Source organism: Budorcas taxicolor, chromosome 18 (assembly GCF_023091745.1).
Source record: "Budorcas taxicolor isolate Tak-1 chromosome 18, Takin1.1, whole genome shotgun sequence".
NCBI classification, from domain to species: domain Eukaryota; kingdom Metazoa; phylum Chordata; class Mammalia; order Artiodactyla; family Bovidae; genus Budorcas; species Budorcas taxicolor.
This window is the reverse complement of record NC_068927.1, coordinates 10,032,941-10,321,298: the sequence shown is the minus strand read 5'-3', so window position 1 is coordinate 10,321,298 and position 288,358 is coordinate 10,032,941. Positions and strand designations below refer to the sequence as shown.

General features: G+C 47.6%; 2 protein-coding genes and 2 non-coding genes across 4 annotated transcripts; 1 reads left to right on the top strand and 3 right to left on the bottom strand.

Annotated features, from left to right (window-relative positions):
- The first annotated feature begins 32,337 nt into the window (after positions 1-32,337).
- SDR42E1 (short chain dehydrogenase/reductase family 42E, member 1) lies at positions 32,338-34,512 on the top strand. Its single transcript, XM_052656700.1, has 2 exons — positions 32,338-32,405; positions 33,399-34,512. Exons 1-2 carry the CDS (start codon positions 32,338-32,340, stop codon positions 34,510-34,512), a joined length of 1,182 nt encoding a protein of 393 aa, XP_052512660.1.
- A 30,312-nt stretch (positions 34,513-64,824) lies between these two features.
- LOC128064241 (U6 spliceosomal RNA) lies at positions 64,825-64,931 on the bottom strand. The gene has a single exon (XR_008200958.1). It is a non-coding gene; the product is annotated as a U6 spliceosomal RNA (small nuclear RNA).
- A 52,871-nt stretch (positions 64,932-117,802) lies between these two features.
- LOC128064275 (small nucleolar RNA SNORA70) lies at positions 117,803-117,934 on the bottom strand. Its single transcript, XR_008200990.1, has one exon. It is a non-coding gene; the product is annotated as a small nucleolar RNA SNORA70 (small nucleolar RNA).
- Positions 117,935-124,718: 6,784 nt separating this feature from the next.
- PLCG2 (phospholipase C gamma 2) lies at positions 124,719-274,864 on the bottom strand. The gene is made up of 32 exons (XM_052655699.1): positions 274,678-274,864; positions 215,438-215,581; positions 213,451-213,544; positions 212,666-212,713; positions 204,888-204,972; positions 202,825-202,908; positions 196,218-196,261; positions 194,538-194,610; positions 185,750-185,851; positions 184,800-184,918; positions 182,788-182,873; positions 181,545-181,665; positions 175,331-175,499; positions 172,170-172,274; positions 170,699-170,788; positions 169,951-170,126; positions 168,433-168,633; positions 167,432-167,551; positions 166,126-166,306; positions 164,502-164,573; positions 160,453-160,562; positions 157,430-157,526; positions 156,067-156,133; positions 154,040-154,197; positions 149,008-149,110; positions 147,334-147,543; positions 145,295-145,440; positions 144,648-144,762; positions 143,555-143,722; positions 138,060-138,148; positions 125,355-125,539; positions 124,719-124,761 (listed from the first exon to the last, which is right to left on the bottom strand). Exons 1-32 carry the CDS (start codon positions 274,859-274,861, stop codon positions 124,719-124,721), a joined length of 3,789 nt encoding a protein of 1,262 aa, XP_052511659.1. The 5' UTR covers positions 274,862-274,864.
- Positions 274,865-288,358: the final 13,494 nt, after the last annotated feature.

Here is a 288,358-nt window from a genome sequence, read left to right as displayed (position 1 = left end):
CTTTAAGAAGGCTTTCTTGTTGCTCTTTGCTGTTCTCTGGAACTCTGCATTCATTTGGGTATATCTTTCCCTTTCTTCTTTGCCTTTTGCTTCTCCTCTTCTCTCAGCTATGTGTAAAGCCTCCTTAAACAACCATTTTACCTTCTTGCATTTCCTTTTCTCTGAGATGGTTTTGGTCACCACCTCCTGTAGAATGTCATGTACAGGTAAGTGTTTTGTACAATGTCAGGTCCAAAGTGCTCATTCAACAATGGCTAACTTCAATGGTTGACTTCAGGAATCTCAGCCTTATTCCTGAGTAAGAAGATCATCCTGACCTTCATTTTCTTTACCTTTTCAATGACATTTCTATCCATGGAAACTACAGCCAACTCTGCCTTTAGGAACCACGTATGACTGTAAATTGAAGAGAGAAGCAATGAGGGTGTATGGGGTGGAGTGAGGTACTAAAGTCAGATAATAACAGGTTGATGTAATAATTGGTGTTTGTCTATTTTGTGGCTCATCGATTATTTACTAAGTGTCCATTTAGCACTAATAATTGGAAATGCAGACCTCTCCTTGTCCCTGAGGGACTCAGTGTGAGTAAAGGAGTAAGGTGTACTCATGAATCCATTGTCCTTTCCTCCCATACATTGTGTATCAGAACAATAATGTTAGTAAAGGGACAGCTTGAAAGATCCATAAATCCATTTGGATTTATCTATTTGGAGACTGACAAGGGTTCTCCATGTACATAGCTCCACTTCTGATGAATACATTAAGGAATCAACTCCAAAATTTTTCTGTTTCCAAATACTCCTCTCTCTTCTTAATCTGCCCTTAAATGTCTTGATATTAGTCTCCATCTCCTGCCTCCACTTCTCTTCCTCACTCTTAGAAAGGACTGGAGTATGAGAATTCTACCCTGAATAGAGGGGGTAATGACATGAATGCCCCACTCTCACCAGGCTGAATGTTTTCCCAGCTCCTTCCCAAAAGCAGTCTTCCCTGGTGGCTCAGACAGTAAAGTGTCTGTCTACAATGTAGGAGACCTGGGTTCAATTCCTGGGTCAGGAAGATTCTCTGGAGAAGGAAATGGCAAGCCACTCCAGTCCTCTTGCTTGGAAAATCCCATCGACGGAGGAGTGTGGTAGGCTACGGTCCATGGGGTCGAAAAGTTCAGACATGACTGAGCGACGTCACTTTCACTTTCACTCTCCCATAGCAGAAGAGAGGCCATGCACCCCTTCGGTGTTGGTTAGCCAGGCCAGAGGAACATCCCCATCAAGCAGCGATGCAACAGGCCTCTCGAAGCAATTCTTGAGTGTGGTCTAAAGATAGCAACTGCTTTTCACTGATCCATGACGAGAAGTGCTCATCAGCAAGGACAATGTACTGAACTTTCTTAAGACTGAATATTTCATTTAAAGGATTATCAGTGGAAAGTATATCCATCCTCTCTTTTTGTCATTAAAATATCTATTCGTGTATGAAACAGTGGTGATAGGATATCACAGTTTGGTTGTTTTTTAAAAATATATATTTTTTCTCCTTTCTTTTCAAAAAGCTTTTGTATTTTTGGCTGTGCTGGGTCTTAGTTGCAGCATGCAAACTCTTAGTATGTGGGATCTACTTCTCTGACCAGGGATTGAACCTGGGCCCCCTGCCCTGGGAGCATGGAGTCTTAGCCACGGGACCACCAGAGAAGCCCCTTGGTCGTTGCTTCTGTATTGATTTCCTTGGCAAAATTCAGTGCAGTTCAGTCTCTCAGTCGTGTCTGACTCTTTGTGACCCCATGAATTGCAGCACGCCAGGCCTCCCTGTCCATGACCAATTCCCGGAGTTCACTCAGACTCACGTCCATCGAGTCAGTGATGCCATCCCGCCATCTCATCCTCTGTCGTCCCCTTCTCCTCCTGCCCCCAATCCCTCCCAGCATCAGAGTCTTTTCCAATGAGTCAACTCTTCGCATGAAGTAGCCAAAGTACTGGTTTAGCATCATTCCTTCCAAAGAAATCCCAGGGCTGATCTCCTTCAGAATGGACTGGTTGGATCTCCTTGGAGTCCAAGGGACTCTCAAGAGTCTTCTCCAACACCACAAAAGCATCAAATCTTTGGCGTTCAGCCTTCTTCACAGTCCAACTCTCACATCCATACATCACCACAGGAAAAAAACAATAGCCTTGACTAGACAGAGCTTAGTCGGCAAAATAATGTCTCTGCTTTTCAATATGCTATCTAGGTTGGTAGTAACTTTTCTTCCAAGGAGTAAGCGTCTCTTAATTTCATGGCTGCAGTCACCATCTGCAGTGATATTGGAGCCCCCCAAAATAAAGTCTGACACTCTTTCCACTGTTTCCCCATCGATTTCCCATGAAGTGATGGGACCAGATGCCGTGATCTTCATTTTCTGAATGTTGAGCTTTAAGCCAACTTTGTCACTCTCCTCTTTCACTTTCATCAAGAGGCTTTTTTGTTCCTCTTCACTGTCTGCCATAAGGGTGGTGTCATCTACATATCTGAGGTTATTGATATTTCTCCCGGCAATCTTGATTCCAGCTTGTGTTTCTTCCAGTCCAGCGTTTCTCATGATGTACTCTGCATAGAAGTTAAATAAGCAGGGTGACAATATACAGCCTTGACGTACTCCTTTTCCTATTTGGAACCAGTCTGTTGTTCCATGTCCAGTTCTGACGGCTGCTTCCTGACCTGCATACAGATTTCTCAAGAGGCAGGTTAGGTGGTCTGGTATTCCCATCTCTTGAGGAATTTTCCACAGTTTATTGCGATCCACACAGTCAAAGGCTTTGGCATAGTCAATAAAGCAGAAATAGATGTTTTTCTGGAACTCTCTTGCTTTTTCCATGATCCAGCAGATGTTGGCAATTTGATCTCTGGTTCCTCTGCCTTTTCTAAAACCAGCTTGAACATCAGGGAGTTCACGGTTCATGTATTGCTGAATCCTGGCTTGGAGAATTTTGAGCATTACTTTACTAGCATGTGAAATGAGTGCAATTGTGCAGTAGTTTGAGCATTTTTGGCATTGTTTTCTTTGGGATTGGAATGAAAACTGACCTTTTCCAGTCCTGTGGCCACTGCTGACTTTTCCAAATTTGCTGGCATATTGAGTGCAGCACTTTCACAGCATCATCTTTCAGGATTTGAAATAGCTCAACTGGAATCCCATCACCTCCGCTAACTTTGTTTGTAGTGATGCTTCCTAATGCCCACTTGACTTCACACTCCAGGATGTCTGGCTCTAGATGAGTGATCACACCATCGTGATTATCTGGGTCATGAAGATCTTTTTTGTACAGTTCTTCTGTGTATTCTTGCCACCTCTTCTTAATATCTTCTGCTTCTGTTAGGTCCATACCATTTCTGTCCTTTATTGTGCTCATCTTTGCATGAAATGTTCCCTTGGCATCTCTAATTTTCTTGAAGAGATCCCTAGTCTTTCCCATTCTGTTGTTTTCCTCTATTTCTTTGCATTGGTCGCTGAAGAAGGCTTTCTTATGTCTTCTTGCTATTCTTTGGAACTCTGCATTCACATGCTTATATCTTTCCTTTTCTTCTTTGCTTTTCACCTCTCTTCTTTTCACAGCTATTTGTAAGGCCTCCCCAGACAGCCATTTTGCTTTTTTACATTTCTTTTCCATGGGGATGGTCTTGATCCCTGTCTCCTGTACAATGTCCTGAACCTCTGTCCATAGTTCATCAGGCACTCTATCTATCAGATCTAGGCCTGTAAATCTATTTCTCACTTCCACTGTATAATCATAAGGGATTTGATTGAGGTCATACCTGAATGGTCTAGTGGTTTTCCCTACTTTCTTCAATTTAAGTCTGAATTTGGTAATATTCAAAGTTGGCAAACTGACATGTCTCCCCAGATTTTAACCTGATATTTCACCAGGGTTCAAAATTCAAAAATGTGACAGTCCCACTAACACACCACATGGTGGATCTGAGTAAGACAAACCTTACGTATAAATCCAACTCTATTACTTCCTTGATTGCGTGAACTGCCCTGTCTTGTCTGAGCCACAGGCTGCTCACCAATTGTTCAGTTGCTCAATCATGTCTGACTCTTTTTGACCCCATGGACTTCAGCATGCCAGGCCTCCCTGTCCATTACCAACTCCCAGAGTTTGCTCAAACTCATGTCCATTGAGTTCGTGATGGCATCCTACCATATCCTCCTCTGTCATCCCCTTCTCCTCCAGCCTTCAGTCTTTCCCAGCATCAGAGTCTTTTCCAATGAGTTGGCTCTTCACATCAGGTGGCCAAAGTATTGGAGTTTCAGCTTTAGCATCAGTCCTTCCAGTGAATATTCACGGGTGATTTCCTTTAGGATGGACTGGTTGGATCTCCTTGCAGTCCAAGGGACTCTGAAGAATCTGATGCCTTTGAACAGTGGTGCTCATCAATAGTGGAATAATAATTTGTACCTCATATTGGTTATAATCTATGTGTATATGACCTGGCATATTAGAGACTTTTATGGCAGCCATTATACAAAAATCTTTTTGGCTTCAGCAAGAATTCTTGCAATAGAATTTTTTCACTTCCTGTCCCTTCTTGGAATTTACAAATTGAAAAATAGGAGCCACAGTCAACCAATGTACCACTTGGCGTGGGCTCTTTCCTATGGTCATGGCTCCCAGACTGAAGGTTCACAGAAGGAGACACACTGACATCTGTATCTCCAGAAGGGAGATTAAATCTCAGATGAGTCTGTTAGAAAGAAGACATTTTGAAATTTGAGAGCATAGCTGAATGCCAAAAGTAAATTATACCATAAGCCAGATGTTCCAGGAACTTCTTTTCCTTTTTTTTTTTTTTTTTTTTTGCCTGAAGGAAAAGTTTTAGTTCATAAAGAAAACAATGAGCAGAAATTGTTATTGCAGAAGTGTTCATGGTTATTTAAAATGAGACCATTTGAAAATAATCAAAGAGGTGCACAATGATTTACAGAGAAAGTTGTTCATTCCAGTGTTATTTATCATGTGTTAAATGCAGAAACATTCTAAATGGCTTACCATAAAGGATATGTTGTATAAATTAAGGCACTTTCATTTGATGGACTGCTATACAGCCATTAAAATTGTGTTGTTGGAGAATATTTAATGTCTTGAGGAAAGCTTTGCAACATTTTTGAGCACAGAGAGCAGATTACAAAGTAAAATATATAATGTGATCATATTTTATGCCCTTATCATCCAGATATCAGTTGGAACTTCTTAAACTTTGGGATCCAGATAAGACTGGCTCAAATTCCCAGTCCCACAGCCTGGGGAAGTCAAAGCCTCACCAAGATTTCTCCAAGATCCTAAGGACCTACCTTCTCACTGTTCCTTCTGCTTCTTCTAAGTCATTGCTTCTCTCTATCATTTTGAATTCAATATGAAATCCAACCTCTCTTTTCTATTCGCAAAACAAAACTGAAAGCGGTAAAGTCCACTGTATTGAACTTCCTTCTACCTTCAGTGGCTTTGGAGTTCAGGTAGGAGAGATGGACAGGATGGAGGGAAAATTCTACCACTGTAGTGGAGTGAATCATTAGCATATGTTCAAGTCCTAAATCCACGAACCCATGAAGGTGACATTATTGGAGGGGAGGGGGTCTTTGCATGTGTAATTAACATAAGGATCTCTAGATAAGATCATTTGGGATTCAGACGGCCCCTAATTCTCATGACAGGCATCCGTGTAAGACACAGAACAGAGACCGAGGGAGATGGGTTGAATACCCTGGGAAGATGGAGGCAGAACCTGGAGTTATGGTGCCACAGCCAAGGAATACCTGGAGCCACCAGAAACTGGGAGAGACAAGGAAGTTCCTCCCCTAGAGCCTTCAGAGGGAGCACAGCTCTGCCCATACCTTGAATTGGGGCTTCTACTCTTCTGAACTGTAAGAGAAAAAATGTCTGTTGTTTAAGCCACCAACTGAAACAACAGAGAGTGAAAAACCTGGCTTAAAACTCAACATTCAAAAAACTAAGATCATGGCATCTGGTTCCATCACTTCATAGCAAATAGATGGGGAAAAAATGGAAACAGTGACAGACTTTTATTTTGGGGGGGCTCCAGAATCACTGCAGATGGTGATTGCAGCCATGAAATTAAAAGATGCTTGCTCCTTGGAAGAACAGCTATGACCAACCTAGACAGCAGATTGAAAAGCAGGGACATTACTTTGCCAGCAAAAGTCCATACAGTCAAAGCTATCGTTTTTCAAGGAGTCATGGGTGGATGTGAGAGTTGGACCATAAAGAAGGTTGGATGGCATCATCAACTCAATGGACTTGAATTTGAGCAAACTCTGGGAGATAGTGAAGGATGGGAAAGCCTGGCGTGCTGCAGTTCATGGGGTCACAAAGGGTCACACATGACTGAATGACTGAACAACATCAAAGCCACCTAGTTTCTGGCCATTTATTATGGAAGACCCAAGAAACTAACACAATCACCCAAGTGTGTGCAACGGTAAAGGGAACTGTACTTACTAATGGGCCTAGGTGTCCTCCCGCCATCACCTCAGTGAGTGTCACCGACCTCATGGATGCTCCTTTGAGCTTCTCTCATGCTGTGTAACCCCCTCCTCTTCCTCCTTCCCTTCCTGTCCCATAGACTCACATGTCTCCTCCTTCCATCCTGCAGAATTCTCTGCTCACAGCTCACTCTAATGTCCCAATTTACATGTCCCAAACTTGCTGAACCACATCCTTCCCCATCTCAGTGAAGGCAAGGCCGCCCTTCCAGTGGCACAGCGCTGGACTCCCCTTCACTCTGATCTCTGACTCAGTCAGTTCAGTCGCTCAGTCGTGTCTGACTCTTTGCGACCCCATGGACTGCAGCACACCAGGCTTCCTTGTCCATCACCAACTCCTGGAGCTTGCTCAAACTTACGTCCATTGAGTAGGTGACGCCATCCAACCATCTCATCCTCTGTCGTCCCCTTCTCCTCCCACCTTCGATCTTTCCCAGCATCAGGGTCTTTTCCAATGAGTCAGTTCTTTGCATCAGGTGGCCAAAGTATTGGAGTTTTAGCTTCAGCATCAGTCCTTCCAATGAATATTCAGAACTGATTTCCTTTAGGATTGACTGGTTGGATCTTCCTGCAGTCCAAGGGACTCTCAAGAGTCTTCTCCAACACCACAGTTCAAAAGCATCAGTTCTTCAGTGCTCAACTTTCCTTATAGTTCAACTCTCACATCCATACATGACTACCGGAAAAGCCATAGCTTTGACTAGATGGACATTTGTTAGCAAAGTAATGTCTCTGCTTTTCAATATGCTGTCTAGGTTGGTCATAACTTTTCTTCCAAAGAGCAAGTGTCTTTACTAGATGGACATTTGTTAGCAAAGTAATGTCTCTGCTTTTCAATATGCTGTCTAGGTTGGTCATAACTTTTCTTCCAAGGAGCAAGTGTCTTTTAATTTCATGGCTGCAATCACCATCTGCAGTGATTTTGGAGCCTCCAAAAATAAAGTCTGACACTGTTTCCCCATTTATTTCCCATAAAGTGATGGGACCGGATGCCATGATCTTAGTTTTCTGAATGTTGAGTTTTAAGCCACTTTTTCACTCTCCTCTTTCACTTTCATCAAGAGGCTCTTTAGCTCTTCACTTTCTGCCGTAAGGGTGGTGTTATCTGCGTATCTGAAATTATGGACATTTCTCCCAGCAATCTTGATTCCACCTTGTGCTTCATCCAGCCCAGCATTTTTTATGATGTACTCTGCATATAAGTTAAATAAGCAGAGTGACAATATTCAGCCTTGACATACTCCTTTCCTGATTTGGAACCAGTCTGTTGTTTCATGTCCAGTTCTAACTGTTGCTTCTTGGCCTGCATACAGGTTTCTCAAGAGACAGGTAATGTAGTCTGGTATTCCCAAATCTTTAAGAATTCTCCACAGTCTGTTGTGATCCACACAGTCAAAGCCTTTGGTGTAGTCAATAAAGCAGAAATAGATGTTTTGCTGGAACTCTCTTGCTTTTTCGATGACCCAGCAAATGTTGGCAATTTGATCTCTGGTTTCTCTGCCTTTTCTTGAACATCTGGAAGTTCACAGTTCATGTACTGTTGAAGCCTGGCTTGGAGAAGTTTGAGCATTACTTCGCTAGCATGTGAAATGAGTGCAATTGTGTGGTAGTTTGAACATTCTTTGGCATTGCCTTCTTTGGGATTGGAATGAAAACTGACCTTTTCCAATCCTGTGGTCACTATTGAGTTTTCCAAATTTGCTGGCATATTGAGTGCAGCACTTTCACAGCATCATCTTTTAGGATTTGAAATAGCTCAACTGGAATTCCATCACCTCTATTAGCTCTGTTCGTAGTGATGCTTCCTGACTCAACCCACAACCCATCAACAATCTTGTGGGATATGCCTTTAAAATTTACCCACTACCTGACAACTCTGCTGCTACTCACCTGGTCCAAGCGACCTTCACCTCCTGCCTGGATGTCTGGTCCCACCCTTGTCTCCCTATAGTCTGTTCTCAACCAAGCACTGCAGAAACCCTTTCATAACCTTAGTGCTATCACATCACTCATCTGCTGAAAACCTGGGTAAAAACCAGAATCTCTAAATGGCTCCAGGCTAAATGACCCAGCTCTTGTTGGTTTTGATCTCTGACTTCTGTTCCCTTATTCATTCCATTCTAAGTCACAAGGGCCCCCTTGCCAACTCCTCAAACACACAGGCTGGACCTTGCCTTGGAGCCTCACTTCGGCTCTTCCCTCTGCCAGGAATACTCTTGCCCATTTGCTTATTTCCCTCTCCTTCTATGATTCCTTCTTCAAAGTCTCCTGCTCAGTGGACCCTGCTCCCACCTCCCTCCCCCTCAATATGCTGTAAATTTTCTCATGAAAGCCTAAGTAACAAACTCATGGCAACAACAAGGGCTACAATGTGTCTACTCTTTCTCTCTACCAAAAATGAAACAGTTGTCATGAGAATGTTGTTATGTTTATTCAAACTGAAATACAAACTCATTTTTTTCCCTAACAGATGATCATTAAATGTAATTTGGGGCATATAACTCAGAAAGAATTCAAATACTTTGATCTGCCTGATTGATTTCATAATGTGGAATGCTTATGATACATTGAATATTTTCCATAAGTTAAATGAGGTAAATCTTCACTTACAGAGTTGTTTTAAGAGGTAGTTAAGACACATGATAAGACTGTGTTCACAAGATTGCATTTGTGTTGAAATGAACACTCTTTTGATTTACCCAAATCTAAGAACACTTAGTTAAGTATAAGATGCTCCTGAATGAATGAATGACAGGTCATTCCACAGGGCGATCTCGTGGATAGGCAGGAAGCCTTTCTCCTGGTATATTCTCTGAATCTTCCAGATTCTCAACACCCTGTGGTCCACGTTGTGCCTTTGGTCCCCAACATCCTCCCCTGTATTGCTCCATTTCATGTCCTTCTCTCTTATTGCAGGCTCTCTCCCAGCTTCATCTCATTTCACAGGACTTGGGGGAGTGATGCAGGGGCCAGGTGTCTTTGGATCTTGGGAGTGAAGGAAGGGAGAAAGCAGGCAGCTTCAGAATGGAGATGATCAGATCTTGCAGACCACCAAGGTTAGCTTGCTGACATGCTGGAGTGTTCCTCTGGTTAGGAAGCCATCAGGAAAACAGTGAACATAGAAGAAATGGAAAGAGAGAATGAGGCCAAGAGACTTTGCAAGGCAAAATTAAACTCAAATGAAAATGAAGGGGAAAAAATGAAGTATGAAAATGGTACGGCCAATGTCAGGTGTTGTTGGAGGTGAGGGATTCACTTCTGGATATCAGGTTAAGATAAATGGGCCATTCCCATAAATACATCCCAGTGCCTGTTCATATATATTTGGGAAACGTCAGCTCAAGGTTCAGAATCGAAACCAAGAGAAATGAAGTGTTCTTTTAAGTGAAGGATGTAGGCATGAAAGAATAAAAAGACTCAAGATTCAGTCTTAGGTTTTAACCCAGTTAGGAGGTGGGAAGAAAATACAAAGTTTCTGAAGAAAGAAAATGGAGAGAAAAGGATGAATGGGGGTGAGACGACAGAGAAGAACATAAATACAGATTGTTAAGGAGAAGGGATTCTGTATGAAAAGTTTAGGGTAAGCAACTCTGTCCGTGACAGAGTAATCCAAAAGCATGACAACAAGAATGTGAAGCTTGTTTACAAAAAGAAAAATCTAAACAAATGGTAAATTTTGATTTGTCTTGTGTAACTGAATCCCTAATGAAACATCTGTGTGAGAATTGCATTTAATATCATGTAATGAACTCACAGCATTCACAACACTTGCCTTTGGTTTTATAGATGCATCTGAATAGCATATATGTTGCTTTTCAAGAAACGCCACCTGAATGTTCCTTACAAATAAAGATGGAGAAATAAAAGGAACTTAATCTCGGTCTTGTGCACCACCTATTCATATTACATCGTGCTGCTGCAGTCTCTGAGGGAAGAGAACATTTGGGTGTGCTGTGGGTTACGTAAACACCCACTAAATATTGATGCAAGCATAATTAGAACGACTGAAATAATCCTGGCATAAAATTACCCTCACAGTTAGAAGAGAGACAAAATGAAGTAATTTGATCATGAAAATTAATACAGGTCAACTCTCAGTTTTCAATGCAGCTAACTGAAAACCTCTTATTATTCAAACCTCTTTCCCTCCAGGTTTGTACTATTTTCTCCTTGCCCTGAGAAAGAGGGCAGGGAGAGGAGTGCCCTGGGGAAAAACTCTATCAAGATGGTGGAGGAAGGGAAGAGAATCATTTTTATTTTTCTAAGGCAGTGGCTCCTAAACCTTTCCCTGTATTGATTTTGCCACCCATAGCACATTTTTGTGGGCATGCCCAGGGTGAAATGACATCTGGTCCTCTTTCACTCAATGTTGAAATGACAAAATGGCATTTATTGTAGTTGAGCAACAGTTGTATTGAGATATAATTCACAGATTATACAACTCACCCATTCAAAGTACACACATCAGTGGTTTTCAGTGTTCACAGAAGTTGCAACTGTTACCATATTTTATCACCACCACTCCCTCAAAATGCCTACTGGTAGTTCCTGGGATCACTTTCCAAATGAACTACTTGCACTTGAATTCTTGCCTCAAGATCTGCTTCTGCAGAAACTCAAGCTAGAACATGGTGGTTCTCCCACAATCCAGTCACCGGAATTCCTAGCGAAGTCTGTTCTGAGGTATGTCACCCGCTCCTAAGAGGACTCCCTACATGGAATAAGGAAATATTGATGGGATTTGTGCTTTATTTCCTAAAGGGAATTCAAAAGAAGCAGGTCTAGGACTTCTCTGGTGGCGCAATGGATAAGAATCTGCCTCCCAAAGTAGGGGGCACAGGTTTCATTCCTGGTCCAGGAAGATTCCACACACCAGGAACAACTAAGCCGAAGCTCCATAACTACTGAAGCCCACACGCTCTAGGGCCCATGAGCTGCAACTACTGAAGCCCGCGAGCCTAGAGCCTGTCCTTCTGGAGGGGAGGGGAGATGCATCTGTCTTTCCTAGTTGGTATTGCCCTAATAATCCTTTTTCTGTGGCCCTAAGAAGCAAGTCGACAATGCTGGTTTGCACAGGTTGGGCATCTCATTCATAGTTCTTATTGTTGTTCAGTCGTTAAGTCACATCTGACTCTTTGCAACCCCACTGCAGCACACTAGGCTTCCCTGTCCATCACCAGCTCCCAGAGCTTGCTCAAACTCATGTCCATCGAGTCGGTGATACCATCCAACCATCTCATCTTCTGTTGTCCTCTTCTCCTCCTTCCTTCAATCTTTCCCAGCATCAGGGTCTTTTTCAATGACTCAGTTCTTCACACCAGGTGACCAAAATATTGGAGCTTCAGCTTCAGCATCAGTCCTTCCAATGAATATTCAGGACTGATTTCCTTTAGGGTTGACTGGTTTGATCCCCCTATAGTCCAAGGGGCTCTCAAGAGTCTTCTCCAACACCACAGTTCAAAAGGATCAATTCTGTGGTGCTCAGCCTTCTTTATGGTTCAACTCTCACATCCGTACATGACTACTGGAAAAACCATAGCTGTTCGAGAGTTGACTCATTGGAAAAGACTGTGATGCTGGGAGGGATTGGGGGCAGGAGGAGAAGGGGACGACCCAGGATGAGATGGCTAGATGGCATCACGGACTCGATGGACGTGAGTCTGAGTGAACTCCGGGAGATGGTGATGGACAGGGACGCCTGGCGTGCTGCGATTCATGGGGTTGCAAAGAGTCGGACACGACTGAGCAACTGAACTGAACTGAACTGACTATATGGACCTTTGTCAGCAAAGTGATGTCTCTGCTTTTTAACACGCTGTCTAGGTTTGTCATAGCTTTGCTTCCAAGGAGCAACTTTCTTTTAATTTCATGGTTGCCATCACTGTCCACAGTGATTTTGAAGCCCAAGAAAAGAAAATCTGTCACCACTTCCACTTTTTCCCCTTCTGTTTGCCATGAAGTGATGGGACCAGATGCCATGATCTTCATTTTTAAACGTTGAGTTTTAAGCCAGCTTTCTCACTCTCCTCTTTCACCTTCATCAAGAGGCTCTTTAGTTCCTCTTCAATTTGCCATAAGGGTGGTATCATCTGCCTAGATGAGGTTGCTGATATTTCTCCTGGCAATCTTGATTCTAACTTGTAACTCATCCAGCCTGGCATTTAGCATGATGTACTCTTCAGGTAAGTTAAATAAGCCACAGGAAGAGAACTTGTCAAATGGGAGCAAGGGGAGCTGAGAGACGGGGAGATGGAACTCTGATGATGTTTAAGACTCTGAAGCTAGATCCAACTTTTGAGCTTCCAACTACAGCAGCCAATCATTTATACCTTTGATTTACCCATGCTAGGATAGATTTCTATGATTTGCAACCTGATTAACATGGTTGGTATCTACATTCTTCAATCTCTGAAAACAGTAAAGAACAAAAGTGGCAAAGGCAAGCTTCACTATCTCTGGGGGTCTTCTGTGTTCTAATAAGAAAGCTTCAAATGCCTGAGCCCTGAGCTGAGAGCCCTTGGCCAAGATACTCAAAATAACATGTAGTTTTAATCAGTGCTATGTAAACAACTTAATCCAAGAAGGAAAAAGAAAAACCATTGACCCAAATAGGATATTGGTAATTCTGAACAAGTGCTACAAATGCTTATAAAAGAATGTTAAGATGCCTAATTGGTGAATAAATGAAATATAAACATCCATTTTGTTACTTGGAGAGTTCTTTAATATGTAATGGGGAAAACGGTGTATTGGATGCACTGTAACCAATAAATGCCTGTTTCCTTTTCTAAAACAAATCAATTCTTGAAACCATTAACCAGCATTTAAATGTATCTCTATTTTTTTCCTATTTATTTCTCCCTTTTGAATCTTTCTCATTAGTGGAAGGAAATAGGTTTATCCAGGAGATAGAGCAGCATGGTGGAATAAGCATGGAGTGGAGTGGGATTTGGAGCCTGAAGCCTTGCCTTTTAACCCCAGCTCTGCCAATTACTAGTTCTGTGACCTTGGGTAAGTCACTAAATCTTACCTGGGTTCCAGGTGTCACAAGAGACTACTGTCAGGAATCTCTTACCCACATCGGAGAGTCGTAGTGATAAAAACCTTTTAGGGCAGTGTCTCTCAGTCTTTATTGTTCATAGGAATTCCCTGGGGACTTCCAAATTTCACAAGACCTCTGCAGATTCTTGTTGTGTTTGGAGTGGGATCCAAGATCTGCATTTTGAATATGCTCCCAAGTGATGTTGATGTGGCTGCCTTCACACTTTGGGGTAACAAGGTAGAGGGTAACTTCCAGGCTCACAATGATTTTCCTCTTCTAGAAACTGCCCTGGATTTCAGTGGTGGGCTATTCATCGTTGCTCTTATACCTGCTTGCCACAGCTGTATCCCCATAGCTTGTACCCCCTTGCCACCTCTACTACATTAGAGGTGATTTCTGACCCAACCAGGATCAAAAGAAGGTCTCATCCACAAATCTGGTTTTGAACAGACAACCAGGGTTGGGACATTCACTCACTTGCTCATTCATTCAGCAGTTCTTTTCAAGTTCTCTCTATGCCAGATACTCTAACGAGCAGTAGAGATACAGTAGTTTGATAAAGCAGGTCTCTGGCCTCACAGAGCATTCATGATAGTACTGTACAAGATAATTTCAGATAAGCTAAGTGCTATGAAGTGATTGGAGAATTTCAAGGGTTGCAGGGGACCTACTTTAAACAGGGGTGCTGGGGAAAGCCAAGCTCTTGCTTCCCTTTCTACAATGACCTTGGCAGACACATGTTGAATACAAATGAAAAAACATAACCAATGAAAGAAAGCTGGGTCCCTGGTAATTGTGTGCAGGAGAGCCACTCTCCCGTGCAGACTAACTGAACTATAATGAGAATGAAAAAGAAACTTTTATTGCATTAAACCACTGAGATTTCAGGATTTATCTATTATAGAAGCTAGCACTGCTTATCATAAATGCATAAATTATTGAACTCTTTCTGAGATTCTAAAAGTTGCCATTTTTTTTCACTTATATTTGTTAGAGCTATTCTCTACTGCTCTTCCCTGGTGGCTCAGTGGTAAAGATCTGCCTGCCAATGCAGGAGATGCAGGAGACGTGGATTCGATCCCTGGGTCAGGAAGATCCCCTGGAGAAGGAAATGGCAACCCGCTCCAGTATTCTTACCTGCAGAATACCAAGGACAGAGGAACCCGGGGGGCTACAGTCCATGGGGTCACAAAAGAGTCGGACACGACTTAGTTACTAAACAATGACACCAAAATTCTCTACTACTTGAAAGGATCTTAATGGATACAATTTCTGTGAATCTGATGAGCTAATAGCATAAATTGCTGGACATCTGTGAAGAATGATAACTTTAAACTGATTTTTCTGAAATGTATCCACTTTCTGGATATATTATTAGGGAAAAAATTTTTTTAAAAGGATTGACATGTAAATTAATACTGAGGTCAATTTTTTTCCTGGTCATTTCTATCTTAAAATTCTTGTTCAGACCTTTATAAAATCAACTCACTAAACTGCAGTGGGTAGAAACTAAGAAAGCAATTGTAAAATTTATGATTTTCCCTTAAAACATAAGTGCTTAGATTTTAAAAGAGTCCTTGGTGGCACGATGATATTAACATTTAAATTTGCCACATTTCTTCTTATGTGCTATCAACAGGCAGTAAACCTGGGCATCTCTTAGAGATGAATTTCCCCAAAGGATGTCCATCTTACACACTGCATCCTCAGAGGGATATTTTCTTCCTTGGCTACTGGTCCCAAGAACATATTGCTGGTCACCTCACTAGCCTTTCTCTTCTACTCCTCTAATCTTTATGCATGCTAGGAAGGCAGAGAAAAGCTGTTCCTTGAGACTACTTGCTACAACCATATCTCAGTCTCCTAAGACTTATGGCTGGATCACACTTGAGGACAAGACAGATAGGATCAGAGAGGAACGATTCAAGAGGCCAATGCTGGGGACTCAGCTTTCTTCCTATGGATTTCATTAATGTTTATATCCCCGGGCTTGAGGTTTTCTTTGTGACTTTGTGTTCTCAGTGAAAATTTAGCAGTAAATGACTTATGTCATATGAATTTATTGGAGTCTGCATGTGGCAACACCAGTGTATGAAGTCAAAACTCCTATCCTTTGAGCCATCAAAACGAAGTCTTCTCCAGCCAGGGGTCAAGTCATGTGTGTCTGTGTGTGTGTATTTGTACACAGAGGCTGCAGGTTTCCATGGAACCAGACTTGTGATGAGGAGGAAAAGATGGGCCTCCCCAGGACACCTTTGAATAAGGATGTCAACGTTTCTTTCTGTATGGCTTTAAAGACTTTGGTTACTTCAGCAACAAAGGTTCAGTTCAGTTCAGTCACTCAATCGTGTCCGACTCTTTGTAACCCCATGGACTGCAGCACGAAGGACCTCCCTTTCCATCACCAACTCCAGGAGCTTGCTCAAACTTATGTCCATTGAGTCAGTGATGTCATCCAACCATCTCATCCTCTGTCGTCCCCTTCTCTTCCCTCCTTCAATCTTTTCCAGCTTCAGGGTCTTTTCCAAGGATTCAGTTCTTTGCATCAGGTGGCCAAAATATTGGAGTTTCAGCTTCAGCATCAGTCCTTCCAAAGAACATTCAGGACTCTTCAGGATTGACTGGTTGGATCTCCTTGCAGTCCAAGGGACTCTCAAGAGTCTTCTCCAACACCACAGTTCAAAAGCATCAACTCTCCGACACTCAACTTTCTTTACAGTTCAACTCTCACATCCATACATGACTACTGGAAAAACCATAGCTTTGACTAGACGGACCTTTGTCAGCAAAGTAATGTCTCTGTTTTTTAATGTGCTGTCTAGGTTGGTCATAGCTTTTCTTCCAAGGAGAAATTCTTTCAATTTCATGGCTGCAGTCACCACTGCAGTGATTCTGGAGCCCAAGAAAATAAAGTCTGTCACTGTTTCCATTGTTTCCCCATCTATTTGCCATGAAGTGATGGGACTGGATGCCATGATCTTAGTTTTTTGAATGTTGAGTTTTAGGCCAACTTTTTCATTCTCCTCTTTCACTTTCAAGAGGCTCTTCACCAGGATAGATCACATCTTGGGCCATAAATCTAGCCTTGGTAAATTCAAAAAAATTGAAATCATTCCAAGCATCTTTTCTGACCACAATGCAGTAAGATATCTACAACCATATCTCAGTCTCCTAAGACTTATGGCTGGATCACATTTGAGGACAAGACAGATAGAATCAGAGAGGAACGATTCAAGATCTCAATTACAGGAGAAAAACTATTAAAAATTCCAACATATGGAGGCTGAACAACATGCTTCTGAATAACCAACAAATCACAGAAGAAATCAAAAAAGAAATCAAAATGTGCATAGAAATGAATGAAAATTAAAACACAACAACTCAAAACCTGTGGGACACTATAAAAGCAGTGCTAAGGAGAAAGTTCATAGCAATACAGGCATACCTCAAGAAACAAGAAAAAAAGTCAAATAAATAACCTCACTCTACACCTAAAGCAACTAGAAAAGGAAGAAATGGAGAACCCCAGGGTTAGTAGAAGGCAAGAAATCTTAAAAATTAGGGCAGAAATAAATGCAAAAGAAACAAAAGAAACCATTGCAAAAATCAACAAAGCCAAAAGCTGGTTCTTTGAAAAGATGAATAAAATTGACAAACCATTAGCCAGACTCATCAAGAAACAAAGCAAGAAAAATCAAATCAATAAAATTAGAAATGAAAATGGAGAGATCACAACAGACAACACAGAAATACAAAGGATCATAAGAGACTACTATCAGCAATTATATGCCAATAAAATGGACAACGTGGAAGAAATGGACAAATTCTTAGAAAAGTACAACTCTCCAAAACTAAACCAGGAGGAAATATAAAATCTTAACAGACCCATCACAAGCATGGAAATTAAAACTGTAATCAGGAATCTTCCAGCAAACAAAAGCCCAGGTCCAGATGGCTTCATAGCTGAATTCTACCAAAAATTTAGAGAAGAGCTAACACCTATTCTACTCAAACTCTTCCAGAAAATTGCAGAGGAAGGTAAACTTCCAAACTCATTCTATGAGGCCACCATCACCCTAATACCAAAACCTGACAAAGATACCACAAAAAAAGAAAACTGCAGGCCAATATCACTGATGAACATAGATGCGAAAATCCTTAACAAAATCCTAGCAATCAGAATCCAACAACACATAAAAAGATCATACACCATGACCAAGTTGGCTTTATCCCAGGGATGCAAGGAGTCTTCAATATCTGCAAATCAATCGATGTAATACATCACATTAACAAATTGAAAAATAAAAGGCATATGATTATCTCAATAGATGCAGAGAAAGCCTTTGACAAAATTCAACATCCATTTATGGTAAAAACTCTCCAGAAAGCAGGAATACAAGGAACATACCTCAACATAATAAAAGCTGTATATGACAAACCCACAGCAAACATTATCCTCAATGGTGAAAAATTGAAAGCATTTCCCCTAAAGTCAGGAATAAGACAAGGGTGCCCACGTTCACCGCTACTATTCATCATAGTTCTGGAAGTTTTGGCCACAGCAATCAGAGCAGAAAAAGAAATAAAAGGAATCCAAATTGGAAAAGAAAAATAAAACTCTGACTGTTTGCAGATGACATGATCCTCTACATAGAAAACCCTAAAGACTCCACCAGAAAATTACTAGAGCTAATCAATGAATATAGTAAAGTTGCAGGATATAAAATCAACACACAGAAATCCCTTGTATTTCTATACACTAATAATGAGAAAGTAGAAAAAGAAATTAAGGAAACAATTCCATTCACCATTGCAACGAAAAGAATAAAACACTTAGGAATTTATCTACCTAATGAAACTAAAGACCTATATATAGAAAACTATAAAACACTGGTGAAAGAAATTAAAGAGCACACTAATAGATGGAGAAATATATCATGTTCATGGATTGGAAGAATCAATATAGTGAAAATGAGTATACTACCCAAAGCAATCTATAGATTCAGGGCAATCCCTATCAAGCTACCAACGGTATTTTTCACAGAACTAGAACAAATAATTTCACAATTTTTATGGAAATACAAAAAACCTCAAATAGCCAAAGCAATATTGAGAAACAAGAATGGAACTGGAGGAATCAGCCTGTCTGACTTCAGGCTTTACTACAAAGCCACAGTCATCAAGACAGTATGGTACTGGCACAAAGACAGAAATATAGATCAATGGAACAAAATAGAAAGCCCAGAGATAAATCCATGCACCTATGGACAACTTATCTTTGACAAAGGAGGCAAGAATATACAATGAATTAAAGACAATCTCTTTAACAAGTGGTGCTGGGGAAACTGGTCAATCACTTGTAAAAGAATGAAACTAGAACACTTTCTAACACCATACACAAAAATAAACTCAAAATGGATTAAAGATCTAAACGTAAGGCCAGAAACTATAAAACAACTAGAGAAGAACATAGGCAAAACACTCTCCGACATAAATCACAGCAGGATCCTCTATGACCCACCTCCCAGAATATTGGAAATTAAAGCAAAAGTAAACAAATGGGACCTAATTAAACTTAAAAGCTTCTGCACAACAAAGGAAACTATAAGCAAGGTGAAAAGACAGCCTTCAGAATGGCAGAAAATAATAGCAAATGAAGCAATTGACCAACAACTAATCTCATAAATATACAAGCAACTTATGCAGCTCAATTCCAGAAAAATAAACGACCCAATCAAAAAATGGGCCAAAGAACTAAATAGGCATTTCTCCAAAGAAGACACACAGATGGCTAACAAACACATGAAAAGATGCTCAACATCACTCATTATCAGAGAAATGCAAATCAAAACCACAATGAGGTACCATTTCACACCAGTCATAATGGCAGTGATCCAAAAGTCTACAATCAATAAATGCTGGAGAGGGTGTGGAGAAAAGGGAGCCCTCTTACACTGTTGGTGGGAATGCAAACTAGTACAGCCACTATAGAGAACAGTGTGGAGAGTCCTTAAAAAACTGGAAATAGAACTGCCTTATGACCCAGCAATCCCACTGCTGGGCATACACACCAAGGAAACCAAAATTGAAAGAGACACGTGTATCCCAATGTTCATCACAGCACTGTTTATAATAGCTAGGACATGGAAGCAACCTAGATGTCCATCAGCAGACGAACGGATAAGAAAGTTGTGGTACATATACACAATGGAGTATGACTCAGCCATCAAAAAGAATACATTTGAATCAGTTCTAATGAGGTGGATGAAACTGGAGCCGATTATACAGAGTGAAGTGAGCCAGAAAGAAAAACACCAATACAGTATACTAACGCATATATATGGAATTTAGAAAGATGGTAATGATAACCCTGTATGCAAGACAGCAAAAGAGACACAGATGTATAGAACAGTCTTTTGGACTCTGTGGGAACGGGAGAGGGTGGGATGCTTTGGGAGAATGGCACTGAAACATGTATAATATCATATATGAAATGAATCTCCAGTCCAGGTTCGATGCATGATACTGGATGCTTGGGGCTGGTGCACTGGGATGACCCAGAGGGATGGTACAGGGAGGGAGGAGGGAGGGAGGTTCAGGATGCAGAACACGTGTATACCTGTGACAGATTCATGTTGATGTATGGCAAAACCAATACAACATTGTAAAGTAATTAACGTCCAATTAAAATAAATAAATTTATATTTTTTAAAAAGAGGCTCTTCAGTTCCTCTTCACTTTGTGCCATAAGAGTGGTGTCATCTGAGTATCTGAGGTTTTTGATACTTCTTCCAGCAATCTTAATTCCAGCTTGTGCTTCAAGTGCAAAGTCAAGTGGGCCTTAGGAAGCACCACTAGGAACAAAGCTAGTGGAAGTGATGGAATTCCAGTTGAGCTGTTTCAAATCCTAAAAGATGATACTGATAAAGTGCTGCACTCGATATGCCAGCAACAAAAGTTAGTCTTCACATCTTTGCTCGCTCATTGATCAGAAGTGGGACTGTAAAAATAGGGAAAACTGGGGACACAGGAAAATATACATAAATATGGAAACTCAGAGATAGATTTTAAAAGATACATGGCAAGTGAATACTCAGGAGCCTAGAGAGCCTCATTCATCCATCACCCACCCATCTACCCATCCACCCGTCCATCTATCCATCCACACACCTACACATCCATTCATCCATCAAAGCAATAACTGAGCTGTTCAGTTCAGTTCAGTCGTTCAGTCGTGTCGGACTCTTTGCGACCCCAGGAATTGCAGCACGCCAGGCCTCCCTGTCCATCACCAACGCCCGGAGTTCACTCAGATTCACGTCCATCAAGTCAGTGATGCCATCCAGCCGTCTCATCCTGGGTCGTCCCCTTCTCCTTCTGCCCCCAATCCCTCCCAACATCAGTCTTTTCCAATGAGTCAACTCTTTGCATGAGGTGGCCAAAGTACTGGAGCTTCAGCTTTAGCATCATTTCTTCCAAAGAAATCCCAGGGCTGATCTCCTTGCGAATGGACTGGTTGGATCTCCTTGCAGTCCAAGGGACTCTCAAGAGTCTTCTCCAACACCACAGTTCAAAAGCATCAATTCTTTGGCGCTCAGCCTTCTTCACAGTCCAACTCTCACATCCATACATGACTACTGGAAAAACCATAGCCTTGACTAGATGGACCTTAGTCGGCAAAGTAACGTCTCTGCTTTTGAACTGAGCTGAGCACCTCCTATTTATCGAGCACTGCCTATGCTCAACATTGTGCGTGCGTTAGTCACTCAGTCGTGTCCGACTCCTTGCGACCCCACAGACTGTAGCCCGCCAGTCTTCTCTGTCCATGGAATTCTCCAGGCAAGAGTACTGGAGTGGATTCCCATTCCCTGCTCCATAGGAACTTCCCAACCCAGGGATCGAATCCCGGTCTCCTGCATCGCAGGCAGATTCTTTATCGTTTCAGCTACAGGGAAGTCCTGCTCAGCGTTTGAGGTACACAAAGACGGAAACGGAAGTCTAAATTGGAGATGGTTATAGCCGATGTGCCCTGAAAGGGCTCCCGCCAAGCTGAAACACACAGTTCGGGCACGTCGGGGAGATGCGTGAAATGAACTCCACACCGTCGCACAGGTGACGGTGGGAGAAACCTGCACACCATAGAGATGCCGAGACCTCCGAGCATCCTAGAGAGGCCGGAAGTGGCTCCAGGAGGCTGGTCCGACGGCTCAGGCGCCGAGCCGGGGTGGCGGTGGGGAGAGGGAGGGGCCTGAGTCGCCCTACCTCGCGCAATCCCGGCGTCGCTGTGGTCTTCTGCCTCTGTGAGTGAGCCCGGGTAGGGAGGGTCGCCCCTCCGCCGGGACCCAGGCGCGGGGCCTAGACTGAGTCCTAGACTTGGTTCTCCCATCAGTTCCCTGTGTGACCCTGGCGGGGGCGCCTGGGCTCGCACGCGCGTCGGTGTCGTGGCGGCCCAGGTGGGACGAGCCCCGTGGCCGCTGGTACGGGGCGCGGTCGTGAGTCATGGCCGACCTGAGTTCACCCCACTTCCCCTCGGATTCCAAGCAGCGGGGCTCAGCGTCGCTTTCTAGGATCGTTGCAAAGGTCTCAAAGCACCGGCTAGCTTCTGGTTTTCGTCTTCTTTTTGAAAAAGATGGCAGGCCCCAAGCTCAGAACTTTCCACAGGCATCTGTGTCAAGCTAGACTCCATTCACATTTTTAAATTATAATCGCACTTTGTGGGGGAAGATTACTTTCTCTTGATGACAGATCATTCTGGTTTTCCATTTAAGTGGCCGTGTAAGGTTCCCATTAAAATGAAGGTATTTATTGCTAAAAGATAAGTTTTAAACAAAACAGTAAGTACTAGTACCAGAGATAGGGCTTCTCTGGTGGCCCAGTGGTAAAGAATCTGCCTGTGATGCAAAAGACACGAGTTCGATCCCTGGGTCAGAAAGAGCCACCAGAGTAGGAAATGGCAACCCACACCAGTAATCTTGTCTGGAAAATCCCACGGACAGAGGAGCCTGGCGGGCTACAGTCCACGGGGTCGCAAAGAGCCACACACCATTTAGCGACTAAGCAGCAACAAAGTAGCAGAGATACCAGGTGTGACAAATTATGAAGGTGGTAAGTGAATGACACTGCGTTGTTCCCTACCCAGCTGGGTCCTCCTACTCTTATGTGTCTTCAGGTCCTTGCTCCAACTCAGCCTCTGTCACCTGCATAATTTGTGGGCCGGTTTTTTGTTTGTTTTAGATGTTTTTCCTTTCAACTTGACTAGGGTAAAAATGAAGTGTAGCGTTGTGTGATTTTAAGATGCACAGCTTGATGACCTGATACGCATATATATTATGAAATGATAAGCACAGTGAGGTCAGTTAACATCTCCATCACTTCAGAGAATTATGATAGTTTTCTTTGTGTGTGGTCAACACTTGAAAGATCTACTCTCGCCTGGCGTGCGGGAAGATGGCGGCGTCCAGGTGGAGGTCTTGAGATCAGATCTGCATGGAGTTGGCGTCTGGCTCACCCTGGGCGGTGCGGCCTTGGGAGCTGCGGGGTCCCAAAGGGGCAGGGGCCTGGACGGGGGCGGGGGGGGGGGGGGGGGGAATCTACTCTCCTAGCAGCTTTCAAGCCTGTAATACGGTAATATTACATATGGCCCCCATGCTGTGTATTTGATCCCCAGAACTCAATTATGTCTTGTAACTAGAAGCTTATACCCTTTGACCAGCATCTCATTTCCCACATCCCCCACCTCCTGGCAACCGCTGTCCTACTCTTGTTTCTATGAGATCAGCTCTTTTATAGTCTCTGTGTAATCAGGATCACCCCAGTATTTGTCTGTGACTTCTTTCACTTAGCATAATGCCCTCAAGGTCAATTGGTACTGTTACTAATGGTAGGATTTCCTTGCCTTTTTGAGTGGCTGAATAGTATTCCACTGTGTGTGTGTGTATACATTATATTTTCCTTATCCATTCATCCTTTAATGGGCACTTAGGTTGTTTCCATGACTCAGCAGTTTTGAATAATGCTGCAGTGAATATGGGGGCGCAGATACCTTTTCAAGATAGTGACTTCCTTTACTTTGGAGATATATATATATATATATATATATAAAGATATATATATATAAAAAGATATATATATATATATATATATATAAATGGGTAGGCAAGGTTCTTGACCTCTGCGTCTTTTTCTCATATCAGAAAAGCTGAGGATAATAATTACCTCGGAAGATTGTTCTGAGGCTTCCGTGGTAAACCTTAAGCCCCTCACCCATAATAAATAGTAAATGCCGCCAAAGTTGCTGTTTTCATTTTAGCAAGGAGGAAACAGGATCCGAGAGGTTCAGTGACCTTCCCAGGATCACACAGGGAATTGATAGTCTAGGACTCAGATTTTCTTATTTATAACCTAAAAAGCTTAACCCTGCCTCCCCAACTACCTCTGCCTCTTGGGAGGGGATGGGGCACCTCCTGCCTGCCCTTCTGGAAATTGGAAGGTCCCTTTTCACATTGCAGAATGTGTTAGCTGTGAGAGCCCCCACGGGACTCAGGTCACCATAGACTTGGCTGCTTCATCACGGACTCTGCACAGCCCTGAGTGCTTGATGTGGGTGAGGTGTAAGCTGTAGAGTCAGATACATCTGGGTTCTAATAGATACAGCCCCCTACTGTCCCAACTGCTGACCTGGCCATAGTAAATGGGGTTTACCAATTAGTACTTGCCTCAGAGGGTTGTTAGTAGCATCAAGGGAAATGATTTGTGGAGAAGCTCTAGTGGGGTGCACAGCACGCAGTAAGTGACTGATGAATGGCGGATGACAGTACTTTGATATGTTTTAAGTGGCAGGCATGCTGACCTAGAGGGGAGGAAGTACAGCTGTAGTGCTTGCAGCTACAACAGCAAAGGGCATTGGAAAGGTTGCAGAGTACAAACTGTGTTTGGATTTACCAGGTCTCAATTCAGTTCAGTCGCTCAGTCCTGTCCGACTCTTTGTGACCCCATGAATTGCAACACGCCAGGCCTCCCTGTCCATCACCAACTCCCGGAGTTCACTCAGACTCACATCCATCAAGTTGGTGATGCCATCCAGCCATCTCATCCTCTGTCATCCCCTTCTCCTGCTGCCCGCAATCCCTCCCAGCATCAGACTCTTTTCTGATGAGTCAGCTCTTCACCTGAGGTGGCCAAAGTATTGGAGTTTCACCTTTAGCGTAATTCCTTCCAAAGAACACCCAGGACTGATCTCCTTGAGAATGGACTGGTTGGATCTCCTTGCAGTCCAAGGAACTCACAAGAGTCTTCTCCAACACCACAGTTCAAAAGCATCAATTCTTCGGTGCTCAGCTTTCTTCACAGTCCAACTCTCACATCCATACATGACTACTGGAAAAATCATAGCCTTGACTAGATGGACCTTAGTCAGCAAAGTAATGGCTCTGCTTTTCAATATGCTATCTAGGTTGGTCATAACTTTCCTTCCAAGGAGTAAGCATCTTTTAATTTCATGGCTGCGATCACCATCTGCAGTGATTTGGGAGCCCAAAAAGATAAAGTCTGACACTGTTTCCACTGTTTCCCCATCTATTTCCCATGAAGTGATGGGACCAGATGCCATGATCTTTGTTTTCTGAATGTTGAGCTTTAAGCCAACTTTTTCACTCTCTTCTTTCACTTTCATCAAGAGGCTTTTTAGTTCCTCTTCACTGTCTGCCATAAGGGTGGTGTCATCTGCATATCTGAGGTTATTGATATTTATTCCAGCTTGTGCTTCTTCCAGTCCAGCATTTCTCATGATGTACTCTGCATATAAGTTAAATAAGCAGGGTGACAATATACAGCCTTGACATACTCCTTTTCCTATTTGGAACCAGTCTGTTGTTCCATGTCCAGTTCTAACTGTTGCTTCCTGACTTGCATACAGATTTCTCAAGAGGCAGGTCAGGAGGTCTGGTAGTCCCTTCTCTTTCAGAATTTTCCACAGTGTATTGTGATCCACACAGTCAAAGGCTTTGGCATAGTCAGTAAAGCAGAAATAGATGTTTTTCTGGAACTCTCTTGCTTTTTTGATGGTCCAGCAGATGTTGGCAATTTGATCTCTGGTTCCTGTGCCTTTTCTAAAACCAGCTTGAACATCTGGAATTTCACGGTTCACGTATTGCTGAATCCTGGCTTGGAGAATTTTGAGCATTACTTTACTAGCGTGTGAGATGAGTGCAATTGTGCAGTAGTTAGAGCATTCTTTGGCATTGCCTTTCTTTGGAACTCAAATGAAAACTGACCTTTTCCAGTCATGTGGCCACTGCTGAGTTTTCCAAACTTGCTGGCATATTGAATGCAGCACTTTCACAGCATCATCTTCCAGGATTTGAAATAGCTCAACTGGAATCCCATCACCTCCACTAGCTTTGTTCGTAATGATGCTTTCTAAGGCCCACTTGACTTCACATCCCAGGATGTCTGGCTCTAGGTGAGTGATCACACCATCATGATTATCTGGCTTGTGAAGATCTTTTTTATACACTTCTTCAGTGTATTATTGCCACCTCTTCTTAATATCTTCTGCTTCTGTTAGGTCCATACCATTTCTGTCCTTTATTGAGCCCATCTTTGCACGAGATGTTCCCTTGGTATCTCTAATTTTCTTGAAGAGATCTCTGGTCTTTCCCATTCTGTTGTTTTCCTCTATTTCTTTGCACTGATTGCTGAGGAACGCTTTCTTATCTCTTCTTGCTATTCTTTGGAACTCTGCATTCAGATGCTTATATCTTTCCTTTTCTCCTTTGCTTTTTGTTTCTCTTCTTTTCACAGCTATTTGTAAGGCCTCCCCAGACAGCCATTTTGCTTTTTTGCATTTCTTTTCTATGGAGATGGTCTTGATCCCTGTCTCCTGTACAGTGTCACGAACCTCATTCCATAGTTCATCAGGCACTCCATCTATCAGATCTAGTCCCTTAAATCTATTTCTCACTTCCACTGTATAATCTTTAGGGGTTTGATTTAGGTCCTACCTGAATGGTCTAGTGGTTTTCCCTACTTTCTTCAATTTGAGTCTGAATTTGGCAATAAGGAGTTCATGATCTGAGCCACAGTCAGCTCCTGGTCTTGTTTTTGCTGACTGTAGAGAGTTTCTCCATCTTTGGCTGCAAAGAATATAATCAGTCTGATTTTGGTGTTGAGCATCTGGTGATGTCCATGTGTAGAGTCTTCTCTTGTGTTGTTGGAAGAGGGTGTTTGCTATGACCAGTGCGTTCTCTTGGCAAAACTCTATTAGTCTTTGCCCTGCTTCATTCCGCATTCCAAGGCCAAATTTTCCTGTTACTCTAGGTGTTTCTTGACTTCCTACTTTTGCATTCCAGTCCCCTATAATGAAAAGGACATCTTTTTTGAGTGTTGGTTCTAAAAGGTCTTGTAGGTCTTCATAGAATCGTTCAGCTTCTCCAGCGTTACTGGTTGGGGCATAGACTTGGATAACTGTGATATTGAATGGTTTGCCTTGGAAACAAACAGAGATCATTTTGTCGTTTTTGAGATTGCATCCAAGTACTGCATTTCGGACTCTCTTGTTGACCATGATGGCTACTTCATTTCTTCTAAGGGATTCCTGCCCACAGGAATAGATATAATGGACCAGGTCTAGGATCTGTCAAATACTTCTTGTTCCTGCTGACATTCTTAGAGAAATGGCTTAGGTTTGCATGGAGTTAATATGATAGTTTGGGAAGCAGTTGGAAAATACCAATTATAAAACTTTGTGATTAACTTTTATCATAAACATCAGGAATAACTGTTAAGACTGCAAGGATCTTTTGTGCAACAAATATCTAGGCAAAAGGAGTTTGAGTGGGTAGCTGGACAAGAAGATCAGATGATAGAATTAACTTCCCTGCCAGTGCCAGTAAAACTCAAAGCTGTGTGCAAATACCCGTTTGTCATGATTGTGTCAACTTTCCCCTTAATGCTGTGCCGTTAATTTTCTTCGCAGATGTGTTTGGCGTTTTAGGTTTTACACCTCACAGCCCTTTTACCTGTATCAGGGTGACTCTCCTTATTGTCTGTAACTACTTGTTCATCATTATGGCTCTGACTGCTTTGTATTAAACACAGATAACTTTCAGATCATGTGTGGAGTTTGAGCAGCACTGTTTCTAAACCTTCTAGCCTCAATACAGTTTCCTGGTCTCAGTACAGTAAGAACACAGTTAACTTTTACTTCCATTCAGTACCTGGACAGTAATTTAAAACATGCCATCATAGGGTTAAATGACCTGAATATATTTTTATCTTCCTTTAAAGTAAATACAGTAAATTTTTATCTTTATGAAAGCTGTCTTCAGTTCTGCTCGCGGTACTCCAATAGTGCCTAGATTTGTATGTTGCATTTTAATACCAGAGGGTCAATAGCATCATCCTCTTGAACCCTGGGGATGAAGGAACTGTGTGCATAAGCTGAGGTTCTTATTACTGATCCTTCACATTTAATTAGGTCTTTGTAAATCTGAAATACTCCTAGTCATTTTTATGAGTTTCTTTTCTTGACTTCCCTGTGAGATGTCAACTTTATTACCCTCGTTCTATCTTAGTATTATCAAGGGGTCAGGCAGACTTTAAATTTCATTTTTTCTTATTTATAATTAAGATTCCTTTTTTTTTTTTTGGATCGTGTACTTAACCATAACCTGTATCTGCTAAAATGACGCCTCAGATTAAATGTGACCCTCCCCCTCAACCCAGAAGAAAGCAATTACTGAACAAAGCCACATTTTGGAAGAGCCTTAAAGCAATTGAGATTATAAACAGTGGTCTGAGTGCCCATCCCTGCAAAGAATCAGATGGAAACTAGTAAAGCAGCCACCATGAAATATAAAAAATCAAGCAGCCGTTTGAAGGAAAACCACGCAGACCCTCTTTTCTCCCTTGTGGCTTAGTGTTCATGGGAATTTCTTTTGGTTTCCTGTGAAATGTGTTTGCTGCGGTTTTTCTGTGCTCGCTGATGCAGGCAGCTGGAAAGGAGGAGGTGGCTTCTGGGTGGCAGCACTAATGGCTGGTCACCTATGAAGGTTTCACCAGCCGGGCGGATAGGCTTCTTTCATTGCCATTCGTCTTGCTAACTTATTAATCTTTCCTTACTCGTTACCACTCCTCTGACCCTCCAGTTCAAGTCAGTTACACAGGTTCTTGCCCCAGATAATTCTGGAATTAGTTGGAAGGTAATGAGGAATAGCGTGAATAGGCCTGACAGGTACTCGGAAGCATTAATAGTTTGAGTTGGTACATTCCTGGTGTGATTAGTGTGCACTTGAGCCAGGACTGGCCTGCGGTCTTAGGACTGGATGGGAACGTGCAATTTTAAAAACAAAGGACACTGATACACACTGCTGTATTTAAAGTGGATAACCAACAAGCACCTACTGTGTAGCACAGAGAACTCTGCTCAGTGTTATGTGGCAGCCTGGATGGGAGGGGAGTTTGGAGAAGAACATGTGCATGTCTGTGGATGGCTGAGTGACTTTGCTGTGCACTTGAAACTGTCACAGCGTCGTTAACTGGCTATACTCCAACATAAAATAAAAACTTTTTTTTAAAAAAGGACAGTGAGAGATTTGGAAAAATTTCTTTTTTCTTTTTCCTTTCCTAAAAAATATTTATTTATTCACTTACGTTCACTGCAGGATCTTTAGTTGCAGCATGAGAACTCTTAGTTGCAGCGTGTGGGATCTAGTTCCCTGATCAGGGATCGAACCCAGGCCATCTTCAGTGGGAGCACAGAGTCTGAACCACTGAACCACCAGGGAAGTCCCTGCGAAGAATTTCTGTTGCCAAATTCTTAGTTGGACTCTTTGAAGCCTTGTCCATTTTCTGATTTCCTTATCAGGGAATTCATGTGGAGACAGAAAAATATCTTAACCTTTTTTTTCCCCCCTCTGGCATCCTCTTAATGAAAACCCTGTAACCAAACAGAACAGTTCTAAAACCTGTAAGTGCAGTTTTGCTTAAGGGCATCACCATCCTTAGACTTCACCTGCTGCCCCTGCCTCCTGGTGATCTCAGCTGAGCACACTGGCCCTGCCCCTTCATCACCCCTCACCTAGACTCCTGCCAAGCTCCAGTCTCTCCCTCCTCCAGGTAAAGCTTAATCTTTGACAAGGACTGAAGTGAGCCCGCCGTCCTGGACACCTGCAGAGACTCTGTTGTCTGCAGAATAGAGTGCAGGCTCCCCCGAAGGAATCTTGGTTTCTCCGTTTTGCCTTCTACTTTAATTTGCAGAAGCCTGTCTCCTCTAGCATACGCTCCGGAACACAGGAATTTTGTCACATTTTGCTTTATGTCATTTTCATGCCAGAACTTTTCTTTTTAGGAACTAAGTTAAATGAAAATGGCAGCACTGATTGGCATACACGACGACGACTCTTGGACATGGCCAGGCCCTGCATAATTTGTGCCCATCATTTTACTAAATTGGATGTATTTCACCATGTTCCAAATCATCCATGAATTCTGCACATACTTGATGGGCATCCACTGCATCCGAGGTTCTCTGGCGGGAACATGCCAGTGAGAAAGGCTGAAGGTTTTGGTTCTCATGGAACCCACATTCCGCTGGAAGGAGATCAGTAGTCAGAAAGGAAACATACATTTAGGCAATGTGCCACGAAGAAAACAAAGCAGCGTTCGGATAAGGGAGAGCTCTTCAGAAACTACCCTCTGCGTCGAGCACTTGAGCAGACTTGAGTATTGAGAAAGATGCAGCCTGGCAGGGATCTGGCTTGTTGGCGGTTCACACAGAGGTGAAGCAACAGGTGAAGTCTAAGGACAGTGAAGCAACAGGTGAACTCTTAAGGACCGTGACGCCCTTAAGCAAAAAGGGCATGTAGGCCTCAGGGCACAGATGAGCTTGGCATCAAGAGAAGGGAGAAGTTCAGGGGGGTGGAGCGTAGAGTCGTGACAAAAGAGTGAGAGGAAGTCAGAGAAGGAGATTGCCACCAGGTCATGGTGGTGACAGTAAGAAATCTGGGCTAAAGTGTCAGTGACTGACACCCTTCTGTGTCTGATAACAAAGTCATGTGATCATGTTAAGCGACAGAATGGACCGCAGCAAGTTTTATGGCTGGCTAGTCCAAATCCGAATGGGAGCGTCCTGCACTCAGAAAATAATAGAAACACAAGGTCGCATATTAAAAGGATGCCGGGGCATTCATTCATGATGGATTTTCTTGTAAGCACAACAAATGGCAACTGCTTAGTCAGACCTTGGGACTCCAGCCATCCTTCACATCATTTTGCTCAGTTTTCCTAATTTTCTCACCCTCAAGCCATGGACACAGTCACTTGCTGAATCTTGTCTTCAGCTGTCACACCAACTGATTTCTGAATGATCTGATTAGCTTTACTGGTGATCAAAGCTTCTTAGAGTTATCAAGAAGAATCTGACAAGCTTTATGTAATCCTGTACTTCTGAGAGACCTTATCATGGTAAGTGGGAATGTAAGAGAAAAATTGAATCCCTAGACTCTGTAACTCGAAGAAAAGGAAATTCAAGCAGTGACATCCATGGAGCACCTACACTACATCAGGCAATTTTTATACATGTTCCCATTCGGTCTCCAGAATCCTGCGAGCTTATTTTTAGCTCCAATGTTTAATGCAGCAACAGCTCCGAGGGATGAACCTGTCCAAATGGTAGCACCTTTGGTTGCTTGCAGTCTCCCTAGCTAACCATACTTCACTTACTTGACTGAAAGAGAGAAAGTGTGTGTCTTCACTTACTTGACTGAAAGAGAGAAAGTGTGTGTGTGTGTGTGTGTTTAAATGCATTTGAGGACCTGCAGGCCTCCTGTTCCATTTCTTCTTAAGTGGAAAGAGTTGAGTGGCCCACTTTTTGCTTGTTTTGTCTTCACTTACTTGACTGAAAGAGAGAAAGTGTGTGTGTGTGTGTGTGTTTAAATGCATTTGAGGACCTGCAGGCCTCCTGTTCCATTTCTTCTTAAGTGGAAAGAGTTGAGTGGCCCACTTTTTGCTTGTTTTGTCTTGTTTTTGAAAGAAAGATGTCTTGGAGCCTTGAGAAAATAATAATTAGAATATAATTTTAGCATAGATGCGGAAGGAGGGAGAAGCAAGGTTCCCATAGGTATTGAGCACACACAGAACTTAGAAGATTTCCTGGGTGGGTGAATATGGTTTGCTACATAAAGGACCTTTCTGTCCTTCCCTGTTGTTGTTGTTTTTTTTTTAACATAAAAGCCAGTATTAAACTATGCTGCAGTGTGCTGTCTTAAACAAAAGATGTTGGAAATTTGCTTCAGAGTTCTGTCCTTGATTTTTTGGTGGGGGCAAGGGTGCGGAAAATGACCCTCCCTACCAAATTTGAGCAACTTCTTTTCAAAAAGCCTCTAGTGTTTTCCACAGATTAAGAATAATGCTTTCTATTTGGAGAGTGCTTTGTGGTTTTTCAAAGCTCTCCCAGCTACATTATCTTATTTAACCTTCACACTGACCTTGCCAGGCAGTCAGAGCAGATTATTACTGTTCCTGCGGACACACGGGAAGAAATGTTGTGCAGCCCAAGAAGTGACAGGAGGGGGGTGGGCAGGAGTCAGCTAATGTCCCAAAGCCATGACGGGAACCCAGGTCTGAGCTCTTCTTTCTGCTGGAGCACACTGCCTTTTTGTGTCTGTTAACCCCAAGCAGGGGCCATCGCCTCTGCGGTTGGGTTAGTAATAGTGGTGCACCCTGCTTTCTTCACAGGTCCTGATACCGTTGACTGCCACATATGGGTTCCCACAAATCTCTAAAGGAAACGGTCCTCATTACAGGAGGAGGTGGCTATTTTGGTTTCCGGTCAGTACCTCTGTAAAATATGTCCATGGAAGTATTTTACCGGTAGCTGCTGGGAAAAGTATAGCTTTCAACCTACATTAATGCAGTGTAGACCAGGAATGAACCATGCTGCCCACTGTTCAGATTAGGAAATTGAAAGCTATAGATACATTCCACTTGAAGAGAAATTCTTTATAAAGCCGTTGAATTGGGGTGGGGAGATAGTCATATCACACACAAAAAAAATTAATAGCTATTCTTCCACAGTTATATTATCATTCATAAATATTCTGAAGACTAGATGGTGAGTGCTAGAACGGGGGGAGGAGGGGTTTTCTGGTGGCTCAGTGGTAAAGAATCCACCTGCAATACAGGGAGCTGCAGGAGATGCAGGTTCGATCCCTGGGTCAGGAAGATTCCTCGGAGGAGGGCATGGCAACCCACTCCAATATTCTTGCCTGGAGAATCCCATGGACAGAGGAGCCTGGTGGGCTACATTCCATGGGGTCACAAAGAGTCAGGCACGACTGAAGTGAGCTAGCATGCATGCATGCCTGGAACGGGGGGCTGGGTGAATGTAATATGTGGACACCACCATCTTTGAAGATAAAGCCTCTCTCATTGTAATTTAAATAAATGTGAAGATGCTTGTTTTTTAAAATTTGCATAAGCAAGACTTGGACCAGTGAATGTGTAAAGTGAGGAACTCACAGGATAAGCCAAGGAGACTGGGAAAATTATATACTTTTCCAAAGAAAGAAAGTGAAGTCGCTCAGTCATGTCCGACTGTTTGTGAACCCATAGACTGTAGCCTACCAGGCTCCTCAGTCCATGGAATTTTCCAGGCAAGAGTACTGGAGTGGGTTGCCATTTCCTTCTCCAGGGGATCTTCCCAACCCAGGGAACAAACCCGGGTATCCCACACTGCAGGCAGACGCTTCACTGTCTGAGCCGTACTTTTCCAAGGCATAGCTTAATAGTGATTTGATCTAACTTACTCTTTTTTTCTTGCAGGCTTGGCTGTGCTCTGAACCAGAAAGGAGTCCATGTGATTCTGTTTGACATCAGCCGCCCTGCTCAGACCATTCCAGAAGGCATCCGGTTTATACTAGGAGACATCCGCCGTCTTTCTGACATAGAGAACGCCTTCCAGGGTGTCAACGTGGCTTGTGTGTTCCATATCGCGTCTTATGGTATGTCGGGGCGCGAGCAACTGAATCGAAGCCTGATTGAAGAAGTCAACGTGGGGGGCACAGACAACATCCTCCAGGCATGCAGGAGGAGAGGGGTGCCAAGGTTAGTGTACACAAGCACTTTCAACGTCATCTTCGGAGGGCAGGTCATCAGAAATGGAGACGAATCTCTGCCTTACCTGCCCCTTCACCTCCATCCTGATCACTACTCTCGGACCAAATCTATCGCCGAGAAGAAGGTGCTGTCAGCCAATGGTACGGCCCTGGAGAGGGGCGGTGGGGTCTTGAGCACCTGTGCCCTGAGGCCGGCTGGCATCTACGGGCCTGGAGAACAGAGGCACCTCCCCAGGATAGTGAGCTACATAGAGAAGGGCCTGTTCAGGTTTGTGTATGGAGACCCCAAGAGTCTGGTGGAATTTGTCCACGTGGACAACTTGGTGCAGGCTCACATCCTGGCTTCAGAGGCCCTCAAAGCTGACAAGGGCCACATTGCCGCCGGGCAGCCCTACTTCATCTCAGACGGCAGGCCTGTGAACAACTTTGAGTTCCTCCGGCCTCTGGTTGAGGGCCTGGGCTACAAGTTCCCGTCCATCCGCCTCCCTCTGACCCTCATCTATTGCTTCGCTTTCCTGACAGAGATGACCCACTTCATCTTGGGGCGACTCTACAACTTCCAGCCCTTCCTCACCCGCACCGAAGTTTACAAAACCGGCGTCACACATTACTTTAGCCTGGAGAAAGCCAGGAAGGAGCTGGGGTATGAGGCTCAGCCGTTTGACCTCCAGGAGGCAGTCGAGTGGTTTAAAGCCCATGGTCACGGCAGACGTCCTGGGAGTCGTGACTCCAAGTGTCTTGTTTGGGATGGGCTAGTGATCTTACTCCTGGTTACAGTGGTTCTCATGTGGCTGCTGCCTTCCGTGATCCTGTTGGTGTGAAGGAGGAGCTGTACTGAGGTGTTACAGTACACCACTGAGGTGGTTATATATACTGAGGTGGTTTGCAGGAAACACACGTTTTATAAATAGAGAATAGATACCTGATGTCAACATTTGGATCTTCAAGTCACTACTTAAGAATAGATTCTTGGGGACTTCGCCCTGGCTGTCCAGTGGTTAAGACTCTTGAGTTTTCAGTGCAGGAGGTATGGATTCAATCTCTGGTTGGAGAATTAAGATCCCATGTGCTACACAGCAGAGCCAAAAAAAAAAAAAAAATTGATTCTTGGATTAAGTCTTCATTTCCTACCTCATGGCACAAATCCTGAAGGGAGAAAACAGAAACCAGGATAAGTTTGAGATTCGGATCCTTGGGTCCTCCTCCTTCAGACATGGACAGTAGACGTCATTCCGAAACCCACAGAGCTGAACTCCCTCAGATGGGCAGTGTCTTACTTGAATTTCTCAGAAGCCAAAAATGTACTTATCTTCATTCCATACGTTCTGCATTGACTTCACAGAGGTTGAAACACGATATGGGAATGGCAAAATGCTAACAGGCTTGCACTTGTGTGAAAAACACCAAGTTGAGCTACTTCCCGACAGCCCAAGCCTCTGAGGAGACGGTCACTTTTGCAGGGGAGGCGGTTGCTAGTCACATGTATGTTCTAGGAATGAGTTTTTGCCCTTCATGACGTAAAGGTGTTATACCTGTGTGACCACATGGTAATGTTTGATATTGAAATGAACAGACCTTTATCTTACCTCCCAGGATTCTTTGGAGGGTTAAATTGGACCAGGTATATAAAGTGCCACTCACCACACTTACAAGCCATTATTTTTATTAATATTGTTATTACACATTCCTTATGAGGGTTTTCTTCCTCAGGGTATTCTGTTTAGAGGGTGCTGTTGCTACTGATCTTTCTGGAATACCTTTGTGATATGCCCTCAGAGTCTATAACAAGTGTGCTTAAATATATTCAATGTTGATAAAGTTGTGGTCTCCAAGGAGAGATTGAAATCTCGGAAACAGCTAAAAATCTGATGATTGATGAGAATATTCAAGTTAATGATACCATTTGCAATTAAAAAATAAAGCATAACTCTCAACAAATAGACTGGTTTTCTTCCTGGGGAGAATTTCCGTTCTCTGAAGGCCTCTTCCAATGAAGAATGTTCTGAACAATGGTGGCATTGTCCGGGCACCCACGGGGATTGCTGTGGCAGACATTCAAGTTGTACTGTCACATGGGAACCAAAGTGCAAAGAAGACAACATCTTCACCCATTCTCTGATTGCAACTACAGAAAGGACAGCATTCCTATACTGTAAGGACAGATGGCTGTGGGTCATGTTAGATTTGGTCTGAGAATATTCGTAGGAGGAGGGTGCTGGATGAAGAGGCCCTGGTGCATCTTGCCTGGACATTTTGGAAAAAGTGCTCAACTTGATACCAGAGGATCTGCAACCATGAATATCTTGTGTGGTCTTTTAACCCAGTAACTGCAGCCTCTGTAGGGCCTCAGTTGCCTGCTTTGGGAAATAGGAATATATTTGCCCTTTCTATTGACCCACCTTTGGGCTTTTCAGGTGGCACAATGGTAAAGAATCTGCCTGCCAATACGGGGGACACAAGAGACACAGGTTCAATCCCTGGGTTGGGAAGATCCCTTGGAGTAGGAAATGGCAGCCCACTCCAGTATTCTTGCCTGGAGAATCCCAGGGACAGAGGAGCCTGGCGGGCCACAGTCCACGGGGTCGCAAACAGACACAACTCAGTGACTGAGCATCCAGCACACTAGCCCACTTAGCCGCCTCACAGGGTTTGTTCTGAGCATAACGTGAGAGGTAGTGAGTGCTTCTAGTATATAATTTAATATATAAACTGCAACATTAATACAAGATGGTGGTGGGATTGTTTTTAGTAAAATATGAGTCTTTTATTTTGCATTTCATGAAGTTAACTTAGTCTGAAGGTAACTTGTCTGACCAAGGCTTCCCTGGTGGCTCAGATGGTAAAGAATCTGCCTGCAATGTGGGACACCTGGGTTTGATCCCTGGGTCGGGAAGATCCCCTGAAGAAGGGGATGGCAACTGACTTCAGTATTCTTGCCTGGAGAATCCCATGGACAGAGGAGTCTGGCAGGCTACAGTCCATGGGGTCACAATGAGTCAGACATGACTAAGTGACTAATACTTTGACTTTTCAACTTGTCTGAGTATCTGCAGCATACCTAACACTCCAGGTGCTAAAGGGCAGGTGTATCTGCCCTTTACAGAGTTGCAGTCCAGCAGTGACATGGTGTATCCATACGGGAAGGCAGCTGAGAGACCAGGTAAGTGCAGTAAAGCATTTTTATTTTATTTGTTGTCACTGAGAGGCCTCACAGACTTTCAGAACATTTTTAATGAAGTTCTTCAGAAGAATGGCAGATAGTTCTAAGTTTTCTCATACCAACTATACTGAGCACAGTGGATTTTTCTTGTTTATGTTTTCTACAATGAAGGTATCTAAATGAAATTGATAGATGGGCTCCATTGTCATCTAAATATGAGACATTTGATGTTTTCACAACATTTGACATACTTGTCCAATATCTCCTTGAAACATAATCCACTTACTTTTCATGAACTCGCACTCTTCTGGCCTTTCTCCTTGTTTTAATGATTTATTGTTACATAACAAATTACCCTCCAAGACATATCATCCTAAAATAACAAATACTACTTCTCAGTTGCTGTGGGCCAGGTATCTGGGTGTGGCCTACCTGGGTAAGCTCTAGTTTAGGGTCTCCTGACATTGGCTGGCGCTGCAGTCATCAGAAAGCTTGACTGAAGCCAGAGGATCCACTTCCAGGATCATCCATGTTACTGTGGGCAGGAGAACTCAGTTCCTCAGCATGTGAGCATCTCCATAGGACTCAGTGTGTGGCATCCTCATGACATGGCAACTGGCTTCCCCCCAGAGCAGGTGATTCAGGAAAGCAAAGTGGAAGCTGCAGTGTCTTTCATGACTTGTCCTCAAGTCACACAGTGCATTCCACACTATGTACACTTTACACAGGTCAGTCCTTTTCAGTGTGGTATTCAGTACAAATAACGGAGGAGGAGTGTTGTGGGTCCCATCTTGGAGGCTGACCTCCACCATCTGATTCATCCTTCCTCTTCCATGAAAGGTAGCCTATATTTACAGCTACATAATTTTCTCAGCCTGCTTCCCCTTGGTAGAATTTGAGGGGGTCAAAGTGAAGAACTGGCTCCTTGAAAAAGACCCTGATGCTGGGAAAGATTGAAGGCAGGAGGAGAAGGGGACAACAGAGGATATGGTTGGATGGCATCACCAACTCAATGGACATGAGTGATGATGGACAGGGAAGCCTGGCCTGCTCTGGGGGGAAGCCAGTTGCCATGTATGAGGATGCCACATAGTGAGTCCTACGGAGATGCTCACATGCTGAGGAACTGAGTTCTGCTCACAGTAACATGGATGATCCTGGAAGTGGATCCTCTGGCTTCAGTCAAGCTTTCTGATGACTGCAGCGCCAGCCAACGTCAGGAGACGCTAAATTAGAACTTACCCAGGTAGGCCACACCCAGATACCTGGTGTGCTGCAGTCCATGGGGTCTCAAAGAGTTGGATACAACTGAGTGAGTGAACTGAGCTGAAAGGCCTCTTTCCCTTTTGTAATGTATCCCTTTCAGTCCTAATTATTGTGAACACTTTATGTGTCTCCTAGGAATCTCACTGCAGTCACTCTATTAGGCAAGAGCCCCACCCACATATTTCTCTGAGATATATTCTATACTGTGAGTTTCTTCTGAGACTGTTGAGGGACAAATGCCCTTGAGCTTCTTAGAAATCACTGTTTGAACCAGACCTCTTTCTGTTTGAACCAGAGGTACCAGTTTAGGTCTCTAAAGATTCAGGTCTCAGAAGATTTTAGCCACCAGCTTGGTCATGCACTGTCATTTCCACAATCTATGGGCTGCCCTGACTAGCTGCCTCCACATGGGAGGACCTCTAGGATATGAAAACCAAGAAGGGGGGTCACTGGAGGCCAAGCTGGAGCCTGCTCCCACACTTCTGCATCTCACCAGTTTTTCATGATCAATTTCTTCCATGCTCAGCACGAGGCCCTTGTCTAAAACCACAGTTTCTCCTGAAGTGATCTTGTCCAAGCTCCTGGCTTTAATTTCCATCTCTATTCCAAATATATTGATACAATACTAAATTTACAGTTCTAGCCCCACCCATCCAACCACCTCTGCACCTCCAGCTGGATATTTCACAAACACTTTGCAGTCAACATATCTAACATGAAATTCACAATCCCTCCAAATTCTTACAGGGTTCCTCTCCTTAATAGATGTCACCAGTGTTGAATTTCTCATGCCAGAAATCTGGGATAATCTTTGCTCCCGGCTACCTGACACATCTGACCCACCTTTAGCCCTTGAGTTTACCTTCTGCCCATTCCCAGGGCACAGGTGTCACTGCTCTCCCCTGGCTCCAGTAACAGCCTCTTTTCTCTTCCATCTGCGTCCACTTCTGTGTCCCTTTAACCCCTTCTCCACGTGCTAAGCAGAGTGGTCTTATAAAGGTGTAAATCTGTGTCACTTCCCTACTCCAAGCTCTCTGGGTTTAGGTTGAGAATCCTTAATACCCAAGAGACTTTGCCTAATCTGACTCCGCCCACCTCTCCCTGGTCATCTCACACCATACTGCCTTCTCTGCCCGGCTACACCAGCTTCTTGCAGGGTCCTGAGTTCCGAGCTTCTCACACCCACTCCCCGACTTACTGACCTGTGTGTTTATTTCATATCAGGTTGATTTTCTTCTGGAGGCCTTCCATGGTCCTAACAATTTAGGGTTGGCCCTCCAGCCACAAGCCCTCATAGCACCTGCTTCTCTTGTGTGGCCTTTCTCACAGCTGTCATAGTTTGAGTCATCATGTGTCGAATGCCTGTAAGTTCCACAAGGGCAGAACTTTCCCTTGCTTACTCTTGTACCTCTAACACCTAGCACAATATGGGAATTCAATAAGTATTTGTTATAAAAATACTTATTGAATTAATGTAGTTTTTCCTTCCAAGGGTGAATACCCATTTCTTTGTGTACATCACTTACTGTTTGTAATCTCTTGAAAACTGGGAAAATATCCAACCTACGAGAATTGTGTGTCAACTAAGTCAAGAGTAGATGAAGTCTAGTAAATCAGTAAGCTCGTTCTCCATATAAATTGGTGGCATTCCATCCACATCAGAGCCAAAAAGCCAACCACTTAAAAGAACTCAATCTATTATCTGAAAGGCAGCTCCTTTGCTTTCTAAGGTCAGGCGATACTGCAGTTAAGGAATTCCATTATTACAGGGTTCCCAACTTCCCTCAACCAGGTGGAGCCTCCAAACCTGCATAGAACTATGAAATGATGCTCAGCCTTGTGCGTGGCTGGAGGACGGCGGAGGGGAATCTCCTAGACACCTGAGCATAAGCCACCCACCACTGCCACCCAAAACACTGCCTCCAAGGAATGGGTGAGCAGTTATCCATAAGCCTGTGGGAGGGTCACACCAAGTGACATAGAGCCCTGTCATGGAACCCAAAGGACATGCCAAAGCTGCTGGAGTCTGCAGGAAGGAAGAGGGGCCCAGCAGGCCTGTTCAAATCCTGGATTTGCTTAATGCTGCTCCAGTCATAGGTGGCAGAGGATGCCATATTAAGAACTGTAGCAGTTACAGAAGGGCCAATTAACTAATTGTGGCACCACATTACCTAGGTTATCGTATTTCTCAAACTGTAGAGTTGGCATAGGGATTCTTTTCAGGAGGAGGTTTTATTGTCCTAAATCATGTAATATGCTGATTGTAAGAAATCCAGTATTGCTGTGTCAGATTTAATTTGTTTGCTCACAACGTTGGGGCATCTTCTACCGTGGATTCCTTCCAAATTGCTACCAGTTCACTAAGCCTTACAGACAGGTTAGAAGAAATAGCCTGCAGAATTCTACTCCCGGTCCCCAACACAGCCGTGCAACCTAGAGTTAAGAACACCCCCTGTTAGCTGGCATGGGAAGCCAACACCAGCAATTCTTACTGAAGTTGTCACTGTTGGCTACCATCATCTCTTGCTGTGGAAGGTGACACCCGCCCCCTCCTATTTCAAAACAAGAAATCCAATCCCAGCCCTTAGGACTGACCTCCACAAACAAGACCTAGCCAATCAAAAAACTGCCCTCCTTCTGACTGCGGTCATTGGGCTTTAGAGTGGGCCAATCAATGTCCTCTTCTCAACTTTTCCGGCAAACGTTCAGCAGGGAAATAGCTTTTGCGGAGGTTGCTTCTTTGCGGGGGTGGTTGGGGGATTGTCGCTGGGCTTTGGGGCTGCCATGAACTGGCGTATCGCAGAAGAGAGACCAAATTCTGATAATGTTTGGGCTCCTGGTTCCAGTTGTGAGTTGAGCACAATAGGGCCATGAAATGGAGAGAGAGAGGAGGTCCTCAGAGCCGGCACCGCGCCTTTGCCTCCCACCCAAGGCTCACCTCTTCCTGGACCGTGCTGTCATGTGAGTCTCCATATATTTTGTTTTCTGCTTAGTCTTTTGAGCTGGGTTTTTTCTCCGCGAATTGGAAAAGGTCTTGGTTTATAGTCTCCACTGCCCGATCCTGGGCACAGATGAACATCCTCTGTAGTAGTTTCCGAAGGCACTCACTTTCCATTCTCCTGTGTACCCACTTCCTTACAAAGAGGGCTTTTTTTTTTTAGCACCCCCACCCCCCCACCCCCAGGGAACTGAACATTTGCTGGAGTTCTTCCAGAACGGACTAATTTCCTTTTCTAGAATAGCGTGTGTTTGGACTGGACACATATTTAAACAGTGTTGTTGAAACTCTTTCTCCAGTGGACCACCTTGAATGTTGAATGTGGTCCATTGGAGAAGGAAATGGCAAACCATTTCAGTATTCTTGCCTTGAGAACCCCATGAACAGTATGAAAAGGCAAAAAGTATGACACTGAAATATGACCTACCCATGCTGGTAGGTGCCCAATAAGCTACTAGAGAAGAGTGGAGAAATAACTCCAGAAAGATTGACGAGAGAGAGTCAAAGAGAAAACAACACCCAGTTGGGGGTGTGACATGATAGAAGCAAGGTCTGATGCTGTAAAGAGCAATATCGCATAGGAACCTAGAATGTTAGGTCCATGAATCAAGGTAAATTAGACGTGGTCAAACAGGAGATGGCAAGAGTGAACACTGACATTTTAGGAATCAGTGAACTAAAATGGACTGGAATGCTGCTGCTAAGTCGCTTCAGTCAAGTCTGACTCTACGCAATCCCATAGACAGCAGCCCACCAGGCTCCTCTATCCCTGGGATTCTCCAGGCAAGAATACTGGAGTGGGTTGCCATTTCCTTCTCCAGGACTGGAATGGTCAAATAATTCAGATGACTGTTGTATCTATTCCTGTGGGCAAGAATCCCTTGGAACAAATGGAGTAGCCCTCATAGTCAACAAAAGAGTCCAAAATACAGTACTTGGGTGCAGTCCCAAAAATGACAGAATGGTCTCTGTTTGTTTTCAAGGCAAACCATTCAATATCATGGTAATCCAAGTCTATGCCCCAACGAGTAATGCTGAAGAAGCTAAAGTTGAATGGTTCTATGAAGACCTACAAGATCTTCTAGAACTAACACCCAAAAAGGATGTCCTTTTCATCATAGGGGACTGGAATGCAAAAGGAGGAAGTCAAGAGATAACCTAGAGTAACGGGAGGAGACCCCGTGTCCGAGGTCAGGGTGGTGGCCAGGAGGAGCTACCCCGCATCCGAGGCCAGTGGCAGCCAGGAGGAGACACCCCACGTCTGATATCAGGGGCAGCCAGGAGAAGGCACCTTGCGCCCGAGGCCAGGGGCGGTGACCTTGAGGAGCCACCGCGAGCCTGAGGCCAGGGCCGGCAGCCAGGAGGAGCAACCCGAGGAGTGGTGGCTGCGCGGGCACAGGAGGGCCTAGAGGAGCTATCCCTAGGTCAGGAACGGTGCTGGTAAGGAGATACCCCTCGTCCAAGGTAAGAAACAGCGGCTGTGCTTTGCTGGAGCAGCCGTGAAGAGATACCCCACGCCAAGGTAAGAGAAACCCAAGTAGGATGGTAAGTGTTGCAAGAGGGCATCAGAGGGCAGACACACTGAAACCATACTCACAGAAAACTAGTCAATCTAATCACACTAGGACCACAGCCTTGTCTAACTCAGTGAAACCAAGCCATGCCTGCGGGGCAACCCAAGACGGCCGGGTCATGGTGGAGAAGCCTGACAGAATGTGGTCCACTGGAGAAGGGAATGGCAAGCCACTTCAGTATTCTTGCCTTGAAAACCCCATGAACAGTAGGAAAAGGCAAATGATAGGATACCAAAAAAGGAACTCCCCAGGTCATTAGGTGCCCAATATGCTACTGGAGATCAGTGGAGAAATAACTCCAGAAAGAATGTTGGGATGGAGCCAAAGCAAAAACAATACCCAGTTGTGGATGTGACTGGTGATAGAAGCAAGATCCGATGCTGTAAAGAGCAATATTGCATAGGAACCTGGAATGTCAGGTCCATGAATCAAGGCAAATTGGAAGTGGTCAAACGAGATGGCAAGGGTGAACGTCGACATTAAGGGAATCAGCGAACTAAAATGGACTGGAATGGGTGAATTTAACTCATTACATCTACTACTGCAGGCAGGAATCCTTCAGAAGAAATGGAGTAGCCATCATGGTCAACAAAAGAGTCCAAAATGCAGTACTTGGATGCAGTCTCAAAAACGACAGAATGATCTCTGTTCGTTTCCAAGGTAAACCATTCAATATCACAGTTATCCAAGTCTATGCCCCAACCAGTAACGCTGAAGAAACGGAAGTTGAACGGTTTTATGAAGACCTACAAGATCTTTTAGAACTAACACCCCCAAAAGATGTCCTTTTCATTATAGGGGACTGGAATGCAAAAGTAGGAGGTCAAGAAACACCTGGAGTGACAAGCAAATTTGGCCTTGGAATGCGGAATGAAGCAGGGCAAAGACTAATAGAGTTTTGCCAAGAGAACGCACTGGTCATAGCAAACACCCTCTTCCAACAACACAAGAGAAGACTCTACACATGGACATCACATCACCAGCTGGTCAACACCGAAATCAGATTGATTATATTCTTTGCAGCCAAAGATGGAGAAGCTCTATAGAGTCAAAAAAACAAGACCAGGAGCTGACTGTGGCTCAGATCATGAACTCCTTATTACCAAATTCAGACTGAAATTGAAGAAAGTAGGGAAAAACGCTAGACCATTCAGATATGACCTAAATCAAATCCCTTATGATTATACAGTGGAAGTGAGAAATAGATTTAAGGGCCTAGATCTGACAGATAGAGTGCCTGATGAACTATGGAATGAGGTTCGTGACATTGTACAGGAGAGAGGGATCAAGACCATCTCCATGGAAAAGAAATGCAAAAAAGCAAAATGGCTGTCTGGGGAGGCCTTACAAATAGCTGTGAAAAGAAGAGAAACAGAAAGCAAAGGAGAAAAGGAAAGATATAAGCATCTGAATGCAGAGTTCCAAAGAATAGCAGGAAGAGATAAGAAAGCGTTCCTCAACGATCAATGCAAAGAAATAGAGGAAAACAACAGAATGGGAAAGACCAAAGATCTCTTCAAGAAAATTAGAGATACCAAGGGAACATCTCGTGCAAAGATGGGCTCGATAAAGGACAGAAATGGTATGGACCTAACAGAAGCAGAAGATATTAAGAAGAGGTGGCAATAATACACAGAAGAACTGTACAAAAAAGATCTTCATGATCCAGATAGTCATGATGATGTGATCACTAATCTAGAGCCAGACATCTTGGAATGTGAAGTCAAGTGGGCTTTAGAAAGCATCACTATGAACAAAGCTAGTGGAGGTGATGGGATTCCAGCTGAGCTATTTCAAATCCTGGAAGATGATGCTGTGAAAGTGCTGCATTCAATATGCCAGCAAGTTTGGAAAACTCAGCAGTGGCCACATGACTGGAAAAGGTCAGTTTTCATTTGAGTTCCAAAGAAAGGCAATGCCAAAGAATGCTCAAACTACCGCACAATTGCACTCATGTCACATGCTAGTAGAGTAATGCTCAAAATTCTCCAAGCCAGACTTCAGCAATACATGAACCATGAACTCCCTGATGTTCAAGCTGGTTTTAGAAAAGGCAGAGGAACCAGAGATCAAATTGCCAACATCTGCTGGGCCATCAAAAAAGCAAGAGAGTTCCAGAAAAACATCTATTTCTGCTTTATTGACTATGCCAAAGCCTTTGACTGTGTGGATCACAATAAACTGTGGAAAATTCCTCAAGAGATGGGAATACCAGACCACCTAACCTGCCTCTTGAGAAATCTGTATGCAGGTCAGGAAGCAACAGTTAGAACTGGACAAGGAACAACAGACTGGTTCCAAATAGGAAAAGGAGTATGTCAAGGCTGTATATTGTCAGCCTGCTTTTTTAACTTACATGCAGAGTACATCATGAGAAACGCTGGAGTGGAGGAAACACAAGCTGGAATCAAGATTGCCGGGAGAAATGTCAATAACCTCAGATATGCAGATGACACCACCCTTAAGGCAGAAAGTGAAGAGGAGCTAAAAAGCCTCTTGATGAAAGTGAAAGAGGAGAGTGAAAAAGTTGACTTAAAGCTCAACATTCAGAAAACGAAGATCATGGCATCTGGTCCCATCACTTCATGGGAAATAGATGGGGAAACAGTAGAGACAGTGTCAGACTTTATTTTGGGGGGCTCCAAAATCACTGCAGATGGTGACTGCAGCCATGAAATTAAAAGACGCTTACTCCTTGGAAGAAAAGTTATGACCAACCTAGATAGCATATTCAGAAGCAGAGACATTACTTTGCCGACTAAGGTCCGTCTAGTCAAGGCTATGGTTTTTCCAGTGGTCATGTATGGATGTGAGATTTGCACTGTGAAGAAGGCTGAGTACCAAAGAGTTGATGCTTTTGAACTGTGGTGTTGGAGAAGACTCTTGAGGGTCCCTTGGACTGCAAGGAGATCCAACCAGTCCATTCGAAGGAGATCAGCCCTGGGATTTCTTTGGAAGGAATGATGCCAAAGCTGAAGCTCCAGTACTTTGGACACCTCATGTGAAGAGTTAACTCATTGGAAAAGCCCCTGATGCTGGGAGAGATTGGGGGCAGGAGGCAAAGGGGACAACCGAGGATGAGATGTCTGGATGGCATCACGGACTCGATGGACGTGAGTCTGAGTGAACTCCGGGAGATGGTGATGGACAGGGAGGCCTGGCGTGCTGCAATTCATGGGGTCGCAAAGAGTCGGACACGACTGAGCGACTGAACTGAACTGAACAGGCAAATTTGGCCTTGGAGTACAAAATGAAGCAGGTCTGCGGGAGTCCAGACCCGGTGGATCCAGGGTAATTCGAAGGGTGGATGGAGTCGGCGAGGACAGATTTATTTAATTAGAAATATAAGATTAGATTAGGAAAAGATAGTGTAGTAGGAAAATGAGTGGAGAAAAGAGGCTGATTAACTTGGTTTACGTGGAAAACCAATAAAGTTCCAGACAAGGAACTTGCAGCGTCTACCTTGGGCCACAGGCGCCTGCTCTAATAGCAGAGGGTGCCCCGCCTTTGGTTCCCTCTCGCATGGGTCTCAGAAGCCCGGGCAAGTAAGTAGACTCGGTGAGCCTCTGTGTTCCAAGGGATCAGCCTGAAAAGGAGAGGGAGGGAGAGGGAGCAAGAGAAAGAATCGACATGGGGCAGGCCAGGCTTGTGCAAAAACCCCTCTCATCACTTTATTTTTAAAAGGTGTTTACATACCCTAAATTTTACATAATGGAAGATACAGTGTCATGCAGGATCAGCAGTCCTGACTCTTTTTGTATATCTTTTTGTTTACAAAAGGTCTCAGGTGATTTACATTATCTTCTGGCCAAGAGGCTTGTTAACACTTTTTGGCTCTCTTCCTTAATGAATGTTAATCTTGTTTTCCCTGAAGTGTTTTTCTTTAATCTGCATCTCCTTAAAGCACTGAAGTTACATCCCTATAGAACAAAGGCACAGTGGGTTATAACAAGGTACTTAACTCAAAGATCTAATGTTGCTACTTGTTTTTTCTATATACCAACTATATCAACAAATAAAAGATATGAAAATTTGGCAGCAAGTATTGGCTCAACAATGAAACGCTTAATCAGTTTTATTCTAATGATCTTGACACCTTGGAAGCCCCTGCATTCCTAGGATGTTTTAAGCTTCCTGTGCCTCTCACGGTTGGGAGGCTGTAAACAATTCACAAGGTGTAAAAAGTCTGGGGGAACCTGTTAGGCAAGCTAGAGAGTTATCAGAGGGGATTTGAACTGAAACATCCCTTTCAAATGCAGAAGACAAAAGCCCTGAGTTAACTTTTTCCAGAGTGTGTCAGAAGAGTGGAAAAGCACAGTACAATAAGGCAGGCAGATTCTGGTTTGGGGGGTACATGCTCAAGAAATTCCAGGGGGAACCCTGAGGCCTGACTCGCCTTGCCCATCAGGCCTCTCCACATGACCTTGTCATGGGTGGGATCTCCCGTGCTGGCTCCTGGCACAGGTCAACATCTTTGCCAAGAGAACGCACTGGTCATAGAAAACACCCTCTTCCAACAACACAAGAGAAGACTCTACACATGGACATCATCAGATGGTCAACACCAAAATCAGATTGATTATAGTCTTTGCAGTGAAAGATGGAGAAGCTCTATACAGTCAGCAAAAACAAGACTGGGAGCTGACCGTGGCCCAGATAATGGATTCCTTATTGCAAAATTCAGCCTTAAATTGAAGAAAGTGGAGAAAACTACTAGACCATTCAGGTATGACCTAAATCAAATCCCTTACAATTATACAGTGGAAGTGAGAAATAGATTCAAGGGATTAGATCTGATAGACAGAGTGCCTGAAGAACTATGGACAGAGGTTCGTGACATTGTACAGGAGGCAGTGATCAAGACCATCCCCAAGAAAAAGAAATGCAAAAAGGCAAAATGGTTGTCTGAGGAGGTCTTACAAATAGCTGAAAAAAGAAGAGAAAAAGGCAAAGGAGAAAAGGAAAGATACACTCATTTGAGTGCAGAGTTCCAAAGAATAGCAAGGAGAGCTAAGAAAGCCTTCCTCAGTGATCAGTGCAAAGAAATAGAGGAAAAAAATAGAATGGGAAAGACTAGAGATCTCTTTAAGAAAATTAGAGATACCAAGGGTACATTTCAAGCAGAGATAGGCACAATAAATGGTATGGACCTAACAGAAGCAGAAGATAATAATAAGAGGTGGCAAGAAAACACAGAAGAACTATACAAAAATGATCTTCATGACCCAGATAACCACAATGGTGTGATCACTCACCTAGAGCCAGACATCCGGAATTCAAAGTCAAGTGGGCCTTAGGAAGCATCACTACCAACGAAGCTAGTGGAGGTGATGGAACTCCAGTTGAGCTATTTCAAATCCTATAAGAGGATGCTGTGAAAGTGTTGCACTCAATATGCCAGCAAATTAGGAAAACTCAGCAGTGGCCACAGGACTGGAAAAGGTCAGATTTCATTCCAATCCTAAAGAAAGGCAATGCCAAAGAATGTTCAAACTATTGCACAATTGCACTCATCCCTCAAATAGTAATGCTTAAAATTCTCCAAGTCAGGCTTCAACAGTACATGAACCATGAACTTCCAGATGTTTAAGCTGGATTTAGAAAACGCAGAGGAACCAGAGATCAAATTGCCAACATCCGTTGGATCATAGAAAAAGTACGAGAGTTCCAGAAAACTATCTCTTTCTGCTTTATTGACTACATGAAAGCCTTTGACTGTGTGGATCACAACAAACTGTGGAAAATTCTTCAAGATGTGGGAATACCAGACCACCTTACCTGCCTCCTGAGAAACCTGTATGCAGGTCAAGAAGCAACAGTTAGAACTGGACAGGGAACAACAGACTGGTTCCAAATAGGGAAAGGAGTACGTCAAGGCTGTATATTGTCACCCTGCTTATTTAACTTATATGGAGCGTACATCATGAGAAATGCCAGGCTGGATGAAGCCCAAGCGGGAATCAAGATTGCTGGGAGAAATATCAATAACCTCAGATATGCAGATGAAACCACCCTTATAGCAGAAAGTGAAGAGGAACTGAAGAGCCTCTTGATAAAAGTGAAAGAGGAGAGTGAAAAAGTTGGCTTAAAACTCAACATTTAGAAAACTAAGATCATGACATCCAGTCCCATCACTTCATGGGAAATAGGGAAACAATGGAAACAGTGACAGACTTTATTTTCTTGGGCTCCAAAATCACTGCAGACAGTGACTGATGCCATGAAATTAAAAGAAGCTTGCTCCTTGGAAGAAAAGCTATGACTAACCTAGACAGTTATCAAAAAGCATTGACATTACTTTGCCGACAAAGGTCTGTATAATCAAAGTTATCGTTTTTCCAGTAGTCATATATGGATATGAGAGTTAGACTAAAAGAAAGCTGAGCATTGAAGAATTGATGCTTTTGAACTGTGGTGTTGGAGAAGACTCTTGAGAGTCCCTTGGACTGCAAGGAGATCCAACCAGTCCATCCTAAAGGAGATCGGCCCTAAATATTCATTGGAAGGACTGATGTTGAAGCTGAAACTCCAATATTTTGGCCACCTGATGTGAAGAACTGACTCATATGAAAAGACTCTGATGCTGGGAAAGATTGAAGGCAGGAGGAAAAGGGGATGACAGAGGAGGAAATGGTTGGATGACATCACCAACTTGTTGGGCATGAGTCTGAGCAAGCTCTGGGAGTTGGTAATGGACAGGGAGGCCTGGCGTGCTGCAGTCCATGGGGTCGCAGAGAGTCGGACACGGCTGAGCAACTGAACTGTTCAACTCTCTTGTTACATGATGAAATTATTTGACAGAATGGTTTGTTCCTCAGAATGGTTTGTTCTGAGGAACCAACCATTGGCATCCTGTGGGAGCAGGGACTATGCCTGTTTTGCTGTTTTCTTTATTCAGAAATCTCTTTCCTTCATCAACCCAGTAAGTGCTTGTTGATTGGCTGAATGCACTTACCAGGTGACCTCACTTGAGATTATGACTCTGATATCCCAAGTATTCCTTTAAACCTGAAGTTCCAATCCCTACCTTAAAATAAGAACACTGGAAGCCCAAGGTAAAAAATACTGACAGTATTTCATAGGGCTTCCCTGGTGGCTCAGAGGTTAAAGCGTCTGCCTGCAGTGTGGGAGACCCGTGCAGTATTAACTATGGTCATCATGCTTTATATTAAATATAAATATCTAGATTTATTTCCGGGGCTATCATCACACACAAAAGAACTAACTATGCAAGAAGTGTTAATTAGCTTGACTGTAGTAATCATTTCACTTTGTATATGTATATCAAGTCATCATGTTTTACACCTTAAATATATATAATTTTCATTAAAAATATATTTATATTTCTTTATATAGAGAGAGCGAGAGAGAAAGAAAGAAAGACTATGTATGTATAGACTGCAGAGGTGTGGTGTCAGGCAGAATAGCAGAGCCAGAAGCTCTAGGGTCAGCCCTTCCACCAAAACGACCAGTAAGCTGGGGGGAAATGAGCAGAACCAACAACTGCAGAACAGTTATGTATACTTTACCACAAATATACATGTGCAAAGTCTGAAAACTTTCCCTGGTGGTTGTGGTTCAGAAGCTCTGTGTGGGTTGGGAGTCTATAAGCCAGGTGTTCCTTATCTTCCAACAAGAAGGTTGAAAATGCTGCCAGATAACAAACACGTGCTCCCTTTGCAAGATTCTGAGCACGCGGCTCCTGCGTACTTGTTGCTTTCCCCTTCCAGTGCTGTGCACTGCTCACCTCTGCTGAACGACTGGAAGGGGAAATGGGGCTCACAGAAGAACCTTAAACCGAGGTGACCTCCTGCCTCCTTTTTCAACCATAGGCCCCATGGTCTGTTGACTCACAAGCACGCTACTTCCCAGTGCTGATTCCTCCAGGCCACCTGGGAACCCGCTTCCTTTGGCCCAAGGGTTTCTTTTGTGATGCGTCTCTTGGGCCTGGTTACCTGATCTTTTGGGCACAAAGTAGCTGTTTGCTGTTGAAAATCTAACCAGAAATGGAGTCAACCAGACCACAGCACCCCTAAACTCTGCAGATTCATACAATGTTACCCAACTCCACACACGGGGAAGATACTTCTGTTACTGAACTCAAGTGTAACTATGACCAAGGCAAAATCTAGCTCACCCCAAGAAATCACATAAAACAGTGACCTGGGCAAGTGTCTTGCAGCCAACAAGGGGTTGATCTGTAGTAATTTGCAAGGTTTATTTTTAACAGATCTGGTTGAAGCATGCAAGTAATTAAAACATTCTTCATTTTTAATATGTGGTATTTTAATCCTGGCAAATATTCTAGATATGTTTTTCTCCGGTCCTTCTGGGGAGCCTTATTACAGATCTAAAAGTAAAATGCTTTCTTACCAATACATATTTTTAGTTTGTGTTATGAGAATTGAGTTGCCATGTGCTGTTCACCATCTCTAGAATCTAGTGTCCTGAATAGCTAATAGGGCTCAGAAATGCTGCCCAGCTTTGAAGAGGAATTACTTGTTGTGTTGCTGGGGCAATTGCAACACCCACACTTAAGTTGTCATCATGCAATTTCATCAGGGTTTTTTGCTTCTAGATATGTTTATCACTAGGATAATGATGGATGTAATCCATCACCCTCGTTAACTAAGTTATTCAAAGAAGGTCATTCTCACTAGTTAATTGCTACTATTTATTGAACACTTACTGTGTCTAAGTCTCTCTATATTTCCTAAACTTATGTAATTCTCTCAGTGCTTTAAAAAGTGGGGACTTTTATCATCCCCAGTGTACATGTGAGGAATTGGTGGTGTTGGGAGGTGAAGCATCTGGCCCAGGTCACCCAAGTCACTCGACCAGGAACTGGCAAAGCTTGGATTTAAGACACGTTCACTTGAATCCAGATATCAAACTCTTAAAAAAATCACAGTTGATTTACAATGTGTTAATTATATATATATATATATATATATATATATATATATATATACACACACACTCATAGTTTTTTCCATTGTAGTTTATCACAGGTTGTTGAATATAGTGCTGTGTGCTCTAACAGTAAGACCTTGTTTATCCATTCTATAGATAACAGTTGACATTTGCTAATCCCAACCTCACAGTCCATCCCTTCTCCACCCCTCTTCTCCTTGTCAACCACAAGTCTGTTCTCTATGTCCATGAGTCAGTTTCACAGATAAGTTCATTGTCATATTTTAAATTGCATAAATATTTGATGTTATTTGCCTTACTCTTTCCAACTTCTCTTAGTACGGTAATCTCTAGTTGCATCCGTGTTGCTGCACATGGTGTGATTTGGAGTTTTTTCAAGATTGAGTGGTGTTCCATTGTATAAATATATGTACGACATCTTCTTGGTCCATTCTTCTTTGGTGGACAAGTTGCTTCCATGTCTTGGCTGTTGTGAATAGTGCTGCTGTGAGCATAGGGGTGCATGTGTCTTTTTAAATTAAAGTTTTGTCTGGATATATGCCCAGGAGTGGGATTGCTGGATCATATGATAATTCTATTTTTGTTTTTTTGAGGAACCTCCATACTGTTTTCCATAGTGGCTGCACCAATTTACAGTCCCACCAACAGTGTAGGAGGGTTCTGTTTTCGCCATACCCTCTCCAGCATTTGTTATTTGTAAGTTTTTCAATGATGGCCTTTCTGACTGGTGTGAGGTGGTACCTCACTGTAGTTTTGATTTGTGTTTCTCTAATGATTAGCAACATTAAGCATTTTTTCATGTGCCTGTTGACCATCTGTATGTCTTCTTTGGAGAAATGTCTATTTAGTTGTTCTGCCTATTCTTCGAATGGGTTGCTTGGGTTTTTGTTGTTGTTGCTGCTGTAGAGTTATATGAGCTGTTGTGTATTTTGGAAATTAAGTGCTTGTTGGTCCTATTGTTTGTGGATATTTTCTCCCATTCTGTAAGTTGTGTTTTTTTTTTATTTCTTTGCTGTGTCAAAGTTTATAAATTTCATTAGGTCTCATTTGTTTGGTTTTGCTTTTATTTCTATTGTCTTGTGAGACTGACCTAAGAAAATCTTGGTACAATTTATGTAAGAGAATATTTTGCCTATATTCTCTTCTAGGATATTTTATGGTGTCAGGTCTTATGTTTAAGCCTTTAAACCATTTAGAGTGTATTTTTGACAGACACCAAACTCTTGATGACCATGTCTGAGGTGGCTGTATCATTTTAACATTACACTATACAAGGCCAAACATCACCTAAACTCCTTTTGCAATTAAAATAAATGGTTGTATTTATTTGCAGCAAAAAAAAAGTTACTGTGCATAGTGACTTTTGCTGCACAAACCCTTAATAAGTCATAAGCAAAGCATTATTTTACAGATGAATGTGCTATGTGGTAGAGCTGGGGTGTGTGTGTGTAGGCAGGTTAATCTATCGAATCTCATTTATTTAGTAAAGAGTATGGCATGTTAGAGCCCTAATAATCCACAAGGCATCCTCCAAGAATAAATGACTTGCTCTTGCATCTAATTACCAGCATTGGTCACATTTTACATAACCTAATCTCCTCTCCTCGTTGGTATCTGAGAGCAGAGCCCACATATTACTCACTGTTGATTGATATCTGCCTTCCTTGCAGTCTCTTACACCATTTTAGACACAGAGCACAGGCCTAATAAATATCTGTCAGAATAATGAAAACACAAAGTCCAAGTTTTAGACATGAGATGAGAGAAAGGGGCAGGATGCACATTCTAATCAATATTTTTTTTGCTGAAGTACAGTTGATTTACAGTGTTGTTAATTTCTGTTGTACGGTAAAGTGACTCAGTTATACACATGTATACATTCCTTTTAATATTCTTTTCCAGTATGGTTTATCCCAGGATATTGAATAGACTTCCCTGTGCTGTATAATAGGACCTTGTTGTTTATCCATCCTAAATGTAATAATTCGCATCTACTAACCCCCGACTCCCAGTCTGTCCTTCTCCCACCCTGTCTTCCCTTTGACAACTGCCGAGTCTGTCCTCTGTGTCCATGATTGTTCCATAGGTATGTTCATTTGAGTCATAATTTAGATTCCACAAATAAATGATACCATATGTTGTTTGTCTTTCTGATTTCACTTAGTATGACGATGTCTTGGTCCATCCATGTTGCTGCAAAAGGCATTCTTTCATTCATTTTTATGGCTGAGTAATATTCCATTGTGGACTTCGCAGCTGGCTCAGTGGTAAAGAATCTGCCTGCCAATGCAGGAGACGTGGGTTTGATCTTTGGATTGTTAAGATTCCCTGGAGTAGGAAATGGCAACCTACTCCAGTATTCTTGCCTAGAAAATTCCATGGACAGAGGAGCCTAGTGGGCTGCAGTCCATGGGTCACAAAAGAGTTGGGCATGACTGAGCAACTGTGCGCACATACACGCAATATTCTGTTGTCTGTATGGACCGCATCTTCTTCATCCATTCATCTATCATCGATGGACGTTTAGGTTTGTCCATGTCTTGGCTGTTGTGAATAGTGCTGCTGTGAACATAAGAGTGTGTGTATCTTTTTGAATTATAGTTTTGTCTGGATATATGCCCAGGAGTGGGGTTGCTAGATGGTATGGTAATGTTATTTGTAGTTTTCTGAGGAACCTCCATACTATTTTCCACAGTGGCTTCACCAACTTATATTTCTGCCAACAGTATAGGAGGGTTCCCTTTTCTCCACACCCTCTCCAGTATTTGTTATTTATAGATTTTTAATAATGGCCGTTCTGACTGGTGTGGTACCTCATTGTTGTTTTGATTTGCATTTCTCCAATAATTATCAGTGTTGAGCATATTTTCATATGTCTCTTGGCCATCTGTATGCCTTCTTTGGAGAAATATTTCTTTAGTTCTTCTGCCCAATTTTTGATTGGGTTGTTTTCCTGTTGTTGAGTTGTATGAGCTGTTGGTATATTTTGGAAGTTAAGCCTTTGTCTCATTGTTTGGAAATATTTTCTCCCAGTCCATACATTATTTTGTTTATGGTTTCCTTTGCTATGCAAAAGCTTGTAAGGTTAATTAGGTCCATTTGTTTATTTTTATTGCTGTTGTTGTCTTGGGAGACTGACGACCTAAGCAAACCTAAGCACAATTTATGTCAGAATATTTTGCCCATAATCTGTTCTAGGAGTTTTATGGATGGACACACATTATAGATGATGAAAAAGAGATACAGCTGTTGGGGTGCAATAAAGATTGGCTGGAGGGGACTTCTGGCAGTTCGGTGGTTAAGAATTTGCTCTTCTACTTTAGGGGCACAGGTTCAGTCCCTGGTCAGGGAACTAAGATCCTGCATGCCTTGCAGTTCAGTAAAACAAATTAAAAAATAGACAGGCTGAAACCAGGGTAGCTTTGAGAATACTCTGGTCATTGATCTTTAGCTAATTATGTTTTTTTGTTGTTCAGTCACTCAGTCATGTTCAACTCTTTGTGACCCCTTGGACTGCAGCATGCCAGGCTTCTCTGTTCATCACTCTCTCCTGGCGTTTACTCAGACACATGTCCATTGAGTCAGTGATGCCATCCAACCATCTCATCCTCTGTCGTCCCCTTCTCCTCCTGCCTTCAATCTTTCCCAGCATCAGGGTCTTTTCCAGTGAGTCAACTCTTTGCATCAGGTGGCGAAAGTATTGGAGCTTCAGCTTCAGTCCTTCCAATGAATATTCAGGACTTATTTCCTTTAGGATTGACTGGTTTGATCTCCTTGCTGTCCAATGGACTCTCAAGAGTCTTCTCCAGCACCACAGTTCAAAAGCATCAATTCTTTGGCACTCAGCTTTCTTTATGGTTCAACTCTCACATCCATACATGACTCCTGGAAAAACCATAGCCTTGACTAGATGGACCTTTGTTGGCAAAGTAATGTCTCTGCTTCTTAATATGCTGTCTAGGTTGGTCATAGCCTTTCTTCCAAAGAGCAAGCATTTTTTCATTTCATGGCTGCAGTCACCATTTACAGTGATTTTGGAGCCCTAGAAAATAAAGTCTGTCACTGTTTCCATTGTTTCCCCATCTATTTGCCCTGAAGTGATGGGACCGGATGCCCATGATCTTAGTTTCTTCAATGTTGAGTTTTAAGCCAGCTTTTTCACTCTCTTTTCCCCTTCGTCAAAAGGCTCTTTAGTTCCTCTTCACTTTCTGCCATAAGGATGGTGTCATCTGCATATCTGAGCCGATTATACCTTCTCTGTAATGCTAAAATCCACTCCCCCTTACTCCGTGACAGTTCCAAGGCCGACCACAAAACGCCAGAAAGTGGGCAGTGGCCCAATACCTGGGAAATCCCCACCCTTCCCTGAAATAGCATGAATATGCCTCCTACTCTTTAGCCTATTAAATTACTTAATGCATAAAAACCTACAACACTGACACCCCAGCCTGCTTTCACTTTGAGACGTCTGCCTTCTGTGGATGGAATGTGTATGTCTCTAAGGAAACTTGCTCTTGCTTTACTGAGGCTCACTCTTAAATTCTTTCCTGCACAAAGTCAAGAACCCTCTCTTGGCAGTCTGACCTAAGGATTCCTGCAGGTCCCAGGATGTGACATTTTCCTCTGCTGCAATAGAGAACTTGAATATCTCTGCAACAGAGATGTTTAACTTCTCCCATAGAAAGGTGAACTTTTCCCAAAGCCCCTCAGGACAGAAGTTTCTCTACGCACTGGGGTGACTTTAGACCTTTGGCCCAAGTGGAAAAGAGTTCTTCGGTGACAGGTGATCTTGGCCCCCTTCAGTGCACAAGGGACTCACACACTTGTTAGCACTTCCTAAGGCAGGATCCATCTCTAGTTTGCAATGTGACTTCCAGCAAATCTGTCCCTCACCTGTAAGATGGAGATAAAACATTCCCTGCTCATCTCACAGGGCTTCCTAGGTGGTGCTAGTGGTAAAGAACCTACTTGCCAGTGCAGGAGACATTAAGAGACACACTTTTGATCCCTTGGTTGGGAAGATCCCCTGGAGGAGGGCATGGCAACCCACTTCAGTTACTCTTTCCTGGAGAATCCCATGGACAGAGGAGCCTGGTGGACTATGGTCCATAGGGTCACAAAGGGTCGGACGTGACTGAAGCAACTTAGCACGCCCATCTCACAGGGATCCTTCAGTGGATGAAATGTCATGGAGGCCCTTTTGTAACCTGTAAAGCTCTATGCACATAGATCCTTAATTAATAGCGGTCCTTCTGGGAGAGGCAGAAGAGTTCGGAGAGGGAGCTGGTGGTATACAGGAGTAGATATGAGACATGACAGTTGAGTTTGAGTCATTCGAATAGAATGCTCAGTAAATGATTAGCAGTGTCGGACTGTAGCTTCAGTGAGAACTGTGATCAGGTGAGGATGGTACTAGTGAAACTATTTCATTGATTCACTGCTACAAAATCGGTGCTCATTTGGTAACTATGGTTTGAAGTACCTCAGTTCACTGATGCTTTGTGTTCTAAACTGAAAATAAAGAGGGGATTTTTTTTAAAAGATGCAGAGTAGATGGCACCATGCTGGAGAAAAATTGATAACCTATGCCTCTCTGCTTTAAATTTCAATGTGTTTAAATGCTCACAGTGCTGTTGAAGACACATGGCTCAGAGTGAAGCTCAAACCCAGAGTATTCTAATGGCACTCCTTTTGGATGGTACTCGAACATAACCACTCTTCAGGTGGGACTCAAACCCATGATCTCCCAAAAGAAACTATTTGTCTGGTCACAGAATTTAATCAAGCTCAGGTTCTTTATCCCTCAGTGCAGAAGGAATTCACCAAGAAGGAAGTAGTTTTATTAACAACAACAACAAAAACTATCCTATCCAGTCCCTAATAGTGTGTCTTGGTTTTAAAGGTGAAAAGGTCATTATTAATTCTGTGTGCAGAATACTTCTTTTTAGTTTTAAAGGTAGCTGTCTAGATAATCCACACATGGATTTTTCTTAGAAGTTAAAACTCTGCAGATCTGGCCAAAGAACCCTTTTACCAGTGTATCCCCAGTTCTGTATATGTAGGTGTTGTATAGAAAATTGGCCTGTAGGGTTCTTTTCTCTCTCCATACTGTTGCCTTCTACTTCACATTTGTTCTGCTAGTTGTTTCTCACTAAATTGTGCATCACGGTGATTTACTGGTATTAGAATATATTCCTTATTGGCTGATGGAGGAGGAATGCTGTTGTATGAAATGGTGACTATATGTTCCAGTTTGTCCAGGATAGTTCTGATTTTATGCTTGTCGTCCTGTCTTAACTTTTAATTGTTCTCTTTTTTTCACTCTCATATGTGTCCCATTTTGTATTTTGAATTGTATAGTCACTCTATGTAAGATGCTTAAGTTATAATAGAAAGGATGACATATTTTCCCATAATATCTGTGTTGTAAGTTGTGAAGTGGTTTTGAGGGGAAAATATCATTTTGAATGTGTATAATAGAATCTAGTAGGACATCCTAAATTCTGAGTATGCAGCAGTATTCTGCCAACACTGAAATAATTTTATGAGTACATGTTATTGCCCATCATTTTATGTAATGGGCAGCAAAACACATTTATTGGTGGAAGAAAAGGTAATCCGACATCGGATGGTGTAAAAGCGGATGCTGGTACTCTGTTTCACTGAATGCTGGTAACTAAAAAAAGAAAAGTCACAATGTAAAATATATTTGAAGGAATTCCTCTACTGTGCATCCAAAATAAAGCAAACAAAAATTGGTAAAGCCATGTAGCAAGCCATAATACATTTGAATAAATTCCTATGCCAGTAGCCATTGAACTTATAGAAAAATAGATATCTCAGCCCAATATTGGTACCAGTTATGCAGCATAATGATAGACTTGAAAGAATTCCAATATCAACCTTGTCATTGCTGTAAAATAAATTTTCGCAGAATACTACAGTATTCAAGCAAAAAGAAAAGATTTCAGTTAACTCAAATGGAACTTGATATTTCAGTAAACATAGCAACCTGAGTCCAAAAGTATTTGTAAAATGCACTTTAAGTGTTTTACTCTTCATTTTCACAGAATGTTGAAAGCCATCTGTGCTGCCTGAGCGTAGGTAATTCTCTTTATAATTGACCATCACTGCGTTAGTAAGTTGAGTCAGTGATCGCCTCAGACAGTGCATTGCCATTCTCACTGTTACGGTAGTTAAGTCTCGTGATCCCATCGCTGCGTCAAATTTGCAGAAGCCCGGGCCAGCCCGATAGGAACAGGTGTTCAGGTGGCACTGCCTCCCTGGGGCTCCCCAGATGTTCTGTGTGCACACCAGAACTTTCCTAACTCTGCTGCAGTCCATCTGCTCTCCCACCTCCCTGCTCCTCTTCCAAGGTCGTCAGTGCGACTCACCCACCCCTGAGGGTGGAGGCTGTGAGCTGGGGGTGCCTTTCTGCTTCCCACTCTGGGCACACGTGCTGAGCAGCAACGTGGCTTCAAAGGAGAAGACTCAAGAGTGTGAGCTTGGTAGCCCTCAGCCTCGATCTCACTGTGGTAATATGGGACCACTAGATGCATGACATTTTGTGAGATGATGGTATTATGGAACATGTCTTATTTATGACCACCGTGAGGTAGCTGCACCTACCTCTCTTTAATAGCTGCTTCCTGTTCCGCACTGTAAACCCGCCCCTGTTGATTTAGCCACTTCCTCATGGATGCTTGGTCAGATTGTTTCTAATTTGCCACTTCATCAAACAGCGCGGCCATCAGTCCTCTTGTACACATCTCCTTGGATACACTGGCAAGTGGGTCTCTACAGTAGATCCCTAAAAGCAGGATTGGAACTTAAAATGGGTACTACTGTATCAGACATGCATTCAGCTTCTCATTTGTTAAAAATGAATTCAGAGCAGCTTAAAGTTACAGGGGTTTGTTTTTCTCACGTAACGAGAGTCACATAACAGAGGTCTGGGATGGTGATGTCAGGGACTGGGCCCCCGGTAGAAGTTGTCCATAAAAGTTATATGGAGTTGATGACACCTGGAGGGGGTGCACATCTTTGGCCACTATTTTTCCTTTGATTATAACTGGAGTGGTCCAACTTCTAGATTCTTAGACATGTAATAGTTTTTATTTTAATATAATATTGCCTAATCTGTCTAGGTTCCCAGATGTTTATATTAATAGACTTGAAAGTAGTCTTTTCTTTTTTAATCTCTGCTTAGGGATGCTTTTTTTTCTTCTAGTACTGATAAAGTGCTTTCTCTCCTTTTTCCCTTTATATATTTTATTAGTCTTTTTTAAAGAACTGCTTTATCAATTTTATTTAAGTTCTCTTCATTCTGTATTTTTTCTATATTAATTTCATCTTTTACTTTTGAGGTTTTTCCCCTAGCTTCTAAGTTAAAAGTTTAACTCATTTATTTTCACTTTTTCTTCTTTTGGAATGAATGCACTTAAAGGTTTGATTTTTTTGAGCAGAAGTTTTGTCCTTTCCTGTTAACATAAAAATATTTCAGAAATAGATTGTAAAGTTTTCATGTGTAAGGACTTTGGAAGGATATCTTTATTTTGTGACTTTGTGAAACAGTGAATTTGGACTTGTATTAAAGCAATTAAAATAGTTCATCCTTCCCTGACCCACCACCCGCTATGGCTTGGTGTCCAGTCAAACATTTGTGAATATGCTATGCTTGGCCAAAGCAAGTATCCTCTGTGTACAAAGTTCTAGTGTTTGTAGGAGCATATCTGTGTGCTTGATCAAACTTGTGACTTACACTATTCAGAGTCTCTGAGCTTTTTTCACTTCCTTTAATAAGAGATTTCTGAGAGAGGAGTCTGTCCCTCACTGTAATTAGAAATTTGTTTTCTTTCCCAGTCTGCTTTATGTTTTTCAGAGCTATGCCATGAAAAGCACAAAAGTGTGAGTCTGTAACACTTTGGGGCAATGTTCTTGTTAGCAATATAAAATGTTGCCCTTAGAGGTACCTACCTTGCATTGTAATTTGTCTGATTTAACAATGCTGCACCAGCTTAATTTTTATTCATATTTGCCAGGTACATCTTTTTATATAGCTTTTATCTTCTTTCCGTTCTTTTATTTTTTTAAGTTAAATTTTAAAATAGGAAACATGAAAAAGTAATATAATGGCATCTTCTCACTACCCAGAATTATTAACTGCTAATAATAACTATTTCTTTTAGTCTCAGTCTCCCTCTGGCGCTCTCACTCACTCTGATTCCCACCCCTACCCAAACCTTTCCTTCTTCCGCCTTTATTTTCCATGGTTATATATTGTTCAGTTTAGGTAGTCTGCTATGGACCAGAAAGATTGAACATGCCTGCATCTGCTTTTGGTAGAGAAACCCTGCTTTTTTAAAAAAAAAGGCAATTTATTTAGTGTACTGTTAAGGTGCCAATTCTTTTTTTTTTATTTAAGTATAACTGATTTATAATATTGTGTTAATTTCTTGTGTACAGCAAAGTGACTCAGGAATATATATACACATATATATACACTCTTTTCCATTATGGTTTGTCATAGGATATTGAGTGTAGTCCGCTATGCTATACAGTAAGACATTGTTGTTTATCCACTCTATATATAGTTGTTTGCCTCTGCTAATCCCAAGCTACCATTCCTCCTTTCCCTAGCCCACCTCTCCCTCGGCAACCTCATATTTGTTCTTTTTATCTGTGAGTCTGATTTTGTTTCCTAGACATGTTGATTTACATTGTATTTTGGATTCCACATATAAGTGATATCGTGTGGTATTTGTCTTTGTCTGACTTACTTAGTATGATAATCTCTAGGTCCATCCATGTTACTGCAAATGACATTGTTTCATTATTTTTGATGGCTGAGTAGTATTTCATTGTACATATGCATCACATCTTCTTTATCCATTTATCTATTGATGGACATTTTGGTCATTTCCTGGTCATAGCTATTGTAAATAGTGCAGCTCTGAACATAGAGGTGCATGTGTCTTGTTGAATTGTAGCTTTGTCTGGATATATGCACAAGAATGGGACTTCTGTATCAAATAGAAACTCTACTTTTAGTTTTTTGAGGAACTCTGTACTGTTCTCAGTAGTGGCTGCACCAGCTTACATTTGCACCAGCAGTGCAGGAGGGTTGCCTTTTCTCCATGCTCCCTCTAGCACTTGTATTGTTTGTACACTTGTTCATAATGGACATCTTGACTGCTGTGAGGTGATGCTTCATTACAGTTTTGATTTGCATTACTCTGATAACTAGTGCTGCTGAACAGCTTTCCACATGGTTCTTGGCCATCTGTATGTCTTCTTTGGAGAAATGCTCATTTAGGTCTTCTGCCCCTTTTTCAATTTTTTTGAGTTGTTTTTGTGTTGTTTAGTTGTATGAGCTGTTTCTATAATTTGGAAATTAAGCCCTTGTGGATTGCATCATTTGCAAGTATCTTCTCCCATTCTGTAGGTTTTTTTGTTTTGTTTTGTTTTGTTAATTTTTTAATGGAAGTATAGCTGATTTACAGTGTTGTACCAGTCTTGGCTATTCAGAAAAGTAACTTGGTTATATACATATAGACATTCTTTTTTATACATTCTTTTCCATTCTGGTTTACACAGGATATCAAATAGTTTCCTGTGCTATGCAGTAAGACTTTGTTGTTTATCCATCCTGTATAGAATAATTTACATCTGCAGATCCCAAACTCCCAGTCCTTCCCTCCCCATCCCTCCTCCCTCTTGGCACCCACAAGTCTGTTCTTTATATCTGTGAGTCTGTTTCTGTTTTGTAGATAGATTCATCTGTGCTATTAATATATTAGACTCCACATAAAAGTGATATCATATATAGTATTTGTCTCTCTCTTTATGACTTCATCAAGTATGATAATCTTTAGTTGCATCTATGTGCCTGCAAATGACATTATGTTGTTCTTTTTTTATGGCTGAGTAACAGCCCATTGCAGTATCCCAAAGAACACCACATCTTCTTCGTCCATTCATCTTTCGGTGGACGTTTAGGTTGTTTCCATGTCTTGGCTGTTGTGGATAGTGCTGCTGTGAACATAAGGGTGCATGTATCTGTTTGAATTATATATGTTTTCTGGGCATGTTTCCAGGAGTGTGATTGAATCCTATGATAATTCTGTTTTTAGTTCTTTGAGGAATCTCCACATTGTTTTCAGTGGTGGCTGCAGCAACTTACATTCCCACCAACAGTGTAGAAGGTTTCCTTTCCTCCTGGAAACCCTCTCCAGGATTTGTTATTTGTAGTCTTTTTATTGGAGTGTAGTTGATTTATAATGTTGTTAGTTTCAGATGTACAGTAAAGTAAGCCTGTTGTACAAATAACATCCATTCTTTTTTGGATTATTTTCCCATCCAAGCCATTACGGAGTATTAAGTAGGTTCCCTGTAGTATATGGTAGGTATTTAATACTTAACTATAAAATAGTGTCTATTTTATGTATAGTAGTGTGTGTATGTCAGTCCCAGTCTTTCAGTTTATCCCTCTCCCCCCCTTACTCCCTGGAGTTTATTTTCTACATATATCAATAACCTCAGATATGCAGATGACACCACCCTTATGGCAGAAAGTGAAGAGGAACTAAAAAGCCTCTTGATGAAAGTCAAAGTGGAGAGTGAAAAAGTTGCTTAAAGCTCAACATTCAGAAAACGAAGATCATGGCCTCCAGTCCCATCACTTCATGGGAAATAGATGGGGAAACAGTGGAAACAGTGTCAGACTTTATTTTGGGGGGCTCCAAAATCATTGCAGATGGTGATTGCAGCCATGAAATTAAAAGACGCTTGCTCCTTGGAAGAAAAGTTATGACCAACCTAGATAGTATATTCAAAAGCAGAGACATTACTTTGCCGACTAAGGTCCGTCTAGTCAAGGCTATGGTTTTTCCACTGGTCATGTATAGATGTGAGAGTTGGAGTGTGAAGAAAGCTGAGCCCCGAAGAATTGATGCTTTTGAACAGTGGTGTTGGAGAAGACTCTTGAGAGTCCCTTGGACTGCAAGGAGATCCAACCAGTCCATTCTGAAGAAGATCAGCCCTGGGATTTCTTTGGCAGGAATGATGCTGAAGCTGAAGCTCCAGTACTTTGGCCACCTCATGCGAAGAGTTGACTCATTGGAAAAGAGTCTGATGCTGGGAGGGATTGGGGGCAGGAGGAGAAGGGGACGACAGAGGATGAGATGGCTGGATGGCATCACGGACTCGATGGACGTGAGTCTGAGTGAACTCCGGGAGTTGGTGATGGACAGGGAGGCCTGGCGTGCTGCGATTCATGGGGTCGCAAAGAGTCGGACACGACTGAGCAACTGAACTGAACTGAACTCTATTTCTCTTTTGTAGAGGAGTTCACTTGTACCCTTCTTTTCAGATTCCACATGTAAGCAATATCATATGATATTTGTCTTCATCTGACTTACTTCACTCAGTATGACAGTCTCTTAAGTCCATCCATATTGCTGCAAATGGCATCATTTCATTCTTTGTAATGGCTGAGTGAGGAGGGCATGGCAGCCCACTCCAGTATTCTTTCCTGGAGAATCCGCATGGACAGAGGAGCCTGGCGGGCTACAGTGCATGGGGTCACCGAGAGTCAGACAAGACTGAGCGACTAAGCTCCATGGCTGAGTAATATTTCACTGTATGCATGTACCACATCTTCTTTGTCCATTCATCTTTTGATGGACATTAAGGCTGCTTACATATCCTAACTATTGTAAATAGCACTGCAGTGAACATTCGAGTCTATGTATCTTTTCAAATTATGGTTTTCTCCAGATATGAATGGGATTGCTGGATCATATGTTAGCTCTATTTTTAGTTTTATAAGGAAGCTCCATACTGTTCTCCACTGTGGCTGTACCAATTTATATCCAACATGTAGGTGCCTTTTCTCTACACCCTCTCCAGCTTATTGTTATCTGTAGATTTTTTTTTTTTTAGTTTGAATTTTTTTTTAATTTTTATTTTTACTTTATTTTACTTTACAATACTGTATTGGTTTTGCCATACATTGACATGAATCCACCACGGGTGTACATGCGTTCCCAAACATGAACCCCCCTCCCACCTCCCTCCCCATAATATCTCTCTGGGTCATCACCGTGCACCAGCCCCAAGTATGCTGTATCCTGCATCGGACATAGACTGGCGATTCGATTCTTACATGATAGTATACATGTTTCAATGCCATTCTCCCAAAAAAAATATGGAACGCTTCACGAATTTGCGTGTCATCCTTGCACAGGGGCCATGCTAATCTTCTCTGTATCGTTCCAATTTTAGTATATGTGCTGCCGAAGCGAGCACTATCTGTAGATTTTTAATGATGGCCCTTCTGACCAGTGTGAGGTGATACCTCATAGTTTTGATTTGCATCTTTCTAATAATTAGTGATGTTGAGCATCTTTTCAAGTGCCCACAGGATATCTGTACGTCTTCTTTGGAGAAATATCTACTAAGGTCTTCATTTTTCAATTGGGTTGTTGGTTGGTTGTGTTGTTGAGTGGTATGAGCTGTTTATATATTTTGGAGATTAAGCCTCTGTCTGTCACCTCATTTGCAAATATTTTCTCCCCTTATATAGGTTGTCTTTTTTTCATGGTTTCCTTTGCTGTGAAAAAGCCTGTAGTTTGATTAGCTCCCATTATTGATTTTAGTTTTTTATTTTTATTGTCTTGGGAGACTAAAGAAATGCAACTGGTTTCTGAATGTTAATCTTGTATCCTGCTACCGTGCTGAATTTGTTTATCAGTCCTAGTGATTTTCTATATATATATACTAATGGCATTGTGTCATCTGCATATTTCAGTTTTACCTCTTCCCTACCAGTTTGAATACTTTCTCTTGTCTGATTGCTATAGGTAGGACTTACAATAGTGTGTTGAAGAGAAGTGATGAGAGTGGGCATCCTTGCTTGTTCCAGATTTTAGCAGAAAGCTTTCAGCATTGAGTATTATATCGGCTGTGGGTTTGTCATAAATATCTTTTATTATGTTGAGATGTGTTCCCTCTATACCCACATTGGTAAGAGTTGTCTTTTTTAAAAATCATAAATGGATGTTGAATTTTGTCAAATACTCCCTGCATATGTTGAGATAATTATGTGGGTTTTGTCCTTTGTTCTGTCGTGTCATGTATCACATTGGTTGATTTGCATATGTTGAAACATCTCTGTGACCCTGGGATGAGTCTAACCTGGTCACAGTGTATGACTTTTTGTGTGTGTTGTTGGATTTGGCTTCTTAATATTTGATTGAGAATTTGGGGGTCTTCCCTGGTGGCTCAGATGGTAAAGCATCTGGCTGTAATGAGGGAAACTTGGGTTCAATCCCTGGGTCGGGAAGGAGAAGGAAATGGCACCCCACTCCAGTACTCTTGCATGGAAAACCCCATGGACGGAGGAGCCTGGTAGAGTCAGACATGACTGAGCGACTGAACTGAACTGATTCATCAGAAATACTGGCCTGTAACTTGTTTTTTGATAGTGTCTGTGATACTCTTGTTATCAGGGTGATGGTGGCTTTGTAGAGTCTTTGGGAGTATTCCTTCCTCTTCAGACTTTAGGAGGAGTTTGAGATGGATCAGTGTAAATTCTTCTTTGTAAACAGTCCTGCTTTTATATTTGTACCAAGCAGAGCAACACTGCCAACATTTTAAAAGGATAAAACAGCCACAGAGCTAAACTTACCTTTCCCTGTCTCAGTCACTGCCTTCCCCACTGACTCAATCTTTGAACTTTTAGATGTTCCTTTCAGTCCATTTTTATACTTTACCCATCTCGCTATGTGTCTATTAGAAGGAGTAAATAGCACTGTTTGGCATGTAGTTTTAAAAATGTGTATAGGTGGGAGGGGGGTTCATGCTTGGGAACACATGTAAGAATTAAAGATTTTAAAATTAAAAAAATAAATTAATTAAAAAAAATAAATAAAAATAAATAAATAAATTTGTACAGAGAAGGGGAAAAAAATAAAAAAATAAAAATGTGTATAAATGGTATCACTGGGTGTGCATGTTTCTGCATTTCAGCTTTTCTGAAACATTATTGTTTAAATGTATCCATGTTGTGTATGGTTGCTGTTCTCCATTTCATTTCACCTCCTTACACTGTTCCATCTTACGAACACCCTACAGTTCCCTGTATACCTTTCTCTTAATCTGTTGTATTCCCTCTTTTCCTTTGCTATATTTGTGTGTATGTAGCTCCTTTCACTCATAGTATCATTGTGAGATTACCCATGCTATTTCATGCAGTAGCTCGGTCATTTGCAGCTGCTATATGTGTTCTGTTGTATAAAGACACACAGCTTAACAATTGTGCAGTAGGCGAACAGTGGAACTCTTTCTGGCGTTGCCTAGTGTGGGTGATAGTGCTGTAGCACTCTCTGTAGACAGTCTTGTACATGTCCTCAGGAGACACACGTATGCATTTCTAGTAGGTGTATAGTTATCCTTCAGTATCTGTGGGGACTACTTCCAGGAACTGCTGTGGATGCAGAAATCTGAGGATGTTTAAGACCCATAGCCAGCCCTCTGTATCCAAGGATTTGACATCTGTGGATTCAGCCAGCTGTGGACTGCAGACATAGTACATGACCTGAGGTTGGTTGAATCCACAGATGAAGAACCTGCAGATACAGAGGGTCAACTGTATGTAGGGGTGGAATTGCAGATGGTTAACTTTAGAAGAGAGAATGAAACATCTTTACAATGCATTGATAGTTAGGTACTGATTTACACAACCACCATAGTGCCAAGTGCTCTACAGTCTTGCTAAAATCTCAAATTATGAGTAAGCGTCTTTTCATTTGTTCATCAGTCATTTGGATGTACCCTTGGGAGGTACTTATTCATGGAATACACCTTTTCCACTAATGGATTGTCTTAGTGACTTGGAGGGGTAGAATCACATTTTCACGGAGGTTCTTTGTCAGACAGATCATTGCAAGTGTCTTCTTCTACTGTCTTGCCTTATTATTCTCCTTGTATCTTTTGCCGAGCAGCAGTCGTGAGCTCTAGCAGAGCCTAGTTTAGCTGCCTTCCTTGCAGGTAGTGCCTTTGGTGTTCTGTTGAAACAACCTTTCCCTACTCTGAGGTTGTGAATGCTTTCTTGAATTGGTACTGTTTTATTTTTTGTTTTACGTTTTACATTTTGATGTGTAATCTAACCGGACACTTGATTTTTGTGTGTGGCGTAAGGTAGAGATCAGATTTCTTGTTCATCTTTGTGGTAAAATAAGTTTGCTGAATCAGTTTAAAATTAACTGGCAAAATGTGTCAGTACTCACAGCTAACAATTAACTGAGTCTTCACTGAAGACTGATATGTCCAATGAGACCACATTTCTATTTTTAAAAAACATGATACAATCATTTAATTTTCACATTAACAAGAGCCAGCATTTGTGTGACACATTCACATGATTGTGTACACACAAGCACCCACTATTCAGATAAAAGACAAATTAAACTTTAATATGAAACATGCATTTACAAATGTAGCTTTGTAAAGTCTATGGAAAACAAGAAATACGACATTTCTGAGACAGGGTCACTGTGGTATCTGACTCTTCAGGAAGGAAGTATTTTGTGACTGAAGGGCCTGAGACAAATCACTGAGTCGTTTTCAAATGCCAGTTTGTAATTCTACACATTTCCTAGATCTAATGATTTAACTTCCTTTGGGCAAGAATATAGCTTTTAGGGTTGTCTTCAGAAAGCTGGATGTCAACTAAGTTGAAAGTTCACCTACATGCCTTCTGGGAATTAAAAGAACTAGAGCCCCTTTCACCATCCTTCTTATTTCCAAACATAACTCGTTCTTAGTGGCCCAACTTAAAATTTTATGCTCAGAGACCTCATAAGTGAATTCTGAAAACCTGTGTGTCCCCTTACACATTTCTAAATTGATACCTAAAATTTTTCATCCTAAATAGTTGTAGAGGATCTAAGTGCCGGCCTGTGGTAGATACAGCATGTTTGGATAAAATGGACATTTCCTCATAAATTTAGCCAAGAGGATCTAAATTAACAGGTGGTAAACTCTATCATCCTTTCAAAAAATGACACCAAAAAAGACAATTTTTAATGGAAGGAAATACTGCATTTTTTCTTTTTACACATTGAATTTGTATTCTATTTCCCCCCTCAAAATTTCAGGTGAATTATTTATGTCTTTTATATTATTCAGTTGCATATCTGTGACAAAATTACATAGGATCCTAAACTTATAAGGCTCCACATATTTTAAATTTCTTCTGAATTGCACTTGTTTAATAAACAGAGTTCACAGTTTAATAAACCACTAAATACAGTAAAATTTCAGTGGCAGCGTGTCACTTAATGAGTTGAAGAAGGCTTCTACCTTCGATTATTCCATGTCTGTGTAGGTGACTATTATCTTTGTTAGAATGGCCATGGTACAGTATCAGTTATATTCTCCCTTTTCAATTTCATGTAGGGAGATGTTGAAGATTCTTGTCACACAGATAGATGGAAACAGAAGTACTTAGGGTAAAGCCATCTCCTTCAGAAGTACATGCTAAAATAAATAGTCAGAAATCTGGAGTGTTCCTTCAATCTAGTTGAAAGCAAAGAATTGGGAACCACCAGGATTGTGGGAGGATTTGTATCCTGTTAAGAGGCTTTCGCTTTCCAAACACTGTATTTTGAAATAGTATCTTGAGTTCTGCTCTACTGTAAGACTGAACATGGAGAAAAGACCTCTTTTTTCTCAGGCTGGTGAATCTTTGGAAAGAGTGCAAGTAGGAAGGTGAGGATCTGAAAATTGATCCGCTGAAACTATTTGAGTCTGTGACTCCTTGGAAAGCTCTGGTAGACTGCTTGGGGGTAAGGCTGGCCCAATTTAAAAACCACTGGCCTTGGTAGGATGAGTGTAGATTTTTCCTGTGTAATATAGCAAATAAATTATTAGATTATGTTACTTTCTTAATAGAGTAGCAGGTCCTCAAACGTATTCCACAGTAACTAGTCCCGTAAGATACTTCTTGGCAAAAGGGTTCTGAGATCAAACTTGGGAAATGTGACATTCCACCCTCCTCTTCACTGTGCGCATTAGAATAGCCAGGTTTTACAGCAGAGGAATTTACATTCTATAACCTAAATTTCCCATACTCACATCTAACCAGCCTCCTCCATTTCGTTTTCCACATAATAGCTAATGTTCACCATTTCCCTTATTCAGTAGAATAAAGACAGTTGTGCACATAGGCAGTCGTGGCCTGACTCCATCAGTGTTGCTGCCGTCTTTCAGTATTCCTGTCACTCTTCTGCTTGATCTGAATCGGCTGTGCTCTTTACGTGGCTGTGAAAGCACAGTCTCAGCGAGGTGTTTATACTCAGGTTACGTGGCTTCCAGGCAGACTCAGGGAGGAGCAGCGATGTCATCTGTGCCCCTCTCTTTCTTTCTGTGTGTTCTCATGGAGAGAATTCCACCACCACCCAGAACCCTAGGTAACTGTGGGGAGACCTTGGTGCCAAAACAGATACTCTCTAATGACGTGTTGAAGTCACTGCAGCACCTAGGAGGAGTAGCCAGCTTTAGGGCTGAGGGTGTTTCCTAGCACCGTTTGTGGAATATAGTCCCCTCATTGCCTGCAAGGGGGTGGCTGAGTATGGATTCTACAACATAGCAGCTGAAAAGATGCTGAGCTTCTGCCTTCTGTGTAGCAAATCCTTAAATTTTTTTTGATACAGTAACTGAAAATGCATTTCAAGCAGAAAGGGGATCTTGGTCTGAACTGTACGGCTTTAGAATGGGGTGAGGTAGGAAGGCTTAGGTCTTTGTTCTACCCCTCACTAAAAACCGGTAATGACATCAATACCTGAGCTTGCAGAGGTAATGATGGACCCAAAAGGGACTTGCAGGTAGGGTTGCAATAATTAGGCTCCACTGGCTTCCTGTCCAACAGGTAATGAGGCACTGACTGTTGTTATTGTTGTTCAGTTGCCAAGTCCTGTCTTGACTCTCTGACCCATGGACTGCAGCATGCCAGGCTTCCCTGGAGTTTGCCCCAGTTCATGTCCACTGAATCGGTGATGCCATTCAACAATGTCATCCTCTGTCACCCTCTCTGCTTCTGCCTTCAGTCTTTTCCAGTGAGTTGGCTCTTCACATCAGGTGGCCAAAGTGTTGAAGCTTCAGCATCAGTCCTTCCAATGAATATTCAGGGTTGATTTCCTTTAGGATTGATTGGTTTGATCACCTTGCTGTCCAAGGGACTCTTAAGAGCCTTCTCCAGCAGCATAGTTCAAAAACATGAATTCTTCGGCACTCTCCCTTCCTTATGGTCCAACTCTCACACATCTGTGCATGACTGCTGGAAAGACCAGAGCTTTGACTACATGGAACTTTGTCAGCTACAGTGTCAGAATTCCCTCCCTGAAGCGCTCAGCTCAGTGCCTCTTCCACTTAACCTTTCTTGAAAGGTGCTTTGAATGTTTTTACCAGCAGGATTATTCATCCCTCAGTTGCTGACTGCCAAGTAAAATAGCAACTCCAACTCAAGGAGTAACTAAGTAATAACAGCCCCATCTTGGTCAGTTCAGTTCAGTTCAGTCGCTCAAGTCGTGTCCGAATCTTTGCGACCCCAGGAATCGCAGCACGCCATGCCTCCCTGTCCATCACCAGCGCCCGGAGTTCACTCAGACTCGCGTCCATTGAGTCAGTGATGCCATCCAGCCATCTCATCCTTGGTCGTCCCCTTCTCCTCCTGCCCCCAATCCCTCCCAGCATCAAAGTCTTCTCCAATGAGTCAACTCTGCGCATGAGGTGGCCAAAGTACTGGAGTTTCAGCTTTAGCATCATTCCTTCCAAAGAAATCCCCGGGTTGATCTCCTTTAAATGGACTGGTTGGATCTCCTTAGAGTCCAAGGGACTCTCAAGAGTCTTCTCCAACACCACAGTTCAAAAGCATCAATTCTTCGGCGCTCAGCCTTCTTCACAGTCCAACTCCCACATCCATACATGACTCCTGGAAAAACCATAGCCTTGACTAGACAGACCTTAGTCGGCAAAGTAATGTCTCTGCTTTTGAATATGCTATCTAGGTTGCTCATAACTTTTCTTCCAAGGAGTAAGCGTCTTTTAATTTCATGGCTGCAATCACCATCTGCAGTGATTTTGGAGCCCAAAACAATAAAGTCTGACACTGTTTCCACTGTTTCCCCATCTATTTCCCATGAAGCGATGGGACCGGATGCCATGATCTTCGTTTTCTGAATGTTGAGCTTTAAGCCAACTTTTTCACTCTCCACTTTCACTTTCATCAAGAGGCTTTTTAGCTCCTCTTCACTTTCTGCCTTAAGGGTGGTGTCATCTGCATATCTGAGGTTATTGATATTTCTCCCGGCAATCTTGATTCCAGCTTGTGTTTCTTCCAGTCCAGTGTTTCTCATGATGTACTCTGCATATAAGTTAAATAAGCAGGGTGACAATATACAGCCTTGACATACTCCTTTTCCTATTTGGAACCAGTCTGTTGTTCCATGTCCAGTTCTAACTGTTGCTTCCTGACCTGCATACAGATTTTTCAAGAGGCAGGTTAGGTGGTCTGGTATTCCCATCTCTTGAGGAATTTTCCACAGTTTATTGTGATCCACACAGTCAAAGGCTTTGGCATAGTCAATAAAGCAGAAATAGATGTGTTCTGAAACTCTCTTGCTTTTTCCATGATCCAGCAGATGTTGGCAATTTGATCTCTGGTTCCTCTGCCTTTCCTAAATCCAGCTTGAACATCTGGACATTCCCAGTTCAAGTATTCTTGAAGCCTGGCTTGGAGAATTTTGAGCATTACTTTACTAGCGTGTGAGATGAGTGCAATTGTGCGGTAGTTTGAGCATTCTTTGGCATTGCCTTTCTTTGGGATTGGAATGAAAACTGACCTTTTCCAGTCGTGTGGCCACTGCTGAGTTTTCCAAATTTGCTGGCATATTGAGTGCAGCACTTTCACACCATCATCTTTCAGGATTTGAAATAGCTCTGTGGAATTCCATTACCTCCACTAGCTTTGTTCTTAGTGATGCTTTCTAAGGCCCACTTGACTTCACATTCCAGGATGTCTGGCTCTAGATGAGTGATCACACCATCGTGATTATCTGGGTTGTGAAGATCCTTTTTGTACAGATCAGGCTGCTCTTAATGTTAGGTGTACTCCTGGCTTCATGGGAGATAAAATGCATTTTTTTAGAAGTCCTTGGAGAGGTTCCATGAGACCAGGATGATAGCTTTATTCCCCTTAATATATTATAAAGGCATGGTCCCCCCCAACTTTAATGCTTGGTGTGTGGAAGTATTTGATAAATTTGTGTGGAATGAAGGGAAGGGTCTTTCAATCGCACAGAGTGTGGCTGGCTTTAATGGACTCTTCCGCTGATACAGGCATGCTCAGAATAATAAGGGGAGTGGGTTTCTAGGACCCAGTTCCATCCAAGTAAAGCCCCTAGGCTGACTGCTAGTTTGTTCCTCCCCAGCACTTTTTTCCCTCATAGTTAAACCTCTTCTCCTAAGTCAGTTCTCAGTTCATTCTGTATTGTGCCTCTACTGACCATGCCCGCCCCCCACCTTCTTTGCTTTGAAAAAGCCTTGCTAAAGCATCACACTGTACAGATCAGTAAATAGCATCCCAGGATGTGGATGAGTTATCACCTTGTCTTCAGTAGGTCTGCCCCTTCGGGGGTGGCTGCACCTGAGATTTTCTGTCCTTCCCTAAAGCTTAGCTCACTGCTTCAGGAAACTGTGACATCCAGGAAGCCCACCCTGTCTCACCCCACGTGAGCAGTGAGTGAGCCCGCGGCCCCGTGGCTGTGCAGACCAGGGAGTGAACAGGCCAGTGGGGCTAAGCTGGCCAAGCCTTCATGGGGCTCTGCTCTCTGATAGACCCGTAAGTCAGAGAGCTCCCAGATTGCCACCCTTGACCCCACTCACCCAGCAAGTCCCTGTCCTAATGAACAGCCCACCCCACCCCTCATGTCCAGCTGCCAGAGGGAGTTCAAGTGCTCTGAGCTGGGGCAGGATCGGGGCTCCTCTCCAGGCCTGGTGAAGTCCAAGGCCTTCAGTGTGAGATCATTTGCCTTTTAGTTCAGATCTTTTTCAGAATCTAATGAGTTAGTTCCTTACAGACCCGGCTCATCTTCTGTAGAAGTCAGTTACCTGGGTCTTTAGAGGCCAGAGAAGGAATCCTGCTCACTCTACAGCTCGTGCACAAAAGGTCACTGATCAAGTTTCACTGCATTTGTTCATGGGGGTTTGGAACGTGAGAGGCCTCGTGTGAGCACATTTTGGGATCCTCTTTAGAGACGGTAAGTTAAGAAAGTGTCCAAGATGAAAAAGTGAGCAGGAAATCATCCCAACTCATGCCACTTGGGTCTCCACATATGTCATCTCGGTGACAGGCTAGCAGAGTGACGACATCACATGTGAGGATGTTCCCAGGGTCTGAACAGAGCACACGCTCCTCCATGCAAACGCACACACACACGACACCCTTACACATGGACCCAGCTTCTATGAGTAAACTTGCTGTTGCTGACTCTCTTCTCTCTTAACCTGAAATAAAACAGATTTCACCGTCATCCATTAGCCTAGGACTCGGGTCATGTGCTGAACTGTCACGTTTCTGTCCACATGTTTGTGGATGTTCAGGGCTGGCTGTACAGGGCAGAGTTGGGGAAAGTAGGTCCCTGACAGGATGCATAACCTTCATGATCCGGTTTCATCCCTGGTCGTTGTGCGGCAGTCATTGTTGATGTGCAGGTGTCAAGATGACACGAGAAGAACATGGGTAAGGAGTCTCCATGCTGTGTCCTGGAGAAGTTGCTACTGGCACTTTCTTGGAGAATGTTCTTTATGGAGCAACACTCTGGCATACCTGGCTATCCCTCCTTACATGCCTCTTGTCATGCTCAGTCATGCCCGACTCTTTGCAACCTCATGGACTGTTGCCCGCCAAGATCCTTCCATCATTGGGTTTTGTTAGGCAAGAATACTGGAGTGGGTTGCCAATTCCCCCTCCAGGGGATCTTCCCAGCCCAGGAATCCAACCTGTATTTCCTATGTCTCTTGCACTGCAGGTGGATGCTTTACCACTGAGCCATCATGGAAGCCCCCATACAAGTCTCTAGAACAATCCCAAGCATCCTACTCTGGAGAAGAGGTGGGGAGAGGGATTCCACTTCACCTGGGACCACTGGACGAGCCCAGGCTTGGGAGGCGAGAAGGGCTCCTTAAACTGTAGGGGTCATTGCTTATTTTCACTCTTACCTGGGTGTGCTCAGGAGGACAGTTCAGCTCAGGGAAGGGGCAGATCCTTGAGCTCTTAGTATAAGTAATTGATGGAGCCAAGAGAAGAGGGGGCAGGGCTCAGGCTTTCTCAAGGGGGTGGCTTGCCCTCTGCCCTGGCCCAGGCCTGACCTCACAGTGGCTGCAGGGTGCGACCCACCTGCGGTTGCACTTCTGGTACAGCTGCAGCTGGTTCTCATTGACGTTGAATTCTCTGACCAGGGCATCGCGGTTGGCGCTGCGCAGGCTCTGGTGGGTGTCGTACAGAAAGAGCTGGTTGTTCAGTTCTTGCCGCCTCCGCAGCTGGCGGCAGGAGGAATACAGCTCCTCTTCGCTCTCCTGGAGAACAGAGGGGACGACAGCCATGGGGGGCAGGCTCGTCAAACCAGATGGGGGACGTGCCAGCTGGAGGGGAGACTGCAGGGAGCACGGGGCAGACCCGATCGTCTGCTGGGATCTTCCCAGAAGAGCCAGGATCTGTTTTAACCACAGATGAGCTCTCAATCATTTACTCCATGGGAAGCAGCAGTCTAGAAAGCTATGGCTGCCAGTTAAGGGGAGCTTTATTGTGAAACAGCAGCTGCATTGCCCAGCGATCCTGTTTCTTAATCCAGTCTGGGTTTTCATGGGTCTACGTCACCTTCTGGTTCTCATGCAAATACAGAGGCCCTGTGCTCACAGTAGACACAGCAGATGAGGTGGAGGGTGGCCTGGACAGAAAGCAGACTGCTGGTGGCCTGGGGTGGAATGATTGGAGACAGATGAGGAGCAGGAGTGGCTCTTTGGGGTGATGGAAATGTTCCGGAATTGGTAATAGTGATGGTTACTCAACTCCGAAGGGGCTAAAAAACAGTGCGTTGTACAAGTGGTGAAATGTATGGTATAAGAATCATCTCAAATAAATCTGTTACCCACTTCCCCCTGCTCCTGCCAGAAGACCCAGGGAAACATAGGTTACACCCCCAGGGATGGGCATGTGACTCTGGCTGGTATCGTTGACTTCCTCCCCTGCCACCACCACCTCTAGCCACAAGACCCAGGTCAGGTTGGTGGACGGTGTCCATGGGAGTTGTTTGGTGCTCTTGGTAAAGAGAAAGTTTCTTCTCTGGTGGATCGGTGGAGAGAGTGATGCGTGTCTTCAGTTGCTGGTGGTTCTTCTGCCATCATGTGGAGAAAGAGGGAAACAGAGCCACTGGGAGAGCTCCTGGGTCCAGCCATGACGGAAACAAGCCCTGCCGCTAAACCGTGCCGTTGTCTGAGCCAGAACAGCACCCCCGTTATGCTGAAAATCTTCCAGGGTGAGGATTGTGGGTGTTAGCATGGGAGGATGAGTGTGTGTTACCTCTGATGTTTTTAGAAGATCTCTATTGTGTAAAGGATGGCTCCTCGGGAGGTCAGTCTAGTGGCTGTTACCACTGATGCAGTGATTCCAGTGAGCGACTCCAGTGCTACAAAAACATCCATTGGTAATCACAAATGTGCTTCTTTTGTCCTTTATTTTTACAGAAACTGGGCTCAGACCATACCTTGGTCTGAATTTTTTTCCCAGCTTAATGACCTAACAAACCATTGTGGGCATCCCCCATAACCACAGGTAGAACTCTGACTTTGGAGCTGGGGAGAGCCATGGTGAATGTTATTCTGTTCACTGGCCAAGGTGCAAAGGAGTAAAATGATTGGACAGTCGTTGCTAACTGATTCAATGTATTGAGTGAGGCATTGGGAAGAATCAGTGGTAACTTTGCCTAAATGTTTATTCTTCCTCAAGGAGACCAGTTTCCCTTCCTGTTAATGCTAAAGCAAAACAAGAGCCATGTTGAAATCTTAACTCTCAGCTACAAATGGTCTCCTTTACCTTCTCTCCACCAAGTAGAAAACAACTTCTATTGCTTTCATATACGTAATGACTGTGATCAGCTTAAGGTAAGAATTCATCTTCTCTGCTAATGCTTCTATAATTGCCTTTATTTCTGAAACCCACAGCATGTATAACTGTTACATAATTTAGTACTTAATAGTCCATATTATGTATGATTTAACAAATATCCAGGAAAGTACATAAAACATATATATAGTTTAGTGATTAACTATAAAGCAAACAGCTATGGAGCCACCAGCAAGTCAAGGAACAGAGCGTCATCTGGCTTTCTTTGTTTTTCTATTCCAAGTAGATGGTTATTTCTATTTCATAATATCTTACTGATTATTCCCACCACTGCTTTTGTGTTACATTTCTTCTTCCTTACTGTGGTCATTCATTTAGCAAAAAATGGCCAAAGGTAAGGCAGTGGTGGTGGTGGTTTAGTCACTAAGTTGCGTCCAACTTGCAACCCCATGGGCTGTAGCCCGCCGGGCTCCTCTGTCCATGGGATTCTCCAGGCAAGAAAACTAGAGTGGGTTGCCATTTGCTTCTCCAGGGGATCTTCCCGGCCCAGGAATCGAACCCAAGTCTTCTGCATTGCAGGCAGATTCTTTACCAACTGAGTTACAAAGGGAAGCCCATATAGTAAGGAAGCTAGCACCTTAAATACCATATCTAGCTAAAGAGCCACTACCAAAGCCACAACCTTAAATACCATATCTAGCTAAAGAGAAAAGAAGACGTCAGGGGAAATGCCACTCTGAGATGTTATCGGGAAGAGTACAGTAATCAAGGGTATTTTTTTTTAATTTAATTGAAGTATAGTTGATTAAGAGTATGGTTTTTAATGCAGTTTTAAGTCCATGCCTTCTCCACTGATAAGAGTTTCTGGAGGTTTACACATCCCTCTCTACCTGGTATAGAGATTTCCCTCCCTCTTGAATGGTGACTCTTAGGGTGTTGATTATCTAGACCTACAGCTATGTGTCTAAGGCATTTTGAAGGCATCCCTTGTTCTCAGGTGGCGCTAGTGGTGAAGAGCCCACCTGCCAGTGCGGAAGACGTAAGAGACAAAGGTTCAATACCTGGGCCGAGAAGATCCCCTGGAGGAGGGCCTGGCAACCCGCTTCAGTATTCCTCCATGAACAGAGGAGCCTGGTGGGTTGCAAAGAGTCAGGCACGAGTGACTTATTCTCTAGGCCGCTATTGCTGTACATGGAAGCACCACTGCTGTGTGTAGGTAATCTGTCTTTTCTTCTTTTATGATTTTCTTTTTATCCTGATATTTCTCCACTTCAGTAGAATATGCCTGAATGTGGGTCTCTATACTGCTCTGCTTAGAGTTGGGGGATGTTTGTCTCTTCAGTGCTCGAAAATCATCAACCATGAAAATTCAAGATATTTTACTATGGAGCTTCTCATTTTACCTTTTTTTTTTTTTTTACCTTTTTCATATTTTTACCTTGTCCTGATGTATTGGAGCAAATTGTTCAGTACAATCTTCACAGTTATTATTAATTCTTTTTCTAACCATACCTATTCTGGAATTTCTCACTTACTAAGCTTTTTTTTCAGGATTTTTCAACTCCTGTTCCCAGAATTTCTGAATTTTTTCTTTCATTCCTACATGTTCTTGATTAAGTTTAAGAAAGAGTTGTTCTTTTGTGTGTAACCCTTGGGTTCCCTTTTAAATTTTTTTTAAATTTCAAAGTTATTTTCAGATTCATTGGAGTGAATTTTCTTGCTTATTTGCTTGTTAACTGTGTTAGCATTATATTCCTTGAGGTTTAAATAGTCATGTGCGAGCTCATTTAGAATGGGAAGTTTCTTTCCTCCCTCTGTTTATACATTGGCATCTGGTTTTCTTTTTTTTTTTCTTTTTTTACTTTTTATTTTGTATTGTGATATATCCAATAACAAACAATGTTGTGATAGTCTCAGGTGAACATGAAGGGACTCAGCCATACGTGTATTTCTGTTTTGTAAGTTCATTTGTATCATTTCTTTTCAGATCCCACATATAAGGGATGTCGTACAATACTTCTCCTTCTCTGCCTTCACTCGGAGAGAGAGAGGGTATGGCTCTCTCCAGGCCTGTCCGTGTTGCTGCAGATGGCATTATTCCAGTCTTCTCATGGCTGAGCAGTGCCCCACTGCATGCACGTGCCGCATCTTCATCCATCCCTCTGCCGATGGACTTTCAGGTTCTTCCGCGTCTTGGCCGTAGTCAACAGTGCTGCAGTGAACACGGGGGTGTGTGTCTCCTTTCGGATCATGCTTTTCTCCAGATATATGTGCAGGAGGGGGACTGCAGGGGCATGTGGTAGTTCTATTTTTAGTTTTTTAAAGAATCTCCATAATATTATCTGTGGTAGCAGTCCCAGTTTACATTCCCACCAACAGTGTAGGAGGGGTCCCTTCTCTCCACACCCTTTCCAGCATTTATTGTTTGTGGATTTTTTGATGAGAGCCATTCTGGCAGGTGTGAGGTGATGCTGTATTGTAGATTTGATTGGTATTTCTCTACTAATTAGCGATGTTGAACATCTTTTCATGTGTCTATTGGCCATCATCATGTCTGCTTTATAGAAATGTCTATTTAGGTCTTCTGCCCATTTTGGGAGCATGTTGTTTGTTTTGATGCTGTTAAGCATCATGAGCTGTTTGTAAATTTTGGAGACTAATCCCTTATTGGTCACATCATTTGCAAATACTTTGTCCCAATCCATGAAGCCGTCTTTTTGTTTATTGTTTCCTTTGCTCAGGCATCAGGTTGTCTGAGTGCTCTAAACGGGGGACTCTCAAGGCCGGGGCCAGCACTGTTTCCATGCTGCACTGGGGCTCTAGGTTCTCTGGATGCCAGTAATCCTGTCTGAGTCCCAGCCACAGGGCTGTGTCCACTTTTACCCCATCACCTCAAGCAAACAGCTGACCCCTGGCCTGAGTCCTGGGCACCTGCCAGGTCTCCTTTCATAAAGGGTATTTCAGAAGAGTGATGCCCACTAGCCCCAGGCCACCTATCTGTGTACAGGTCCATGTGCATTAGCACACAAAAATGAAATACAGAGATCACCTACATAAACACAAGCAATTATAAAAAGAACAGGAAGCTAAGGAAAGACAGAGTTACTGGAGATAAACACAAAAATGGCTGAATTGGTACACCCAAATATCGAGTAAATGCAAGAGCTAGGTTGTTTTCTGGGAAAAACAGAGTCATGCAATAAATAATCCATTGTTTAAACTAATCGAGGAAACTATGAAAGGCCAGTTAGCCAAGTAAAACATAATAGGTATAGAATTACAGGTTAAGAAGATGCAGAAAGAACCTATGAAATAGAAAACCAAGTGATAATGAAAAGAATAAATATGTGTATATTTGTTGTAAGGATCTCCGGTATATATTAAGGTAGGTGTGTATGTATTTGCTATTATAGGAAAGTAGCCCTTAAGAGAAAAAAATTTATCCTGGAAGACAATGAGAAAATTCTTATATTAGGCCCAGAAAGCTTCACAAATGGTGTCTTAACATATGTTGAATGTTGGTAGCAGTTGCCTCCAGTTCTATTCAGAATATGCCATTGTCCTGGAAGAGAAGGCTTCTGAATAATTTTTATAAAGCCAGCACAACAGAACCTGATCCAAAACATCAGTGAATACCAGTGAGAAAGTCCTAAAGAAAGCATTGACACGTACAGTATAGAAACACATTAAACAATACAATCCTACTGTATTTCACCAAGAAATTCTTTTTTCCTTCTCCTAAGATGACTGTGTCACACCTCTGCTCTCCCTAACCCTCCCCAAGGTCAGCCGATGGCCTTGCTATGTCTTTTGTGTAGAAGAAGTTACACAGGAAATCTTCCCATCTTGGCCCCTTACCAGCGCCCACGGCTTCCCTCCTACACTCGCCCTTTCTCTCCCTGCTTGCCTTCTCCACTACGTCGTCTGCATCAGCAGCACAAGCACATCTTCAGAAGCTCTCCCTTCACCTACCAGCTCCCGACCCACCCCTCTCATCCCGTCACCTCACAGCCGGTGTCCTTGAATAAAAATCATCTGTCCCCATCAATGTATCATCTACTCACACTTAGATTCTGCATTTCCGGTTTTATTAATTACATATGCACAGGATTTAAAGGGCCAGAAGTACTGCTAGAATTGTTACCAAGCATCCCCAGCTGTCTCCTGCCCCTTGATCCCTGCTCCCCAAGGTCAGCAGTTGTTTCTTTTGATCATTAACTCCACAGTTCTAACAACAACAAAACCAACATGCTTATGCTGAAAGTTCTTGGTTTTTCAGTTTTTAGGGATTATTTCAGAGAGGAAGCATTGATTGTTTCCTTACATCCTGTTTTATCTTCCCCCATGGAGATAAATTCATTTTTGGTTACATCAGTGTATATTTACATTATAATTATTATTCCCACTTTGAACCCTTGAAGCTTCTTTAACCCCTGTATTAAATGGATGTGTGTGTGTGTATATAATTTTTTGTTGTTGTTGTTGTTTTTTTGTATATAATTTTAAATCCTTGAATTCTTGGAAAACAGCTTTCATAATAAGCTTTCTCTGGCCTGTGACAGAATCTTCATGGAATTCTCTACCTGTAGGTTATTTCTGCTTGTTTTCACCCCTACCGGTGCTTTTAACTTTTAAATTTTTTATGTTGACATGTTAAACTTACAGAAAAGTTGCCATAACAGTTCAGCAGTTTCCGTACCCTACACCACCCAGGTCCCCAGGGTTACCATCCTGCACAACCAGAGTACACTGGTCGAAGCTAAGAAATCGGCATTGGAGCATACTAGTTACTGAAGCACAGGGCCTCTGTGGTTCTCACTGGCTCTCCCACGCATGGCCTTTTTCTGGTCCACGATCCAGTCCAGGCCCCACAGCACACGCCGTTGCGGTGTCTCCCCGTCCTCCCGGCTCTGACTTTTCCCCAGGGCCCCATCCACCTTCCACTGTCCATGACCTTGACCTTTTGGAAGACTGCCGGTCACTCACTTTGTAGAATATCCTGCATTTCCAGAGTTTGTCTGGGTATTTTTCATGATTTGTTTGAGGTTCTGCAGCTTTGGCCCAAATGGCACCGAAGTGAGGGGCCTTCTTGGGAGGTATGTGATGTTGCACGTTACTGGTGGTGACACTGATCATTTTGGGTTAAGATGGTGTCTACTGGGTTCATCCACTGTATAGCCTCATTTTTTTTTCTCTCCAATTGTATTTAGAGGAAGGTATTTTGAGACTATGCAAGTAGCCTGCTTCTCCTCAAACTTTGACTAATTTTAGCATTTATTGGTAGATCTTGACAGTCATATTGCAATAGTGATTTTCTATTTCCTTCTCTCTTGCATTTTCTTCAGTGTTTATATTCTTTAATTTATTTTTGGAAGTATAGTTGATTTTAAAATGTGTTAATGTCTGTTGTACAGGAAAGTGACTCAGTTACACACATACATACATTCTTTTAAATATCCTTTTCCAGTATGGTTTTATCCCAGGGTATTGAATATAGTTCCCTGTGCTATGCATTAGGACCCTGCTTATCCATCCTGTGAGTGATAATTTGTATCTACTAACCCTAGACTCCTAGTCCCTCCTTCCCCCACACCCTGCTTGGCAACCACAAATCTGTTTTCTATATCTCTGAGTCTGTTTCTGTTTCATAGATATATTCATTTGTGTCATATTTTAGATTCCACATGTAAGTGATTTCATATAGTATTTGTCTTTCTCTTTCTGACTGACTTTACTTACTGTGTATCCAGGTTGCTGCAAATGGCCTTATTTCATTCTTTTTATGGCTGAGTAATATTCCATTGTATAAATGTACCACATCTGATTTATCCATCATCTGTTGGTCAGTTATTTCCACAGCTTGGCTATTGTAAATAGTGCTATTATGAACATATGGGCCCTTGTATCTTTTCAAATCATATTTTTGTCTGGGTATATGCTCAAGAGTGGGATTGCTGGGTCAAACTCCAACTCTATCACAGTTTCCTGAGGAACCTGTTTGCTGTTTTCCAGAGTCGCTGTGCAGTTTCATTCCCACCAGCGGCGCAGCACGTTTCCCTTTTCTCTACACCCTCTGCAGGATTTGTCGTTTGTATTTAATGATGGCCATTCTGACGGGTGTGAGGTGGTGCCTTGTTGTAGTTTTGATGTGCATTTCTCTGATAATTTGTGATATGAGCATCTTTTTGTGTGCCTATTGGCCATCTTTATCTCTTCTTTGGGGAAATGTCTATTTAAGTCTGCTGCCCATATTTTGATTGAGTTGTTTTTGGGTTTTTGAGTTGTTTGTATATTCTGGAAATTAAGTCCTTGTTGGTCACATCATTTGCAAATATTTTCTCCCATTCCATAGCTTGTCTTTTCGTTTTGTTTATAGTTTCCTTTGGTGGTAGCTCAAACTGTAAAGAATCTGCCTGCAATGTGGGAGATCCAGGTTCAGTCAGTGGGTTGGGAAGATCCCCTGTAGAAGGGAATGGCTACCTCCTCTGGTGTTCTTGCCCGGAGAATTCCATGGACAGAGTAGTCTGGTGGGCCACCATCCTTCAGGTCGCAGAGTCAGACACAACTGAGCGACTAACACGTTCACACTTGCTGTGCAAAGTTTGTAAGTTTGATTAGGTCCCATTTATTTATTTTTATTTTTGTTTTTGTTTCTGTTGCCTTGGGAGAATGACCTAAGGAAACATTAGTGCAATTTATTTCAGAGAATGTTTTGCCTATGATCTCTTCCAGAAGTTTTATGGTATCATATCTTATGTTTAAATCTTTAAGCCATTTTGAGGTTATTTTTGTGCATGGTGAGAGGGTATGTTTCAACTTCATTTATTTACATGCAACTGTCCAGCCTTCCCAGCACCACTTCCTGAAGTGACTGTCTTTTTCTCATTTCATATATTTGCCTCCTTTGTGGAAGATTAGTTGACCATAGGTGTGTGGGTTCATTTCTGGCTTCTCTCTTCTGTTCTGTTGATCTATATGTCTGGCTTTCTGCCAGCATCACACTGTTTTGATTACGATAGCTTTGTAGTATTGTCTGAACCCTGGGAGGTTTATACGCCCTGCTTTTTTGTTCTTCCTCAGGATTATTTGGCAATTCTGGGTCTTTTATGGTTCCATATAAATACTAGGATTATATATTCTTATTCTGTGAAAAGTGTCATGGGTTATTTGGCAAAGGTCACATTAAATCTGTAGACTGATTTGGATAGTAGTGGCATTTTGAAAATATTAGTCCTTCCAACCCAAGATCATGGGATATCTTTCCATTTCTTTGAATTCTCTTTAATTTCCTTTACTAATGATTTCTCAGCACATAACGCTTTCACCTCTTTGAAGTTTATTCACAAGTGGTTTTTTATGTGATTTTATAAGGGATTGTTTACGTTTCTGTTATTTCATTTTTAGTGTAAGGAAATTCAGTTCATTTCTGTATCCTGCTGCCTTGCTGAATTCATTTATCAGTTCTAGTAGTTTTGTATGGAGTCTTTAGGGTTTATATATATAGTATTGTGTTGTCAGTGCATAATGCCAATTTTAGCTCTTCCTTACCAATTTGCGTTCTTTTTATTTCTTTCTCTTATCTGATCGTTGCGGGTAGGGCTTCCAGTATTTGTTGAAGAGAAGTGGTAAGAGTGGGCATCGTTGTCTTGGTCCAGATTTTAGCTCTTCATAAATAGCTTTTCTTATGTTGAGAGATGTTTTCTACATGCACTTTTGTAAGGGTTTTTATTATGAATGGATATTGAGTTTTATCAATGCTTTTTATACATCTGTGGGATAATCGTGTGGCTTTTGTCCTTTTGTTGATGTGGTGTATCACATTTATTGATTTGCGTTATGCTGAAACATCCTTGTGACCCTGGGATGAATCCAACTTGGTCTTGGTGTATGACCTTCTTAATGTGTTTCTGGATTTGGTTTGCTGGTGTTTGGTTGAGAGTTTGGGGGTGTCTATTCATCAAAGATATTGGCCTGTAATTTTCTTTTTTGGTAGCATTTTTGTCTTTGGTTCTGGTATCAGGGTGATGGTGGCTTCATAGAATGTCTTTGGGAGTGTTCTTCCTCTTCAGTCTTTAGGAAGAGTCTGAGAAGGATCGATATGTAAGTTCATTGTAAGCAGGCCTGCTTTTACATTTGTACCGGGCAGAGCAGCACTTCCAGTGTTTAAAAAAGAAAGGAAACACACAACAGAGTTAACACTGCCTTTCCCTGTCTCGGTCACTGCCTCCCCCACTGACTCAGTCTTTGTCTTGACTTTCAGATGTCCCTTTCAGTCCATTTCTATACTTCTAGCTATCTATCCGTATGTCTGTTACAAGCAACATACAATATTGTTTTGTTTGCAGTTTTTAAGATGTATATAAATGGCATCTCTAATATGCATTTTTCTGCATTTCACTTTTCTCCTACTGCAGTGTTTAGATGTATCCATGTTGTGTATATGTGCTGAGTTCCATTCCATGTCATTTTTTTATACTAATCCATGTCTCAAGTCGGGCTTCCCAGGTGGTACGCTAGTGGTAAAGGACCCACCTGCCAATGCAGGAGATGAGGGTTTGATCCCTGGGTCAGGAAGATCGCTGGAGGGGGACATGCCAATCCATTCCAGTATTCTTGCCTAGAGAATCTCCATGGACAGAGGAGTCTGGGGTGGGGGGTGGGGGTGGGGGGCTATAGAGTCTGTGTCGCTATAGGGTCACACAGAGTTGGACATGACTGAAGCAACTTAGCATGCATGCACACATCTCTCAAATATCCTTCATTTTCCTATGTGCATTCCTACTAATTTGTAGTGTTCCTTTTTTTCCCCTTTGCTATATTTGTGTTTTCAGCTCCCTTTGCTCAAATTATACTTGGAGTGAGATCCATCCATGTTGTTACAGCTTGGTCAGTTGTAGTTGCTGTGTGTGCTCCATTGTGTAAAGACAGACAGTTAACACTTGTGCAGCATGTAGACAGCAAGACTCTTTTTCTGGTTTTGCCTAGTGTGAAACAGTACTACACACTGTCTTGTACATGTCCTTAGGAGACTGTCTCTAGGATCTGCCGTGGATACAAAACTCTCAGGACGCTTAAGCCTCATAGCCTGCCCTCTGCACTCATGGATTCACCACCTGCTGATTCAGCCAGTGTGGACTCAAACATGATACACAATCTGAGGTTGGTTGAATCCACGAATGCGGAACTCACAGATTACAGAGGGCCAACTCTATGCAGGAGTGGAATGCTTGCTCATAGGCTATGCACATGGTAAATAACATCAGTAGAGAGTCAAATGTCTTTACAATGTAACTTGCTTCCAAATTAGACAATTACCAGTTGCTCTATGTTCTTGCTAACAATGGATAATACTGTTAGGTTTTCAGTTTTTGTCACTTCAGTAAAGGTTTTTGTGGTACCTTCTTGTCATCTTAATTTGTATTTTCTCTTACAAATAATGAATAAGCGTTTTTTCATTTGCCTACCAGTCATTTGGATGTACTCTTGGGAGGTGCTTATTCATGGAATACGCCTCTTCCCCTAATGGGTTACCGTAGTGTCTAGGAGGGATGGAATCACATTTTCACCAAGATTCTTTGTCAGATAGATTGTCACAAACATCTTCTTCCACCCTGTCCTGCCTTTTTGTTCTCTTTATTGCGTCTTTTGCCGAGCAGCAGTCGTGAGCTCTAGCAGAGCCTAGTTTAGCTGCCTTCCTTGCAGGTAGTGCTTTTGGTGCTCTGTTGAAACAACCTTTCCCTACTCTGAGGTTGTGAGTCCCTTCTGGAACTGTTACTGTTTTACCTTTTACATTTTGATGTATAACCTAACTGGATCTAATTTTTATGTATGGTGTAAGGGTGGGGTCAGATTTCATGTCCATTGGTGATGCTAAAATAAATTTAATTAACTGACTTAAGAAATTGGTAAAATCGGTCAATACTCATAGCCAATGACCAACTGAGTCTGCATTGGACAGTTTGCATTTATAGGAACAAGAATCATCTGAATTACTCCTAGCAGAAGGTATAGAATCAGAGATTCTGGTGCCCAAAACTTGTATTTTTGTTTAAATTCTACTTTTAACCAGTGATAACATTTTATTTGTTTTGTTGTGAATTAAGGGGTTAAATACATTTTTGGATATATGCTCACTTATGTTTCTATGAGAGTTATGATTTTATCCATTTAAAAGAATGGTCCTTTAGCAGTTGTAACTCTGTCTTTGCTTTTTGCTTCTCCGTGATTATCTGCTAATGCAGGGGTCTGTCATGGACTGCTCAGGTTTGGGAGCAGCGTGACTGGTCCAGCATCTGCATATGAGGATGGGGCTGGGGCAGCTCTAGGACGCACGGTGTGGCTTCCTGCACACAGGCCTTGATGACAGAAAACACAGTGACTGGCAGTTCTAGTGCCCTGTTACTTAGTTGAGAATTACAGGTATTTTTTTAATAGCGTTGCCTGTCTAGCTCAAAATATTTTTCCAGTGACTGACACGTTGCTAGTGGTCACGTGGTAATTTTAGAAACTTGGGCTTCTACATAGAGTGAACTTTTGCTAAGAGTAAGACCAGTAACCCAGAGAATAGAGTAAGTGATCGAAAAACACATAATTTGAAAAGAATTGTACCTATACCTATCTTGTGACAGAAGTCGTTCTTGTTTTCATATGAGGATGAAAAATTGAATGGTATTTAAAAAGAATAAAAATCCCTGGGCAAATTGCTATATCCAATGAGACCAATTTTTATTAATATTTTTTTAAATGTGATACAGCCTTTTAATTTTCACATTAACAACTGCCAGCATTTGTATGACACATTGATATGATTGTGTACACACAAGCATACACTATTTATATAAAAAAATAAGCTTTAATAATAAACACACCTTTACAAATGCAGCTTTTTAAAGCCTCTTGAGAAATAAGTATGGACATTTCTGAGATAGGATCACTGTGGAATCTGGCTCTTCAGGAAGAAAATATTTTGAGAATAAAAAGCCTGACACAAATCACTAACTAGTTTTCAAACGCCAGTTTTGTAATTCTGTGTACTTCTTAGTCTAATTATTACCTTTCTGTTGGCTTTTCGGGTTGTCTCCAAACTGTTCAGTTCAGTTCAGTTCAGTCGCTCAGTTGTGTCCGACTCTTTGCGACCCCGTGAATCGCAGCACGCCACGCCTCCCTGTCCATAACCAACTCCCAAAGTTCATTCAGACTCATGTCCGTCGAGTCCATGATGCCATCCAGCCATCTCATCCTCGGTCGTCCCCTTCTCCTCCTGCCCCCAATCCCTCCCAGCATCAGACTCTTTTCCAATGAGTCAACTCTTCTCATGAGGTGGCCAAAGTACTGGAGTTTCAGCTTTAGCATCATTCCTTCCAAAGAAATCCCAGAGCTGATCTCCTTAGAATGGACTGGTTGGATCTCCTTGCAGTCCAAGGGACTCTCAAGAGTCTTCTCCAACACCACAGTTCAAAAGCATCAATTCTTCGGCGCTCAACTTTCTTCACAGTCCAACTCTCACATCCATACATGACCACAGGAAAAACCATAGCCTTGACTAGATGGACCTTTGCTGGCAAAGTAATGTCTCTGCTTTTGAATATGCTATCTAGGTTGGTCATAACTTTCTTTCCAAGGAGTAAGCGTCTTTTAATTTCATGGCTGCAGTCACCATCTGCAGTGATTTTGGAGCCCAAAAAAATAAAGTCTGACGCTGTTTCCACACTTTCCCCATCTATTTCCCATGAAGTGATGGGACCGGATGCCATGATCTTTGTTTTCTGAATGTTGAGCTTTAAGCCAACTTTTTCACTCTCCTCTTTCACTTTCATCAAGAGACTTTTGAGTTTCTCTTCACTTTCTGCCTTAAGGGTGGTGTCATCTGCATATCTGAGGTTATTGATATTTCTCCTGGCAGTCTTGATTCCAGCTTGTGTTTCTTCCAGTCCAGCGTTTCTCATGATGTACTCTGCACGGAAGTTAAATAAGCAGGGTGACATACTCCTTTTCCTATTTGGAACCAGTCTATTGTTCCATGTCCAATTCTAACTGTTGCTTCCTGACCTGCATATAGGTTTCTCAAGAGGCAGGTCAGGTGGTCTAGTGTTCCCATCTGTTTTAGAATTTTCCACAGTTTATTGTGATCCACACAGTCAAAGGCTTTGGCATAGTCAGTAAAGCAGAAATAGATGTTTTTCTGGAACTCTCTTAGTGAAGTCTAAAATTTTTCATCTGAAATATTTGCAAAGGATCTAAGTACCAGCATGCATAGATACTGCATCTTTGGGTAAAATGGCTACATTTGCCTTTAAATTTAGCCAAGAAGTTCTAAATACAGTTGGTGCTAGACACTATCATCCTTTCAAAAAATTACACAAAGAATACAAATTTTAATGGTAGGAAATGCCATACTTTTCTTTTTTACTCCCTGAATTTTTAGTTTGATTCTACTTCTCCCTCAAAATTTTAGCCTAATTATTCTTGGCTTACATATTGTTTAGTTGACTGTCTGTAACAAAATTCCATATCATCCTACCATCATAAGGCTCTGCTGCTGCTGCTGCTGCTAAGTCACCTCAGTCGTGTCCGACTCTGTGCGACCCCATAGAGGGCAGCCCACCAGGCTCCGCCGTCCCTGGGATTCTCCAGGCAAGAACACTGAAGTGGGTTGCCATTTCCCTCTCCAGTGCATGAAAGTGAAAAGTGAAAGTGAGGTCACTCAGTCGTGTCCCACTCTTCGCGACCCCATGGACTGTAGCCCACCAGGCTTTTCCATCCATGGGATTTTCCAGGCAAGAGTACTGGAGTGGGATGCCATCACCTTCTCCCATAAAGCTCTACATATTTTAAATTTCTTATGGACTGAGTTTGTTTAATAGACAGAGGGCAATTTTAATAAACTACTAAACACATAAAATTTCATTGACAGTGTATCACTTAATGGGTTGAAGTCTTCTCCTCCCAATTATTTCATCTCTATATGTTACTATTATTTTTGTTAGAATGGCCACAGTACAGCATCAGTTCTTTTCTCCCTTTTCAATTTTATGTATGGAAATGCTTATGACCCTCCTTCAGACAGATGGAAAGAGAAGGAGTTAGTGATAGCAGGGTAAAGCCATCTTCTTTGGAATTACATGCTAAAATAAATACTCAGAAATTTTGATGTTCCTTCAATTTTGTTGGCAAAATTGGACCAATTTTGACCAGGTTGACTATATGGACCTTTGTTGGCAAAGTGATACCTGCTTTTTAATATGCTATCTAGGTTATCACAGCTTTGCTTCCAAGGAGCAAGGAATTGGGGACCAACCAGCATTGCAGGAGGATCTGTATCCTGTTACTGTGCTTTCATTTCCAAACACTGTGTTTTGAAATTGTATCTTGAGTCCTGCTCTACAATAAGACGCATATGGGAAATGGTCTGTTTTCATCTGTAATGGGAAAAAAAGGGCATTTTCTCTGGCTGGTGAATCTTTGAAGAGTGCAATAGAAAGGTGAGGATATAAAAATGTATCCCCTGAAACTGTTTGAGTCTCTGACTCATTGGAAAATGCTGGTAGATGTAAGGCTGCTGTTGTTGAGTTGCTAAGTTGTGACCAATTCTTTGCAGCCCCCAAGGACCGCAGCACACCAGGCTTCCCTGTCTCTCACTGTCTCACAGTGTTTGCTTAAGTCCATTGATTCAGTGATGCCATCCAACCATCTCATCCTCTGTCACCCCCTTCTACTGCTGCCCTCAATCTTTCCCAGCATCAGGGTCTTTTCCAATGAGTTGGCTCTTCTCATCCAGTGGCCAAAGTACAGGAGCTTCAGCACCAGTCCTTCCAAAGAATATTCAGGGTTGATTTCCTTTTGGGTTGACTGGTTTGATCTTGCAGTCCAAGGAACCTCTCAGGAGTTTTCTGTAGCACCACAGTTTGAAAGCATCAGTTCTTCAGCCCTCAGCCTTCTTAATGATCCGACTCTCACATCCATATATGACTACTGGAAAAACCATAGCTGTGACTAGATGGACCTTTGTTGGCAAAGTGATATCTGCTTTTCAATATGCTGTCTAGGTTGTCACAGCTTTGCTTCCAAGGAGCAAGCATCTTTTAATTTCATGGCTGCAGTCACAATCTGCAGTGATTTTGAAGCCCCCCAAAATAAAATCTGTCACTGTTTCCACTTTTCCCCCATCTGTTTGCCATGAAGTGATGGGACCAAATGCCATGATCTTAGTTTTCTGAATGCTGAGTTTTAAGTTAGTTTTTTTTTTTCTTTTCACTCTCCTCTTTCACCCTCATCAAGAGGCTCTTTAGTTCCTCTTCACTTTCTGCCATTAGAGTGGTATCATCTGCATATCTGAGGTTGTTGATATTTCTCCTGGCAATCTTGATTCCAGCTTGTGCTTCACCTAGTCCAACATTTCGCATGATGCACTCTGCATATAAGTTAAATAAGCAGGCTGACAATCTACAACCTTGCCGTACTCCTTTCCTAATTTTGAACCAGTCTGTTGTTCTGTGTCTGGTTCTAACTGCTGCTTTTTGACCTGCATACAGGTTTCTCAGGAGACAGGTAAGGTGGTCTGGTATTCCCATCTCTTTAAGAATTTTCTAGTTGTCCTGATCCACACAGTCAAAGAATTTAGCATAGTCAATGAAGCAGAAGTAAATGTTCTTCTGGAATTCCCTTGGTTTTTCTGTGATCTAACAGATGCTGTCAATTCGATCTCTGGTTCCTCTGCCTTTTCTAAATCCAGCTTGTACATCTGGATATCCCAGTTTAAAAACTATTGGCTTCAGTGGCTTAAGTTTAGATTTAACTATGCTTTCATAAACCATAGAAATTACTAGATTATGTCACCATCTTAATAGAGCCTCTTGTCGTTAAATGCACTCTGTTGTAACTAGTCCTGTAAGATGTTTCTTGGCAAATGGGTTCTGAGATCTGTCTGTGTCTTTTGGTTGGTGCATTTAATCCATTTACATTTAAGATAATTATGGATATCAATAGACTGACTGGGCAGATGAAAACATGTGCAAGTATGCACTTCCACTTAGCACGTCACTCTACTTAACCCCCAAATTAAATGTAATTATTTTTTAGGTTAGTCATGTTTGGATTATGGCTTGCAATTGTAATTATCTTTTTTTTTAAGTCTGGCTATTGATTGTGAAAACAGACATTTTTTACAATTGTAATTAGGTAACTATTATTTAATACCATTGCATCATGACTTTGAGCAGAACCTTACTAGCATGGGAAATGAACACAACTGTCCAGTAGTTTGAACATTCTTTGGCACTTCCTTTCTTTGCGATTAGAATGAAAACTGACTTTTTCCAATCCTGTAGCCACTGCTGAGTTTTCCAAATTTGTTGACATACTGAGTGCAGCACTTTAACAGCATCATCTTTTAGGATTTGAAATAGCTCAGCTGGAATTCCATCACCTCCACTAGCTTTGTTGGAAGTAATGCTTTCTAAGGCCACTCCACTTTACACTCCAGGATGTCCAGCTTCTCAGTGAGTGACCATACCATTGTGATCATTTGGGTCACTAAAACCTTTTTTGTACGATTCTGTGTATTCTTGCCACCTCATTTTAATCTCCTCTGCCTCTGTGAGGTCCTTACTGTTTCTGTCCTTTATTGTACCCATTCTTGCATGAAATTTTCCCTTGATGTCTCCGGTTTTCTTGAGGAAGTCTCTTGTCTTTCCCGTTCTATTGTTTTCCTCTGTTTTTTTGCATTGCTTATTGAATAAGGCTTTCCTATCACTCCTTGATATTCTCTAGAATTCTGCATTCAGTTGGGTTTATCTTTTCCTTTCTCCCCTACTTTCCACTTCTCTTCTTTCCTCAGCTTTGTAAAGCTTCCTCGGACAACCACTTTGCCTTCTTGCATTTCTTTTTTGGGGGATGGTTTTGGTCACTGCCTCCTATACAATGTTACAAACCTCCACCCATAGTTCTTCAAGTACTCTCACATCTAAGCCCTTGAATCTATTCATCACCTCCATTGTATAATCATAAGGGATTTGATTTAGGTTATACCTGAATGGCCTAGTGGTTTTTCCTTGCTTTCTTCAATTTAAGCCTGAATCTTGCAGTAAGGAGTCGATGATCTGAGCCACAGTCAGCTCCAGGTCTTGTTTTTGCTGACTGTATAGAGCTTCTCCTACTGTTCATACTGTTCATGGGGTTTTCAAGGCAAGAATACTGAAGTGATTTGCTATTCCCTTCTCTAGTGGGACACATTTTGTCAGAACTCTCCACCATGACCCATCCACTTAGGTGGCCCTACACGGCATGGCTCATAGTTTCATTGTGTTAGACAAGGCTGTGGTTCTTGTGATCAGTTTGGTTAATTTTCTGTGATTATGGTTTTCAGTCTGTGTTCCCTCTGATGGAGAAGGATAAGAGCCTTATGGAAGCTTCCTGATGGGAGAGACTGACTGAGGGGGAAACTGGGTCTTGTTCTGATGGGACAGGGCCATGCTCAGTTCAGTGCAGTTCAGTCACTCCGTCGTGTCCGACTCTTTCCGACCCCATGAATCGCAGCACACCAGGCCTCCCTGTCCATCACCAACTCCCGGAGATCACTCAAACTCATGTCCGTCGAGTCAGTGATGCCATCCAGCCATCTCATCCTCTGTTGTCCCCTTCTCCTCCTGCTCCCAATCCCTCCCAGCATCAGAGTCTTCCAATGAGCCAACTCTTCGCATGAGGTGGCCAGAGTATTGGAGTTTCAGCTTCAGCATCAGTCCTTTCAAAGAACATCCAGGGCTGATCTCCTTTAGAATGGACTGGATCTCCTTGCAGTCCAAGGGACTCTCAAGAGTCTTCTCCAACACCACAGTTCAAAAGCATCAATTCTTCGGCGCTCAGCCTTCTTCACAGTCCAACTCTCACATCCATACATGACCACTGGAAAAACCATAGCCTTGACTAGATGGACCTTTGCTGACAAAGTAATGTCTCTGCTTTTGAATATGCTATCTAGGTCGGTCATAACTTTCCTTCCAAGGAGTAAGCATCTTTTAATTTCATGGCTGCAATCACCATCTGCAGTGATTTTGGAGCCCCCTCCAAAAAAAGTCTGACACTGTTTCCACAGTTTCCCCATCTATTTCCCATGAAGTGATGGGACCAGATGCCATGATCTTTGTTTTCTGAATGTTGAGCTTTAAGCCAACTTTTTCACTCTCCTCTTTCACTTTCATCAAAAGGCTTTTGAGTTCCTCTTCACTTTCTCCCATAAAGGTGGTGTTATCTGTATATCTGAGGTTATTTATATTTTTCCTGGCAATCTTGATTCCAGCTTGTGCTTCTTCCAGCCCAGTGTTTCTCATGATGTACTCTGCATATAAGTTAAATAAGCAGGGTGACAATATACAGCCTTGACTATTCCTTTTCCTATTTGGAACCAGTCTCAGTAAATATTTAATCCAATTTTCTGGTGATGGGTGGGGCTGTGTTCCCTCCCTGCTATTTACCTGGGGCTAAACTATGGCGGAGGTAATGAAGATAATGGCGACCTCCCTCAAAAGATCCCAGGCATGCACTGCTACACTCAGTGCCCCCAACCCTGCAGCAGGCCACCACCGACCCTCACCTCCGCTGGAGACTCTGGGACACCCACAGGCAAGTCCGGGACAGTCTCTTGTGGGGTCACTGCTCCTTTCTCCTGGGTCCTGGTGCACAAGGTTCTGTTTGTGCCCTCCAAGAGTCTATTTTCCAGTCCTGTGTAAGTTCTGGTGGCTCTATGGTGGGTTAATGGCGACCTCCTCCAAGAGGGCTTATGCCATACCCAAGACTGCTGCACCGAGAGCCCCTGCCCCGCAGCAGTCCACTGCTGACCCGCAGCTCCTCAGGAGACACCCAGACACAGTTCTGTCTCAGTCTCTGTGGGGTCCCTGGGTCCTGCAAACAAGGTTTGTTTGAGCCCTCTGAGCACCTCTGGCAGAAATGGGGTTTGATTCTAAATACAAATTCGCCTCTCCTACCATCTTTCTGGGGCTTCTCCTTTGCTCTTGGATATGGGGTATCGCCTCACAGCCTCGCCAGTGCCACGCAGCCACTGCTCGCCGCTCCAGCACATGCAAATTGGACCATAAAGAAAACTGAGCACTGAAGAATTGATGCTTTTGAACTGTGGTGTTGGAAAATACTCTTGAGAGCTCCTTGGACTGCAAGGATATCCAACCAGTCCATCCAAAAGGAAATCAGTCCTGAATATTCATTGGAAGGACTGATGCTGAAGCTGAAACTCCAATACTTTGGCTACCTGATGTGAAGAACTCACTCATCTGAAAAGACCGTGATGCTGGGAAAGATTGAAGGTGAGAGGAGAAGGGGATGACAGAGGATGAGATGGTTGGATGGTATCACCGACTCAATGGACATGAGTTTGAATAAATTCTGGGAGTTGGTGATGGACAGGGAGGCCTGGTGTGCTGCAGTCCATGGGATCACAAAGAGTCGGACACAACTGAGCGACTGAACTGATAAAGCTTCTCTATCTTGAGCTACAAAGACTAATAATCAACCTGATTTTAGTATTTACCATCTGGTGATGTCCATGTATAGAATCTCTCTTGAGTTGTGGGAAGAGGGTGTTTGCTATGACCAGTGCATTCTCTTGGCAGAACTCCATTAGCTTTTGCCCCGGTTCAATTTTCAGTCCAAGGCCAAACTTGCCTGTTACTGCAGGTACCTCTTGACTTCCTACTCTTTGAGTTCCAATCTGCTATAATGAAAAGAACATCATTTTGGTGTTAGTTCTAGAAGATCTTGTAGGTCCTTGAAGATCTTGTGGTTCTATGAAGAACTAGTCAACTTCACCTTCTTTAGCATTACTGGTTGGGGCATAGACTTGGATTACTGTGATGTTGAATGGCTTGCCTTGGAAACGAACCAATATCATTCTGTCATTTTTGAGATTGCACTCAAGTACTGCATTTTGGACTCTTTTGTTGACTATTTCTTCTCAAGGATTCTGGCCCACGGTAATAGATATAATGGTTGTCTCAGTTAAATTTGCCCGTTCCAGTCCATTTTAGTTCACTGATTCCTAAGATGTCGATTTTCACTCTTGCCGTCTCCTGCTTGACCACTTCCAGTTTACCTAGATTCAGGGACCTAACATTCCAGGTGTCTATGCAGTATTGTTCTTTTTTTTCTTAATATGTATATTTTATTGAAGGACAGTTGACTTACAGTGTTTCAGGTGCACAGCAAGGTGATTCAGCTATCCAGACACACATACATTATTTTCAGATTATTCCCCATTATAGGTTATTACAAAATATTGACTATAGTTCCTGGTGCTATACGGTAAACCTCTGTTGCTTGTTGCTTATCTGTTTCTTTTAGTTAGAAATCTGGCATTCTATTCATACTAAGTCAAACAAGCAGAATCAAAATGTCATAAAATTTTTAGTTAGGCAAAAATTCATAAGTTTTCTAAAATATATATATTATACATATTATATATATATGTATACAAAAGTTTTTCTACTATGCTTGATAAAGGCTTGAGAAGGAACATCAAAAAAAAGAGATGGAGAAACTGGAGAACATAAGCTAAATGAAATGGGAGCACTGAATATGAAATAGAAAAAGTTAAAATAACCAGATAAAAGTAAAAGATCCTCATATAGTCCAGTTGTTTTTAAACATGGCTGCTCATTAGAAACACATCTGGAGCTCTGGAGAAGAAAAAGCATTTGCTATTTTTCAAAAACTTCCAAGATAATTCTGATATGATCTGGATTTTAAAGTGATGACAGGATTTTCTATTAAATGTTAGTTTTATTGATAATTCTATTTTTTTTGTTGTTGACAATCATGATACAATGGTATTAAGTGAGTAATAGTTACATAATCACAAGAGTAAAAGATGTTTATCAGTTTTCACAATTGATAGCCAGACAAAAAATAAACAATAATTACAATTGCAAGCCATAATGGGAACATGATTAACCTAACAATATAAAATAATTACATACAATTGGGGGGGGAATCAAGCAGAGTAATATGATAAGTGAGAGTACATATATGCACATGTTTTCATCCGCCCAGCCAGTCAATGTCTTTTGGTTGGTGCATTTGACCTATTTACATTTAAGGTAATTATCGATACATATGATCCTATTAGGGCTTCCCTCATAGCTCAGCTGGTAAAGAATCCGCCTGCAATGCAGCCGACCTGGGTTTGATCCCTAAGTTGGGAAGATCCCCTGGAAAAGGGAAAGGCTACCCACTCCAGTACTCTGGCCTAGAGAATTCCATAGACTGTATAGTCTATGGGGTTGCAAAGAGGTGGACACGACTGAGCGACTTTCACTTTCACTTTCATGATCCTATTACCATTTACTTAGTTGTTTTGGGTTTATTTTCTGTAGGGCTTTTGCTTCTCTTGTGTTTCCTGCCTAGAGAAGTTCCCTTAACATTTGTTATAAAGCTGGTTTGGTGGTGCTGAATTCTCTTAACTTTTGCTTGTCTGAAAAGCTTTTGATTTCTCCATCAAATCTGAATGAGAGGGAGGTGGGAGGGGGGTTCGTGTTGGGATCGCATGTACACCTGTGGTGGATTCAGGTCAATGTATGTTGAAACCAATACAGTATTATAAAGTGAAATAAAGTAAAAATATTTAAAAAAAAAATCTGAATGAGAGTCTTGCTGGGTAAAGTAGTCTTGGTCGTAGGTGCTTCTCTTTCATCACTTTAAATATATGGTGCCATTCCCTTCTGGTTCATAGAGTTTCTGTTAAGAAATCAGCTGATAACCTGATGAGACTTCCCTTGTATGTTATTTGTTGTTTTTCCCTTGTTGCTTTTAATATTTTACCTTTGTCTTCTTTTTTTTTTTTAGTTACCCTGACATGTTTATTAGAACTGTCAAAATCCAGAAGAATGATGATGCCAAAAGCTGATAAGAACATGGAGCAGCAGGAAGTCCCATTCATCATTGCTGAGAATGCAAAATGGTCCCGCCACCTTGGAAGATGGTTTGCCAGTTTATTACAAAGCTAAACACAGTCTCATGAAATGTTCCAACAATCAGGCTGCTAGGTATTTTACCCACATTGACTGAAAATTTATGTCTGCACAAAGACCTGTTTATACACAAATGTTTATAGCAGTTTTACTCATAATTGCCAAAACTTGGCAGTAACCTTCAGTAGGTGAATAGATAAATAACTGTGGTACATCCAGACAATAGAATATTATTCAGCACTAAAAATAAATGAGCCATCAAGCCATTAAAAGACGTGCAGGAAGCTTAAATTAATATTACCATGTGAAAGAAGCCAATCTGAGAAGGCTGCAAACTGTACGATTCCAACTATAGGACACCTGAAAAAGGCAAAACTATGAAGACAGTGAAAAGGTCAGTGACTGTGGATGGGGCCAGTGGGGGAGGAAGAGAGGAGGCGGTGAATAGGCAGAGTTAAGGAGATTTTTAGAGCAGTGGAACTATTACATTTGATGCTGCAATAAACATGCCCATGTACATTTGCTACAACTCACAGAATACACAAAACCCAGAGTGAATCACAGTGTAAACTATGGACTTAAGTTAATAACAATGGATCAATATTGGCTTATCCATTGTAACAAATGTCCATACTTCTACAAGATGTTCTTCCCTGGTGCCTCAGACGGTAAAGCGTCTACCTACAATGCGGGAGGCCTGGGTTCAATCCTTGGGTTGGGAAGACCTCCTGGAGAAGGAAATGGCAATCCACTCCAGTATTCTTACTTGGAAAATCCCATGGATGGAGGAGCCTGGTAGGCTACAGTCCATGGGGCCACAAAGAGTCAGACATGACTGAGCGACTTCACTTTCTTTTTGAAGGGAAACTTGCAAAGGCCAGAGTTGTTGGTGATAGGAACTCCCTATACTTTCCACTCAAATTTTCTATAAACCTAAAACTGCTCTAGAAAATAATATATATATCTGTTAATTTTTTTAAGGTGTAACTTAATTGTAACTACAACCCTCTCAAACGCTTCTTACTGATTTTCCCACAAAAGAGGGGTTCAAATCCTGATCATCTATTAAGAATAACATTTATAATAAAGGCATGGAAACATTTTTGCAATAAAAAGGCCTGGAGAGTTAGTTAAGTTTAAAAATAAAACAAGAAGTGAAAAGATGAAGTCTTGGTTCTTCACTTTGTATAAATTTAGGTAAGTGAATCAACCTCACTAAACCTCCGTCTAACACTTTTTATTTTTAATATAAATTTATTTATTTTAATTGGAGGTTAATTACTTTATAATATTGTATTGGTTTTGCCATACATTAACATGAATCTGCCATGAGTGTACATGTGTTCCCCATCCTGAACCCCCCTCCCTCTCCCTCCCTGTACCATCCCTCTAGGTCGTCCCAGTGCACCAGCCCTGAGCATCCAGTATCATGCATCGAACCTGGACTGGTGATTCGTTTCATATATGATATTATACATATTTCAATGCCATTCTCCCAAATCATCCCACCCTCTCCCTCTCCCACAGAGTCCAAAAGACTGTTCTATACATCTGTGTCTCTTTTGCTGTCTCGCATACAGGGTTATCGTTACCATCTTTCTAAATTCCATATATATGCATTAGTATACTGTATTGGTGTTTTTCTTTCTGGCTTACTTCACTCTGTATAATCGGCTCCAGTTTCATCCACCTCATTAGAACTGATTCAAATGTATTCTTTTTGATGGCCGAGTAATACTCCATTGTGTATATGTACCACGGCTTTCTTATCCGTTCATCTGCTGATGGACATCTAGGTTGCTTCCATGTCCTAGCTATTATAAACAGTGCTGCGATGAACACTGGGGTACATGTGTCTCTTTCAGTTCTGGTTTCCTTGGTGTGTATGCCCAGCAGTGGGATTGCTGGGTCATAAGGCAGTTCTATTTCCAGTTTTTTAAGGAATCTCCACACTGTTCTCCATAGTGGCTGTACTAGTTTGCATTCCCACCAACAGTGTAAGAGGGTTCCCTTTTCTCCACACCCTCTCCAGCATTTATTGCTTGTAGACTTTTGTATCACAGCCATTCTGACTGGCATGAAATGGTACCTCATTGTGGTTTTGATTTGCATTTCTCTGATAATGAGTGATGTTGAGCATCTTTTCATGTATTTGTTAGCCATCTATATGTCTTCTTTGGAGAAATGTCTATTTAGTTCTTTGGCCCGTTTTTTGATTGGGTCGTTTATTTTTCTGGAACTGAGCTGCAGGAGTTGCTTGTATATTTTTGAGATTAGTTGTTGGTCACTTGCTTCATTTGCTATTATTTTCTGCCATTCTGAAGGCTGTCTTTTCACCTTGCTTATAGTTTCCTTTGTTGTGCAGAAGTTTTTAAGTTTAATTAGGTCCCATTTGTTTACTTTTGCTTTAATTTCCAATATTCTGGGAGGTGGGTCATAGAGGATCCTGCTGTGATTTGATTACTATGTGTCTCAGTGTATTCCTCCTTGGGTTTACCCTGCCTGGGACTCCATGTGCCTCCGGGACTCGGTTGACTGTATCCTTTCACATGTTAGGGAAGTTTTCAGCTATTATCTCTTTAAATACTTTCTCAGGTCCTTTCTGTCTCTTCTGCTTTGGGACCCCTATATTGCGAATGCTGGTGTGTTTAATGTTGTCCTAGAGGTCTTAGTCTGTCTTCATTTCTTTCCATTTTTTCCCTATATTCTGCTCTGTGGTAGGGATTTCTGCCATCCTGTCCTTCAGGTTATGTATCTGTTCTTCTGCCTCAGTTATCCTATTGATTCCTTCTAGTGTATTATTTATCTCTGTTTGTTTGTTCTTTAGTTCTTCTAAGTCTTTGGTAAACATTCCTTGCATCTTCTCCATTGTTTTCCCAAGATCCTAGGTCATCTTCACTACCATCATTTTGAAATTCTTTTTCTGGAAGGTTGCCTTTCTCCACTTCTTTTAGTTGTTTCTCTGGGGTTTTATCTTGTCCCTTCATCTGAGACATAACTCTCTGCTTTTTCATGCTGATTCAATTCAGTCCAGTTGCTCAGTCGTGTCTGACTCTTTGCAACCTCATGGACTGCAGCACGCCAGGCTTCCCTGTCCATCACCAACTCCCAGACCTTACTCATGTCCATAAACCCACTGATGCCATGCAACCATCTCATCCTGTCATCACCTACTCCTCCCATCTTCAATCTTTCCCAGCATCAGGGTCTTTTCAAATGAGTCAGTTCTTTGCATCAGGTGGCCAAAATATTGGAGCTTCAGCTTCAGCATCAGTCCTTCCAATGAATATTCAGGACTGATTTCCTTTAGGATTGACTGGTTGGATCTCCTTGCAATCCAAGGGACTCTCAAGGGTCTTCCCCAACACCACAGTTCAAAAGCATCAATTCTTTGGCGCTCAGCTTTCTTTATAGTCCAACTCTCACATCCATACATGAGTACTAGAAAAACCATAGCTTTGACTAGATGGACCTTTGTCAGCAAAGTAATGTCTCTGCTTTTTTAATATGCTGTCTAGGTTTGTCATAGCTTTCCTTCCAAGAAGTAAGTATGTTTTAATTTCATGGCTGCAATCACCATCTGCAGTGATTTTGGAGCCCAGGAAAATAAAGTCTGTCACTGTTTCCATTGTTTGCCCATCTATTTGCCATGAAGTGATGGCAAATACTGCCATCATGCTGATTAACTTTCTGTAATGTGATTTTTGTTGTAGCTGCTGTGGGATTGTGATTCTTCTTGCTTATTCTGTCTGCCCTCAGATGGAGGAGGCTATGAGGCTTGTGTAAGCTTCCTAATGGGAAGGACTGGAGGTTGGAAAAACTGGGTCTTGCTCTAGTGGGCAGGGCCTTGCTCAGTGAAGCTTTAATCCAATTATATACTGATAGGTGGGGTTCCCTCCCTGTTAGTTGTTTGGCCTGAGGTGACCCAGCCCTGGGGTCTACTGGGTCTCTTGTAGGGATAATGGCACCTCCAAGGGGGACCTTCCAGGACTGCTGCTGCCGTGCCCCTGTCCCTGTGGTGAACCCCTGCTGACCCATGCCTCCACAGGAGACCCTCCAACACTACCAGGTGGCTTGGGTTCAGTCTCTGTGGGGTCACTGCTCCTTTCCTCTGGGTCTTGGTGCATGCAACATTTTGTTTGTGGCCTCCAAGACCGGAGTCTCTCTTTCCCCAAGTCCTGTGGAAGTCCTGCAGTCAAATCCCACTGGACATCAAGGTCAGATTCCCTGGGGATTCCTAGTCCCTTTTTTTGATCCCCAGGCTGGGAAGCCTGACGTGGGGTCCAGGACCTTCACAACAGTGGGAGAATGTCTTTGGTATTGCCCTCCTTCAGTTTGTGGGTCACCCACCCAGCAGGATTTGATTGGGATTTGATTTTATTGTGATTGTGCCCCTGCTACTGTCTCGCTGCAGCTGCTTTCTTTGTCTTTGGAGGTGGGTACCTGTTTTTGGTAGGTTCCAGCGTTCTCCTGTCAGTGGTTGTTCAACAGCTAGTTGCGATTTTGGTGCTCTCCACAATACTGTTCTTTATAGCACTGGACATTACTTTCACCACCACACATATCCACAACTAGGCATTGTTTTCGCTTTGGCCCAGCGGCTTCATTCTTTCTGGAGGTATTAGTAATTGCCCACCTCTTTCCTGGTGGCTGAGACGGTTAAAAAAAAAAAAAAGCACCTGCAATGCAGGAGACCTGGATTCCATCCCTGGGTTGGGAAGATCCCCTGGAGCAGGAAATGGCTACCCACTCCAGTGTTCTTGCCTGGAGAATTCCATGGACAGGGGAGCCTGGTGGGCTGCAGTCCACAGGGTCACAAAGAGCTGGACACAACTGAGTGACTGACACTTTGACTGTCATACTTCCCCAGTAGCACACTGGATACCTTCCAACCTGGGGGACACATCTTTCAGAGTCATATCTTCTTGCCTTTTTATACTGTTCATAGGGTTATTGTGTCAAGAATACTGGAGTGGTTTGCTATTCCCTCCTCCAGTGGACCACCTTTTGTCAGAACTCTTCACTGTGACCCATCCATCTTGGGTGACCCTGCATGGCATGGCTCATAGCTTCACTGGGTTACACAAGCCCCTTCACCACGACAAGACTGTGATCCATGAAGGGACTTCGGGATAGAGTTTGGTGTATGGAAGCACTTGATAAACCTGTGTGGAATGGAGGGAGAGGGGTCTTCTGATCACACAGAGCTTGGCTGGCTTCAATGGACTCTTCCAATGACACAGGCACTTTAAGCCCAGGATAATAAGAGGAGGGTAGAATGCGTTTCTAGGACCCAGTTCCATCCAAGTAAAGCCACCAGGCTGACTGCTAGTTGGTTCCTCCCCAGTGCAGTCACTGTTTTCCCATAGTTAAACCTGTTTTCTCCTAAGTCAGTTCTCAATTCATTCTGACTATGTTGTGCCTCTGCTGACTACCCCCAACCTCACATTTTTTCTTTGAAAGAGCCTTACTAAAGCATCACACTGTAAATCACATCATCAGTCAGTAAATAGCATCCCAGGATGTAGACGAGTATCATCTCATCCTCGGTGGCTCTGCCCCTTCGGGAGTGGCTGCACCTGAGATTTTCTGTCGTTCCCTAAAGCTTAGCTCACTGCTCCAGGAAACTGGGACATCCAGGGAGCTCACCCTGTCTCACCCCGTGTGAGCAGTGAGTGAGCCCACGGCCCCGTGGCTGTGCAGACCAGGGAGTGGACAGGCCAGGGGGGCTAAGAAGCTGGCCAAGCCTTCACGGGGCTCTGCTCTCTGATAGGCCTGTCAGTCAGAGAGCTCCCAGATTGCCACCCTTGACCCCACTCACCCAGCAAGTCCCTGTCCTAATGAACGGCCCACCCTACCCCTCATGTGTGGCTGCAGGCGGGTCCAGCCACCAGAGGGAGTTCAGGTGCTCTGAGCTGGGGCAGGACCAGGGCTCCTCTCCAGGCCTGGTGAAGTCCAAGGTCTTCAGTGTGAGATTGTTCGCCTTTTAGTTCAGATCCTTTTCAGAATCTAATGAATTAGTTCCTTACAGACCTGGCTCATCTTCTGTAGATGTCAGTTACCTGGGTCTTTAGAGGCCAGAGAAGGAATCCTGCTCACTCTACAGCTTGTGCACAAAAGGTCACTGATTGAGTTTCACTGCATTTGTTCATGGGGGTTTGGAACGTGAGAGGCCTCATGTGAGCACATTTTGGGATCCTCTTTAGAGACTGTAAGTTAAGAAAGTGTCCAAGATGAAAAAGTGAGCAGGAAATCATCCCAACTCATGCCACTTGGGTCTCCACATATGTCATCTCAGTGACAGGCTGGAGGAGTGACAACCTCACACGTGAGCATGTTCCCAGGGTCTGAACAGAGCACACGCTCCTCCATGCAAACACACGCACACACGACACCCTTACACATGGACCCAGCTTCTATGAGTAAACTTGCTGTTGCTGATTCTCTTCTCTCTTAACCTGAAATAAAACAGATTTCACTGTCATCCATTAGCCTAGGATTTGGGCCACAAGCTGAACTCTCACATTTCCCTGTGCTCACAGTTGCAGAATATTCAGGGTTGGAGGGTACAGGGCAGAGTCAGAGAAGTGGGTCCCTGGCAAGATGGGTAACTTCTGCAAATCTGTCTCCTCACTGTTCATTGTCCTGGGGTCACTGCTACTGTGCAGGTGTCGCCAAGATGAAATGGGAATAACGTGGGGAAGGCATCTCCATGCCGTTTCCCAGGGAGGTTACTACTGACATTTTCTTGGAGATACTTTCAGTGGAGCAGGACTCTGGCATACCTGGCCGTCTGTCCTTATGTGTCTGCAGCACAACTCAGAGCACCCCTTGTTGGAGGTGGGGAGATTCTGGTCAGTAGGACCCCTGGACTAGCCCATGTTTGGGAGGGTGAGAAGGGCTCCTTAAGGAGTAGTGGTGATTGCTTAGTTTCACTCTTAACATGGACGTGTCCTCGTGAGGACAGTTCAGCCCAGGGAAGGGGCAGACTCCTAAGCTTGTGTGGGTACTCAGTGGTTTCAGCAGTGTCCGACTCTTTGTGACCCTGTGGACCGTAGCCCACCAGGCTTCTCTGTCTTCGGGATTCTTCAGGCAAGAAGTGTCTTAATGGGTCCTCCTCCAGGGGATCTTCCTGACCCAGGGATCGAAGTTGCATCTCACGTCTCCAGCATTGGCAGGCAGGTTCTTTATCACTAGTACCACCTAAGCTCTTAGTGTAAGTAATTGATGGAGCCAAGAGAAGAGGGGGCAGGGCTCAGGCTTTCTCAAGGGGGAGCCTTGCCCTCCGCCCTGGCCCAGGCCTGACCTCACAGTGGCTGCAGGGTGCGACCCACCTGCGGTTGCACTTCTGGTACAGCTGCAGCTGGTTCTCGTTGACACTGAATTCTCTGACCAGGGCATCACGGTTGGCGCTGCGCAGGTTCTGGTGGGTGTTGTACAGAAAGAGCTGGTTGTTCAGTTCTTCTTGCCGCCTCCACAGCTGGCGGCAGGAGGAATACAGCTCCTCTTCGCTCTCCTGGAGAACAGAGGGGACGACAGCCATAGGGGGCAGGCTCGTCAAACCAGATGGGGGACGTGCCAGCTGGAGGGGAGACTGCAGGGAGCACGGGGCAGACCCGATCGTCTGCTGGGATCTTCCCAGGAGAGCCAGGATCTGTTTTAACCAAAGATGAGCTCTCAATCATTTACTCCATGGGAAGCAGCAGTCTAGAAAGCTATGGCTGCCAGTTAAGGGGAGCTTTATTGTGAAACAGCAGCTGCATTGCCCAGCGATCCTGTTTCTTAATCCAGTCTGGGTTTTCATGGGTCTACGTCGCCTTCTGGTTCTCATGCAAATACAGAGGCCCTGTGCTCGCAGTAGACACAGTAGGTGAGGCAGAGGGTGGCCTGGACAGAAAGCAGACTGCTGGTGGCCTGGGGTGCAATGAGTGGAGACAGATGAGGAGCAGGAGTGGCTCTTTGGGGTGATGGAAATGTTCCAGAATTGGTAATAGTGATGGTTACTCAACTCCGAAGGGGCTAAAAAACAGTGCGTTGTACAAGTGGTGAAATGTATGGTATAAGAATCATCTCAAATAAATCTGTTACCCACTTCCCCCTGCTCCTGCCAGAAGACCCAGGGAAACATAGGTTACACCCCCAGGGATGGGCATGTGACTCTGGCTGGTATCGTTGACTTCCTCCCCTGCCACCACCACCTCTAGCCACAAGACCCAGGTCAGGTTAGTGGACGGTGTCCATGGGAGTTGTTTGGTGCTCTTGGTAAAGAGAAAGTTTCTTCTCTGGTGGATCGGTGGAGAGAGTGATGCGTGTCTTCAGTTGCTGGTGGTTCTTCTGCCATCATGTGGAGAAAGAGGGAAACAGAGCCACTGGGAGAGCGCCTGGGTCCAGCCATAACGGAAACAAGTCCTGCCGCTAAACCGTGCCGTTGTCTGAGCCAGAACAGCACCCCCGTTATGCTGAAAATCTTCCAGGGTGAGGATTGTGGGTGTTAGCATGGGAGGATGAGTGTGTGTTACCTCTGATGTTTTTAGAAGATCTCTATTGTGTAAAGGACGGCTCCTCGGGAGGTCAGTCTAGTGGCTATTACCACTGATGCAGTGATTCCAGTGAGTGACTCCAGTGCTACAAAAACATCCATTGGTAATCACAAATGTGCTTCTTTTGTCCTTTATTTTTACAAAAATTGGGCTCAGACTGTACTTTGGTCTGAAATTTTTTTCCCAGCTTAATGACCTAACAAACCATCATGGACATGCCCTGGGATAATGGGTTGAATGAACTCTGACTTTGGAGGTGGGGAGACCATGGTAAAGGTTATTCTGACCACTGGCCAAGGTGCAGAGAAGTAAAACAATGATTGTCTTTGCACAAGGGGTACAGCTAAATGGACAGTCCTTGCTAGCTGATTCAGTGTACTGACTGAGTCACAGAGAAGAGTCAGTGGTTACCTGCCTTAAATGTCTGTTTTTCCACAAGGAAACGAGCTTCCTTTTCTGTTAAGACTAAAGCAAACAAAACAAAAGTACGTAAAAGTCCTAACACTGCACTACAAATCATCTCTTTTCATCTTCTCTCCACCTAAAAGAAAACAACTTCTGTGGCTTTCATATATATAATGACTGTTTGTGATCTGGTTGAGGTAAAAAATTCACTGTTCCCACTAATGCTTCTATATAATTGGAGGCCTGTGCTCGGGTCCTGAATCCCAAATCATTTATAGCTGTTACATAGTTCAGGCTGTAGTACTGCATATCTATATAGAAGAAACATTCAGATAAGTATATAAACATATATATATATATATATAGTTTAGTGAATAACTATAAAGCAGGCAGCCATGGAATCATCAGCAAGTCTAGAAATAAAACATCGTTCATGCTGCACACCCCTCACAATCAAGACTCCCTCTTCCCTTTTAGAATTTTGTGATAACTATTTCCTGGCTTTGTTTTGAGTCTGAATTTTTACAAAAAAATTTAGTTTTACTTTCTATTCCAAGTCCATGATTATTTTTGTTTTGTTTATATATAATATACATATATAACTAATTTTTCTTACCATTGCTTTTGTATTGCATTCTTTCTTGCTTACTATGATCATTCTTTAAGCAAAGTTTATTAGTACTAAATTGTCTGTCTTTGTATGTCTGAAAATACTTCCATTCTTCCCTCTGTCTTGAAAAGCAGCTATTAGGATATAAAATACCTAGACCTCCAGCTGTGTGTCCAAGGCATCCCTTATTCTTTAGGCTGCTCTTGCTATACATAGAAGCACTTCTGTTGAGTGTCCGTCGCCTGTAGATAATCTCTTCTCTTCTTTTACAATTCTCTCTTTATCCTGATATTCTTCCACGTCAATAAAATATGCATGTATGTGGGTCTCTATACTGCTGTGTGTATAGTTGGAGGATGCTTGTCTCTGCAGTGCTGGAAAATTCTCAGCCATGATTTCTTGCTGTTCACTCAGTCATGTGTGACTCTTTGCAACCCCATGGACTGCAGCACACCAGGCTTCCCTGTCCTTCACTCTCTCTCTGAGTTTGCTCAAACTCCTGTCCATTGAGTTGATGATGCCATCCAACCATCTCATCCTCGTTCACCCCCTTCTCCTCCTACCCTCAATCTTTCCCAGCATCAGGGTCTTTTTCAGTGAGTTGGCTCTTTATATCAGGTGACCAAAGTATTGGAGCTCTAACTTCAGCATCGGTCCTTCCAATGAATATTGAGGGTTGATTTCCTTTAGGATTGACAGATTTGATCTCCTTGCAGTCCAAGGGACTCTCAAGAGTCTTCTGCAACACCACAGTTCAAAATCATCAATTCTTTGGCGTTCAGCCTTCTTTATGGTCCAACTTTCACACCCATACATGACTACTGGAAAAACTATAGCTTTGACTATATGGACCTTTGTCAGCAAAGTGATGTCTGCTTTTTAATACTGTCTATGTTTGTTGTAGCTTTTCTTCCAAGGAGCAAGCATCTTTTAATATCATGGCTGCAGTTACCATCCACAGTGATTTTGGAGCCCAAGAAAATAAAGTCTATCACTGTTTCCATTTTTTTCCCATCTGTTTGCTGTGAAGTGATGGAACCAGATGCCATGATCTTAGTTTTTTGAATGCTGTTTCAAGCCAGCTTTTTCACTCTCCTCTTTCACCTTCATCAAGAGGCTGTTTAATTCCTCTTTGCTTTTTGCCATTAGGGTGGTGTCATCTGCATATCTGAGGTTGCTGATATTTCTCCCACCAATCTTGATCCCAGCTTGTGCTTCTTCCAGCCTGGCATTTTGCATGATGTACTCTGCATATAAGTAAATCAGAAGGGTGACAATATACAAACTTGACATACTCCTTTCCCAATTTTGAACTAGTCGATTGTTTCATGCCTGGTTCTAACTGTTTCTTTTCGACCTGCTTCTCATGAGGCAGGTAAGGTGGTCTGGTATTCCCATCTCTTTAAGAATTTTCCAGTTGTTGTGATCCACACAGTCAAAGACTTTAGCATAATCAATGAAGCAGAAGTAGATGTTTTTCTGGAATTCCCTTGCTTTTTCTATGATCCAGTGGATGTTGCAATTTGATCTCTGGTTTCTCTGCCTTTTCTAAATTCAGCTTGTATATCTGGAAGTTCTCAGTTCACGTACTGTTGAAGCCTAGCTTGAAGGATTTTGAGCATTACCTTGGTAGCATGTGAATTACGCACGATTGTGTGGTAGTTTGAACATTCTTTGGCATTGCTTTTCTTTGGGATTGGAATGAAAACTGACCTTTTTCAGTCCTGTGGCCACTGCTTTTTCCAACTTTGCTGGCATACTGAGTGCATCACTTTACCAGCCTCATCTTTTAGGGTTTGAAATAGCTCAACTGGAATTCCATCACCTCCACTAGCTTTGTTCATAGTGACGCTTCCTAAGGCCCACTTACTTTGCATTCCAGGATGTCTGGCGCTAGATGAGTGATCACACTGTTGTGGTTATATGGGTCATTAAGACCTTTTTTGTGCAATTTTTCTGTGTACTCTTGCCACCTCCTCTTAATATCTTCTGCTTCTGTAGGTCGATACTGTTTCTGTCCTTTATTGTGCCCATCTTTGCATGCAATGTTCCCTTGGTATCTCTAATTTTCTTGAAGAGTTCTTTCCCATTCTATTGTTTTCCTCTATTTCTTTGCATTGTTCACTTAAGGCTTTCTTGTCTCTCCTTACATGGGAACATTATCTCCCTTATCTCTCCTTTCTTATTTCTCTTACATTGGAACTTCTCATTTTACTCTTTTTTTTTTTACCATTTTAATATTTTATTTTATCTTGCTATATTAAAGCAAATTCTCCAAACACAATCTTCACATACACTAATCCTTTTCTTACCTGTACCCATTCTGGAACTTCCCACTTACTAAGGTCTAAAAAAATTGTTTCAAGATTTTTCAACTCAGAGTTCCAGAGATTTCTTTCCTGGTCCTTTCATTCCTACATGTTCTTGATTAGGTTTAAGGAAGATTGATCTTTTTAAAATGTGTGTATCCAACTGGACTCTCTTTTTTAAAACTTTTTTGTAATTTCAGTGTTATTTCATATGCACTGGAGTCAGTCCTCTTGCTTTGCTTGCTAGCTATATTAGCGTTATATTCCTTGAGGGTTAAAATTTCTGTGTGCAGCTCATCTGGAATGGAAGTGTCTTTCCACCTCTGTGTGTACAGTGGCATCTGGTTGTCTGAAAGCTCTCAATGGGGGACTCCCAAGCGCGAGGCCAGCAGTGTTACCATGAGGGACCAGGGCACTCTGGATGCTACTAATCCTGTATCCCGGCCACATGGTTATGTCCACTTTATCCCATCCCGTCAAGAAGCAACCGACTGCTGGCCTGAATCCTAGGTATCTGCCAGGTCTCTTTTCTTGAAGGGTATTTCAGAAGAGTGATGCCCACTAGCCCCAGGCAACCTATCTATGTACAGTTCCATGTGCGTTAGCACACAAAAATGAAATAACAAAAATCACCTAACCAAACACAGTTCAGTTCAGTTCAGTTCAGTTCAGTCGCTCAGTCGTGTCCGAATCTTTGCGACCCCATGAATCGCAGCACGCCAGGCCTCCATCTCCCGGAGTTCACTCAGACTCGCGTCCATTGAGTCCATGATGCCATCCAGCCATCTCATCCTCGGTCGTCCCCTTCTCCTCCTGCCCCCAATCCCTCCCAGCATCAGACTCTTTTCCAGTGAGTCAACTCTTCGCATGAGGTGGCCAAAGTACTGGAGCTTCAGCTTTAGCATCATTCCTTCCAAAGAAATCCCAGGGTTGATCTCCTTCAGAATGGACTGGTTGGATCTCCTTGCAGTCCAAGGGACTCTCAAGAGTCTTCAACACCACAGTTCAAAAGCATCAATTCTTCGGCGCTCAGCCTTCTTCACAGTCCAACTCTCACATCCATACATGACCACAGGAAAAACCATAGCCTTGACTAGACGGACCTTAGTCAGCAAAGTAATGCCTCTGCTTTTGAATATACTACCTAGGTTGGTCATAACTTTTCATCCAAGGAGTAAGCGTCTTTTAATTTCATGGCTGCAGTCACCATCTGCAGTGATATTGGAGCCCAAAAAAATGAAGTCTGACACTGTTTCCACAAGCAGTTATAAAAAGAACAGGAGGCTAAGGAAAGACTGAGTCACTGGAGATAAATGATAAACACAGAAATGGCCGAACTGGTCAACCCAAATATCAAATAAATGCAAGAGTAAGTTGTGTTGTGGGAAAAGCACAAACATGGAATCAGGGAAGTAGATAGTCAATTATCTAAACTAAACTAGGAAAGTGTGGAAGGTAAACTTGCCAAATAAAACCTAACAGGTATAAACTAAAGATAAGGGGATGTGGCAGGAGTGTATGAAATAGAAAACTGAGTGATGATGGAAAGAGTAAGTACATGCGTATAATTATTTTAAGGCTCTTATATCTTCAATATATATTTTAGATATACACAAACATAATAGCTATTATAGAAAGGTAGCCCATAAGAGGTAATAAATTGTTTTATCCTAGAAGAAAATGAGAAAATTCTTAGGCCCGAAAAGCTTCACAAATGGTGTCTTTGTTGCGTGTTGTATGTAGGTAGCAGTTGCCTCCAGTTCTATTCAGAATGTGCCATCGCCCTGGGAAAGACGCCTTCCAAGTAATTTTTATGAAACCAGCGCAAAACCTGACCCCCCAAAAAATCAATGAATACCAGTGAGAAAGTCCTAAAAAAACATTAACACATATGTTAGAGAAACACGTCCAACCAACAATCCTACTGTATTTCACTAAGAAATTCTTCTCTCCTTCTCTTAAGATGATTGTGTCACACCTCCACCCTCCCTGTGTGCGCATGCTAAGTCGCTCAGGCGTGTCCGACTTTGTGACCCCATGGACTGTGACCCACCAGGCTCCTCTGCCCACGGGAGTCTCCAGGCAGCAACACTGGAGTGGGTTGCCATGCCCTCCTCCAGGGGATCTTCCCCACTCAGGGATCAAATCCACGTCTCTTAGGTCTCCTGCATGGCAGGCAGGTTCTTCACCACTAGTGCCACCTGGGAAGCCGTTACCTTCCCCAAGGTCAGCCGATGGCCTTGCTTTGTCTTTTGTGTAGAAGAAATTACATGGGAAATCTTCCCGTCTCGGCCCCTTACCAGCACCCACGGCTTCCTTCCTGCACTCGCCCTTTCTCTGCCCTGCCTCCCTTCTCCACTACGTCGTCTCCATCAGCAGCACAAGCACATCTTCAGAAGCTCTCCCTTCACCCACCAGCTCCCAACCCACCCCTCTCGTCACCTTCATAGCCGGTGTCCTCGAATAAGTCATATGTTCCTCATCAGTGTATCATGTACTCACGTTCTGCATTTTCAGTTTTTATTGATTATATATACACAGAGTTTAAAGAGCCACTAAGAGCTACTAGGATTATTACCAAAAAAAACCCCAGCTGACTCCTGGCCACCACCCCCAGCCCCTTGACCCCTGCTCCCCAAGGTCAGCAGTTGTTTCTTCTGGTTGTTAACTCCACAGTTCTAACACAAAAGAAAAGCCTGCATTTATACTACCAGTTCTCGCTTTTTTCAATGTTAGCGATTATCTCCAAAGAGAAAGATTTGACTATTTTCCCCACATACTCTCTTATCTTATTCCAGGGAGGCAAATCCATTTAGGTTATATCAATTCATGTTTACGTTGTGATTTTATTATTATTACCAACTTTGAACTTGTGAATCTTCTTTGACCCCTCGTTTTAGACTGATGTATGTATGTGTGTAATCAAATACAAAACAATCCTTGGGTTCTTAGAAAACACCTGTGGTGAGATGTTTGCTCTGGCCTGTGACAAAATCTTCGTGGAACTCACCATCTTTGGTTTTTTTCTCTTTGTTCTCTACCACCAATGCTTTTCCCGTCTAATTTTTTATGTTGACATTTTAAGCTTACAGAAAAGTTGCAGTAAGAGTTCAGCAAGTTCCATACCCTGGACTACCCAGAGCCCCCAGGGTTACCATCCTGCACAACCACTGTACAGCTGTCAAAACTAAGATGCTGGCACTGAAGCAATGCGAGTAACGTGCAGATTTTTGTTGGTTTTCACTGGCTTTTCTACCCGTGTCCTCTTTCTCATCCAAGATCCAGTCCAGGATCCCAAACAACACGCAGTTGCTATGGCTTCCAGTTTCCTCCAATCCATGGCTTTGCTTGAGTGCCACCGCCCCTGCTCCCCCCGCCACCCCGCCATGTATGACCTGAACACTTTTGAAGACTGCTGGTCATTTGCTTTGTAGAACATCTTGCATTTCAAGGGTTTGTCTGATGATTTGTTTGAAGTTGGCGGCTCATACAGTAAAGAATCCACCTGCAATGCAGGAGACCTGGGTTTGATCCCCTGGAGAAGGGAGTGGCTATCCACTCCTGTATTCTTGCCTGGAGAATTGCCTGGCAAGCAACAGTCCATGGGGTCACAAAGAGCTGGACGTGACTGAGCGACTAACACTTTCACAGAAAAGAGGTACCTTCTCAGGTATGTGATGTCACGCTGATGACACTGATCATTTTTGGCATGATGATATCTGCTAGGTTCATCCACTGTAAAGCTCTTGATTTTCTTTTTACAATTATATTTCCTAGAAGAAGGTATTTTGAGACTGCAAATAGCCTGTTCTCCTCAAACTTTAACTAATTTTAGCATTCATTTGTAGATCTTGACAGTGGTGGTCTGATGGTAATTTCTGTTTCCCTCACACCTGTATTTATGCTTTTCAAGGTTTATTTTTTATTGTAGTTTATTTTTATGAAAGTGTAGTTGATTTATAATGTAGTAATTTCTGCTATACAGTAAAGTGGCTCAAATATACACACATATATATTCTTTCCAGTATGGTTTTATCCCATGATATTGAACATAGTTCCCTGTACTATACAGTGGGATCTGGTTGTCTATCCATCCCATATGTAATAATTTGCATCTACTAACCCCTAACATCAACACCATCCCTCCTCACCCTCCCTCCTGCTTGGCAGCCACAAGTCTGTTCTATATGTCTGTGAGTCTTTCTGTTTCATAGTTGTTTTCATTTGTATTGTTTTTGATTCCACATGTAAGTGATGTCATATGCTATTTGTCTTTCTCTTCGACTTATTTCACTTAGTATAATAATTTATAATTGCATCCATGTTGCTATAAATGGCATTATTTATCATTTTTTATGGCTGAGTAATATTCCATTGTATACATGAACCAGTGAAGTTGCTCAGTCATGTCCAACTCTTTGCAATCCCATGGACTGTAGCCTACCAGGCTCCTCCGCCCATGGAATTTTCCAGGCAAGAGTACTGGAGTGGATTGCTGTTTCCTTCTCCAGGGGATCTTCCCAACCCGGGAATTGAACCCAGGTCGCCTGCATTGCAGGCAGACACTTTACTGTCTGAGCCACCAGAGAAGCCCTTGTATACATTCACCACATCTAGTTTATCCATCTTCTGTTGATGGATACGTAGGTTTTTCCAAGAGTCATGTCTGACTCTTTGTAACCCCATGGACTGCAGCATGCCAGGCTTCCCTGTCCTTCACTATAACCCAGTTGGTTCAAACTCTTGTCTATTGAGTCGGTGATTACATCCAACCATCTCATCCTCTTTCAACTCCTCCTCCTCCTGCCATCGGTCTTTCCCAGAATCCAGGTCTTTCCCAATGAGCCAGCTCTTCACATCAGGTGGCCAAAGTATTGGCGCTTCAGCATCAGTCCTTCCAATGAATATTTAGGGTTGATTTCCTTTAGGATTGACTGGTTTGATCTCCTTGCTGTCCAAGGTACTCTCAAGAGTCTTCTCCAGCACCAGAGTTTGAAAGCATCAACTTTTTGGCACTCAGCTTTTTTTATGGTCCAACTCTCACATCCATACATGACTACTGGAAAAGGCTCAGAGGTTAAAGTGTTTGCCTGCAATGCAGGAGACCTGGGTTTGATCCCTGGGTCAGGAAGATCCCCTGAAGAAGAAAATGGCAACCCACTCCAGTATTCTTGCCTGGAGAATCCCATGGACGGAGGAGCCTCGTGGGCTACAGTCCACAGGATCGCAGAGTCAGACAGGACTGAGCGACTTCACTTTCACTTTCACTTTTGACTATATAGACCTTTGTCGGCAAAGTGATGTCTCTGCTTTTTAACATACTGTCTAGGTTTGTCATAACTTTTCCTCCAAGGATCAAGTGTCTTTTAATTTCATGGCTGCACTCACTGTCCATAGTGATTTTGGAGCCCAAGAAAATAAAGTCTGTCACTATTTTCACTTTTTTTCCTTTTATTTGCCATGAAGTGATGGGACCAGATGCCATGATCTTAGTCTTTTGAATGCTGAGTTTTAAGCTAGCCTTTTCATGCTCTTCTTTCACCTTCATCGAGAGGCTCTTTAGTTCCTCTTTGCTTTCTGCCATTAGGGTGATGTCTTCTGCATATCTGAGGTTATTGACATTTCTCCTGGAAATCTTGATTCCAGCTTGTGCTTCATCCAGCTCAGATTTCCCATGATGTACTTTGCATATAAGTTAAATAAGCAAGGTGACAATATACAGCCTTGATGTATTCCTTTCGCAATTTTTAACCAGTCCGTTGTTCCATGTCTGGTTCTAACTGTTGCTTCTTGTCCTGCATGCAGGTTTCTCAGGAGGCAGGTCAGGTGGTCTGGTATTCCCATTTCCAAGACTGGGCTGTTGTAAATAGTGCTGCTGTGAACATAGGGCCACATGTATCTTTTCAGTTTATAGTTTTGTCTGGGTATATGCCCAGGAGTAGGATTGCTGGATCAAACGGCAACTCTATTATAGTTTTTTGAGAAACTTCCATACTGTTTTCCATAATAGCAGCACCAGTTTATATTCTCACCAAAACTGTTAGAGGTTTCCCTTTACTCTACACCTTCTCCAGCATTTTTTTGTGGAATATTAAACCATGGCCTTACTGACTGCTATGAGGTGTTGCCTCATAGTCACTTTGATTTGCATTTCTCTAAATAACTAGTGATGTTGGGCATCTTTTTGTGTGCCTGTTGGCCACCTATATATCTTCTTTGGAGAAATGTCTATTTAAGTCTTCTGCCTATTTTTCTACTGAGTTGTTTATTTTTGTGTTGTTGAGTTGTGTGAGCTGTTTGTGTATTGTGGAAATTAAGCCCTTGTGGGTCGCATCATTTTCAAATATTTTCTCCTGTTCCATAGATTGTCTTCTCATTTTGTTTGTATTTTTTCTGTGCTGTGAGAAAGCTTGCAAATTTGATTAGGTCCCATTTGTTTATTTTTATTTCTATTGCCTTGGGAGACTGACCTAAGAAAACACTGATATGATTTATATCAGATAATGTTTAGCCTGTGATCTCTTCTAGGTGTTTGATGGTGTTCTAAGCCATTTTGAGTTGATTTTTGTGCAATGTGAAAGGTTGTGTTCCAACTTCACTAATTTACATGCAGCTGTCCAGCTTTCCCAGCACCACTTCCTGAACTGACTTTTTCTCACTTTAAATTTTGCCTCCTTTGTGGAAGATTAATTGACTGTAGTTGTGTGGGGTTTTCTGAGCTTTCTGTTCTGTCCCATCGATTCGTTTGCCTGTTTCCTGTCACTAGGGCGCTGTTCTGATTACTGTAGATCTGTAGTATCGTGTGAAGTCTGGTAGGGTCAGCCCTCCTGCCTTGTTGTTCTTCCTCAGGATTACTTGGGCAATTCCGGCTCTGTTATGGTCCATATAAATATAAGGATTATTTGTTCTAGTTCTGTGAAAAAAGTCATAGGTAATTTGATGGGGATAGCGTTAAATCTATAGATTGATTTGGGTAGTAGTATTGTCATTTTAAAAATATTAATTGTTGCAATCCAAGAGCATGGGATCTTTCCATTTGGGGAACCCTGTAATATCCTTCATTAATGTTTTGTGCTTCTCAGCATATTTGTCTTTCACCTCCTTGGTGAGATTTACTCCTAAGTTTGTGTTTTTGTTTTGATGAGATTTTAAAAAGGATTGTTTACCTTCCCTTTATGATATTTCGTTTTTAGTATAAAGAAACTAATTTCTGTATGTTATTCTTATATTCTACTACCTTGCTGAATTCATTCGTAAGTGCTAGTATTTTTTCCTATGGAATCTTCAGCGTTTTCTATCTATAGTATAATGTTGTCTGCATATTATGACGATTTTACTCTTTTCCTACCGATTTGAATAATTTTTACTTCTTTTCTCTGATTACTATGGGTAGGACTTCCAGTAGTGTGTTGACGAGAAGTGGTGAGAGTGGGCATCCATGTCTTAGTCCAGATTTTAGCCAGAAGGCTTTCAGCTTTTCAAGGTTGAGTCTATTGTATATGGTTCTGTCATAAATAACTTTTCTTGTGTCGAGATATGTTCCCTCTATACCCACTGTTGTAAGGGTTTTATTGTGAATGGATGAATTGTATCAAGTGCTTTTTCTGCGTCTATGGAGAGAATCATAGGCTTTTTCTCTTTGGTTGATGTAGTTTATCACACTGGTTTACATATGTTGAACCATCCTTGTGACCCTGGGATGAATCCAAGTTGGTCATAGTGTATGACTTTTTTTTGACAGGAAAGTAGGGTTTATACAGGTGGGCATGAGTAAGGAGGGGACAGGGCCAAGGCTCTCATGAGTGAGTACAGGGCCCACCATTTGTTCCAAGGGCATGATGAGGGATGGATATGACCTCACCGCCATCTGGGATGAGCTGCTTTTCTGCACCATGTTTTCAAATTCATCCACATTAAACTTAGTAAATCCCCAGTTCTTGGAGATGTGGCTCTTCTGGAGACCAGGGAACTTGAACGTGGCCCCCCGTGGAGGGCCTCAATCCCAGGTACCTTGTTCTGCAGCTTGGTGCAGATGGACATGATGGACTGGGCAATGTGGACCCTGGCCAGTGTGCCCTGGGGCTTTCCAAAGGCACTGTGCACGCCTGTCTGGAGTCTAGACTGGGGACAGCATGCCAGTCACGCATGTCCACTGGAAAGGGCTGTCTCCAAGGCCGCGTAGGGCAGCTGGAGCCGGCCATCAGGCTGCATACCCTACTGAGGCTGCCGTGTGCAGCCATCACACACTGGGCCCCACGGGGAAGAGAGTACAGTCGGCTCCGTCGGCTGCCATGGTTTATGGCCTTTTCTGTGTATTGTTGGATTCAGTTTGCTAATACTTGGTTGAGATTTGTTGGGTCTGTAGTCAACAAAATAACTAGCCTGTAGTTTTCTCTTTTGGTGGAGTCTTTGGTTTTGGTATCAGGGTGATATTGACTTCATAGAACGTCTTTGGGAGTGTTCCTTCCCCTTTAGTCTTTAGGAGGAGTTGGAGAATGATCGGTATAAGTTCTCTGTAACCAGGCCTGCTTTTACATTTGTACCGGGCAGAGCAGCACTTCCAGTGTTTAAAAAAGAAAGGAAACACACAACAGAGTTAACACTGCCCGTCCCTGTCTCGGTCACTGCCTCCCCCACTGACTCAGTCTTTGCCTTGACTCTCAGATGTCCCTTTCAGTCCATTTCTATACTTCTAGCTATCTATCTGTATGTCTGTTACAAGCAACATACAATATTGTTTTGTTTGCAGTTTTTAAGATGTATATAAATGGCATCTCTAATGTGCATTTTTCTGCATTTCACTCTTCTCCTACTGCAGTGTTTAGATGTATCCATGTTGTGTATATGCGCTGAGTTCCATTCTGCGTCACCTTTTTATACTAATCCTTCTCTCAAATATACTACATTTTCCTGTATATCTGCCTAGTAATTTGTGGTTTTCCTTTTTTTTTTCTTTGCTGTTTGTGCTGTTAGCTCCCGTCACTCAAATTATACTTGTGAGATCCATCCATGTTGCTTATAGCTCAGTCATTTGAGGTTGCTGTGTGTGCTCCATTGTATAGACACACAGTTAGCACATACAGGAGAGGGACAGCAGGACCCTTCTGGTTTTGCCTAGTGTGAAACGGCACTACAGTCTTGTACATGTCCTTAGGGGACACAGGGACGCACTGCTAGCAGGCACACTGTCTCGCAGTACCCATAGGGGACTGTCTCCAGGATCTGCCGTGGATACCAAACTCTCAGGACACTTAAGCCTCATAGCCTGCCCTCCGCACTCATGGATTCACCACCTGCTGATTCAGCCAGTGTGGACTCAAACATGGTACACGATCTGAGGTTGGTTGAAGCCATGGATACGGAACTCACAGATTACGGAGGGCCAACTGTATGCAGGAGTAGAATGCTTGCTCATAGGCTATGCACGTGGTAAATAACATCAGTAGTCAAACATCTTTACAATATAATTTGCTTCCAAATTACACAATTAACAGTTGCTCTACATTCTTGCTAAGAACTGATAGTACTGTTAAGACTTCTCAATTTTTGCCACTCTAGTAAGTGTGTTAGTGGTATCTTCTTGTGATCTTAATTTGCATTTTCTCTTACAAATAATGAGTAAGCATCTTTTCATTTGCCTATCAGCCATTTGGATGTACTCTTGTGAGGTGGTTGTTCATGGAATACCTTTTACCCTAAAGGATTATCTTAGTGACTTGGAGGGGTGGAGTCACATTTTCAATGAGATTCTTTGTCAGATAAGTGTACTGGAAATTCTTCTTCCACCCTGTGGCTTGCTTTTCTATTATCCTCACTGTATCTCTTGATGAACAGCAGTCGTGAACTCCAGCAGAGTCTAGTTTCGCTGCCTTCCTTGCCAGGTGAAGCCTTTGGTGTTTTGTTGAAACAACGTTTCCCTACTGTAAGGTTGTGATACTGTTTGATCTTTCACCTCTTGATCTGTAATCTAACTTTGGTTGAAATTTGCTTGTGGCATAAGGTCAGGGTCAGATTTCTGTTGGTCAGATGCCTGTTGGTGATGTTAAAATAAATTTGTTCAACAGATTAAAAAAAAAAAAACTAGGAAAACTGGTTAATACTCAGAGCCAGTGACCATTGTCTTCACTGGACACAATCTGGGTTTCTAGGGATAAGAATCATCTGAACTTCTCACAATGAAAGGTGTAGAATCAGATAATCAAGACCACCAGGTAGCCTAACTGCGTGTTCTTCTTTGTCTTCTCCTTTGAACCAGTTATGACATTCTAATCATTCCATGGTTAATGAAGGGGTTAAATAAAATTTCAGACAGGTGTTCACTTAGTATCTGTATGAGAGTTATGACTTTATCCATTTTTAAAAAGTCATCTTTCAGCAGTTTTAATTCATCCTTTGTGTTTTACTCCTCTCCGTGTCTCTTCTACTGCAGGAGTTTGTCATAGACTCAGGTTTTGGGGCCAGGGTGACTAGTCCAGTCATCAGAGGATGATGATTGGGGTGGGGAGCTCTAGGATGCACAGTGTGGCTTCCTGTGCACAGGACTTGATGACAAGAAAATACAATGATTGACAGTTCTGGCGTGCCCTGGTGCTTAGTTGAGAAATACAGGTGTTCTTACTAGCATCATTGCATGACTAGCACAAAACATTCTTCCAAAGACCAACAAACTGCAGAGTAGTCATGTATTAATTTTAGAAACTTGGGTTTCTACATGGAGTGAGGTTTTGCTTAAAGTAAGAAAGACTAGTAACCGAGGGAAAAAAGAAAGGATAGAAAAACATTATTATTTTTTTAAATGGTAACTGTGTCATCACTGGCAGACCTATATCCTAGTTTATAGAAGAACAAAAAATGTGAATAGTTTTTAACAACAAACAACAAAAAGTGATTCCAGACTGCTAGTAATCTATTGAATGAGACAAATTTTTTTTTTAAATGTGATACAGCCATTTAATTCTCACATTAACAACAGCCAACATTTGTGTGATACAGTCACATGATTCTCTGTGTACACACAAGCACACACTATTTATATAAAAAATAAATTAAGCTTTAATAACAAACACACGTTTACAAAAGTGCAGCTTTTTAAAGCCTATTGAGAAATAAGTATGGACATTTCTGAGACAGGATCACCATGGAACTGGTTCTTCAGAAAGAAAATATTTTGAGAATGAAAAGCCTGACACAAAATCACTGAGTAGTTTTCAAATGCCAGTTTTATAATTTTGCATATTTCTTAATCTAATGATCAGCTTTCTGTTGGTAAGAATATAGCTTTTAGGGTTGTCTCCAAAGAGTTGGATATCACCTATATGGAAAGTTCAGCTACACTTCTAGAAATTAAAAGAACTAGCACCCCCTTTAACTATCCTTCTTAAGTCCAAATAAAACTCACCCTTAGTGGCCCTGGATCAGTCTTCTTAAAATTTTATGCTCAGAGACCTCCTGACTTTGGAAAACTCGTGGGTCCCCTTACACATTTCTACATTGATGTCTAATAATTTCATCCTGAATAGTTGCAAAGGTGCGTGCGGTACATGGTAGATACTGCATCTTCCGGTAAAATATTTCCATTTCCCTTTAAATTTAGCCAAAGGTTCTAAGTGCAATTGGTGATAGACACTATCATCCTTTCAAAAAATTCTACAAACAAGGGAATTTTTAATGGTAGGAAATGCCACTTTTACCTCATTGAATTTATATTTTTATTCTACTTTATAAAATTGTAGCTTAATTATCCTTGGCTTATATATTATTTAGCGGCATATCTGTAACAAAATCACACATCATCCTACCTACACAATCATTTAAAAAGGCTCCACATATTCTAAATTTCTTCTGAACTCAGCTTGTTTAATAAACAGTACACATTTAATAAAGAACTAAACACAGTAAAATTCCACTGGCAATGTAATGAGTCAAAGAAGGCTTCTACTTTGGTTCTTTACTCTCTGTGTAGATTACTAGTATCTTTGGTAGAATGGCAATGGTACACTATCAATTCTATTCTCCGTTTTCAGTTTTACAAATGGAAATGCTAATGATCCTTTTTCACACAGACAACTGAGAACAGAAGGAGTTAAAATACTCAGAAATGTGGGTATTCCTTCAGTTTTGTTGAAAGCAAGGAACTGGAAACCACCAGCACTGGAGGAGGACCTGTTAAGAGGCTTGCACTTTCCAGACACTATACTTTGAAATTGTACCTTGAGTCCTGCTCTATAGTAAGACTGAATGTGGGGAGAAGACCTACTTCCTTCTGTAAGGGGGAAAAAGGGCATTTTCTCATGCTGATGAATCTCTGGATAGAGTGCAACAGGAAGTTGAGGATCTGAAAATTGATCCCCTGAAAAAATGAGTCTGTGACTCCTTAGAAAGCTCTGATAGACTGCTAGGGGTAAGGCTGGCCCAGTTTAAAAACCACTGGCCTTGGCTTAAGTTCAGATCCAACTACATTGTAAAGCATATAAATGATTAGATCATGTCACTGTCTTTAATAGAGAAGCAGGTCCTCAAATGTGTTCCTGTAAGATGTTTCTTGGCAAAAGGGTTCTCAGATCAAACTTAGGAAATGTGATAGTCTAACCCTCTTCAGTGTGCACGTTAGAATAGGCAAGTTTACAGCAGAGAAATTAACTTTCTCCAACCCAAATTTCCCAAACTCAAATGATCTAACCAGCTTCATCTATTTTGCTTTCCATGTAATAGCTAATGTTCACCATTTCCCGTATTCAGTAGAATAAAGACAGTTGTGCACATAGGCAGTCGTGGCCTGACTCCATCAGTGTTGCTGCCGTCTTTCACAGTGTTCCTGTCACTCTTCTGCTTGATCTGAATCGGCTGTGCTCTTTACATGGCTGTGAAAGCACAGTCTCAGCGAGGTATTTATACTCAGGTTACGTGGCTTCCAGGCAGACTCAGGGAAGAGCGGCGATGTCATCTGTGCCCCTCTTTCTCTCTCTGTGCATCCTCATGGAGAGACTCCTAACACCAACATGACCAGATTCATGTGTTACCCAATTATGGGGAGAATGGTGGTACCAAGGCAAATACTCTGTGATGCTGAATCGACATCACTGGAGCACCTGGGAGGAGGAGCCAATTTTTCGGGGCAAGGGTTCTTCTCAGTGCCGCTGAGAATGTCAGCACCCCACCTCAGCTGCTCTGCTCCACTCCACTCTGCGAGGATGTGGCTGGGTGTGGATTCTACAGCACAGCAGCTGAACAGATGCTGAGCCTTCTGACTTCTACGTTGCTACTTCATCATTCCTTTGACAAAGCAGCAGATAAATGCATTTTAAGCGGAAAGGGGATCCAGGTCTTAGCTTTTGAGCTTTTAAATGGAGTGAAGTGGGAAAGTGTTGTGTCCTCTACACACCCCAGGCTGCAAATAGGTAATGCCATCAACACCTGAGCTTGTAGGGAAAGTGATGGAGCCAAAAGCAGCTTGAGCTGAGGCTCCGCCGGCTGCCTGGCCAACAGCTAATAGGACACTGGCCACTATGGCTGCCCTGCAGTGCTCAGCTCAGTGCCTTTTTCATCTGAGCTTTCTTGAAAGGTGCTTTGAACATTTTTACCACCAGGAATATTCGTCCCTCGGTTGCCAATGCCAAATAAACTAGCAGCTTCGACTCGGGAATAACGAAGTTAATGAAGAGCCCCACCTTGGTCAGTCTGCTATCGGGTGTGCCCTCCTGGCTTCATGAGAGAGAAATGCATTTCTTTAGAAGCACGTGGAGCGGTTCCATGAGACCAGGATAATGGCTATTTTTTCCTTAACATTTTAAAGACATGGTCTCCCCTGACTTTACTGCTTACTGTGTGGAAGTTCTCAGTAAATTTGTGTGGAATGGAGGGAGGGGGTCTTCTGATCACACAGAGTGTGGCTGGCTTTAATGGACTCTTCCGCTGACACAGGCACGCTAAGCTCAGGATAAATAAGGGGAGTGGGTTTCTAGGACCCAGTTCCATCCAAGTAAAGCTACCAGGCTGACTGCTAGTTTGTTCCTCCCAGCACAATCACTTTTTCCCCATAGGTAAACCTCTTTTCTCCTAAGTCAGTTCTCAATTCATTCTGTGTGGTGCCTCTACTGACCACCCCCGCCCCCAGCCCACTACTATCCTCACCTTGAAAAAGCCTTCCTAAAGCATCACATGTACAAATCAGTAAATAGCATCCCAGGATGTAGACGAGTATCACCTTGTCCTTGGTGGGTCTGCCCCTTCGGGAGTGGCTGCCCCTGAGATTTTCTGTCGTTCCCTAAAGCTTAGCTCACTGCTCCAGGAAACTGGGACATCCAGGAAGCCCACCCTGTCTCACCCTGTGTGAGCAGTGAGTGAGCCCGCGGCCCCGTGCCTGTGCAGACCAGGGAGTGGACAGGCCAGGGGGGCTAAGAAGCTGGCCAAGCCTTCACGGGGCTCTGCTCTCTGATAGGCCTGTAAGTCAGAGAGCTCCCAGATTGCCACCCTTGACCCCACTCACCCAGCAAGTCCCTGTCCTAATGAACAGCCCACCCCACCCGTCATGTGCGGCTGCAGTCAGGTCCAGCCACCAGTTGCTCTGAGTTCAGGTGCTCTGAGCTGGGGCAGGTCTGGGGCTCCTCTCCGGGCCAGGTGAAGTCCGAGGCCTTCAGTGTGAGATCATTTGCCTTTTAGTTCAGATCTTTTCAGAATCTAATGAGTTAGTTCCTTACAGACCTGGCTCATCTTCTGTAGAAGTCAGTTACCTGGTCTTTAGAGGCCAGAGAAGGAATCCTGCTCACTTTACAGCTCGTGCACAGAAGGTCACTGATCGAGTTTCACTACATTTATTCAGGGAGGTTTGGAACATGAGAGGCCTCATGTGAGCACATTTTGGGGTCCTCTTTAGAGACGGTAAGTTAAGAAAGTGTCCAAGATGAAAAGGTTACCCCAATTCATGCCGATTGGGTCATCTTCAGGTTTGTCATCTTGGTGACAGGCTGGAGGAGTGACGACCTCACATGTGAGCATGTTCCCAGGGTCTGAACAGAGCACGTGCTCCTCCATGCAAACTCACATGCATACACAACATGCTTACACATGGACCCAGCTTCTATGAGTAAAACTTGCTGTTGCTGACTCTCTTCTCTCTTAACCTGAAACAAAACAGATTTCACTGTCATCCATTAGCCTAGGACTTGGAGATACACGGCAGAGTTGGGGAAGTGGACCCCAGGCAAGAAACCTCTACAGATCTGTCTCCTCACTGGTCTTTGTCCTGGGGTCCCTGCTGTTGTGCAGGAGTCAAGATGAAATGAGAACAACATGCAGAAGGCATCTCCATGCTGTGTCCAGGGAGGCCACGGCTGACACTTTCTTGGAGATAGTTTTGGCGGAGCAGGACTCTGGCATACCTGGCCGTCTGTCCTTACGTGTCTGCAGCACAACTCAGAGCACCCCTTGTTGGAAGTGGGAGATTTTGCTTTAATTTAGGACCCTGGATGAGCCCAGGCTTGGGAGGCAAGAAGGGCTCCTTAAACGGTAGGGGTTGTTGCTTATTTTCACTCTTACCTGGGCATGCTCAGGAGGACACTTCAGCTCAGGGAAGGTGCAGATCCTTGAGCTCTTAGTATAAGTAATTGATGGAGCCAAGAGAAGAGGGGGCAGGGCTCAGGCTTTCTCAAGGGGGAGCCTTGCCCTCCGCCCTGGCCCAGGCCTGACCTCACAGTGGCTGCAGGGTGTGACCCACCTGCGGTTGCACTTCTCCTGGTACAGCTGCAGCTGGTTCTCGTTGACATTGAATTCTCTGACCAGGGCATCGCGGTTGGCGCTGCGCAGGTTCTGGTGGGTGTCGTATAGAAAGAGCTGGTTGTTCAGTTCTTCTTGCCGCCTCCGCAGCTGGCGGCAGGAGGAGTACAGCTCCTCTTCGCTCTCCTGGAGAACAGAGGGGACGACAGCCATGGGGGACGTGCCGCCTGGAGGGGAGACTGCAGGGAGCACGGGGCAGACCCGATCGTCTGCTGGGATCTTCCCAGAAGAGCCAGGGCCTATCTTAGTCAAAGCAAAAAATGGTGCTTTTAAAGATCTCCAAATTTGGAAAACTCAGCAGTGGCCACAGGACTGGAAAAGGTCAGTTTTCATTCCAATCCCAAAGAAAGGCAATGCCAAAGAATGCCCAAACTACCACACAATTGCACTCATCTCACATGCTACTAAAGTAATGCTCAAAATTCTCCAAGCCAGGCTTCAGCAATACGTGAACCGTGAACTTCCAGATGTTCAAGCTGGTTTTAGAAAAGGCAGAGGAACCAGAGATCAAATTGCCAACATCTGCTGGATCATGGAAAAAGCAAGAGAGTTCCAGAAAAAACATTTATTTCTGCTTTACTGACTATGCCAAAGCCTTTGACTATGTGGATCACAATAAACTGTGGAAAATTCTGAAAGAGATGGGAATACCAGACCACCTGACCTGCCTTTTGAGAAACCTATATGCAGGTCAGGAAGCAACAGTTAGAACTGGACATGGAACAACAGACTGGTTCCAAATAGGAAAAGGAGTACGTCAAGGCTGTATATTGTCACCCTGCTTACTTAACTTCTATGCAGAGTACATCATGAGAAATGCTGGGCTGGAAGAAGCACAAGCTGGAATCAAGATTGCTGGGAGAAATATCAATAACCTCAGATATGCAGATGACACCACCCTTATGGCAGACAGAGAAGAGGAACTGAAGAACCGCTTGACGAAAGTGAAAGAAGAGAGTGAAAAAGTTGGCTTAAAGCTCAACATTCAGAAAACGAAGATCATGGCATCTGGTCCCATCACTTCATGGGAAATAGATGGGGAAACAGTGGAAACAGTGTCAGACTTTATTCTGGGGGCTCCAAAATCACTGTAGATGGTGTCTACAGCCATGAAATTAAATGACGTTTACTCCTTGGAAGGAAAGTTATGACCAACCTAGATAGCATATTCAAAAGCAGAGACATTACTTTGCCAGCAAAGGTCCGTCTAGTCAAGGCTATGGTTTCTCCAGCGGTCATGTATGGATGTGAAAGTTTGGACTATGAAGAAAGCTGAGCGCCGAAGAATAGATGCTTTTGAACTGTGGTGTTGGAGAAGACTCTTGTGAGTCCCTTGGACTGCAAGGAGATCCAACCAGTCCATCCTAAAGGAGATCAGTCCTGGGTGTTCTTTGGAAGGACTGATGCTGAAGCTGAAACTCCAATACTTTGGCCACCTCATGTGAAGAGTTGATTCATTAGAAAAGACCCTGATGCTGGGAGGGATTGGGGGCAGGAGGAGAAGGGGATGACAGAGGATGAGATGGCTGGATGGCATCACCGACTCGATGGACATGAGTTTGGGTGAACTCCGGGAGTTGGTGATGGACAGTGAGGCCTGCCGTGCTGCAATTCATGGGGTCGCAAAGAGTCGGACATGACTGAGCGACTGGACTGAAGGGATGGCTACTCAGGAGGTCGGCCTAGTGCTGTTCCCACCGATGCAGCAGACCAAGTGAGAGACTCCAGTGCCTCCAAAGCGTGCGTGGATATACACAGATGGGCTTCTGCTGATGCTTATTTCTACAACAAGTGGACTCTGACCATACAGTGGCCTGAAATATTTTTCCCAGGTTAACGACCTAACAGACTGCCGTGGGCATCCCCCCGAGCAAACAGGCAGAACTCTAACTTCGGAGGCGGGGAGAGCGAGGGTGAAAGTTATTCTGGCCACTGGCAAAGGTGCAGTGGAATAAAACGCTGACTGCCTTTGCACAAGGGGTGAAGGTACACGGCCAGTCCCTACTCACTGATGCAGCGCACCGAGTGAGGCACTGAGAAGAGTCAGTGGCGACTGCCTAAGTGTCTACTCTTCCTCAGAGACTCCAGTCTTCCTTCCTGCTAGCCCTAAAGTGGAACAGAGCCAGAGCCACGCTGACGCCGCAACACTCAGCCACAGATGGGCCCCTTCACCTTCTCTCCGCCTGCAGGAAACAGCTTCTTTTGACCTCACAGATGTAATGACTGCCTGATCTGTTGGTCAAAAATTCATCTTTTCTGCTAGTGCTTATATAATCAGAGGCCTTCATCTCTGTTTCTGAATCCCAAAGGATTTACAGATGTTACATAATTTAGTTATTAGCAGTCCATATAAATGTGATATAACAAACATTCAGGAAAGTAAATAAAACATGCATACAGTTTAGTGAGTAACTCTAAAGCAAACAGCGGTGGAGCCACCAGCAAGTCAAAACGTAGAGCGTCATCCACTCTGTGAACCCCTCCCAATCAGGACTCCCTCCTTCCCTCTTAGAATTTTGTGACAATGCTTTCCTGGCTTTCTTTGGAGTCTGAGTTGTTTCCAAAAAGCTTAGTTTTTATATTCTAAGTCGCCGGTTACTTCTGTTTTGCCATATATATATCTTTGTCCCCACTGTGTTTCAATTGCATTCCTTCTTCCTTACTATGGTCATTCTTTTAGCAGAGTTTATTAGTAGTGAATCAAGTCTTTTTTTACCTGAAAATACCTTCCTTTTCCCCTCACTCTCGAATGGCAGCTCCTGGGATGGAGAACACCTAGACCCACAGCATGTCTAAGGCCTTGCAGAGGCATCACCTTAGTCTTGCGGCTGCTGTTGTGTGTCAGCCCTTTGCAGGTAATCTATCTTTTCTACTTTTGGAATTTTCTCCCTGTCCTGATATTCTGACACTTCAGTAGAAAAACACCTATATGTGGGTCTCTATACTGCTGTGTTTATATTGGAGGATGTTTTTCTCTTCAGTGCTAGAAAATTCTCCACCCTGAATATTTCATGTTGGAGCTTCTCATTTTACCCTAATTTTTTTCCCTTTTAATACATTTTTCTTGTCTTGCTGTATTAAAGCAAATTCCCCAAACACAATCTTTACATTTATTATTTCCCTTAACTGTACCCATTCTGGAATTTCCCACTTACTAAGCTTTAAAGATTCCCCCCACCCCAGTTTCAATTTGTATGTTACAGGAATTTCTTTTTCCCCCCAAACTTTAACCTTTTTATTTTGTATTGGGGTATAGGTGATTAATAATGTTACGGTCGTTTCAGGTGAACAGCAAAGGGACTCAGCCGTACATATATTAATACATGCATCCGTTCTCCCCCAAACCCCACTCCCATCCAGGCTGCCACATAACACTGAGCAGAGTTCCCTGTGCTGTGTATACAATAGGCTCCAGGGATTTCTTAATTATTCATTTCATTCCTACATGTTTTTGATTAAGTTTTTTAAATGTATGTATCCACTGGGTTCTCTTTTTTAAAAAGTGTTTGTTTTCACTTATTTTCAGAATCACTGGAGTCAGTTCTCCAGCTTCCATGCTTGCTGGCGGTGTTAGCATTATTGTCCTTGAGTGCTAAGACGTTCCCGGGCAGGTTCACCTGGAATAGCAAGCTCCTCCCTCCCTCAGTCTGCACGCTGCCCTCTGCCCTCTCCCAGGCTGGGAAAGCTTCTGTGTCTTAACGTGTGTTGTATGTAGGTAGCAGTTGCCTCCAGTTCTATTCAGAATGTGCCACTGCCCTGGGAAAAAAGGCTTCCAAGGAATTTTTATGAAGCCAGCACAACAAAACCTGACCCAAAACATCAGTGAATACCAGTGAGAAGGTCCTAAAGAAAATGGTAACACGTGCATCATAGAAGCTCATTCAACAATACGAGCCTACTGTATTTCACCATGAAATTCTTTTCTCCTTCTCTTAAGTAAGCAGACACACCCTTTCTCTGCCCTGCCTCCCTTCTCCACTACGTCTCCATCAGCAGCACAAGCACATCTTCAGAAGCTCTCCTTCACCCACCAGAGCTCCCGACCCACCCCTCGTCACCTCACAGCCGATGTCCTCGAATAAGTCATATGTTCCTCATCAGTGTATCATGTACTCACGTTCTTCATTTTCAGTCTTTACTAGTTATATACACACAGGGTTTAAAGAGCCACTAAGAGCTACTAGGATTATTACCAAGAAAACCCCAGCTGACTCCTGGGCACCACCCCCTGCCCCTTGACCCCTGCTCCCCAAGGTCAGCAGTTGTTTTTTGGTGATTAACTCCACAGTTCTAACAGAAACAAAAACAACACGCTTACACTGCAAGGTCTTGGTTCTCCAGGTTTTAGGGATTATCTTCAGAGAGAATGATTTAGCTATTTTCTGCACACATTCTCTTATCTTCCCCCATGGAGATAAATCCATTTAGGTTTTATCAATTTATGTTTACACTGCAGTTTTATTATTATTCCCACTTTGAACCCTTCCATCTTTTTACCCCTTGTTTTAGATAGAGTGTGTGTGTGTGTGTGTGTGAATTTAGAGTTTAAAAATCCTTGAAAACTTATTAATAAGTTATTAATGTTATTAATAAGTTCTATCTGACCTGTGACAAAACCTTCATGGAATTCTCTATCTCTAGTTTTCTTTTCTGTTTGTTCCCCCCTACCACCACCAATGCTTTTACCTCTTCATTTTTTTATGTTGACACTATAAACGTACAGAAAAGTTGCAGGAAGAACTCGTTCCGTACCCTGGACCACACAGGGTCCCCAGGGTTACCATCCTGCACAACCAGAGTACACTGGTGGGAACTAAGAAATCGGCATTGGAGCATGCTAGTCACTGAAGCACAGGGCCTCTGTGGTTCTCACCGGCTCTCCCACGCATGGCCTTTTTCTGGTCCACGGTCCAGTCCAGGCCCCACAGCACACGCCATTGCGGTGGCTCCCAGTCCTCCCGGCTCTGACTTTTCCCCAGGGCCCCATCCACCTTCCACTGTCCATGACCTTGACCCTTTGGAAGACTGCCGGTCACTCGCTTTGTAGAACATCCTGCATTTCAAGGGTTTGCCTGCATTTTTCTCGTGATTTGAGCTTCTGCAGCTTTGGCCCGAATGGCGCAGAAGTGAGGTGCCTTCTCGGGAGGTATGTGATGTCACACATTACTGGTGGTGACACTGATCATTTTTGGTTAGCATGGTACCTGCTGGGTTCATCCACTATACAGCCTGTTTTTCTTTCCAAATAAATTTCTTAGTTCAAGGCACTTTACATAAAGTTCCTCTCAAAGTTGAACTTTAGCATCCGCTGATAGATCTGGACAATTGTGGTCCCATAGTGATTTTCTATTTCCCTCATCTTGCACGAACTTTTTTTCAGTGTTTATTTTTTTAATTCTTAATGGAAGTATAGTTGATTTACAATGTTCATTTCTTCTGTATAGCAAGAGACTCAGTTATATATGCATTCTTTTCAGTATTCTTTTCCAGTATGGTTTATCCCAGGATATTGAATTGAGTTCCCTTTGCTGTACAGCAGGACCTTGCTGTTTATCCATCCTGCATGTAATAATTTGCATCTACTACCCCAGACTCCCAGTCCATCCCTCCTTTGCACCTTGGCAACCACAAGTCTGTTCTTTTTCTGTTTCTTAGGATCACTTATGCCATATTTTAGATTCCACATATAAGTGATATCGTGTGGTATTTGTCTCTTTCTGATTGACTTCATTTAGTGTGCTAATCTCCAGGTCTATCCATGTTGCTACAAATGGCATTATTTCATTTTTTTATGGCTGAGTCATTGGAAAGACTGATGCTGAAGCTGAAACTCCAATACTTTGGCCACCTGATGCAAAAACGTGACTCGCTGGAAAAGGCCCTGATGCTGGGAAAGATTGAAGGCAGGAGGAGAAGGGGACAAGAGAGGATGAGATGGTTGGATGGCATCACCAACTCAATGGACATGAGTTTGAGCAAGCACCGGGAGTTGGTGATGGGCAGGGAGCCCTGGTGTGCTGCAGTCCATGGGTCACTAAGAGTCAGATACGACTGAGCGACTGAAATGAACTGAATATTCTGCTGCGTGTGTGTGTGTGTGTGTGTGTGTGTGTGTGTGTGTGTGTGTGTGTACACTACATCTTCTTTATCCATCTGTCCATGGACATTTCATTCGCTTCCATGTCTTAACTATTGTAAATAGTGCTGCTATATGATAAGGGTGAATGCATCTTTTTGAATTAGAGTTTTGTCTGGATACATGGCTAGGAGTGGGATTGCAGGATCATATGGTAACTATTTTTAAAGTTCTTGAGGAACCTCCATACTGTTCTCTATAGTTGCTGCACCAGTTTACATGCCCACCAACAATATAGGAGGGTTTCCTTTCCTTCACATCCTCTCCAGCATTTACTATTTGTAGACTTTCTGATGCTGGCCATTCTGACTGGCGCAATTTGCATCTTTGTGGTTTTGATTTGCATTTCTCTAATTAGTGACGTTGAGCATCTTTTCATGTGTCTTGGTCATGTGTATGTCTTCCCTGGAGAAATATCTATTTAGATCTTCTGCCCATTTTTTGGTTGGGTGCTTGCTTTTATTTTTAGCTGTATGTCTCATTATGAAGCACTCCCACGTCCATAGGTTACAGTCCAGCATCATTATTTCACTACTCAAATTGCTCCAGCTTTGGCCTTTGAGGGATTTTGATGTGTCACCGTCCTTTCTTGATCTCTTCTCAACCCACTGAAATTTCAGTATAATCCAGGCTCACAGTTTATCTGTCCCAGCTTTCAGAGTAACTATTTGTCTATGGAACTCTGATTTCTTCTACTGGAGAATGACATTTAGAAAGGAAGATGTGGGTGCTTGGATGTGCTTGTTGCTACTGGGGTCTCAGCTGTTCTAGAGTTTGGGTACGTATGCACATACATATAGTTACTAATGCAAATGTGTTCATTTCTCTATACCTGTGTGTGTGTATTTTGAGTTTATACTGATACTGCTGATTTCCATCAAACAAACATTAATTTTGGAAGGGTTGGTATATATTTCTGCTTATCAGGTCGGTTTATGTCTTCCAGTAAGATTTCATGGTTTTCCACCATAGGCCCTATACTTTTCTTATTTAAATTCCATCTACCATGTTACAGTCTTTGTCAGTATCATGAGTGACATTTCCCATCTGTCCCTACCTCCCATCCCATTTTTCCAACTGTTATTTCTAGAATACAGTGACTTAATAAATACACAACAAATAAACAAGTCTCCTTAAAATTGGGGTCCTTTTTTAAAACTATATAGCCATAGTTTGTGAGCAGAAAATTTTATCTCTTCACCACACTTTATATTGTTTCTTTTAATTGGTTACATTTGTTGTATCTAAAGGTATTATTTTGCTCTCTCTGTTGCTATCTATGCTAGTGATAAACCATCCTTACATTATCATCCTTGCATTCTTTACTTGTAATATATTATTCTTCCAGTAAATAGTTGGAAACTACTTACTAATTTTCTTAGAATTTTAGTCTGTATTCATAACTGACATTGATCTATGGGTGGAGGAGGAAGCATACTATTTCCAGTTTTGATGTGAAAGTTCTACAACTTCAAGACAAGCTAACGGCAGCACTTCTGGTTTTCTGTTGACTTCAGCAGATTAAAATTGGAATTGTGTTATTTAAACCCAGATTGAATACAGCTCTAACACCATCTACTACCTGATAGGTGCTTTATTACCCTTCAGGCGTTTTCGATAGGACTTAGTAGCCAAGGTCTCTACTGCTTCCTGACACAATTTTAGCCCATTCTTCAAGGCAGTCACCCATTTGCCCTAGGTTTTCAAACTTACTTATCTTACTCTTTGGGGCTCCGTCTCCTTTTCAATATTTACTGCTGTATGTTTTTGCCCTTACTTTCTTCCTTTTTATTAAGCAGGTGAAGGGTTTATTTAATTGATCTTTTCAATGAATCAGCATTTGTTTCATTCAGTTGACTTATCTTTACTCTTTTTTTCTTTTAAATAAATATTCAGTCTCTATGCAGTTTCAAGGCAAGGACTTTCCTAAATATACTTATGGCATAAAATGTTTTTACTACTTTTGGGTAATCTACTTAATTTACTTCATCTCAGAATTCCTTATTTTCAAATAGGGAATATTTTGACCCTCTTATTTCCATCTTATTATCTTTCCAACTTTATCAGGTTATAATTTATTCAGGTTTTGTGACCAAGAACTCAATCAAGTTTGAGAAGCAGAAGAAAACAATGTACATTACCCACATGTAGGACCTAAGTGTGTCTCTCCTAAATCTAACTTGTTAGTCATTAGTTTGATCATCTGTCCTTGGTGATTTTTTTTTATATACCAGACATCCAAATTCTGAAAGATGTTTTCAGTCAGGTAAACGTTTTTATTGTAGGAGCTTTCGTTTTCTATGTTTAACACAGTAATGATGGTTTCTAATTAAACATCTATGACTTTTGCATCCTTTTTGTAAACATTCTGTCCTTATATATTGTCCCTCTTAATGCTCTTTAGCACTTTCTCCCTTAAATTCTACTTGGCATTAACTTTTTCTTCACAGTTTTTCCCAGTAACTCTTCATTCTTGTTTGTTTGGGGTTTTTTAGGGGGGCGGGGGGAGGGTAACCTTTTTTTAGACTTACTTCTTTTAAACATCGCACTGCTCCATTTCTTTGCTTCTTCTCTAATAGAATCCAGGCCATTCACCTAATCAAAGATGTTATATCCATTCCATTTTAATTATTATATTTTTCTTTAATTTATTTCATCCTTTTGTATAATTTTTACTCTCTTGGTCAAGTTTCTATTTTTTTTTTTTTTTCCTCCTTTGCTTTTCAATGCTTATAATGGTTGCTTTCTGTTTCTTAATATTTCCTTTGTACATCACAATATCAGAATTAACTGTCCCTGGCCAGGATGCTTTCTCTGCCTACTGACCTCACAGGCATAAATGCTAAAACCTTTTAGGATGGCTGTATTTTAATTTCTGGGTGTTGCTGATACATTTGATTATTTTCAGTTCTAGGATATCATGAAATCAAGCTCTCTCTTGAGTGGGACGCACACTGTGTCTGAAACGTCGCATGTCCACAGATCTGTCTCTGTTGCCTTGATGTGTCCAGAGTGTAGCACCCCCTGCTCATCCTCTAGGAGTGTGCACCCCGTTAGCACTTTTCCAGGGGGTACCTGTGAATCCACACATCTGCTCCAGCTGAGCCTCAGCGGCAAGCACAGATCCTGGTCTTTCCAACCAGGCCACCCACCCCTGTACCTTTGCTCCAGCCAGCCCAGTCCACCCGGGGATCCATCCTAAAAGGTCCCGGGGTGGCCAGTTTTCTCAAGCACACCCTCCAGCTATGGCCACCTTGCCCATCGATGAGGATTAGGGTGACTGTTCAAGGTTCCACACTGTCTCATGCCCATGCTTCCGAATCTCACACGTTTAGCTCACTTGAGTGAAAGAGGCCCTTTTCAATCAACAGCAGGATTGGAGATCATACAACTGAAAAGAAACTATTCCAGAGAACAAGTTGACATGGATCCAAAAATATATGGTCTTTTCCCCACCCACGCCCCCCGCCCCCCGCCCCCCGCCCCGAGCTGTTATTCCATTACAAAGAGCTAGCCTCAGGAAATAATTTTTAATCAATGATATATGAAGATCTTCATTATTTATAAAGTAAAAAAGAAAAGTACAAAACAATGTACCTGTCCATCAGTGGGAGAAAGGCTAAGTGAATTAAGGACTTCTACCCGATGAAATAGGGATTTAATGGCTTTGACAATCATAGTAACATGGAAAATTTATTAGCATCATTTGTGAAGTGGAAGAAGGGCACATATTCATACATATTATATGAATCCAACTATGAAAATATCATGTGCAAAAAAATGGCCAGGCAAAGGAAGGACACCAGAATGCCAACAGTACTGATGTGCAGGTGGTTTGCGGCTTTCCCAACATCCCCCTTTCTTCCTTTCCCTACTTGTCAAATTAAACATCAGAGGTAATAAAATGGTGTTAGAAATACTTTTTGTAAACCATGCATACAGCTAACAGAGTAACAGAACTGATACGTGATTGTGACATTTAAATGGCTTCTTCAGAAAGGGCTCAATGTGCTCACTGACAGTTTTCTGGGGCTTTAAACTCTTTACCTCAGCCAATGTTTCATGAGTAAACTCCATCTCAGCTCTGCTGGATCAATCATTTGCTCAGACAAAGCTTTTTAGACCTTGGGCACCCAGAACACCCTGATCTCCCAAACACACCCCCCGTCACAGTGTGGGCAGAGATACCCAATGGTGCCTGTGAGTGCCTTACAACCAGGTGACATATGGAGTTAAAAGCTCGGGAACCCGCAGCAGCAATGAAACCCGCACCTTCTCAGACAGCTTTTCCCTGGGAACCCCACGCAATGCCCCTTCTCCCTGCTGCTCCCTTCTCAGGGACCTCCCCAACAGAAGCTTCCCTCACCAAGGGTCAAACCTGAATACACACATTTTCTTTTAAATATACTAATTTTACCTGCTGCCAGCGATGCCTATCATTTAAATTCTTTACAATGCTTCCAGATTGTTTATGACAGCTTTGCAAAGCAGGGTGCACACAAATGCTCAACAAGGACCACCAGGAAAGGGAGGACTTGAAAACTTTCCTGTCCAAGCACTTCTACCACTCAGAATCATGAAAGGTGATTTTTTTTTTTTTTGATCCATAGTTTAAGGCTCAAGTGAAAACTATAATTTTCATATAAACAGTGCTTTGACAGAGTCTAAAACACTAACACTTAAAATTTGTTTCAAAACAGAAAACCTTCCATTATCCATCCCTTTATCCTTTTCAGACAATTTCATCATCATGAGCTTATTTTATACCAACACACTGTCACTGAGGTTCTCTGGCCCTTACCTACTGTGCTTTGTATTTGTCATCCTCTTCCGTCTTGATACTTCTAAAATGCTTTGAAGTGAAAAATTCTCAAGGTTGTAAAAACTGAACAGAAGGCAAACAGGTATGCAGAAAGCCTGGCATTCTCTCTGAGGTTTTGCCATGTGGGTGACGGCTCTGGCTGTTCACAGGCACCCCGTCCCTGCCATCTCCCTCCCCACTGGATGTGCTCAGCTCGCCAGGCACACCTGGGAGACCGCCGAAATAAAGCGAGTCACACAAATTTTCTGGTTTCCTGGTACATAGAAGAGTCACCTTCCCACCATACTATATAGCCTATTAATTATGTCTTTAAAAAATATATACTTACCTTCACTGAAAAGACTATACTGCTAAAAAAAAAATGCTAACCATCATCTGAACAAGACATAGCATCAGTAGTTAACAGCCAAGATCACTGATCACCATAACAAATATAATAGTAAAGGAAAAATATGAAATAAGAGAATTATCAAAATGTGACCCAGACACAGAGAGCAAATGCTGTTGGAAAAATGGTGCCAACAGACTTGTCACAACCCTGCAATTTGTTTAAAAACAAAAAATGAAAGTGTGATAAAATGAGGCATGCAGCACTGACCAGGCTTATCCCAGGAGAACTGGGGTGACCGCGGACTCACCTGGCCCATGCTGAGGTTTGTGGGAAGGGGATGGAAGGATCCTGGGAGACTGTGGTGGCCACACGTGGGCCCTTGTGGGTTTCATTCTATAGGAGTGGCCGTCGGGAAAATTCTGAGGCTCCAGAATCACCTGGCACGCGTGTACGTGCTCAGTCACTCAGGCGTGTCCGCTCTCTGTGACCCCAGGGACTGTAGCCCACCAGGCTCCTCTCGCCATGAGACTCTCCAGGCAAGAGTACTGGAGTGGGGTGCCATGCCCTCCTCCAGGGGATCTTCCCGACCCAAGGATCGAACCCACATCTCCTGCACTGCAGGCGGGTTCTTTACCGCTGAGCTACCAGGGAAGCCCCCAGAATGACAACACACACCATAATCAAACTCAAAACCTGAACTACCCACCTCTCGGTGTTGCGTTCGTAACCTTTTGTCCGACCAACCTTATCTCATCCTCTTTCATAGTTCAAATTGGCCAAGGCCTTTCCACCAAGCCAACCCAAACTGGCTCATCAGCATAGACTGTGCATCTTCAAGGCCTCGACAAACCAAAAGAACCAAGAAGGCAGGCTCCACCAAGAGCAGAAAGAACCACAAGAGGAGTGCCGCTCCCTATGGGAAGTTGACGTCTGTGAATTTCCTTCCTCAGGACAAGCCATAAAAAGACTCAATGGGACGCTTGCAGAAGGAACTACCAGAGTACCAGGTGGAGGAAAACACACCAGAAGGGCAAGTTTACCCAGAAGAGCATCGTCTTGCCCAGCTCCGGCTGAAATGAAAGCACGGAACTTCCAAAGAGCTTTCCTCTTTCCAACGACACAACCCTATTCACAAACCCGTCCGGCATCCTGCAAGAAGACAGGCTGCTGGAAGGAAAACCCGAGGACCTCGGAGGAAATCTGTAGCTAAAGGAATCCTCCTTTTACGGCGTGGCGCATTTGGCTAGGTAATTCTCACATGTGTTCAAAGTCCTTCAGCCACACTCAGTGGTTGTCCCCACCTCACCCCCGCCGCAGACGTGGCTCTGCGAGCCCCCACTGGTGTTTCTCCACTCACCAGGACTGGCCGCATCTCACAGAAAACCAGGAGGGACGCCAGCTCAATGTCTTCACTGTAGCCGTTCTTCAGAGGCACAGATCTAAATCCTGCAGGCCGAAAAAACAAACCAGTTCACATCAGATCTCTGCTCTTCCTGCAGTACCCAGGGATCACGTGCCCAGTGCATGGAGCAGAGAGGTCAGGGCCCCGTGCTGCGGGGCTGACTTCCTTTCTGGAAGCCAGAGGTTCCCCCCACCCCCCACCTGATGGTTGGGGAGCAGGGTTGCAGAACACAGCCTTGACTGCCAGGTCCAGCTGGAGAAATGAAGTTAAAAATGCCTGCCCCCTAGAAATGCAGATGACTCGGAAGAATCAAAGCCCACAGAGCACTGCACACTGAATTCAGACCCTCTACAGCTGTGGTTTCAGTCCCTTAAATATTCTTGAGCCCAAAAGACACAAAGGAGTAATGAATCCCCACGTCCATCTTCTTCACTCAGCCATGTACAAGGCTTGGGACGAGCGAGTGTTTTTAAAGATTTCCAGTGGGAGGAAATCTTTCCATCCCTTGGCAGTTTGCCCTGTTGATCATCCTCCCCTAAAAGCCATTCCCTATTTGTAGTGAGGACCTGTGTCTGCCGGTCATTTAAATGTTTCTTTTTATTGAGGGAGAGGGTTAAGATGGGGCTGCATTCCCCACACCCCTCCGCAGTGAGTAATGTTTAAGGCAACACATCTTAAAGGTTGGTTGTTTGGCTTGTTTTGATATAGTAGAACTGAATAGACAGCAGAAATTAACGTCTCATTCCCACCCACTCATACCTCTTATTACAGGAGGAACCATTGTTAACGGCTTTCCAAAATCATCTATGCAGTGTGTGTTTCCCTTAAAATCACAGAGAATAGTACCCTAACCAGCCATTCTGAATCTTACAGGTTCCACTGAACACTCTATCTTAGGGATTCACTATGTAGCCCTAGCTTGACTTGAAAGCTTTCTCTTAAATGGAAACATAGTTGACGTACAATATGATATTAGTTTCAAGCGTACTGCATAGTGATTTGACATCTGCATGTACTATGAAATGATTATCGCAGTAACTCCAGTAACCATCTGTCCCGAAGTAAGGACAGTATTACCACATTCCTTATGCTGTTACACAGTACATCCCTGTGGCTTATTAGTAAGTAGAGATTTGTGCCTTGAGAGCTTTATATTTGCCTTGTATCTACTGATTTTCTGGGACAAGCGACGCACAAAGTGCCTTCTGCCAGTCAGGTTTTGGCTTATTTGGTGATTATCTTTCTATCTCTTAGAGAATCTTTTAGTCTGTTAGTTGATTTATCATCTTTAAATAGTATCTATTGACTCTCTCTGCGTGCCACTTATGTTGAAGACACTGGCATGCTTACATAACTTGATAGCATCTCTCCCTTTCCCTTCCCCAATTGGATAAACTGTACTATTATTTCTATGTTGACGTAGTATGTAATATTAGCATTCCATTTTGTAACCATAATTCTCCCACAGAGAGGCTTAGTTTTCCTGATATTCAGCAAAAGCCAAAAAAATACAATAAGGAACGCTTGAACACCCACGACCTAAATCTTACATTAACCTTTCACTTTTGCTTATCCAACCACTACTCTATCGGGTGATATTTACTTCCTATTTCAAAGAAAGATGAAGACATCTACACAGTTCTTTGTCAGCATGAATCTCATGAACAAGAATTCCGTATTTGTTCAGTGTCCTTTTTGTGACGTAAAACTTATACACAATGATTTTTTTTCAATGTCCAACGCTCACCACCTCCTTACTGAACTGACCTTTTTCCATTAGATATTCTGGCTGGCTAAAATTGTCTTTTGAGATCTTCAGTACAAGCTCATGGGAACATATAATCCCTGGACTGTGCCTGTTTGAACATATCCATCCTTTGATTTTACACTTGAGTGGGCACAAAACTCTCAGGTCACACCCTTCTCGTTGAAGGATTCTGGGGGACCCTGCTCTCCTTGAATTCCACTGTAGAGAAGTTTTCTGAACTGTTTTCCCCCTTATACGTGTTGGGAATTATACTAAGATGTGCATCACCTCTGGGTCTTGTTAAGATGCAGATGCTGACTCCAGAGGCCTGGGACAGGGCCGAGGTTCCGCACCTCTATGGAGCTGGTCTCTGTGGAAGCTGTTGGTGTAGGTGTTGATCGACTGCCAGAACGCACGGCAGGGCCGAGTGCCCTGCCCACGCACGCAGAGCAGAGCGGGCCCGCCCAGTGCCCAGTGCGGGCCTCCCAGTTTGGGGCAGTCAGCTCTGCCCCCTCCCTCGGAGGGACAACTCCAGGTCCACAGACATCCTGCCACCGCCCAAGTCGCGTTACCTGCAGCCCTTCAAGTGGACGGGGCTGAAGGGTGCTGGCCAGTTTCACTAGAAACTGATGCCACTGTTCTTCTGATTGACACAAGCAAGACCCAAGTGGAAAGGGAAACGGAGACACCGCTTGAAGCAGCGTCAGTGTGGCTGGTCAGGCGTCGCGGCGGCCCGAGGGTGGCAGGCAGAGTAAGAATAACATGGGGTTTGAAGTCAAGACATTCCCGGGTCTGAATCCCAGGCTCTGGTCGGTCAGGTGTGTGACCCCTGAGCTGGTTAATTAACATCTCTCGGCCCCAGAGTGCTTATATTTAAAAAGCGGAAATGATAAAACTCCTTTCACAGGACTGCTGCGAGGATTAAAAGAGATAGAGTTTTGAGGCACCGAGCACAATAAATGCTGTTTTCCCTCTTTGCTGAGCTCCAGCTGGCTTAAAGGCTTAAGTGCATCCCTGGTAACAACAGGCAGGGTTTATTTTCGAGTTCAGAAGGCCCCTGAAGCCTTATGCACAAAGGTATTGTTATTCTGTGGCATGCCCTCCATGAATATGGATGTCCCAGGCAGGAGGGAGAGAGAAGGTCTTCCTGGGAGCATCTCACAGCCGGTCACATTCTGTATCATCCTTGAGATGTTCTTTGTGTTCTGAATGCCCCCAAGCTCAGTCACAGCGTTTTGGAGAGAAGTCCACACAGTTAAGGCGGCAGCTCTCTCTAAGTCCTGGAGGGGCTCCAGGGCTCCGTCAGGACCCCGTCTGGAGGGGGACACGGCAGAGCCCCTGCACCGTGCGGGATGCGTCTGGGGGTTGCTGTGTCCAGAAGGGGAGGGCACAGCTACCACAAAGAAATCCATCACCACCTGATGCAAAGAAGTGACTCATTTGAAAAGACCCTGATGCTGGGAAAGATTGAAGGCAGGAGGAGAAGAGGATGACAGAGGATGAGATGGTTGGATGGCATCACCGACTCAATGGACACGAGTTTGAGTAAACCACAGGAGCTGGTGATGGACAGGGAGGCCTGGTGTGCTGCAGTCCCTGGGGTTGCAAAGAGTCGGACATGAACTGGAAACCCCTACAATGTAGATTTTGTGTTTGTTTGTTTGGCAGCTCTGCATTGCACGTGTGATCTTAGTTCCCTGAACAGGGATCAAACCCATGCCCCCTGCAGTGGAAGCATGGAATCCTCACCACTGGGCCACCAGGGAGTGCCCCTTACAAGGTTCTTGTCTATTTACCCTGATACTCTTATAATTTTTGATTTACGAACATTGTCGCCACATTATTTGTTGCAAATATATACATTATTGTTTATGGGGAAAAAAAGAAATCCGTTGTAAGCCTGACTGACTTGGCTGATGTGAAGGAGGTGAACTGCAGAGTGAAGAAGTCCTGCGGCTGACTAGCTGGGTTTCACGTCATTTGCTGGGAAGGGGGGCAAGTTAACCCAGAGGATTGGCAAACATCAGGCCTCTCAGACTTACAAACGAGAGTGCACTGCTCTTCCCGAATTAGGGGAACAGTGTGGCGTTTCCAACCAGGCAAGTGTTTCTCACGGGGGAGTGCGTGTCCTCAGAGGGGCAGCCGAGGCCTTGTCCGGTCTTCTCCGAGTGCCGGCTGAGCAGCTGGCTCCACGTGCAGCTTCCTGGCTCCACCCCACAGGGGCTGAACAAGAGCACCGCGGGACCAGCCCAGGAGCCTGGACTCCCCCACCTCACACACACTCACCGAGTTGTAGAAATGATCAAAGGCGGATACAAAGAAAGGTGCAGAAACTTAGGGAGTATCTGATATGTTTCCAAGTTGAAAAGAATTTTAAAAAAAAAAAGACCCCAGGTTTTCAAGCAACATCAAGAGAAAAGACTATCTGTGTATCAGTTCAGTTCAGTTGAGTCGCTCAGTCGTGCCCGACTCTTTGTGACCCCATGAAGCGCAGCACGCCAGGCCTCCCGGTCCATCACCAACTCCCAGAGTTCACTCAGACTCACGTCCATCGAGTCAGTGATGCCATCCAGCCATCTCATCCTCTGTCAGCCCCTTCTCCTCCTGCCCCCAGTCCCTCCCAGCATCAGAGTCTTTTCCAATGAGTCAACTCTTCACATGAGGTGGCCACAGTACTGGAGTTTCAGCTTTAGTATCATTCCTTCCAAAGAAATCCCAGGGCTGATCTCCTTCAGAATGGACTGGTTGGATCTCCTTGCCATCCAAGGGACTCTCAAGAGTCTTCTCCAACACCACAATTCAAAAGCATCGATTCTTCGGCACTCAGCCTTCTTCAGAGTCCAACTCTCACATCCATACATGACCACAGGAAAAACCATAGCCTGAATAGACGGACCTTTGCTGGCAAAGTAATGTCTCTGCTTTTGAATATGCTATCTAGGTTGGTCATAACTTTTCTTCCAAGGAGTAAGCGTCTTTTAATTTCATGGCTGCAGTCACCATCTGCAGTGATTTTGGAGCCCCAAAAAATAAACTCTGACACTGTTTCCACAGTTTCCCCATCTATTTCCCATGAAGTGTATACAAATTACTAAAAGGAGAGTGGTCTTTTTCTCTCAAAAAAATGATCCTTGAAAAACAGGGACCAGGGACCTCATAAAGAATCCAGAAGGATCTGTGGCTGTTTTTCTCAGAAATACAGGGCCCTTCTTCAGGCATGCAGGGGGTTGTGCTTTGCTCAGCATGGGAGACAATCAGAAGTGAATCAGCCCACCTCGGAGAAGAGGAAGGTGAAACTCTGACAGCCCAGATGACTTGCCCAGGACGAGGCGGGGAGGAGGGACCTAAGACTGTGGCTCTGGGCCTCGTCCTCCCCTCCAAGCACCTAACCAGCCTGAGCCTGCCTGAGGAGAGGCCAACAGAGTCTAAGCTTCCAAAACAAAATCCAATTATGGTGCCAAGTGGACTGTCAGCTAGTAATCCGATGTTGGATGCAGGAGCCCCCGGAGCCGCCCAGCACCCCATCCTGCCTCTCTCCCCTGTCTCTGTCCCACTCACAGGACTCCCACGAGGACCCACTACTCAGCCTACCCATGAGTGAATACAAACCAAGACAAAGGCATCATTCTTTCCAAAAGCTGGCAACGCAAACCAAAAGACAATGCCGAGAAAAACTGAACGCTGTAATTAAAACAGGCCTTACCTGACTTTATGCCTTTAATGGGGTACGTGGCATGCGCCAGAAAGTTGGGATCGCTGAACATATCTTCCTCATAAACCACAAAGCGCAGAAACGCAAGGCTGGGGTCATAAATCTCAAACGTCACCTTCTCCTGCGTTGGGGCCCAAACAGGGCTGAGGCCGTTGTCATCTGGAAGAAGATCCAGGCTCTTTCAGGGGCCCCATTTGTCCTGCTCTGTCTCAGCTCACCATCTCTACACCCATCAGCTGTGGATCTCCTTAGCAGCCATGTAAATACACATCTAGGCCAAGATCTGATCCTTTTTTTTTTCTCAGTGGCATCGCAGACCTGGCCCTCAGTAAGCAGAGAAGATGGGACCACTTCTCCTTAGACTCTCCCATCTCAACTCCCTGGGACGTGGGAGGGATGGGAGGTGGACCACAGAGCAACAACAGGTTTGTAAGAAAGAAAAGAGGAGCTGGGGGCCACATCACTCGTCTGATGGGGGAGGTGGGCCAGGCTCTGAACAGGTGGTGGGTTCTGGAGTCACTGGGGAGAGCCAGCCTCAGGGAACAGGGAAAAGAGGCAACCTTCACCCTCCACAGGGCCAGCTTCACCGGCCAGTCTGTGAGCTGTTATCCGGCTGCCTTTTACCAGGAGCCAGTGATCCCAAGCCTAGAAAGGCCCCCAGTTCGGTTCTTCCCAGGCTTCAAACGGCAGAACAAGCCATTTCTCTGGGCCTCCCCGCCCGCTGTGGGGTCAGATCACCCAAGTTTGGCTGCAGCCTTGGGGGTGAGTCAGCCGCATCCTCTCTGAGCCCTGGACTTAGGTGGGGGCTGATACACAGAGGGGACACCCCGGAGTGACGGGCACAGGGAGCCGCGGCCTCACCCAGGCCTCCTGACGTGGGTGACGGGCTGAGAAACACCGCGGTGGGTCTAGCTCTCAGGTCCTGCGGCCCTCCGTTGCCCCTCCGAGCTGCCCGCAGAGGGCAAGGGGAACGAAGGGAAAGACCTGGCCACCGGCGCGTTAGTGAAGCCCCGCTGACCAGCGTCTCCAACGTGCGGCTCAGCTCGCCTGAAGTCTCAGTGAGGAAAGGACCCGGGCAACTTACTCACAACTGTCGTCTTGAACTTGTTGTTGTCATACTCCGCTCCGCATATCTCCACCTCCACAAAGGGGCACGCGATGCTTCGTCCGGGTTTGGGGAGATGACGGGCCCCCAGTACCTAGGACCCCAAGAGCCACGTGTTAGAATCCCGCCCGCCCGCACTCCACCCTGGGCAGAGCTGGAGAGGTCTACATGGGTGGACTCTCGTCTCCTCGTCACTGGTGAGGTGCTGCACCCTCCGGTAGCGGACACCCCCACCGCTTCCCCGTTGTGGACGAGGGAAATAGTTTCCAAACAGGAGAAGACAGACACTCTTAACAAAGAGACAAAGCAATGTCTAAAAGTCGGTTCAGTTTTAAAAAGCTTCCACCCCTCAAAGTGGCCACTGCAAGGATAAGCCCCCTCCTCAGTAAAGAGCAGAGAGCCGTGTCGCACCTGTTTTATTTCTCTCTCTCTGACCAGATGCTGACCCTGCTGAGCCCAGCAAGAGAGGGATCTGTAACTCGCCCCACCAACAAGGGGAGGTGACCACGATGGACCTGGGGAGATGCCCTCCCGCCTCGCTGCCCTGCAACGGCCCTGGCGGGCACCGCAGTGAAGACCCTCAGCTGCATCTGGGTGCGGAGCCCAGGCAGAGGGCGGGGCCTTACCTTGACCGTCAGGGTCATCAGGATCTTCCTCTGGGACTCGGGCGGCATGGGGTCGTACTTCTCTGCCCTCATGCTCTCGGGCTGCAGGACGTAGCCCGTCCGCCCGTTGAGGGAGAAGAGCGCGTGGTTCATCTGCATGTACTTATCTGGGGAGGAGAGAGCTGCTGCTGAGAGGGGGCCAGAAGGGCGCCCGGGGGCTGGGTAGGGGAGGGCTTAGGCCTCCTTCCAGAAGTGCCATGAGGCATGCCGGCAGATGAATGGGTGAGGAAGTTGTGACACACGCATGCCACGGAACACTGCTCAGCCATAAAACAGCAAAACTGGGCCACCCGTCACGAGGCAGATGGACCCAGAGTCTATCATCCAGGGTGGAGGAAGTCCGAAAGAGAAAAATGGGCATCAGACAGTGATGCGTATGTGCAGAATCTAGAAAAATGGCCCTGATGGCCCTAGGCCAGGAACAGAGACACAGATGCAAGGAAGGGACACGTGGACACTGGGAGGCCAGGGCTGACGCCCGCTCCTGCCATCTACAAGACAGACAGCTAGCGGGAAGCTGCCAGGGAGCCCGGGGAGCTCTGTGCTGACCGGGAGGGCTGGGCTGGGCGGCCCAAGAGGGAGGGATGGGTGTACACAGAGCTGACTCACTTCACCATACAGCAGAAACTAGCACAACATTGCAAAGCAACTATACCCCAATGGAAGATGAAAATAATGTGAGGTGGCTGTGAAAATAGGTATCTGACTTAAAACTATGGATTTAAAAATTCATTAAAAACTCAAGTTATTGGAAGAAAATCAGATTAAAAAAAAAAAAAACTCACACTGGGGACAACTTTCCGAGTATGATACAAAGTCCAGAATGTACTCAAAGCTAAACATTTTTACCCAGGACAAAATTTCCATAGAATCTGACACGCTTTAGAAAAATCTGTTTCACTCCACTGATAGGTAACTTTAACCTGTTAAGAAATCTGATATCTGTTTGCTGTGAATACTTACACCCCCTTAGAAAAATAAGAAGCATAAATATAATCTGCAGAAAAGAAAACGTCTATGTTTCTTAAGGATATGAAAACCTGGTTAACTTCTCTGTTACTCAGAGAAGTTATCAATAAGGGAAGCTCTGACTGCAGTGTGACACCAGTTTTCACTATCAAAGACTGAGGCGCCTGCCGAAACTAAGTTGGTGAAGTGAAGCCAGAAAGAGTTTCACCCGTTTGCATTCCCACGCACAGCCTCCATGGAGGCAGTCTGGCAGAGTGTCTTGGCCCGGACACTCCTGGATACAGGCGTGCAGTGGTTTCGCTTGGGGCCAAGTTGGTTGGATCCGCCCTGCACCACAGGTGCTCCCACGTGTGAAGGGAGGTTCACACAAGGTTACGGGGGGCAGTGCCATCTGCAACAGCAATGAAGGGAAGTCACCTCGGGCCGCCGCAGCAGGGCGCCAGTTGAGGACATGAGGGCTCCACTCAGTGGAGTCTGACGCAGGCACAAAGGAGGCAGTACTGATGAGCAGGCCTCCAAAGAGACTGAAAGAACCATGCAGCGCCTCTGTGCCGCACACTATAGTTAACGCTGCCCTTTGCATGAAGAAATTCGGCATGCCGGCTCTTTCCAGCAGAGGATTATCTCCAGAAGAGAGCCCGAGCAGAAAGCCTCCAGAGAGGGAGGGCCCCAAAGAGGATCGGGGCCAGGACATAGCCACTGGACACCTGGGTCCAGCTGTGCCTGAAGCTCCCCTCCTAGACTTCTCAATTACGTGAGCAAATGCATTTCCTTTTCTCCCTGAAACCAGACTGACCATGTCTGTCATTTACATCGAGAAGCCTGCCAAACGCAAAGGTCTGGCGTGCCCAGTGGTCCCTCCACCACTCCATTCAAGGGATGGGACCTCACGCTAGCATGCTGGCTGAACTCTGACGGCTCCTAAGAAAAACTACGTGCTCCGGCCACCACATCGCACTGATGGCCCCAGAAGAATGTGCCTGGAATGATGCCCCGGCATAGATTTACTGGCCACAGTAGGCCCCCTTTACCTGGAGTCTGGAAATTGAGCGCCACCATCTGGGAGCCGCACAGCCAGAGGCGGAAGGGGTCGTAGTTGGACGAGTCCACCCGCTGTCCTTTGGGGTACACACGGGTCAGGCCCTTTTGATTGTATTTCAGGAGATCGCTGGGCTTCTGTCTGACGATACTGTCAGCCTTCGTCTCCACGAAGGAGCGGATTTCTCGGAAGTCAGGGTTTTCTGCACAAAGAGAGGGAGTCGACGTTTATCCTGTATCTTGTGAGTTTTTCTTAACACCACTGGCAGGATGTGCAGGTCATCAAACACAACCCGGAACCTCTCTCGGAGAAGATGTCCAAATGCTTGTGACGATCCCATCGTAACTGGTTCTGCAGTGGGCTCTTGCCCTCTGGGGAAGTCTCAGAGATGAAAAGGCAGCCCAGGGTTCCCACTGCTTCTTAGTCTAGGATTAATGTAATCTGCTTTTTTTGTTTAAAACTACCAGCAGCCTTGTGCAGGAAACCACCAAAGCAATACAGGATACAGTTATAGAAAGGTGTGGTGCAGGAAGGGATCAGCAGGGAGGAGGTCTGAGGAGTGGAAGACGCAGACAGGGCCCTGGCTTCCTCAGCGAAGGTGTCACAGACGTGAGATGAGTGAACCCAGCATCTTGATGGAAGGAGAACCGCCCACCCACAGGAAGCAGGGATAGAGAGAGGAGATGGGGTCCTGTGGAGGGACAAAGAATGGGAAGCAGCGTTGAGGAAACGCAAACAATTCTTGAACTGTTTGGATAAAGCTCTGCTTTAGGTAGGACAGCTCCTAAACACGCCGGGCCTGGCCGACTCCGGTTAAGAGCTCCAGCCTCTTGCCCTGGACGTCGAGAGGTGCCCAGGGACCAGCCTCCGGGCGACCATTAACTCCGGGGTTTAGGACTGCCTCTCTCCCTGCCCTGGAATTAAAGCAACCACAGGAGTTGCTTGCAAGGGGAAAGAAAATATGACTAGGACCATTGTAAGCGCAAAGAACCTGCTGCTTTGGAGAATGTGGTCAAAGATCCACTTTTGAATTCTCCTGCAGCAGGCCTCCAAAGACAACCCAGGTCCTGACCTCTGGAACCTGAGACAATGTTCTTTCAAAGGGACTTGGCAGATGGCAGGCTTGAAGTGGGGAGATTACCTGGCCCTAAATGAAACCACACAGTCTTTGTACTTGCGAGGCTGAGGGAGATGGGACTACAAAGAGAAGGCAACGTGACCACAAAGGTGGGGACTGGAGTGACATGGCCAAAAGCCAAGGAATGCCAGCGGCCACCAGAAGCTGCCGGAGGCCAGGTCCAGACCCTCCTCTGGAGGGAGCGGGGCCCTGCTGACACCCTGATTTCAGCTCCGTGATACTGACTTCAGTCCACGACTATGAGAGAATAAACATGTATTGTTTCTGCCACCAAGTATGTAATAATTGGTTACGTTGGCAGGAAAAAAAAAACCAATCCACCCTTTAAGAGGGTTTCTCCTTCTAAAGATACCAGGAGGGCCTGCTTCACCAGCATCCTGGCCCTGAGGACACTCTGACGGGAAGGTTCCCACTTGGCATCCGGAGGATGAGCAGGAACCACCGTCACCGTGCTGCGTGACAGCGCCAGGCTCAGAAAGGAACCCCGTGTTCACCGAGGCGGGGAGGCGGGGTGACGGCAGACGGTACCGAGGTTGTCCTTGGTCTTGCTGGTTGGCTTGCAGTAGACGACCAGGTCTGAGAGCTCAATGGCGATGGACTGGTTCTTCTCCCAGTACTTCATGTTGTTCTCCTGTGTGGAGCCAACCGTCTTTAGTTCCAGCTCTCAAGTTGGCCCCTGGGAAACCCCATTCTTCCAGCTCACCTGGCGGGCGCCCTCCTCCTCTGACTCTCCCCCTCGTCTTTCCACTTGGCCCTCGCGCACGCGCAAATTGCAGTGGTGGAGAGTTTTCCCTCCCCTGACCCCCGCCCCGCTCCCCGCTTCCTCTGCCTGGGGAAATTCTCCACTACGCCATCCGGACCCAGAAGCAGCGTGGAGCTCAGTCTCCAACCGCGGCTCTCGAGAATACCAGGGACGAGGGCTCTTCTTCATCACCACCTCTCTCCTTAACCCTCTTGCTCTCACCCGCTGCCCTATCCAGCCCACTGAAATCACTCTGTCACAGCTCATCCAAAATTCTAGTTGTCCCAGTTCAGGATCTCTGTAGGCCATGGCAGCTTTGCGCTCACTCGCTGTCCCCCGAACCATGCACAGCTTTGTGCAAAGGGCCCTCTGGGGACCAGACCACACGCCGTAGACTTGGGAGCCATTCGCCCCTGGAGGGCCCCACAGTCGCGGACAGGCCGCTCGCTCCACTCCAAACCAGGCCTCCCTCTCAAGCCCTGCCAACCTTGGACTCATCCCCCCGGGGGCCACGGTGGGGATGGACCCCCTGGGAGGATTATCACCTACCGGTGGCAACATTCAGCATGGGGGTGGGCAGGGGGTGGCGCTGCCTGGCTCCAGGCATCGCACACTGAGTGAGTGCTTGACGGATACTACCTAAGCCCACCCATCCCCGAGAGGAAGACTGTTTCTCTGTTCTCCAAAGAACCCACAGCACACAGACAGGGTGAGCAGCTGACCCCAGGCCCCGCAGGCCCAGGCCGAGACCAGAGGCCTGAGCAGCGGCCTCACCCGTGTCACCACCCTGGCCCCGGCGCTTCTGCACCCTCAGCCACCGGGTGCCGGAGGAGACCTCGCTGCAGCGCCCCCAGGCTCACAGGCTGGGTCCCCCTGAACCACAGCGCCGCCCATCCTGGCCCCTCGCCCCCCTCCCTCCTCGGCAGGCCCGTGGGTCCCTCTTCCTCTGGACCCCCCGCCTCACTCTTCCAGGACGCCTTCCTGGAGACCTCCATCCGGGACTAGGAAACAGACGCTGCGTCCCCCACACCTTCCGGAATGCCCACGGCCTCCCCCGACCTTGCACCGTCCCTCATCCGACTGTCCCACGCTGGTGCTTTTCAGCATGAGTGTCCAGACCCGTGTCCCGCCCCCTGACCCGAGACAGGTCCCTGGGAAGCAGGACTCCCCGCAGGTGGCGAGTCCCCAGGTGACAGGTGGTGACAGGAGTGTCACAGCAGTTGCCCAGCGGGGACTGGACTCGCAGGCGGGTCTGAAAGCTGGCCTGAGTTGCTGGCTTTCCCGAGTGGGCCAGCCATCAAGCCTCTCTGCCTCAGTTTCCTCATCTGTATGATGGGGCTAACATGAGTCCCTCCCTGCTGCAGCTGTTATGCTAACTCAGGAAGGAGGCCTCTCCCCTCGCTGGACATGTGAGAAACAAGGGTGCCACACAGACTGCCCCGGAGACACCTTTCCAGGCCAAGGACAAGAGCGTCCCCTTTTTAAACAAGTGGGGGAGGACACCCAAACTCTTCTGGAAGAATGCCTTCACCTAGGACTGCTGACAAAAGTCCCGAGGCCCCCGTGAACCCTAGCAGTGACCAGCAAACAAGCCTGTCACCTGAGCTCAGCAACCACCTCACCGGAGCAGATTGGAACGTGAAGTTTGCCAGAGTTCATCTAAGCACACCCAGCCTCCTCCAGCCGCTCCCACATGCCCTGAATCCCCTAGGCACTGAACAAGCTGCAGCAATAAGGCTCAAAGGGCTGGCATGGGATGGGCGGGCACGGAGCAGGGAAGGCGTCAGCCAGTCTGCGGCCGATGCTTCAGGGAGACTGAAGCCTTGGCTAAGCTCAAGCCCCAGGTGTGCTCTCCTGACCCCTGTTGTCCACCTGGCACTGCCTTCTTGGTGCACAGTCTTCACCACAGGCTGTCTGGGGAGAGGAAACCCTGGCAACGACGCAGCTCGCTTCTAGTGACGATAGGACCGCTTTAAAGTCAGGGTGGGGTGAAGCAAGCCACAACCTGTGTCTCAGGGCGGGGACCTCTGGCCTCACAGAAGACAAAGCAAGGAAAGATTACAGAGCATCACTTTTTCTCTCAACTTCAGCAAAAAGCAGGATCAGTTCAAGATGAAACACAGCTGCTACTTCAAAACTGCACAACAGCTCCTCTCCAGACCCGCAGTTTTGCCCAGAGGCTGTCCCAGAGTTTGGCATCACAGTGCACTTAATCAGTCAGGCTTTGGAAACTAACTAGACAGACCTCAGTGACTGGTCTTTTGCCATCGACCAAAGGAAGCCAGAGATGACGTAAAATTACAGGGCCCCAGGCAGGTTCTCGGGGCCTCGGTGAGCAGCTCCCAGGAGTGCGCCCAGGGCACAGTGCGTGTTGGTTTCCCGGTGGCACCAGCCGCTCCCACAGCTGGTTATGCCCAGCACAGGACCTTGGTTACTTCTGCTGCCTCTTATTTTTTGGTTTTGTTTTTTGAACATTCATAATCAATATGAGAAGGCTCCTCTATCCATGGACTTCTCCAGGCAAGAATACTGGAGTGGGATGTCATTTCCTTCTCCAGGGGCTCTTCCCGACCCAGGGATCGAACCTGGGTCTCCTGCATCGCAGGCAGACTCTTTACTGGCTGAGCCACCAGGGAAATCACCATGAGAGGACTTAGCAGATGTAAAAGCTAATTTAAAAGGACTGTAGATCAAAGGCAGAGAACAGCAGGCTTGAAGAGCTAGGCTTAGTTTCAAAACCCTTCCTGCGATGGGGAATGCGGGGGACAAGCTTCCAGCGAAGTCACGTTTTCTTCCAGAAGAAACGGAGAGAGCCAGGGGCTTCCCAGGTGGTGCTAGTGGTAAAGAACCTGCCTGCCAATTCAGGAGACCTAGGGGACACGGGTTCGAGCCCTACGCTGGGAACATCCTCTGGTGGAAGGTGTGGCAACCCACTCCAGAATTCTTAGGCCTGGAGAATCCCCATGGACAGAGGAGCCTGGCGGGCTACAGTCCATGGGGTCGCAAAGAGTCGGACACGACCGAAGCAACTTAGCACGCAGGAAGCACCAGGCCAGAGGGTGTCACGGCCAGGCCCTCTGCTCTCCCAGCCGCACACTCGGAGCAGGCTTGAGTGCCTGAGAATAAGTCTACAGGGAACGGTGGCTAGACGCTATCTCTAGGCTGTTTCTCTATCCTCGGCTAGAGGGGCCCAGAACGTCACACCCTAGAACATGCTCAGGAGGTCCACCGCCTGGCAAGCGGCGCCGTCCAGATCGTGATGACGACCACTCAGCCGACACTGAAAACCACACCTGGAAGGAGGCAGGGAGGCCATCTCTCAGAGAAGCCCAGGACAGCGGGCCCCGCCCCCGGGCCTCGGAGGCGCTGCGCTGGAGGCGCGAGCGCGCAGAGAGGGCCCCGCGGGGCCGGGGCAGCCTGCCGGCCACAGGCTCGCGGTCCATCCCGAGTGACTGATGTGACGGCGCGACGAGCCTCGCAGAGGATGAGGACCCGTACGTAAGGCCCCGTGACGAGGATCCGGGATGGGAGGAAGATGGGCGGCACGACAGGGAAGGTGCCCGTCTGAACAGCCCTCGGCACAAAGTCCTGTAAAGAAGAGGACTTGACTCCGGGGTGTTGGAAAGATGAGTCCCGGGGCCTCTGGAAACCAGCGACTGGCCAACTGTGCAGTCGCCCCCAGTGGGGGAAGAAAAGGTCAGGCCAGTACACTGGAGGAGGGAGGCTCATCGCCTGCAAGCCGAGGTCAGAGGGGTCCAGGGGAACCTGAGGGAGTTCCGGGCTCAGTACTTTGGGCCAGGACCTGCCTGAGAAGCAGCTGGGCACATGGGGAACCTTCCTAAAGCTTCTTCCCAGCTCTGCGGCCACAAGAAACAGCAGACAGCACTGAGCTCCATCACCCAAGAGACGGCAGTGCCTCGAGGCCCTCCAGGCACGACAACAGTGCGATGGTGAAATGCCACCATGACCTCAGGCCCTGCTGTGTGTCAGGCGCGGGCCCAGTGGCGTCCACGCACCGTCCCACTTCGTCCTCACCACACCCTGGGACTTAGGTACCCAGCTCCCCGTTTTACTGACGAGGAAACCGAGGCCCAGAGGAGTGTGGTTACCTGCCCAGGGTCCAGCCATGCCAGGAGGCACACTCCAGTCGGCCTAGTTCTAACCCTCCTGTTCTTACCTAGAACCTCACTCTTCTCAGAAAACTGCCAGTGGTTAGGACTCTGTGCTTCCAGTGAGGGCAGTGTGGGCTCGACCCCAGCCTGGGAACTAAGATCCTACATGCCATGGGGGGCGGCCCCCAGAATAAAAACTGAAACAAAAGAAAGACCTTTCAGGATAAATCCTCAAAAGCTCATGCCCGTCAGGAGTGGAAGTTCCCCCACAAGAACAGAAACTTCTGGAAGCAAGGAGCTGGGTCTTATGAATTCCAGTACGCCCAGGACCCTTTCCAGTCCAGGGAGATGAGCTCAGTGAATGCACAGGAAGGATCCAGGCTGCTTGGGATAGTATTTAGAAGCAAGATAACATTGAAAATGAGGATGGCAAAGCTTTGTTGTTAAGATACATGGGGCCGGACAGGCCTCAAACGTCAAGGGTCACCGCGCACACGCTGAACCTTCAAAGGTTTCACAAGAGACACAGCACCCCCAGGAAGACCCCACGCCCCCTTCCTCTCCGCAACGCTCCTGCTGTCTGAGCTCCCCGCCTGCCCTGCCCCCCAAATTCTCTGTGGTTGCAGCCTGGACCCACCCACACCTCGGCAGAGGACCAGAAGCCAGAGGACACCAGGCTCAGAGGAGCCCAGGTGCCCAGGCTTACCTTGGTGTCCATCTTCCAGGTGATCTCCCGGATGCTCTGGAACCACTCAAACAGCTCCTCCACGCTGTCCGTGGCAAACTCTACCGGAGGATCGCCCTGCTTCTTGGGCTCCAAGACAAAGACGAAAGGCTTCTGGTTCTTCCCATGTGGGGCTTTAACTTTGGGGAAAGGATAACAAAAGTCCTGATCAGCCTGACAGAAGGCCAAGACGCCCGGACTTCTAGGCCCCAGGCCACTTCTCTTACGACCCCAAGCTGACCGTCACTGTGGATGTCAGCGCTGACTGGGACATCTGTCTTGGATCAGGTAGTAGTCTGGGTTTTAATGCGTGTCTTAAATGTGAATGTGACCTTATCTGGAAATGGGGGTCTGGGCAGATGTACGAAAGGATCTCAGGAGATCATCCCTGCCTTCCAGGTGGACCCTAAACCTGAGAACCAGTATCCTCATCACAGGAAGGAGAGTAAAGGGAGCCCGAGACACTGGGCAGTCAGCTGGCCATCAACGATGGAGACAGGGACTGGAGTGATGGGCACAGGGCACGCGTGGCCGGCAGCCCCGAGAAGCTGGGGTTGGTCTCTCTGCAGAGAAAGCATGCCCTAGACAGAGAAAATGATGGCTGCAAGAGGAAAAATTATCTGCCAAATAATCCCCTCAGCTAAGACCTCTGGGCTCATCTGCCAGGCAGTGCTCTAAGCAGATCTCCTCCCACTGTATCTTACTTAATCCTCGTCGCCGCTTTCTGGGGTGTTACTCCCATTCTGCCCGTTTCACAGGAGAGAAAACAGAGACTGGCTGAGGCAGAGTAGCCCACGGAAGGTCACAGAGCTGGCAGTGGCCAAAGCGGAGGCTCAACTCAGACCTGACTCCCCTCCCCACTCACCACCCTGAGCCACAGGCCTGTGCCCTGAAAATGCAGCGCAGGGTGGTACAAAGGGCGAGGGAAGGGAGGACAGAACACCCTAGATCCGGCGGAGCTGCTCAGTCCTGTCCAGCTCTCTGCGACCCCATGAACGGTAGCTCGCCAGGCTCCTCCGTCCATGGGATTCTCCAAGCAAGAATAGTGGAGTGGGTTGCCATTCCCTTCTCGAGAGGATCTTCCCGACCCAGGGATCGAACCCAGGTCTCCTGCATTGCAGGCAGATTCTTTACCATCTGAGCCACCAGGGACATCCTGGATCCAGCCCATCCCATAACTCGCAGCAGAGCCTCAGGCAGCTCCTATGGTCACTACGGGGCTTGGTTTTCTCATCTGTTAATTGGAATGAGAGTCCTTCTCCCACTTGCTGAGGCAAATGGACTGATGGGCTGTGGTGGGGTGGGGGTCGAGGTGGGAGGGGCAGAGGACATGGAAGCCAGCTCTGGAAACCTGGGCAGCCCCAGAGAAGCAAGCTGCTCCGGCTTCTTGCCCAGAGAGCCTCTCCTCACTGCCTCCAGCCCTTCCATCTTAAAAGGCCCAGGAAGCCCTGTGCAGATCACACCCCTGCCACCACGGGTGCACTGAGGCTGTGGGCTCCCTCCTGCCCCAGGCTCCGAGGGGGAGGCCAGGCTTCCTGACGCCCAGCTGAACTGAAGGCAGCTGCAGCCTTGGGGGGGTTATGACAGGCGCAGGGTCTTGCAGGGCCTGAGAGGTGGAGCTGGGCTGAGAACTGACACCCCCAACCCCACACTCCACTGCACAGATGTCTCGGCTCCTCCGAGAAAAGCCCAGGGAACCCAGCCAGGCCCCTGAAACAAGGATGACAGCGTCGGGAGTAAGAGCAGCCCACGCCCATCCAGCACTTGTTACGTACGCACCAGACTGTTTCCACACTGTACAGATGTTAACAGCGTAGCAATCTGTGAGACGTAAGATAAGTCATTGACCAGCCTGGCCCAATACTCAGCTTCAGTACTCAAGCTGAGGCTAGAAAGACCCACCCCCTGCCCAGGGCAGTCCAAAGGCCAGGCTCTGGGGGTGGGGGGCGGAGGGGGGCAGAGGGGACGACTTGGGTGGGAATCCAGGCTGAGACCACGTGTGCACATACCAACATTATAGATGTTGAGATTCAGGATTCCTCTGCAAAGGGACCCTAAGGGATTGTCTTCAATAATCTGTGAAGAAACAAGACATAACTCACGTTCGTCTTAACGGGAATAATAAAAAGAGAACCAGTTTCCAAAGCACACCATTTAGCAGAGACACTGCCTGTGGAACTGTTTAAAACGCATTTTCATCACAGGCTACGTCCATGGGGAGAGAGCTAAATAATGAAGCCTGTTGCTGATGGGGACCCAGCGGGGAGTAGGTGCCAGCAGGCTCAGCATTTCATTTCCCAACCTGTAAAAACACGCCTTGTGCAGTCTAGAGCAGGTTTCAAAGTGTTTCCGCAGATCTGGTTTCAAAAGAACACCCTAGACCCTTTGTTGTGACGTTATTATGAAATGGGACTGGCCGCCTTTTCCAGCCCAGCTCAAGAACCTTCTGTGGCTCCCTGTGTCCTACGGAACCAACACCCAAGCTCTGCAGTCTGGCCTCCGGGCTTTCTGCTCCATCTGCCAGCACATCTGAAGCATCGCAGAGGCCAGGTGAGATGGGAGGATCTTGGTCTCCGAAAAGCTGGTAGAACTGTGTATCTGCCCATTGCATGGACTCATCCCTACCCTCCACCGGGCTAATGCTGACTGTGGGTAATGGGCAACATGGGACAGACACAGCTGGGAGGGTCACGTCTCTGCCTCAGGCTGAGCACAGTGAACTGCGTTTCCACCACCACACTTTGGCTCAGGCTGTACCTCCCACCTGGAATTCCCTCCTGCCGGTCTCTCGCTGTTGAACTCTACCTTGACTTTTAACGCTCAAAGGCCCCTTCCTCCATGCAGCCTTCCCAGACTGCCCCCAACTCTCTTAGAAGAAAGTCTAGGATTTCAGCCTCAGTGCACTGCTGTCACCTTGAAGTAGCTGCTCGTCAAGCTTTCTGAGCAAGAGGCAATGAGTAGAAACCAGGTTTGCAATGTCACCAGAAGAGCCTCCCCTCACCCTCCATGTGCGCCGGCTTACTTACTCACACCGAGCATGTTCTGAACGTCTGGCTGGCCAAGCTAAATGTGTTTCATCTGCAAGCCGGTTTAAGCAAAGGACAAATTCCCCGTCTGGCCGTTTTCACTCTGGAGGGAATCCTCCTACATACGCAAAGCCTTCTGGCCCAGCACAACCTAATTTAAACCTGCCTATCTGGTCACAGACTTTCACCCACAACTCGGGGACAGTCCTAATTTCCCCATCATTCTGCTGTCCCTGGTCCGGAGCTCAGGGCAACATATGCAAAAACATGTCCACGGAGCTGGCTCGGCAGAGCCTCCAGAACAGGATCGGCGGGTCCCTCCCTGCAACGAACGATGGAGACTCACCTGCTTATCCGCCTCCTCCCCTTCTGCTGGTGAAATGTCCTCGACATAATTGGATGGGAAGTACTGCTGGATTCTGGTCCCATAGTCTCCTTTCCACCTACGGAAACACAGAAGGCACTTTCGGGGCCTCAGCCGAGCGCTGTTAACCCTCATCACTGCTCGCTAGCTCCCTGCTGCTGGGGCGGGGGAGGGGCCGGGGGCCGGGCCAGGACCCCCCGCAGCAGGGGCCTCTGCTGTGTCCCCAGCAGAGACTGCTAGGGCTCGCCATCCCTTGCCCATGACCCTAGTGTTTGGCAGAGCCACCAAGTCCCAAGTTTCAGTGCTTTAAGTGGTCATCAGATACTGTACAAGACAAAAGCTTGGTTCTAGTGGAGGCCCAGGCCCTTCAGGGAGGGCTGTGAATTTAGAGACGGGGGTGAGGGTAAGGAAGGGTCTGCCGTCAGATGGCCTGGACTCGAGTCCCAGCTCCTCCACCAACCACACTGGTGCCCTGAGCCTCAGACCCACCGTCTGGGTGTGGGGGTGGTCCCCGTGTCCCCCTCAGGATCTTACCAGGGCCACAGGAGCTAACATCGTCTTGCGTTTACATATGAAGTGCTCCATAGTGTTAGTTCTTGTTATTCAGCTAAAGCTGGGCCCCCACCCCCGATCTTCCCACCGTGGTAGCAACACTAATAACATGAGACATTATCAACTTTGTACGTGTCTCGACTCAAAGAAACTGGCCGCAGCTCCAAGATGCCCCCAAGTCTGATGCCTGGACTGGATCCTCCTCTGAGCCCTCCCATGGCCCACTTTCTGCAGCCAGGGGGCTCCTTCCAGAATGCTCTTCTGACCCCACCACACTGAGGCCTTCAAAATCAAGCCGAGACTGTGTAGCTTGGCCATCATAATGCTCTAACCCAGGGACCTCAACTCCTGCCTCTCTCTGACTTGAACCGGATATTCACTCCAGACCGTCTGTGGCCCACTCCCCACATGGCCCTGCCATGCTCTCTACCTTCTATGCCATACTCAATGCCCTCTATAGCCACCTAGCAATGTAAGACTCAGCCGGGGTCTTCCTCTTCCAGGGAGCCTTCCCTGACTGCCAGGCTGAGCGCTCTTCCTCTGTGCTCCCTGGCATCTTTCCCCACAGCTGTCAAAGCGGTCCACACCTTACATTAACTTACAGTTACCCATCAGTTTCCCTTCTACACGCGACCTTCCTCAGTCTTAATCAAATCTACACTCGGCAGCGCTTAACGCATTACTGACTGGAAACATATTAACTCCACAGGCATTAGTTTCTGCAGAAATTCCCTGGTCAATAATGTTAACAAATGTTTGCTGAGCTGAACAAGCAGAGAGGACTGCCTGTCCCACGGCCTGGTGGAAACAGAACTGCCAGCTGTGAGCCCCTTTCACATACCCTTCAGCCTTCATTTCTCCAGCCCTATCTCCAGCAAAGTCTGGCTGTACGGGCAACTGTATGGGCAACCGTGTGGGCAACTGTATCGGCCATGTGCCCAGAACTGGGTAGTTTACACCTGCGGCCCAGGTGTAATTATTAACTATGCATTCCCTTCACTCTCAAATGCATCCCGGTTTAAACAAAAATGATGTGGTCCTCTAATCTGGAAGGATGCAAAAAAAAATGTGGTTCGAGGCAGGCATCCCACTAGGTGGCGATACTGACACCAGGCAGAGAGTAAGCAAGGAGGGCGCCTCAGGAGGGCCTACAGTTTACCCACAGTCCCTCGCCAACAGCACTCACTCCAGTCTCTTAACCCATCTTGAGACAAAATCCTCTGTGGATCCAGGTAAGCAATGGGTTTGAAAAGAGGGTGTTCTCCAAATTGAAAGAAAACAACTGGTAAACCTCTGGATCTAGCACACGAGTGAGTAGAGCGTGTGGCCCCTTGAGTCAGAAGGCCGAGCTTCAAATCTCAGGCTGCTCTGTGACCCTGGCAAGGCACTGCTTCTCGTGCCTCACTGTCCTCATCCGTGAAATGCAGGGGAGAAAAGAAGCAACCTTACAGGGTCACTGTGTGGACCACAGGACTGACTTCAAATGAAGTCCTTATGACGGTGCTCGACACTGCTCCATCTGAGCCACTATTCAGATCTCTAAGTCAGGTCCGCTATCTTCCAAGAGGAAGAAGCACCAATTTTGTGAGGTGCCCGAGTCTCTGCAAGGGCTAATGGTTATGGACAATCCTTACTGCTCTAAGATAGGAATCATCCCATGAAACCACCTGCTGAGGGAACCTATGGTGGGCAGAGAATTCTTCTCCCTGGGTGGGAAAAAAAGGGGAAGAGATAACTCAACTGTCACACACCCAGATGCCTTTGGCCTGGGTGCACCTTTAGTTAAATGCACCTCTTTAATCCACGATGGGGCCACTGCACAGGGCATGGCGCTATGCAATAGCACAAGAATCTGAATTTAAAATGCACAGGCTTGCATAATGGGAAGAGCCTGTAGTGTTCAGTAGCTGAACTTTGCAAAGCCTCATTCACTGCATCTATTCATTGCCCACGGGATTCTCCAGGCATGAACACTGGAGTGGGTTGCCATGCCCTCCTCCACAGTATCCTCCCGATCCAGGGATCGGGCCCACCACGTCTCTTATGACTCCTGTGTTGGAGGCAGGTTCTTGACCACTAGCGCCTCCTGGGAAGCTGACATAAAGCAGAGATAATCACAGTCATAACCCTGCAGGGCTGTAACAAGAATTTGCTTAGATATTGTATGAAAGCAATTAGCATAGTGCTTGCCACACAGTAAGACCTCAATAAATGGCAGCTACTATTATAATTAATATGTAGTATGATATATATTAATAAATGACATTATCATAATTGCTATTGCTATTTACCCACTTTTGCAAATAGAGCATATATCGGTCACCTTCCCAAAGAAAGTATGACAGGTCAAAGCCAGGCCAGAACAGGAGATAAAGGGGTCAGGGTTCAGCCAGCGCTTGAGTCTCACCGCTAGAAAGGGACAGGTCGAAGGGCCCAGCTCCCCTTAGCCTTACCAGCCCCCGGGCTCCTTGGAGACGTTGTGGATGAGGGCACCGCGGCAAAAGCTCAGCTCATCACTCTGCTTGGCTCTGTAGTCATACAGAGCTTTCACGGTTCTCTGAGGCTTTCAGGGAAAACAAGAAGGTAAAGGGTCAGGCCAGGCGAAAGAAGAGGGAGGCGGCTGCACTTTCTGGCACATTTGGTTCTCAAACGAGAGGGCGGCTTTAGTCCAGGCTTATGGCGCCATCTGGTGGTGAGGGCTTGCATTGCCAGGGAGCCACAAGGGGAACTGGCCTAAATCAGAGCCTAGGTTTTTCCAGTAGTCATGTACAGATGCCAGAGTTGAACCACAAAGAAGGCTGAGCAGCGAAGAACTGATGCTTTCGAACTGTGGTGCTGAAGCCTCTTGAGAGTCCCTTAGATAGCAAGAAATCAAACCAGTCCCTCCTAAAGGAAATCAACCCTGAATAATCATTGGAAGGACTGATGCTGAAGCTGAAGCTCCAATACTTAGGCCACCTGATGCAAAGAGCAGACTCTATTGGAAAAGACCCTGTTGCTGGGAAAGATTGAAGGCGGGAGGAGAAGGGGATGACAGAGGATGAGATGGTTGGATGGCATCACCGACTCAATGGACATGAGTTTGAGCAAGCTCCAGGCAATGGTGAAGGACAGGGAAGCCTGGGGTGATGCAGTCCATGGGGTCGCAAAGAGTCGGACACGACTGAGCATCTGAACAGCAGCAAAGGGCACCTCAGAGTAAGCTGGTATTTCCTCAACAGAGAAAGGACACGCCTTTCAGGCGAAACCATGCCCCCCATCTCCGAAGTCCTCACTACCCATATTCACCAACCCGCTCAGCAGTTCAAGCTCAACACTACTTCTGGCAGCCCCCGAGCCTCACCAGCATTTTTACTGGTGATGCCCTGACATGCCCTGGGATGCTGGCATTCTGCAAGTGCCCGAGGTGCTCCTCCATGAAATCACCAAGTGTGGCCTCTGCACTGGCAGAAACAAGACAGAACTGAGGGCAGAATTCCTCCTCCGTGATTTGCCGCTGGGCAAGCACAAATGCACGGCAAGATGAACACCCACACAGCAAGCAAACGCTTAACGGGAAAACCTCCGAGACTGCCAACCTCCTCCAACACAAGGAAACGGGAATGCAGCTTTTCACAAGGAATCCACAAAACTGCTCCTCAGGAGCATGGGGCTCTGGAGTCAGACATGTGGCTCAAATCCTCGGTTTGCCCCTTCTGTTCAAGAGCTATATAATATTGAGGCTCTCTCGGCCTGTTTCCCCATCTGTGAAATAGGAATTAAAACACTGCATACTTCACAGGGTCATTGCGACTATTAAGTGAGATAATACACGCAAGGATAAAAATGACAACAGCGAGCATGTCTTAAGTTCTTGCTACAGTCAAAGCCCTGCTTTAGGCCTTTTATCTACAGTTATCTCCTCTAATCCTCATAATCCTAACAGGCAGGGAGTGGCGACGGTATCCCATTTTACAGACGAGGAAATAGAGGTCCAGAGAGATGAAGCAACCTTGGCCAAAGTCAACCACCTGGCAAGTGGCTGAGCAGAGAAAAACTCCATTAATATGAGTTACCACCATCGACTGTGATGCTTACAGTGTGGGTTCTGTGAGCTTTGCCATGGGAACTCCAACCAGAGCTTCGGAACTTGACTCCTCAACCTGCAAGCAGAGCCAGCTCTTCTGTGCACCCTGCGTCAATGGCAGACCGGACGTAGGGAGCGGAGTTGTCTCTTTCCCCATGAAACTCTACAGCTCACTGCCAGACTCCAAGGCCATGAGGAAGGCACAGCCAGTGGCAGAGGGGGTGGCATGCAGAGGGGGTGGAGGAGTAAGTCTCCAGCCTGACGGATGGCAGGAGAGGTCCTCATGTCACGTCCCTCATGAACTAGAGAAATGAGCCACCCATCGCATGAGCAAGCAGGCATGTGGCGCCACAGAGTGGCCACAAGAGCATGTCTGGGAGCAGCCAAATCCTAGCTCCACACTTAGATCATCATTCAACTGCTATGTACAGTTGTCTCATCTGTACAATGGGCACAAAAATGGTACTTGATGCCTGGGGCTGTTAGAGGACTAATGAGCCATCAGGCGCTTAGCTCAATGCTCGCTATGTGGTCATCAATATGTGTTACCTGTTATTACTGACCTCGTCACTCCAGTCCTAAGAACTCACCCAAAGGACGTAAAGTGAAAGATACAAAACCTCACAGGTGAAGAAATTCATTTTGGCGTTAACGAGAAGAGCACAGCCTAGAGACGACCCAAATGGCCATTGATGGAGACGCAGCTGAAAGGGCCGTCACCTCGAATATTCCACAGCATAAAAAATATTCTCTCTACAATTCCAGTCCAGGTTCAGTTCAGTTGCTCAGTCACGTCCGACTCTTTGAGACCCCACGGACTGCAACATGCTAGGCTTCCCTGTCCAAGTACCCAGCCCAGGTACTGCATCGGAATTGCGTGGCCTACCAGGTTCAACAAAAAATGGTCATTAAGTAGATGAGCAGTGAAGAAACTCACTCATGGCCGAGTGGCAGGTGAACAAGGAATAGAAATGGCAGGTGCTGGGGTGGGGACTGTAAAACACATCTCCCTGCAGACAAGGACCAGAGGGGACGGAACACCCACAGGTGCAGATGGCCACTGCGTCAGGATGGCGAGCCCAGGGCGGATTGTTTTCCCTGCCTTGAAAGTGTTTCCCTTTTCATTGTTACATCATTTTTCAATCACAAGAATAATAATTGTATTTTGAGGTACTCGCCATGGTCTGGCAGCTTGCACTCAAACTCCCCATACGATCATGTTTTACTTGGCTCACTGACTATAGGAAGACTTCCTCTACATACCTTGGTATAGCGACCAGAGTTTAATAATGGGGAGATTTCACATCAAACATCCAGATTACTGGCTTGTCTTGAGAAATCAGAAGACCCCGCCTGGTCTCTGAAATGGCAGCTGCTGACAGGGGTGGCTGCTCTCGAGATGGGGCGTGTCCTCGGTTTACCATGATCTCCACCATCCCCCGACATCTGCCTGACATGAGGCTGTATCATTCTCATAACCAAAGCATCTGTCAGTTCTAATAAATGGGTTTGTTTTTTTTTTTTTCTATTTGGCTAAGTCCCCTAATGCACTTCACACCCGGTTCCACGCACCCATAATTTTTCAAGACTTCACTGCTTGCTGAAAGGGATTTGCATTGGCCAAGGATTATTTTAAAAGAAAATCCCCAGATTTTTACAGAGCCCACCAGCAGGGTGTCCCTTCCAAAGTGAGAACTGTACACTAATCACAGACAAGACAGCCCCGCCAAACAGAAAACTCGCCAGCATTGCTCCTCTGCAAGCTCCAGCTAAATTTAAGATGAAACTGGGAGCTTCAGGCTAACAGTAAAATCCAGCCCTACCTGCATGAAAGGACTCAGCAGCCAGGGTGGGAATACGAGATAGCGTGCACACGGCAGAGGGGTCGCTGAACCAAGTGGAATTTATAAACACCACAGGCTCAGTCAGTGAGCAAGGAACATTTGAAAGCCTTTCAATTAGAAGCTGTTGGGCCCAAAGGTGGCTCATCAAACTTCAGAATTTTAGCAAGGCTCAGTCACATTTGGATGGAATGCTATTAACCTCTTCCCTGAAACTAGATGTCACTTTGTCAATTGTCATTTCTTCTCCCCTCCAAGAATTCTTTGGCAGAGTTTTCCAAAACGTTCCCTTGCCCTGTTTTACCTGGGGGTAGACCCTATGTCAATCTGTTTGTTGTTGTTTAATCGCTAAGTGTGTCCAGCTCTTCTGTGACCCCATGGACTGCAGCCCGACAGGTTCCTCTGTCTATGGTATAGTCCAGGCAAGAATACTGGAGTGGGCTGCCGTTTCCTTCTCCAGGGGATCTTCCTGACCCAGGGACTGACCCCGCATCTCCTGCATTGGCAGCCAATTTCTTTACTACTGAACCACCTGGGACGACCCATGCCAGTCTAGTGACGAGGTAATAGTGTGAGTCAGAAGTTTGCACTGTACCATTGAAGGATTGATTTCACTGGGATCCACATACATCCTGCTGACATCATAGAGGGAGTTTATATCTCTTTCCTGTAAAAGAAGAGAGAAAAATAAATAGAGTCATTCAAGCTCCCGGGACAGCCCTAACTTGGAACAAGGGTTCTACGCATCCTCATGGTTTCCTGCCTTCTAGTAGAAGAGCTGAAACCTCAGTTTATTCACCTTGCAGGCAGAGCCAGTAAGAGGCTATTAAGAAATTCCCCAAAACTTGGAAATGTCACCCCAGGATCAGAGAGGCCCCAACGCGGGCCTACCGCATGCCAGGCACCATCCTCCTTTGTCAAAACACAAGCCCTACGAGGCACTGGTGTCCTGGGGCGAGCTCACCACTCTTCCTGACCCATGCTCAATGTCGGCAGCTTGAAACGCCACCGCGGGAGTGCTCAAGGCACAGAAACTGGCAAACGCCACAAAGCGGGGCTTCTCTCCGCAGAGCGGGTAGACCTTCACCAGCGCACACTGGAGACCCCTCCTGCCCCTCCCCAGCCCCCCACTGGGCTGCACCCCCACCCCACATTGTGGTCCTGCGCCCGCCTGCCCCCCACCTGGAACCCGCCACCTCCACAGCTCCCCAGCCGCTCCGCCCCCCGGCTGCCTTCCCACCCTCTGCAGGAGGCCCGCTCCCAGCTCCCGGCCCCAGTCTAACACAGTGCCCACCCCACAGCGCCCCATCCTGTTCTCGTCTTCACTGTAACTCGCCCTGCCGGGGGGCACCTTTCTAGAACCTGAATGTGCCAAGGGCTGACGGTGCTCCGCCGAGCTCTCCCAGCATCTACACTCGGCTCCTGATAGTGCAGTCAGCCTCCTTCCAACAACGTACTGAGTCTGGCTGAGAGGAGCTGAGACACGATAATCAGACTGGCCCCCTTCACCGCTCAGAGCCCCCCAGTGGGGACCTCCCTGGTGGTCCAGATACCACTTCCACCACAGGGGCTGCAGGTTTGATCCCTGGTCAGGGAACTAAGATCCTTCATGCTGCATGGCACGGCCCCCCCCAAAAAAGATGAACCCTCCAATGGCTCAGAATAAAAGCCGCTGTGTGTGGCCCCACTCCATGCAGTTCCATCCTTATTTAGGTCTGCTCCAACCCTGGACCACTTAGGTCCAGCCATACCAGCTTCTCCTCTTTGCCTCCTTGCATGCTCTCACCTCAGGACCTTTGCACTGACCGTTCTTTCTTCCTCCTCACAGCTGCAGGCTGTCTCCTCCACTTCCTGGAGTGTCTGCCCATGTCTCCTAGTCAGCAAGCCCCTCCCGAGCACCCCTGAGAACTGCAGCCCCTTCCCCATCATCTACCCACTTATCCACCTGCCTCAGCATGTCTGTAACACTGGCTCAGTGTCTCTCTTATCATCCTATCAGCTGACACGTGCTCTGACAGTTCTTCATTTCGTGTGTCGTCTGTCTCACCCACACTGGACTGTAAGAGCACAGGGGCAGAGTCTGAGTCCACTCTGCAGTTTTGGACCCAGAGCCGCGTGGGACGCACGTACGTGCTCAATAAAGGTTTGCTGAATGAACCAACAGGTGAATCGTAACCTCAGACAGTGTCCGCCACATCCCGGGCGGGTCAGCCACCCACCATGTTGTAGCGCTCCAGGAGCTCGGGGGTCACGGGGTAACGCAGTTTCATCTTCCGGTAGAGTGCGTGCTTCTCGTAGTAGCTGACCAGCTCCACGAGGCTCTCAAAGTAGGCGGAGGTGCCCAGCACGAAGTGCCGGCCGTCTCGGTTGATACGACAGTGCTTCACCTTGCCCCTGGCCCTGGGAGGAGAGCACACGGGGCTGACGTCCTACAGCCGGGTGACAGCCACACCAGCCCAGGAACCACAGACAGCCCGGTCCCCCGTCCTAGGGCACCAGACAGACAGACGTGGCGGGACTTCCCTGGCACCCATGGGCAAGCTCCACACTTCCAAAGCAAGGCGCACAGGTTTGATCCCTGGTCAGGCAACCAAGATCCCACATGCCATGCAGTGAGGTCAAAAGAGTATTGGAAGGGACTTCCCTGGCGGCTCAGCAGCTAAGACTCTGCACCCCCAATGCAGACACCCTGAGTTCAATCCCTGGTCAGGGAACTAGATCCCACATACTGCAACTAAGACTTGGCAAAGCTAAATAAATGAATAAATATTTTTTAAAGTATTTGAAAAAATATTAATTGAAAAATAAACAAATGAAAATAAATAGGTGAGGCCCTGAAGGCAGCCCAGTGTCCGGAACATCACCTGGGAACCCGGGCTTTGGCACCCAGTACTCCACTACCATCACCAAGAACACGCAGGGGAGCCCTGCAGATGGGGAGATGGAGGGGCAGTTTGATGAACGGGGTCTGACCCTCCCTCATACTGCTTTCGGTGGAAACTGGAGGACTCAGGTGTCTTGGGGTAGAATTAACACAGAGAGCCACAGCCCTGAGACGGCTGGTCCACACGGCCTGCCCACTAGCAGTCAGTGGCAACGGCGGATGGGAGGAGACCGGAGCTGCATCACCCATCTGGGTGGCCAGTGCTGCTGGGGTGCAAACTCCATCTCCACCGCTAATGGGCTGCATGATTTCAGCAGGTCATTCCATCACCCTGGCCTCAGTTTCCTCCTCCAAAAAGTAGGGGTATGGGTCATGCTCATCCCATAGAGTTTTGGGAGGATTAAATGAATTCATGTAAACCACATTACTCTCAGGAGTACAGAGCAGTGCCTGGCATGCTGAAAGCACATGTCAGCATCTGCTTTTGCCATCACTGTTACTATTACTGTCCCCATCACAGCTGACACTCTGGACAGAGGACACTGCGCTCAGCACCCACCTGCAGTTCCCGCTTTCTTCTCCCTCCTGCCCTGCCCAGGCGCCTCCGCAGAGTGAGAAGTGGCTGCAGCCCAGATACTTACCTGAAGGTGATGGCATAGGAGTCGGTACCTTCCCGCTTCCGGATCAGGAAGGCCCCGTCCCGGGGGACCCTCATCAGCATGTCCTCCGCTTCTCCGCGGCTCAGCCCATCGTAGTACCACCTGCAGCACAGGCCCAGGGCAATGGTCAGGGAAGAGGCCGCTAAGACTGGCAGCAGAGGAGGACATGGTGGGTCCCCGGGAGGCCTGAAATACAACCCTGGAGCCCACCACGGAAATCACGCAGCAGGCCTCCCCACCCGAAATCCCCTCTAGAGACGGCAACTTTGAAAACAATCACCCAGACACAGCTCGGGTGAAGCATTTGTGTAGGGAGTCTGCTTGGAGCACGAGAGAATAAATCAACTTAAATCTTCAACCCCCTCCCAGACCACTGACCCAAGCATCAGAGCGTGACACAGCCCTGCAGTGTCTCAGAAAACCAGAGGCAGAAAACACACAGAACGGGGTTTTAGAGGGGTTGGGAGTTAATTTTAAAGATGCAAAATAGCAAATTTTAAGGCCATCCACTTGAATACAGACAAGAAAAGTAAAAATCAAAGTTGTCACAGCTATATGGCTTCTTCAGAAAGGTGCACTTGAGCAGGTTTCTGCTTAAAAATTACTCTTTTCTTTCCAGAACTAGTTAACCCTTTGCAAGGCCTAACTGATATTCTCTTTACAATTTTTTTTTTTTTTTTTTTTGCTTTCAAATCAACAGGAATGAGCTCTGACAAGTAGAACGGTAACACCAGGTCAGAATTCGTCTCTGAAAAATCAAAGGCCAAGACCTCAGGACTCTGAAGACGAAGAAGAAGAAAGGAAGGGAGCGGCGGAGGGAGAGGCAGGAGGAACGGGCAGCAGGTTTCTCGACAGCAGCCGTCCCGGGGAACTTAGAGAGACCCTGGTGGGCCCAGGTGAGGAGCCTCGTGCGAACGCGGGCCCCAGCCCACCCGCAAGGCTGGCATTTCCGACGCGCGCCCCCAGAGCACGGGCACACATACGGCTTGGACTCGTGCGGGTTGGGGTTGGGCACAGGGTCGGTCAGCCGGAGCTCGAACTCGGCGCAGCGCAGGTGTGTCTCGCGGTAGTGCTGAATGAGGGCGTAGATGCTGGTGAACATGAGGTTGTCGGTCAGGTAGTACTTCATGGTCCCGCCCTCCATGGTGGAGCGGATCCGGCAGTGCTGCACGCGGCCCGACCGCCTGCGGGGAGAGGGACCCCGTCAAAGCCAGCCCAGTGGGCTCCTCCTGCGCCCAGGGCAGAACAGGATGCAGGCCGGCCAGAGCTGCAGCCACGGCCCCCAGGGTGGACGCTGTGTGTGGCCGCACAGGCCTCCCTCTGCTCTTTGAACCCACCAGGGCTTCCACACAAGCTACTCCTTGAGCCTGGATTCCAGAACATTCCACCTACTTCCTCTGCCTGCTGTCCCCTTTACCTACATAACTGCTCCTCTGGAGCCAGACAGCCTGGGTTCCAATCCTGACTCTGCCACTGATGAGCTAAGTGACCTTGAACAAGTGACTTGTCCCCTTTGAGCCTCCCTATTATGATCCTAGTGGCCCAACAAGGATAATGGCAGTATCTGCCTCACAGAGATATCCTGAGGATGAAACAAGATCACACACACACACAGAATGTGCCTGGAATGCTGCCTGTTACTTGGTAAGCATCTTACAGGTGTTAGCTCTCACTATTATCTGTGTGTTGTTAATATTAGAACTTTTATCCTTCAGGTCTCAATTTAAATACCACTTCTTTCAGGAAGTCTTCCCTGATTTTTCTCCCAACATCACACCAGATCCCGCTCTCACTGACGTTCATAACGTCCTGCATTTTTTTCATTGCACTTGTCACCACTAGAATTATGCATTATTTGCGTGATTCCTTTTTCACTGTCCATCTCCATTCTCAGACCCTAATTTCCAAGAGGACAGGGACCATGTCTGCCGGGTCACTGCTAAGTCACTGTGCCTAGCACTGAGCAAGTACCCCCAAAATAAGTATATTTTAATGAATTAATGTAGATGAGCTCACTATAGCCTCACCACAGTTCTGTAAGGTTACTTTATAATATTTGATATTGCACTGAAATATCACTAATGTTGATGACTATGTTTCGGGGGCCTCACTCAACCCAAGTCTTGCCCCCTAAAACTCACTAAATGAAGTCTGGGTTTCTAGCCCATGCGAGCATGCTAAGCCACTTCAGTCGTGTTCGACTCTTTGCGACCCTACGCAGACCACCAGGCTCCTCTGTCCATGGAATTTCCCAGGCAAGAGTACTGGAGTGGGTAGCCATTCCCTTCTCCAGGGGATCTTCCGGACCCAGGGATCAAACCTGTGTCTTCTGTGGCTCTGCACTATAGGCGGATTCTTTACCACTGAGTCACCAGGGAAGCCTCGGTTTCTAGCCCAGCTCCACCCAAATCCAGCCTAAGCTGGTACCACTTGCCACATGGCCCCTCGATCCCACCAGCTGTGGGGAGAAGGCAGGAATGGCCTGGACAGAGGAGCATTACCAGAAGGACAGGGTGTAGTCGTTGGGGAAGGTCTCACTCTCCCGCACCAAGAAGGTCCCATCCTTGCCCCCTGTCTCGGCGCAGTATTCCTGCAGCAGCTTCTCGGCACTCGTCCTCTTCTCCACCTTCTTGTGGAACCACTTCTCCCCAAAATGCAGCTCTGTGGGGGGTATATCCTGGGCCACAAAGAGAGGAGAGGCTTCTGAAAACCAGGACAAGCATCACCAGACCAGTCCATCTGTGCACGCTGCTTCAGGGGACTGGATAACAGACCAAGGATGGCCTCAGCTTGCCTTCACCCCAAGAGGTCTGGGAAGCCAGCCTCCACTGCCCTCCCCCGGCCAGCCACCTACTCCTGACAGCCCCCATTTGTGGTGGCCTCCTGAGTCATGGCCCAGTACAGCCTCAACTCTATCGTACAGGAAGTCTGAAAGCTACAATACCCTAGGGGCTGCACTCAAGGAACAGCACCAAGGATGGTCAGCAGCCCAGGCGCAGAGGGCAGGAAGTGGGGCTGAACGGAGCATCCAAATGTCCTCATTCTCCCCAGGTAGCACAGGCCAATCCAGCCTTTCAGAGAGCAGGAAAGACTCTTAAGCCTCATTGGCTAAGCACATGGGCCAGCCAACCAATCAAAGAAGAGCCAGGCAAGCCTTGGTACCCAAAGAGGCAGCTAGCTGCATGGATGGGCTGAGCATGTCCAGGCCTGAACCAGATGAGAGGAGCAGTATAGGAGGTCTCCACCTACCAGGGGCAGCTCCTCTTCCACAGTCTGTTCAATGTCATCGCTGAAGGACAGCTTGGCATCAGCAATGGCACAGTAGTGCCGAGTCCATTTCTACAAAGTAAGATCAGCATTAGGTTTCCCCCCAGATCTCTGCTCCATCAACTCTGAGGCCCAAGGCTCCTGCCTGGCGTCACGCTGGGGACTTGCCTTTCCCACGTTTGTAGCCATTTATGGTGGTTTCACTGACCTCAAGCCCCTGAGATGTTTCCTTTAAAACACCTATTATTCTGGGGTTCTCTAGCATTTTGAGGACTTCTTTATTCAGTATGTCTATAAGTAGACACAAGGCAGTGTCATATTCACTTAATTTCAAGCCTTTTATGAATGATGGTATTGTTTTCTCTGTGCGTGTCTTCATGACTGTCTTTTTCTATTTCATCTTCCTTTTAAAACTTTCACGATTTCTCAGCCAATCTGTCTAGAGACCCTTTCTTCAGCTTTTAAATATGACTTCATTCTTTATTTAACCATTTTTAAGGTTTATTTCTAGGCTATAAGGACATGTAAAAAATACTCAAATATTTGCAGAAAAACAAATATTACATACTTATATAAAATCTATAATAATCACTTTGCTATACACCTGAAACTAATACAACACTGTATATCAATTATATACTTCAATCGATCATTTGATCAATACCTACTCAAATGGATTGCCACGTTAGGTTCAGGGATATGAGAAGTGGCATTAACACTCAAAACACCTCATTTTTATCAAAAAACAATGTTACTTTGGGAATTCCCAGGCAGTCCAGTGGTTAGAACTTCATGCTTCCACGCAGGGGACCTGGGTTCAACTCCTGATCGGGGAACTGAGATCCTGCAAGCCGTGTGGCACAGCCAACAATAATAATGATGATGTTCCCAGTGGAACTGTCTCAGGTTGGAGGATACTAAGGAGTTAGGACAACTAAGTGCATTATTGCATCCCTTAGACCAGAAAAAGGACATCAGTGGACAGACTGGAATAAGGCCCATAAATTAGTCCATAGCAATGTAGCTCGTGTTCCACTTCCTGGTTATGACAATTACACTCTGGTTACAGAGGATGTTATTATTTGGGGAAACTGGCTGAAGGATGTATGACGTGTGTGTGTGTGTGTGTGTGTGTGTGCGCGCGCGCCGGGTGAAGGATGTATGAGGCGAGTGTGTGTGTGTGTGTTGGGGGAAAGGGGCGTCAGTGTGTGTCTGTGTGTGTGTCTCTCTGTCTGTCTGTCTGTCTGTCTACATTTCTGCCTCAGAATCCATAGTATGTTACACTGAATATAAAATTATTTCAAAATGAAACATTCATAAGGCCAAAGAAAACCACAGTCTCCTAAAATGGCCAATTCACGTTGAAGGAGCGGCGAGCGCGGCAGGCGGCCTCCGCGCAGCCGGCGGGAGGGCGGGGCGCTCACGGCCCTGGGCGGGGCGCGAGGAGCCGCACCTGGTCGATGGGGTCCCACATGTGCAGCTCGCCCTGCTGCTTGTGCTCGTCCTTCTTGTCCTCCATGTTGACGTCCACGTCGCCGCGGGGGCCCAGCTTCTTATGCTGAGGGGAAGAACACACAGAGCCTGTCTTCCTGAGCCCCAGCAGACCTCCAGCCCCGTCAGCGCAGCACCCGCCTGCACCGTCCGGCCTCGGGCCTTTGCGCTGCCGGTTCTCGGCCTGGCTTCTCTCTCTCCACCTTCAGCTCTGCACCTGGCGCCACCGCCCCAGAGGCGCTTCCCTTGTCTACGTGACATGAAATTGCCCACGCGCCCCTTTCCCGCACCTGTCACTCTCAAGCCCCTGGATATAATTAACCCTCATACTCTTTAGCTAACCTTCGTACTCTTCAGCCCTGTGTGTAGCTACCTACCTAACTGTCCTCTGTCTTCCCTGCTAGAATATAAGCCCCATGAGGGCAGGAACTTTGTTTTGTTCCCTGTTGAATTTCCTGAGCTAGTTTAGCACATAGTGATTGCTTGATAAATATTCAGTGAATCAACGACATGCCCAAATTCTCCAGCGCACAGAGGGAAAGGCGAGGCCACGGTGCGTCCACGGGCACAGGCTGTGCAGGGCAGGGGCGGGCACACTGGGGAGGTAGGCTGAGAAGACCTGGGTGCAAACAGCCCTGCTGCTGCTTTATCAGCTGTGTGACCCAGGGCAGGTGGCCACGCTGCTCTGAAACCTTCGTGTCCATCGGCAAGACAAAGAGGGCGATCATGAAGACATCCACCTGGGCGAGTGCTGACCACCCACATCACACACACAAGCCTTGGGAAGCGGCGGCCTGGTGGAGGAGACTCTGGATGGGGAGTCAGACCCGGGCGTGAACTCAGGGCCCACCGCCTTCCTCACTGGGTAGCCTTGGCCGCATGACAATCTGTCTCAGTAACCTCCCCTGTAAAATGGGGGTGACAGAGCCCTGCTGGGTCCCGTAAGACAGTGGGCAAACGGGACACATGCCGTGGCAGGACATGAACGTCCCATTTTAACAGCCCCGAGTGACATCTTTGGCAGGAACCGTGCAACCTCCGCCGAGTCAACCTCTGCACCTGTGGCCTCCCCTGTCGAGGGGGCTGGGGGCCCGGATGACCCGTCCTGCTGGCTGTCATGAGATGGAGTACCATCTGTAAGTGTGAACCAGCCCAGTGTGCAGCACTCACTGATTGGGTCACAGACGGTATTTCCACCCCCTTTCCTTGCAATTGAGAGCGGTGAGCCACGAGGTAGCACAGGTGAGCCCATGACTGGCCTAAAGGGGTGTGCGCTACTTCACACCGTGGAACGAGAGCCGAGAAATCCCTGGGGACACGCAGAGAGCTGTCCTAATGGACACAGGGGGAAGTTGCGGCGAGAGGCAACGAGGCCCCCTGAAGAATCACCGACCAAACCTGAGAAGTCGTGGACGCTCCCCGGCCAAGCCCCCTCTGCTTATCATTCTACTGGAATGCTAGAAGCTTCCCTGAACTTCTCAGAGAAATCTACCCCAAAATCTCAGCCAATTCCTCCAAATATGCTACTGCTCTGACCCGAGGGCACACCAGGGTGCTCCCCTCTGGATGGGGCTCGGCCGAAGCCCCCTCACTGCTCGGTTCTCCTCCGATTAGAGGTTGGTCTCCCCACCAGACTGTGACCTCCCAACATGTAGGGAATGTCCCCAGTGAGTCTTCGTGGCCCAGTGACAATCTAGGGAACACACCACGTGCAGCACCCACCCCAAACCTTCCCCCTTCTCTGCCTGGTAAACCCCTGTCCATCCTTCCCATGGACCTGCTGGCTGTCACCGAAATCCACGTCGCTTCTTCCACCGATGCTTCCCTGCTAGTATCAGTGCCCCTGCAGGTGGGGTGGTCACGTGACTAAGTTCTCAGGCCAGGAAAGGAGAGGCCAGGCCTGTCCCACTGACGTCCCGCCTGCCTACCAGGCATCCCTCGCCCTGGATCCCTTGAGTTCCCCTTTCTGTGAGCCGGATCTCCATGTGCCTGCGACCCAGCATCAACCACACAAGGACAGTGCCCTAAGGCAGGCTTGGCCAGTTCTGTGCTATGAACCCCAGCTCTGAAGTCTGGGGAAGAGTACAGATCCTTTCCTCAGAACAACATTCATAATGCATAGAATTAGAAACAAACGATACTGAAATACAACTATTAAGGCAGTAGGTAAAAGTCCTTGTAACACACTAACAGACACGCCTCTTCAGTAACACCTCATATAACATCTAGAGGCAGACCTAAGAACCATCATAATTTCACAGTCACGATGAGCAAACTTGGAGATGTTTGCAACAACTGCAAGTGTGATGTGAAGATATCCATGATTTCTGCTGGTGACAAAGCCCCACGTGGCTTGTTGCCAATATTGATGATGGGAGGAGAGGTTAAGTTTTGCTTACATGTTAACAAAGAGGCAACATTTCTGCCCCAAGTTCACATGCCACTGTGCCGTCCCCCCGAATTCTACCTGTGGGCTCTTGGGGGCTCTGCAGGCCCTCACCTGAAAACCTCTTCTCTGGGAGAGCCCTGAACAAGGGGAGACGGTCCTGGGTCCCTGGACAACCTCGTGGACCAGAGTCCACTCTCCTGCACACAGGGCTTGAATTGCCGTGCTTTAAGCCACTGTCCATCGGGTCTCCTGACCCAAATGTCACCCTCTCCATGGTGCTGCTGGCTGTCACTCATCCCCCTCCCACAGCACCCCCGGAGCGCACAGTCCTTTGGGGTCAGCTGTCCCCCTCCAGTCCACCTCCCGAGCTACCCTGGAAGCTCTCAAGGGCAAGGACGGAGCCTGGGTCTCACTGGAACAGCCCCAGCACATCGCGACGGCCTGACAGAGAGGAACGTGGTGAAGAGCTGCCAAGAAACGAGTGAGTGGCACTGAGCGAATGCACCCGGGGCTCTGCTGTGGGGCGGGGCAGTTCCACGCACTCTGCACACACTCTTTCACATTTGTATTCACAGCACACTGACGGTGTGGGTTCTATCGTGAGCCCCCAGACAGCAAGAACGCACAGGCGCTGGGAGGTTAAGTGACCTTGCCCAGTCAGCTGTGGAGTTAGGGAGGAGAACGGCGAGCCCGGGACCCCAGCCTCCCGCGCGCGAGACGCCCCGAGCCACTACCTTGATGATGATCTTCCCACGCAGCTGGCTGGGCGACGGCAGCTGGTCAGCACTGGCCTCCTTGGGTTTGGTCAGCAGCAGGTCTCCAAACACCTCCTTGAACATCCTGGCCATGTGGCGCTGCTGCTCCACACAGCAGTGCTCCTCGATGGACAGGATCACGGGGAAGCTGCGGGCGGGCAGGCGGCCGGGGTCAGCAAGGCAGGATGGTGTCAGTATGTGTCTGTGTGTGTGTGTGTGTGTGTGCGCTGGGGAAAGGGGTGTGTGTCTGTGTGTCTGTGTGCTGGGGAAAGGGGCGTCAGTGTGTGTATGTGTGTGTGTGCTGGGGAAAGGGGGGTGTGTGTCTGTGTGTGTGTCTGTGTATGTGCTGGGGAAAGGGGTGTGTGTGTGTGTGTGTGTCTGTGTATGTGCTGGGGAAAGGGGTGTGTGTGTGTGTGTGTGTCTGTGTGTGTGCTGGGGAAAGGGGCGTCAGTGTGTATGTGTGTGTGTGCTGGGGAAAGGGGTGTGTGTGTGTGTGCTGGGGAAAGGGGTATGTGTGTCTGTGTGTGTGTCTGTGTGTGTGCTGGGGAAAGGGGCATCAGTGTGTGTGTGTGTGTGTTGGGGAAAAGGGGCGTCAGTGTGTATGTGTGTGTGTTGGGGGAAAGGGGTGTCTGTGTGTTTGTGTGTGTTGGGGGAAAGGGGCGTCAGTGTGTATGTGTGTGTGTGTGTTGGGGGAAAGGGGCGTCAGTGTGTGTATGTGTGTGTGTTGGGGGAAAGGGGTGTCTGTGTGTTTGTGTGTGTGTGTTGGGGGAAAGGGGTGTCAGTGTGTGTTTGTGTGTGTGTTGGGGGAAAGGGGCATCAGTGTGTGTATGTGTGTGTTGGGGGAAAGGGGTGTCAGTGTGTGTTTGTGTATGTGTGTTGGGGGAAAGGGGCGTCAGTGTGTGTATGTGTGTGTGTTGGGGGAAAGGGGTGTCTGTGTGTTTGTGTGTGTGTGCTGGGGGAAAGGGGGCATCAGTGTGTGTCTGTGTGTGTGTTGGGGGAAAGAGGTATCACTGTGTGACTCTGTGTGTGTGTGTTCGGGGAAAGGGGGCGTCAGTGTGTGTCTGTGTGTGTGTTGGGGGAAAGGGGTGTCAGTGTGTCTGTGTGTGTGCTGGGGGAAAGGGGGCGTCAGTTTGTGTCTGTGTGTTGGGGAAAAGGGGGCGTCAGTGTGTTTGTGTGTGTTGGGGGAAAGGGGCATCAGTGTGTGTGTGTGTGTGCTGGGGGAAAGGGGCATCAGTGTGTGTGTGTGTGTGCTGGGGGAAAGGGGGCATCAGTGTGTGTTTGTGTGTGTTGGGGGAAAGGGGCGTCAGTGTGTATGTGTTTGTGTGTGTGCTGGGGAAAGGGGTGTCAGTGTGTGTTTGTGTGTGTGTGTTGGGGGAAAGGGGCGTCAGTGTGTATGTGTGTGTGTGTGTTGGGGGAAAGGGGTGTCAGTGTGTGTGTGTGTGTTGGGGGAAAGGGGTGTCAGTGTGTGTGTGTGTGTTGGGGGAAAGGGGTGTCTGTGTGTTTGTGTGTGTGTTGGGGGAAAGGGGTGTCAGTGTGTGTGTGTGTGTGTGTTGGGGGAAAGGGGTGTCAGCTGTGACTGTGTGTGTGTGTGTTGGGGGAAAGGGGTGTCAGTGTGTGTTTGTGTGTGTTGGGGGAAAGGGGGCATCAGTGTGTGTGTGTGTGTTGGGGGAAAGGGGCGTCAGTGTGTATGTGTGTGTGTGTTGGGGGAAAGGGGTGTCTGTGTGTTTGTGTGTGTGTTGGGGGAAAGGGGTGTCAGCTGTGACTGTGTGTGTGTGTGTTGGGGGAAAGGGGTGTCAGTGTGTGTTTGTGTGTGTTGGGGGAAAGGGGGCGTCAGTGTGTGTGTGTGTGTTGGGGGAAAGGGGCGTCAGTGTGTGTGTGTGTGTGTTGGGGGAAAGGGGTGTCTGTGTGTTTGTGTGTGTGTTGGGGGAAAGGGGTGTCAGCTGTGACTGTGTGTGTGTGTTGGGGGAAAGGGGTGTCAGTGTGTGTTTGTGTGTGTTGGGGGAAAGGGGGCGTCAGTGTGTGTGTGTGTGTTGGGGGAAAGGGGCGTCAGTGTGTATGTGTGTGTGTGCTGGGGAAAGGTGTGTGTGTGTCTGTGTGTGTGTGTGTGCGCTGGGGAAAGGGGTGTGTGTGTGTGTGTGTGTCTGTGTGTGTGCTGGGGAAAGGGGCGTCAGTGTGTGTATGTGTGTGTGTGTGCTGGGGAAAGGTGTGTGTGTGTCTGTGTGTCTGTGTGTGTGCTGGGGAAAGGGGCGTCAGTGTGTGTATGTGTGTGTGTGCTGGGGAAAGGGGTGTGTGTGTCTGTGTGTGTGTCTGTGTGTGCTGGGGAAAGGGGTATGTGTGTCTGTGTGTGTGTCTGTGTGTGTGCTGGGGAAAGGGGCGTCAGTGTGTGTGTGTGTGTGTGTTGGGGAAAGGGGCGTCAGTGTGTATGTGTGTGTGTGCTGGGGAAAAGGTGTGTGTGTGTTGGAGAAAGGGGCGTCAGTGTGTATGTGTGTGTGTGCTGGGGAAAGGGGTGTGTGTGTGTCTGTGTGTATGTGTGTGTGTGTGCTGGGGAAAGGGGCGTCAGAGTGTGTGTATGTGTGTGATGGGGAAAGGGGTGTGTGTGTCTGTGTGTGTGTCTGTGTGTGTGCTGGGGAAAGGGGCGTCAGTGTGTGTGTGTGTCTGTGTGTGTGTTGGGGGAAAGGGGGCGTCAGTGTGTGTTTGTGTGTGTTGGGGGAAAGGGGCATCAGTGTGTATGTGTGTGTGTGTTGGGGGAAAGGGGTGTCTGTGTGTTTGTGTGTGTTGGGGGAAAGGGGCATCAGTGTGTATGTGTGTGTGTCTGTGTTGGGGGAAAGGGGTGTTGTGTGTGTTTGTGTGTGTTGGGGAAAAGGGGCGTCAGTGTGTATGTGTGTGTGTTGGGGGAAACGGGTGTCTGTGTGTTTGTGTGTGTTGGGGGAAAGGGGCGTCAGTGTGTGTGTGTGTGTGTGTGTTGGGGGAAAGGGGCGTCAGTGTGTGTATGTGTGTGTGTTGGGGGAAAGGGGTGTCTGTGTGTTTGTGTGTGTGTGTTGGGGGAAAGGGGTGTCAGTGTGTTTGTGTGTGTGTTGGGGGAAAGGGGCATCAGTGTGTGTATGTGTGTGTTGGGGGAAAGGGGTGTCTGTGTGTTTGTGTGTGTGTTGGGGGAAAGGGGTGTCAGTGTGTGTTTGTGTATGTGTGTTGGGGGAAAGGGGCGTCAGTGTGTGTATGTGTGTGTGTTGGGGGAAAGGGGTGTCTGTGTGTTTGTGTGTGTGTGCTGGGGGAAAGGGGGCGTCAGGGTGTGTGTGTGTGTGTTGGGGGAAAGAGGTATCACTGTGTGACTCTGTGTGTGTGTGTTCGGGGAAAGGGGGCGTCAGTGTGTGTCTGTGTGTGTGTTGGGGGAAAGGGGTGTCAGTGTGTCTGTGTGTGTGCTGGGGGAAAGGGGGCGTCAGTTTGTGTCTGTGTGTTGGGGAAAAGGGGGCGTCAGTGTGTTTGTGTGTGTTGGGGGAAAGGGGCATCAGTGTGTGTGTGTGTGTGCTGGGGGAAAGGGGCATCAGTGTGTGTGTGTGTGTGCTGGGGGAAAGGGGGCATCAGTGTGTGTTTGTGTGTGTGCTGGGGAAAAGGGGGTGTCAGTGTGTGTTTGTGTGTGTTGGGGGAAAGGGGCGTCAGTGTGTATGTGTTTGTGTGTGTGCTGGGGAAAGGGGTGTCAGTGTGTGTGTGTGTGTGTGTGTTGGGGGAAAGGGGCGTCAGTGTGTGTGTGTGTGTGTGTGTGTTGGGGGAAAGGGGTGTCAGTGTGTATGTGTGTGTGTTGGGGGAAAGGGGTGTCAGTGTGTGTGTGTGTGTTGGGGGAAAGGGGTGTCTGTGTGTTTGTGTGTGTGTTGGGGGAAAGGGGTGTCAGTGTGTATGTGTGTGTGTGTGTGTGTTGGGGGAAAGGGGTGTCAGTGTGTGTGTGTGTGTGTGTGTGTTGGGGGAAAGGGGTGTCTGTGTGTTTGTGTGTGTGTTGGGGGAAAGGGGTGTCAGCTGTGACTGTGTGTGTGTGTTGGGGGAAAGGGGTGTCAGTGTGTGTTTGTGTGTGTTGGGGGAAAGGGGGCATCAGTGTGTGTGTGTGTTGGGGGAAAGGGGTGTCAGTGTGTATGTGTGTGTGTGTTGGGGGAAAGGGGTATCTGTGTGTTTGTGTGTGTGTGCTGGGGGAAAGGGGGCATCAGTGTGTGTCTGTGTGTGTGTTGGGGGAAAGGGGTGTCTGTGTGTTTTTGTGTGTGTTGGGGAAAAGGGGTGTCAGTGTGTGTGTGTGTGGAGAGTATATGTCTGGGTGTATGTGGGGTGGGGGTGTGTCTGTGTCTGCTGGAGGGGTATCTGTGGTGGAGTGTCTACTCAGCCTGTGTCTTTGTGTGTGTCTATGTGTGTTACAGGTGTTTATGTAGGGGGTGTATCTCTGTGAGAATCTATGTGTAGTGTGTGTGTATAAGTGTGTGCACTAGGGGGAAGGGAGTGTCTGTGCGTATTTGTTGGGGAAGAGTATCTGTTCCTGTGTCTGTGTGTCTGTGTAGGGTGCATCTGGGGTGGTGGGGAGTGTGTGTGTGTGTGTGTGTGTCTGGGGGGTGGGGAGTATGCGTGTGTGCGTGTGTGTGTGTGTGTGTGTGTGTGTGTGTGTCTGAGGTGAGGTGTGTCTGGTGTGGTGGGAAGTGTGTGTGTGTGTGTGTGTGTCTGTCTGTCTGGGGTAGTGGGGAGTATGCATGTGTGTATGTATGTATGCAGTGGGGTGTGTCTGGGGTGGTGGGGAGTGTGTGTGTGTCTATGTGGGGTGTGTCAGGGGATAGGGAGTAAGTCTGTGTGTCTATGTGGGGTGTCTGAGGGGTGGGGAGTATGTGTATATATGTGTGTCTATGTGGGTGTGTGTGGGTGTGTGTGTGTCTATGTGGGGTGTGTCAGGGGGTAGGGAGTAAGTCTGTGTGTCTATGTGGGGTGTCTGAGGGGTGGGGAGTATGTGTATATATGTGTGTCTATGTGGGTGTGTGTGTGTGTGTGTCTATGTGGGGTGTGTCAGGGGGTAGGGAGTAAGTCTGTGTGTCTATGTGGGGTGTCTGAGGGGTGGGGAGTATGTGTATATATGTGTGTCTATGTGGGTGTGTGTGGGTGTGTGTGTGTCTATGTGGGGTGTGTCAGGGGGTAGGGAGTAAGTCTGTGTGTCTATGTGGGGTGTCTGAGGGGTGGGGAGTATGTGTATATATGTGTGTCTATGTGGGTGTGTGTGTGTGTGTGTCTATGTGGGGTGTGTCAGGGGGTAGGGAGTAAGTCTGTGTGTCTATGTGGGGTGTCTGAGGGGTGGGGAGTATGTGTATATATGTGTGTCTATGTGGGTGTGTGTGGGTGTGTGTGTGTCTATGTGGGGTGTGTCAGGGGGTAGGGAGTAAGTCTGTGTGTCTATGTGGGGTGTCTGAGGGGTGGGGAGTATGTGTATATGTGTGTGTCTATGTGGGTGTGTGTGTGTGTCTATGTGGGGTGTGTCAGGGGGTAGGGAGTAAGTCTGTGTGTCTATGTGGGGTGTCTGAGGGGTGGGGAGTATGTGTATATTTGTGTGTCTATGTGGGTGTGTGTGTGTGTGTGTCTATGTGGGGTGTGTCAGGGGGTAGGGAGTAAGTCTGTGTGTCTATGTGGGGTGTCTGAGGGGTGGGGAGTATGTGTATATTTGTGTGTCTATGTGGGTGTGGGTGTGGGTGTGTGTGTGTCTATGTGGGGTGTGTCAGGGGGTAGGGAGTAAGTCTGTGTGTCTATGTGGGGTGTCTGAGGGGTGGGGAGTATGTGTATATATGTGTGTCTATGTGGGTGTGTGGGTGTGTGTGTGTGTCTATGTGGGGTGTGTCAGGGGGTAGGGAGTAAGTCTGTGTGTCTATGTGGGGTGTCTGGAGGGTGGGGAGTATATGTGTGTGTGTGTGTGTGTGTGTGTGTGTGTGTGTGTGTGTGTCTATGTGGGGTGTTTCTGGGAGGTGGGGAGTATGTGTATATGTGTGTGTCTATGTGGGGTGTCTGGGGGTGGGCACTATGTGTATATTTCTGTGTGTATGTGGGGCATGTCTAGGAGGTTGAGAATGTGTGTGTGTGTGTGTGTCTATGTGGGGTGTGCAGGGGGGTGGGGAGTATGTCTGTGTCTGTCCACCCAACCCCAGCGACCTCCCCTTGAAGGTGAACCACCAGGAAATCCGCCGCCGACCTGGAGGTGACAAAGGCGTGGTCTTTGATGGCCTGCACAACGTCGTCGAACTTGATCTTGGTGGTCCGCGTCCAGCCATGGTAGATGATGGGCTTGCCATCGGGCCCATCCCAGCAGTCCACTGTGGGCAGAACCGGGCGCCCTGAGCTCCCGCCCGTCCCCCTCCACCCCCAGTCCACTGGAGGTGCCACGCTGCCTGGTGACGGCAGTGCGCCGGCCCCCGGCCCAGCGCCAGCTCCATCACCTGGATACTGGGGTCAGACCCAGCCAGATCGGGGCCACCAGCCTGAGGACACGCCTCACCTGCGTGCGCATGTCACCTGCGTCATTACAGGAAGACTGGGTGGTCTAATTAAAGGTCCCTTTGTAATGCCACACATCTGTCCAAAAGACACTAGTCCAAATTTTTTTAACAGAGATTCATCGTGCGTTTTATCTTCTGATTTGACTTGTCTAAACCCTGGCTTGCTTTCTCTGCTAGAGGGAACATTACAGGGCAGTGATTTATTTTTCGAGATTCATGGTGAAATGTTCAGACAGAACTAGGTTACGTAGAAGGTGAACAGCCTCTATATTTTTAACCCCCAGAGGAGACAGGAGCTGAGAGTTTCAAACTAAATTTTTTTCACATTTGCTTTTTCCCTAACAGGGAAAAAGGCATAAATTAGGCAGCACTCTGTAGGAGGAATTGCCGTTAAGGTCTGATACCCTGATGAATGCTTCTGATTAAACTGGAGCCGACATCGGTGCTCTGGGCCCTTCCTCAGCCTGGCACAGCCATGAGCCTCTGGCACTGAGGCAGGCTGGGGGGTCAGGAGGAAGCACCCGCTCCCAGCCACGTCCAGGGGCCTGGAGTCGTCTCTGTGGGGCAGCTGCAGGCACCGGGCACAGGCGCTCAGGGACCCCTGCTGAACTGCGCAGGGCGCCCTCCTGCCTCTAACAACAGCCCCGAGGGACGGCAGGACAGGAAGGCCATCTTTGCCACGGGCCTCCCAGCCCCTCCGCTGTATCTGGACACCTTCCGGACAAGAAGACCACTGCCCAAGGTGCTGTGGCTCCGACCTGGCCAGGCCCAACGTCCCTCCTTGTCGCGGGGGACCCCATCTTCGGGGGAAAGCCCCCCGGCTGGTGGGGGCCGCCTCGCTCACCCCAGATGCTGAGGGTGCCTGGCTCGGCCCCCAGGCTGCCCTGCCCACCCCCACCATCGGGCCCCACGCGAAGCGTCCGGCGGGCGGGCACTCACGCTCGATGCAGCGGCAGCCCATCCGCAGGCAGCGGATGTAGGCCTCCGTGGACGACTCGCTCCGCAGCTGGTCCCCCGTGAGGTACCTGCGGGAGAAGGGGCCGTGTGGGGGCAGGCCTGCACCTCAGGGCGCCCCTGGGGGACTTCTCAGCCTGAGCCCCCAATGCCCTGAGTCCTTTCTGTCTAGAAAGATCCCCCCCACCTGACCCCCCAGTTAGGATCTGGGCCAGACACAGGCAATCGTGTGGCTGACAGTCAGGAGCCTCAGACTCAGGCTATGGTCGCGGGAGGTGAAGGGCAACCATCCTGGACACCCAAGGGTGGGATGGAGAACGTGTGTCCTTTCGAGGAAAACGTGGTCGAAGGGAGTCAGGAGCAAGACTGACGGACGATGATAAACCCACGACTCCCGACGGCTGCCCCACAGGCTACACAAGGCAGAGGCGGGCCGTCATTCGGACATCAGGGCCCCAGGCCAGGCACAGGATAAATGGTCCACCAGAACTGATGCAGAAAGACCAATTTTTATCATTCTCCTCCTTACCACCCATGCCCCCCGCCCTTAAGAGTCTGTGTTGCTCAGCTATCTTCTGGGTTTGGCAGAATTCGCCATTCTAAGACACATACTCAAATCAAAGGCAGGGATGAGAACTATGAAGTCCCTTTGCCCCTGAATAGGAAGATGTCTTCCAAAATGCCTGGAGACAAACCTAAGGGCCTTCTCTCCAACTCCTGTCTGGACCAACACTCGGGAAAGTACCAGCCAACAGCCCAGGACCGAAGGCCTCCGCCCTCTCACCTTATACAGCAGACGCAGGATGAGAGCCTTTTCTCCCTTCCTGTCTGCTCTTTTTTTTCAATCAGGGCAAGCTCCCAAAGATACACATGAGTGTGCTGCTCTCCGGCCTAAAAGCCACGAGTGGGGGCTCCCACTGCCCTCGCTGCAGCTTCAAAGATTCCACTCGAGCCGACTCTTCCTGGCCTCGTCTCCTGCCACTCTCCCTCCCAGGGTCTGTGCCCTGGTCTTACGAGACTCCGCTCAGTTCCTCCTACCCCCGCACATGTGCTGTTTCTGTGTCTGAAGCCCTCCTCCTCCTCGCCTCGCCACCTGTTCTTCTCGCACCAACTCCTGCTCATTGCTAAGACTCAAAGGAGGCCCTTTCCCCCTCCAAAGACAGGAGGACAGGGGCTGATCCTGTGCCCAGCCCCATTTTTCCTACTTTTTGGCCCTGCTGTGCAGCATGTGGGATCTTAGTCCCCAACCAGGGACTGAACCCGTGCCCCCTGCAGTGGAATGCAAGCCCAGGGCCTGGCGCAAGGTGAGCTCTCAGTAAATGTCAGTTCGGTGACTAATTCAACTGCCTTCCTGAGAGCTGGACCATAAAGAAGGCTGAGCACCAAAGAATTGATGCTTTCGAACTCTGGTGTTGCAGAAGACTCTTGAGAGTCCCTGGACAGCAAGAAGAACAAAGCAGTCCATCCTAAAGGAAATCAACCCTGAATATTCACTGGAAGGACTGATGCTGAAGGTGAAGCTCCAATACTTTGGCCACCTGATACAAAGAGCTGACTCACTGGAAAAGACTGGGAAAGATTGAAGGCAGGAGAAGGGGATGAGATGGTTGGATGGCATCACCCACTCAATGGACATAAGTCAGGGAGATAGTGAAGGACAGGGGAGCCTAGCGTGTTGCAGTCCTTGGGGTCACAAAGAGTTGGACATGACTTAGAGACTCAACAACAACAACTATGAATGAGAGGCCCAAACTGTGCAAACTGGCTTTGTCAACTTGCTTCTTAGGGCCACAAAAAAAGGACTGCTATGGCAATACCAACTAGGAAAGACAGATGCATTTCCCCTCCCCTCCAGAAGCGTCCATATATCCCAGTCTGAGCAGCGAGGGCCTGCACTCTGCCCACTGCCCACACGGTCTGCCGGAGCAGTGCCCTGAAGCACCCTCCATACCACCGTTCTCCTGCCCGACAGGCCACAGAGTAGCGGGAAGACTCACGTGTTGTGAGACGAGGAGATCCAGTAATGAGACAAGGGGTTGTTCATGTCCTGCATGTCCACCACATCATACTTCTCGTCCCAGATGCTGTTCTCCCGGGAAAACAGGTACGTGAGGAACTAGGAGAGTCACAAACACAGGGAGGGATCAGCACACGGGTGCCGACTGGTTCTTACGGGCCTGTGTCAGCTCGGGGAGACGGTACGTGAAGATTCAACACACAGCCCCTCAGGCCTCAGTTACCCAAGTTGCCAAAGCAGAAAACTCGGATTGCAACAGGCTGTATGGACACACGCTCCGCTGACCTATACAGTTGATTTCCTTTCCAATATGTATCCTCAAGTACTGGAGGCTACAAGAGTACACGCTGCCCATATACAAGTGTTTGGGGACAATAATACCATGAACATTTGCAAACGCACTATCCAAGGTGAGGCACAGAACACTGCCAGGGTCATGATACCTAACAGGCAGGAAATTTCACATGCCAGTTCCTGACCCCTTAAAAAGAAAACAGAAGCCTGAGTGACACTCTGCTTCCTGGGAACAACCCTGCATGGGACGAGGGGCGCTCCCCAGCTCCCGTCAGCCCCTGCTGCCTCACGCTGGGCCAACTGCACACATTTCCACAACCCGTTTCCACATCTTGCAAGAGCCACGTAAACCTCGGAATTCTAGCGCTGTGCTTGTAACGGTTTAAGGCTCACTGGCAGCAACTCCCTCTAGTGGCAAAAGAAAAGATTTCACCTATCTGATCACACAGAGGAGGAGGAGAAAAATCAAAGCCGATGATGGTTTAGGACCGGGGAAAAAACAGCTCTTGACTGAGAGAGTCGGTCTAGGGATATCTAGAAGCAAAGCCCTCCAAGGGAAGAGGCCTAGAACATACACTTCGGAGGACAGCGATGTGAATCCAAAAGCAATGTGCACAGGACAGGGAGCTCACTCACCTCATCCACAAACAGGAAGGGTTCAGCAGTTTCCCTCATGGTGTCGTCAATAAACTTCGTCATCCGCTCACGGACTTTGTTCAGATCCTGGGCCCAAAGCTCCTTAGAATGATAAAAAGAACATGAAATCATCAGAAAGAAGACTTTGCAAAATTCTTTACCTCCCAGGATCCAGTTTTACTGAAACATGGATGCATTCTGGACACGAATACCATCAAGGCCTCACCCTATGCACAGCACACATGTTCCCTAAAGGACCAGAGAGTAAACATTTTAGGCTTTTGGCCACAACAACTTAATTCTTCTATAATAGTGCAGAAAGAACCACAGACAACAGGCACACAAATGGCCATGGTTGTGTTTATAAATAAAACTTTATTTGTAAAAAACAATCTGTGGGCCAGATGCGGTCTGTGGTAATAGTCTGCCAACTCCTGCTCTAAGCCAGCTCCTTACACTTGCTAGCATGAAGAGGAGGGGACCACAGTTATGTAGGACAACTACGGTCACTCCCCTGGCTGAGGGTGGGCAAGTCACAGACCCTCTCTGAGCTCCTGGTCCGTTACCTGGGAATAATGATACCTAAGCACACAGACTGTGAAAGACTGGATGAAATAAAAGTTCTGTGCTTAAAACACCTGGTACACAGAAGGTGCTCAAATCACAGCAACATGAATGGTCGATTGTCATCCTCCTATGACATCTCATTCTGTCCAGACAACTCTGCAGGCCACATACTGTCACTGTCATTTTAGAGATAAGGACACAGAGGCTCAGAACATCCCACAATCCCAACTTCACACAGCTGGTAATTTGGAGAGCTAGGCTTCCAAATAACTAAATGTTGGAAAACCAACACAGAATCAGTCAAGATCAGCAAAGTATTGCTACTCAGACACCAATAAGGTCTGAAAGATACATGACCAGTTCAAGAGCAGCTTCTGCAGGGTCTCAGAAATTCAGAAGCCCTTTAGAAACAAGAACATGTAACGTAAAAGAACTTCACTGTTTTCTCTTCAAACCCTAAATCCCCAAACATTCCTGGACACAAGGATAAAACATGACCCAGATACTCAATTTTGGCTCATGTTTTCTGGATTCCTAACACTCTAAACCCTCCATCTGTAGGAAAAATAAAACCAGAGGTGCTGCCAGTGACGTGTGGTTGGATGGGAAGGTCAGAACAGGAAGTTGGAAAGAAGGTAAAGCATACGGGCAGACACAAATGAGGTAGGTGCAAGGCAACAAGCCTCACTGTTGATTCTTGCAAATCACCTCGGATGAAGGACTCCCAACAGCCAGGAGCCAGGGGAGCGGCTGGTTCATTTGCATAGAGGATGTTACAACCTTTGAATACCAGAACAGGAAACTCAAATTGTAGGATACTTAATGCAAACACCTTGCCAGGCCTAGATGCCCTGCAAAGGCCAGAAGCTTCCTGCTTCCTTCTCCTGTAGAGCTTTTGCATAAAAAATCATGGGTACTGAGCCGACATAACCTGGAACTGAAATAGCTGTGAACAAGAAATCTTCTGCCTAAAGGAGTTTAAAATATTAACATCCTAGGGGGTTAGTAAATGTTTCTACTTGGTGGGACTTTCCTGGTGGTCCAGTGGTTAAAGCTCCACCATTCCAATGCAGGGGGCACAGGTTTGATCCCCAGTCAGGGTACTAAGATCCCACATGCCACAGGGCCAGAAAAGAAAAAAAAATGTGTCTCTGTGGTGTGGGGTATTGTGCTGGGCAACTGCGATAATGGCAGTGATGAGATTACAAGGAGAGAAGTAACTGTGGTGAGGTGGTCTGTGCTGGGCAGGGGCGGCATGCCAGGCTCTGCCCTCAACATTGTCATGTGTGGTTCATTTTGAACTCACACAAGCCCGGGAGATATGTATAACATTATTCTCCAGTTAAATAAACAAGAAAGCTGAGGCTTCGGGTCATTAAACAAGCTGACCCAACAGTGACCCAGACACATCAGGTTCGGGTCAGTTCACGTCACCTGTCCCTCCCAGGGCTGGACTGCAGCCCACCTGACCAGCCCCCAGATGGAAATTCAGACGGGTTCTCTGAAATCCTCACATCTATTAAAATGCCGCCATCACACCAGCTTGTTAGAAAAGACGAAGATGGTGGATTTCCATGTGAAAACTGTGCCAGGAACAGAAGTACCAGGGCGCAAAAACTGGATTGTGAGTAAATCTGGAAGAGTCTTCCCTGTCCTTCATGTAAAGAATGAACATAAATGTAAAATCACAAAGTATGATCCCTCAAAATACTGCCACAACTTAAAGAAGATAGGGGAGGAGTTCACAAATGCTGTCCCTGTATCCAGCCTCACTTGGGAACTGGAAGGAGAGAATGATCCTATGAGTAAGAAACAGCGAGGAGAATTCTCTGCCTTTCACAGCCCTGCCAAGAAGACAATAAAAGTGCAGAAGAATGAGGGTTCCGCTGCATCTCTAACCATGAGATCAAAACCGAGTAGCGTAACAGAGAGTCCGCATTTAATACAACAGTTGGCACAGACAACACCTCATAATTCCATTACTCCTAAATCACCCTCTACAACTGACGACGACCGTCAGGAATTTTCAAATGTATTTTTTCAGACTTCTGGTTTAGAAAACTACCAAAAACAGAAACAGCGTATCTGATGATGATATTGATCCTGAAGGCGAATTAAGACCAATGACTGTGAGAGAGGAAAACTTAGGGAAAACGACACGGTCCTCCAATGAGTCTGAAAATGATCCCTTTGAAGTTGTAAGGGATGATTTTAAATCTGATTTTCACAAATGTCATACTTCAACAGGTTTAGGCCTCAGAAACAATGTCTCTTGCCTCAACAGTGAAAATAATGTTATGGAAAATGGTTGTGACTCTGATTCAGGAGATAGAGATGAAATCATTGCAATGAAAAAAAAGTTCTGGTAAGATCAAAAACAGGGCAGACTTTTCACAGATAGAAAAGTCTATGAACAAGAACACTTATTTGAAAAACAGAAAAAAAAGGATGATCTTTCTGATGACTGTATTAAAGTACAAAAAAGAAAAAACAAAGTAGATAGCCCTCAGTCACAGAGTTAAGGCTCTTAGTTGTAATCTCTGATTGAGTCCAGTGGCAGTGAAGACGCTGATTCCGTATCAGAATCAACTGAGTCTGAAGGAGGTAAGGAGTATAACACCTTGACGGAAAACTGTCTCCGGGTGGATCTGACTTTGGCTGATTTGGAAGAGTTGGCGGGTGGTAACCAGGAGGCTCCAAAAGAGAAGACTGAGGGCAATGGCCAGGAAACCACTGCCCAGCGTGACAGGGCCTCCAAGAGCCAAAGGACTCCAGGTGACCTCCGCAGAGGCCAGCACTGTAGTCATCCCGAGGAGACTGCGGCTTCTCTTCTAGAAGGAAAAGAGAACCCACGTGGAAAACAGAAACCAAAGGAAGATAGCTTAGAGTCAAACTTACAGGCTTTCAAAGGAGTGGGCTGTCTCTATGGAAAGGAATCAATGAAAAAATCCTTGCAAGAGAGTGTCGCCTCTAACAATATTAATAAAAATCAAATTTCCTTGAAACTTGAGGAACCCAGGAACATGTCCATGGAAAAATGGTCCCTGTGTGCTAATGGCCCATCAAGTGAACAGACTCCTTTCCAACATGCAAAGGAGGCAAATGACTCAAACCAAATTCAGCCTCAAGAGACAGGCTTCTTTTGAAAGCAAGGGTCACAAAGCAGGTGTGCCCTAACAGTTCAGAAAAGAGAAACAGGAATCCTATTTCTAGTCTGTTGCCACTAAAAGATAAGAAATCTTTAAGTCTTGGTGCTAAGACTCACAGCAGAGGCCTTGATGAAGACTGTGCCACACGACTGGAAAGTCAGGAGAGGGCTCTGATCAGAGGCCTGATCTGTGCAGCTCCAAGGCCCCTGAGAAACCACCAGAGGTTTTCTCAAGGAGAGACTCCCAGGGACGCAACACTGACTTCCCACTTTCTGTTAATAGTTCATCAGGTGTTAGTGTTAAGGATAAGCATGCTGAAGATAATCAGAAACGTCTGGCAGCCTTAGAGGCAAGGTGGAAAGCCAAAGAACTCCAAAAGAAGTCGGTTCACAATGCTCTGGCAAATTTGGACAGTCATCCAGAGGACAAGCCAACGCACACCATCTTTGGTTCCAATAGTGAAAGTGAAAGAAGAGACATCCACTCAGGAGCAAAGCCACCCAGGAGGGGAACTAGTAGAAGAGTCCCTGGTAGAGCCTCTGGGAAGCTCTTTGACAGCAGTGGTGATAAGGAATATTGTTCCGAAGGTGACAATAACAGGTTCAGAATTAAACCTCAATTTGAGGGCAGAGCTGGACAGAAGCTCATGAATTTGCAGTCTCGCTTTGGCACTGACTCCCAGTTTCTAGAAAGTGATAATGAAGAGGAACAGAAAGAAATACATGAAAAGAAAACTGCTGAGGAGGAAGAACTTGCTGCAGAAAAGCTGAAAGCCCTAAATGTCGTGCAGAGCATTTTGCAGATCAGCTTAAGCAATTCGACAAGCGAAGGATAAGTAGCTGCAAAGAAATTTAAGGACATCACGCATTATGACTCAACGAGGCATGGCCATGCCGCTTATGAGAGAAGGCAAGACGGTAAGCCCAAAGAAAGTAAAGCAAAACTAAAGAAGAGGGAAGAAGCTGAGAAACTACCTGAGGCGTCTAAAGAAATGTATTATAACTTTCAGTTCAGTCACTCAATCATGTCTGACTCTTTGCGACCCCATGGACTGCAGCACGCCAGGCCTCCCTGTCCATCACCAACTCCCGGAGCTTGCTCAAACTCATGTCCATCACGTCGGTGATACAATCCAGCCATCTCATCCTCTGTCGTCTCCTTTTCCTCTCGCCTTCAATCTTTCCCAGCATCAGGGTCTTTTCAAAGGAGTCAGTTCTTTGCCTCAGGTGGCCGAAATACCGGAGTTTCAGCTTCAGCATCAGTCCTTCCAGTGAACACCCAGGACTGATTTCCTTTAGGATGGATTGGTTGGATCTCCTTGCACTCCAAGGGACTCTCAAGAGTCTCCTCCAACACCACAGTTCAAAAGCATCAATTCTTCGGTGCTCAGCTTTCTTTATAGTCCAACTCTCACATCCATACATGACTAATGGAAAAACCACAGCTTTGACTAGATGGACCTTTGTTGGTAAAGTAATGTCTCTGCTTTTTAACATGTTGTCTAGGTTGGTCACAGCTTTTCTTCCAAGGAGCAAGCGTCTTTTAATTCCATGGCTGCAGTCACCATCTGCACTGATTTTGGAACCCCAAAAATAAAGTCTGTCACTGTTCCCATTGTTTCCCCATCTATTTGCCATGAAGTAATAGGATTATAACATTGCTATGTATTTAAAACAAATATTCCAGACTGTAAAAGATACCAGTGAAAAGGAAGACGAGACACCTTGGAATGTGGACTCTGATGGAGAAAAAGCTGAGGTAGTCCGGGGCCCTACAGCTCTGATGATTTGGGGTGAACAAACTGTCAGGTTCACATTTTCTGTTTTTGAGTCTGACGCCAAAGATGAAAAGGAAGAGACCTATAGAGCTGAAGCAGTAAAACCTGGGAAGATGGCCTGGCAGGGAGACCCTAGTTTCCAAGACAGCAGTTCAGAAGAGGAAGTGAAGTGAAGTGAAGTGAAGTCGCTCAGTTGTGTCCGACTCTGCGACCCCGTGGACTGTAGCCCACCAGGCTCTTCTGTCCATGGGATTCTCCAGGCAAGAATACTGGAGTGGGTTGCCATTTCCTTCTGCATCAGAAGAGGAAGATGTTACTAAAGAAACAGATGACAAAAAGCACAGCCCTGAAGAAGTATCATTACCTGAGAAAGAGACTACTAGATTTTTCTTTTTCTATAAGAATGATGAGAGACTTCAGGGTTCCGACTTATTCTGGAGAGGAGTGGGAAGTAACATCAGCAGGAATTCTTGGGAGATCAGAACAAACAACTTGCATAATGGACTGTCGGAAGAAATGTAAAAATGCCAAAAGGAGAGTAAAACCAAAATAATAAATGTCATCGTTAATTTTGATAATGAATGTAAACAAGTCTCACCGTGGAAACTGGAGTGATCTAGAAAATGATTTTAACTGGCAAAGAATTCAGAGCAAACGAATATTCAAAATCTTATCTGGTGGATATCATTCTGATTGCTTTCTTTTTCTATAGATTTCCTATCTGTTCTTACCTAATTACTTCAAACAACCTCAACCTTTGTTTTAGTGAAGCATAAGATAGTCCCTCAAAATACTTTTGTATGTAATCTTTGCTCTCTATCTTCAGTAACTAATGGGCATTTCCTGACATGAGGTTTACATAAAGCTTTTTAAAATATATGCATCATAGCACTTATATTTTCCAAGTTATGTTTCATGTAAATTATACTTGAAATATTTCTGATTGTATTAAATACACCTTAACTTCAAAAAAAAAAAGAAAAACGCTGCTGTCGTTTCTTTAGGATGAGTTCCTAGGAGAGCAATTATTAAAAGTACAGAAGGCTGTTTTCAAAGTTTTCATATTAACTGCATTTTGCCCAAAGTGGTTTCTAAAAAAATCTGTGTTAACTCGTACACCAAGTGCTACAGCGATTATTTCACATCACATATGAGCCTCTGGGCCCTAGGTCACCGGTTCAGCATCCCACAGAGCGCCGGGGGCTGAGACAACTCAGGGTCCACCAGGCTGACAGCCCGGGCCCCACCCCTGGCTTCACCCCTTGTTCCCGCCCGCACACTCACATGGATGCATGCAGGCTGTCTGTGTCCTAGCTCCCAGATGTGGGATCCTAACTCCCTGAACTTTGCTGCTGGCCCGTGACCCTGACCTCTGAGGGCAGCCCAGTGACGGGGCCAGTGTGGGGAAAGCATGCGACTCTCCCAGGAATATCATTACCCTGCACATGGTGATCCAGGATACATGGTAAGTTGCCCCCAGGAGTTTAACCATTTAACTCCAACATCTCCCTACAAATTCAGGGAGTAATTCAGTGCAAGGGAGAGCATGGAGGAAAAGCAGACAGCATGGGTGCCTCTCTCTCCACTTCGATCTCTGGGCAGCTCAGCACCTTACATGTAATTGGGTCCAAGAGACTTCATCTATGCCCTCATTTCACCTGCCCTCGGTCACAGCCCCAGGTGGGTGGGACTTCTCTTGGTCACTCCCACGCACCCCAGCACCCTGATCACCATTCATCATGAGCCACTGCCGCTACCCGCTCCGCCTGGACCTTCCTGCGGCCGGCCTCGTCCGAGTGTCTCTGTTCATCAGTGTCCCTACAAGCAATGGCATCTGAACACCGGACGGGTGCTCACACTGAGAAGTTAGTGCTGGCTGCGAAAGGGTTAACAGGAGTGTTACTGTCCTGTTTAAAAAAAAAAAAAGCTCCATTTCACAAGAGAGACATACTGGAGTATCTACAGAGGGAACGATACAGAGTCTGGGGTTTCCATTAGAATCTGCCAGCAAAGAAACGAAGAAGGAGGGAGGGGAAGGGAGACGCGTGGGTGTGGGGACGGAAGAGGGATGAAATGGAAGCGGCAAAACGTCCGTAATCCTGTGATCTGAGTGATCGGTCCACGGGAGTTTATGATACCAGGCTGTCTACTTTCGTGTATGTTTGAGATGCTGTACAATACAAAGTATTTTTTAAAGCAAATAAGCTGAACATCATTATGAATCTAAAGCTGCCCTTAAAAAGTCTATTTAAAAAACACCAAGGGACGTCCCTGGCAGTCCAGTGGTTAGGACTTTGCCTTCCAACACACAGGGTGAGGGTCCAATCCCTGGTCAGGGAGTTAAGATCCCACGTGCCTCAGGGCCAAAAAATACAAAATCCAAAACAGTCGCAGTATTGTAAAAATTCAATAAAGGCTTTTAAAATCTTTAAAAACAACTGAAGAGAATAAAAGTACATGAAATTCCAGTGATTAGAAATAAAATTTTTGAATAGTCAATGTGACTATATATGTACACCCACACATACAAAGATCAACACCATCTTCTCCGAACCCCATAATTCCGAGAGGCAGGGCTCTCATCCCCATTCAAAGAGGAGGAAAGCGGGGCACAGACAGGTCGAACCACCTGCCCAGGGTCACACAGCCCGTGACAGGATGGCAGGCTTCTCTCACTCTAGCTCGGCGTCTCCACTGAGGCACTCCTGACACGCGGGGCTGGGGAACTCCTTGCTTCGGGGGTGGGGCGGAGGTGGGGTGTGGTCGCCTCGCAACAGCCCTGGGCTCCCCCCACTAGATGCCAGGAGCCCCGACCTGAGTCTGCAGCTCCTGCCCAGACGGCCCCATAAAAAACCACTGCCAGACATGAACTCCTACTCAGCCCCCAGCTCGGGGCCCACACGCAAACACCCCAAGAGACGCCCACGGGTCACCTGTTTGAGGATAGCGTGCTGCCTTATCCCTCAGAGGACCCGCAGGCTCGTCCACCTGAGTCCCATCCTCCCCGAGCCAGGGATGGCTTCCCGGGGAAGGGCCCCCTAGATGAGCCGGAGTGGGGGAGCAGAGGCCAGCAGGTGAGGGCCCCGCCCGCCCTGCAGGGTCCCCATCGCCCCCTCCTCCATCTGCACCCGGGGAAGGGGCTGCTGCGACGCCAGCCTCATTTCAGAGTCTCAGCCCCCAGGTGCCACTGGGCAGGGAGACGATTCGTTTCCTGATGGCAGGTGCCGACAAGGTGACAAACTGCGGGTACAGCGCCCCCCGCCCACCCAGCGCCCCCGCCCTGCTATCCCCTCACCTGCTGTTCATGCAAGAGAAACCGCTGGAAGTCATGCAAGTGGACAGCAGAGGCGTCCGGCCGGTCGGTGTTGCTGCCCTCGGGGAAAGAGATGGTATTTAGAGGAGGGCAGCCAGCAGTCAGGAGGCGGTCCTCGCCAGCAGACACCCGGGCGCCCAGCCGAACCCCCACCGCCGCCCCACAGGGTCAGGTGTGGGCTGGCCGACGGGAAGACAAAGTCACCCAGAGGACACCCCTGACCCAGGAGGGTGCAAAGAGGGTCCTGACACCAGAACCCAGGAGAATCAGGCCCTGGAATCCACACCCAGCTGCTCCCAGCTGGCCCCGCAGGGGCAGGGAGCGCAGGCAGGACAGCAGAGGCCAGGGTGGGGCTGGCCATGGGATGCATTTAGCGGGTGGCAACGCTGGAGAACTGACGCCAGAGCCTGCTCTGAGGCAGGAGAGGGGCCTGGATGAAGCCCCGACTCTGGGCAGGCAGGGAGAACCCGCTGGGATATGCGAGACCAGGCCCAGGGAGTGAGCAGAGGGCCTCTGCTGGGAGAATCTTCCGCCTGAGAAAAGGGAGATTCCTCCTTGGCCAGCAGCCTGCTGGCCTCCGGGAGAGGGTGCTCAACTGGACCAAGAACCTCGCTGGTCCAAGCTACCGCGAGGGCTACACAAGGTACGTCCTATAAAACAGGGCTCTCCAGGGAAACATACTTTTCCCTGCGCATCTGCAGTGGGGGTGGGAGGGTGTGTGTTTTTTTTAATACAGGAGATGAAACATGCTTTAAGTTTTCTCCCTTTACTGAACACTCAGGGTCCAAATCTACTGTCTCTGAGTGTATTTCTAACCTTCTTTCTTAACAGCCTCATGGTCCAACACTAATCTTTTCAGTAAAACACTGCAAACAAATCAGATTCATTTAGATGAATGAATACTTTGGAGTTTTCAGGTTTCTGGTTTAGAACTCAGCAGAGGAACAGTTGCCAGGGCATCTTCATCAATGAGGGCTGGTTCCTAAAAGCAGGCCCAGGTCAGCAGGCCACAAACCACATTCCAGGTGCTGTTAACGTCACAGTAAACCTTTCTCCCAGGTAGATAGGCTTGGGAGACACAGCACACTACAGCTCTCCCACTTGGGAAATCAGTAAGTTCAGTAAAGGGCCTCACAAGTTCTGCAGCACTTAAGTTTTAGCCATCACATCATCACCACTACTTATGAGCCTTGCCTGCACCACATAAAGCACTTTATGTGCTTTGATTCATTTTAATTCGGTTCAACCTGCTTAACCAGGACGTCCTGAAGCAAGCAGGCTTCTCTACAGAACCTTCCAGGCCATCCTCCCAACACTCCACAAGCCCTGATGCTGTGCACATTTACTCGTGGTATTGGATTGATTGGAGTCCATGACTCAATGGACATGAGTTTGAGCAAGCTCCGGGAGCTGGTGATGGACAGGGAAGCCTGGCGTGCTGCAGTCCACAGGGTCGCAAAGAGTCGGACACGACTGAGCAACTGAACTGAACTGAGCGTCAGGTTAGTCAGTTCCCCAACAAGGGGACCTCGTCTCTGTGGAGACCAGTGCCTGCCAGAGAGGTGACCTCCTGGAGGTCAGGTGGCCGGGCTGGGAGGACCCACAAGGACGCCACTGCCTGGCACAGCCACCCAGAACTACAACCCAGCAGAGATGCCTCACCCCAAGAGGAACACAGAAGAATCCTTTTTGAATTCGTCAAGGATCTGAAACAGAAAATAGAACACAGACAGAAAACAAGAAAATTAGACATGTCAAGACAACGAAAATAAACAGAGTTTTTGTTAAAAAATTACCACGGTCATTTATATGACTTGTAAATATTCAAATATTTACATCTTGACACAAAAGGCGGAAGTCTTCCTCGCCTCTTTCACAGCCTGATTCCTGAGAAGCAATCACTCATAATAATTTGGCAGTTCTCCTCCTTGAGTTCATTTTATGGATGTTTAATTAGTTATATCTTATCATCTTATGTTACATCTATGTCTTCCAGCTTTTTTGCTGTTGTTTTACGCTTTAGCTATTATTTAGCAACTTCAAATCGCCCTGCCTCACTACTTTGAAAACCGACACCGTATTCCATGTCTGTCCTTCTATATTCTGCTAATTGATCCAGTATTACACAGAATGTTCCCACGTATCTGTCTTCACCCACTTGTGCCAGCATTTCCATGGGATGGATTCCTGGGTGGGAAAGCACCTGAACACAGCTGTTGAGGAAGGGCGGTGAGCTCCTCCACCAAGGAGGAGCGGGGATACCCCCTCCCCCAGCCACCACCACACCAGCTCCCTGGCCAGGCGTCTTACACACACAAGGGCATGGATGCACAAACACCCACAAGCCACATACACACGTGCACACCCACACCACGTCCACTTCCAGTTAGGCTGTATGACTGGAACAGCCTCTACTGTCGCTGTGACTGGATCAGCATTGGAATAATTCAGGACACAGATGCAGCGCCTGGCGGATTATAAACACTAACAATCTAAAACAACTCCTGCCCTCAATGCCCCAGTCGTCTTGCCAAACAGCCTGCGCTCCAGGATGACATGTGGAAAATCAGTGTTCTAGAAAAGGTAGCCACTGGCCCCTGGGAAGCCTCAGGAGGTCTGCAGAAGTCTGTGCGTGTACTTTTTTTTTTTTCCCTTTTCCTGGAAAGATGGTCCGTAGCTTTAATCAGCATCTCAAAGAAGTAGGTCACCAAAAAGGGTTAGGAGTCACTCTTTTAGAAAGACTTAGAAGGACTTCCTTTCACGCACATGTCATTTACAACAGCAGCCCCAGCCTTTTAGGCACTAGGGGGCGGTTTCGTGAAAGACAATTCTTCCAAGGACTGGGGAGGGGGGATGGTTTCGGGATGATTCAAGCACATCACATTCATTGGGCACTCCTATCAGTATTGTACCAGCTCCGCCTCAGATCATCAGGCATTAGACCCCAGAGGCTGGGGAACCCCTGATTTATAGCATGGCTATTTATTTTTTTTAAGGAGGGAGGATTTTAGGCAGGGCATGCTGTTTGCCATCTGGACTCATTCGGCCCTTACATCGCTGGGTCAAATGGGGCATAAGGCCAGATCCTCTCAAACCCAAACCCCGAGACCGAATTCCGCACATCCAGAGGAAGGCCACCTGTGACTCCCCTCAGTGTTTCCACTCCACATGGTCCTTACTTAAAGCCAGCCCCTTCCTCGCCACTCAATGAAGCGGAGAAAAGGCTCCACTCCGTTCCAGCCACGCGGGGGGCCAGGATGAAGGAGGGGGCACCTCTGCTTCAGAGGTGACTCCAGACCAGGAAAGACCGGGAGACACACCCCAGCTTCCCGGCCCCTCTGCCTGCAGTCTCACATCACCCCACTTTCTGAACCCCCAGAAGCCTGTGCACAGAGGCAGAACACGTTTGTAGGAACCAGCCCCTGGGGTACAGGGCAGGGACCAGACAGAAAGCAAAGGCAGAAGCAGATGAAAAGCAAAGGGGTTTGCCACACTATTATCTCTGCCCGTCTGGGTCTGAAATTTCCCTTGAAGGTTTAAAGAATTAAAAAGCATCAGTGGGAGAGGCTTCCCCAATGGCTCAAACAGCAAAGAATCCGCCTGCAGTAACCCGAATTCCATCTCTGGGTTGGGTCGGGAAGATCCCCTGGAGGAGGGCATGGCAGCCCACTCCAGTACTCTTGCCTGGAGAATTCCATGGACAGAGGAGCCTGGCAGGCTACCGTCCATGGGGTCATAAAGAGCTGGACACGACTGAACAACTAACACACACACCCCCCAACGGGGACCACTGGTGGTCCAGTGGCTAAGACTCCACTGCAGGGGGCCCAGGTTCCATCCCTGGTCAGGGAACTAGATCCTGCATGTCGCAACTAAGACCCAGCAAAGCTAAATAAACAAAAAGTATTTTTAAAATAATAAAAAATAAAAAGAAGTCTCAGTGGGTGGGCAGCGAAGCTGAGCAAAGGCGAACTGAAGCTCTAGCTTGGCAGTAGCCACCTGACCTCCAACAAGTGACCTCTCTGAGCGTCAGCATCTTCAGTCCATAAAATGAGGATAATAAGAGTTCCTATCCTACAGGGTCTTGAGGAGAATTAAATGCATGTAAGACATAGCACAGTGCCCGACATAGAGTTTACACTTAGCAAATGTTAGTTGTGATCTTTTATTTGTAACACCATTATTACAACCTAGTCGGAGATATACCCCTCTCCCAAGGGTGGACATACGTGAAATTTTAAGTTCTTATCCTCCTTCTGCTGCCAAACTTTTGGAAGCTTTGAGGCTTGAGTGCGGCAATGTAAGCCGGTAGTTAGACAGGAGGAGGAACCGGCAACTTCACACTGGAAACCTATAGCTACTGATAAGCAGGACTCCACTCCCTGGACTTAAGTCTGGGGATCACCAACCATCATGAACAGCTCTATCACCCCAAGGAGCCCAAGAAAACCAGCTGAACTCCTAACAGCACCAAGGTAACACTTTTCTCTGCCCTGAGCTTCCAGCGAGGCACTCGGGAAGTAAATGGTATGCCATCAGCTGGAAAGTGAAAGTGAAATCTTTGCGACCCCATGGACTATATCCAGGCCAGAATAATGGAGTGGTCAGCCTTTCCCTTCCCCAGGGGACATCCCAACCCAGGGATGGAACCCAGGTCTCCCACACTGCAGGCGGATTCTTTACCAGCTGAGCCACAGCCCGCTGACAGCTGGGGGAGAGGTATTTACATACACAAGAGCCGAGAGGCTTCTCAAGTAGACCAGCAACTATCTATAGAGCCTGGGGCTTTGTTAATCAAATTCCAAGTCACTGAGTTGAAACACGCAGTGGCCAGACGGGACAGCTATGCCTGCCAATGAGAGAGAGAAGAGGCTGTTGGCCCAAAAAGTCCTAGGTACCCTGGGCCCTAAATCAGTAAAGAGGGCTGCATGGGGGTGGGGGGCAGGGCTGGGACAAACCAGAAAGCATTCTTCCCTCCACTCACAGGTCGCCAAATACAGCCAGAACGTGATATTTTTTTCCCAAGAGAAGCAAAAAATCTGGATCTTAATGAGAAATCTTCCAAGTTTTAAATACAGGCAATTCATTCAAAAAACATTTAGTTTCTGGCCATACCACCCTGAACACCCCTGACTGAGAAATCTTCCAAGTTTTAAATACAGGCAATTCATTTAAAAAACATTTAGTTTATGGCCATACCACCCTGAATACCCCTGACTGCATCTGATCTCATAAGCTAAACAGAGTCGGGCCTGGTTAGTACTGGGATGGAAAAAACATTTAAACCACTAGGCTAAGTACCAACCGAATGCCAGCTGAACGTGGTATTCTGGCCACCAGGGGTAATCTCTGACAGGTATAGACATTTCCCCAAAAAAAAACTGGCCATCTAGGACTCATGGACTATGCAGAAATTTGACTTAAATTTCTCTCTCCCTTCTCCCTCTCAAACATACAAACATTTGCTTTAAAAAGAACCACAGTGAAAAGTTCTCTTATGTGGAATTGGATCACGGTGGAGACTATCAGTGGGTAACCTGTACTGGCAGCTATGACAGCTTTTATGCAAAACGTATTCCCAAGCGTCGCCTGCCCTCCATCTGATGAGACAGCAGCTTGAAATGTCACGGCAAATGATAAGCACTGTTTTTTTTGCAACTGCTTATCTTGAGTGAATCAATTTTTTCTCAGTCCTGGTCAACCGCCTAAGACAGCAATTGTCATTATTCTGGACTTTGTTTATACACTATTATCACAACATTTTCATTGCTCTCAAGAACTGATTATAAATGAAAGTTGAAGATTTAAATCTAAAAAGTGTTTTGATCAGCAGAATTGTCTTAGTTAAGGTTTCACATAAAAAAGAAGAGGGGGTTGGACAGTTTAAAAAGCTGTATAACTGATGACCTGATTTAATACTTTCATTTTATAGAGGAGGTTGAGTGATGGAGCAAGATGGCTTCCCCCCAGACCAGCTGGGGGCTGGAATTTGACTCTTTCTACTTCCAAAGCCTACCATTTCTTTCTACTCCACTTGGCAAACCAAGCACTAATTATTACCTGGGTAAAAACATGAACACTGCAACTCAGTCTTTTACTCCATACAACCATGTATTTTTCCCCAATCTAGGCAGACAAGAAATGCTCCTCCCATTTCTCTGCCTCGGATGCGTCCGAAGTCCCACAGCCAGTGGTCACCTATCAAGAGGTGTGGCCCTGCGGCCAGTCTGAAGGAAGAAGGCGACTGAAAACTGTCTCTCGTGCTCATCGCTTTAAAACGTCTGCACTCCTGACCTCCAAACCCTCATTCAGTCTTCCCCAGAGCCCGGTAGGGTAAGACTCGTCACCCCCACTGCACGGATGGGAAGACTGAGGCCGGGAGGGGTCAGTGGCTGGCCCAAGATCACACAGAGTCCTACCCATTCTCTGCTCTGGACCCACCTCGGCCGCCTGCAGAGCCCTGTCCCCACAGCAGTGGCCACCAGGAGGCACAGCGCTCCATGCACTGCAGCCAGCACCTCCCTTTTTATGCCTTATGCTTTAATGGGACTTTTTTTTTCATTGCAAAAGTAGCATGCTACTTGGAACAGGCTGAAGAAAACTGAGGGATGCAAAGAAAAATTTAATTATCTCGCCGGCACATTTTCCCAAATCCCTCCAGGATGTGCAGAAAATCAACATTAAATGTGAGGTGTGTGCACTCTTCTCCTTGTTCATAAAAACACATGCAAACGTATACAGGAGAATGACTGTTTGTTACCAAAAAGTCAGACCTGGCTCCTCCTTTCTGCTGCTGGTTTTCCTCACAAAATACCATCAACAGCCCTCCAGAAGGACAGAAACCCAATGAACTCAGGCTTCCTAATCAGCTGCGGTGTCCCATAGTATGGCTGGACCATAACTTACCCGCTATCACTCTCCTGAGAGGCATTCAGACGGCTCCCAGGTATTTGGCCAGCATAAGGAATGCGGCAATAAGCAGCCTGGTAATACATTCCTAGGCCTCAGTGCTTTCATTTCTCTAAAACAGAGCCCCCAGATGCCACTGTCAGGTCAAAACGCATGCACGTCCTAATTTTAAAATAGCACGTTATCGTAATCAAAAACCATTCTCATTATAGGAACAAAGCTGTAGAGAGAGCAACACACACACACATAATCCCTCCACCCAGAGATAGCTAACTGTTAATACTTTGGTAAATTTCCTTCCAGAACAAGTTGACACAGTAGAGTTAGCTGAACCTTTTTACTTTAATAGTCTCAGACTAAATTCCAATCAGACCGACAGGCACTCACATTCCCACCAAGAAGGTAGGAGACAGTCATTTCCCCACCCTGTCCCCTCAACTCTATCCTATTCGAGAACTTTGCCCATCTAACAGATGAAAATAGGACGTCACTGTCACTCCCACTGTATATTTCCTGGACTAGAAGGGAGACTGAACGCTTCTCATGGGTCTCTTAGGAACGGGCCAGACTTTGAAACCCAGGGGAAACAGAAGCATCGTTTGATCGTTTGCTTAGGAATCGTCCTACCCATAAAGATGGTCGACAGGCACAAGAAAAGAAGCTCCACATCACTAATCATCAGGGAAATGTCAAGCAAAAGCACAACGAGGTGCCACCTCGAACTTGTCAGAATGGCCATCATCAAAGAGAACACGAGTAACAAACGCTGGCGAGGACGTGGAGAAAAGGAAACCCTCAGATACTGTTGGTGGGAATATAAACCGATGCAGCCACTGTGCAGGTTTCTCAAAAAAACTAGCCACAGAGTTACCATATGACCCAGCACATCCACTCCTGGGTATATATATATCCAAAAGGAGCAACAGTGCTAATTAAGAGAGATACAGGAACCCAAAGTCCACAGCAGCATTATTAACAACTGGCAAGATACAGAAGCAACCTAAATGTCCAACAACTGATGAACGGATAAAGATGTCACACACACACACACAGTGGAATACTCCTCAGCCATAAAAAGAATGAAACATTGCATAATTCCTTTGAAATACGGCCATATCCAACATGGATGAACTTAGAGAGTATCATGGTAAGTAAAATAAGTCAGAGAAAGACAAACACTGTATGACATCATTCACACGTGGAATCTAAATAACTGTAAATGCAGTATAACCTTTAAAAAGTGTGTACCTGTAATTTATAAAACATTATACATCACTAGACTTCAATTTTAAAAAATAAGGTCAAACAAGACTATCAAAACCTTCAAAAAAATGAATGGAGAAGAAAAGAATCCTCTTACCGATTTTTGCTGTTCAAACATAAGTTTTTTATAGAAGAGATGGAACTGTTCAAAGCTGAGTTCATCTTTGTGTGCGCCTATTTCCTGTAAAAATTAAAAAAAAAGTGACCACACAATTTTTTGTGTCCACCACAAGAATGCCTCCTCCCTGTTCACAGAAATAGCCAGCTGTACTACAACACTAGCCGAAAGCAAACTTGCATTCCTCTGAACCCAACCTCTCTGCTTGGAAAACATACCCACCAGGGACCCCAGGTAAGATCCTTCAACTCCCCAAAACGGAAGGGTCTCAGCCAGAATTCCAACAGGCATAATGCGGAACCCCTCCTTTTGGGGCAGGAGACACTTTCAAATCTAGACGTACTTATAGGGTATGTACACACAGGTCATTTTTAAAGCACAGCTTCCCAGGTGGCTCAGATGGTAAAGAATCTGCCTGCAATGCAAGAGACCCAGGTTTGATCCCTGGGTAGAAAAGACCCCCTGGAGAAGGGAACAGCAACCCACTCCAGCATTCTTGCCTGGAGAATTCCATGGACAGAGGAGCCTGGCAGACTACAGTCCATGGGGTCGCAATGAGTCGGACATGACTGAGTGACTTTCACTGTACTTTAAGAAAAACTACCGAGCCTTTAGAGTTAATAGAGCTCAACTCCAGTCAAGGCTTGTCCGCTGAATTGCTTCGTGGCTTCCCCGGAAGCTCAGTTGGTAAAGAATCTGCCTGCAATGCAGGACACCCTGGTTCAATTCCTGGGTCGGGAATATCTGCTGGAGAAGGAATAGGCTACTTATTCCAGTATTCTTGGGCTTTCATCATAGCTCAGCTGGTAAAGAATCCACCAGCAATGTGGGAGACCTGGGTTCAATCCCTGGGTTGGGAAGATCCCCTGGAGAAGGGAAAGGCTACCCGAACCAGTATTCTGGCCTGGAGAATCCCAAGGACTGTATAGTCCATGGGGTCACAAGAAGTTGGACACGACTAAGCGACTTTCACTTCACTTTGTCCCAATTCACTTAGCTCCATCAAACTCCCAGTTTCTTCCTCTGTGAAATGGGAGAACCGCCACTACCCCGCTAGGACTTCCCTGAAACCAAACCAGGTAACATTCACGTAGCACCTGCTTGGTTAAGGCATGATAAGGGACAAAATCCCAATTACGGGGTGGCCAGTGGTAAATGCTTCTCCCGTCTCTCTTCTCTCAATCCCCACCCTTCTCTGGTTTTGCCGTCTTGGACGAGTTGAAATGATGGGGGTGGGCCAAAAGATGGCCAGATACGCCATAAAATGGGTTAACTCTTCTGGGAACTCATGGGTACAAAATGAATGAGCTTTTCTAAGCTGAGGAGTCCTGCGGCATGGCCCTGAAAGCCTCCAACTGGGACTATTGGGATGGAGTCCTGCTGGGGTCCTTGACAAGAGTCCGGACCTCTGTGAAGGCCAGAAAGGATGCCCAGGGTCATCTCCACCCTACACCCTTCAGAAAAGCCCCACCCGACCTACACTATCCCCTCACTCATGGAACAACCTGCCCCAGATCTACCAACAGCTTAGCTACACAGGAACAGAAGTGAAATGATGGCGGAAGGAGGGATGGAAGGAAGGGTGGGTGGGTGGAGGGTGGGCTGGGAAAGGGGGGAAGGGCAGAGAAGAGCCAACTCCAACAGCTCCACTATCAGGGCTTGCATACAAAATGCCACCTCCCTGGCAACCTACATAAGGAATCGTTCATAATATTTTCCAAATGAAACACATGTGTTCATATTATTAAAAGAAAAACAGGCTGTGGGTTGGTGAGGGAAAGGGAAAGTTAGACTGATGGAAAAATCCCGAGCCAAGCAGCTCGGTAAACATGGTCTTCCTGGATGACATCCTCTGTCGGGATGGAGAACGCGGGCCTAAGATCTTCACATGATGCCTCGGTCGGGACTAAGATGGCCGAGTCTGGAGGCGGAGGGCTTGCCTGAGCACGGCATGCAACAGCGCTTCAAGGCGCGCGGTGGCTTCGTGGAGGCACGCATAACCCCGGGTTCACAAAATCGCCAGGCTGAGCCGCGAAACTTACCAGGAACTTATCTTTGAGGAACTTGGCACTGCTTACTTTGAAGTTGACCAGGGGCAAGATGGTCTTCAACTCCCGGAGGCTGATGCTGCAAAAGAAGGGAACCCCAGTGTTCCATCAGCCTTGAGGGGTTTCAACAGTGGAAGGCCTGGCTACTCCCACCAGCGCCCACCTCAACGAGAAGACCTGCCACCAGCTCTGAGTGATTGGGGACAGAGAGCCTGAGGTCAAGGTGGGGGTGACACCCCGTGTGCGAGGATGGTCCCCGTCGTCAGGGGAGTGGCCGTGGATGCGGGTCACGGAGGAGATGCACAGAGTGGGCAGAGACATTGCAGATGACCTTGGTAGACAGGCAATGTCACTGGGTTTCAAACCAAGAGGAGGTCACTGGAGGCCAGAGATGAGGAAGGGAAAGAGGCAACCTCATCTGAACACCTACTATGTGCCAGGCTGCCCTGGGTACCTCCAAGCAATGATGTCACCTTGCCCCTCAGTACACTCGACCCTCAGGATTCAGAACAGGCCGGAACACTCACGATCGGAGCTGCTCTAAAGACCTTAGAAGGCAGATATCATTATCACCATTATCACAAGTCCATCCTAAAGGAAATCAACCCTGAACATTCACTGGAAGGACTGATGCTGAAGCTCCAACACTTTGGCCACCTGATGCAAAGAGCTGACTCACTGGAAAAGACCCTGATGCTGGGAAAGATTGAAGGCAAGACAAGGTAGGGGGCAACAGAGGATGAGATGGTTGGATGGCATCACCGACTCGATGGACATGAGTTTGAGCAAGCTCCGGAAGACAGTGAAGGGCCGGGAAGCCTGGCGTGCTGCTGTCTGTGGGGCTGCAAAGAGTCAGACGTGACTTGAGAGACTGAACAAGAACAACCATTATTACTCTGCACTCCAGGTGAAGAAACTGGGGCTCAGGGAGGTTCGGTGCTGCATGAGGGAGGTAAGACTGCAGAGGAGCTGGCCTCTGGGTCTGCCTGTAAGCGCTGTGTTTAACTGTCTCTCAGGAAATGGCAGGAACAGAGGCGGGGGAGGAGGTGGTAGAGGGCACGCATTCCAGACCCTTGTGGCTGCAGAGCCGAGGGCCCAGCAGAGCAGGCGAGGGTAGTCCTGGGGAGCCTCTGGCTGTGGCCAAAGAAAAGTGTGCCACGTTCTCAGAGACGTCAGACCAGACAGGGGCTGTGCATGGCCAGGAAGGAAGTCTGCCCAGGCTGTGGGCAGACAGCAGCCCCGCTGCCCCCACCCCGTCTACTCACCCAGAAGGAAGCGGCACGTCCCAGCCAGCAGCCACCCCGGGAGACGGCCAGGCGGCCTCCTGGCCCCACCCCTGGCATCCTTGCCTCTCATCTAACGGCCTCCCTGACGCCAGAGACCATCACGTGCCCGGTGCCCCCCTATGCCCCCTGCTCCCGGGGCTGGCACCCAGGGCTTTCCCCGAGAGATGGCAAGAGCCACACAAAGTCCCCAGTGGGCCAGGCGGGGCTGGCCGGGCAGAGGAGTGAGCAGACTGGCTGAGACCCTTTCCCACCCTGCCCTGGGATGTCCGCGAAGAGCCTGCAGGACTAGGGTGAAGGGAGAGGAGCTGGGGGTGGGGCTGGTGCTGCAAAACGAGGCAGGGTGAGGGTCTGGCCAAGACGGTGGCCCCAGGGGCTCATCCAGGACCAGGGAAGAGGACAGAGTCCCCTGCGGAACCCAAGACTTCCAGGCAGAAACAGAGCCAAGAGACCCTCCCATAACCAGGAACGGAGAGGCTGGGGAGCCGGGAGTCAGGGCAGCTGCTGGGGGCCAGCGGAGCAAACACAGCCTCCAGGGTCATGAGAATCTGAGCACTGGGACATCCGAGCCCACCTGCTCCAATGGGCCCCCTCAGAGCAGAACAGGTGAGCCTCCAGGGAAAGGTGGGGCCCGAAGAGCTCCTTGGGGCTCCCATACAGGGACCTCCCCCCACCCCGCCCCATCCTGGGCGTGTGGTCAGGCCCCACTTGACTCCCAGCCAGGACTGGCACTCGGATTCTCAGCCACTGGAGGGCAGGAAGCTAGCAGCTCCCAACTTCACCCCTCTCCCCACCCAGGACTTGTCTTCAAAGAGAGGGAGGGCCTCAGCCACCGTCACGCCCTGCCCTCTGGCCTCCATTCGGGGCAGTTCTGTGGGGCCATCCCAGAGCTCCACCAGGGGCCAGCTGAGGCTGTGGTTGTGACGGCATCTGAGCCCAACAATTCCCAGCCTTCACTTCCACAGGTGAGGGTCCCCTACCCATTCCACAAGCTTCCTGCACACAAACCCACATCTCAGGTTCTGTCTCCTGCAGGCTCAGCCTGTGAAGCGGGCTAGGAACTGGGGCGACTCCTTTGGGGAGAGATGGCAAAAACGATTCCTTGCCCTAGAGGCGATAAACAACCAGGGCCCCTCCTCTCGTCAGGCTGGCCTGCTCCCAGATCCCACCACACTGCACCCCGGGGGTTGATGGCCCCAGACAACTTGCCTGCCACCCTGAGGCTGATTGCCAACAGGCCCACCATCCCTGGTTTACCGTAACCATGGTGGCTCAGACAGCAAAGAGTCTGCCTGCCATGCAGGAGACCCGGTCTGGATCCCCGGGTCAGGAAGATCCCTGGAGAAGGAAACGGCAACCCCCTCCAGAATTCTCACCTGGAGAATCCCATGGACTGAGGAGCCTGGCGGGCGAGAGTCTGTGGGACCGCAAGAGCGGGACACGACTGAGCAAATAAACCACCTCCACACCCACCTCCGCAAGCAGGCACTGGCCAAGCACTTCTCACATACTAACCCACTGAATCCTCACACCAATCCCAGGAGGTAAGAACTAGGATCCCTTTTACAAATTAGGAAACTAAGGCACAGGGAAATTGAGCAATTTACCCAAACTCATCAACCGGTAGGTGTGAAGAGCTCAGATTCAAACCTCAGTGCTGCCCACCAGAATGTTCCACAGTGCTGCAGATGTTCTAGATCAGAGCTGTCCAAGGCAACTAGGGCGACCAAGGAATTGAACTTCTTAAACTTTATTTAATTGTAATTAATTTAGATTTAAATAGTGACACGTGGGCAGTGCAGCTCTAGAAGCCTCTTCCTCTGAGTAGGGTCCCTAAGTAGCGTCAGCTGGGAATCTGCTGGAAATGAACATCTGTGATCCCCACCCAGACAGAGAAAAATCTGTGATCCCCACCCTGCTGTGGGGCAGGCAGAGCCCCCTCCAGGCTGTCCATAGTGCTGGAGCCAGGACTGCTGACCACAGGGAACCTATTTGCCTTTCTGTTGAAGACAGAACCAGACTACACACCTGTGAGCCTGCCCCTTCCACATCCTGAAGGCCCAGGTGAGCAAGAACAGGAAGTGCAGGCATAGGCTCAAGCTTATGCAAAGTCAGGGTTACAGGCCAAGGGACAAGGGCAAGGTGGGAAAGAAACCACAACCCTGAGGCCTGCTGGCCCCACCAGAGGACCTGCCCATGAGCCCCACCCTGAGGAATGCAATTCCAGTGGCTGTCCCAGAAGGTCCAGGGGCTTTCTCAAGGGGTATTTTGACAGGAGAAGTTTTCACCTAAAGCACTGACCTTAGAAACCTAATTCCCAGATAAGGCAACTAAACTCCACAGATTCAAAAAGAGGGGGTTTCTAGAAATCTGGCTAGGATGAATGTTAAAACATTCGTCTTTGACCCAATCTCCCCAGGCCTGGAGATGTCATAAGGAAAGCTTCCAAAGGGGGAACGATCTAGTTTTCCGATGTTACATGAAGGAATGAAAAGGGAGGGCCTTTCATTTCATCTGACCAACCAGCCAGATCCCTGATCTCAAGGAGCCCCTTCAACGTGAACAGCAGCAACGAGGACGAAATTCTAAGAAAGCAGATGGGACCGTGGAGCCTGGCACTAAGGCCAGAATCCCACAGTGAGCCCAGACGTGCAGCTCTTGAGGGGCACTTCCTACCGCCTCGTACGTCCACTTTGAAACACAAGACACAAACCAAATGACAAACAAAAGGCAACTTTTCAAGCGAGATATCAAATCCCATTGGTTGAATTATAATGTAGGCGTTGATACCAGTCTCAAGAGTTACAAGGAAATGAAAACATGTTTATAATTTAAGGGGAGGTGAAAAAAGTTTGCCCCCCTTTCACACGGGCTGGACTTAGTGACTGATTCCCAGAAAATAGAGTGGGGATGAGTGGGGGGCAGAGGGCTGGTGAGGGGGGCAGGGGTCATTACAAAGGAGAGATCTGGAAGACACCACTTTGGCCAGATGGTCAAGACTTCCATCACCCTCGACAGACCACGTGAGAGCAGATACCCCTTAACTGAGGTGAAGAGAAAGACCTTCACCTCCACGATGTTCACTTCCATGCCTGCTTCCCAAACACAGCCTCAGGTTCCCCTTAACTCCAGTCTACCCATGAGGAAAATGCCAGGTCGCCACAAACGGAGGGGCATGCTACAGAATGCCCAAGACCTACTCCTCCATACTGTCAAGGTCGGGACGTCTCCAGTGGTCCAGGGGCCAAGACGCCACACTCGCAATGCAGGGGGCCTGGGTTGGATCCCTGGTTGGGGAACTAGATCCCACATGCTGCAACTAAACGAAAAATAAAAAGATTCTGCACACAGCAATGAAGATCATGTTATGTGCAGATCGTGGAATATCATTCAGCCTTAAAAAGGAAGAGAGTTCTGACACCTGCTACAGTGACATACCTGATCCACAAAGACATCACACTGAGCAAAATAAGCCACTCACAAACACAGCATCCTTCCACGCACAGGTGGTGCCCGAAGGAGGCAAATTCACAGAGACAGAAGGAAGAATAGAGGTTACCAGCACCTGCAGGGGGAAATGGGGTAATGGTTTGATGGGCAGAGAGTTTCAGGTTTGCAAGATGAGCAGAGCTCTGGAGACAGACGTTGATGGCAGCATGCCAACGTAAATGCACATAAATGTACCCTGAAAACGGTAAGTTTTATGTTACATAGTTCATCACAATGAATGAGTAATTTTCAGTCATAGGAAGTCACGGCAGGAAGAGATTTCTGCCTTTGACCAGCTTAGTGATCAATAAGCCACGGCTGACTGGCTCGGTTGCTCTGTTCAAATGACACCCTCTCGTGGCCTCAGCATCCTCATTAAATCCTCAGCATCCCAGGGGATGCCTAGCTGCTCAGTCTCCCAGCATTCATTCCATAACCTCTCCCCAGCTTACTAAGTCCAGAGGGCGCTCAGAACAGCGGCTGCCGCAAAGCCACTTCTCAACAAACGCCAGCTGCTGCCGTCTGGCCCCTCAAAATGTTGAAAGTGAAACACACATTCAGGCCAAGGAAAACCTGGGAGCGGGCACTGCCGAGCCAGCCCTCCCCGCCCAGAGGACGCTTCGCCCGGCTGCTGCGCCTTTGTTTTCCTCCAGGAGACGCGATTAACGTGGGCGACAGGAAAGGAGGGGAAACTGGCAGGAGTCAAGAGCCCTTTCGTGGGCTCTTTGGGCAAAGCTCCTTTGGAAAAGCTCCCTCAGGGCCTCCCAGAGCCACGTGAAAGGTGGGATTTTCCACGTGTCAACAGAGCAGCAGGGCTCAGCCCACAGGGAGGGAGGGAAGGATGTTGGGGTCGGGCAGGGACAGGGAACAGGGAACAAGGCATCGAGGCCAGAGTCAGACTCGCTCCCTGCCGAAGGTTCTGAAAAGCACTTCTCAATGAAGGACTTGCAAAAATCGTTCCGAGCAGAGAAAGCCGGGCTTCTGTTTCTTGACAACACAGAAGGAGAGCAGACTCTGGAACCAAACCGATGATGCCGTGTACCCCACCTCGTGGAGACAGGGCCCTGGCGGGCTCCCTCCGCCCGCTCTGTGCCAACCTCAGCTCTGAATCACCGGGCAGCCAGAGAAGGGAAATGGTCATGGGAAGCTCCACCCTGAGGCTGAACGAGCCCAGTGTGTACAAAGGCCCCCTCGTTTGATCCGCCTCTGAAACACCAGGCCCAAGCCCAGGGTGGACCACAGAGGATGCTGGCAGGAGAGGAGGAGGAGGAGGGGGAGGGAGGGAGGGGAGGAGGGAAAGGCAGATGGAAAGACACAGGGAGATGCTGGCTGACCTAACAGCATCAATTAACTCTCCACGCTTCCTGGCTGCCTGGTTATACTGTTTGCAAATCACCCCTTGGGGCATGAGTACAACAGACCACTTGAAATTGACAAGTGATGGGTGACGCTGGCCTGACACCAAAATGCCTTAAAGAAGGAAAGACGTTCAGGAACAAGCTGGGTAGGGACTTCCCTGGGGGTCCAGGAGTTAAAACTGCACTTTCAATGTTGGGGGCATGGGTTCAATCACTGGTGGGGAATTAGCTCCCACGCGCTGTGCAATACACGAGGGGAGCGTTGCAGAGGTTACTTGTTGCCTCGTGTATGAAGCTGACGTCTCTTAATGGAGAATGGAAGGAAGGAAGGACATTTAAAAATGCTGAAAGAGGTCTGATGTGAGGCTAAAATGATACAGTGACTGTCAAGTGCTGAGGACGGCGCCTGCCAGGCCAGGTGCTCCATAAACGGTGGGTTTTATCACCACACTATTAACAGGAGCTGGATCATAACCTTAAAAAAAAAAGTGATGAGAGGCTGTTCAACCTCTCCCTTAAATAAAGAAATGCAAATTTAAGCCAAAGCTCCACTGCTGCTTTTCACCCATCAGGTTAGCGAAGGTCAAAGTCTGGCGACACACGGTAGAGAAGAGTCCTCTGAACTGCTAGCAGAAACACAAACTGCCATCACCCCTCTCGAACTGTCAGACCCAGTGACGCCTGGCCTCTGGAATGCCTCTGGTAGGAATTTATCCTGTTCATATCTGTGTCCCGCACATTTACAAAAAAGGAGACCCAGGGACTTCTCTGGTGGTCCAGTGGCTAAGACCCCACAGTCCCAATGAAGGGGCCACAGGTTCGAGTCCTGATCAGGGAACTAGATCCCACATGCGGCAACTAAGAGCTTGCATGCCACAACTAACGATCCCACCTGTGCAATGAAGATGGACAATCCTGCAGACCTCAACTGAGACCCGGCCCCGCCAGATAAACAAATAATGATAATTAACAATAACAGTTTTTAAAAGGGAGACCTGAAGGTTTTCATAGCTTTATAATAAAGAAACAACCTGATGTTCATCGAGAAGGAAGTGGTTTCCCATCAATATGGCAATCACACCACATCTATCCAAGGACCAATCACATCTGTTCCAAAACTGTGTGGCATAGAGCCTTGTATGTGCCAAGAGGGAACCGCTCCAAGACGTGCTATTAAGTGAACCAGTCAGGGACACTGATTACAGGCTGTCACATCGCCTGCCGGGTGTTCACCCAGCTCTTAGAAGCATCGCCCCCGAACTGGGTTTACTTCCTGATGGTCAATCTCCACCACAAAGGATGGGCGGGCACCATGGGGATCCTGTTTCTCCCCGGGACACAGAAGATGCTCAAACGCGAAGGCCTAAGTGACGAGGTCCGAGTGCTTCACATAGCAGAGAAGTCCTCCCCACAGATGGAGTGGCACTGTCCATTGCAATGAGACCCCACATGGGTGGAGACTTTTATCACCACGATCCACACCACTGAGCACTGCATCTGCCGCCTTGTTAAGTCAAATCTGATTTCATGAGGACCTTTCCACAGCACAGAACTCACTCTGACCCCCTTGGGATATTTCAAGAAACGATGAGATGATTCAAAATGATCGGGAGGAAACCACAAAAATGTGAGCGAATCTCACCTGTTTCTCCTGGTTTGATCCACAGAATAAATCTGCTTTCTCAGCCAGCTGGGAAGAGATGAGACAAGACACAGAGAGTTAGAAAATCAGAAAGCTAGACTCACAAGTCCAAGGAATTTCTGTAGGATGGGACACAGACCCTGGAAATGAAAAGGAAGGTCCTTCCCACTCTCTAACACCAGCAACCTGGGAAGAAGCAGCTTCTCCGTGTGGGTGAAATGCCGCCCAGCCGAGCCAAGCAGCCCCGTGGCCTCACAGAGGCTGGATTCTTTAAACTGACAGTTCCCTCTGGTGCTCTCTGTTAATCTCCCAAAAAGCTGGTCGATATCAGAGGGCTCTGGTTCGCTGGATGGGCAGCAATTCATACACGAGCCCCACCCGACACCCATGACGCTGATGGACAGTCCTGAGAAGGCCCTCGTCAAGCCAGGAGGAAAATCCCAGACCTCGAGCCCGAGGTCCTCCTGTCAGTCAGCTTAATCTCTTCTTAAATCCTCTGAGAAAGAAGCCTCGGGCCCTCCCCTCAGACCCCACACCAGGACGAGTTTCTGTCTCAATCCCAGTGCACTTCTCACCCCGGCAGAACAAGGCCCAGGGAGACAGGCGGCTCTTCTGGGAGATGCTGGAGTGTCCACCGTCACTGCTGGATACCTACTGCATACAGGGCACTCCAGGAGCCCCCAAGACGAAGCATCTCCTTTTCCCTTCTTTCGCCATACTGGCTAGAGGGAGCAGAACAGGCACCCGAGTGAGCGACTACGGAGAGAAACAGGCAAAGCCATTACCTCTCGATGATGGTGGGGGTGGACGCGCTCATCACTTCCTGGTGTAAGATCTTCAAGCCAGACAGCCACTTAGCTGCATCTTCCTTCGAGTCGGCTGGAGAGAGGAGGGGCCAGAAATGCTGTGTTACTCCCTGGGAAGATCTCTGCTTGGAGACTCCCTCCCCACACAGACCACGGCGATGGGAGGAACCTGTGCTGGTTCCCGGGACCTGCTTTTTGCCCAGGGTGAGCCTCCTACAGCAGGAGTGACAAGCTGGTCGAGCTTTAGCTTTAGTCCTATACTAACAAACAAGAGGCAGAACTCAGGACAACTTGGACCACAATCCTGAGAGCCCTCGGCACCTCCCTTGTTTCCCATCAAGGCCAGAGAGCGGGCCGCCAAGTAGCCGAGGCTGCTGCCTGTAAGGGAAGCAGCAATGAGCGGTGGGTAAGAGCTTAGCATCAACCCCAAAGCCCACTGTAGCGCTTCAGGGCTGTGTGATGTTCGGCTGGTTATCTAACCTCCCTGTGCCTCATTTCCTCATCATAAAATGCAGCTGGCAGTGCAAACACCTGGTCCCGCTATTAAACATCTTTTCACACCGCCAGGGGCCTCGTTAGCCTGGACAGAGCATGCCGAGGCCTCTGCTCTCATTCTTCCCAGGCAGATGAAGAGAAAGGCATGGCTAGGAAGGGCGAAGGGAAGAAGCCTGGATCCAGCCATCAAGCTGGCATCCTGGGCTCCACATCTTGCTTGGGCTTTCACGGCCTCCCTACCAAGAAGAGCAACCAGGCCTCAGCCTGCAGCCGGGCTAAGTGGACAAAGCTCTGAGGGTTCAGGCTCATGGGCCCCTCTCTCCTGTCCTGTCTCTGCCTCCTGCCACACCCCCTCCATCAGACATGCACCCATCACTTCCCACATCCGGCTTACTATTTCCCTCCTCCAAGCCTGGCACATGCAAGGCTCTCTCCCTGGACCATCCTCTCTCTTTCCTCACAACTCCTACTGATGCCTCAAAACCCAGTTTAAGAAAAGCCACCTCCCCGGCAAAGCCTTCCAGGGAGTTAGGCTCCGTGTATTCCTCCAGCGCACTGTATTGCATTTGGACTACGGCTCCTATCAGACAGTACTCTAAGTCCCTGTCCACACATCTCCCCAAGTAGACCGTGAGCTCCTCAGAGGTGGTAACTGGGTCTTCTGTCTCACTTCAGCCCCACGGACATCTAGCACAACCCAGAACAGAGCATAAGCTCAAAAGATGCCTGAGGAAAGCATGAATGGGAAATTAAACCAACGAGAGTCATCGGGCCTGAAATTAAAAGTCCCTAATGCTACTCAGCTTCCACAGTTTCCACCCACTTTGGCTTACTTTTAATGCTACTTAGTTTCTCTCTTGTCCACCATGATTTTATATCAAGTTCTAAGTCAAGAAATTCTGGGGTTAGACCTGAAGGTAGCTATAAGCTTCTGCCCCTGAGCCAAGCACCTGAGCTTTCTCAGTTCTTCTCCCGGCTAAAGGCCTCTTTGACTTTCTGGAGGATTCACAAGGAGGATCAGACATCACACCCCCAGACTGTGTCTATGTGCATGTACTGTGTGTGTGCACATATCCATGTACGAGAGAGGAGATTTCAGGATCGTTCCTTCAGATCAGTTAAGCTGAATAAATGGTGCAGGCCACACTCAGCTGGACAACAAAAAGTAACCTGCCTTCAGTTCTCAGCACAGCATGAGCCAAACGGGCCCTTCACATAATCCTTTCAACATCCCCACGAGGTCAGCATGAGGATGAACTGGGTCCTGTTTTACGACTGGGCAAACTACAGCTCAGAGAGGCAGAGTCGCTTACTCAAAGCCACACAGCTAGAAAGAGGCAGGGTCAGGATTCGAAACCGGGATGCCCCAAACGCGCATTAGCAGGGGGCCAGGGCAGGGCATCCCGCTGGAGCACTCTCCTGGAAGGCAACCCCGGCGCAGGGAGGGGGAGCGCGCACGGCGGGCACCCACCTGCCAGGCTGAGCGTGCTGAGGACAAACTGGGTGCCGTACAGGATGGTGAGGCAGCACTCTTCCTTCTGGCGGACCGCTTTCGCGCGCTCGAAATCCTTGGAGTTCTTCCCCGGCCGGATCTCCTTTATCTCCATGATGTCCACTGAAGGAAAAGTAACAGCAGCCGGTCAGAAGCTGGACGTCACCCCACCTGAGGCTGCCGCCACGTGCCTGCACCCCAGAGACACCCCGCCCAGCGCTTCACTGCCCAGGGTGAAGACCAGCTCGACCAGCCCCGAGGCCCTGCCCGTTCACAGCTTTATGTGCAAATAATGAAATGCGTGTGGTTCTCAGGCACTCAGCGCCGGGAGAGCTGTGGTGCAGCAATGCTGAGAGCCGTCGCTCAGTCGCGTCTGACTCTTCGCGACCCTGTGGACTGTAGTGGAGGCCGCCAGGCTCCCCTGTCCACGGGATTCTCCAGGCAAGAATACTGGAGTGGGTTGCCATTCCCTTCTCCAGGGGATCTCCCTGACCCAGGGATTGAACCCAGGTCTCCCACACTGCAGGCAGATTCTTTACCGTCTGAGTCACTGGAGCAGCCCTAGATGACAGAAAAAGAGGAAATTCATCCTCCCTAGAGCCCCGGCCACGGGACTCCGACTTTCTCCTGGGCAAAGGTCAGGACGGCCCCTGATTCAAAGGTGAGCCCATGAGGGACCCTGCTCCTATCTCAGGAGGTCCAGTGAACTAAGGAGTGTCACCAAGAGACAAGTCCATCGATCCCTTCCTCCTTTTCTTCTGTCAGAAAAGCACCTCTTCCTGGGATGGACCCATTCCACATGCCTGAGATGAAGACGGTCCACCCCCCTCCCACCACAACAGGCCAAAGGAGGGGCCCAGGGTCCCAGAAATGACCAAGGCATCCCACCTCGTGGTCAGGATTCAGGGAGGAGCACACGGCCTAAGCTGGGCCCGTCAGCACCCTCCCAGGACTGACTTGGCCAAAGCCATTCGTCACATTTCTCCTGCTGCTGCTGCAGGCTGAGGAAACGTGAGTCGAGGGGTAGCAGGGTCCATGCTGCTGGGCACGCGGAAAGCAAAACGACTCAGCTCTGACGCACTGTCCAACTCCTGGGTCCGTTTGGGCTTGAAGCCTCTTCTGCGTTGGAACACGCTATCTATGTGACCTAATCCATTCTTTTTTGCTTTGGTCAGTGGGGAATTTCTGTCACGTGCAACCGTAAGAATCCTGGGGCATACACCTCCATTACTGCACTGAACAGAGAAACAGCAGAGAGAGGTATTCCTGGAAGTGAGAGGGTAGGAAAGAGGCCTCAGCTTTGACCTGGAGTCCAGGAAGCCAACAGACCCAAGTGAACCAGGGCGTTTCAGAGTCAGAGTTGAAGTAGGAGTAAAGGTTCACAGCTGTTCACACATGACAGCAGAATGAGATACGTGTGTGCTGAGTCATGTCCGACTCTTTGCGACCCCATGGACTGCAGCCCACCAGGCTCCTCTGTCCATGGGATTCTCCGCGCAAGAATACTAAAGTGGGTTGCCATTTCCTCCTCCAGGGGATCATCCCGACCCAGGGATCAAACCTGCATCTCTTGCATCTCCTGCACTGGTAGGCGGACTCTCTACCACTAGCACGACCTGAAATGGTATAATTTCGTTCTTTTTTTATGGCTGAGTTGTCCGGCCATCATCAGTTCTCACCATTTTTTTATATGGCCTCAATTTTGTTTTTTTTGTTTCGGTGTACAGTTTTGAGGAATTTGGTCACATGTATAGACTCATGAAGCTACCACCGCACACAGGGTGCAGAAGAGGGGAGATACTTACATTGGGGAGGAAGGGGGTGGAATGAACTAAAGGCTTTCCACTGTCTTACCATGGGTCTAGTCAGACTGAAAACAGTTCAGGGGACAAGAGTCATGAAGTAAAGTGAAAAAACTTGAAATAAACAGCATTTATTCTGCATTCTGTGCGTGGTGGTGGTTTCACAGGTCTATACATGTGAGAAAATTCCTTAAAACTCTTCACCGAAACAAAAACAAACCAAAACTGAGTCCACATAAAAAAATGATGAAAACCCATTATGGCCTGACCACTCAGCCATAAAATAGAACAAAATTATACCATTTGCAGCAACTTGGATGCAACTGGAGATTACCACAGAAAGTGGAGTAAATCAGAGAGAGAGAGAAATACTACACGGCATCACTGACAAGGGCTTTCTCGGTGACTCGGTGGTAAAGAGTCCACCAACTATGCACGAGACACTGCCTAGTTTGATCCCCGGGCTGGGAAGATCCCCTGGAGGAGGAAATGGCAACCCACTCCAGGATTCTTGCCTGGGACCCATGGACAGAGGAGCCTGGCGGACTACAGTCCAGGAGGGCTGCAGAGAGTCAGACACGGCTGAGCGTCGGAGCATGCACACATCACGTATATGTGAAATCTAAAATATGAAACAAACGAACCTCTCTATGAAACAGAAACAGGATCAGGGACGTGAGAGAACAGACTGGGTTGCCAAAGGAGCGGGGTGTGAGAGAGAGCTGCACTGGGAGCTCGGGATTAGCAGATGCAAACTGGCATACACAGAATGAATAAACTACAAGGTCCTACTGTGGAGCGCAGGGAACTATATTCAGTATGCTGTGATAAGTCATAATGAAAAAGAATGTATATACATGTATAAATGAGTCACTCTGCTGTACAGCAGTAACTGACATAACAGTGTAACTGAATTATACTTCAATAAAAAATAAATTTAAAAAATAACTAATTACGGTTTAAGAACATTTTACCAGCTCAATTTCCTGGGTTGATAACTATGGTTATGAAAAATGTTATCATGGGGGGAAATTAGATGAATGGTACCCAGAAACTTCGAATTATTTGAATCTACAATTTTTTCAAGCCAAAAAAAGTTTTTGAGACACTTAGCAATTATGAATGGCCCTATTATTGGGTGGGGTCTCTAAACCTTGGCGGGTAGAGAGGCGGGAGGTATAATCCCACCCTTCATCCAGCCCTGAAACCAGGGAATCTTATCTTTTCTTCTCTTCCTCATTCCTCAAACACCAACAACAAAACACAAAGGGACTTTGTGTGTGCTCAGACCCACCACCTTCTGAGAGGTCAGATCGGCAGTGCTTTAGCAGTTATCTGGGAACATCTAAGGTAACAAGGTCTGTTCTCAGAAATCAGTTACTCACCCACACAGCCAGTCAAGAGTCTAGCGACTTCAAGTAAATACTCTTTTTTTTCCCCCCTAGTTAGTCTAGCAATGATTATCTAACCATTCTCTTTCCCCATAAAATATTGCCAAGAGGGAATTTCTGAACTGGCCTACTGTGAGCTTTTTTCCTTACAGCAAAATTATAATAAACATATGACTGTTAAAAGGGGAAGGGGACAAGGACTTCCCTGGCGGTCTAGTGGTTAAGAATTGGCCTTCCAATGCAGAGGGCACTGGTTCAATCCCCGGTCAGGGAACTAAGATACCACATGCCACGTGCTGTGGCCAAATAAATATTTTTTTAAAAAAGAGGAAGAGGAGAGTTATGGGGACTATGGGACAGACCTTGATATGGGACAGAGTGGGAGACTGAGGGAGACAGACACACACAGATATGAACACACACAAACAGGGTCAACCAGGGTCAGGGACAACCAGACACAGAGAGAAGACAAGCTACCCAGACGAGGAGGGAGAAGGACGACCGTGCAACATACAAAGAGAGAAAGAGGGGCTTCCCTGGTGGCCGGCGGTTAAGAATCCGCCTTCCAGCGCAGCGGGCACTGGTTCGATCCCTGATCCGGGAACGAAGATCCCACATATCACGGAGCAACTAAGCCCATGCCCTCTGGGGTTCATGCACCAAAATTACGGAGTTCACGGGGCTGCAACACAGCACACGTGCCGCAACTAAGACCCAGACAAATAAATATTTTTTTTAAAGATAGAGAAAACAGGAAATGGGGAGAGAATGAAATACAACAGCTACTCTGATGACATGAACAGCCCCAATGACCCCTATACCACCGCCCCTCACTTCACTGCAAGCAAGCACCCTTTGGAGACCAGCCCTGTCCCAGGAGAGGGCTGCAGGTGTCCACCCTCATCGGCAGGCCTGGACACCTCCATGAGGTCATCCTGATCACTCCCCTCTTTGCCCAGATAAGTACTGGCCTATTCATCATACTTCTGGTAAGACCATGCTTTCTCCACTGGAGCCTCCCTTCCATTATCAAAGGTCAGCTGACTATTTGTGTGGGTCTATTTCTGGTCTCTCTCTTCCGTTCCATGGATCTATTATTTCCCTGATTGTCCTGATATCTATGACTTTACTGTAAGTCTCAGAGTGAGGCTGCAACCCCCTCTGACTTTGTCCTTCAACACTGCATTGACTGTCCCAGGTGTCTTGCCTCTCTACGTGAACTTTAGGATCAGACTGTCCAAATCTACAGAAGAACCTGCTAGGATATTGACGGAGACTGTGTTGACTACACTCGGCTGCAGAGAACTGACATATCAAGTCTTTCTATCCATGAAGGTGGAGTATTGATTCATCACGCTTTGTCAGCCAGACAATCCCCTGAATGTACACAGTCCCGGCCCCCAACGGTCTTACAGACACACTGAGTTCAACTGTGAGAATACAAATCCAAGCAATGATAACCATGTGCAGCTCTCACAGAGCACACACTATAACTCCAGGCACACTGCCAGTGCTTTGCACGAGTCATCAGTTGGCTCCCTGGAAAGCTCCTCACCAGCACCATCTGCAATCACAGGATCATCTGTTTACTGCCCATCCGCTCTCCCCTCCAAGCCCCAGCAGGACAAGGGTCGTGTCCACCCTGTGCACAGCCGCCTGTGTCAGAGCCTGGCTCAGGGCAGACACTCAGACTGCCACACAATAAATGAGAAGGTCTCCCAGGTGGCTTGGCTTGGCTTCCCCCAGAAGCAGATTCTGAGACCGCGATTTGAGCACATGCAGTTGCCCCGGGAGCAGATGCCAGGAGACACCAGCAGAGGCACGGGGAAGCAAGACAGGTGCTCTGTTATCAAGCTGGCATCCCAGGGGCACTGGGAGCTGACCCCACGGGGATTAGGAGCCCCCTTAGAGGCTGCCCCATGGAGGTGGGAGGGAGCTGGGGTATTTATCCCCCGACTTCCACCTGCTATTGGTTGATGACTGCTTCTGGAGGCCTTAACCTCCCCAGGCCCTGAGCAGAGGGCTTTAGTGTTCAGAGCAAAGTGCCTTCAATGTGCATCAGCGACCACTCTAGCATAAGGGTCAGCCCACAGCATCCTCTGCTGTGTCAGCTTATCAGTCTGGTAGCTTCTGCACTGTGTGTGCCCAGCCGCTAAATTGTGTCTGATTCCTTGCAACCCCACGGACTGTAGCCCACCAGGCTCCTCTGTCCATGGAATGCTCCAGGCAAGAATACTGGAGCGAGTTGCCATTTCCTTCTCCAGGGGATCTTCCCGACCCAGGGATTGACCCTGACTCTTCTAAGTCCCCTGCGCTGGCAAGCAGATTCTTGACCACTGAGTCACCTGGCAAGCCCGTAGTTTCTGTGCTACCCTCGCGGAACTCGGGGATCAGAAGCATCAAAGTTGCAGTGTCTCCAGTTCAGGCAGAACAGTGGGGGATGTGGACAGGCCCCAGTTATTGACAAGAGCAGCGTCTCTGGGCTCCCTGAGTGGAGCTGCTGCATGGAGACAGGACGAGATGTTACCACTTCTATACATTTTGCAGCCCTGAAGGTATCCCGGAACTACACAAATCAGTGCACTCTCTGAACCTCTCACTCAATCTCTTTTAAAATAACAGCTTTTTTAAGATACAGTTCAGGACTTCCCTGGTGGTAGAGCGAATAAGAATCCTGCCAACGCAGGACACAGGAGTTCGATCCCTGGTCTGGGAAGAACCGCCATGCCGCAGGGCAACTAGCACCGCGTGCCACAACTACTGGGCCCGTGTGCTCCAGCCACTGAAGACCGCACCCCTAGGGCCTGTGCGCAACCAGAGAAACCAGCACAGTGAGGGGCCCACGCACCACAGAAGAGGCGCAACTAGAGAGAGCCCGCACGCGGCAAGGAGACCCAGCACAGACGAAAACAAACGGGTTTTTTAAAAGGCTGTAGTTCACATGCCATCCACTTAGAGCAAACAATTCAATGGCTTCTAGTAGATTCGCAGGCTCGGGCAGCCACCGGAGTCAATGTTAGAATGTTTCCATCTCCACGAAAAGAAGCCCCTACCCTCAGGCTCCACATTCCCACGCACCCCCGCCAGCCCCTGGACACCACTCATTCACTTTCAGCCTACATACAGCTGCCTGTTCTGGACATTCCATAGAAGCAGAATCATAGGATATGCGATCTCCTTTCTGGGTCCGGCCTTTCCATTCACTCGGCAGGACATCTCCGGGGTCCCTCCGTGCTGCAGCACGCATCATTCTCATGAATGAGTAACATTCCATCACATGAGTCTTTTCTAACCATTTATCCACTGCTGGACATTTGGGTTGCTTCCGCGTTTGGGTTGTTGTAAATACCACAGTTCTGAACATCCGCATGCAGGCTGCTGCTTGAACACCTGTTTTCAGTGATCTTGGGTGTCTGGTAGCAGGGGAAACTGGTCCCCTATCGTTTACACCCTCAGGGCCACAAGTGTAATGGTGAAGTGCCCCCCTCACACCACGAGGCTGACCAGCCGCCAACCCGGGGCAGAAGTGGCTCATACATAGGTGGACAGTCACCTGTCTGTGTGGGCCTGTGGCTGGGCCTCCGTGAACCACCACCAAGTCCTTCAAAGCAGGCACCACCACCTTCCAGGCATTCTGGGCGAGCAGGGGCCACCTCCAGAGACACAGGGGTACCCACTGTCTGGCCATCCCTTGAATACCGGGAGCCCCAGAAAGGAAGTCCCTGACCAGTGGGAGCGGCTTTCTATTGGTGATCTGCAGAGGCTGATTCTTAGAGATAGAAATATCAGACCACCTGACCTGCCTCCTGAGAAACCTGTATGCAGGTCAGGAAGCAAAAGTTAGTACCAGACATGGAACAACAGACTGGTTCCAAATAGGGAAAGGAGTACGTCAAGGCTGTATATTGTCACCCTACTTATTTAACTTATACGCAGAGTACATCATGAGAAACGCTGGGCTGGAAGAAGCACAAGCTGGAATCAAGATTGCCGGGAGAAATGTCAGTAACCTCAGATATGCAGATGACACCATCCTTATGGCAGAAAGTGAAGAGGAACTAAAGAGCCTCTTGATGAAAGTGAAAGAAGAGAGTGAAAAAGTTGGCTTAAAGCTCAATATGCAGAAAATGAAGATCGTGGCATCTGGTCCCATCACTTCATGGCAAATAGATGGGGAAACAGTGGAAACAGTGGCTGACTTTATTTTGGGGGCTCCAAAATCACTGCAGATGGTGACTGCAGCCATGAAATCAAAAGATGAAAAGTTATGACCAACCTAGACAGCATATTAAAAAGCAAAGTCAATACTTTGCCAACAAAGGTCCATCTAGTCAAGGCTATGGTTTTTCCAGTAGTCATGTGTGGATGTGAGAGTTGGACTATAAAGAAAGCTGAGTGCCAGAGAACTGACGCTTTTGAACTGTGGTGTTGGAGAAGACTCTTGAGAGTCCTTTGGACTGCGAGGAGATCCAACCATTCCATCCTAAAGGAAATCAGTCCTGAATATTCATTGGAAGGACTGATGTTGAAGCTGAAACTCCAATGCTTTGGCCACCTGATGCGAAGAACTGACTCACTGGAAAAGACCCTGATGCTGGGAAAGATTGCAGGCAGAAGGAGAAGGGGATGACATAGGATGAAATGGTTGGATGGCATCACCGACTCAATGGACATGAGTTCGAGTAAACTCCGTGAGCTGGTGATGGACAGGGAGGCCTGGCGCGCTTAAGTCCATGGGGTCGCAGAGTCAGACACGACTGAGAGACTGAACTGAACTGAACTGAAGAGGCTGCAGGAGCCCTTTGAGCATTTTTGTTGACACGCCCAGCACTTGATCTTACATCACGTGGGGCAGCGGGGCACCTTCCTTATTGAAGGGTGGACCCACTGACCCAGGGGTGTGAGACAGCAAGGTGGGTTATGCTGGCTGCACTCGGCCAGGTTAACCCCAAAGTGCCTTTCTGACCTGCCACTGGGAATAAAACCCCAGTGCTAGGGATGCAAATCCACATGTTCCCAAGGGTCTCCCAGGTGCGGGAGACTTGTGTGTGGGTCCACACGTACGTACACACATGTGCATGCACATACTGTACACAGGTGCCTATTGCCATTCAAATGCTCACATATGAGTATCTGCTCTACGACCCCGATGCTGGGAAAGACTGAGGGCGAGAGAAGAAGGGGGCGACAGACAATGAGATGGGTGGATGGCATCGCCAACTCAATGGACGTGACCTGGAGCAAACTCCAGGAGCTGGTGGAGGACAGGAAAGCCTGGCGTGCTGCAGCCCATGGGGTCGCAAAGAGTCGACAACGACTTAGAGACTGAACAACGGCAACAGCGACGATTTTTCACCTGAAATGCACCACCTGGACTGCACACACCTGTGAGAGGGGCTTCGCGAGCAGACACCTGTGAAAATGGCACTGCGCACCAGTCTGCCCTGGAGAGGAGCACAGCCAGCGCTACTGGTGGCGAGAATCGTCATGCAGCAAACCGGTGTCCTGCCACCCCAGTCCATCTCAGGGCTTACTTCCGGCAAGCCAACTACCAACCAGAGTCCAATTTAGATACTCTCTTTAGTACTTTTAACAGGCGATTTCACTGTCGTTTCTATTAAGCTACAAAGTAGTTACATGACAGGAACAAAAAAATCAAAATTCAGAACCAGTACTGTCCAGCTTCATATACACAAGTAATGAGGTCATCAAAGCATCAAATCATTAGGTGTTTGTTGCTGTCAATATGCTCTGTATTCTTGCAGAAACATCTGATGGGCTGGTTTTTAGGTGCCTAAGGGTGTTAAGCAATACTGCGGAAATAGGCTGGGTTTTTTTCAGGCTGTTGGTGATGGGCCACCACTTGTATTCACGTAATAGGACATAACACATTATCCCAAGAAAGATGCTCTCCATTGCATCTTCAGGGATGCACTAGGCTCGGCTAAGGAGAGGTGCTTTTATTTGTACGTGTGCGCATGTGTGCGTAAAAGTGTGAGAAGAGGTTTTAAAAAAGAGAGAGAGAGAGGTTCCCACCAATGTGCTGACAGTAGGGGTGACTCACGGGAAGGGTGATGGGCAAACGGTGGCCGGGGGACCTTGACCTGCGTGGGCGGGAGTTTTGGCCAAGGGCTCAGGCAGAGCACAGACTCGATTACCGAGTGGGCTCCGGGGGTGCTTGTGTGGTCAGCTCTGCAGCCGCGCTTCCTGCTTGAAGAAGCGAGATGACACAGCCACAGAGGCGAGGTCTCAGCACAGCCCCCTTCCCGGCATCACCCCGGGTCTTCCCCAAGTCCGGCCACCACTACCCACCCATCACCTGCAGGCGCGCCTGAGGTTTTTGTGCCCCGTGTCAGTTGTCCCCATGACCCTGCTTTGCGACTCCTGTTTCCTTCCTCCTCTCACTCTTGACTCTGGGCCGCTCTCAGGCTGCCCCCCACACCTGGAACCTCCTCCTGCCCTCGCCTGGCCTTCTCCCCATCTCCTCACCCGACCTCAGGTGGCACCACCAGCCAATGAGCTTAACAGAACACCTTCAAGGAAGCTCCAGGTGTAACCAACGGGAAAAGAGACAGACCAGGCTCAGGCACCTCCCTGCACATGCCCACCGTCCCCCTTTCCATCTTTCAGTCATTCAACCAACCGGTGGGGAGTGAGCAGCCCGCTGAGTGCCAGGGAAGAAGCTGACAGGCACAGTCCCCATCCTCAGAAGCTCTGAGGCTGGAAGGAGGGACAGACCCTGAGCAGATTGGCACACGAGTGCATAAACCTCCCTCTGAGCTAAACACCGCAAAGGAGCAAGATCAAGTCTACACGGGGGCTTCGGCCCAGCAAGGGGAAGAAAGGCTACTCGAGGCTGTGAGCATCCTGGCTGGGCCTGGAGTTATCCTGTGAGGGGGTTGGGGGGAAGCGCTGGGAGGAGTCTGGACTGCAGAGACCCCAGTTCCAAGCCCAGCTCTGCTCCCCAGCGACACCTGGGAGCCTGGGCGAGTCACCTCCCTTCTCCCTTCAGCTGCATGCACAGTGCTAACAGCAGCGCCTTCCCTGAGCTGCTCTGCAAAAGAGATGAAATGGCAGTCACTGCAGTGGCCCCCGAGAGGTCTCAGAGTCGGGGTTAGCTGAGCTGTTGGGATGAACACTCTTTCACGGCATCTCTCAACAACACCTTCACCACCACTGCTGGTTTCGCTTTGTCTCAGTATTGCTGTCTCAGTGAAGGACACTGCTTTAAAAAGCCAAAGGGCATGGGGTTACTTTGATAAATAACTGAGATGCACCATGGAACACGCAGTTACAGGAGGTGCACGTGGGGCGCAGGAAGAGTCCAACTCCACAAAAATCGAGGAGACACGGCTTCAACTTCCACGCTATCACCCCCAGCTATGCACCTGGGGAGGAGTTCCTTTATTCTGACTTGGCCTCTACCTTCTCACAGGTGCAATGGGGAAATAACAACCATCCCATAGGTAGATATACCTCAAAGAACTTGGTAAAATGTCAAAAAGATGAGTTTTTTATATTAAAAATTATTCTGGGATCTTCCCTGGTACAGTCCAATGGCTAAGACTCTGCGCTCCCAACATCAGGGGGCCCAGGTTCAATCCCTGCTCGGGGAACTAGGGTCTGCGTGCCAGAACTAAGACCCAGCGCAGCCAAACAAATAAATATTCAAAAAATTATTTTAAAGGCTAGAGATGGGGAGTGAGGGGGGCTGCTCTCATCTTTCTTGTTGAAGAAAGCAACACGCAATGGATGAGACGGTGCTGACACCCAGCTGAGGACATTCGCCTCCTGCTTCCACACGGAGACTTTTCCAGAGAAACAACACTCAAACATTAAGCTGTTCATGGAAGACTCTGCATCCAGGCAAGAATGTTTGAAGGGCCGATTTATGGGTGTTTAAGAGTTTGAAGAGATCCTGGAGAAACTGACCGGCCTTCTCTTACCCTCGGGGACTCCCTCTCCCCCAGACACAAGGGAACGCTCTCCAGCAGGAGAATCTGGGAGAAGGAAGTCGGCTTGCCCAACTCAGGCTGCTTATCCAGCTCTGGTCCAACCTACCCCCTAGGAACCACGTGCCCAGCCCCACTCCCTGTGGCTTGGAGTGGACATCCAACAGTGCCCAGGGTGAGCATGTCAGGGGTCAGAGAGCAGTGCTAAACCAGATTCTCGGGGCAGCTCAAACACAGAGCAAATCTTCTCACAGCCCGTTATGAGTGACCTGGGAGTCAGTTCTTAATTGTGCTCGAGCTCAGGAGAAGATGACAGAAAGAGAAGCCTTGTGAACTGGCCAGCCAAAACATCAAACACCAAGCGTCAAATACAGCTCTTTAAGTACTCATTGTTTCAGTGTCACTTTAATTCGACGTTTCCTCTCTCCTGCTGAAAACGAAACAAGAATGATCCCACATGTCTGATGTGGGAGATGACTTTAACAGCATCTACATTCTTTTTATCTCTTAGTTGTGATGTGTATTTTTCCAGTTCATACTGAAACCCACCTAGCAGCCTCTAAACGGTGAGCTCAAAGTTCCTTCTATACAAACTCAAGTTTTAAAAAGTTGATTTTAAAGTATGTATTAGGTCTAGAAAACAGGTGGTATGCAGATACAACTAAAGTCACTAAGGAATTAAAAGGGAGGATTCACTCCTTTACGTGGGCGTGGCCTAACCAAATTCTCATTTTCTTTGCTTTAAACCCACTACTGGGGTTTCCCTGGTGGTCCAGTGGTTAAATTTTTGCCTTCCAATGCAGGGAGTGGGGATTCGATCCCTGGCCAGGAAGCTAGGATCCCCCATGGCCAAAAAGCCACATCCAACAACAGAAGCAATATTGTAACAAACTCAACGAGGACGTTAAAAGTGGCCCACGTCCAAAAGAATCTTAAATAAACCCAGTACTGTGAATCAGAATGGCATAGAAGGCCTTGATTGTACCAAGCCTATCTACAGATCTTTCCTCCCATTGGACTGACCATCTTGGGGTCTAGAGTTTTCTTGGAACCGTATGTGTTTCTGACACTATTTCTCAAATGCCCTCTGATTATCAGCGCAGTAAAGTCTGCCATATGGCATGGTGCTGGTACTGTTTGTCTACTATTTACCTTTAAATCAACTTGCCTTTTCATCTGAGTATTCTGAGTTTATGTCTTAGGTAAAAAGAAAACCAGCCCCATCCATTGTATATCACGCTGCTGGTGTTTAGTCGCTAAGTTGTGTCCGACTCTTTTTCGACCCCATGGGCCTCCAAGCTCCTCTGTCCATGGGATTTCCCAATCAAGAATACTGGAGTGGGCTGCCAATTCCTCCTCCAGGGGATCTTCCCAACGCAGGGATTAAATCCAAGCCTCCTGTATGGGTAGGCGGATTCTTTACCACTGAGCCACCTGCGAAGCCCGGATATCATAGGAACTGTAAAATAATGCAGTCAGTAGAAATGGGACAATGTTATTAAAATTCTGCCTACAGTTGATGCCAAAGCAAACCCTTGGGTGCTTCTGAGTTACAAGAAGACAGAGCAGTTTTCAGACGGCGTGAGGCCAAGTTCACCATACTCAGTCACAGAAGGACACAGAAGCAGAGCGGTGGTTTCCTCGTGGGGACAGTGGGCACAGAGCTGGACACGTGTAATCTGAGCTCATGCCCACCTCACTTGCATTTTTTCCCATAGCTAAGTTATATTTTATTGAAGAAAACGTACACCTTTCAAAATGAGATGTGTCAAAATTTTAGAAATGGAGGTGGGTGTGGTTATTAAGAGGTATGCTGATGGCAATGAACCTCGAAATCTTGTCCGAGGTGGGGGACGCAGAAGGTGGGGGATAAAACTGTACAGAATTAACACATAAATGCATACAGAGTATAAAGGAAACCAGGAGACTTCGCTGGTGGTCCCGCGGCTGAGACTCGGTGCTCCCGATCCAGGGAGCCCAGGTTTGATCCCTGCTCCGAGAACTAGATCCCACATGCTGCAACTAAGACCCAGCGCAGCCAAATAAATAAATGTTAAAAATAAAAGGGAAACTGGGGACATCCGAGTGAGACGGGCCAAGAACTGATCAGGGCCAGCGTCCTGGCTGTGACGTCACATTACAACTTGGCAGGATGTTATTAGTACTGGGGGAAACTGAATACAGTCCACACACAGATGATCCTCGGAAGACCTCAATAAAAGTTTCAGTTAAAAATACAGAGTATTTAGAAAGAAACAAACCAACCGTGCTAGTACCACACAGATGTTCTCCTTGACGTGCTCAGAAAGACCAGAAAAGAACTTTGGAGGGAACGGTGTTTCCAGCACCGGCTCCCGTCCCCGGGGCCTGAGTCAGTCTCACAGGGGGCACTGGGGACAGCACCCCTCACCCCTCCCTGTGGACTGCTCCTCTCTCCACCAGGATCCATACTATTTCTAGCTGGACCACAAATAGACGCACATGGGGCTGCCTGATAACCAGTCACAAACCCAGAGGAAGTGGCCTGCAGGGGGCCCATGACGGGGCCCAGCCTGGGGGCCCGCTCATTCTGCAAAGGCCGAGGACGGCTGCCAAGAACACAATTTCAATGAACGTCCGGGAGGAGCCCGAGCACTCAGCACCTGCGGAAGGACGGCGTGAACTCCCCTGTGACAGCAGCCTCTCATCCCATCACCCCTCCCTGACCTCAGTCCAACCAGTGTGCGAGCACGCTCGGTTGCTCCGTCACGTCCGACCCTTCGCGACCCCATGGGCTGTAGCCCTTCAGGCTCCTCTGTCCATGGGCTCAGGCAGGCAGCACTGCACATAAACACATGCTCATCCTTCGTGTCCGACGGTTCTTTTCTTATCATTTTTTTTAAACAGGAAAAGAAAGGTTCTGAGAATACACAATTATCTCAACTTTGACCACTTTGTGTAGAGAAAATGCTCGAGGTCAACTGATGTTAAATCCTCCGATGGAAAATGCTGGCCCTCATCTTTCTACCAGGGACCTCTTGGCTTCAGTGGAAATCCAACAGGCACAAAGGACAGGAAAGCCACATTCACAGAAACACCAAGTACGGCCAGCCAGGCACCACACCAGAGATTCTGACACGCGCATGTGAGCAGAGATCGTCATCTGTGTTCCAAAGATGGGGAAACTAAGACAGAGATTCATGACTTTCTAAGGCCACCGCCAGGCTTCCCAAGTGGCCCAATGGTAAAGAACCCACTTGCCAAGCAGGAGACGCAGGTTTGCTCCCTGGGTTGGGAAGATCCCCCGGAGGAGGGCATGGCAACCCATTCCAGTATTCTTCCCTGGAGAATCCCATGGACAGAGGAGCCTGGTGGGCTACAGTCCACGGGATCACAAAGAGTCAGACACGGCTTAGCAACCAAACGGCAGCAAACGAGTTCACCACCACCATGGTGCAGCCAGGACTTGAACCCTGGCAATCCACCTCCCAGCAGGCACTCTTAACCCCTCCTCAGGGAAGGCCAGCTCCTCTCCTGGGAAGAGCCCCTGCCTGCTCAGATCTTCCCCAGCCCAGCTGTGTCCCTCGGGGTCCTTTGTCTCAGGAACATCCTTGCTCAGATCCCGGCTCCGAAACCCCTAGACACAGGCAGCAGCAACTCTGACAGGCCACCGTCCACCAGCCACCAGCCACCAGCCAAGGATAACACTTGGTATCCGTCACTTCAGAGGCGCCTCCTGCAGCCCTAAGGGGTGAATGGCCACTGTTATCAGCACCCCCATTTTGCAGAGGAGGAAGCAGACTCTGGCAGGTTGGGTGACCCAGGTCCAAGCCCTGCCAGTGCAGCCCCAGCACCACCCAGGCAGGCTCCCCAATTCCACCAGCAGAAAGGGGGAGCCCTGCCAAGGTCAAGACCCAAAGTCAAAACACCTGAGCTGGACAGTTAACAGACAGGACCCTTCTTATTAGGTGCCAGAGCTGAGCTCACCGGCTCCTTACTCCTCTCAACCCCAGGAACAAACTCCCATCTTCCAGACTCAACTCAGGAAGGTGAGGTCATCCCCTCATGGCCGCCTGGCCAGCCAGACCATGACACCAAAGGCAGCAAGGCATGAGAGGGCATGAGCCCCCACGTGTGACATGGGGGTGTCGCACAGAGAGAGCCCGCCGCCCAGGGGAGCCTGCCTCTCTCCTCTCCCCACTTCTGTTTCGGGGGACGGGCAGCTGCCATGATGGTCTCTAGGAAAACCTTCAGGGTGAACAGGACAGATACGGACTCAAGGGGGCTCTTTGAAGGCAAGTCTTGGCGGGCTTTGGAGAGAGAGGCCAGAAGCACTCAGGGCTCCCGATGCCAAGCTCAGTCCCCGGAGGAGAAGGCAGAGACCCCTTTTCACCCTGCTGTTGACCAGGACAGGCCAGGAGTCGCCAGCGGAACACTCTCCCAGTCTCCAGCAGGACCTGGGCCATGTCGGCAAGAAAAAGGGTTCAGGTGCTTAGGGACCCGACTGACGGAGCCACTCAAGGGGAAGGGCCCCGAGGGACATGGGCAGCCTGCAAGAGAAGGCCTGGCTCTTCCCGGAGCCGACCCGGGGCCCCGGGGGGTGAACGCAGCTGGGGAGCAGGAAACGGCATTCATCTGGCTGGGCCCCGAGTAGATGCCCCCCTCCTCCAGGAGGCCTTCCCTTCCTCTTCTCAACTTCCCCTTTCCTGGTTCTCACTACACTTTCAGTAATGACTCGCTGCTCTGCTTTACTGCTACGGCCTTGACCCAGGCCCTGGCCCCAGGAAAGCTGGGCCCCCTGGGAGCCTTCAGAGAGTTACTGGCAGGGACGCCGGACGTCCCGGCGCAGGGGTGTGGGGGTGCTCACTAGGCACCCGTGGGCTCCCCTGCTGGTCCCAAGGCGAGAGGCCCAGTTCTGCCTCCTTGTTCAGCTTTGCAGGCATGAGGTCTGACCCTCACAACGCCCTCCATTGAATCGATGTCAGACTGCCCCGTGAAGTTTGACTAACCTGGCCAGGTCTGCTCAAACAGGAAAAGGAAATCATGCGTCAGGAAATATTCCTTTATCCCCTGCTTGCTCCACCTGAGGATTATTCCTAAAAAGCAGCTACCGAGTGGAGCGCAGGCTGGAAGAGGGGTGCCCACTGTCTGTTAGCACCCCAGGAATGATGCTAAGAGCCCCCCAGGAGGAACAGGGTGTCAGGCACCACGTGCATCTCCTCCTCTGGGCAGCCATCGGACCACCACCACATTATCATGATTACTCCCATTTAACAGAGGGGAAGACTGAGGCTGAAAGACAAGAAAGCCCACAGTCTGTTAACTATCTCAAGGCTCCCAGGCCCCATGGTGGGACATGACCCGCCCCAGCAAGACAGCTGCCTACAGATGTGGGTCCCTTCTGCAGGGGCAGAGAAGGGGCCTGAGGCCCCTGCTTTGCCTTTGCAAATGAGTTTTCACTGTGGTTAACAAGCCAGCCCTTCATTTCCCCACTAGGCTCAGAGTTTTGCAAACCAAGGCTGGGGAGGAGGTGGCAGTTCCTGTTACAATGAGCTAGAAGGTGAGAGTCTTCCTTCCCCTTCAGAGAGGGCAGGATGGGGGCAAGAGGGTCCCCCCAGCACTCCAGGCCAGGCAGGTTCACCTGCGTCTTCCTGGCACAAGGATCCCGTGTCCAGCCTGGGGCTATGAGCACTTGTCTGACTTCACAGCCCAGAGCGGAAACCCACAGCCTGCCTCCTCTTCATAGCATCTGCCAGGGAGTCAGCCTGGGCTCCCAGCTGGAGCTTGGGTCAGCGGATGGCCGAGTCCCTGCCCCACAGTCATGCCACCCACACCCCCACCAGCTCCCAACCCCCCTGCAGAGAAGAGACACCATTAAGTTGGGTCGGGCTCATGGAGGGGATGCGAGGATTGAAGGAGGAGACAGCTCATGGCGCAGAGCTGCATCTGGCCCAGTGCCAAATGCCTGCTGCTGTCGTCTCAGGTCACCCAGCGAGGGGAACACCCAGCCACTCATCCCGTCGGCAGAGGCGCCGAGGCTCCCGGGCCCGGCACAGGGTGGGGGCCGGAGATCCAAACAGACCAAATCCCTGCCCTCAAGGAAGGACATTCTAAGGAGGCTGACAGATAAATCCACACACATCTACCATCCAGGATGGCATCAACAGATCAATGCACATGAGTCTGACCAAACTCCAGGAGATAACGGAGGACAGGGAAGCCTGGAGTGCTACAGGGTTTCAAAGAGTCAGACACGGCGGAATGACTGAACGACAACATGATGCCTGCTAGCGAGAAGGGCTGCAAGAAGTAAACCAAAGCAGAGTGAGGCCCAGGGCTTCTCAGATGGCGCGGTGGTAAAGAACCCACCTGCCAGTGCAGAAGACGCAAGAGACACGGGTTTGATCCCTGGGTCGGGAAGATCCCCCGGAGGAGGGCACGGCAACCGGCTCCACCCAGTATTCTTGCCTGGAGAGTCCCATGGACAGAGGAGCCTGGTGGGCTACAGTCCAAGGGGTCGCAAAGAGTCGGACACGACTAAGCACACAGGCTCAGAGTGAGGCCTGGTGGGTGATGGGCAGCATGAAGCTTGAAAGAGATGCCCTCTAAGCTGTGGCCCGAAGGAAGCGAGGGCAGATCCATGCAGACGTCTAGATTAAAACAGCAGGGGGAAGGGTGGGGGGATGGGATCGTTAGGGAGTTGGGGGATGGGATCGTTAGGGAGTTGAGGGATGGGATCGTTAGGGAGTTGGGGGGATGGACATATACACACTGCTATATTTCAAATGGGAAGCCAACAAGGTCCCACTATAGAGCACAGGGGACTCTGCTCAACGCTATGTGGCAGCCCAGCTGGGAGGGGAGTTTGGGGGAGAAGGGATACACGTATACGTATGGCTGAGTTCCCTTTGCTGTCCACCTGAAACTACCACAACATTGTTAATTGGCTATACCCCAATATAAAATAAAAGTTTAAATTAAAAAAAAAAAAAAGAGCAAACAGCAAGCACTAAGGAGCCAAGAGGGAGCTGGGTGCGTTCTGTCCTGCACGCCGCCAAGCTCTAGACGTGAGGAGCAGGAGGGCGCTGTGGACGCACGGCCTGTGCCCCCAGAGCCCCGTGGCCCCCAGCGCCTGCCCACCTCACCTCCCCCGCCTGGACAGTCCAATCACACCAGCCCTGCCTCGGTACAGTCGGTTAGCCCACCTGCCTGGAGCACACACCTGCATGGTCTTCGCACCTGCCTGGAGCCCCATCCCAACAGCTTTCTCAGCCCTCTCCACTGTCCATCCAGCTCTTTCTAGGGTCCTCTGGGGTCAGCTGCGACCCACAATGGTGGTCTTGCCATGATTTATGGACATCTACTAAAAAAGCTACCTAGATAGCATACTGAACAGCATATTGAAAAGCAGAGACATTACTTTGCCAACAAAGGTCCATCTAGTCAAGGCTACGGTTTTTCCAGTGGTCATGTACAGATGTGAGAGTTGGACTGTGAAGAAAGCTGAGAACCGAAGAATTGATGCTTTTGAACTGTGGTGTTGGAGAAGACTCTTGAGAGTCCCTTGGACTGCAAGGAGATCCAACCAGTCCATTCTGAAGGAGATCAGCCCTGGGATTTCTTTGGAAGGAATGATGCTAAAGCTGAAACTCCAGTACCTTGGCCACCTCATGAGAAGAGTTGACTCATTGGAAAAGACTCTGATGCTGGGAGGGATTGGGGGCAGGAGGAGAAGGGGACGACAGAGGATGAGATGGCTGGATGGCATCACTGACTCAATGGACATGAGTCTGAGTGAACTCCGGGAGTTGGTGATGGACAGGGAGGCCTGGCGTGCTGCGATTCATGGGGTCACAAAGAGTCGGACACAACTGAGCGACTGAACTGAACTGACTAAAAAGCTGTCTCCCTCATTTCTGTGTCCACAGCATTCAGTGCCTGTCACCAAAGAGGGAACTCAACCAAGAAGCAGAACAAGGACCCTGGAGAGTGACCTAGCAATCAGCGATCACATTAGAAACACAGGCTCCCTCCCACCTGGCAATTCTACCTCCCTGGGTCCATCCACCTGCAAGAAACCCCACCTGTACTGAGGGCAGTGTAACTCACAACTGCAGAAGGAAAGAGAATCAATGTGCGTGTTCAACACTGGAAATACGAGCAAACGGGCTCTCATCATCAATGGATCCGTTTCCATCAATTTAAAAAAAACAGACCTATACATAGCAACGTGGATAAATCAAAACAACTCAATGCAACGGGCTGCTCTGGATGGATTTTGGAACAGAATAAGAACACTTGTGGAAAAACATTTGTGGAACATTTGTAAGATCCAAATAAAGTCTGAAATTTAGTTAACAGTCATTCACTGATGTTATTTTCCTGGTTTGGGCAAATTCATCACACAACAGAAGGTGGGAGTCTGGGAGAAAGGCACATGGGAACTCTGGATCTTTGCAACTCCTCTGTAAATCAAAACCTATTCCACGACTTCCTGGGGGTCCAGTGGTTAGGGGTCCTGGAGGACCCAACATTCCACGGGGCAACTGAGCCCATGCGCCCACCTCAGAGCCTGAGCTCCGCAACAGAAGAAGCCACGGCAATGAGAAGCCCGAGCTACACCAGAGAGCAGCCCCCACTCGCCGCAGCTCCAGAGAGCCCGCAAGCAGCGACGGAGACCCACACCGCCATAAAGGAATCAAAAGCACATCCTCAAAACAGCCTTTCCAAAAGCTTAGCTTCAAGAAACGCTGAGCAGGGAAAAGCTGCTGAAGTTTGAAATTTTATACAAATGGTAATGACCCATTTAAAAGACACAAGTCAATTGTCACGGGTGCCTGTGATGCCAGTTACCCCAGATACAGAAAGTTTAAGACATAAAAGGGTACATACCATCACAAAATGGTTATTTCTGGGAGAACTGACAGAGGGATTTATAGCCCTTTAACATTTAATAAAAAAGAATCTCCATGCTCCCAATGTGGGGGGCCAAGACTCGATCCCTGGTCAGGGAACCAGATCCCACATACTGCAACTAGAGACGCTGCATGCCACAGCTAAGACCCAAGACGGTCGAATAAATAAATATATTTTTTTAAAACTTAAACATGTTATTTATTAAAATAATTAAACCAAAGCTCATGAATGAATGAGAAGCACAGAAGCAGGAAAAAGGGCAGAGCTAACCCACGTGCCTCAGCATCACTAAAACCCAGATTCTGTGACGATCTATTTTTGAGTCTAGACTCCGTTAAGAGATTCAATGTTCATAGCAGAGAATTCCCTCTAAAACCAGGCTACAGCTGGTGAGAAAATATGACAGGATCTATGAAAATGTTCAGTGTGCACGCCCAGGAATTCCACCTCCAAGAACCCATCCTGCAGAAAGAGCAGCACAGGTGCACGGAGACGCTGGTACCGGGGGTTTCTCCTCTGGACGGTGCCCTCCTGTCCACCGGTTGGGCACGTGAGTTAAAGAAACGACAGCGCAGCCACTGTCTGGAATACCAGGCAGCTGTGAAGGAAGAATGGAACAGACCCGCGTGTGCTGACGTGAAAGCTGCCCAGAGCACAGTTAAGGGAAACAGCAAGCCGCAGAGCAACAGGCATCGTGTGGTCCTACTTCTGCTTAGAAAACCGTACATAAACCTATGTACAGGGACCACCCTGGTGGCCCAGAGGTTGAAAACCCGCCTTGATATGCAGGGGACACGGGTTCAAGCCCTGGCTGGGGAATTAAGATCCCACATCCCATGGAGCTGCAACCGCTGAGCCCATGCATTTCAGAGCCGCTCGCCACAACTAGAGAGTCCATGCCCCGCTGTGGAAGATCCTGCATGCCACAGCTAAGACCTGACAAAGCCAAAGAAATAATGTAAAATTCCCGCGTACATAAGTGTGTATATGGACACATACACACATAGGAAAGACATAAAAAATCACACTAAACGGTTAATACTGGTTATCTCCAAGATGCAGCAGAAAGACAGCACACTTTTTTCCTCACTTGCATTGTTTGAGCTTGGCAATGTAAGCAGGTAAGGCTTTTGCACTAATACAGCCCCTTTATCTCAACATTTACAGTGGCTAGCGGAAAAAACAAAAACCTGACCACACAGTAAAGGTGGAGGAATAGGTGATTTACCTGTGGTTCCGCCACACCGAGGGTTATTATGCAACCAGTAAAAAGAGCATATTAGACTGCCTGTGTCAACTGAATTGGAGATTTCCTGAGCTATTATTCAGTGACAAAAGCAAAAAAAGTAAATAAATTTAAAACCCCACTGTGTCCATAGATGGTCCAACTATACAGAAAAGTGAAGAGCTAATTGGCAAGGGCGGAGGGGTGACGGGGACCGTACACAGGAAACTTCTGGGAAGTACAACGTTCTTGGTCTCAATTTGATGGTGACATGGTAGCTCGTCTTGTAATCATTCATTATACTGAATATTTAATTTGCGTTATTTCAAATTGGAGAAGGAAATGGCAACCCATTCTACTATCCTTGCCTGGAAAATCCCATGGACAGAGAAGCCTGGCGGGCTACAGTCTGTGGGGCCACAAAGAGTCGGACATGACTGAGAAATTAAGCAACAACAATAATTTCAAATATAAAAAATAAAAAAAGCTTACAGGACTTCCCTGGCAGTACAGTGGATAAGAATCTGTCTGCCACTGCAAGGCATACAGGTTCGATCCCTGGTCCGGGAAGATTCCACATGCCACCCATTCCAACTAAGCCCATTCGCCACAGCTACGGAGCCTGTGCTCCTCAACAAGGGATGCCACTGCAAGGAGAAGTCTGTGCACCACGATGAAGAGTCGCCCCCACTCACTGCAACCAGAGAAAGACCACTCTCAGCAACAAAGATCCAGCACAGCCAAAGAGAAAAAAAATTTTAAGCTTAAAAACACATAGTCAACACAGAAGAGTCTCTGTAATGGCCACAAGCCCATAGCTCACTGGCCTCTCTTCCAGCCACCCTGGTCCTCATCAACACCCTGCCCTTCTTGCCCTTTTTTTTATTTAAACACATCCAATTCATGTTAAAAAAACCTGGCCATGGGACCTTGGCACCTGCCAGGATTCAGAATCCATTCTCTTGCAGCAATCACTCTTCCCTTTAGACCACACTGCCAAGTGCATCTCCAGACCCGGAGCCAAGTCTGAACAAGAGCAACACACACAACATGAAGCCCACACAGAGGATCTCGGGTGACTTGCAATGTCTCCCTGAAAAAGAGGTCTCTAGTGATGAACCAAAAGGGCTCTGGGCTGTTGTGGGCTCCTTGTTTTACAAATTTTTCATCCAAAACTTGGAAAAGAAAAGGAATGCAAATAGATGGGAAAGAAACCCACTTTTATTGACACCTTCTATGTAACACACCTTTCACGCTCTAAAAAACGTGCAAGTTGAGCTGCCACAGCAGCTTTGGAAGGCTGGTGCTGTACAGGCCAGCTGAGTCCCAGAGATCTGTAACTTGCTTCAGGTCACACCAGCATGTCTTCCCAGATTCCTCTGTGGACCCCAGGAACACACTGATCAAAACTGTGGCTGAAATAAAGGAGGAGGCACCACCTGCCGTGCAACAGTAAAAACTCCGAAAAAGCTGGCTTAAAGCTCAACATTCAAAAAACTAAGATCATGGCATCCAGTCCCATCACTTCGCAGCAAATAGATGGGGAAACAATGGAAAGTGACAACCTTTATGCTCTTGGGCTCCAAAATCACTGCATATGGTGACCGCAGTCATGAAATTAAAAGACATAACTCCTTGAAGAAAAGCTATGACCAACCTAGACAGCATATTAAAAAGCAGACACATTATTTTGCCAACAAAGATCTGTCTAGCCAAAGCTACGGTTTTTCCAGTAGTCATGCATGGATGTGAGAGTTGGACTATAAAGAAAGCTGAGTGCCAAAGAATTGATGCTTTTGAACTGTGGTGTTGGAGAAGACTCTTGAGAGTCTCTTGGACTGCAAGGAGATCAAACCAGTCCATCCTAAAGGAAATCAGTCCTGAATATTCATTGAAGCTGAAACTCCAATACTTTGGCCACCTGATATGAAGAGTTATTTGAAAAGACCCTGATGCTGAGAAAGATTAAAGGCAGGAGGAGAAGGGGACAACAGAGGATGAGATGGTTGGATGGTATCACCGACTCGACAGACATGAGTCTGAGCAAGCTCTGGGAGTTGCTGATGGACAGGGAAGCCTGGCGCGCTGCAGTCCATGGGGTCACAAAGAGTCGGACAGGACTGAGCAACTGGACTGAACTGAACTGACCCTCAACAGTCTAAAACAGAGTTTATATTCATTGGCTGGGGGCTGCATCTGGCTGCAGACATGTTTAGGTGGGTCAAGACCATGCTGTTTATCTATTTGTTTAAATGTATCAGCACTTTTTAAAACTGAGCTGATTTCGCAGTAAAGACCAGCGTTTTCAGCCGCAGGTCTGTCGACCCTGAGCCTGCAGCACTGAGCGTGATCTGCCCACCTCGCACCCCCTGGCTCCATGGTTCCCACCCACCCTCACATCTCTGCAGCCCAGGCGTCCTGTCACTCATCCCCAAACCCTGTCCCGTTCTCTTATGCAGGTCACCTGCCCGGCCTCCTACAAGCAGATGAGTTTCTGGTTCCCCCATCAGGAACCGAGGAGGTGGAATTTTAAAAGAATAAATGCAAAGTTCTATTTGGGGGTCTGAAAGCTTAATTGACACAGAAGTACAAAAGTAGCCAGAGTTCCCAAGCAGCACAGACCCTTTCTAACTGCAGTAGACGTGAATTCACCAGGCTCCTTCCCACACATCTCATCTATGAGGTCCCGGAAAACGTCCAGTGAGTCTGATGTCAGCACAAGGTCACAGAGACTCTCGAACATGGTGACAGAGAGTCTGTAGATTACGAGGCTATTCCTTAGGGCAGCGATCCCCACAGCAATGAGAAGCCCTGCACTGCAACAGAGAGTAGCCCCTGCTCTCCGCAACCAGAGAAAACCTAGACAGCAATGAAGACCCAGTGCTGCCCCTCCCCCACCAAAATAACAAATAAACTAACAAGAGGTTGGGGACTGCTGTCTTCAGGGACTGAGGAGGTGGCATCTAGAGAGGAGTTCAGGGCCAAGTTCCCTGGTGTCAGTTAACTGATCCACAGGAAGCAGGAGCCTGGTTTTGCTCCTCTCCAGTAGTAAGATCCAGACTTCCAAGCGGTTACAGGAAGAAACCTTCAAAAAACCCAAGAGGTTCTGAAAATGGTCCCAGGCCGCACTGAGACATACTGGAAGAAATCACAGCAGAGTTTTACCAGCTAAGTGGCTTCAGGAAGGTCATGCTACTCTGAGACTCAGTTTCCCCATCTGTGAAATGGGGAGGCTTTATAAAGGCACAGTGAGGACTGATGAAGACACCAAGGACAGAGGTCGTAAGACCCCTTAGAGGACACCGTTAGAAGGTGGCTACTGCTCTGAGGATTTTCAGTGCTTCTCCACCATTTATGGAGGGCGTCATTCTAAGCGCTTTCTGTATTTTAATACATTTAATTCCAAGACAGCAGTACTGTTTTTATTACCATTTTATCAGTGAGGAGACTGGGGCGCTCGAAATGAAGTGATTTGACCTCAAGAGCACACTACTGGGCTTCCCAGGTGGTGCAGTGGTAAAGAATCCACAGGAGATGTGGGTTTGATCCCTGGGTCAGGAAGATCCTCTGGAGAAGGAAATGGCAACCCACTCCAGCATTCTTGCCGGAAGAATCTCACGAACAGAGAAGCCTGGAGGGCTACAGTCCACAGGGGTCGCAAAGAGTCGGACACCACAGAGCAACTGACTACGAGCACACCAAGTGCAGAGCTGGGGTCTCAACCCGGGAAGTCCGTCTTTGGGGTCTACCCTTCTGGCCATGACCCCTAGGGCCTCCTACCACCTGATGAGGGAGGTCATACAGGAGGTTTTTCTCCACTGTCTCCATCTCTGACCCTGGATCCCAGTGCTGTGCAGCTGGCGGGAGGGGAAAGGGTCTCCAGATGGGGACAAACCCACAGCCCTCGGGGGCGGGTTTGGTGTCGGAAGCGGAGGCGAGAGCAGAATCAGGGGGACTCCAGTTGTCTGGTGTGGGCCACGGGGTGGGTGTGGTGAACCTCTCACCAAGGTGGGGGAACAAGGAGAAGGCTTTAAAGAAGGAGGCCTGAGAACTCCGCCTCGGGATAGGAATCCACCTGCCAATGCTGGGGTCGTGGGTTCAATCCCTGGTCCGGGAAGATCCCACATGTGCCACAGCTACTGAGCCTGTGCTCCAGAGGCTGAAAGTCGCCATTACTGAGCCCACGCGCCGCAACCCCTGAAGCCGCAGGCCCAGAGCGGGTGCTCTGCAGCAACCGAAGTCGCTGCGATGAGGACTTCACCCACCGCGACAAAGCGTAGCCCCCACTCGCCACAACTGGAGAAAGCCCATGCGCAGCAACAAAGACCCAGTGCAGCCAAGAAGAAATATATAAAAGAAGGCAGCCTCAAGTTGGTTTTTCTTTTTTTTGGTGACAAATTCCATCTTGAACAGTTTCAGCTTAAAAGACTTAACTAGATGTCCAAGTAGCGATAACCAAGAGATGACGGACATTTCTAGAATTCCCACTCCGAGTTCAGGGATCCTCCCGATGACTCTCACCAGAACTCTCCCATGCCCCCACCCCGGGGGTGGTTCCATGTCTTCCCCGACAATTCCAGAGCACCCTGCACACAGGCGTTATCAACTCTTGCCTGACTGTGAACCCCTGAGACACAGGATCCTGCTGTATTCAACCTGCTCACCTCGATGCCCAGCAGAGAGTCTCAAACATGGTTGATAAATCTCTACCAAGTGGACCAGTCTGAAAAAGCTTGAAAGGAGATGCGTATTTGGGAGTGTACTCACCTCCTGTTACTGCTCTAACAAGTGACCGCAAACTTAGAGGCCAAAAGCAACGCACATGTATTATCTCACCCTTTTACAGACCAGAATTCCAAAGCAGGTGTGGCCAGGGCTGCCCCTCCTAGAGGCTCTGGGCAGAACGCTCTCCTTTTCCAGTTTCCGGGGCCGCCTCGTCCCTTGGCTCTGCACCCCTCCTCCATGTTCAAGGCCAGAATCTCTCAGCCTCTCCCTGACTCTGAACCTTCTACCTCCCTTTTCCATCTTTTACAGATCCTGGTGATGGTACAGGCCCACGGGGAGTGTCCAACATCATCTCCCATCTCAAGCACTTTAACTTAATCACACCCGCAAAGTCCCTCTTGCCACATCAGTCACGTATCCATAGGTTCCGGGGATTAGAGCCTGGACATCACTGGGGGACCACTATTCTGCCCACTCGGGGGTGGGGGCAGGGGTATCCTGGAAAGGACCAAAAGGGCAAAAGGTCACAAGATGACCATCTCACACCCAGTGAGATGACCCAGCCATGGCACGCGGCTCATTTCTCAGCCTTGAGGCTGCTCCTTCATTAGAACAATGATTATTACATTGGAATGCCCACCACGGCCTAGCACCTCACACAAGCAGGACATCAGGAAAAGTGCCAAGACCGCCCAAGACGGACCCGAACAGGGTCCCCGCAGAAAGCCACGGCCAGCTCTGCAGCCCCACTCCTGCGCCTCCACGGAGGCTGTGGTGGCCTTACACTCACACCTCCGGGGCTGGGTGGTACCACATCACAACAAAACAATCATTTAAAAGACTACACACAGACCCACACTGGGCAGAGAGAGGCGCTTGCACCAGAGGACACGGGAGTGTGCCCTCCCACCCCACCTGGACCCGGCGCGCCGGCGGGCGGAGGCAGCACACAGGAAGCCTGACCCCCGACGCCGCGCGGCTCGTTTCTCTTCCTGCTGGAGAGAGGAAGCCCGTCTGCAGCAGCTCCCCCAGCTGGGGGGGGCTTGCGGCCACCTGACCACAGAGGCCAAGGCCGGGCCCCGGAGAGGCCGGAGCATCTCAAGTCCCACAGGCCCGACCAAAGCAGTCCATCCGAGTCAGAAAGGGAGACGCTTACACACGGGCACAGGGGCCACCACCTCGGAGGCCACCTTCCTACGGAACCATCACAGCACAAACCCGGCGGGCTGTGCATGTCTCCCACGGCTGCTGTAACAAATGGCCGCAGATGGAGCGGCTTGCAGCAACATACACTGACTCTCTTTCTGTCCCGAGGTCAGGATCAGCCTCACTGGGCTAAGGTGGGCTACGCAGGTGTAGGCAGAGCCGGTCTCTTCGGGGGCCCTTCGGGGAGAATCCATCTACACACACTGTTCTCAGCAGCCAGGGGCCTGGCCATCTGCACTCCTTGGCTCATGGCCCCTTCCTCCAGGACATCTCTGCAACCTCTGCTCCTCCCACATCTCTATGAACTCCGACCTCTCACTTAGAAGGACCCCTGTGATGACACTGGACCCCCATCCCCGCCGCCCCGGAGACAGATCATCTAGAATGACCTTCCCATGGAAAGATCCTTAACTCAACCCCATCAGCAAAGTCGCTGCTGCCACAGAAAGGAACGCGTCCACAAGTGCTGGGACGTCTGGGCCACTGTTCAAGCCCTGCCTTTCAACTCTCCCTATCAGTGACCTGCAGAGGAGGAAGGTATTACTTCAAGGGCACCCTTGCAAATACTTTCCTAGGAAAGCCCAAGCTTACCCCTCCCCCTCATGCCTACCACATTTACAGACACCGAGGCACAAGCGCTGGGACACTTTATTATTTATCAAGAAAAAAAAAGGATACTTTCTATTTGCAGCAGCCCACCACGTGTCAAACGCAGGGCAAGGTGCTCTGCTTACACACTTGAGAGTCTGGTCTCATTGTTGCCAGTGAGAACAGAGGAAAAGTGAGGCTCAGAGAGGTTAAGGAACTTGCCCAAGAGCCCACAGCTTGCCAATGGTGCCTCTGGGATTCCAATTCAGGCCTCTTACTCTGGGCTTCTCAAAAAATAACTTGGATCTTCTTGAGATTTTTTTTTTTTCCCTTTTGGTCCCAAAAAGTTGTTCACAGTAAAAAACTTTCCTTTGGGGTAGGAAATTATGCAAAGCATTCACCACTGCCTCCACTGGCTTGGAGACTGAGCAGAGAAAGGTCTATTTTGGGGCTTTGCGCTCCAGTGATCTGCTTTCTTGGCCTAAAGCTCACCACCACCCGCTGCTTATACGTTTTTTTTGTTGTGTTTTTTTTTTTTTTTCTACAGAGGCCACTTCCTGAGGCCCAAATGAGGTAAGCTGGTGGGTCGGCTCAGCAAGGCCAGAGCCAGGCTCAGGGCAGGACGCAGCGCAAGAAGCAGGGCCAGTGCTGAGCACATCAGAGCCCCCAGGACCCACCTCCGAACAAAACCTGCCCGTGTTCAAAGCGGCAGCATCTGCCTGTTAGCCTGTCGCCAAGATGCTCACCAATTTTATTCAGTCATCCGTTTTATTCAAAAGAGCCTCAGACTGAAAACGCCCCCAACGTCTACCACCCAGTTTTCAGGGTAGTCTGTTACAAGCAACAGGTACCTGAAACTACCATTACTCTCAGGAAGAACCCCCATCATTTAGCGCTTGCCATGGGCCAGGTAGTCTTCTCATCACCCACAGGAATCATTCAATCCTCACAGCGATCCCGCAGAGTGAACCTATTTCCCCCCATTTTACAGAAGGGGAAACTGAGGTGCCCAAGGTCATCCATCAGAAGGGTGCGTGGACTACCTGCAACCACACGTATGACCTCAAGAACAGCATGCTGAGTGGAAGAAGCTGGCCACCAAAGCACACATCCTGTAGGACTCCCTTCATGTGACATTCTCACACACACAAAGCAAGCTAAGGATGGAAAGAGGGCAGAGGAGGAGCTCCCTGGGGCAGGGGTGCTGGCGGCAAAGCAGCAAGAGGGAGCTCTCTGGGGGGAGCCGGGGCGGTGATTTTTTACACGTGAACACGTGTGTCAAAGTGCACCAAACCATATACTTAAAATGGGAGTACTGCACTGCGTATGAATTACCCCTCAATAAAGTTCATTTTTTAAATACCAGGCACAGCTATCTCCCAGGAGATCATAACCCTTAGAGATGCAACATCATATCTGCACAGAAAAGCAACCAAATACTAGCTTGGTTCCTGAGCGGATGCCTAGACCGTAGGCAATGGGAGATATTCTTCTTTTATCTGTGTTTTTCTGTATCTGCCAAAGGTTCTACAATGAAAATTTCTTCACTTGTAATGGCAAATAAATCTACACTCAGTGTAACTTTTTAAACTCAAGTGGGAGGTCATCCAGCCTTCCTGAGATGACTCGGATGACCGCCTTCCCCAACGAAGCGTGGAGAGGAGTCAGGAGGTGTCCTGGGTTCCGTCTGGAGCTTCCTGGACGTCTTGGGCCTGATCCTTAACTTCTGTGAGCCTGGCAGTACCAGGGGACTCATGTGAGACCCTCCTGAAAATTCTGCCCGACCATCTGCTCTAAAAGGGACACAGATCACCCTCCATGCGTCCCCAGAAGCAGCCATGCACCCAGCAAGGCCTTTGCACTCCATGCTAAACCCCAGAGGCAGACCGACCAGGACCTGGATCCCACCTCTGCCATCCACTGGCTGTGGGGCCTCCAACAAGTCACTGGACCTGAGCCTCAGTTTCCGCATCCTCAAATCAGAGGAGTTATTCCCGCTTATGAAAGGGCTGGAAAAATAAAATGAAACAATGATGGTACTGGGTATACCCTAAATCCCCACTAAAAAGCTGGGCTTGTTTTTACTCTTACTTTTAATTTATTTATTTGGCTGTGCTGGGTCTTACTTGCAGCATGCAGGATCTTTAGTTGCAGCATGTGAACTCTTAACTGTAGCGTGTGGGATTTAGTACCTCAACCAGGGATCGAACCTGGGCCCCCTGCATCAGGAGCTCAGCGTCTTAGCCACTGGACCACCAGCAGGCAAGTCCCTGTTTTCACTTTTGATTCAAAGATTCCCCCACCAAAAAAAGTTCAATGAGTCCCCACTAGTTTATGGAAAGGGAAGCAAATCTCCCCCATTCATGCTTCAGCTAAACACCAACTCCATCCTCCTCCCTTATGCCAAGGTTGACGAGGTAGGCAGCCCTCAGTTTCCATGAAACTCATGACAAGGGGCACCCTCATGGTGAAGCCACTTCCTTCTGCCTGTGAGTGCCAACCAGGCTGACAGAGGCTGGGTCTGGATGGGTGGCTCTGGGCTGGCTCTCATCCAGACCACAGAGGCCTGCAGATACAGTGCCCTTGCTGGACAGATGGTTCCTGAAGCTCGGGCCTCCAGAGCTTCACTTCACTGCAGCAGAAGGGTATCCCCAGGCTGGGCAGGGAAAGGATGGCATTCACCCACTCAGACGATGTCTATGGTGCAGCTGGCGTACATTAGTCATCGTGGAGCACGCTGCAGCTGTGAACAGAACAAGCACACCCCCTCCCCACCAAGGGCTAACGCAAATGGACGGGGCACAGAAATAAGCAGTAACTGTCAACAACGTTCACAGAGCTCCCCGGCAGGAGGCCACGCTGAAATCAGAAAGGACAATGACGAGCTGGGCCCACGGAGGAACGAGAGACCAGACGGGGAGGCAGGAGGTGAGGATGCAACTGAACTCAGGTCCTCTGAGTCAGAAAGGCCCTCACCAATGAGGAAACCGAGGCACTACAGGTGGAAGTGGTCAGAGCAACTCGAAGAGCTTCAGACACCAGCTCGCTGAGTCCTCACCGCCGCCAGACCAAGGACGGCAATCATCACTTGACAGATGGAGGGCTTGGGCTCACGGAGAGGAAGTGACTGGGCCTGGTCACGTGGCGGGAAGGGGCAGCGGGGGGATGACCCCCAGCACACCGTGTCTTGCCCCTCCTCCCAGGGCCTGACTTCTCCTTCCAGGCTTGCTCTCAACCCCGAAGGCTCACTGAATCTCTTTCCTTCCCTCCCCTAAGAGTAAGGGACACTAGACTCAATGCTCCACAAGAGCAGGGAGCTTGGCCCAAGCCTGGGCTATCAGAAGTACTCAAGAAGTGCATCATGGCAAAGAAGAACCCCCTACCCTCTGAAATGGTGCATTCACATCTAGAGTGTTCTAGAAGAGCAGGTGCAGCTTGAGAACCTCACTGTGACCAGCTGTATTACCTGCAACATGCAACTGATGAAGCGCCCAGATGAGGGGGCAGACAGTGACCCTCAGGGTGGCGATCATGGCTGGAGAGGACACCATGGAGCACGGCCCACCTCACAGCTCCTCCCGCCAAGGCGCGTACCCTTCTCCTTGAATCTGGGCCTCCTGACTGCTCTGGTCAACAGGACGAGTCAGAAGTGACACTGTGCAAGGTCCAGAGTCGAGACCTCAAGAAACCTTGCCGCTTCTGCCTCTCAAAACTCTTCTCTGAGACCGCCACGTGAGGATCGGGGCTGGGCCTGCTGGAGGATGAGAGGCCACACGGAGAGCAGAGGCCAGGAGCCAGGACCACCTGCCAGCCACGTGAGTGAGGCCCCAACATCCAGCAGAGGAACAGCCTCAGAACCAGCAAGATGACAAGTTGCCACAGGTTTAAGCCACTGAGCTTTGGGGCACTTTGTTGCAGACCCACAGCTAACCGAAACCATCGTGACCACTATCAAGAGAAACCACGGGCCATGCAGCAGTTACTACGTGCCAGGCAGTCGTCTAATCACCGCGCATTAACTCATTCAATCAGCACAACACTCTGATAAGGCGGGTGATGTTTTCCCCTGCTGCACATAAACCGGAAGCTAGGGAGTCAAGAGGTGGAGTGACTTACCCCAGGTCACCCACAGTGACCACCTGAACTCAGCTCCTCTGATTCAAGCTCAAGATCTTAATCCCCTACAACTAGCAACAGCTTATCTTTCTTCAGCCCTCTCTGGATGCCAGCAATTCAACAAAACGCTTCGTGTGAGTTAGCTCACTAAAAATTCATCACGGTCGGCAAGGCAGTTCTGATTATCCTCGCTTTACAGATGAGGGGAAAGCCCAGAGAGGTGAAGCTACATGACCCAGGTCACCCAGCTGAAGTGAGAGCATGCCAGGGTCTGCACAGACTGTGCGCTTCCAGGATCCTGGTCCTTAACCGCTCCCGGCAATGGTAACGGAAAAGCCACACCACCGTCTGTCTTTTGATCAACACCACCCACTTCTTTGTCAAATATGCTGAGGGCACGCACCATGTACCACTCTGACACAGCTCACGCCCAAGCTTCAGAAACAGGCCGGAACACATTCCTGGTCTTTGGGCATCACTCACTCACACACACACACACACACACACACTCACACTCACACTCACACTCACACTCTCTCTCTCCCCCAGGTTTCCCAGGAGAAACAGTCAGACTCCTCTCTAGCATAACAATAAAATAATGATACCTATAAAAGCCTTTGTGCTTACTCAAGGGGTAGATGCTTAGGTCGTAATTCATTCTATCTTTGCAGCTGCCAAGGACATGGACGCTAAATGCTCCCATTTTACCTGTGGGTGGGCTCAGACCGCAACGTCCTCAGAGAGGGGTCTTCACTGGCCACCCCCACCGAGGGTGGCCTCACACCCCTTGAGCTGCCTTCATTAGAAAGGGCGGGTCTTGGTCTTCAACTCACTACCCGTCTCTCCCACCAGCCCTCAAGAGTCACGGGAAGGGCCTTGTCACTGCCACTTGCTCTTTCACCCAGCGTCCAGAACGTCCAGTGCCTCACCCCCCAGGCTCTAAGCGGGTGGTTGGGCAACGGATACAGAAGCGAAGAACCTGACTCGGAGGAGACGCAGAGAACCAGCATACGGCCCCGGGCGTCTGAGCCCCGCCCTACACGTGGTCACAATGCGTCCACAACTCTCGGTTCTCTGTTCCAGAGCCCCGTCATCTTGGGAGTGAGTAGTCATCTCTGACGGGGACAAGGTCCCCTTCTCAGACCTGTCAGGTGGCCCTTTCATAGCCCCAAACTGGGTTTTGCCCAGCAACTCGGGAGACAGGGATCCCCCCGAGGAGGCAGGATCCCCCTAAGGAGACGGGATCCTCGGGGGCTCAGACCCAGAGCTGCTGGAAGGGGACCTGAGTTGCAGGTGGCTCCGGAGCACCCTTCACCTTTGGAAGAGCCAGGAGAACCCCCAGGCAACAGGGTGAGTGGGCAGACCCCACGCAGGGGTTAGCAGAAGGCGAAATAGCCCCCGACCGTGGCAGTTCTAAAGAAACAAATCAGGCAGCCTTAGGGGTGGCCTCACAGTCCCCAGGCTTCCTCCCAGAGGTACAGGTCACCCTGGGGTTGCACCTTCTGATCCTGGGATTCCCAGGGCCCAGCCGAGCAAGAGCAGCTCGCTGTCCTGGGTGGCCGCCCCCTGCTCAGGCCGAGACCCCTTGGGGAGGGCTGGGAGGCTCGCCGGCTAACCTGGGCACCCCCACAAGGGAGGGCCGAGACCCTCCAGCCGAAGGGCCCCTCACCTCTCCCATCAGAAAGCCTCCCTTCACTCACTCTCAGCAACTGGCCAGTGCCCATCCTCAGCACTCCTTTGATAAGCGGGGAGAGAGAAGAACTTAAAAGTTAACCTCAGCAACAAATCACCTGGAAGGCATCTGTTAGGCTGGCGCGACTTCTGAAACAAGCAGTCCCAACCACAGCAGAGGTAACTGCACGCTGGCAGGACCCTCAGGACGAGCGTTCACGGAGCACCTGCTCTGGGCCAAACCCTGGGCTGCACACCCAGCACGTATGAGCTCATGTGCCAGCCCTGTGCGGTGGGCGCCATGAGGATCCCCACGGAACACAGACAAAGAATCTGAGTTCAGAGAGGGTAAGTCTACGGCCCACGGCCACACCGCAAGGCAGCACGGGGCCGACAGGAGCTGGGGTCTCTGCTCTCCAGCCTCCCTGTGCCTCATCTCCCACTGGGCGTCCTTCAGCCGGACCCCCACTATACCCCACCTCGCCGACCTCCCCAGGCAGGTCCTCCACTCCCAAACGCACTGACCTAAAATATACCCGTGCCCCTTTCCACCTCTCAGGCAGGTCCCTGCCTATGACTTTATACCCACCCAGCAGAGCAGCGCCATAAACAGTGGACAGAAAGCAAACAGAGAAGAGCCAGCCCACCCTCCCTCCCTGGGGAGGAGACCCTCTAAACACCCCCTTACCAGAGATGCCCCCGGGACACCCAGGTGCATCCAGGGTCAAGGCCCAGAAAGGCAGAGAGACTGCCTGGCTACCATGGTCGTTCTCTCTGGGGGTTAAAGACGGCCACAAATTTACAGCCCATGACGGGGTAGGGTCTACTTCCTTCCCTTTGACTCTGGACTGACCCTGTGACTTGCTTTGACCAGGAGAACGCAGCACAAGTGACACTGGGCCAACCTTAGACCCTAACCCTGAAGGTGACTCCCAGTTCCCTCTCCTCCTTGCCCCCATCCACAGGAGCCAGTCCGATGTAAGAAGTTCAAATATTGCGAGACCACCATGCTGTTAAGAAGCCCAAGCTAGCCATGTGGAAGGAGAGAGGCAGACAGACTCTCTGGTGCTGTGGAGAGCACACACCAGCAGAGAGCCCCCTGGGAGCTTCCCGCCCAGCCAGCAGCGGACTACACCCCGGTGAGTCCAGTCAACCCCCAGGAGCAGAACCACGCCCACCTGAGCCCTGCCCCAGTTCCTGACCCACAGAATTCAGGCCCTGAGTTCGGATAAGGCTTGTTACACAGTGATAGAGAAATTCCCAAACCGGTCTCCAGGCTGGGGGGGTGGGGAGGAGGGGGGCAGAGGCCACGTCACCTTCTCAGGAGACTGGCACCAGGGAAGACTGTCCCCTGTGTGAGTCCTGGACCCTGGGTAAGCAAAGCCATGCCCTACTGATGACACGGAGAAAAGGACTCAATTAACCCCGAGCAAAAGGCTCCAGGAAGCGACCTCTGGTCTGCACACCAACCCACGAGGCAGGTACCACGGCTGCGCCCATTTCACAGATGCAGACCCTGAGTCAGGAGCTCACACAGACAGAGCGGCAGAGCCGGGACTCAAGCCCAGGCTTGAGCACGCCAGTACTGCCCTTATGTGTGATGCCGCACGACCTCCTGCAGCCCAACCACCACCCCAGCGGCACCCCTGGACGTGCGCTCTCACAGCCCTCTGGGACACAGGGCAGGCTTGGGCTGGAGCCACAGATCACAGCCAGTGGGACCAGACAGGCCACAGTGGGCTCAGTTCGGCTGCTGTCTCCTGGGCCCCGAACAGACGTAAAACCTCCTGGAGTCCCTCCAAGAAAGTGTCAGAACTTACCTCCATTTTCATTAGAAATGTGTTCACGTGTATGCTCCACCAGCATTTGCCCATCCTCCAAAACAATAATGCCCATGTCATTGAAGACCATGTCTATTTCAATCAGAAGACAGTTTCCTCATCCTTGGTAGATGATCAGCACACGCTGCGCTGGGCTGAGTCACTCAGTCGTGTCCAACTGTTTACAACCCAATGGACTGTGGCCCATCAGGCTCCTCTGTCCATGGGATTCTCCAGGCAAGAGTACTGGAGTGGGCTGCCATGCTCTTCACCAGGGGATATTCCCCACCCAGGGATCAAACCCGCAACTCCTGTGTCTCCTGCGTTGCAGGCAGATTCTTTACCTGCTGAGCCATCAGGGAAGCCCAACGATCAGTAAGTAGTTATTAAATGAATGCATGATGAGGGGAATGCATTCAGCGATGAATAAAAGAGGTGTCCTCTCTCCCTGACCAGCCTCCAAGAGCCATGGCCCACATGTGTCCTTGAGACCAAAAAGCTTTCACAACCTTGCAGTAGAAAAGGCTAATAATTCTAAAGAAGCAGACCTTCTTCCCTCTCAGACCCGAGAGACCTCAGATCTCCTGCAGCTGTGGGAAGAACAGGCAGAAGGTTCTAGAAAGCAGGATGGGGGGCTGAGTTTCACATTGAGACTCCCAGTAGGTGGCTTTCATGGCAGGAGACATGCTCTCAAGCCCAGGGAAGCGGCCAGGCACACGCTCCCACCCGTCCTCTGGCCTCTAGTGACCCTCTTCTAGAGTTCACGTCAGGTGGAGAGCCCAAGACAAAAGCAGAACCAGGCTTACTCCTGTGTTGACATATAGGGGCAAGTCTCAGCTTCCACAACCATTACATTCTATAAAGCCACTGTAAACACTGAATTGGCAAATAATGAACCATCACCCCAGGGGGGGAACACAAGGTTAGGTTCCTGCGAGCCTCTGGTCCTGCGCGCCTCCTCAATCAATCAACACCAAACCTTGGTCTTTTGGGGGAGGGAAGTGAATTGGGAGATTGGGATCGACAAATATACACTACTGATGTGTGCGCGTGCTAAGTTGCTTCCGTCATGTCCGAGTCTTTGTGATGCTATGGACTGTAACCCATCAGGCTCCTCTGCCCATGGGGAGTCTCCAGGCGAGAATACTGGAGTGGGTTGCCAGGCCCTCCTCCACGGGATCGTCCCAACCCAGGGACTGAACCCATGTCTCCTGTCTCCTGTGTTGGCAGGCAAGCTCTTTACCACCAGCACCGCCTAGGAAGCCCTGTACACCACTGATTCGTTGTTGCTATCAGTCACTCAGTCATGTCCAATCTTTTGTGATCCCACGGACTGCAGCATGCCAGGCCTCCCTGTCCTTCAACGTCTCCCAGAGTTTGTCCAAGTTCATGTCCATTGAGTCAGTGATGCCATCCAACCATCTCATCCTCTGTCGTCCCCTTCTCCTCCCGCCCTTGATCTTTCCCAGCATCAGGGTCTTTTCTAATGAGTCAACTCTTCACATCAGGTGGCCAAAATACTGGAGTTTCACCTTCAGCATCAGTCCTTCCAATGTGTATTCAGGGTTGATTTCCCTTAGGATTGACTGGTTTGATCTCCCTTCAGTCCAAGGGACTCTCCAGAGTCTTCTCTAACACCACATTTTGAAGGCACCAATTCTTCCGCACTCTGCCTTCTTTACGGTCCAGCCCTCTCAAACATACATGATCAATGGGGAGACCATGGCCTTGACTAGACGGACCTTTGTCAGCAAAGTAACACCTTTGCTTTTCAACACGCGATCTAGGTCTGTCGTAGCTTTTCTTCCAAGGAGCAAGCGTCCTTTAATTTCATGGCTGCAGTCACCATCCACAATGATTTGGGGGCCCAAGTAAATAAAGTCTCCCACTGTTTCCATTGTTCCCCAACTATTTGCCACGAAGTGATGGGATTGGATGCCGTGATCTTCATTTTCTGAATGCTGAGTTTTAAGCCAGCTTTTTCACTCTCCTCTTTCACCCTCATCCAAAGGCTCTTGGATCCCTCTTCGCTTTCTGCCGAGAGGGTAGTGTTATCTGCGTACCCCTAAGGGTAGCTGGCAGCCAAACGGCAGGCAGAGGGGCTCAAGCAGACCATTCAGAATGGAGGAGGCGCCTCCAGGGCTCTGTCAAGAGATTCACAGGAATCTCTTCCCCACTGGGTACCCTGGGGCCAAGGCATTAAGTCTCGATGTGAGAGTAAGTCTGTGCTGACTTTGAACATTTACTAAGAAAGCTAAGATGAGCTACCCCCATGAAAAACCGGTCCTCTGTCCCCTCAAAGGAGAAGTAATGGTTGAAATGTATAGTTCGAGACTGAAGGCAGGAACAGCACCCTGACGACCAGTGTTCATCCGCACGTGCTCCACGCTAGCCTTTGCAGAGTCTCTTTGTCCATTTGCCCTGTAGTGGTAAGCACCCAGATGGCAATGCCAGACCCCCGGCAAGTGAGTAAGACTGGATGCTGCCGTGGGAAGCAAGCATTTGATGGGAAGCACTGCATCAGCTCAAAAGTGCACCCTCAATCAGCTCCATTTACAACAGAACAAAGAGCCGCCAGAGACACGCAGGTCAGAGCCGCAAGGAGATCCGACTTCACCTCCACGGAGAACAGAAGGCTAACAGCAAGAAGACAACAGGGCCTTTCCTGGCGGTCCAGTGGCTAAGAGCTCCCAACGCAGGGGACCCAAGTTCAGTCTCTGGCCAGGGAACTAGATCCCACACGCCACAACTGAGTGATCCGGCATGCTGCGCCTAAGACCCGGTGCAGCCGAACACTGCAAGTGTCAGTCCCTCAGTCCTGTCTGACTCTGCGACCCCATGGACTGCAGCCTGCCAGGCCCCTCTGTCCATGGAGTTCTCCAGGCAAGAATACTGGAGTGGGTAGCCACTCCTTCTCCAGGGGATCTTCCCGACCCAGGGATTGAACCTGGGTATCCCACACTGCAGGCAGATTCTTTCCCATCTGAGCCACCAGGGAAGCCCAAATAAAGAAATATTTAAAAAAAGAAAAAAAAAAGGAGACAGTAACAAGTGGTGGTGAGGTTGTGGAGAAATTGGAACCCTCATACACTGCTGGCAGGAATATAAAATGGTACAGCCACTTTAGAAAACAGCCTGGCAACTCCTCAAATGACTGAACAGCTACGTGTGACCTGGCAATTCCACTCTTAGGGATACATCCAAGAGAATGAAAATACAGTCACACAAAAACTTGTACACAAATATTCACAGCAGCACTATCCATGGTAGCCAAAAAGTGGAAAAAACTCCCATGTCCACGAAGCCTTGAACAAAATACGGTCTATCCTTACAGGGGAGTATCGTTCAGCCATGCAAAGGACACATGCCACTACGTGGGTGAACCTCGACGACACCACATTAAATGAAAGTAACCAGGTGCAAAAGAGTAACACGGCTCGTTTTTGTTGCTGTTCAGTTGCTAAGTTGTGTCCGACTCTTTTGGCACCCCATGGACTGTACCCCACCAGGCTATGGAATTTCCCAGGCAAGATACTGTAGCTCTATTTAAAAAAAATGTCCAAACTAGGCAAGGCTATAGAAGAGAAAGTAGTTCCTCCCAAAAAAAAGAAAAAGGACTTCCCTGATGGTCCAGTGGCTCAGACTCCACATTCCAAATGCAGGGGCTCAGGTTTGATCCCTGGTGGGGGAACTACATTCCACGTGCTGCAGAGAAGAAGCTCACAGGCCACAATTGAGAAACCCCCATGCCTAAACTAAAGACTGACGATCCTGGCGCAGCCAAATAAATAAACAAATGAAAAATGTTTAAGTGGTAGCTCGTAGTGGAAATAGTCGCTCAAGGGCACACATTTAGCGAGCGCCTCCTGATGAGCTGGTGGCACAAGCTAGAATTAGAGACCAACAAGACACACCCCATCCCAAGGAACTGGGGTCCAATCTTTCCACTCCACACTCAACTCTGGTCAGCAACTCTGCACAGCCATACATTTGTGGAACCAACTGCAAAAGGGGAGGCCATCCGACGCCTCACTCTGGATACAGGAAAGTGACACCCAGCTCGCGTCCCAGAATAGAGCCCACCCTGCTAGTAAAGCGAGTGAGCTGAGCAGTGAGAGTAACTGGAACTAAATCCCTGCTGTCAACCTTGGAAAGTTCCTCCGCTTCCCTCAACGCCACATTCTCTCTTACTAACTTCACAGGGCTATCGTGAGGGCCCGTCGGCAGCTCTGGCCCACAGGACGGGCTCCGGAGTTTTCTGCCACCATCTGTGTAGTCCTGATGACGTCACAATGAGACCCACAGCCTTCAGCCAACAGGGAATCAAGCTGCTGGTGTCAGGTCCTGGGACAGTACAAATGTAAACCAGGAGCAGAAGGATGGGCACCCAACACTCAGGATAACACTTCATCGTCCTGTGAATTTCACAAAAGACGTGAGAGCCCACGATGTCCACCGCCTGGCAAGGGAGGTGGGTGGACATACAAGTCGGTGCAGCTTTCCTGGGGACAACAGAACTCTGTGCCCAGAGACTGTGGCGCAGCCTGTCCTTCCTCCCAGAAATCCTTTTAGAAATTTATCCTAGGGAAATTACCAGGGATATGCTTAACAGTTAGGTATGAAACTGTCCCTGGGATTACTGTTTGACGTGGCAAAATAATAAACTACGAGATGTCCAAGAATAGAAGATTGATTTTAAAAATTAAAAAACATTAAGAAATCGGGTAGAAAACCATAGCTATTTAAAACAAAACGGGGGATTCCCTGATGGTCCAGTGGTCAGGACTCCCTAGCTTCCACTGAAGGGGGCGCAGGTTCGATCCCTGATAGGGAAACTAAGATCCCATAAACCAACTGTGACAAAAAATAAATGAAACAAGATGGAAGGCATATACTTGGAATGGGAAGATTTTTGCAATTGGCAACAACCTAAATATCCATAAACAAAAGGACTGGGGAATGTCTCAAGATGCGCTCACAGAGTGAGACAGCCCAGGGCAGGTCAGATAAAGCCACTGACACAATGCGGATACCTCACACACAACGCACTGTATCAACTGCAGGCTACGATGTTTTAAGTAAGGGTAAAACGTATCCACAAGAATGACAATCATCAAAGCATGCTACTGGTTTCTCCAGGGAAGGAGGGGTATACTTGAGGACTTAAATGTAAAACCTTATTTCTTAAAAACAAAAGAAAAAGACCCAAACCAAATACTATGATGTGTCTAACTTGGTGAGAAGGGCACATTCATTTCCTACTGCTGCTGTGACAATTTACCACAAACTCAGCGCTGCCAATCATTGCCTGAGTTCTGGAGGTCAGAAGTCAAAACTGGGTCTCACTGGACTAAAATCAAGGTTCGGCCAGGCTCCCTTCCTTCTGGGGGCTCTAGGGGAGAATTCGCCTCCCGCCTTTTCCAGTTTCCGGGGCCACCTGCACCCCTTGGCTCGTGGACCCCTTCTGCCTTGCAAGCACTGATGTCATCACTCTGACCTCTCCTTCCATCATCCCACCTCCTCTGACTCTGACCCTCCTCCCTCCCTTTCACTCTTTAGGACCCATGGGATGACATCAGGCCCCCCAGACAATCCAGAATAATCTCATCTCAAGATCCTCAACTTTATCACACCTGCAAGGAGCCTTTGGCCACACAGGATAACAGAGTCGCGGGTTCTGAGGCTTAGAATATCTGGGGGCAGGGAGTATTCTGCTGACCACAAAGTACATAGAAATAATAACAGTATCGTAGCAGCGGCTAACTGTTACTGAGTGATCTGGGCTATCTGTGAGGTCCTATCCCAAGAGTGCTACATAGCTAGTTCTCCTAACCCCCATGAGGATGTGGTGAGGGAGGCACTACTACGGCCCCATTCCATAGATGGGAAAATGAGAGGCAAAAACACTCGTCCATGGTCACAAAACTCTAAGTGGCAGAGCCAAGATCTGACCCTGGCAGTCGGACCCTAGAGGACATGCTCTTAAGCACAAAGGCATCTCTATGCCAATCACAACATTCTAAATAACTCAAAAAAAGGTGGTGGTCACAATATAGCACGAAATAAAAAGGCAGGTAACTAAAGAGTATTATGAGAGGGTTACATTTTGTAAAAATGCATCTATGTCTTGCAAGAAAAAAAATCTTGAAGGGTTATACCAAGTGTGAACACACATTGCTCTGGGGGTAGGTGGGTAACCCTCACTGTAAAGTTTAAAATCTTTCCACTGATGGACACATGTTACTGCTTCAAGGAGACCCGCTTAATTCAGTTCAGTTTAGTTCAGTCGCTCAGTCGTGTCCAACTCTTTGCGACCCCGTGAATCGCAGCACACCAGGCCTCCCTGTCCATCACCAACTTCCGGGGTTCACTCAGATTCACGTCCATCGACTCAGTGATGCCATCCAGCCATCTCATCCTCTGTCGTCCCCTTCTCCTCCTGCCCTCAATCCCTCCCAGCATCCAAAGAGTCAACTCTTTGCATGAGGTGGCCAAAGTACTGGAGCTTCAGCTTTAGCATCATTCCTTCCAGAGAAATCCCAGGGTTGATCTCCTTCAGAATGGACTGGTTGGATCTCCTTGCAGTCCAAGGGACTCTCAAGAGTCTTCTCCAACACCACTGTTCAAAAGCATCAATTCTTCGGCGCTCAGCTTTCTTCACAGTCCAACTCTCACATCCATACATGACCACAGGAAAAGCCATAGCCTTCACGAGACGGACCTTTGTTGGCAAAGTAATCTCTCTGCTTTTCAATGTGCTATCTAGGTTGGTCATAACTTTTCTTCCAAGGAGTAAGCGTCTTTTAATTTCATGGCTGCAGTCACCATCTGCAATGATTTTGGAGCCCAAAAAAATAAAGTCTGACACTGTTTCCACTTAGGGGAAACAAAACCAGGTCAGACAGAAAAGCCTGGCTCAGAGCTCTCTTCAGCAGGAAACTGGTGTAGCTTTTACCATCAGCCACCCCAGCTCAGGCCTCCCCGGGACACTGGTCCTTCCCCAGCCAGGTACCTGCTAACCACCAGCAGTCACTGGCCAGGCGTGGTGGGCAGGTGACAGCGGCTGGTAAACTCTGACCAGAGAAGCTGAAAGCTGAAGCAGGAAAGATGCCAGCAGGCCTCCCAGTCCCGAGGCTGGCCTGTCCCCCGGCCACATGCTCTTGGCCCTGCTGTGCTAACTTTGCTAGTTTCCACCCTATGGATCAGCAAATTCCCATACTTTTCTTTCTCAGTAAACAGTCCTTCACACACAGACAATTCCTGCCCCCGCCTCCCCCAGCATTCACTCCCACCATGGCCGCCAGAACACCATGCAAGACGAAGGCTTCTTCCCGCTTCTTCCTGCTGTCCGGGGCACATGGAAGAGGGCCCCCTGCTCTCAGCTGGTATCCGCACTGACTGTTTACAAAACGAAGTCACCGCTGCCCTGCAGACGCTCTTCCTCCAAGGCCAGGCCTCCCCAGGCTTGCAGAAGAACAAAGGCAAGGATTGGGGCTGCCCACTGACACTCAGGCTCAAACCAAGGACCTTAACCTCATAGGGACCCTACCCACGTGCACCAGAAGGGACCAGCCTCTGCATGGGGGGTGACACCACAGCCCCCCCTACCAGCGCCCCCAATCAGACACAAATGCGCACAGACAAGCCATGTCAGGTACACACCGTGCATGTCACATGCACTGAGAAACATAAGCCTCACTCCCATCCTGCAAGGCAGCCCGGCCGCCACCCACCTCCCCGAAGAGAAAACTGAGGCCAGCACCATCACGTGTGGCTAAAGCAGGGGTCATCAGAGGAAAACACAGGCAGTACCCTCTTTGACACGCATCACAGCAAGATCCTCTGTGACTCAGCTCCTAGAGTAATGGAAATAAAAACCAATAAAGGGGACTTCATTATACTTAAAAGCTTTTGCACAGCAAAGGAAACAATGAACAAGATTAAAAGACAGCCCTCAGAATGGGAGAAAACAATTGCAAATGAAATAGCTGACAAAGGATTGATCTCCAGAATACACAAGCGACTCATAGAGCTCAATATCAGGAAAACAAACAGCCCAATCAAAAAGTGGGTAAAAGAAAGTGGGTACAAGATCTAAACAGACATCTCGCCCAAGAAGACACACAGATGGCTAAGACGCACATGGAAAGATGCTCAACATCGCTCATTATTAGAGAAATGCAAATCAAAACTACAATGAGGTGCCACTTCACACCAGTCAGAATGTCCATCATCAAAAAGTCTACAAACAATAAATGCTGGAGAGAGTGTGGAGAACAGGGAGCCCTCTTGCACTGTTGGTGGGAATGCAAGTTGATACAGCCACTACAAAGAACAGTGAGATTCTGTCAGAGATTCCATAGAGATGTCCTTAAAAAACCGGGAATAGAGCTGCCACATGCTCCAGCGGTCCCACCGCTGCGCGGCACCCTGAGGAAACCAGAACTGAAAGAGGCACATGTGCCCCAGTATCCCCGGCAGCACTGTTTACAGTCACCAGGACACGGAAGCAACATGTGCCCATCAGCGGGGGAATGGACCAAGAAGCTGTGGTACACATACATAACGGAATATTACTCAACCATAAAAAGGAACACATGTGAGTCGGTCCTAATGAGGTGGATGCATCCAGAGCCCATTATATAGAGTGAAGTAAGTCAGAAAGAGAAAAGCAAATATCATATATTAATACACATAGTTGGAGTCTAGAAAGATGGTACTGATGAGCCTCTTTGCAGGGCAGGAATGGAGACACAATGGAAGATGCCCTGGAGGAGGGCACGGCAACCCCCTCCAGTATTCTTGCCTGGAGAACCCCATGGACAGAGGAGCCTGGCGGGCTAAGGTCCATGGGGTCACCAAGAGTTGGACACGGCTGAAGCGACAGCACATAGCTCAGTGGAGACACAGAATTAAAAGAACAAACTCGCGGACACAGTGCGGGAAGGAGAGGGTGTGGTGAATAAACACACCGATTACCACGTGCAGAAGAGGCAGCCAGTGGGAAGACGCCGTATGAGACAGGGAACTCGAATCAAGCGCTCCGTGACAGCCCGGAGGGGTGGGGTGGGAGGTGGGAGGTTCAAAAGGGACATGCGTATACCTACGGCTGATTCATGTTGATGTGTGGCAGAAACCAGCGTCGTACTGCAAAGCCATTATTCTCCAATTAAAAACTAAAAACAGAAATATAAGCAAGCAAGGGAAGTCACAGAGCTGCCCTCCCTTCACCGCAGACACTGCCGTCTCTGGGGAGAAGAGGCTACAGAGGCTGAGAGGGCGGTAGCCAGGGCCTTGTCCTGGCTCGCCAGCTGACCGCTCTCTGGAGAGCACCAACGACAGGTCAGGTGTGGGCCAGCAGCTGGGACTCCTCCTGGTGGGCAGAACCGATGGGTCCCTGCCTCTGGGAGCTCACCGCCTGGGGTGACAGCCACCAGGGGCCTGGCTCCAGGGCCAGGCATTGCCGGGGGCAGGGAGAGTCGATATCAAGATTTCTGGCTTCAGCTTCAACGTGCACAGTGCGTAGGTCTCTCCCAAGATGAAAAAGAGACGTGTCAGTTCACCAGCCCAACACATGAAAATGTTCATTTACAGCTAAGCTAGACCGTGGTGTGGCGGCAGGAGGGTCTTTCCAAAGGATTCAGCAGAGGATGGCTTCTGACAGCTCCCTCTCCTAGTCAGACATGCATAAGAGATCTGGGATCTGCCTTCCCAGGGCTTGGCCCTGCCCTCAGCTGCTCCCTGGGCGCCCTCGGGCTTCTCAGAGCAGGTGTGTGCACAGCCCAGCTGCCCCCTCCTCCTGTCCTCTCCTCTCCAACAGCCAGATGGACTTCTGGTGGGGATACTGAGATCCCCAACAACCCAGAGGGAAAGAGAATCCTGGCCACACACTCCCAGGGTGTGTGCGGGAGAACTGGATGGACCACAACTAACCAGACATGCGCAGCGTCCTGTGGGGTGGGCGTGGGAGCTGGTGACTTGCAGGACAGACTTCAAGGGATGTGCCCCCAAGAGATGAGGAAGACGTGTGAGCCACTGACAAGGGCAAACCACACAGGGCGCTCCCCCTCCCGACCTTTCTAAGTGCTTCACCTTGAGGAGCTCATCCGATCTTCCTGAAGGCCGTTGAAGCTGGGCACTCTCGTTCTTCCCATTTTACAGGTGAGGAATCCGAGGCACAGAGTGGGAAGTCTCCGGCCCAAGTCACAGGGTCAGGATCCAAGCCCAAGGAGGCGGCCAGTCCCTGCGGTTAACCAGGACACAATGCTGCCTCTCGCCCCTCACAGCCGGGAAATAAGACGACGCTTGGAACAGAAAGTGAGGGCTCTTAAATTCCTTTACGACAGAGTCCAGCTTGTCCATGGTTTCTGCGACCACGTGGATACATCAGCTGCCAAGCTCACCACTCTCCCGTCCCTCAGCCCCTTGAAGGGCAGTGCGCTGGTGCACCATGGCTGCTGCAGCAAAACAGCCCCAACCAAAAACGTACTGTCTCCCACAACAGAAACGGACTGTCTCACAGCTCAGATCAAGGAGTCAGCAGGGGCGGCTCCTGCTATGACGGGGAAACAACTCCCCAGTTCCCTCCTGGCTTCTGGTGATGCCAGCAATCCTCAACGGACTCATGTCCATTGAGTCAGTGATGCCATCCAACCATCTTATCCTCTGTCACTCACTTCTGCCCTCAATCCTTCCCAGCATCAAGGGTCTCTTCCAATGAGTCAGCTCTTTGCGTCAGGTGGCCAAAGTATTAGAGCTTCAGCATCAGTCCTTTCAATGAACATTCAGGGTTGATTTCCTTTAGGATTTACTGGATTGATCTCCTTGCAGCAAGGGACTCTTGAGTCTTCTCCAACACCGCAGTTCAAAAGCATCAATTCTTTGGCGCTCAGCCTTCTTTATGGTCCAACTCTCACATTCATTGGAGAAGGAAAAGGCAACCCACTCCAGTACTCTTGCCTGGAAAATCCCATGGACAGAGGTGCCTGGTAGGCTACAGTCCATGGGGTCGCAAAGAGTCGGACACGACTGAGCGACTTCACTCACTCACTCCCTCTCACATTCATACGTGGCTACTGGAAAAACCGTAGCTTTGACTGTACGGACCTTTGTTGGCAAATGATATCTCTCGGCTTTTTAATATGCTGTCTAGGTCTGTCACAGCTTTTCTTCCAAGGAGCAAGTGTCTTTTAATTTCATGGCTGCAGCCATCATCAGCAGTGGTTTTAGAGCCTAAGAAAATAAAGTCTCTCACTATTTCCACTGTTTCCCCTTCGATTTGCCACCAAGTGATGGGACTGGTCGCCATGATCTTAATTTTTTTTTTAATATTGTGTGTCAGTTCAGTCGCTCAGTCATGTCCGACTCTTTGCGACCCCATGAATCGCAGCATGCCAGGCCTCCCTGTCCATCACCATCTCCCGGATTTCACTCAAACTCACGTCCATTGAGTCCGTGATGCCATCCAGCCATCTCATCCTCTGTCGTCCCCTTCTCCTCCTGCCCCCAATCCCTCCCAGCATCAGAGTCTTTTCCAATGAGTCAACTCTTCGCATGAGGTGGCCAAAGTACTGGAGTTCCAGCTTTAGCATCATTCCTTCCAAAGAACACCCAGGGCTGATCTCTAGAATGGACTGGTTGGATCTCCTTGCAGTCCAAGGGACTCTCCAGAGTCTTCTCCGCACCACGGTCCAGAAGCATCGATACTGTGTGTGCATCCTCTTAATCATTTACTTACGCCTGTGCTAGGCCTTCACTGCTACCTGCCGTCTTTCTCTAGTTTTGGGGAGGGGGGGGCTACTCTTTGATGTGATGGGTGGGCTTCTCACTGCGGTGGCTTCTCTTGATGAGACGCACAGGCTCCAGAGCTTCAGGAGTTACGGCTTGTGGGATCCAGAGGGCAGGCTCAGCCGTTGTGGTGCACGGGCTCAGTAGCCCACAGGGTGCAGCTTTTCCTGGACCAGGCATCAGAGCCATGTCCCCTGGACTGGCAGGCGGATCCTCAGCCGCTGGACCACCAGGGAAGTCCCACCCTCTTCATACAAGGATGCCAGTCGCGTGGGATCGGCAGCCCACTCTGTGCCAGTAGGACCTCGTCTTGGCTAATCACCTCTGCAGTGACCAGATCTCCAAATAAGGCCACATTCAGAGGGCCTGGGGGTTAGGGCCTCACCACCTGAATTTGGAAGGGAGACACAGTCCACCCATAACAGGAACCCACCTCCACCCAGAAGCCCTGAAGAAGCCAGACCGTGTTCTCCAGCAGTAGACCCACCTAACCCAGCCTCCACATCGAAGCTGATCGGAGAGGACACTGTTCTCAGAGGCAGCCAAGCCTTGTGCACTGGCTCAGAAGACCCAGCCATTGGAGGCCTCACTCGGGCATCCATCACTGGGAGGCTGGGGGGCAACAGAGTCAAGGTGGAGGGCTTTGCTGGGGACAGTCTAACCGTGGCTCCAAGGAAACCTAAGAGGGCTAATGAGGCCCATCAATACAGGTAGACGTCATCACCACAGCAGTTTCCATCACAGACGGGATGGGAGAGACCTCAATGCCACCACCTTCCATTCCCAGGAGGCCCAGTGCAAGGGCTCTGCACTCCCCTTGGATTCCTGCAGGAGTCCCTAAATTCCTACAATCATTCTACTCTCAAGCCATCTGTGGGGCTACAGCCACGTCTGCATCCTCCAAAAATGAGGGGCCGTGAAGAGCCTGGGGGATGCCCACCACGCCCACGTCCATTCTGCCTGGCACACAACGGACCATATTTCCCAGCCGCCTCTGCAGCCAGTCCCGTGCTGAGTTCTGGTCAACAGAAGGTGGGAGGGAAGAAGCACACTGGTTCCAGGCCTGACCCCCTAGTGCCTCCTAAGCCGTCCTCCACTCATCCTCTTACCCCACACGCTGACCCCACACTGTCCTGCAGTGGCCTCAGACACCTTAGGGGATGGTGGTGTCACAAGACAGCAGAGCGCCCCCCTGAATCCCACTAGACCATGACTTGAGTGAAACATTTATATCAGGAAGGCATTTGTCTACACAACCAGCTCATGCAACTCAATACCAGAAAAACAAACAACCCAATCAAAAAGTGGGCAGAAGACCTAAACAGTCATTTCCCCAAAGAAGACACACAGATGCCTAAGACACACATGAAAAGATGCTCAACATCGCTCATTATCAGAGAAACACAAATCAAAACTACAATGTGACACCACTTCACACCAGTCAGAATGGCCATCATCAAAAAGTCTACAAACAAAAATGCTGGAGAGGGTGTGGAGAACAGGGAACGCTCTTGCACTGCTGGTGGGAATGCAAGTTGATATAGCCACTATGGAGAACAGTATGGAGATTACTTTAAAAAACAGGGAATAGAGCTACCATACGACCCAGCAGTTCCACTACTGGGCACAGGCCCTGAAGAAACCGTAACTGAAAGAGACACATGCACCCCAGCGTCCGCTGCAGCACTACTTACAATAGCTAGGACATGGAAGCAACCTAGATGTCCATCAGCAGGTGAGAGGATAAAGAAATTACGTACACAATTACTCAGCTAGAAAAACGAACGCACCTGAGTCAGTTCCAATGAGGTGGACAAACCTAGAGCCTCTTATACAAAGTGAAGCAAGTCCGAAAGACAAAGACAAATATCATATATAAACGGAATCTAGGGAGATGGTACTGATGGACCTGTTTGCAGCACAGTGATGGAGACACATAGAGAAGAGACCTATGGGCCCAGAGGGGAAGGAGAGGCTGGGATGAATGGAGAGCGCGGCAGAGACACCCATACAGCACCACGTGTGAAACAGACAGAGGGCGGGATTTGCTGTGTGACTCAGGGAGCTGAACCAGGGTTCCGTGACAACCAAGAGGGGTGGGATGGGGCGGGAGGGCCAAGAGGGAGGGGACATGTGTGCACCTGCGGCTGACTCCTGTTGCTGTATGGCAGTCCCCAACACAATATTGTAAAGCAATTATCCTGCAATTAAGCATAAATTTAAAAAGTAATTTTAAAGAAAAAGACCTTTGTCACTGCCATTCGTCTACCCAGACTAATACGGAAGCTTCACTGCTGTGCCCTCGGCCAGGAATGCTCCCCGCCACCCCCGGCCAGAGCTTCCCACGGCTCCCTTATCACCTTGCAAGTCTCAGCTCAGAGTCGCCTCCATGGACACGCTTCCCTGAGGCCTGCCCTCTTCACTGGTTACTCTTTGCCACGGGCTCTGCTTCTTCCTTCCCTGGCATCCGACACAGTCCTGAACGCTTAGTCTGGCCTTCTCTGTCCTTCCTGTGACACCGTAGGCTCCTCTGGGGTCCCCACCATCCCATTCACCAGGCGTCCCCAGTGACAAGGCTCATATCTGACATACACCAATCCTCTGAGTATTTGCTAAGTCAAAGTAGGGACAGGGACTTCCCTGGTGGTCCAGGGGTTAGGACTCTGAGCTGCCAGTGCAATGGGCACGGGTTTGATTTCTGGTCAAGGATCTAAGATCCCATATGCCACACAGCATGGCCAAATACATTATAAAAAATAACAACAAAGGGACAAATTCTAAGGATGTCAAGTGACTGTCACCCAGGACAGAGGACAATCCTTGAATGGTCACAGAAACCAATTCCTCAGCTGAATGGCAGACAGGCAGGTCTGTATCCGTGTCAGGGATAAAAACATCAGTTCTGTTTCTCACACCAGCAGGCTCCACGTGGAGAATTGGTACCTGGGAAGGGGAGCAGGACGACCCATGCAGACGCAGGAAAACAATGGTTTCATTATGTGAGTGGACACTAACAGTCCACCTCACCCTTCCCACGGTGCCAACAAGAGCAGTGACTACTTGAGCACCTGTCTCCTCCGTGTGACTGAGAGCAAATTATAGGGATTATTTTGTTTAATTCTTTAATGACTTCATTTAACCCTTTAATTCCCCTACACAAACACACACACACATATACACTGGAAGACTACTCAGCCATAAAAAAGAATGGAATAATGCCATTTGCAAATAGATGGGGAAACTATGGAAACAGTGAGAGACTTTATTTTCTTGGGCTCCAAAATCACTGCAGATGGTGACTGCAGCCATGAAATTAAAAGACGTGTGCTCCTTGGAAGAAAAAATATGAGCAACCTAGATAGCATATTAAAAAGCAAAGACATTACTTTGCCAACAAAGGTCCGTCTAGTCGAAGCTATGCTTTTTCCAGTAGTCATGTGTGGATGTGAGAGTTGGACTATAAAGAAAGCTGAGTGCCGGAGAACTGACGCTTTTGAACTGTAATGTTGGAGCAGACTCTTGAGAGTTCCTTGGGCTCCAAGGAGATCCAACCAGTCCATCCTAAAGGAAATCAGTCTTGAGTGTTCACTGGAAGGCCTGATGCTGAAGCTGAAACTCCAGTACTGTGGCCCCCTGATGTGAAGAACTGACTCACGGAAAAGACCCTGATGCTGGGGAAGATTGTAGGCAGGAGGAGACAGGGACGACAGAGGATGAAATGGTTGGATGGTATCACCGACTCAATGGATGTGAGTTTGAGCATTCTCTGGGAGTTGGTGATAGACAGGGAGGCCTGGCATGCTGCAATTCATGGGGTCCCAAAGAGGTGGACACGACTGAGCGACTGAACTGAACTGAATGGCACCTGTAGCAACATTGATGCACCTAGATATTATCACACTAAGTGGAGTGAGACAGAGAAAGATAAATACCATGAAGGAGATCAGCCCTGGGATTTCTTTGGAAGGAATGATGCTAAAGCTGGAACTCTAGTACTTTGGCCACCTCATGCGAAGAGTTGACTCATTGGAAAAGACTTTGATGCTGCGAGGGGTTGGGGGCAGGAGAAGAAGGGGACGACAGAGGATGAGATGGCTGGATGGCATCACTGACTTGATGGAAGTGAGTCTGAGTGAACTCCGGGAGTTAGTGATAGACAGGGAGGCCTGGCGTGCTGCGATTCATGGGGTTGCAAAGAGTCAGACACAACTGAGGGACTGAACTGAACTGATCCCTTATATGTGGAATCAAAAAAATGATACAAATGAACTTATTTATGAAGCAGAATCACCGACACAGAAGACAAGCTAGGGCTATCAAAGGGCAAAAAGAGGGTAGCAATAAATTAGGAGGTTGAGATTAATACTGTACTATATCAACTGTAACACACTGGGAGCATTGGCTGAATCTTATTTCTCATGGGACACTTGACTGATGGAGCTTGGGAACCACTTTCAGACAATGGATTTTGCAGACGGAAGATTCCGGTGGAAAAACGCCTGCTCCACTGTTTCAAAAATGCATTGTTAAAATAAGAACTTTGCAAAATACTCATTGTTTTAATGGATAAGTAGCTCGAAGATGGATCTCAGAAGAAGCTAAGATAGAGGATGAGCCCATTTCAGCACCCCCGGTTGGGTCCACACTCGTCCCCACTGTGGGGGCCCCAGCAGGCATGTCTGGCTTCCAGCTAGCCAGGCACCTCTCCAGCCTCCTGCCCTTGGCATCTCAGCACCGGGCAGGGCATATCCTCTGTGAGAAGAAGGGGTCAGTGCCTTCCCTCTTGCTGTGACAAAGGCTGAGCGAGGCCGTCCTCCTTTGGTCCCCAGCAGGGTGCCCTGCTACCCCATACAGAACTCAGACATCTCTGAGATCACACAGGAGGAGAAGGCAACCCAGAACAGAAGACATGAGACTCCAAAAGGCAGGTAGAACGAAAGCAAATTGGGGTGCTGCCCCTTCCTGGCTGTGTGGCCTTGGGCATGTCACCAAGTCTCCCCAGGACTCAGTTTCCTCATAAATAAAGTGGGTATGATTCCTGCTCACAGGGTCACTGTGAGGATTTACAGAGCAGCGACGCGTGATGTATCCACACAGAGACTAGGACATGGAGAGCACTCAGAGGCGGCTCTCATCACCAACAACATCACCATCATCATCATCATTCACTTATTAGGCAGGCAAGCCAAGAGCCCAATACCAGGGAAGCACCTGGTATTTGTGAGCACCCCACATTCGCAGACAGCCACCACTTGCCCAAAATAAGCAGATAGAGAAAATGTGCACAAGCAGAAGTGAAAACCTGAGAACAAAAGCCCGTTCAGTCAGATGGACGTGGTCCATGCCCCCACCGGTGGTTCATCACACAACCAGCCCCGTCCACACCCCCACCGGTGGTTCATCACACAACCAGCCCCGTGCACAACTCACGGGCAGGTGGCACCACTGTGGCGCCCAGGACACGTCCCAGGCCACCTCCCAAACGGACAAGGTGCCAGCGGACCCCAAAGCTCACCTCAGCAAGGTGCTCCGGCAGACTCCCTCCTAGGCGGAGTCTGTTTCACTAGCGCCCGGAGGGAACAAAAAACCAGAGAGGCAGGACTTCCAGCACAAGCTCCCGCCCCACACCCAGAGACTCGCAGGAGGCCCACACAGGAGGGGATCCGGTGCACCATCTTGCCCAGCGGCCTCGGAAAGTCAGCAAGAGAACGATGGCCAAGACGTGAGTGTCCGGCTGAAGTTCATCTTGTCAGAAGCCAGGCCTTGGGACTCGACTGTTTAAAATATGCACCTTTCGTATACAGATGAAATATGTAAACACATACAGAAACACACTTAAATAAAGTCCACTTGCTTCTCACCCTTACCTCATTGACCGTCATCTCACTTGACCAACAGAGAAACTGAGGCACAGGCAGCTTGCGCAAACCTACCTCGGATCACACAGCTCCCAGGAGGCGGTGGAGCGGGGCTCTGAACCATGAGCCTGGACCCTTGTGGTCGTCTGGCACCAAGGTGGCTGCTGCCAACTTTCTCCCCACCTGGGAAGGCCTCATCTTCTCCAAGAGGAGATGCCCCACTCTCTGAACCTGAGCTGGCCCCGCAGACACTTGCTCAGGCTAGGTCACAAGAACTCCGTGACTCTTGGAAGACACATCCCGGGGGACACCAGGCACCGTGTAAAGAGCCCGATGACCCTGGGACCGCCACACAGTAGGTGCTCAGCCAACATTTTCAGCTGAGCCCGGCTACCGGCCATCACCGCCACAGCACCAGACACAGGAGCCAAGATTCTGGAAACTTCCAGACCAGGGGACAGGCCCGCAGAGTACCACCGCAGTCCAGGCCACAGAGAGAACCACCACCCAGCTGCTGTTGCTGTTGTTCAGCCACTAAGTCGTGTCTGACTCTTTTGCCACCCCATGGACGAAAGCCCGCCAGGCTCCTCTATCTGTGGGATTTCACCTGTTTCCTCCAGGACAGGGACCCCACCCCTCCTCCTCTCTCTTAGCAAAACTGGGGGCCCGGTATGACGGCAAATATGGGCATGGCACTTCACACGGAACAGCTCCGTCACGACACGGTCCAAGGGGGAATCCTAACATATCCAGTGACATTTTACGGTCCTAAGCAAAGCAAACACATGACTTCAGACCAAGGTTTCTTAATTTCTTTTAAGGAAAAAATACACTTTTTCTTCTTCCTTTTTAATTTTTTTTTTTTATGTTATATGACTGTGCCAGGGCTTAGTCACGGCATGCGGGATATAGCTCCCTGACCAGGAACTGTGCTTCCCATGCGGCTTAGTGGTAAAGAATCCGCCTGCCAGTGCAGGAGACTCGGGAGATGCGGGTTTGATCCCTGGGTCGGGGAGATCCCCTGAAGAAGGAAATGGCGATCCACTCGAGTATTCTTACCTGGAAAATCCCAAGGACAGAGGAGCCTGGTAGGCTACAGTCCAAAGGCTTGCAAAGGAGCTGGACACAGCTTAGCAACTCAACAACAACAACGGACAACCCCTGCATTGAAGGGCAGAGTCTTAGCCCCCGACCACCAGGGAAGCCCCTAGGCCAGAGTTTCTAACCTTGGCACCACTGACATCTTATAATTTTATACTGGATAATTATTTGTGGTGGGGGCTGTCCTATGCATTGTAAGATGTTTAGCAGTAGCCTGGCCTCACCCTGCTAGATGCCAGAAGCAACCCCCTCCAAATAACCAGGACCAAGAGCATCTCCAGGCACTGCCGAATGCCCCCGCATGGGTGGGACGGGATCGCCCGACTGAGAACCACTCCCTGATGTGCACAGTGAGACCTGTGGCCGTCTGCCCTCACCCAGGCCCACACAGGAGGCTGTGACGCCTGTCCAGAGGCCAGAGGCCACCCGCCAATGACCCCAGAGCCACACACGGGTGCTGTCTTCTGCAGACCCCACAATAACCTGCAGGCTCCTGCTGACTCAGACCAACACTACAGCTGGGGCCCGCAGAACACCACCTGTATATCAAGAGGCTGGAAACGAGGTGCTGAGTGGCCCCGTCCAGGGCTCAAAGGCCTGTTCTCTCTAGGTGGTCAGGGGAGCACCTTTGTAAAGCACTTTACCCCCAAATCGGCTTCTGTGTCACTTTACAAACACCACGACACAGCCACCTCACATAGGCTCGCCAGTGCAGTTCACAACACCACCCCTCGGCTGAAAACCCTTCAGCGGAGCCCTACTGCTCTCCAGAGAAAGTCCAAACACCTAAGCAAGACTCTGCTGCCCCTGACAGGCTGGCCACTGCTCGTCACCCACAACAACGGCAAAAGCAAAAGCGGCAGTTCGCACCGGTCCAGGGCTGCGCACCGTGCTCAGCCCTCTGATCCAGCGACTCATCTGTTCATTCACAGCTGTGACACTGTGCGTGGACAGCAATACCGTCCCCGTCCTGCAGCCAGGAGAACCGGATCTCAGCAGGGGACGGAACACGCCTAGGCTCACGTGGCCAAGCTCATCAAACCCTGCTGGAGTCAGGCTCCACGCTGCCTGCACCTGATCTACCAGGGCAGGCTCTGTGAGGGCAAGTCTAATTCAGTTACTGCCGTATCTCCAGCACCCAGAATAGTGCCCGGCAGAGCAGGCACTCAAACATGGATAGATGGAGGGAGGGAGGGACGCTACCGGAGAAGGAAAGAAGGAAGGCTGGAAGGAGGGGAGGGTGGAGGGGTGCGAGAACGGGGGGGTGGGAGGACAGGGAGTGGGGGGGCGGTGGGAGGATGGGGAGTGGGAGGACGGGGAGTGGGGGGGACAGGGAGTGGGAGGACGGAGAATGGGGGGACGGGGGTGGGGAGGACAGGGAGTGGCGGGGACAGGGAGTGGGAGGACGGGGAGTGGGGGGATGGGGAGTGGGAGGACGGCGAGTGGGGGTGACAGGGGTGGGAGGACGGAGAGTGGGAGGACAGGGAGTAGGGGGGATGGGATGGGGGGACGGGGAGTGGGGGAACAGGGAGTGGGGGGCGGTGGGAGGATGGAGAGTGGGAGGACGGGGAGTGGGAGGACGGTGGGTGGGAGGACAGAGAGTGGGAGGACAGGGAATGGGGGGACGGGGAGTGGTGGGGACAGGGAGTGGGAGGACAGAGAGTGGGAGGACAGGGAGTGGGGGGATGGGGTGGGGGGACGGGGAGTGGGGGGACAGGGAGTGGGAGGACGGAGAGTGGGGGGACAGTGGGTGGGAGGACAGAGAGTGGGAGGACAGGGAGTGGGGGGATGGGGTGGGGGGACGGGGAGTGGGGGGACAGGGAGTGGGAGGACGGAGAGTGGGGGGACAGTGGGTGGGAGGACGGAGAGTGGGAGGACAGGGAATGGGGGGATGGGGAGTGGCAGGGACAGGGAGTGGGAGGACAGGGAGTGGGGGGATGGGGAGTGGGGGTGACGGGGGTGGGAGGAGGGCGAGTGGGAGGACAGGGAGTAGAGGGGAAGGGGGTGGGAGGACAGGGAGTGGGAGGACGGGGCAGGGGGGTGGGATGATGGGGAGTTGGGGGACAGGGGGTGGGAGGATGGGGAGCGGGAGGACAGGGAGTAGGGGGACGGGTGGGAGGAGGGGGAGTGGGAGGACGGAACGGGGGGGTGGGAGGACGGGGAGTGGGAGGACAGGGAGTGGGGGAACGGGGGTTGGGAGGAGGGGGAGTGGGAGGATGGGGCGGGGGAGGTGGTGGGAGGACGGGGAGTGGGAGGAGGGAGTCGCTAGTGCGGTACCTACCAAACCTGGCTAGCTACCAGGATCACCTGGGGAGCTCATTAAAACACTGAATCCCAAATAAATAAATAAATAAATAAAAATAATAATAAAATAAAATAAAATACCGAATCCCAACCAACCTGGTGAATGACAGTCATCCACAGCCACCCCAAGGAGGAGGAACTGCTCTTAGCGAGTGACCGCGGAGAACCACAGGGTGTGGATTTGAGGAGGCAAAGCCCTGTCTCCCAACCATCAGGACCGTCAGGAGAAAGCTCCAGAGGCCTGCACACCCTCAAATGCCCCTCACCAGGTGTTTCTGGCGCTCGGCCAGCTGGCTGACACGGGCCGGCCATCCGCTCTCAGTGCGGCGGGGCACCTGTGTTTACCGCTGGGCCCGTCCTGCCCCTGCAGGCCCCCACCCCCGCCCCAGCTGCCACAGGTCTCTGGGCCACCTGGGAGGTCGTGAGGCCAAGGTAAACAAAATCGGGGTGGGGGGTGGGGGGGAAGGCCGGCAGCCTCCGGCCACGGGCACTGTCAAAGCAGGCCCTCTGGCTCAGTGCTGTTGGAGGTCACCTTGGCTCTAGAGTCAGGAGAAACCTTTTGGGAAGCTACCTCATTCACTCATGATAAAAGAGACCGAACAAAGAGCCATGTCACACTGTCAGAGTCCACCTGTGAGCTGCCAAGTTCAGACCCCATGGCAGCATGGGAGGGGATGTGGGGAACTAGAGGGGCCCCCAACACCTCAGGAGCTTCTGTGGGATATGATCCAACCGTCCTTTAAAGTTAAAAATACCCCGTGCCCTCTAACTCAGAAATCACACATGGAGGACGCTGTCCTTCAGATAAACCCAACATGCGCGCATGATGCAAAGGTGACCCCCACACACAGCTGGTGGAAATTTAAAATAGTGCGGCCACTTGGGAAACAGTCCAGGGGGTTCCTGAAAGGATCAAACAAAGTGACTGCATTGCCTGAGGAGCAGCCCTGCCCCTGGGCATACACCCAGCAGAAATGAAAACACACAGCCGCACAAAAAATCATTCATGAAAGCTCACAGCGGCAGGATTCATACCAGCCAGAAAGAGCAAACAACCCAAATTTCCATCAACAGATGAATGGGTCAACAAACTGTGGAATATTTGTAGAAAGGAATATTACCCGGCCACATAAAGGAATCAAGTCCTGAGACACACACACAACACGGATGGATCATGAAAACGTGGGAAACATGCTGTTAAGTGAAAGAAGCCAGTCGCAAAAGGCCACATACTACGTGATTCCTTTTCTAGGAAGTGTCCAGAACAGGGGAATGAAGAGATGAAAGGTTGCTTAGGGCAGGAGAGGTGGAGGAGGACCAGATGGATGGCTGGAGGGTACAGGGTTTCTTCTAGGGGTGATGAAATGTTCTAAAACTGTGGTGGCTGCACATACCTGGGAATATACCAATCTGTGAATGGATGAATTATAAGGTATGTGAATTGTATCTCCATAAATCTGCTAGCCAAAGAAAGGAAGAATCCATGTACAGTTGCTACAGCTAGTAGCAAAAGACTGGAAAAACCCAAAGCGTCCGTCTCTAGGGGTTAAACTATCACACTGTAGCCAGAATGCTATGTGGCAATGAAAGGATCAGATCAATATGCTGATAAGAAACCACCTCAATGGGTAACTGCTCGGGGGCCTCCCCTGGCAGCTCAGTGGTAAAGAATCTGCCTGCTGGCGCAGGAGACACAGATTTAATCTCTGATCCAGGAAGATCCCACGTGCCTCAGAGCAGCTAAGCCCGTGCACCATAACTGCACAGCCTCTGCTCTAGAGCCAGGGGGCAACAGAGCCGGCGCCCCAGAGCCTGTGACCCACAGCAAGAGAAGCCACTGCAAGAAGAAGCCGCACAGCACAGCTGGAGAGTGGCCCCAGCTCGCCACAGCTAAAGAAAGGTCCAGGCAGCAACGAAGACCCAGCACAGCCAAACATAAAGAATAAAAACTTTTTTTAAAGAAAACTACTAAATTTAAAAAAGAAATCGAAGTGCAGAAGTATATGCAATAGGTACTCATTCGTGTAAAAAACAACAGACACATCCCACAAGCACAGAAGACATCTAGAAGGCCACAGAACCTGGGCGGGAGCTGGCCTCTGGAGCCTGGGGTGGGCCTGGGGAAGAGAGACATTTATTTATGAATTGTCTGATTTTTCCCCAAGCGTACGCTTTAATTTCTCAATTTAAAAGAAGTCAATAAAAACTCATTAAAGCAAGTCTCTGCAACTGGACGTTGCTTAAGTCTCTGGACTCTGAGTGAAAAAGGGGCCTTAGGAACTTGAGGATCTGAACCCACTGCCCAATGTAAGGGGGAAGGAAAAAAGAAGCTGCCTCCACTCGCAGCAGAGCTTCACTGGAGGGCTCCACACACTCAGCGATGTGCTCTGTCCACATGGAGTAAAGCACAGGCCTCTCGCTCTGCTGTCTGCACTAAAACACACATCTGGCTACCAGCTGATGACTTTCCACAAGCTCTGGCCAGTGAGTCCTCAAGAGCGCACACGGCTTGACCATCAAGGCAGACCGCATGGTCCCCGAGGCCGTGAGATGGTGCGCTCAGCCCCCAGCAGCCCAGGTGAGCTGTCTGGGGGTCATTTCCAAGCTGGCCCATGCACACCTCCGCACCAGGGCTTTCCTGGCCGACGTCCCCCACCTGCCCCAAACCCCATCAGAGATCCAGACAAAGCGGCGCCACTTCTCCTTTTCAGAAGGAGGGGTCGAACCGATGACGCCTGCGGGCCCACTGCTCCAGGTGGGGTGGTGAGAGGTACTCACGGAAGCCCTCGATCTTGTCGGCCGTCTTGCTCCAGGCCACCTGCCGCGTCTCCATGATCACCTGGACGGTCCTCCGCTCCGGGGTGGACTTGCGGAAGCTGAACACGGTCATGACGGTGCCCAGCTCCAGGGCCCGCTTGATCTGACTCTTCTCGTACTCCGGGAGGGTGTCCACGTTGGCCATGGTGCTCACTGTCGTCTGCTCCCAGTGCGGGGGGAGGCGAGGAGGAAGGGGGTGGACAAGGAGGCTGGAGGGAGGAAGCAAGGGGAAACTGGTTTCAGTTAACTGAGCGGGCTTCGGTTAACAGGAGGAAGCTTCAAAAGCCAAAATCCCATCTCATGCCCATCAGGATGAGCTTGGGGAGAAGGCGCTGGCAGCAGCGGGGCTCACCAGCTGCTCAGACATTTAAACGGAAGCAAGGTGTGGGTGGAGCCCTTGACCTCAGTGAGCCAACCGTTATCTGGGCTTTGAATAACCAAATCACCCCAACCTGGCCACCACCTCTCCTTCCCCAAGCAGGTTTATGCTGTAGAATATTTGAATAGCCAAAGAAGCCCAGGCTGGCTCCCACCCCAACCCCGACACCCCGCCCAGAGACTTCTAACCACCCCTTTACTTTCCGAGTGGAGCCGGGAATAGAGAAAAAAAACCGCCCAAATGGGTCTATGGACACCTCTGCGTGGAAATGGAGCAGAAAGGGCAGAAACCAGCAGGGCCCGGCAGCCCCGCGTGGAGGCCCCCGCTGACCATGTGGCTCTGGGCAGGCCGCATGACCCCTGGGAGCCCCACTCTGAGTGGGAAGCCACCAGCGAAGCACCTTGTGTGCAGCTCGGCTTCTGGGGGTGGCCCTGGTCACCCCTCACCCTCCTGAACAGTCAGAGCTCCCCAGAGAGGTGCCTGGGCCCCAGGTCTCGGAGCCTTCCTTGCCTGGCTCCTCTCACGCCCGCATCTAGCCCACCAGCAAGCCCAGAAAGCAGTGGGTCTCCCTGCGTCCCTGCTCCCTCCAGGGATCTTATACACGTGGGTCAGTCTGGCCGCCTGCTCCCACCCCAGACCCTGGAGTGAACTCTCAGACCAGGAACCAAAAGGATGCTTTAAGAAGAAGAGTGGAAGGGGACGTAGGCATACTATGGTTGATTCATGCTGATGTATGGCAGAAACCAACACAATGTTATAAAGCAATAATCCTCCAATTAAAAATAAATGAATTAAAAAAAAAAAAACAAGAGCGGGACTTCCCTGGTGGTGCAGTGGATAAGACTCCACCTGCCAACAGCGGGGACACAGGTTCGACCCCTGGTCCGGGAAGACTCCACACGCTGCAGAGCAACTGAGCCTGCACACCACAGCTACTGAAGACCACGTGCCTAGAGCCCGGGCTCTGCAGCAAGAGAAGCCTCCGCAGGGAGAAGCCCAGAAGCAATGCCATGGAGAGTGGCCCCCACCGGCCACAACTAGAGAGAGCGCGAGCAAAGCAAGGAAGGCCCGGCACGGCCCAAAATAAAAGCACACAAACAGAAAGAGTAAGAGTGAATACAGGTCGCTCTTACTGTGCTCTGTATGACCCTACCCCCCCCCCCAACATCCTGCCTCCAAATGTCCGAAGACTCAGGGCCCCTCGCTCTGAGGGACTTGACCGCAGCCCCTACCCCAAGCCACTACACCCCCAGGGCTGAATTCCACCCTTGTAAAGGGGAAGAAAACAGACAAAGGATTCTCCTTCAAGGGAGGCTGAAGGTTCTGCGGACTAAACCAGATAGTGTATCTCGGCCCTTAAAACAAAGATTCACGGTCAGTGACGCTCAGGTTTAGCTCCTGTTACTGTCCACTGTTGCCTGTATCTTTTTTCCCCCTTTCCCACTCAGTCTTTATATATATCAGTTCAGTGCAGCTCAGTTGCTCAGTCGTGTCCGACTCTTTGCAACTCCATGAATCGCAGCACGCCAGGCCTCCCTGTCCATCACCATCTCTCGGAGTTCACTCAAACTCACGTCCATCGAGTATAATTGCTTTACAATGTTGTGTAAGCTTCTGCTGTACAACAAAGTGAATCAGCTATGTGTGTACCACACACTGGAGAAGGAAGTGGCAAGCCACTCCGGTATTCTCTCCTGGGAAATCCCACGGACAGAGGAGCCTGGCAGGCTGCAGTCCATGGGGTCGCACAGTCAGACACAGCTGAGCAGGCACACAGGTGAGTATACCACCTATCCGTTCCCTTTAGGACCGCCCTCCCACCCCCTACCCCACCCCACCCCTCGAGGCCAGCACAGAGCACAGAGCTCAGCTCCCCGTGCTCCGCAGCAGCTTCCCACGAGCTGTTCATTCCACGTGTGGTAGGGTATGTACGTGTCAGTGCCACTCTCTCAACACATCCCACCCTGCCCTTCCCCTCCCCGTGCCCACAAGCCATTCCCTACACCTGTGTCTCTATCCCTGTATCTTTCTTATCTTGTCCCCACCTCCAAATCCCTTTAGGCTCCCACAGTTCTTACTTTGCAGAGAAGCTGGGTGTTCAGCCAGGGCTGCCTGGGCCTCCCCACAGCCTCTGTGCCAAGCTGCTCAAAATCAGGGTCTCAGCTGTTCCAGCTGTATAATGGGAATAATGCCACCCTCGAGGGGCCCTGGATGGACCAGACCCCACAATGTTTGTGCAGCCCCCAGTCAATCCTATAGGAAATCAACCCTGAATATTCACTGGAAGGACGGATGCTGAAGCTCCCAAAACTCTGACCACCTGAGGCAAAGAGCCAAGTCACTGGAAAAGACCCTGATGCTGGGAAAGATTGAGGACAGGAGGAGAAGGGGATGACAGAGGATAAGAACGTTGGACAGCATTACCAACTCAATGGACGTGAGTTTGAGCCAACTCCGGGAGATGGTGAAGGACAGGGACGCCTCATGTGCTGCAGTCCATGGGGCCGGAGAGAGTTGGACATGACTGAGCAACTGAACAACAAAAGCAGCATCTAGCAGGGCCTCCGATGATATTAATCAGCCAGCTGATCAAAGTGTTAACCAAGGGTCAGCCCTATAACAGGCACGGATGGTGGACTCGCACGCAAACGAGAGGTGAGGCCCGGGCCCTGTCCTTTGCCCTCGTCCCCCTCCCCCCCTCCACCCACAGCCAGGGGCACCTCCCAGGTGTGCTGACAGCCCAGCAATAAAATCATAAATTATACCTGCTCTCCACCCATTAGGAAACATCAGCTCCATGATTCTGCAGAAGCAGAGACGTGGGGGTCTCGAGGGAGCAGCAGGAAGGGGTCCCCAACTGAGCCTAAGGTGAGGCTGGGAACTTAACAGTGCTCAGAGGAAGCTTCTAGGGGAAGAGGGCATCTGAATCCAATCTTTAAAAGAGATGAAGCAGGAGGGGACGGTGCTCTAGTCCGAGGAACTGGCTGAAACAAAAGCCCGGGGACCAAGGGTGTGCAGGAACCCTGCCTGATCCGAGCCTCCCGCCTCACCATCCCTATTCCAGGTCAGGAGACAAGCAAGGGGCCTGAGGCCAGTCTCCGCCCTGGAAAACCTGCTGTTTATTGGCCCTCCCAGGTGCCTGCACCTGCCGTATCGGGTTCATCTCATTTACCTCAGAAATACTGGCGCTGCAAACTCAAGGCCTGGGAGGTGAAATCACGTGATCAAGGTCACGGAGACATGTGGCAACATCAGGATGGGAACCCGGGTCTGAATCCCATACCCCTGCTCCTTCTGCAACCCTCTTCTGGAATTCACAATCTGGTCAGATAGTAACTAACCACGCAGAGAGGTCAAAGGACTCATCCAAGGTCACACAGCTGCAAAGTGTCAGAAGCAGGACACAGCTCTCGAGTTCCCCACTCCCAGGTGCAGCAGGGCACAAATAGGAAGCACACCCCCTCTCACAACACCGCCACTTAAACCAGCCGACCTGGAAGCACCAGGGCCCTCTGGAAGGGCCCTGCACTAACCTTCCCAGGATTCTGGTCACTCCCCATTCAGAAGCCCAGTGGACTGGCTCAACCATAAACATCAAGTCTCTCATGTCCTTCTCTAAGAACCAGGAAAGCATCCTTACGGCCACAAGATCCCTGGAGTCAACCACTAAAATCTACCAGCTCCCAAGTCGGGCTTTCAGGGTTCAACGCTTCAGCAACTAAGACAAGGTCTCCAAGGCCTTGACCCCGGAGGAGGGCACTAGCCATCACCGGCAATTTCTATTTTGCTTCTGCTTTCAAAAAAAAAAAAAAAATGAAATAGGCTTGAAATCCCTTTCTTGTTCCTGTTTCTCATCCTCCCTGGGTAATTTTATAAAATGACTTATGGTGTTAAACACAAATGAGGCTGAGATTTAATAAGATCCTACTTTTCACGTTCTTCTCTTTGAAATAAACTTCTGGGAAAGACAAATTATCATATGACATCGTTTATATGTGGAATAAGGTACAAATGAAGCCATCTACAAAGCAAATAAAGGGTCACAGATGCAGAAAACAAACTTATGGTTCCTGGGCGAAAGGGGAGCATAGATTGAGACTGGTATCGACATATACACACTACTGGAGGTAACTAGTAAGGACCTACCGTATAGCTCAGGGAACTCTACTCAACACTCTAGAATGACCTATATGGGAAAGAATCTAAAAAAGAGTAAATACATGTATATATATGGGCTTAAGCAGTGGCTCAACTGTAAAGAATCAGCCTGCAAGGCAGGAGACATGGCTTCGATCCCTGGGTCGGGGAGATCCCCGGGAAGACGGCATGGCAACCCACTCCAGTGTTCTCGCCATGGAAAATCCCATGAACAGGAGAGCCTGGCGGGCTACAGTCCAGAGGGTGGCAAGGAGTCGAGACAATGGAAGCAACTGAGCACACGTAACACGTATGTGTATATATACTTGATTCATTCTGCTGCACAGCAGAAACTAACACATTCTAAGCCAACTATATTCCAATAAAGATTTTTTTTAAAGTAATGCAAGGACCCAGAACCAGGAAACAGAAGTTTTCCTCTCTTCAAGGCTCTCAGCACACGTCAGAGCAGGGCAGGATTTCATACAAAATCCCACAAGACAATTCCCTTGGACTCCGGGCACAGTCGCATCCCTGAAAGGTGACAGCCCCTCTGGGGGCAGGAGGGGTGTTATCGCTGCGTGTCACACCCACCTGCAGAAACAGGGTGACTCACATTCTCACTGGAGGAACTCGGCAGGGCCAGCCATGGCAGGTATGGGTGTGCCTTAGTTGCACTTTTATTTTTTTTAGGGCAACCTGCGAGCATCTATTAAAATGTAAAACATGCATCTGCTTTGATCCAGCATTGTGCAGAAAAATGCACAAAAATATTTGTAAGAGGAAAGATCAGGAAACAATTCAGCTGCCCATGAATGGGTTGGGGGGGGGGGGTGGTATCCCTTATATGATGGGACATACACGTTAAAGAATTGTTTAGCTGCTCTGTCGCATCTGACTTTTACGACCCCACAGGCTGTAGCCCACCAGGCTCCTGTCTATGGGATTTCACAGACAGTAATACTAGAGTGGGTTGCCATTTCCGTTTCCTGAGGATCCTCCTGATCCAGGGATCAAACTCATGTCTCCTGAATTGGCAGGCAGATTCTTTACCACTGAGCCACCAGGGAAGCCCACATTAAAGAATGTTCAGTAGCTACTGAAAAGAAGGAGGAAGATTTACAGGTACTGTGATCTGGAAAGATTTGTGAGGCAGATGAAAAAGAGTTGCAAACTAATAAATATTATTACATGTTTAAAAAGGCTGTCTGTTGCCATATGTGAAACAGGTTCAATGCATGAGACAGGGCGCTCAGGGCCAATGCACTGGGATGACCCTGAGGGATGGGATGGAGAGGGAGGTGGGAGGAGGGTTCAGGATGGGGGACACATGTAACCCGTGGCGGATTCATGTCAATGTAAGGCAAAAACCACTACAATACTGTAAAGTACTTAGTCTCCAATCAAAATAAATTAATTAATTTTTAATGATTTTTTTAAAGGCTGTCTGCTTATAAACCTAGAAGGAATGGTTATTTTTGGAGAGTGGGAGAAGGTAAAGGGTCTGACCATCGGCTTATGACTAATTTAAGTGCTAACATAATGGATGAGTTTTTCTGCTTTGAGTTTTTAGCGTTTTCTAAGTAAAGACACGGTTTCAAAAGTTTTCTCATTTTCAATTTTCCATCAACTCCACTCAGCCCAAGGGCTATTTATGGTGGTCCTGGCTTTGCCTCCTCCAGAAGAGTTTCACAAGCTTGGGGAGAAGGGGGCGGGTATCATTAGGCAATTTGAGGATCGGGGAACCCTGCAGTGGTACACACGCGGCATTGGTCTCTGTAATAAGGGGACCTGCTTGGGACCGCCAGGGACTCAAAACTGCCTGCAAGCCTGTAGCTGCGGACGCTGGCCCAGGCCCCCACGCAGGGCCCTTAACCAGAGGGTCAAGAAGTGGCAGATAAGCCCCAACTCTGCATACAGCCCTGGGATGTAGGCCTGGGTGGCCCAAGTATCCAGGGGAAGAAACGGGGGCTCAGAGTCTTTGATGTGCCCAAGGTTACACAGCTGGAACCGAAATTCTAATTACGTTGACTGACAAGGCCACCTGTTTCCCGTGCGCGTCACCCCCACCCAGCCACCCCACACTTTCTTACTCTAGTTCAAGATCAGGGTGCTAGAAGAGCCATCCCAAGCCCCCTCTGGAATCCAGCTGCCAACACCCCCTCCGCCGGGGTGGACACCGGACTCGTCTTTCCCTCAAATTCTTCCGCTGTAGGGTAATCACCCCTCCGCGATTCCACAGCATAACCAGGAAAACGCACAGTCGCACAAACATAATTGTGCACACCGCTGTGGGGCAGACAGGGAACCCTGGATCCCTCGAAAACCCTCCAATCTCTCAGGGCAAAGGGCTGCGCCTTCCTTGGTATCGCTCGCCACCCACCCACCCGCAACCACCTGTGTAGTGCGAGGAAGTGCCAGGGGCCGGCCTGCGCCTGGAGTCCACAAGCCCTGGGCACAGAGGTGGCCAGGAGACGCGCCCGACTCCACGCGGGACCCCCAGGGCCACCGGAGCCTAGAACTCAGGCGCTGGCGCGAACCCCCGACCGCAAGCCGCGTCGCTTCCTCCGGGTCCCATTCAAAGCCGGGCTGCCCCGCGGCATCAACCGACAGAGTGGCGCCGGTCCGGGGTGAGGAAGTGGCCGTCCCCGCCCGGACGCTGGGCACAGCGAGCGGGGGTTCGGGTGGCGCGCCCCACCCCTGCCCGCGCCAGCTGCGCCCCGCGCAGGACCCCCTCCCTGGACGCGGCTTTCCGGGCGCGCGTCCCACGGGCGCACGCCCCCGGGGCGGCCCCGCCCGACCCGGCCGCTCACCTGGCCGCGCCCCCGCCGCGGGTCCCGGCTCCGGGGTCCCGCGCGCAGCCGCCCGCCGTCCGGGCTCCGGGCACTCCCTGCCGCGCACGCCCTCCAACGCGGGCGCTGCTACTTCTCCTTCGGCCGCGGCCGCGCGCCACGTGACTCCTCCGGGGCCGCCCCCCGCGCCCGGGCCCGCCCCGCCCCACCCCCGGCCCCGAGGCGGGCCCAGCGCCGCCCGCTGCTCTGAGCACCCGGGGCGCCGCGTGCTCCCTCTCGGCGGCGGGCCAGCCTCGGGACCGCGGCTCCGCGGGCCGAGGAAGAAACTGAGGCAGCGGAAGGGGATCCACCTGCCTGCCCCAGGTCCCTTGCAAGGTGGAGAGAGAACTTCCAGAGGGACCAGCATGTATGGAGCGCTCACTGCACACGTGTGTTTTACATGCATTTAATATGCTCCCCTGTAACCCCCGTGAATTGGCAGTTCATGGTCCTACTGTGAGACCGTCACTGAGTCTGCGCAGGTGTCTGACCGCCTCTTACTACATGGAACAAACCACATAAATACCCTAAGCTCAGCTTCCTCATCTGTCAGACAGGATCAAAGTCCCAAAAGTTTGTTCTAGGGAACATGGAATACCAAGAGGACTGCTCTCTCGCTTTCCCAATGAGAGATTATCTTATGGTTCCCTCTATAAACTTCTACGCGTATAGATGACACCGTCAAGTGCCTAGTGATGGATTTAGTTGATTCATTGAGCTACACCAAGCCTATTTCAAGTCGCATATTGCATGATGTAACATATTCTTTGAGAAATATTGCTCTTTTCCTCTTTCCTGTTTCATAAAGCTGTTTTATTCAGACCTTCCATATGCATCTTGGACGTGTCTGCTGTGACGAGAGAGAGACTTTCTATTACCTATAGAGTTGTCAGGACACGTCAGTTCTACTCCTGAGCCACTTGACTTACGGCATTTTTTTAAATCTATGAATGTTGCTCTAGCTGAAGATATGATATCTAAAGCCACAGGGCTCATGTGCTAACTTTAGGCAAGCTGGACTCATTTTTCACTGCTCCTAGCCCAGGGGTGTACACTTGCTATTTCCTATAGATCAGTTATTGCACTGCTTTTTAAAGAAATCCTTGAAACCACTTGAAAACATGGGGCCACCTCCCCAGGAATGATAAATCTGGGTTAAATTTATTTGCTTTTTTTTTTAAGAACTTCAATTTATATTTCCATCGATCCTTTTTATCATTTCTATTTTGGTACATGTTATCTAATGTACATGATAAAGTGGTACAACTGCCTATGTGTAGAATTTATTATTACAAAGTCCATGTGTATAGTGGACTATGTTAAATTTCTTGCTGATCAGATGAAACTAAAGGCAATTGGCTTTGGAAACCACTGTGGGAAGCCCTGGCTCCTCTTCTCGGTCCAGATAGGTGCTGATTCTGATTGGAGATCTCCCTGGTCCCCAGGAATCAAGCAAGAAAGAAGAACACGGAGCACCTACTTCAGCTTACTTTTCTTGTGAGCCTACAGCATTTTTGGAGTTAAAATGTCTGTTGTGCTTGAGATGGCAATTTGATTTTTTTCATATTTTTAATTGCTTTTCCTCTTTTTCACTGTTTTCATTTTTCACGTAAACAGCTAAAGGAATCCAATGCAATGAATAGGAGTGTTTGGGGCTCCACATCGCCTGTTTTTCTGCAACTCGTTTGTTCAAAATAAAGTCACTGAGATAGTAGGCCTGGTTCTGGGAAGGCTCAAATACAAAATGACATTTCTTCTCCAAGGCATAAGGGGTGGGGGGGAGAAGCCACCCTGTATATTCAGATATACATGTAGTGGAAAGTCCCCTTCACAAGTTAGCTATGCTAGGGCTCAAGGGCATTAAATGGGGTGGGGGGCGGGCGGTGGAAGCAGAATTTGAACCCGAGTCTGTCTGCTGCTGGAGCCCGGGGGCACACAGGCCCATCCCCGGCATTACTAGGAGGAATGCAAGCAGGGAGAGGTGCCCATGTAACCACTCCGCATAGATTCACAAATGGGTCAGGAAGTGACCTCAAAGGGTGGAGGGAACTTTCTTTTCCTTTTCATATAAAAAGAAAGAAGAAGGGGGAGGGAGGGAATAATCTGAAAGAAAACTGTGTTTTAATCAGCATTGTCCGGACTTGCTATTCTGTCCCTCACCAGTCCTCAAGGATGATCGTGTGTTTCTTCATAACCCTCTTCCATTTGCTAGCAGCCATGATGTATTGGACCATTAGCACCCCCCACCCTGTGCCTGTTTCCCTCTTTGCAAAAATGGGTATAATAACTGTACCTACCTCCCAGGGGTGATTATAATGATTAAATGAGACAACGGAGCGATAAAACAGGCAAAACAGTTCAGCCATCACGGTCGACTGTTTTCAGTATTGTTATTGACAGGAAGAAGAAAAAGGCCCGTGCTGCAGTGAGAAAGCGTAGATCTGGAGGACATGGGGATCTGGGTTCAAATTCCAAGGCCACTTCCTTAGCTGTGTGACCTTAAGCTGGTCAGTTATCCTCTCTGAACCTTCAATTTCCCCATCATTCAATCTACTTTTGGGATACCAAGAACAGGGATAGAAAGTATATTAGTAGTTGCCTGGGACTGGGGGGGCCATGGGGGGTCTTGGAAGGGGTACAGGGTTTCTCTGTGGAGGGATGAAAATATTCTAAAATAGATTGTGATAATGGCTGAACAGCTCTGTGAAGATACTAAAGGCCACTGAACTGCAGGCTTTAGATGGGTGAACTGTATGTGATATGAATTATGTCTTAATAAAGCTATTGGGGAAAAAAAAAACCTACCTTAGAAGGCTGTTTAAAAAATGAATGGCTAACACAGCTTAGCACAACACAGCCTTCAATAAAGGAGCAGTTGCTCACATAATAATCATTATTAGAGAGCAGGTCTTCTGAACCTGGCCCTCCTTGCCCTGCCAGTCTCCGCAGCGGCCAGGCCAAGGCCCGCTGCCCTGCCCCAGTGCCTTGCCATCCTCCTCCCTCCACCCCCACAGCCAAAAACAGCCAGAAAACCCCTGAGAGGCTTTGAGTTTGGCTTCCGTTCCTGATATTGTTCAGAGAAGTGCATGTCCCCTGGGGACAAGCTGAGTCTCAGCTGCTGGGTGGCAAGACTCTGAAAGGAAGTACCACCCAGAACTGGCTTCCAGACCTGGTCAGGGTCCAGGCCCGACACAGAAGCTTCTGCATGGGAGTGGTCAGACCCACACACCTCGTTTTTTCCCAGCTTTATTGAGGTATAATTAGTATACAAAAAAAAAAAAAAAACCTGCACACAATCAAAGTATACAATCTGATGAATTTGGACTTCTGCATACCCCCGTGAAACCGTCAGCGCATTCAAGGCAATAAATACCCATCACCTTCAAATTTTCCTATGGATTTATCATTGCTGTCATGTTTTACCCATTTTTAAAGCTGGTTGTTTGGGTTTTGTTTGCTTGTTTTTTGCTATTGAGTTGTAGGAGTCTGCTATTCAAATCGAGGGCTGCTTGGAAAAGCCTCTGTTACTGTAGTTTTAATTTGGGCTTCTCAAAAAATAGGCAGGAGACCTAAATAGACATTTCTCCAAAGAAGACATACAGATGGCCGACAGGCACATGAAAATATGCTCAACACTTCATTATCAGAGAGATGCAAATCAAAACTACAATGAGGGACCACCTCACCAGTCAGAACGGCCATTATTTAAAAGTCAACAAATAACAAATGCTGGAGAGGGCATGGAGAAAAGGGAACCCTCCTACACTGTTGGTGGGAGTGTAAGTTGGTGCAGCCACTGTGGAAAACAGTATGGAGGTTCCTCAAAAAACTAAAAAGAGAATTATCATATGATCCAGCAATCCCACTCCTGGGCATACATCCAGACAAAACTGATCCAAAAAGATACATGCACCCCTATGTTCATAGCAGCACTAGTCACAATAACCAAGATATGGAAACAACCGTCAACAGGCAGATGAATGGATAAAGATGTGGTACATAAACACGATGGAATATTACTCAACCACAAAAAAGGATGAGATGATGCCATTGTCAGCAACATGGTTGGGCCTAGAGATTATCAGACTAAGTGAAGTGAAGTCAGACAGACAAAGACAAATATCGTATGATATCGCTTACATTGTGGAATCCAAAATATGGTACAAACAGGGGACTTCCTTGGTGGTCCAGCAGCTAAGTCTCCACGCTCCCAATGCGGGGGGGCTCAGGTCCAGTCCCTGGCCAGGGAACTAGATCCCACATGGCGAAACTAAAAGATACTGCATGCTGCAGTAAGACCCATAACAGTCAAATACATAAAATAAATATCAAAAATAATAAAAAATAAAACATGACACCAATAAACTTATTTAAGAAACAGACTCATGGACACAGAGAACAGACTTGTCATTGCCTAGGAGGAGCCGGGGGTAGGGACGGAGTGAGAGCTGGGGTTAGGAGATGCCCACTATTATCTGTTGGAGGGATAAGCAACAAGGTCCTACTGTGTGGCAGAGGGAACTATATTCAATATCCTGCTCTAGGCCAAATGGTAAAGAATGTGGAACAGAATGTGTGTGTGTGTGTTTATATATGTATGACTATATATATACATTTATGTGTATATGTAGGCATAACTAAGTGAATTTGCTGTGCAGCAGAAGTTAATGCGACATTGTAAATCAGCTACCCTTGAATAAAATAAATTATCAAAAACTATAAATAAGATTGACAAGGCTGTTTGGGCAAAGCTGATCAATCTCCTTGGAACAGCGGTTCTTGCCGTACTGTTCTCAATTTCAATTTGGTGATTAACGTGAGGTGGTCACCCAGTGAAAATATATTGGGCCTTATGCTTACAACCTGCGCAATCTTATGTTAGATCTCAATAAAAAAATTAGCATTTTAAAAGGCTGTTCAATATGTTAACAGGCTGTCTCTACGCTTCTGCCTTCCGTGTTTTCAACATAAGCTTCACTGAGCACATCTTAGCTATACTAGAAAAACAAAAGTGTTTCACAATCAAGGCCGTTACAGTCACAGGTCCAGGAGAGGTCAGTCTGGAAGGCGGTTGATGAGCGTGAACTGAGGGGAGCCCCAGGGATGTGGTCACGTCCCGGTTTGGTGGGGCGTTGGCGTCACGGATGAGTTCTACGTGTGAGAATTCACTGAACTGTACACTTGTCTTCAGGCCACTTTCTTCCTTATGCTACGCATCAATAAAAACATTAAAATATAAGGCCGTTAGCTAAAGGGAGCAGGAAGCATTTAAAATCTTTGCAGTTGACCAAAATCGGTAACATTTATTGAATACCTACCTAGAACCAGGCCCCTTCACACAGTAACGCATTAAGCCCTCACAGCAAACTAGGAAGCTCAGTGATTTTCACATCTATTTTACTAATGAGGAAACTGAGGCTCGGAGGCGACAGATGATTCACAGAGGTGACCCAGAAGCTAGCGGCAGAGCTGGACACTGAAACCGAGTGCCTGCATTAAGATCTGGGGTTCTTTCTGCCCCCACAAAGGACCCCTGCTTCTCCTGGGGGCTCTCAGGGAGGTCTAAGACACACCCAGGAATGCCTCAAGGGTAGGGCCTGGGGAGTCTGCAAGTTAGCCACCCCAGCCCATGACTCCTCTGCACCCTCTAGTGTGTACATCAGCGCATTCTGCTGAAACAACAAGGAAGAAACACATCGTGGAGCCAGTGACGGGAGTGCAAAACGGTGCAGCCTCTTCAGAAGACGGCTAGGCAGTTTATTCTAATAAGTGAAATACACACTTACTATGACACAGCAATCCCACATCTAGGTATTTACCCAAGAGAAACGAAAACATACAATCATGCAAAGATCTGTACCCTAATGTTTACAGCAGCATGGGCCACCCTGATGATTCAGATGGTAAAATAATCTGCCTATAATGCAGGAGACCCAAGTTCGATCCTTGGGTTGGGACGATCCCGTGGAGAAGGAAATGGCAACCCACTCCACTATTCTTGCCTGGAGAATCCCACGGACAGAGAAGCCTGGTGGGCTACAGTCCATGGGATCACAAAGAGTCGGACATCACTGAGTGACTAACACTGTATAACCAATAACTGGAAACAGCACTAAGGTCTTTCAGCTGGTGAAGGGATAAACAAACATTCATACATGGAAACAGCACCCTTGGATAAAAGAGAAGAAAACACTGCTAGACGTGAGACCAAGGGTGAATCTCCAATGCACTCTGCTCAATGAAAGACCACTCTGCCACTCAACAGATATTAGCCAAGCACTTGCCACCTGCCAGC

Bases quoted from the DNA above. Each gene is read 5' to 3' on its own strand.
- SDR42E1 (XM_052656700.1), top strand. From the start codon at position 32,338: ATGGGTTCCCACAAATCTCTAAAGGAAACGGTCCTCATTACAGGAGGA. The intron at 32,406-33,398 runs GTCAGTACCTCT...TTTTTCTTGCAG, and splicing joins GGTGGCTATTTTGGTTTCCG to GCTTGGCTGTGCTCTGAACC.
- PLCG2 (XM_052655699.1), bottom strand. From the start codon at position 274,861: ATGGCCAACGTGGACACCCTCCCGGAGTACGAGAAGAGTCAGATCAAG. The intron at 202,909-204,887 runs GTAAGTTTCGCG...TAATTTTTACAG, and splicing joins TCCTCAAAGATAAGTTCCTG to GAAATAGGCGCACACAAAGA. The intron at 167,552-168,432 runs GTATGTGTGCCC...CCTGTGCTGCAG, and splicing joins AACCCGCACGAGTCCAAGCC to GTGGTACTACGATGGGCTGA.